General features: G+C 43.7%; 6 protein-coding genes and 1 long non-coding RNA gene across 32 annotated transcripts in view; 2 read left to right on the top strand and 5 right to left on the bottom strand.

Annotated features, from left to right (window-relative positions):
• Positions 1-30,947: 30,947 nt before the first annotated feature.
• LOC130358018 (protein spinster homolog 1-like) lies at positions 30,948-33,482 on the bottom strand. Its single transcript, XM_056560815.1, has 2 exons — positions 33,211-33,482; positions 30,948-31,836 (listed from the first exon to the last, which is right to left on the bottom strand). Exon 2 carries the CDS (start codon positions 31,809-31,811, stop codon positions 31,206-31,208), a length of 606 nt encoding a protein of 201 aa, XP_056416790.1. The 5' UTR covers positions 31,812-31,836; positions 33,211-33,482; the 3' UTR covers positions 30,948-31,205.
• Positions 33,483-47,707: 14,225 nt separating this feature from the next.
• Positions 47,708-68,559, bottom strand: LOC130356876 (interferon regulatory factor 6-like). Of its 4 annotated transcripts, XM_056558967.1 has the most exons (9): positions 65,885-66,003; positions 65,688-65,762; positions 65,374-65,550; positions 61,226-61,430; positions 59,419-59,529; positions 53,587-53,730; positions 52,997-53,386; positions 52,761-52,879; positions 47,708-48,949 (listed from the first exon to the last, which is right to left on the bottom strand). In XM_056558967.1, exons 3-9 carry the CDS (start codon positions 65,545-65,547, stop codon positions 48,659-48,661), a joined length of 1,434 nt encoding a protein of 477 aa, XP_056414942.1. In that variant the 5' UTR covers positions 65,548-65,550; positions 65,688-65,762; positions 65,885-66,003; the 3' UTR covers positions 47,708-48,658. The 4 variants fall into 4 exon arrangements, with proteins under 4 accessions (XP_056414942.1, XP_056414941.1, XP_056414939.1 ...); XM_056558966.1 differs by lacking the exons at positions 65,688-65,762; positions 65,885-66,003 and adding an exon at positions 68,513-68,559; XM_056558964.1 differs by lacking the exons at positions 65,688-65,762; positions 65,885-66,003 and adding an exon at positions 68,047-68,200.
• On the top strand, positions 68,110-155,410 carry C2H1orf74 (chromosome 2 C1orf74 homolog). 7 transcript variants are annotated; one of them, XM_056558969.1, is made up of 4 exons: positions 68,110-68,217; positions 70,720-70,761; positions 138,947-139,030; positions 154,477-155,410. In XM_056558969.1, exon 4 carries the CDS (start codon positions 154,513-154,515, stop codon positions 155,287-155,289), a length of 777 nt encoding a protein of 258 aa, XP_056414944.1. In that variant the 5' UTR covers positions 68,110-68,217; positions 70,720-70,761; positions 138,947-139,030; positions 154,477-154,512; the 3' UTR covers positions 155,290-155,410. The 7 variants fall into 7 exon arrangements, with proteins under 7 accessions (XP_056414944.1, XP_056414947.1, XP_056414948.1 ...); XM_056558968.1 differs by lacking the exons at positions 68,110-68,217; positions 70,720-70,761 and adding exons at positions 107,637-107,680; positions 109,179-109,220; XM_056558971.1 differs by lacking the exons at positions 68,110-68,217; positions 70,720-70,761; positions 138,947-139,030 and adding exons at positions 107,663-107,680; positions 109,179-109,220; positions 122,195-122,220.
• Positions 88,861-139,024, bottom strand: LOC130356872 (interferon regulatory factor 6-like). 4 transcript variants are annotated; one of them, XM_056558946.1, is made up of 8 exons: positions 138,723-139,024; positions 104,884-105,060; positions 100,635-100,839; positions 96,374-96,484; positions 91,634-91,777; positions 91,092-91,481; positions 90,852-90,970; positions 88,861-89,756 (listed from the first exon to the last, which is right to left on the bottom strand). In XM_056558946.1, exons 1-8 carry the CDS (start codon positions 138,801-138,803, stop codon positions 89,466-89,468), a joined length of 1,518 nt encoding a protein of 505 aa, XP_056414921.1. In that variant the 5' UTR covers positions 138,804-139,024; the 3' UTR covers positions 88,861-89,465. The 4 variants fall into 4 exon arrangements, with proteins under 4 accessions (XP_056414921.1, XP_056414920.1, XP_056414922.1 ...); XM_056558945.1 differs by lacking the exon at positions 138,723-139,024 and adding an exon at positions 109,485-109,901; XM_056558947.1 differs by lacking the exon at positions 138,723-139,024 and adding an exon at positions 107,515-107,563.
• Positions 155,411-159,455: 4,045 nt separating the features above from the next.
• Positions 159,456-261,324, bottom strand: TRAF3IP3 (TRAF3 interacting protein 3). 14 transcript variants are annotated; one of them, XM_056558952.1, is made up of 16 exons: positions 225,843-225,861; positions 225,655-225,747; positions 212,546-212,920; positions 208,673-208,796; positions 204,888-204,951; positions 203,926-203,950; positions 201,028-201,057; positions 200,614-200,709; positions 197,693-197,764; positions 193,997-194,137; positions 186,614-186,751; positions 185,702-185,846; positions 174,430-174,492; positions 168,806-168,927; positions 164,287-164,400; positions 159,461-160,452 (listed from the first exon to the last, which is right to left on the bottom strand). In XM_056558952.1, the coding sequence occupies exons 3-16, from the start codon at positions 212,879-212,881 to the stop codon at positions 160,360-160,362; spliced, it is 1,563 nt and encodes a 520-aa protein (XP_056414927.1). In that variant the 5' UTR covers positions 212,882-212,920; positions 225,655-225,747; positions 225,843-225,861; the 3' UTR covers positions 159,461-160,359. The 14 variants fall into 14 exon arrangements, with proteins under 14 accessions (XP_056414937.1, XP_056414936.1, XP_056414927.1 ...); XM_056558950.1 differs by having other exon boundaries at positions 159,462-160,452; positions 212,546-212,940; positions 225,843-225,876; XM_056558962.1 differs by having other exon boundaries at positions 159,456-160,452; positions 164,274-164,400; positions 212,546-212,940; positions 225,655-225,888.
• On the top strand, positions 222,678-258,805 carry LOC130356879 (uncharacterized). Its single transcript, XR_008889022.1, has 3 exons — positions 222,678-222,746; positions 225,747-225,797; positions 258,573-258,805. It is a non-coding gene; the product is annotated as an uncharacterized LOC130356879 (long non-coding RNA).
• Positions 261,325-277,208: 15,884 nt separating the features above from the next.
• Positions 277,209-285,465, bottom strand: part of RPL8 (ribosomal protein L8) — an 8,268-nt gene continuing 11 nt past the window's right edge. The window contains exons 1-6 of the mRNA XM_056558976.1: positions 285,359-285,465; positions 283,728-283,871; positions 279,472-279,613; positions 278,048-278,266; positions 277,845-277,960; positions 277,209-277,404 (exon numbers count right to left, since the gene is read on the bottom strand). The exon at positions 285,359-285,465 is cut by the window's right edge and continues 11 nt beyond it. Coding sequence (XP_056414951.1) covers positions 277,246-277,404; positions 277,845-277,960; positions 278,048-278,266; positions 279,472-279,613; positions 283,728-283,865 — 774 coding nt within the window. The 5' untranslated portion in view covers positions 283,866-283,871; positions 285,359-285,465 and the 3' untranslated portion in view covers positions 277,209-277,245. The remainder of the gene's footprint in view (positions 277,405-277,844; positions 277,961-278,047; positions 278,267-279,471; positions 279,614-283,727; positions 283,872-285,358) is intronic.

Genomic DNA, 285,465 nt, shown 5'->3' with positions numbered 1-285,465 from the left:
CTTTTTGATTACGTGCATTATTTTTAGCTCGCAAGAGCACCTACTGGTCGGGCTGGGCATCTTGCACACGTAAGAGAAAGAAGTGAACAGTTAGTGTACATAACAGTGGCAGGAATTGGAAAATGACAGGCTACAATTCCTAAAGCATTTACTTGAGTGTGAGATATTTTTGTTGTTTGGTGTACTAACTTTAAATGAGGTAAGTACACTTGAGTGATGAGTTTGAGGTATTATGTGTACAGTGATATGTGAAAGTTCAGTCTTGACACCTTAAGGGTAGTTTCCCTTGTGTAGACCTTTGAGACTGACGCAACACCACTTCTTGACTCTCAGGAACCTCATCAAAAGACAATTCCCTAGAAACTTCAGTCCCTGAAGGACCAACTTGAGGACTGGAAACAGGAGCCATATCTTCTGCAGGACTGGTGTAATCCATGAGGCTTGGTGAGGAGAGTCCTGGAGTACTTGGAGCTATCACTGGGGTAGGAGATCAAGGACGGTTGGGAGAAAGCTGGGACAGGGTACGCCATAGAACATTGCAGGCTGATGAGGGGAGAACAGTGGAACGTCCATTGTAGGATGGATTCCTTCTCCTGGAACATACTCCCTCATTGGCCTCGCTTCTGGGGAAGCAGGAGGAGGCGGCCCTTCCAAGTCATCCTTCAGACACAATTTTATCCTATTTCGGTGGACCACTTGTGGTCGAAACCCCTCCTTCTGCACTTCGTAAACATCCGTGTCGGGATATGGCATTGCCATAACAGTGTAATGCTCCGTTTCCCACAGAGAATCCAGCTTATGTGACCGAGGGAATTTTCTGAGCCACACTCTGTCTCCAAGTTTCAGTGGCTGGGCGGAGGAATGCCGATTGTATTCCTTTTGCTGCCTGTACTGAGCCTCGCCCATTTTCTTTTCTACAATATCCTTAGCTTCTTCAATCCTCCTTCGATGCTCAGAAACCCAATCTTGAGAGGTTTGAGGGGAATTGTGGAAAGGTGCTTGTAACCCAAAGGCTCTATCCTTGGGCAGTTGGCCATGTCGGCCCATCATAAGGAAGAAAGGAGTGTACCCTGTGGAGCAGTGGATAGTATTGTTGTAGATCTCCAACAGTTCAGGTAGAAGTCGGGGCCACTCTTCGTGTTTTGACACAGATGCTGCCCTTAGCATGGATGAACACCTGATTAATTCTTTCGCACAAACCATTCCCCTGAGGGTGGTAGGCAGTGGTCCGAAGCTTCTTCAAACATGGAACTGGCAGAGTTCTTGAAATAACTGAGCCTTGAACGCAGTCCCTCGATCAGTGAGGACTGATTCAGGACACCCTAAAGGTTGGACCCAATGGCTGTAGAAGACCTGGGCAGCCGTTCTGGCAGTAAAATCCTTGACGGGCACAACGACCACCCACTTGGAATAATGGTCCACCATGGTCAGGTCGTAGGCATATCCCAATCGGGTAGGGGATAACTTCATGTGATCCAGAGCAACCAGTTGGTTAGGCCTCTCAGTATGGATGGGGTGTAGAGGTGCACTTGCGTCCTTACGAGGATTCTTGGTGACATTGCAGATGGTGCATTCGGCACACCACTTCTCAATATCTTCACGCATTCCCACCCAGTAGAACCTTCTTCTGATGGTCGCCTCGGTCTTGTGGACTCCAAAGTGTCCCGACTGGTCGTGATTGGCATTAAGAACCATGGCAGTGTCCCTTCAAGGGACTAAGATCTGATGCAGGCGTTCCCATGAGACCGGATCCAAGGAATTTCTGCATAGCAGTCCCTTGTGGAGAAATAGGTGATTCCTCTGTCGCCACAACCGCTTCAACTCTAAGTCCCCTTGCGCCTTGCGGAGCCTAGTCGGAACTCTCTTCTGCAATAGATAGTCCAAGAGGTCCCCCCATGACCCGACTCTCATCTTGCAAGGTCTTCCAGGTATGCAGATCTTCAGGAACCTTAGGAGGCCCAGGGTCATCACCTTCTTGAGCCGTCAGGGCACTCTGACTCACAAATCTTTGGTAAAAGGGTGGCATCTCTACATCTTCCACCCATCTTCCATGGGTGGTTCCTCACTGGAAGCCATACGGCAGGGCACATCCGCATTGACATTGGTCTTCCCACTTCGATACTTGATGTTGAAGTCGTAGTTGGCCAATCTAGAGGCCCAGCATTGTTCAATGGCTCCCAGCTTGGCAGTGTTCAGATGGGCCAAGGGATTGTTATCGGTGTAGACCGTAAAGGAAGTAGCCGTCAAATAGTTCTTAAATTTTTCAGTGACCGCCCAGACCAAAGCAAGAAGTTCTAGCTTGAAGTAGCTATAGTTAGCATCATTCCTTTCTGCGCCCCATAGGTGCCTACTGGCATAGGCTATAACTCTCACTTTACCATCCTGTATCTGCGACAGAATGGCCCCCAAACCTTCAAATCTGGCATCAGTGTACAGTCAGAATGGCTGGCTGTAGTCACGGTATGCACGAATAGGGGCTTCATTAAGGAGGCGCTTCAGGGCCCGGAAGGCAATTTCTTGATCTTCATCCCACTGTATCGAGAGTCTTCCATTGTAGTTTTCCTTAGCTACTCCCCGCAACAAAGCAGTCAGAGGCCCAGCAATTTGAGCGAAGTGAGGGATGAACCATATGTAATAGCCCGCAAATCCCAAGAAACTCCATATGTCACGTACAGTTCTAGGCGTGGGCCACTCTTTCACAGCACTCACTTTATCAGGATCAGGTTGTACTCCTTCGGAACTGACGACATGTCCCAGGTAGTGGACTTTGGGCTTCAATAAATGGCACTTGGAAGGCTTGCCTTTCAGTCCATGTTGTATCAGGACTTGGAGGACTTCTCTGAGATGGTCCAGGTGTTCCTGGTATGTCCGAGAGTAGACAATGACATCATCCAGGTAAAGAAGATCATTTTGGAAGTTCAGGTGCCCAAGGCATCTTTCCATTAAAGGTTGAAAGGTAGCCGGTATGTTGCAAAATCCAAAGGGCATGCTTTTAAATTCACAGAGCCACATCGTGGTCACAAACGCTGTCTTCTCCCGATCTTCCTCGGTCATGGGTACCTGCCAGTATCCACTGGTCAGGTCTAGTGTAGAAAAATAGGCTGCAGATCCCAAAGCAGTGAGGGACTCTTCTATCCTAGGAAGAGGATAGGCATCTTTATGGGTTTCATCATTCAACTTCCTGTAGTCCACACAAAATGGTTCCATCCTTCTTTTTAACAAGCACCAAAGGAGCAGCCCAGGGGCTCTGGCTCTCCTGAATGACATCAGCCTCTCTCATCTCCTGCAGCATCTTCTTCACCGTCTGGTACATCCCAGGCGCGACTGGCCGGTGCCTCTCTTTGATGGGTGGACTATCTCCGGTTAGGATCCGATGCTGGATCATCGTGGTCCGGCCAAGGTCGATGAGGTGCTTACTGAAAGCTTCCTTGTCCTGTGGAGTATCTTCGTCCCCTATCTGCAACTGGGTCCACCATGCTTCCACTGGACCCTTGTCGGCCCCTTGGGCAGCCTGAGCAGTCCACTGTCTAGCAACTTGTGGCTTTGACATCACGTCTCGGGAATCCAGGTGATGTAGCTGAGCTATGGGAGTATACTTGGTTAATCTAGTAGTGGCTTGGGAGAGGTTAACCACTCGAACCGGGACTCTTCCATTTTTCACAGTCACAAGGCTTCTAGCTGCGCGTACCAAAGGGTAGTCCTCTAGTTGCATGGGTTCCAAGAGTGCCTGGTAATCTTGGTTCTTCACCCCTGGTTGGGTACCAAATAATAGTCTCCGTCTGCGGCTGCAGGGTAACAGCCCGTATGTCTTGGATTCTCACCCGGCAGATCTCCCCTCGAGGGTTGACGAACTTTTGTTCAGCTTGGAGTGTCCTGAGGTGGTGTTGCGCAGCTCGCCAGCCAGAGGGCGACATGTAGGAAAGATAGGCATGCAATGAGTTACCTATGTCATCAAAATAGTGTCTCATGATGTTCATTCCTAAAATAAACTCAGCTGCATGTTCATCACCAACACTAGCCACAATAACACCTTGTCCTCTAAGGACATGATTCCCTACTTGCACTGTGGGCTCCCAGTAACCATGCCTGGGTACTGGTTTCCCATTCCCCGCAATCACCCGAAAGTCTACATCATTAGGTTCACATAACATTTCAGGACCCCAATATTTTTAAAACACTCCTTGAGGAATAGTGGACACTTGGGACCCAGTGTTGATCAGGGCCTGCAATTTAATCCCTTCTACCACAATTTGCACATAGGGGCAGGGGGGCAACATACATCAATAGTCCTATTTTAGTGTTGGTTGATCCGGGACCTTCACTGGTTACTCCTGGGGTGCGGTCCTCAACCCCAGGGGATGCCCGTTTAAAGCCTAACATTGGCTCTTCCAGTGTCCAGTCCTATTGCAATGACTACAGACAGGTCGTTGAGTCCTAGGTGGCCTCACAGGAGGAGTACTAGGTGGCCTGGCAGGGCGAGGGGCAGGCTCTTTAGGTGAAGGTGAGCTAGTCCTGCCTACCATCTCTTTAAAAGCTTTAGTCAACTGATCAATGTCCTGCCATACATGTTGTAAGTCATTAGCCCAGGGACTAGAGGGAGTCGAGACAGCTGCAGGCTGAGGCGTGGTTACGGTCGGAGCCAGGGCTCCCAATGAGTCTGCAGAGGGGGGTCTAACTTTTTCCGCCTCGGGCCCTGACTCAATGACTTTGATGGCTAACCTCTTGAAGGCGGGAAAGCCATGTCGGGGTTCTGTGCTGCCAACATCCTAAGTTGGGCCTTATCCCACTTATTCCTAGACCCATCTATGAAACGGTCCATCAACACCCTGTTACCCTGATCGGGTGTAATACCATCTAGCTTTTGTACTGCTTCTAAAGCGTTCTGTAGGGCTACAGCATAAGCCCGAAGAGTCCCACCTGGCTTCTGACATCGCTCATACAGTCTTAGACGTACCTCGGAGGGGGAGTGAGACTTGAACACTTGATAGAGCCCCTCAAAAATTCTCTCTACTGTAGCCTTGTCGACCGGTGGCCAGGTGCGTACCTTTTCCAATGCAGGCCCTTGCAACTGCCCTGTAAGTAACTGTACCTGTTGATGAGGGGGAAAAGCATAAAATCCGAAGAGGCTGTATATCTTCTCCTTGAAATGCCTCAATGTAAAAGGGTCACCGTTGTAGTTTGAAGGATGGGATTTCCCAGGAAGACAGGTGCGGCGGCAGATGTTCTTGAGATGAGTGCAGCAGCTGAAGATGAATCAGGTTGCACTTGGCCTGCTGACTGTGCTGGTTCTGCAGAGGAAACTACCGGAGCACCAACATCTTGCTGAATAGGGGGTGCAGGTGACGCAGGTGCTGGAACAGGCATTTGAGCAGGTTCTGGAGGTGGAGCAGGTCCTGGAAGCGGTATCGGTGCTGCCGGATCTGACATTTTAATAAACGGAGCTGGCCCTTTAAATGAAGCTCAGGAACGTTGGTCCCTTTAAGAGACGTAGCTGTTCTCTAATCTGGAACTTGAGTGCGTAGATCTCGAACTTGAGAGTGCTGATCTGGAAATTGAGTGCGTTGAGCTGGAACATGAATGCGACGATCGGGAGTTGGAGTGAGTCCAGCCAAGATCTTAATTTAGCGATCTGGTACTTCAGGGTTTTATACTGTGCTAGCTCTGTAAAGCTTTCAGTCCTCTGCAACACTCTGTGTTTCTTTACTGTTCTGACTGTGCTTTTCTGTAGGTCTTCTGTTTGGGGCTCCGCCAAGATGGCCACTGCGGCTCCGGAGACCTCGGTGGGCGGAGTTTCAGGATCGCGCGCGCAGGAAGGACCCGTGCTGCCTTTAACCCCTTTCACTGCGAATTGCGACTATGCTGTACTTTTCGCCTCCCCCTTACTTTTCGTGCGCACTTTTTGCACACAGCGCCAGAAACACAGTCCCGTAGCCTTGAATGAGATTCACAATACATTAATAAAGTCCTTTACATAGGGGGAGTACACTTTAATTGGTGGCAACAGCTGTAGGCACACACCCGTATCCTGTTCGTAGGATGCCAAAAAGCTATGTGATAGTCTGGGGGAGTTAGGTGTAGGGAGTGTAGCTGTGCGGTGACTAAAGGGTGTGTGGTTAACCCTCTCTATTCATGACGCCAGGGTGGGGGCTCCTCTGTAATGCTTGTCCTACCGCTACCCTTCCCAAGAGCGATAGGGAGGTATAGAAAAATTGAATGTCCACACAACCGGAGAGTTGGCTGAAAACAGTTGGAACTTTACTGAAGATTTTATGCAAGCTTCATAACCGAAACAGTCTCTATACATGCAAAGTCTCTCAGAGATTGTCAAAGGTTGGGACCTTGAGCATTTTAGAGTCCTTAGACTGATATGCGCTGTTCCACTGGATTTAGGGGATTTAGTTGCGGTCCAGTAGTCACGCTAGTTTTAGCGGGGATTAGTTTAGAACTCACGGTTTAGTTTAGGCTGAGGCCGGTAGTTTTTCTGGCCTAGCGTGTCTTTGAAAGTTGCGCAGATCCGTCCTGTTAGTCCGGCATCCACGAGAGCAGCAACCCAAGAGAGCGATAATTGGCTACAGCTCCTTTATATGGGCAGGAGCTGGACTAGAGCTAATTGGTCCAATACTTCTGTCAATCACCTTCACACAGAATTATGGGTAGCATGTGACCCAAGGACCTCCAAAGGTCCTCTAACATACCATAGAGGAATTAACATAGTCACATGACCGAAGGTCCTGCGACGCTAATAAGGTAAGTATACTATACATTATATTAGATATACACATTATTAAATATGTACATATAGAAACACTATAGCAGTAGAATAGAAGTGAGGCGACTAGGGGCTGTCCCACCTGGGGGACACTACCTGAGCGTAGTAACTCTGACTTTGGGGACCACCATACAAGGTACAGTATGCAATACGGTACCGGGACACCACAATAGTTTTATGGAATGTTTAATAAGGGCAATTTTTTGAAACTCATAACAGGCTGGACATCCTTTCTGTTTTTCATGTTGTGTTTGGGCTGGAATTTGAGCCCTGTATGTGTCGAGGAAGGAGACAGAAGCCGAGAGGTTAGCTGTATTCCTGGTGTCACTGTGAACCCCTGTGCACAGCTAATACAGTATGGAAAGTGAACAAACAGTACCTAAATTTCAGCTTCCTGGTGCATAGTCATGTTAATGTGTATTTGGATAGTTGCTTCTGTTAACAGCTGTACAATAGAGAAGGAATATTAATACAGCCATGAATATATGGAGACTTGGCATGAAGAGGACACAGGGTTGCCAGACTTCAAACATACTTTTCACCACGTTAGCATAATGGGAGTTTACGGGTATACCACATCATATGTTTAGGTACTTCTTATCTCCTGATATATTGCTTGGTATACATGTGAGTCCACAGTGGATTCTTTCCACATATGTTTCATGCTTAATTTTGCTGCCAATTTTGTCCTATGCATTGGTCTCAGTGGTCTGAGGAAGTGCGCCTTGCGCACGAAATAGTTATCACTGCTACATGGACGGCTACCAAGTCCTCCCTTGCCTTGCCTGTTACTATGCTGCACTTTATGGAATAAATAAGTTTGTTATACCACGATACTGGTCAGTGCCATTTACCTTCTTTCATTGCTGCATTCATATGGACTGTTTTCCAATAAATTGAGCACCCCAGTTCGGATTCACTGCAGTTGCCATTTCCAACACAGGTGCATATGAACTTGCTAAAAGCCACAATAAGCAGTGCTGTGCCGAACGCTATCCCTGCATTTACCGCATTGCATGGAGTAAGCTTCAAGCATTCATACTGTGAAATTATAACTCTGCCGCACGCCCTCAATCCTACAGATTTTGTACAATGTTATGTGTATTGCACTGTAAATCTGTGCCAGTGATGCATAAAGGGAAGTGACTCTCAGGGTAGTATCACGCATAGCGCATCCGCAGCGCTTTTCGCACTGCAGGAAATAAACTGCAGATTCTGCTAAGAGCAGACACACAGGGCTACAACGTTACATCCCTGTGCGGCAAGGTTCTGAGGCGAGCCTACAAGTCACAGTCATGTTGGTTCACAGGGACAGCCTCCAAACCTTGCTGCACACGCAGGACTGCGGCCTGGTATCCCTGTGTGCCTGCTCGTAGCAGAATTTGCAGTGTTTTTCCATCATTGTGATATACGCTGCAGATGTGCTATCTGTGACGCTACCCTCAAAGAGCACATTTCTCAGACTGGATACAACTGTATTCACTTCTCAGCTGTGAAGGAAAAGTAGAGAAAGAAGCTGATCTCCTCCCACTGAAATACAACCAACGTGGTGTATGTAAGCCAGTAAAAAAGTATTTGTCATGTCATGCCCCTATACCAAAATAATGAAGTAGTCTAACATCATACTTGGCTGTTGTAAAGTAGAGGTAGAAGTTTTTAGAAGGTGTCTGTGAGGGATTTTAGCATTTTGATACTTGTGTGGCACTGACTGTCCAACCTGATTAATAAATACCTACTATTAAGAGAGCTTCCAGCGCAAATTGTACTCATTTTATTACTTAGTTGGCCAAGAGCCCAGTGTGCACTCTGGTTTATGTTATTGACTAATGGATTCAATTCTGCAACACAAATGAACTAGTGAATGTGTTTCATAGACCTTGTACTATGCTGTACTGGTCTACTCTAGATCTATGTGATCAATGTTAAAGACTCCATCTTGACAGTCAAAAAGGGCATTCTAACAAGAAAAAGTATATTCTACTTATGTCAACTAGAATGTGTTTTTACAAGAGCATAAGGAAACTTAAAGAGGACCTGTCACCAAACTAAACTTTTAATATATTGTTCCTTATGTTATTATAAGACACGTTGCTATTTACTTGCTGTTAAAATTCTCAACCTTTGCATGTTTTTAATGTGATTGAAAAAACGGCCACTAGGTGGCTCTGTTCTGTTGCCAAACAGTTAATTTGGTCTCCAACCGGACTTGCAGAAGTCCAAACTCAGCAAGTGCGTGCCAGGCATGGGGAGGCACAGCTCTCACAGGCTTCAGTGACGTTGCGCCTGCTGGGGAACACCCACTTTCTCCTGCCGGGAGCTCACACAATGTGATCAAGGGGAAAGCTATGATACAGAGTTTTTTAATGCCCGGAATTTTTTTTTTTTAGGACAGGAGGGGTATTAGGAGTAGTTAGTGAATATAATCTGAGTTAGTTTAGAAAATATGGTTAGACATCTTACCCTAACAATTGGTTAGGTAAAAATTTAAGCAAATTACATGGTTTATAGATTATAGAGTGTAATAAAGACCACATGAACTGTACACAGACCTATATGTATTGCTCTACAAGTTCATAAACTGACCCATAAACATGCTTTATACTGCTGTTTTGTGATTTGAAATACTGTATTTATTGCAGCCTTGATGGTATTTTTTCATGCAGTCTCTGAAGGAAAAAAAATTGTTTGGCTCAGTATAAAAATGGTGGCCATGTACATTAATCAGCCTAAGTGCAGATGTGCAGCAGTATCCATTAGTACTTAAACAAGAACTCCAGCAAAAATTAACTTATCCCCTAGCTGATCACGGGGGGTTCGATAGCTGGCCCCCCTCCCCCCTGCAATCTCTGGGACGGGACCCTGGCTTTCTCAGTGAGAAGTGTATGTCGTCTACTGGTAGACATCTGCAGCACTCTCTCCTCACTGAGTGCCAGGTCCCGTCTCAGGTATCGTGAAGGGTCCCAGTGTTCAGACATCCTGCAATCAGCTAATTTTTGCCAAATTTCTCAGTTAAAAGCTGTTTCTGTTTTTTTTTTTTTTTGAGCTGTCGTAGGTAGATTCCTTTTTCTTTTACCTTCAGTAACTGTAGTCTGTCTTAGTCCCTGAAGGTAGTGCTCACCCCTGCCCTACTTAGTGGTGACTGACATCCAGCTGTATACTGTAGTTGCATACACAACAATATGTTAGTCACTTCCTTGGGAGACAGGGCAGCACTTGTCACATGAATATAACATGGCACAAAAGGTCTTACCCAACTTAACACTAAAATAATTCACACAACAACTGAGCTGGTGATAAAATTGTCCTTATTATTTTATTAAAGGTTAAATAAATTATGATCAATCAAGAATAAAATTTACATAGAGTAATGAAACAAAAAAAATACCAAATGCTCACACGGTACTGAAGTAATAAATACCAGAACAATAATAATGAATAATAAACATTTTTACCTAGGACTTCCTGTGTGACTAACCCCTTTTAACACTATTTACAATTGGTCACTAGCATGACCACTAGAATCCTAATTTTGCCATCCACTAATTGGTTAAAACGTAACTTTTAATACCTCAAAAATCGATTAAAATCTTTCTACCATATTGTTCTCATTGTTCTTTTTATCTGTGTAGATTAGCAGCTTTGCTGCAAAATTTAGTAAACTTATTGAGCAGTATGGCTGCAGTCCATACTTAAACTCACTGTTTGAGAACTGTGGCAGATTATTAAAATCTTAGACGTGCACCAGTCCGACGTTTCGCCACAGCAGTGGCTTTGTCAAGGACTTCATGGCAAATGGTGTCCAAACAAGCCCAACCATAGTTTATATAACCCCCTATCAATGATGTCACTCAATCTAGGGACTAATCACTACTAAGTACTCATGGATTGGTCCAAAGTTTAGTGATAGTGTCATTAGCCAAACCAATTCTCTTTGATGCCGAATCAGTTTATCCCATAATGCTCTATTGCGTCACATCATGCTTGATTGACGACCTCTCACTCCTACCAACACAGTGTGCGTGCAATGCAACCTCTGATTGGTACAATTTTACCTGATGTAGATGCGTGATTGAGTCCTGTGCAAGCTGTTAGACTCCCGCTGCTGTGCGGATCGTTCTTGCGCATGTCTGCGCATACCGGCGTGCGCGGAATGATAGAGTATCTCTGCATTACTTAACCAGCATCTTTATGTGTGATAGTTTGTCTTTTACTGGCATATAGAAAATTGAACTGACAATTAAATGACTAATTGGTTTACATGATATGCACTTAGGTACGTATTTAGCTATATTCTATTCTCATATTAGAGGGACTGGTATTTCATATTGGAAGTTACATTAATTGTTATTCTATATTGGAAGATTGTAATTGCTCAATGAAAACCAACTACGTGACTACGCATTTTTTTTTTAAACTTTATTAAAGAAGGGGGGAGAGTGTGACTGTTATAGGGCTTGAGGCAGTTATTTTCATTATTAATAGTAGAAATGGCGAGAGATATCATAGGAATGCTATAGGTGAAGGTGAAACCTTCATTGAGGTTTCACCTACTTCACGTAATAGTTTAACATTAAGATTTCCACATCAGGGTCCAAGTTTAACTTGGGTGATACCCCAAAATTTGATATCTAAGGGAATATTTGCTCATGGGCTTAATAAAGACATAGTTGGTTATACCTCTAGTGTGCTGCTGGACCGCTTTTGTGGATTTCTAAGGGATCCCTTAGCTATCAAATTTTGGGGTATCACCCAAGTTAAGCTTGGACCCCAATGGGGAAATCTTAATGTTAAACTATTATGTTAAGAATCACACTGGATCCATAGGCCATTGGGACTCAATGAAGGTTTCACCTACTCAGCATTCCTATGATATTTCGCCAGGTCTACTATAAATAATAAAAAATACTTCCTCAAGCCCTATATCTGTTTTTTTTTTTTTTAACACAAACAGCTCAAAAGACATCACTTTCACTTACGGGTATTATAATTACGAACATAAAATCAAGCTGCATGTGAATGGACAGACATTTTTTCCACTCACATTTAGTTCCAGAGAATTCAGGGATACTGAGGCCCATCCAAAGTAAAAATAACTGTTTTACTGTGCCATTCTTCACCACATTCACTGGTTCCTTGTGTCTTTTATACAACTTGTCCTTTTCTTGACTGGCCTTTCAGATGTCTTGGGACCTACTAGACAATTCATCCATCATTAATTACTAGGCCTTAGGTATGCTGATAAGGTCATACTGAGATGAGAAGAAACATCCCTCTGTGGCTTTATGACTAACCCGGATAAACTAGTTTAAAGCCTAGTTCGCACTTTGCATATTGATGCTTTCTTTTGTAGCTTAAAACTAAAATAAATCCAAAACAAGGAGAATTGTAAAGCATGCAGTTATACTTCTCCTTCCCAAAAAGCTTTAGTCCTGCTTTTGACTATAATAAAATCAATGAAAAAAACTACAGTGTGAACTAGACAGATTGTCTCTGACAAAAACATTGCCTGGATTCACACACAGCAGAAGTGTGCTGCAGGGGCAATCACCACCATTCTGCAACACAGTGGAATGTACTGCAGCTTTGACCCATTCACTGGAACAGAACAATGCAGAATGAAAAATGACAGCACTTATCCTTTAAAATTATCGGTGAAATTGCATTCCTTTACCCTACAGTAGAATTAAAGGGGTACTCCACCAAAAATATCTTATCCCCTATCCAAAGGATAGGGGATAAGATGTTAGATCCCCCGCTGCTGGGGACCCCCGAAATCTCCAGGCCGGCAGTAGTGGTGTCCGGAACACGGAAGCATGACGTCATGCCATGCCCCATCCATTCAGTGGAAGGGGCACAACGGTTAGTACTGCGGAGAGGCAGTGGAGATGGCGGGGGACCCCCGCAATCTAACATCTTTGTTTTCAGCAGAACACTCCTTCAAAGAGATTTTCCCCAGAGAATGATTTATGACCTATCCACTGGATAGATGATAAGTATCTGATTTGTGGGTGTCCAACTACTGGCACTTCCCAGAAATTTGCTACCGTATTTGATTGGCATGACGTTTGCGCTTAAATGTCCCTTGACAAATCTTTAAAGTGTTACTGTCATTCGAATAAACTTTTGACATGATGTCCATTAAAAGTTTAGATTGCACTTTGGTCTCACTCCTGAGACTTGCTGCAATCACAAATTACAACCCTGTCAAGTGCGCGGCAGCGCTTTTCACTTCCCTGCCTGCCTCTCTGTCCGACCTTTTCACTCCATAGACTCCCAATAAACATTTAGACAGTACATCAAATATAATATTCAGGACTTTTTTTTATTGATGGCCTCTTAATCACCTGAGGGTATTTTTATGACAGTTCCTGTTGTGATTTTTAGATGTTGGTATCATGGAGACCTTAGGGTGTGGCCATATGTTTCAGAAATGCTGGCAATTTTACACATTGGAAACTCCACTGTATGGTCATGTTCACGTGGCGATTTTGCAGAAGAATTCCACACAGACATTCCGCTGCAGCAAAGTCCCATGGATTTCAATGTGATTCTGCTCCACTGTTCACATGGCAGAATTTACATGCCAGATATTTCTGCAATGGAAATTCCAATTCTGTCTATTCTTTCTACAAATTCCGCAAGGAAATGCATTGCCGTCTATGAGACAGCGCATTACCAAGAGGTCCTAGCGCTGGAAACTTCTGCTGGTCCTCTGCTTTCTGTGAAATATCTGCAGGGAAATTTCCCATGCGGACATTTCCCCTAGTGAACATAGCCAATTTCTGGACCAACCATTCAGAGGTTTATTGCAGAAATTTCTAAGACTGAAAATGAGTTCTGGTTCACTGGAAATAGGTTTGTAACATCTGTTGACAACTATATTTGTTACACGGAATCTGCTAAATGTTTTGATGGACATTTAGCTTCTATACAGACTCGGGGAGATTTATCAAAACCTGTCCAGAGGAGACGTTGCTGAGTTGCCAATAGCAATCAATCAGATCCCTTCTTTTATTTGATAGATGACAGATTCAATCTGATTGGTTGCTATGGGCAACTCAGCAACTTTTCCTGTGGACAGGTTTTGATTAGTGTTGAGCTGCATAGGCCATATTCGAATTTGCGATATTTCGCGAATATATGGAGAAATATTCGTCATATATTCGCTAAATCCGCATATTCATAATATTCGTGTTTTATTTCCGCATCTGCGAAAATTCGCATATGCACAAATAATCATATGCACAAATTAGCATAAACGAAAATGTGCATATGTGAAAATTCGTACGCCATTACGAATATTCGTAATTGCGAAAATATAGTGCTATATTCGCGAATATTCGCAAATTCGGGAATATGCGATATTCGCGAATAAAATTGGCATTGCGAATATTCGAGAGCAACACTAATTTTGATACATCTCCCCCCACTCCCTTCAGGACTATAGGATTTATTTTTTCTTTCAGCATTTCACTACATACTGAAGATCAGTTTGTAAAATCTGCTGACATCATTTATGCTACAATACTTTGCAAACATATTACTTTATATATTTCTATACATTGTGTGACTTGCATTGTAAAAATTTTGATAATATGTAATTGAAACAAATTGACCATGAGAATCTGAATGGGGTTGTTTTGGTGGCAACCACATAGATCTCTGCATGCCCACCCTTTTCAATATACCCTAACGAAGAAGTATATTGGTAAGTTGTGGCTCAGTTGGGAGGCTCTATCATAGGTTCTGTCAAAAATACTGGACAATACAGTGCAGCACAGCTTTGATCCCATCATGTATGGCGTACTGATCTGCTCCAATAACAAAGCAGAACAACAGTAAACTTGATGCAGATGTGAACCAAGCCTTGTATAGATAATGGTTTATTAATATTCCATAAAATTATATATGTTCGCTGTATTGTGATTTAATACATTTTCTTTACATTTCAGTATTGCATAATCTTTACCTCTTAGAATTTGCTCTTCTCTGTCTTGTAGGTCCCATAATTTGTTACCTACAAATGCCATATTAGAGAGACTATGATGGCTCATGGAGGCACCATTCAGGAGCATATAGGGGTATCTTAAAGTCAGTATTGCAGACAACTGTTTGAGGACCACTCCACAAGTCCGTGCACCACTGCCAGGTGCATTAGACGTTACTCAATAGAATGAAGCCATTTTCAATAACTGTCTTATAACTATTTCTCATTGTATAGTTCTTCACCTTTGTGATCACGCATCCATCTGCAATAGCAAGGCATTTTTTTTTATAGTGACTACTGGTATAATCTCATCATATTAAGGATCCCTTAAAAATGATACATAAATAATTTTTTTTTTGATGGTATGAAAAGAGCATTATAATATGGCATCATACTGGTGATCTGTGAGGTTAGTGTTCTTCTTAACACTCCTATCAAGCTAATTGAATTTATCTGTAAATTGTCCAGGCCAGACTGATATTTCCTACATCAGTATGGTGTAAACGTTGGGATATAAGGATCTTCAGTTACTTTTAGTAGGTTTACCTCGTTCTCCTGTGACAGTATTTTTCCCTTACAGCCTGAAGTTAGTTATTTTACAGCTCCTCCTTCGGTGACTCACCGAGGTTTAATGTTTCTTATGTGTTTCTCGGTTACAAGGTCACCTGGCAAGGAGGAGCTTTTTCCTTGTTGCTTAAGTGAAACCTAAATATTGTAGAGGGAAATTCCACTATAGACCAGGATACTTACACACAATACAGAAATGCTCCCAATAAACTGCAGTCATTATTTTAATAAATACACACCTGTTTATACAGATTTTGTTGCAGATTTGTTGCATATTTGCTTCTGCAGATTTTAGTGCAGCATATGTATGTAGAAGGGGGAAAAAGGCCATCGTCGGATTCATTATTTTCCTTGCATGCAAGCTGCAATTTGCGCCAACATTTTATTGATATTTCACTCCTTTATGTTATCACCTGCAACAAGTAGGCCAAGATAAGTGGGTGACTCTGGGAGTTACATAAACAGCATGGCTCAGGGGGCTACATCTATTCTGTAACACCCATTTAAGTCAATAAGAGTTATGCAGGTTGCCTAATGTCTCCGCTTCTGCTGCTTTCGGCTTTTCTGATCAGCTCTGGCTGCTGCAAACAGGCCAGAGGAGCCAGAAAACCTGCAACTAGCGAGGTGGGACAATCCCTTTAATATACTATGCAAAGTACAAAACTGAAAAGAAATAATATGTAATAAGAAGGTAATGAACCTGGTAAATAGGCATGAAATGTTTGGTGATAACACAGGTTGGGCGGGTTTGTCAAATCACAGGAAACATTGTTGTGCCTGATTACATTATGGGAAAGGACCCCCCCATCGGTAAATCTCTTCTTACTTCAGAAGTACATAAAATTCCAATTCGGTGTTCAGGACAGCTGGCGCCAATGAGTCAAATATGAAAATCAGCAGTGTTTCCACTGATATTTGGTCTATAAAGTCACCACCTTTGCAATTCTGTTTAACGGTATGGACAAATCTGCTGCTGTTTTTCATTACCCTTCCTTACATTAAAAAGGTGCTCCAATATCCTAGTTTTTAAGTTCCTTAATGTCCTACCTATATATTGTTTTTTTTTAACATGTGCATTCTAAAATATAAATGACCCCTTTGATATTGCACATAAAATCATCCTGTTTGATATTAATCGAAACTGAAGAAAGGATGGGCCGCACTCACCAGCTTGAAGGTGCAAACAGTGCTATTTCTTTATTTCAAAAGGTGCATCTATTCACATTGAACGGCAGGACAGTTCACAAGATCCTCTGCATGAGAATGGGTGACAGCTGTTGCGCGTGCGCATGCGCATGCACGCTTCATCAGACCCTGCCCTCCTTGGTGCATATCACCTTAAATACTTTCACCTGCTGACGAAGTAGGGGCACCAAGGTTTACACAGTGATAATAAAATAAGATACAATACAAAGATAAAAGCGTGTAACTCTTCATATGCAATGTATTAAAATAGAATAACAAAATTACAAGAAGACACTAAAGTCTAGTCTTTCATTTAACCCGAGGCTCCCCTGTGCATTGGTTTTAATTATCCATCGCGCCATTTCTGAAGTCACAACCTTCTTTATTGATGACTTGTTCAATACCTTGAAACGTTAGACCTCTGCAGTCTCTGCTGTGCGCTGCGTTCATGTGTTCAATGAATCTGGGCGATCCCTTCCCTGAGCGCAGACATGCTCACGAAATCTAATGTGAACGGTCTCTTAGTACTGCCAACATAGAAGCATCCACAACTGCAGATAATGTGTCATTGGGCTGTAAGGTAGTAATTCAACTGCAGATAATAACAAACACCACCCATGGGGTTTTACAAGTGATCAGAGACTTGACTGTTATATCTATTCCTTAAATATTTACCTGGTTTAAAATGGGGACACCAAGTACAGAAGCCACAACGGTGGTTCCCGATTGAGGCCGATTTCCTAAGCCAGTCTACGTTAGATTTCTGTTCAGATTGGAATCTGCTTCTGGTAACTTGATCTTTAAGGTTTTTACACCTACGAAAGGTGATCATTGGTCTATGGGGGATGGTTTTGCTTAATTCTACATCATTTTTAACTAGAAACCAGTTTTTCTGGAATATCTTCCTAATCCGATTTGCCATGGGGCTAAATTTAAATGAAAAATGTTCATTCCTGTCAGGAATGATATTCTGTCCAACTTTTTTTCCCCTCCTATTTCCGTCAAGTAAATGTCTTCTGTCCTGTAACAGGGCTCTATCTAGCCAGGGGCGGACATATCGCCTGTGCAGCCGGTTCAGCTGCACAGGGGCCCAGCGTGAGAGGGGGCCCGCTGCCCTCTCCAGGTCCGGCCCCAGAGGTGAGCATTAGGCCACATACCACTGCATACTCCCCGACCACAGCAAGTTTGACAGCACCCGGATGGACGCTGCGCTCAACCACCCCTGCAGCCAGTGGCGTCTCTGGGGGGGGGGGGGTTGCGGGGTTAGGGGGGCCACGGCCCCCCCTACATCATGATTGCCCCCCCCCCCCTTGTGCCCCCCCTAGCAGCAGTAGGTCACTAGCAGCTCTCATGGCCACCAATAAGGGGCCCGAGCCCCCGCTGCACCCCCCACCCCCCGGAGCCTTCTACTCCGCCATCCTTTCTTTTAATAAACCTTCAGCCAGCAGCCCTGTCACCACGCAGGGGCCGCGCTATGCAGACTGGGAAGAGCAGACAGGAAGCTCCTCCCCCTCTCTCACTCCCCTGTATACTGGACCTTGTGGAGCAGGCCCGCTGTGTGTATACAGGCACGGACACCACCAGTATGGAAGACTTACCTTCCCAGTGCCCACTGCTGATGCTGCCCTTTTAAAGTAAGTAACTTGCTTGGGGGAGAGGGGGAAAGTTGTAGGAGACAGTGGGAGGTAGTTCAGTGTTTCCCAACCAGGGGGCCTTCAGCTTTTGCAAAACTACAACTCCCAGCATTCCTTTGGCTTTATGAGCATACTGGGAGTTGTAGTTTTGCAACAGCTGGAGGCCCCCAGGTTGGGAAACATTGATCTATCTATCTATCTATCTATCTATCTATTATATATCTATCTCCTATCTATCTATCTATCTCATATCTATCCATCCATCCATCCATCTATCTATATCCATCTATTTATTCATCTATCTATCTATCTATCTTTCTCATATCTATCTATCTATCCTCATATCTATCTCATATCTATCTATCTATCTATCTATCTATCTCATATCTATATCATATCTATCTATCTATCTCTCTCATATCTATCTATCTATCTCATATCTATCTAGCTCATATCTATCTATCTATCTATCTATCTCATATCTATCTATCTATCTATCTATCTAACTCAGATAGATGAGAGATAGATAGATAAATAGATATGAGAGATAGATAGGTAGATAGATGATATATAGATAGATACATAAATATATCTATATCTATCTATCTATCTATCTATATATATATATAGATATGAGATAGATAGAAAGATAGATAAATAGATGATATATAGATAGAGAGATGATATATAGAAAGATACATAAATAGATGGATAGATAGATGATAGACAGATCGATTGATAGATGATAGATACATAGATATGATATAGATAGATAGATGATAGATAGATATGATATAGACAGATAGATAGATTAGATAGGAGATAGATGGATATGATATAGATAGATGGATATGATATAGATACATTTATATGATATAGATAGATAGATCAGTTTCCCAACCAGGGGGCCTCCAGCTGTTGCAAACCAACAACTCCCAGCATTCCTTTGGCTTTATGAGCATACTGGGAGTTGTAGTTTTGCAACAGCTGGAGGCCCCCCTAGTTGGGAAACACTGATCTATATCAATCATCTATCTATTATCTATCTATCTATCTATCCAAAAAAAAAAAAAAAAAGCAAGAGACCAGCAGCACACAGAAAAATTAGTGCAAAAAAGGTGGAGATTTATTGCATTATCCCAGTGTACAAAAGAAGCGACGTTTCAGCGACCTCTCGTTGCCGTTCTCAAGGAGCTTGTACACTTGGATAATGCAATAAATCTCCACCTTTTTTGCACTTATTTTTCTGTGTGCTGCTGGTCTATTGCTTTTTTCTAGTACAAGTGAATCTCTCACCAAGGTCCACACCCAGCGTGCACCATTACATTGGTTTTCTTAATTTTGTTGTGCTGCTCTTCTGGAGTTTTTTTTTATTTTATCTATCTATCCATCTATCTCCTATCTATCTATCTATCTATCTATCTATCTCATATCTATCTATCTCATATCTATCTATCTCATATCTATCTCATATCTATCTATCTCATATCTATCTATCTATATCATATCTATCTATATCATATCTATCTATCTATCTATCTATCTATCTATCTATCTATCCATCTATCTATATCCATCTATTTATGTATCTATCTATCTTTCTATGTATCTATCTATCTCATATCTATCTCAGATAGATGAGAGATAGATGAAAGAAAGATAGATATGAGAGATAGATAGATGATATATAGATAGATATGAGATAGATAGATAGAAAGATAGATTAATAGATGATAGATAGACATGATATAGATAGATAGATTATAGATAGATATGATATAGATAGATAGATAGATAGGAGATAGATGGATAGATAGATGATTGATAGATCAGTGTTTCCCAACTAGGGGGCCTCCAGCTGTTGCAAAACTACAACTCTCAGTATGCTCATAAAGCCAAAGACATGCTGGGAGTTGTCGTTTTGGAATGGCTAGAGGCCCCCTGGTTGGGATACACTGATCTATCTATCTATCTCATATCTATCTATCTATCTCATATCTATCTATCTATCTCATATCTATTATCTATCTATCTATATATAATCTATCTATCTATCAACAAAACTAAAGATCCAGTGGCACTCCCAGATAAGGTGCAAAAACAAAGTGTTTTATTCCCCCATGTATGTGTGACGTTTCGATAGCATCCCGCCATCTTCATCATACGTACAGTTGTACATTCTGTAGTCTCTGTGACATCACTGTGCTTCATAATAAACTGTGACATCACTGTGCTTCATAGTAAACTGTGACATCACTGTGCTTCATAATAAACTGTGACATCACTGTGCTTCATAATAAACTGTGACATCACTGTGCTTCATAATAAACTGTGACGTCACTGTGCTTCATAATAAACTGTGACGTCACTGTGCTTCATAATAAACTGTGACGTCACTGTGCTTCATAATAAACTGTGACGTCACTGTGCTTCATAATAAACTGTGACGTCACTGTGCTTCATAATAAACTGTGACGTCACTGTGCTTCATAATAAACTGTGACGTCACTGTGCTTCATAATAAACTGTGACGTCACTGTGCTTCATAATAAACTGTGACGTCACTGTGCTTCATAATAAACTGTGATGTCACTGTGCTTCATAATAAACTGTGACGTCACTGTGCTTCATAATAAACTGTGACGTCACCGTGCTTCATAATAAACTGTGACATCACCGTGCTTCATAATAAACTGACATCACTGTGCTTCATAATAAACTGTGACATCACTGTGCTTCATAATAAACTGTGACATCACTGTGCTTCATAATAAACTGATGTCACTGTGCTTCATAATAAACTGTGACATCACTGTGCTTTATAATAAACTGACATCACTGTGCTTCATAATAAACTGTGACATCACTGTGCTTCATAATAAACTGTGACATCACTGTGCTTCATAATAAACTGTGACATCACTGTGCTTCATAATAAACTGTGACATCACTGTGCTTCATAATAAACTGACATCACTGTGCTTCATAATAAACTGACATCACTGTGCTTCATAATAAACTGTGACATCACTGTGCTTCATAATAAACTGTGACATCACTGTGCTTCATAATAAACTGTGACATCACTGTGCTTCATAATACACTGTGACATCACTGTGCTTCATAATAAACTGTGACATCACTGTGCTTCATAATAAACTGTGACATCACTGTGCTTCATAATAAACTGTGACATCACTGTGCTTCATAATAAACTGTGATGTCACTGTGCTTCATAATAAACTGTGACATCACTGTGCTTCATAATAAACTGTGACATCACTGTGCTTCATAATAAACTGTGACGTCACTGTGCTTCATAATAAACTGTGATGTCACTGTGCTTTATCATAAACTGACATCACTGTGCTTCATAATAAACTGTGACATCACTGTGCTTCATAATAAACTGTGACATCACTGTGCTTCATAATAAACTGTGACATCACTGTGCTTCATAATAAACTGTGACATCACTGTGCTTCATAATAAACGGTGACATCACTGTGCTTCATAATAAACTGTGACATCACTGTGCTTCATAATAAACTGTGACATCACTGCTTCATAATAAACTGTGACATCACTGTGCTTCATCATAAACTGACATCACTGTGCTTCATAATAAACTGTGACATCACTGTGCTTCATAATAAACTGTGACATCACTGTGCTTCATAATAAACTGTGACATCACTGTGCTTCATAATAAACTGACATCACTGTGCTTTATAATAAAGTGTGACATCACTGTGCTTCATAATAAACTGTGACATCACTGTGCTTCATAATAAACTGTGACATCACTGTGCTTCATAATAAACTGTGACATCACTGTGCTTCATAATAAACTGTGACATCACTGTGCTTCACAATAAACTGTGACATCACTGTGCTTCACAATAAACTGTGACATCACTGTGCTTCATAATAAACTGTGACATCACTATGCTTCATAATAAACTGTGACATCACTGTGCTTCATAATAAACTGTGACATCACTGTGCTTCATAATAAACTGTGACATCACTGTGCTTCATAATAAACTGTGACATCACTGTGCTTCATAATAAACTGACATCACTGTGCTTCATAATAAACTGTGACATCACTGTGCTTCATCCTGTAATTTGATGTCACTGTGTATAACAACCCTGTAGTGACATCACAGTTTATTATTCTTGAATGCTGACTTCACTGTGTATATTTTCCCGGTACAATGACATCACTGTATAGTTACCCTCTACTGTGACAACACTGCGTTTATTAACCCTGTAGTGGCAAAACTGTTTATTGTCCCTGTACAGAGACATTACTGTTTATATTAACTCTGAACTGTGATGTCACTGTGCATATTTACCCTGTATTGTCACTCGCAGTGCAAGGTAAATATGTACAGTGGCATTAGGGTATACAGGCTTAATATATACAGTGATGTCACAGTGCAGTGTAAGTATCAACAGTGATGTTGCAGTAGAGAGATAACACACAGTGATGTTATAATTCAGAGATAATATACACAGTGATGTCACAGTACAGGGATAATACACACAGTGATGTTACAGTACAGAGATAATACACACAGTGATGTCACAGTACTGGGATAATATACACAGTGATGTCACAGTACAGGGACAATATACACAGTGATGTCACAGTACAGGGATAATACACAGTGATGTCACAGTACAGGGATAATACACAGTGATGTCACAGTACAGGGATAATACACACAGTGATGTCACAGTACAGAGATAATACACACAGTGATGTCACAGTACAGGGATAATACACAGTGATGTCACAGTACAGAGATAATACACACAGTGATGTCACAGTACAGGGAGGGATAATATACACAGTGGTCATAGTACAGGGATAATACACAGTGATGTCACAGTACAGGGATAATACACAGTGATGTGACAGTACAGAGATAATACACACAGTGATGTCACAGTACAGGAATAATACACAGTGATGTCACAGTAGAGGAATAATACACAGTGATGTCACAGTACAGGAATAATACACAGTGATGTCACAGTACAGGAATAATACACAGTGATGTCACAGTACAGGGATAATATACAGAGTGATGTCACAGTACAGGGATAATATACAGAGTGATGTCACAGTACAGGGATAATACACAGTGATGTCACAGTACAGGGATAATACACACAGTGATGTCACAGTACAGAGATAATACACACAGTGATGTCACAGTACAGGGATAATACACACAGTGAGGTCACAGTACATGGATAATACACACAGTGATGTCACAGTACAGGGATAATATACACAGTGATGTCACAGTACAGGGATAATACACACAGTGATGTCACAGTACAGGGATAATATACACAGTGATGTCACAGTACAGGGATAATACACACAGTGATGTCACAGTACAGGGATAATATACACAGTGATGTCATAGTACAGGGATAATACACAGTGATGTCACAGTACAGGCATAATACACAGTGATGTCACCATACAGGGATAATACACAGTGATGTCACAGTACAGGGATAATATACACAGTGATGTCACAGTACAGGGATAATACACAGTGATGTCACAGTACAGGGATAATACACAGTGATGTCACAGTACAGGGATAATACACACAGTGATGTCACAGTACCGGGATAATACACAGCGATGTCACAGTACAGAGATAATACACACAGCAATGTCACAGTACAGGGATAATACACAGTGATGTCACAGTACAGAGATAATACACACAGTGATGTCACAGTACAGGGAGGGATAATATACACAGTGATGTCATAGTACAGGGATAATACACAGTGACGTCACAGTACAGGGATAATACACAGTGACGTCACAGTACAGGGATAATACACAGTGATGTCACAGTACAGAGATAATACACACAGTGATGTCACAGTACAGGAATAATACACAGTGATGTCACAGTACAGGAATAATACACAGTGATGTCACAGTACAGGAATAATACACAGTGATGTCACAGTACAGGAATAATACACACAATGATGTCACAGTACAGGGATAATATACAGAGTGATGTCACAGTACAGGGATAATACACAGTGATGTCACAGTACAGAGATAATACACAGTGATGTCACAGTACAGGGATAATACACAGTGATGTCACAGTACAGGGATAATACACACAATGATGTCACAGTACAGGGATAATATACAGAGTGATGTCACAGTACAGGGATAATATACAGAGTGATGTCGCAGTGCAGGGATAATACACAGTGATGTCACATTACAGGGATAATACACACAGTGATGTCACAGTACAGGGACAATACACAGTGATGTCACAGTACAGAGATAATACACACAGTGATGTCACAGTACAGGGATAATATACACAGTGATGTCACAGTACAGGGATAATACACACAGTGATGTCACAGTACAGGGATAATATACACAGTGATGTCACAGTACAGGGATAATACACACAGTGATGTCACAGTACAGGGATAATATACACAGTGATGGCACAGTACAGAGTTAATACACAGTGATGTCACAGTACAGGCATAATACACAGTGATGTCACCATACAGGGATAATACACAGTGATGTCACAGTACAGGGATAATATACACAGTGATGTCACAGTACAGGGATAATACACAGTGATGTCACAGTACAGGGATAATACACAGTGATGTCACAGTACAGGGATAATACACACAGTGATGTCACAGTACCGGGATAATACACAGCGATGTCACAGTACAGAGATAATACACACAGCAATGTCACAGTACAGGGATAATACACAGTGATGTCACAGTACAGAGATAATACACACAGTGATGTCACAGTACAGGGAGGGATAATATACACAGTGATGTCATAGTACAGGGATAATACACAGTGACGTCACAGTACAGGGATAATACACAGTGACGTCACAGTACAGGGATAATACACAGTGATGTCACAGTACAGAGATAATACACACAGTGATGTCACAGTACAGGAATAATACACAGTGATGTCACAGTACAGGAATAATACACAGTGATGTCACAGTACAGGAATAATACACAGTGATGTCACAGTACAGGAATAATACACACAATGATGTCACAGTACAGGGATAATATACAGAGTGATGTCACAGTACAGGGATAATACACAGTGATGTCACAGTACAGAGATAATACACAGTGATGTCACAGTACAGGGATAATACACAGTGATGTCACAGTACAGGGATAATACACACAATGATGTCACAGTACAGGGATAATATACAGAGTGATGTCACAGTACAGGGATAATATACAGAGTGATGTCGCAGTGCAGGGATAATACACAGTGATGTCACATTACAGGGATAATACACACAGTGATGTCACAGTACAGGGACAATACACAGTGATGTCACAGTACAGAGATAATACACAGTGATGTCACAGTACAGGGATAATACACAGTGATGTCACAGTACAGAGATAATACACACAGTGATGTCACAGTACAGGGATAATACACAGAGTGATGGCACAGTACTGAGATAATACACAGTGACGTCACAGTACAGGGATAATACACAGTGATGGCACAGTACAGAGTTAATACACAGTGATGTCACATTACAGGGATAATACACAGAGTGATGGCACAGTACAGAGATAATACACAGTGATGTCACAGTACAGGGATAATACACACAGTGATGTCACAGTACAGGGATAATACACAGTGATGTCACAGTACAGGGATAATACACACAGTGATGTCACAGTACAGGGATAATACACAGAGTGATGGCACAGTACAGAGATAATACACAGTGACGTCACAGTACAGGGATAGTACACAGAGTGATGGCACAGTACAGAGATAATACACAGTGATGTCACAGTACAGGGATAATACACACTGATGTCACAGTATAACCATCTCACAGCCGGACCACCATGTAATTTCAGCAGAAAATAAAGCAGGGCATCATGTTCAAGTTTCGCCTAAGGCCTCACAAAGTCTAGAGCCGCCTCTGGTCAGCCCTACCATGGGACCCAGTGGGACCATAAGTCCCAGGTGGCACTTTTCAGGGGCGGCATTTTGCTGCCTCTTTTTTTTTTTTGTGCCTAGTAGGTTCATGGTAGGGTTGGCGCGGCCGCTGCTCACTGTTCTAAAGCAGCTGCGGGGTATAATAGCGCAGCAGGCACTTTAGACAGTGAGTCTGCCTCCAGCCGACCGGGGTCTGACGTACTTCTGCAGACCCGCTCAGGAGGACGTCAGTGACGTCACTCGTCAGGCCGCTGCCGGAGAGGAGAAGCGCTGTGCAGGGCAGGTAAGTGTGTCTCTGTGTGTGTCTGTGTCTGTCTGTGTGTTTGGGGGGGCTATGGCTACCTAATGTGAGGAATCTATGCTACCTAATGTGGGGAAACTATGTTACCTAATGTGGGGAATCTGTGCTACCTAATGTGGGGAAACTATGCTACCTAATGTGGGGAAAGTATGCTACCTAATGTGGGGAAGCTATGCTACCTAATGTGGGGAAACTATGTTACCTAATGTGGGGAATCTGTGCTACCTAATGTGGGGAAACTATGCTACCTAATGTGGGGAAACTATGTTACCTAATGTGGGGAATCTGTGCTACCTAATGTGGGCAAACTATGCTACCTAATGTGGGCAAACTATGTTACCTAATGTGGGGAAACTATGTTACCTGATGTGGGGAATCTGTGCTACCTAATGTGGGGAAACTATGCTACCTAATGTGGGGAAACTATGTTACCTAATGTGGGGGAATCTGTGCTACCTAATGTGGGTAAACTATGCTACCTAATGTGGGGAAACTGCTACCTAATGTAGGGAATCTATGCTACCTAATGTGGGGAAACTATGCTACCTAATGTGAGGAAACTATGCTACCTAATGTGGGGAATCTATGCTACCTAATGTTGGGAATCTATGCTTCCTAATGTGGCTTGAATGAGCTGCGGCATATGGGAGGCCTTAATAAATAATTAGAAACTTATACAGCAAGTGACATATGGGGGTCCACCTGAGTAAGTGACACATGGAGGGGGGGTGCTGAACAATTGATGTTTTGGGGGGGGGGGGCACAGGCACATTCTTTGCACAAGGGCCCACTGCTGTCTGTGTCCGCCCCTGGGTAGAGAATAAGGGGTAAAGTGGAACATAGAACAAATGCAGTTATTTTTTTCTTAATTTTTTTTAATGAAGTAAACGAGATAAAGGTAAGCAATGACTTTTCCTCAGTCTGAAGCGCGGTCCTCATCGGCAGGAAGCAGTGAGGAGGAGGAGGATGACGGAGGTTCTGATTCCATCTCTGCTTCTTTTTCGTCCCTCTCTATATATAGGGCCGTGGCCATGAAGAAGGCCCCTCCGATGACTGCCATTATGGTGCAGGTCATGAGGGCATACTCCAGGCTGCGGTATTTCAGAAGAGGGGATTTGGCATATCCTCGTTCGTAGGTGTCAGATATCAGGCCGATGAGGTACGGGCTGCCGGCGTCACCTAGGAGGTGATAGATTGTCATCTGCACGGCCAGGGCTGAAGATCTCCTCCACGGAGTTACTACTTTTAGTATAATGTCAGATATGAGGGTGAAATTTACTGACAGAAGCGTCTCTCCGATGAAGATGAAGATGTTGGTGGCAACGAGGCTGATGTTGCCAAAAGTCAATGCCAACAGAAGAAAAGGGGCGGAGAGCATCATCGCGCATCCACACACAAGCGGGTCCGCCCGTGGGTTGGATTTGCGATATCTTTTACTTATCTCCGCCCCTGCCAAAACTCCCAGAATGCCGGAAACGACTGTAACCACACCAAATATTAGGATGTCGTGATAGTCACACGGTTCAGCACGGCAAGGGTCCTTCTCTTGTAGGAGTGTTCGTGCGTGGGTCAGGTATGACGGACCCCATACACCTATGGCTCCCACTATGAAGGATACAGCCGTCGATCCCATGGTGGTTAACATGAAGCTTCGATTTTTAAATAGTTTTTTCAGATCTGTCGCCCATTTGGCAAACTTCTGGGATTTGTTGTTCTTCCCGTTTGTAGTCGTTCTTGGAAGCTCTTTTGTGACCAAAATCATCAAAGCCACAGCTATGAGGCCCAGGCCAGGGGTGACCCGAAACGCCCAGTGCCAATCGCCCCTTGCTGCATCAGTCACTTTAGGCCCGATGATGTATCCTAGTCCGCAGCCTACAGGTGTTACGCTGAGCGCTCCGGGTCCCCGTTCCTCCCCGGAGCGCTCGCCTCATCCCCGTTGCTGCAGCGCCCCGGTCAGATCCACTGACCGGGTGCGCTGCGGTCCCGCCTCCTGCCGGGGTGCGATTCGCGATGCGGGTGGCGCCCGCTCGCGATGCGCACCCCGGTCCCCGTACCTGACTCGCTCTCCGTCGGTCCTGTCCCGGCGCGCGCGGCCCCGCTCCCTAGGGCGCGCGCGCGCCGGGTCTCTGCAATTTAAAGGGCCAGTGCACCAATGTTGGTGCCTGGCCCAATCTTCCAATTACCTATTAGTGTGATCACCTGTGCACTTCCCTATATTACCTCACTTCCCCTGCACTCCCTTGCCGGATCTTGTTGCCTTAGTGCCTAGTGAAAGCGTTCCCTTGTCTGTTCCTAGCCCGTGTTCCTGACCTCCTGCCGTTGCCCCTGACTACGATCCTTGCTGCCTGCCTCGACCTTCTGCTACGTCCGACCTTGCTTCTGCCTACTCCCTTGTACCTCGCCTATCTTCAGCATCTTCAGCAGCCAGAGAGGTGAGCCGTTGCTAGTGGATACGACCTGGTCACTACCGCCGCAGCAAGACCATCCCGCTTTGCGGCGGGCTCTGGTGAAAACCTGTAGTGGCTTAGAACCGGTCCACTAGCGCGGTCCTCGCTATCCCTCTCTGGCACAGAGGATCCACCTCCTGCCAGCCGGCATCGTGACAGTAGATCCGGCCATGGATCCCGCTGAAGATCCTACACTGGTCGCCCAGCTAGCCCTAAAGATCGCCCAACGAGATCAACAGCTGGCATACTTGACCTCCGAGGCACTGCGTATTCAGTCACAGATACAGCAGCTGCAGATACAGCAACAGCTACAGCTGCAACTACCATCTCCTCCGCCGGCTCCTGCAACTCCTCCGCAGCAACCGGCCGTTCCTAACCCCTGCTTGTCCCTGCCGGACAAATTTGGCGTAAAGATCGCCCAACGAGATCAACAGCTGGCATACTTGATCTCCGAGACACAGCGTCTTCAGTCACAGTTACAGCAGCTGCTGCCGCAGATACAGCAACTTCAGTCACAGCAGCTGCTGCCGCAGATACAGCAACTTCAGTCACAGCTACAGCTGCAACAACCATCTCCTCCGCCGGCTCCTGCAACTCCTCCGCAGCAACCGGCCGTTCTTAACCCCTGCTTGTCCCTGCCGGACAAATTTGATGGGGACCGCAATGATTCTGCCACAGCCACAGTCCAGTCCTTCTTCGCTGAGGTCCGTGGTGTCTTCGAGGAGCCTGCCCGAGCTTCTTCTGCCGAGATTGCCCTGCTGAACCTGGCCCAGGGTGTTTCTTCCGTTGGCGAGTACGCCATTCAGTTCCGTGCTCTTGCTTACGAGTTGTCCTGGAATAGTGAGGTTCTCTGCGCGACCTTTAAAAAAGGCCTATCCAGCAACATTAAAGATGTTCTGGCCGCACGAGAGACTCCTGCTGACCTACATGAACTCATTCATCTTGCCACTCGCATTGACATGCGTTCTTCCGGATGGCGTCTGGAGCTCCGCCTGGATATGGACTTTGTTCGCACGAAGCGTTTTTTCTCCCCGGCTCCTCTCTCCTCTGGTCCTCTGCAATCCGTTCCTGTGCTTCCCGCCGCGGAGGCTATGCAAGTTGACCGGTCTCGCTTGACACCTCAAGAGAGGACACGACGCCGCATGGAGAATCTTTGCCTGTACTATGCCAGTACCGAACACTTCCTGAAGGATTGTCCTATCCGTCCTCCCCGCCTGGAAAGACGTACGCTGACTCCGCACAAAGGTGACACAGTTCTTGATGTCAACTCTGCTTCTCCACGCCTCACTGTGTCTGTGCGGATATCTGCCTATACCTTCTCCTTCTCTACTATGGTCCCCTTGGATTCCGGATCTGCAGGAAAATTTTTTTTGGCCTCTCTTATCAACAGGTTCTACGTCCCTGTGACCAGTCTCGCCAGACCCCTCTACATCTATTGTATTAACAATAAAAGATTGGACTGTCTCATGTGTTTCCGCACAGAACCCCTCCTAATGTGCATCGGACCTCTTCACGGAAAAATTGACTTTTTTTTCCTCAGGTTCTTTGGCCCCAAGAAGAGGGGGAGACCCAAGGGGGGGGGTACTGTTACGCTGAGCGCTCCGGGTCCCCGTTCCTCCCCGGAGCGCTCGCCTCATCCCCGTTGCTGCAGCGCCCCGGTCAGATCCACTGACCGGGTGCGCTGCGGTCCCGCCTCCTGCCGGGGTGCGATTCGCGATGCGGGTGGCGCCCGCTCGCGATGCGCACCCCGGTCCCCGTACCTGACTCGCTCTCCGTCGGTCCTGTCCCGGCGCGCGCGGCCCCGCTCCCTAGGGCGCGCGCGCGCCGGGTCTCTGCAATTTAAAGGGCCAGTGCACCAATGTTGGTGCCTGGCCCAATCTTCCAATTACCTATTAGTGTGATCACCTGTGCACTTCCCTATATTACCTCACTTCCCCTGCACTCCCTTGCCGGATCTTGTTGCCTTAGTGCCTAGTGAAAGCGTTCCCTTGTCTGTTCCTAGCCCGTGTTCCTGACCTCCTGCCGTTGCCCCTGACTACGATCCTTGCTGCCTGCCTCGACCTTCTGCTACGTCCGACCTTGCTTCTGCCTACTCCCTTGTACCTCGCCTATCTTCAGCATCTTCAGCAGCCAGAGAGGTGAGCCGTTGCTAGTGGATACGACCTGGTCACTACCGCCGCAGCAAGACCATCCCGCTTTGCGGCGGGCTCTGGTGAAAACCTGTAGTGGCTTAGAACCGGTCCACTAGCGCGGTCCTCGCTATCCCTCTCTGGCACAGAGGATCCACCTCCTGCCAGCCGGCATCGTGACAACAGGTATGACGGAGTAAAACACGTTCAGCATGCGGGTCCGCTGGTCACTTGTAAAAAGGTCTGCAATGATGGAGGGAGCGATGGTGCAGAAAGTCGCCTCACCGGCTCCAACCAGTCCACTCGTCAGCAGGAAGAGCAGGAAGTACCCGTCAGGGATGAATGACAGGGTAAGTGTCATGCTCAGCCAAACAATGATTCCTGCACAAACAGTATATTTCTTATTACAGTGGTCGCCCAAATATCCGGCAATTGGTGCGACCAGCACGTAGCTTCCAATGAACAATGTATTCAATAAGCCGGACAGACTAGCATTGGTGTCATATGCTTTCTGTATATAAGGCAGCACCCCCGCCACGCTGGAGCGATTTGCATAGATGAGCAAATTAACAAAGGCGAGGATCACTACGGTGATGATGGAACGTGCGGTGGACATCACGCTTAGAGATGGCAGGTTCTGCCTCTCAGGGATATCGCCCTTTTCCACATCCATATCACTATGGTCCTCCATTGCTTCTTCCTCCTCCTTCAGCAATGGGTCTTGTGGAGAGGCCATGGTCACAGGTCAGAGCCTGAAAACACTAAAGAGAGAGAGATAAGTGAACACATTAGACAACATGTCATCATTCCTGTCATTATACAATAGATCCTTCATACAGAGCAGAAATGTCCAGCACAGAACCACAAGATAACACTAAGACCATCGCAGCCTCAGAAGAAGACGCTTCTCTATAAATGTTTTATATGGAGACATCTTCCCTGAGGTTACCAATGTCTGATAACCCTGAACCTGTCCGGTCCTAGTAATATCTGATAACCCTGAACCTGTCCGGTCCTAGTAATATCTGATAACCCTGAACCTGTCCGGTCCTAGTAATATCTGATAACCCTGAACCTGTCCGGTCCTAGTAATATCTGAAAACCCTGAACCTGTCCGGTCCTAGTAATATCTAATAACCCTGAACCTGTCCAGTCCTAGTAATATCTGATAACCCTGAACCTGTCCCTTCCTAGTAATATCTGATAACCCTGAACCTGTCCGGTCCTAGTAATATCTGATAACCCTGAACCTGTCCGGTCCTAGTAATATCTGATAACCCTGAACCTGTCCGGTCCTAGTAATATCTGACAACCCTGATTCTGTCCGGTCCTAGTAATATCTGATAACCCTGAACCTGTCCGGTCCTAGTAATATCTGATAACCCTGAACCTGTCCGGTCCTAGTAATATCTAATAACCCTGAACCTGTCCGGTCCTAGTAATATCTGATAACCCTGAACCTGTCCGGTCCTAGTAATATCTGATAAACCTGAACCTCTCCGGTCATAGTAATATCTGATAACCCTGAATCTGTCCCAGTAATGGTGGATTATAAGGGCTTGGCTGTATGGTCACTGGGCCATGTGAACTTCATACTGTAGATACAATTGGGCTATCCTGCTATATACATTTACTAATAATGAACCTACCCCACCTCATTGGGATCTATCCGTCCCCTATATGACTTTCTGCCACTAGTTGATTTGAAAATTTTCCCTTTCGGAGTACCCGGAGTATTTCTATTGTTAGTACACACAGAATTCTATTATATAATATTATATTTCTGCCGTAATCTTTCTGTTATTCTTTTACTACACCACCAAATCTTTCTCATAGACTTATGTCTTTTAGAACTTCATGAATTAGGACTCTTTTTCTTGGGGGCTTTTTTGGGCATAATTGCATTTTAGCAGTTTTGCATGAAAAAGCTCTGGTCATGATACTATCTGTGCGTTTTATTATGTTTAATGCCTAAGCCAAGTATTGTCACAATGCTATGAGGAATATAACTTTTGTTATTTCTTTTGGAAATTAATTTCTTGTTTTATTTTGCTAAAAAAAAAGCAACAGCAATAAAAAAAACCTGTCAAACAAAAAGCCCTGTGTATGTATGAATAGAAGAGGCTGAGACTTACCTTGTGGTTCTCTCTTCAGACAAGGAACGGTCAAAATCTTGAATTCTCTATCGCAAATAGAAACTCTCTAACAAACACTTTGCACCACAGGTTGTGAATGCAAAACACACTGAAGAGACTGCAGCCGGCGCGCACCTCCTTGTACAGCTTACGGTGACATCATCACAAGCATGTGTGACATCACAGGGTTCTAAACCATCTTCAGGTATGTGTATATCTGTATAGTAAATGTGAGTAGCCGTATTAGTCCAGTGATGCAGATTGTAATACCTTTTTTATTGGACTAACAGAATTTTGTAGAGACAAACTTTTGGGATTCCTCCCTGATAATTTATAAAGTCCTTTGATCATTAGTCCTTGACTATTGGACTTGATAAAGGGAGGAATCCTGAAAGCTTGTCTCTACAAAATTCTGTTAGTCCAATAAAAAAGGTATTACAAGAGACTGCAACATATTTTTTTATTTGTGTGTATATAATGATGGTGTGAGACCATTGAAACGTTGCTCTTTGCACATTTGGGATGAATAAATAGTTTACATTTTTTCACCATACCTTGAGTGCCACAGCATTTTCCTTGGAACTACGTATGCAGAATCCTGGACACGGACCCTAGCTGGAGGCACCTACTCATGCTTTAGGAGTGCTGCTTTCTTCTTTGACATATATATATATATATATATATATATATTAATATACACCTAGAAATACATCAAGTACATAAAAACATCTTTTAAAAAAATATTTCTCCAGGCCTGCCGAGTATATCCCCGTACTTCACAGTGTCTTCTTAGTTTATATATTTTAATCTTTTGACCTTTTAACCCCACTAGGACCAAGGGCATCCTGGGACTTAAAGAGGTATTTCAGGCCAAAACTTTTTTTTATATATCAACTGGCTCCAGAAAGTAAAACAGATTTGTAAATTACTTCTATTAAAAAATCTTAATCCTTTCAGTACTTGTGACCTTCTGAAGTTAAGGTTGTTTTTTTCTGTCTAAGTCCTCTCTGATGACACCTGTCTCGGGCAACGCCCAGTTTAGAAGCAAATCCCGATAGCAAACCTCTTCTAAACTGGGCGTTTCACCAGAGAGCACTTAGACAGAAAATAACAACCTTAACTTCAGAAGCTCATAAGTACTGAAAGGGTTAAGATTTTTTAATAGAAGTAATTTACAAATCTGTTTAACTTTCTGGAGTCAGTTGATATATATAAAAAAGTTTTTGCCTGGAATACCCCTTTAAGATTGAACCGATTATTATTGATATATGTCATGAATGCATCAACGTTCAGATAGTCGGACGACCAAATGATGACCACATCGTCTACATACCTCCCATACCATGCGAGGCATGTGGAAAATGGATTGGTGTCAGAAAAAATAAACTGCTCCTCCCACCAAAAAACAAAAAGCTTAGCCCGAGCTGGTGATGACTTTGCTCCCATTGAAGCACCCGTGCGCTGCAAATTAAAATTGTTACCAAACATAAAATAATTGTGTTTTAACACAAAATCTACCACCTCAATAATGTAATGTCTCAAATCCACAGAATATTTAGAAAATCTCATCAGTATATCCAAGATAGCTGATAATGCCAGGTTTTTCGGAATACTGGAATAGAGCGATTCAATGTCGCAAGTAAGCCACGACAGAGAATCGCTCCATGTGAATTTAGTTCTTCTGACCAGGAGTTTACTGAAAATTCTGATTGTTCAGATACCACGGACACTAGCGGGGACTCAGAACCGCAATATGTGAACACTCACAAGAATCGCAATGCGAGAAGACAGTCAAAAAACGAGGAATGCGCGGTGGCAGAAAACATAGAAAGAAGAGTTTCGGAGCGTAACAAGGACAAACGGAAAAAGTAATAAAAGAGGATTTTCAAGTCATTAACATTTCTGCACAAATCATTACAGATGAAGAAACCTCGGTCCTGTGGAAAGGACTGGGTTTCTCTCCTACACATCATTTTGATGTTTATCGGACAATTTTGGATATAAATAAATTTGTGAGAACTTTAACAGTTATGAAACATTTTTTTGTGGAAAATGCTGATGAACCATCGGACCCACCTCAACTTTCTATAAACCCTGATTTACCACTAATGCATACGTTAGCAGAACAAATTGCTTTTAGAGATCTCTGTCTCCTTGAAAATAGTGGGATATCAATTTGTGATGAAGTGAATACTGCACATACCTTCTCCACTAAAAACCTAAATTTTTACCCCATACAGACCAGACCAGCAATTTTTGATTGGTTCCAGGACCTTATCATGAAAGATTTGGTTAATCTACAATCAAAAGTAATGTCCAATACAACTCGTCTTAATTTGAATAAAAAGGAGGCTGCTGCCATAAAGAAATTAAAGAAAAACAAAACTTTGACGATCCGATCCGCTGATAAAGGCGGCTCGGTAGTATGTATGGACACGGGACTGCATATCAATTTAAATGAAAATCTACTATCTGATGATAAAACTTACCTTAAACTTTGTGGGGATCCCACTGAACCTTTAAAAAAAGAACTGTTGAAGAGGGGAAAGCCAGATCTATTTTGACCCAAAAAGAAGTGTATTATATTTTCGTGCCTGCTCCAATTATTCCTATCTTCCACTCGCTACCCAAGCTGCATAAGGACCGATTCCCGCCGCCGATGCGTCCGATCGTGGCGGGGATCGGATCCCATAACGAGCACCTATGCGAGTGATTGGACTCAGTACTGCAACCTCTGGTTATGCAACGCCCAAGTTATATCAAGGACACTAAGCGCTTGCTAAAAATCATGGATGAATTCACATGGAGCGATTCTCTGTCGTGACTTACTTGCGACATTGAATCGCTCTATTCCAGTATTCCGAAAAACCTGGCATTATCAGCTATCTCGGATATACTGATGAGGTTTTCTAAATATTCTGTGGATTTGAGACATTACAATATTGAGGTGGTAGATTTTGTGTTAAAACACAATTATTTTATGTTTGGTAACAATTTTTATTTGCAGCGCACGGGCGCTTCAATGGGAGCAAAGTCATAACCAGCTCGGGCTAAGCTTTTTGTTTTTTGGTTGGAGGAGCAGTTTTTCTGACACCAATCCATTTTCCACATGCCTCACATGGTATGGGAGGTATGTAGACGATGTGGTCATCATTTGGTCATCCGACCATCTGACCGTTGATGCATTCATGACATATATCAATAATAATCGGTTCAATCTTACGTTTACCCACACATGGTGTAAAAGTGAAACCGCCTTTTTGGATGTCATATTACGTGGCAACCCTGATACAAATAAAATAGAGGTTGATCCTTACAGAAAAAAGATATCAGGCAATACCATCCGAAGGGCGAATTCATGCCATTCCAAACAAACAGTAAGAGCCATACCAGTAGGTGAACTTATACGAATTAAGCGGAACAGTTCTTCCGCCGAGGTGTACCGCAGGGAAGCTGATGCAGCATGCACACGCCTGGCGGCTCAAGGTTACCCTGGATGGCTCTTGAAAAAAGCTCGGTCGAGAGTGGATCCTATGGATTGAAAATCCCTTTTTACAAGTAAGCAACCAACTGAATCACAAGATTGTCCTACATTTGTCACCACGTACAGTCCAGAATTTAATGACCTCAAACGCATTGTAATTAAACACTTACCTTTGCTATCAACAGATCCCACGGTAGGGGAGATTATAAAGTCAGGTGTGAGATTTGCAGCGAGGCGGGCACCTACTTTATCCAATCTCCTTGTTCCCAGTATGGTGGACACGGCTAGTGTTACCACCCAGTGGATTAGCACCAAGGGCTTCCACAAGTGCGGTAAATCGCGGTGTGTGGTATGTCCCTTTGCCGAAAAATGCCAGAAAATAGAAGGTACGGTGGATGGCAAATGCCTTGTCATTCACAACTTTATAAACTGTGATAGCACTTTTGTTGTATATAAAATCATGTGCACACAATGTCACTTAACATATGTGGGTTCCACCAAAAGGTCCCTTAAAAACGCATGCAAGAGCACATTAGACATGCTGCTGGCCCTTTAAGCTCGAACATTTCTAACATATCTAAACATTTTCTAATATATCATAATTCAGACACCACTTCCCTCAGGTTCTCAGGCATTGAGAAGGTGAAGCTAAATAAAAGGGGAGGCTACCATATTCGATCCCTCCACTATAGGGAAATCATGTGGATTTATCTTTTGAATTGCATTCAACCCCATGGTCTAAATAGCAAAACAGATTTAATATGACATTACTGATATGTCTCCGAATAATTTATCTGTGTTTGGTCCCATGTTTTTGTTTTAATCACGCGCACATGTGATGTGGACCTGTCCCTCCCCTTCCTGTGGGAATGGGGAAAATGCCCTGGAGTATATAAGGGTGCCTCATTTGAGGATCTACAGGCTATGAGTAAGGATCGATAGATCAGAAACGCGTCAGCCATGCTTGGGACCCCCCTCTGTTTGTGCAATATTTCATATTTTTGATATGTTCACGGTTTGTCTGCCACCGTGAAGGCTTTTAAGGAAGAACCCTGAATAAAGACGGACGTTTTACTTCTACTTGCTGGATTTTTTAGTATTTTATTTTAGTTTTATCCACTGTGCCAGGGATGAAAATTATTCCAAAAGAAACTAACTCAACTGTCTATGCTCCCCCGTTGCTCCAATATTGGTGTCCCGTTCTCTGTCCGCCGCCTTCTGCTTTTCCTGCAGGTCAGTGAATCACGGTGCGCTCAGTGTCATCATTGTTTCAGCACCAGTTTTACAAATCAGTGTGCCTCCAGTGTTACACCAGTGTTTACAAATAAGTGTGCCTCCAGCTGTTGCAAAACTATAACTTCCAGCATGCCTTGACAGCTAGAGACTGTCCCGGAATGCTGGGAGTTATAGTTTTGGACCACCTGGAGAGACACTGTTTTGAAAACACTGCCTTAGTCAGTATTTTCCAACCTGGGGACTTCCAGCTGTTGCAAAACTACAACTCCCAGGATTCCCCTGACAGTCTTTAGCTGTCCAGGCATGCTGGGAGTTATAGTTCTGCAACAGCTGGAGACGCTCAGGTTTGGTAGGTAGGTCCTTAGTCCATTGTTTTCCAACCTGGGTGCCTCCAGCTGTTGAAAAACTCTAACTCCCAGCTTAAGACTGTCCGGGCATGCTGGGAGTTGTAGTTTTGCAACAGCTGGAGGCCCCCAGGTTGGGAAACACTAACTACGGCAGTGTTTTCGAAACATTGTCTCTCCATCTGTTGCAAAACTACAACTCCCAGCATGCTCGGACAGTCTTAAGCTGGAAGTTAGAGTTTTGCAGCAGAAGGTGGCATTTTGGTGGGTAGTTGGGCCCTTAGTCCAGTGTTTCCCAACCTGAGTGCCTCCAGCTGTTGCAAAACTACAACTCCCAGCATGCCCAAACAGCCAAAGCCTGTTTGGAAAACACTGGACTAAGGGCCTACCTACCAAATGTAACGTGGCCACCCACCTACCAACCAAACATATTACCTACCTAGCAAATGCTTTTCCTGCCTACCTAACAAATGTATACCCTATATACTCGAGTATAAGCCGAGTTTTTAGCACGATTTTTCGTGCTGAAAACACCCCCCTCGGCTTATACTCGAGTGAACTCTCCGCCCTCAGTGGTCTTCAACCTGCGGACCTCCAGAGGTTTCAAAACTACAACTCCCAGCAAGCCCGGGCAGCCATCGGCTGTCCGGGCTTGCTGGGAGTTGTAGTTTTGAAACCTCTGGAGGTCCGCAGGTTGAAGACCACTGCGGCCTTCGACATCATCCAGCCCCTCTCACCCCCTTTAGTTCTGTACTCATCTCCGCTCGGCGCTGGTCCGGTGCTGCAGGACTGTCCGGTGGGAAGGTCGTCCGGTGGGATAGTGGTTCCGGGCTGCCATCTTCATCGGGGGGGCCTCTTCTCCGCGCTTTGGGCCCGGAATAGTCACGTTGCCTTGACGACGAGGCAGAGGTATGTTCATTACCAACGTCCCTCTGCGTCATCGTCAAGGCAACGCCTCTATTCCGGCGGACTGGGCACATTAATATAAAAAAATTTAAAAAATTGGAAATCCCTCGAAGATTGTCTCATGCTCTGGCAGACCCAGCAGTCTGCCCATGCATTATATGGATGACAGTTTATTTGATGTTGAAGCTTAGATACAGCTTCCTTTACCAATAGCAGCTGAGCAATGGATTCTTTTTATATAGGGGCTGTCTTCATGAGGTAACTTAGTTAAGAACTTTCAGGCTTCTTCTGTTTAGAGATCCGGCTACCTGCCTTTCCCATGGTTTCCAACCATTCCTCGAGCACAAAGATTCTTTAAGAAACCTAATCAGTTCTACGCCCCAACCACTGTAACAATACTATACCACTATATATCACTGTAAGAAAGATAACAGCATTTCACATCATGTATTTTAACTAATAGCAACACTAGAGGGAGACACATATATACGTATTCCATACTGAAGAATAAAAATCATTGTTCTGTGCATTAATCATTTCTGTGATCAAACTAAAATCTGTACAGATTAGGTACAAGGACTGTGTACAGAGTACAAAGAGACTTATCATTCATTTCCATTTAAGGGTTTTCTGGGCTAATTTTAGAAAAATATTTACTTGTCACCAATCCAAAGTGTGCTATGACATCACCATACACATGCATTGTTTTGCGTAGCCTTTTACTTTGTCCTCTAGTCCAGATTTCCCACTATTTCCCTTTCTTCTGGTGTCTTTTTCTGCAGACACTGACTTATTGAATATGTATTTTGTGATATCCCTTTATGGTTAACTAACTAGTTTAAAATATTTATCTTTTTTGGACTAATGTGTTATATTGTTTCAAAGGTATGAAATGTTCTAATGTAGTCTTTTTCAATGGCGCATGTATTGTGTGATACACATAGGTCAGAGAAAAAATTGTACATCATATAAAATTAAAAGTTAGCAAAAAACAAAGGTAATAGTATGAAACCTAAGGTCTCTTCGTACACTGCTCAAAAAAAAGGGGAACACTAAGATAACACATCCTAGATCTGAATTAATAAACTAATCGTATAAATTCTTTCGTCTTTACATAGTTGAATGTGCTGACACCAAAATCGCACAAAAATTATCAATGGAAATCAAATGTATCAATCCATGGAGTTCTGGATATGGAGTCACACTCAAAATCAAAGTGGAAAACAACACTACAGGCTGATCCAACTTTGCTGTAATGTCCTTAAAACAAGTCAAAATGAGGCTCAGTAGTGTGTGTGGCCTCCACGTGCCCGTATGACCTCCCTACAATGCCTGGGCATGCTCCTGATGAGGTGGCAGATGGTCTCCTGAGGGATGACCTCCCAGACCCAGACTAAAGCATCCGCCAACTCCTGGACAGTCTGTAGTGCAACGTGACGTTGGTGGATGGAGCGAGGCGTGATGTCCCAGATGTGCTCAATCGGATTCAGGTCTGGGGAACGGGCGGGCCAGTCCAGAGCATCAAAGCCTTCCTCTTGCAAGAACTGCTGACACACTCCAGCCACATGAGGTCTAGCATTGTTTTGCATTAGGAGGAACCCAGGGCCAACCGCACCAGCATATGGTCTCACAAGGGGTCTGAGGATCTTATCTCAGTACATAATGGCAGTCAGGCTACCTCTGGCAAGCACACGGAAGGCTGTACGGCCCCCCAAAGAAATGCCACCCCACACCATTACTGACCCACCGCCAAACCAGTTATGCTGGAGGATGTTGCAGGCAGCAGAACATTCTCCACGGCGTCTCCAGACTCTGTCACATGTGCTCAGAGTGAACCTGCTTTCATCTGTGAAGAGCACAGGGTGCCAGTGGCCAATTTGCTAATCTTGGTGTTCTCTGGCAAATGCCAAACAACCTGCACGGTGTTGGGCTGTAAGCACAACCCCCACATGTGAACGTTGGGCCCTCATACCACCCTCATGGAGATTGTTTCTGACCATTTCAGTGGACAAGTGCACATTTGTGGCCTGCCGGAGGTCATTTTGCAGGGCTCTGGCAGTGATCCTCCTGCTCCTTGCACAAAGGCCGAGGGTTGTTGCCCTCCTACGGTCTCCTTCATGTCTCCTGATGTACCAGCCTGTCTCCTGTGACTCCATGCTCTGGACACAGCAAACCTTCTTGCCACAGTTCGCGTTGATGTGCCATCCTGGATGAGCTGCACTACCTGAGCCACTCGTGTGGGTTGTAGACTGTCTCATGCTACCACTATAGTTAGTGAAAGCACCACCAGCATTCAAAAACATCAGCCAGGAAGCATAGGAACTGAGAAGTGGTCTGTGTTCACCACTTGCAGAATCACTCCTTTATTGGGGGTGTCTTGCTTATTGCCTATAATTTCCACCTGTTATCAATCAGTGTTGCTTCCTGAGTGGACAGTGTCATTTCACAGAAGTGTGATTGACTTGGGGTTACATTGTGTTGTTTAAGTGTTCCCTTTATTTTTATTGAGCAGTGTATGTGTCTTAGACCAACTTAACCTGTTGGGGACGAAGGGCGTATGCATACGCCCTTGCGTCCTGGTACTTAAGGACGAAGGGCGTATCCATACGCCCGTGGGAATTTCGGCCCCCGCCGCGCGTCGGGCGGGGACCGGGCCGGGGTGACTGCTGATATCTATCAGCAGGCACCCCGTGCAAATGCCCAGGGGGGTCATTAGACTAGTGAATTCACACTTGCGATTTGCGCCGATTCCGGGTCATTACGGGTCTATGGGGACCCGGTGACCCGGAATAGAAGGGGGATCGCGGGTGTCTAAGACACCCACGATCCCCCTGTAGCCATAGGAGTGAGGTGGCAGAGTTGCCACCCCTCCTATCTCTGCTATTGGTGGTCTAGACGCGACCACCAATAGCAGATCTGGGGCGGAGGGGTTTACTTTCGTTTTCCCCGTCCTGCCCTCCCACAATAGGCGGGGCAGAACGGGGAAAATGAAGAGGAGCGGCGCCGGAGTCCACTTACCCCTCCGGAGGCAGCGGAGCGACGGGGATCGGCGGCGTGCAGCAAAAGAGGACGGCTCCCGGATGCGACGGAAGCCGGTGAGTAGTTGCATAGCAAAATCTAGAGGGCTACAGTCTGAGACCACTATAGTGGTCTCTAGACTGTAGCCCTCCAGATGTTGCAAAACTACAACTCCCAGCATGCCCAGACAGCTGTTTGCTGTGTGGACATGCTGGAATTTGTAGTTTTGCAACAGCTGGAGGTCTGCAGTTTAGAGACCACTGCACAGTGATCTCTATACTGCCCTCTAGATCTTGCAAAACTACAACTCCCAGCATGCCCACACAGCTGTTTGCTGTCTGGGCATGCTGGGAGTTGTAGTTTTGCAACATCTGGAGGTCCACAGTTTGGAGATCACTGTTCAGTGGTCTCTAAACTGTAGCACTCCAGATGTTGCAAAACTACAAATTCCAGCATGCCCACACAGCAAACAGCTGTCTCGGCATGCTGGGAGTTGTAGTTGCGTACCTCCAGCTGTTGCATAACTACATCTCCCAGCATGCCCTTCAGTGATCAGACATGCTGGGAATTGTAGTTTTGCAACAGCTGGAGGCACACTGGTTGGAAAATACTGAGTTGGGTTCTGTTACCTAACTCAGTATTTTCCAACCAGTGTGCCTCCAGCTGTTTCAAAACTACAACTCCCAGCATGTACTGACAGACCGTGCATGCTGGGAGTTGTAGTTTTGCAACAGCTGGAGGCTCACTGGTTGGAAAATACTGAGTTAGGTAACAGAACCTAACTGAAGGTTTTCCAACCAGTGTGCCTCCAGCTGTTTCAAAACTACAACTCCCAGCATGTACTGACAGACCGTGCATGCTGGGAGTTGTAGTTTTGAAACAGCTGGAGGTTTGCCCCCCCATGTGAACGTACAGGGTACATTCACACGGGCGGGTTTACAGCAAGTTTCCTGCTTCAAATATGAGTTTCGCCGCAGCGCAAATTCCTAGCGGGAAACTCACCGTAACCCGCCAGTGTGAATGTACCCTAAAAACACTACACTACACTAACACAAAATAAAGGGTAAAACACTACATATACACCCCTTACACTGTCCCCCCCCAATAAAAATAAAAAACATATTGTACAGCAGTGTTTCCAAAACGGAGCCTCCAGCTGTTGCAAAACAACAACTCCCAGCATTTCCGGACAGCCACTGATTGTCCAGGCATGCTGGGAGTTTAGCAACAGCTGGAGGCACCCTGTTTGGGAATCACTGGCGTAGAATACCCCTATGTCCACCCCTGTGCAATCCCTAATTTAGTCCTCAAATGCGCATGGAGCTCTCTCACTTTGGAGCCCTGTCGTATTTCAAGGAAACAGTTTAGGGCCACATATGGGGTATCTCCGTACTCGGGAGAAATTGCACTACAAATTTTGGGGGGCTTTTTCTCCTTTTACCCCTTATGAAAAGGAAAAGTTGGGGTCTACACCAGCCTATTAGTGTAAAAAAAAAAAAAAATTTACACTAACATGCTGGTGTTGTCCTTTACTTTTTATTTTCACAAGAGGTAAAAGGAAAAAAAGACCCCCAAAATTTGTAACGCAATTTCTGCTGAGTACGGAAATACCCCATATATGGGCGTAAAATGCTCTGCGGGCGCACAACAAGGCTCAGGAGTGAGAGCGCACCATGTACATTTGAGGCCGAAATTGGTGATTTGCACAGGGGTGGCTGATTTTACAGCGGTTCTGACATAAATGCAAAATAATAAATACCCACATGTGACCCCATTTTGGAAACTACACCCCTCACGGAATGTAATAAGGGGTACAGTGAGCATTTACGCCCCACAGGGGTCTGACAGATTTTTGGGACAGTGGTCTGTGAAAATGAAAAATTTTATTTTTTTGTTTGCACAGCCCACTGTTCCAAAGATCTGTCAAACACCAGTGGGGTGTAAATGCTCACTGCACCCCTTATTACATTCCGTGAGGGGTGTAGTTTCCAAAATGGGGTCACATGTGGGGGGGGGGGTCCACTGTTCTGGCACCACGGGGGGCTTTGTAAATGCACATGGCCCCCGACTTCCATTCCAAACAAATTATCTCTCTAAAAGCTTAATGGTGCTCCTTCTCTTCTGAGCATTGTAGTTCGCTCGCAGTGCACTTGACGTCCACATATGGGGTATTTCCATACTCAGAAGAAATGGGGTTACAAATTTTGGGGGGCATTTTCTCCTATTACCCTTTGTAAAAAAGTAAAATTTGGGGAAAAACCAGCATTTTAGTGGAAAAATATTTTTTTTTCATTTACACATCCGACTTTAACAAAAAGTTGTCAAACACCTGTGGGGTGTTAAGGCTCACTGTACCCCTTGTTACGTTCCTTGAGGGGTGTCGTTTCCATAATAGTGTGCGATGTGGTTTTTTTTGCTGTCCTGGCACCATAGGGGCTTCCTAAATGGGACATGCCCCCCAAAAACCATTTCAGAAAAACTCACTCTCCTGAATCCCATTGTTGCTCCTTCGCTTCTGAGCCCTCTACTGCGCTCGCCGAACACTTGACATACACATATGAGGTATTTTCTTACTCGAGAGAAATTGGGTTACAAATTTTGAGAGGATTTTTTTTCCTTTTACCCCTTGTAAAAATTCAAAAACTGGGTCTACAAGAACATGCCAGTGTAAAAAATGAAGATTTTGAATTTTCTCCTTCACTTTGCTGCTATTCCTGTGAAACACCTAAAGGGTTAACACACTTACTGAATGTCATTTTGAATACATTGAGGGGTGCAGTTTTTATAATGGGGTCATTTATCGGGTATTTCTAACCAGAAGACCCTTCAAATCCACTTCAAACCTGAACTGGTCCCTGAAAAATTCCGATTTTGAAAATTTTGCGAAAAATTGGAAAATTGCTGCTGAACTTTGAAGCCCTCTGGTGTCTTCCAAAAGTAAAAACTCGTCAATTTTATGATGCAAACATAAAGTAGATATATTGTATATGTGAATCGATACATAATTTATTTGGAATATCCATATTCCTTATAAGTAGAGAGCTTCAAAGTTAGAAAAATGCAAAATTTTCAAATTTTTCATGAAATTTTTGCATTTTTCACCTAGAAAGGATGCAAGTATCGCCGAAAATTTACCACTAACATAAAGTAGAATATGTCACGAAAAAACAATCTCGGAATCAAATTTATAAGTAAAAGCATTCCAGAGTTATTAATGCTTAAAGTGACAGTGGTCAGATTTGCAAAAAATGCTCCCGTCCTTAGGGTCATAATGGGCTCCGTCCCCAAGGGGTTAAAATACCTACCCCATTGCTAATTGAATTGTAGGCTCACACAGGTAGCATCCACAGCACATTTCACACTGGGCATGCGCAGATGGCAGTCCCACTGTAGAAATCCGCCACTACTAGTGGACACACAGAGTAACCTGGCCACAGCCAGGAGCTCACTCTGCAGTGCCTCTGTGACGCTGCGAATGTGCCTCGTGTGACCCTGTCCTTAATCAGAAATGTCTTGTCAACAATCCACTCGGTGGTATGTTTCTTGTACTCTAAACCAAGTCTGTGTTCATAGGTTCAGGCTTTAACCCCTTAAGGACCAAATGTTTTTCTGTTTTTTGTACTTTCGTCTTTTCCTCTTTACCTTTAACCCCTTGAGGACGGAGGGTTTTCCAGTTTTTGCACTTTCGTTTTTTCCTCCTTACCTTTTAAAAATCATAACTCTTTCAATTTTGAACCTAAAAATTAATATGATGGCTTATTTTTTGCGCCACCAATTCTACTTTGTAATAACTTCAATCATTTTACCCAAAAATCTACGGCGAAACGGAAAAAAAATCATTGTGCGACAAAATTGAAGAAAAATGCAATTTTGTAACTTTTGGGGGCTTCCGTTTCTACACAGTAAATTTTTGGGTAACAATGACACCTTATCTTGATTCTATAGGTCCATACGATTAAAATGATACCCTATTTATATAAGCTTGATTTTGTTGTACTTTTGGAAAAAATCATAACTACATACACGAAAATTAATACATTTAAAATTGTCCTCTTCTTACCCCTATAACTTTTTTATTTTCCGCATACGGGGTGATATGAGGGCTAATTTTTTGCGCCATGATCTGAAGTTTTAATCAGTACCATTTTTGTTTTGATCGGACTTTTTGATCGCTTTTTATTCCTTTTTTTATAGTATAAAAAGTGGCCAAAAATACGCTATTTTGGAATTTGGAATTTTTTTGCGCATGCGCCATTGACTCTGCGGTTTATTTAATGATATATTTTTATAGCTCGGACATTTATGCACACGGCAATACCATATATGTTTATTTGTATTATGTTTATATATTTTTTACATGGAATTTGGGGAAAGGGGGGTGATTAAACTTTTAATAAGGAAGGGGTTAATGTGTGTGTTTTTAAACTTTTTTTTTATTATTTTTTTTTTACACTTTTAGTCCCCTTAGGGGACTTTTAGGAGGAATCTCTAGGAATCTTTAGGAATTTGATTCCTCATACAGATCAATGTGGTTCATTAGAACCACATTGATCTGTGTGCTCTGCGCTCGATGGATAACGCCTGGTCCTGCCAGGCTTTATCATGTTGAGTGCCAGAGCTGGCACAGAAGGAGAGGTAAGCCCTCAGGCTACCTCAGCAGTGGATGCCCCCCCACCACCACCCCACTGGACCACCAGGGACCAGGCCTTTAGATGCCGCTGTCTATTAACGCCAGCCCCCAGCTACAGGAATCAGCTGAGTGCCGGCCGGTATGACGCAGGCTCGAGTTGGGAGCCCGCATCATAACCGTTAACGGCACATGGACGAGTATAGACGTCCATGGTCGTTAACGGGTTAAATTGAATTGTTTAAGTAGGAATACTTGTATTTTAACTTTTTAGTTGTCTTAATTATCTAATAACAAAAATTCTGGTCCATTGGTTAGGACAAATACTTCTCAGGTCTTCTACTCACCTTGGGCAGCTTCTAAATTTCAATGTGATTGTGTATGAAAACACATCCCCTATCTAAAGGATAGGGGATAAGTTTTAGATTGCGGGGTCCCAACCGCTGGGACCCCTCCGCTGATCTCCTGCACGGGATCTGGCTTTGCCCTGGAACAGACCATGTCGACCCCCCACACTAGGCAACACGCCCCCTTCATGTATCTCAATGGGAGTGCCAAAGGGGGCATGCTGGCTGCCCCTTCGTGCGAGGGTCTTCACACCCCATTCCCATGCAGCAGATCGCGGGGTGCCCAGTGATCGGACCTCCCATGATCTAAAACTTATTCCCTATCCTTTGGGTAGGCAATACATTTTTAAGCTGAGAGTATTCTAAGCATTACAAACTAAGAAGATTTGCAATTAGAGAGTCTGGGACATCTGGGTAAAATTTATATTGTAATGGTAATATTGTTGTCACACAATATAACTTTGTATTCATTTTTAGTATGTACCATGTGAAGCAGCTTGCGAAAAAATATGAAATCACACATCTGAGTTTTCAATACGAAATTTTACTTTCTACAGAATAAAACTATAAAGGAGAGTTGAAATTCAGTGTGTAGTGATAACAGTGAATGTGATGACAAAACATCTATTTTTTAACATATTTCACAAATGAGTCAAAGGCTATAATGTCTTAAGACACCTTAAGGGTCTATTCACACATACAGTATTCTGTGCAGATTTGATGCGCAGGATTTCAAGCTGTGTTCAGCCATTCAGTTTACATTGAAATCTGCAGCAGAAAATCCTGCACATCAAATCTTTGCAGAATACTGTACGTGTGGATAGACCATAAAGTAAGTTTACGTTCAAAAATATTACCTTTATACATGAAATGTAAAAAAAAATGTAAGCCAGTGTACTCATCCCCCTCCCAAGCTGTCTTATCTGGCAGTCCCTGTGGTCTTCTTCTTTCTCCTTCTGATGTTTTGTTCCCGCTCAGCTCGGCAGAGCAAAGATCAAGAGCAGGAGAAGGGGAACAAAATGACTGCAGTGGGGTCCAGAAGACGTGACAGTGGCAGCAGGAGAGGAGAGTATGCAGTCTTTCTCTTTTTGTAATGCACATACAGGATGTACAAAAGTGATTATTGGTGCATGTGCCATAGAAATTCCAGCTTTCTTAAGGCATTTGGAAAACATATATACATTATATACACATAACCTGATGCTTATTATCGGAAGAAGGAAAATATTTACCCAATTTTTTTTATTTTTTTTTCCCGAAATGTAGATATTTTAAATATATAATATTATAAGCAGTGGTACTCTGGACTCTGGAACAAGAAATCAAAAGGCACAATGTGGCTGAATTCAAATGCAGCCTCCTATATCTTCTCCAGGGCTAAAATAACTGCTGTTGTACATTTTTAGGCCACAAAGTAAAGTCACAGTACTCTATGCCACAACAGAGTACACCCATTCTCCTCAAACAGTCCTCAAGGCCTTACATGTTATAACTGAGTGTGTAGTTCATGGCCAATATGATGGTTTGGTGGAAGAAGATTTGGTGCCTGCAATGATGTTTGTTGCAGATTTAGCTGTTGCATGTTTGGGTGCATACCTGGCCAGCCATCGGGAGCCTGGGGGTTCTGTAAGAGGTGGTGAAGCTGTTTGAGTTGGGCAACAATGTTGTCTTTGATATCAGGTATAGAAATCTGCAAGCAAATACTTCCACTTTCAAAGGAGCGAGTGACATCTCCAGAAAACATCTCAAGAATCATCCGGGCCACCACTGGAATAATCTACAGCAGAAAAAAAAAAAAAGTAAAAAAAATGATTATATATACACATACATTATACATACAAAAACCAGTGCAATGCCATTTTATGTGATCTGCTTGGTCAGTCATGCTGCTGTCAATTGTAATCCAAAGCAATGTCACTGGCTGGCCCATCCATGTTATCAGGGGCCCAGTAGCATAGCTATACAGGTCGCAACGGTCGCCATGGTGACCAGGCCCGTTAGCCAGGGGGGCCCGCGGGGCTCCCCTTGCCACAATCACATTATGGCCGGCACCGCCATTAATTAATCAGTATGACTGCAGCCGCTGCTACCAGACCTGTCCGTCTGGCAGCAGCGCAGTCTACATGAGGAGGACCTGGAGTGGGACCTGAGTGACTATCCCACCCCTGCCTTTCCGCTGCATTAAGTGAGTGGAGGAGGAGGGGCATGGCACGTACGGTGCCAACAGGATGCCCTGCCTCTCTCCTTTCGCAGTGACTGCCCATAATCTCACCTAGTCACACCGCCTGCAGGACCGTCAGTCACAGCCCGGTAATCCGCCAGCAGGACCGTCTGTCTGACTGCTTCCCTTTCCTCCGCCCGGTATGAGTAAACCCTGCGCATTATAAATGAATGGCGCTGCAGAGCGCAGCGTCTTTCATTTATGGCAGTGCTCTTCAACTTTGTACTTACTGGAAGTTCTTTTCTTTTTTAATTTCTTTTCTGTCTGACCACAGTGCTCTCTGTTGACACCTCTGTCTATGTAAGGAACGGTCCAGAGCAGGAGAGGTTTGCTATGGGGATTTATTTGCTCCTGCTCTGGACAGTTCCTGGTATGGACAGAGGTGTCAGCAGAGAGCACTGTGGTCAGACTGAAAGGAAATTAAAAAAGAAACATACAGCAGCTGATAAGTACTGGAAGGATTAAGATTTTTAATAGAAGTAACTTACAATTCTGTTTAACTTTTTGGAACCAGTTGATTTAAAAAAAAAAAAAAAAAAAAAAAAACTGTATTCCAGCCTAGTACCCATGTAAGACTGGAGAGAGCCTGTTTCAGCAGTTTAACTCTGTAGATAAGTGGTCTCAAACTGTGGCCCTCCAGATGTTGTAAAACTTCAACTCCCAGCATGCCCAGACAGCTGTTGGCTGCAGCCAATGGCTCTCTTGGCATGCTGGGAGTTAAAGTTTTGCAACATCTGGTGGGGCCACAGTTTTAGACCATTGCTGTAGATGGTCACTATCAACCACCCCATCCACAGGGTTGACAGGAGAAGGGGGCTCCCACTGTCGCCCATCGGCCCAGGAAGAAAGTCAGATGTTGATCAGTATTCCACACTACACCACAGATAAGACAATGGCGGGCAAAAAATATATATATATAAAAAAAAATGCTAAAAAAAAAGTTACGGTAGATGTGTCAGAATATAGCAACTATGTAAAATTAGTATAGCCTCAAATGTAATCATCCGTACAATAAAGATACATGTGATTTATAATGCATGGTGAACTTTGAAAAATTGACAGAATTACTTTATTTTTATTTTTACCTCCTGGAAAATGCAATAAAAACTGATAAAAAAATGTCATATTTACCCCAAAATGGTAATGATAAAAACTACAGTTTGTTCTGCAAAAAAACAAGCCCTTACAAAGCTGAAAAAAATATATATATATAATAATGTGTTATACTAAGATTACAAATGCTAATTATACCCCTAGATGAATTATTTGTGGGGTGTTGGGGGGGAAAGACACTGCAAATGTGCAAGGTGCCCAAAAAACATCCAGCAAAATGATGCTCCATTCTTATTCCTGCCAAATTCCCCAACAACAGTTTATGACCTCATGAGGGGAACACTTGTATTCAGGAGAAATTGCACAACAAATCTTGGTATACTTATTCTCCTATTTATTTGAGATAAATACCATTCTAATAAACTCTATAAAACATTTCTAGGAGTCAAACGTTCCCTAATCCCGTAGGAGGGAAAACCAAGTAGATTCCAAAATGGAGTCTGTCTTTAGGGGCGTTTCTTATGTTTTGGTAACTCAACTCCTTTGTAAACAGAATCCATGGGGGAGATTTATCAAAACCTGCCCATAGCAACCAATCAGATCGCTTCTTTCATTTTGCAGAGGCCTTGTTAAAAATGAAAGAAGCGATCTGATTGGTTGCTATGGGCAACTGGGCAACTTTTCCACTGGACAGGTTTTGATAAATCTCCCCCATGGTGCCTAAAAGCCTGAAGCCTATGAGCGTTACCTGCAGTGCAGTAGGGCCATACTTGGGGACACATGTAAGACATCTCAGAACAGTTGAACATATTTAGTTTTGTGTGAACACAACCAACTGGAGCAATACTATGAAACTCTGTGCATTCACACCATGTTTTTGCAATACAGTTCCCTTATCAGGTTTTTGATGAAAAACGGATTCCTCAAAACCTGACTATATTGTATCAAAACGTGTGTACAAATTTTTAACCCGTATACGGTTTGAAAAATTATGTCTAGTTCTATCCATTTTTTAAGAACAAACTGTATAAGTTTTTAACTTTTCACTCCATTATGACTAAAGTTTCACTTGTTTGATAAAAATTCCAAGAAAAAAACTGTGCAAAGTCAAAAACTGGATGGTGCAAACTGGAGGGAACCGTACGCACATACGGTTCTGTATGGTTCCCATTGACTCCCATGTTTTAAAAAAAAGTATTTTGTTTCAATACGGTTTTTCACCCGGACCAAAAAACGCTACGATTTTGGGTGCAGAGAAAACGGAAAAAAACCTACAAGAAGCAAATGGCTGCAACCGGATGCATCGTTTGGAGAGTCAATGCACACAGTTTTAAATACGGTTTCATGCAGTTTTCAAATTGAAAACGTACACGGGAACTGTATTGAAAAAAACGTGGTGTGAATGCAGCCTAAGTCTGTATGAGCACATTTTGCCCTAATTGTCAAAAGATCACATATATTACAACAACCTTTATACATACAGAAACGTTACCAGCTCCTAATGCTCTTTCTTTTAAACTATTAAGGACTGAGCATTTTTCCATTTTTTGCACTTTTGTTTTTTCCTCCTTACCTTTAAAAAATCATAACCCTTTCAATTTTTCCCCTAAAAATCCATATGATGGCTTATTTTTTGCACCGCCAATTCTACTCTGTAATGACATCAGTCATTTTACCCAAAAGTCGACAGCGAAACAGAAAATAAAATCATTGTGCGACAAAATTGAAAAACTGTAACTTTTGGGGGCTTCTGTTTCTACGCAGTAAATTTTTCAGTAAAATGACACCATATCTTTACTCGGTAGGTCCATACAATTAAAATGATACCCTACTTATATAGGTTTGATTTTGTCGTACTTCTGGAAAAAATCATAACTACATGCAGGAAATTTGTTTAAAATTGTCATCTTCTGACCCCTATAACTTTTTTATTTTTCCACATAAAGGGTGAGGGCTAATTTTTTGCGCTGTGATCTGAAGTTTTTAGCGCTAGCATTTTTGTATTGATCAGACTTTTTGATTGCTTTTTATTCATTTTTTTATGATATAAAAAGTGACCAAAAATACGCTATTTTGGACTTTGGCGCGCACACCTTTGACCATGTGGTTTAATGAACGATATATTTTTATAATTCGCTGTGGCCCCGTGTTATAGAATGTGAGCGGACTCAGGACGTACAGGTACTCCCTGAGTCCTTAAGAGGTTAAAACATGTGTTTACCTAGTTTTAAACTCTACAGGACCAGTCTAGGTGGCGGAGTACTAAGAGTAATCTGGCATTCTGTAAACCTCTGTTTAGCAGAATGTAACTCACCTTAACAATGATAAGTTTGCGCTCCTTTGGTTTACCATTAGGCCATTCCTCTCCAAAACACAAGTAGATTTCATATGGCGGCTGCTTAGTTCCACTTCCTTTCTGATGTGTAATGAGTTCTGTTGAGGGTAAATTAAATAATAGATAAGTGGGTGTCCCCAAATGAACAGAATTCACACAGGAATGCTAATATTCATTGGCAAAAGTAAAAATAAATAAATATTAGATAAACTTACCACTTAGAAATGTCTCCAAACAGAAAAGTTTCACTCTCTTCTGTCTCTCAATCAAATTCGGAGCATTTGGAGAAGGAGAACAAGGTCCTGTCCAGTATACTTTGCACTGGCATAGTCTTATGGCATAGATGGCATGTCCGCTCACTTCTAATATAAGGCCTCTGTCCATGACATCTAGAAGGCGGCTGGTGTACAATTTTTGCCGCTCATTGACTATTTGATCTGGACCAGGGAACCGAACCTGCTCAAGACTTATGGGGCCAAAGAGCTCTTCCTGATTGGGCATTGGACCCAGATCTCCATAGAATAGTCGGCACCCTTGGGGGTTACTGACAATTGTTTGGCCAATCTCTTTCCCTCTGTACAGAAACTGGATTTCTAAATCTGTCACTGTAAAAAACAAAAATAGATTGAAACTACACGAGAATATTACAATGATGGCTTATTGCACCAACAAAAATATAGTTCCTATAAAACATCTAGTCAATTTATGCATACAGTATATATAGTTGAAAAAAAATACACATTTCCATCAAGTTCAACCAAGGAAGGGATATAGCACAAGGAATACTATAAGAGAATTTACTTACTTGGCAGAGAATTAATCCACAAATCAGAAGTGAAAAATTCCATCACTCCTGGGGTCTGTGGGACCTCCATATCTTGTGGCTCTGATTTCAGCCAATTTGGCTCTGGAGGGCAACGATCAATGTTGGCAGGGACCATAGGAGTATCTGTAAAATTTAGTTTATCCTTCACCATTTACATACATATTAATAGTCATTCATTTAATCTGCTCACAGGTAATGATGATAATATACTCTTAGCTTAAAGGGGTACTTCGGTGAATTTGTATTTTTTATCAACTGGTGCCAGAAAATTAAACTGATTTGTAAATTAGAATAATACAGAAAAAAAGGGTTGTGGGAGCTCAACATGGATCAAGAAAATATCCCAACCGAAGATACTGTGTTATACACTACCCTATGTGTCAAATAATTATACCTAAAACAACAATACTAAACAGTCCTACTAGGTTGAGAATAGAAAAGGAATAAAGGAAAGGATATACGGTAGCATGAGTCAGATGTGGTCTAAAATTATTTATTGGTTAATAATTATACTACGGTGTCCTCTGCAGGGCCCTTGTATTGGACATAACATAGACAATTTAAATAAACGCAATAAAAATGGTATTAATAAAAAATCCTGAACTTGATTAAATAGCAAACAACTATTTCAAGTTCCCCAAAAGGTAAGCAATAACTTATAGCATTAGCAATGTCTCTGATGGGTCACGCTGTAGATACACACTTTCGTATCTCGCTGTAGTACGATTACGTTAAAGTCAATATGCAGCGCTGCAAGTACACTCTTTTTGTCCCACACTATAGTGTGATTGCGCTATAAGTTAATAGGTGGATATTAAGTAGCAGAGTTTACTATGGATGTCGTGACCGTGTGTCTGATGGTCCGTCTCTGATGTTGATGGCTCAAGCGGCGCGAAGCTGTAAGTCTATTGCTGAGAACAACTGGTATATAGCAGGGTATATAGCCCCCTGTTTGCAGCCCTCTCTACCCTGGCGGCACAGGGCTAGTTTGAATATAAGTCACTAGAGGGGTGGGGATTGGTACCAAGTACCTCTTACTCATGGTGCCAGTGAAAGGTGCTCCTTCTTTCAAACTGGAGGATCGATGTCCCGCATGAGTTTCACGTTGGGGTTCCGGGGAGTGTGCGTTCCGCTGGTGGGATGATGTTCTCCAAAGTTTGCAGGGTTGCATTAGGGGGTATAGTGATTCAAGCTTGCCTGTATTGGAGTGTTTGCGATTATAGGGTGGCCGGCTAGATGCATTTGGGGAGCCAGGTCCCCTTTTTCAATAGCTGATGGCAACAGTAGTATGAAACATACAACTACTGTATACTGCTATATACCAGTTGTTCTCAGCAATAGACTTACAGCTTCGCGCCGCTTGAGCCATCAACATCAGAGACGGACCATCAGACACATGGTCACGACATTCATAGTAAACTCTGCTACTTAATATCCACCTATTAACTTATAGCGCAATCACATTATAGTGTGATACAAAAAGAGTGTACTTGCAGCGCTGCATATTGACTTTAACGTAATCGTACTACAGCGAGATATGAAAGTGTATATCTACAGCGTGACCCATCAGAGACATTGCTAATGCTATAAGTTATTGCTTACCTTTTGGGGAACATGAACTAGTTGTTTGCTATTTAATCAAGTTCATGATTTTTTATTAATACCATTTTTATTGCTTTTATTTAAATTGTCTATGTTATGTCCAATACAAGGGCCCTGCAGAGGACACCGTAGTATAATTATTAACCAATAAATAATTTTAGACCACATCTGACTCATGCTACCGTATATCCTTTCCGGTGGAAAACTTTTTTTTTTTAATCAACTGGTGCCAGAAAGTTAAACAGATTTGTTTAATTACTTCTATTAAAAAATCTTAATCCTTCCAGTACTTATTAGCTACTGAATACTACAGAGGAAATTCTTTTCTTTTTGGAACACAGTGCTCTCTGCTGACATCACGAGCACAGTGCTCTCTGCTGACATCTCTGTCCATTTTAGGAACTGTCCAGATCAGCATATGTTTGCTATGGGGATTTTCTCCTACTCTGGACAGTTCTTAAAATGGACAGAGATGTCAGCAGAGAGCTATGTGCTTGTGATGTCAGCAGAGAGCTCTGTGTTCCAAAAAGAAAAGAATTTCCTCTGTAGTATTCAGCAGCTAATAAGTACTGGAAGGATTAAGATTTTTTAATACAAGAAATTTACAAATCTGTTTATCTTTCTGGCACCAGTTGATAAAAGAAAAAAAAAGTTTTCCACCAGAGTACCCCATTAATTCTTTTCTATTCTCAACCTAGTAGGACTGTATAGTATTGTTGTTTTAGATTTGTAAATTCTTCAAAATTTATTTTCTGTCTGACCACAGTACTCTCTTCTGAAACCTTTGTCTACCTCAGGAACTGTTAAGAGCAGGAGCAAATCCCCATAGCAAACCTATCCTGCTCCTGACCGTTCCTGAGACAGACAGAGGTGTCAGCAGAGAGCACTCTGGTCAGACAAAAAAAAAAACTTCCTGTAACGCATACAGCAGCTGATAAGTACTGGAAGGGTTAAGATTTTTAAATAGTAATAATTTACAAATCTGTTTAACTTTCGAGCACCAGTTGATTTAAAAAAAAAATGTTTTCCACCAGAGTACCCCTTTAGGTTTAGCCTAAACCTAAAAGAGATCTGTAGTGCTCTATGGGATTCATGGAGGGGCGTGCTGGCTGCCGCGTCATGCGGGGATGGAACACCCCCTTTCCTGTACATTGCCATGGCCCCATACAGGAGATCGCGGGGGCCCCAGCGCTCGGACCCCCCACGATCTAAAACTTATCCCCTATCCTTCTGATAGGGGATAAAGTTCAGAGCACTACAGATCTCCTTTAATTGGTCAAACATTCATCACCGAAAAATACCCAAGATCCATAAAATCTAATACAAAAATAAAAACCCTGGGCAAAAACTATGGTTAACAGTTTATTTACATACATTTAGGGTATGTTCACACTACGCAATTCCCGTGGAATTCCGTGAGCGGAATTCCGCAAACGGAATTCTTCGCGCGGAAGACCGCAAACACTGCATAGTCGTCAATGGTGACGGCGCAGTGCCGCGCGGTCCTACCGCTGAAGTATTGCGGCGGCCGCCACCAGAATGGAATCTCCACTCGCAGAATTCTGCGAGCGGAGATTCCGTCCATAATCCGTAGTGTGAACATACCCTTAAACTTTAAACATCACAAGTATATCTATTCTGAGACATTTCTTGGTTTATAAGAGTAAATAGTGACAACCACTTTTTTCAGCCAGAAATATGTTGATTGTCACAATGTTGTTGTCACAAGTGCCTGCTGGACACATATTCCTATAACATTTGATTTAGTAAAAATTGAAAATTCCTAATTAGTGTTGAATCTGATAGCCAGGTGCCTGGAACAGTCGTAGGATATCTAAAAACTGGAGCATTTTGAAAGTGGCACTCATTCATATCAATGGCTGAGCCATCAGATTCGGGTTCAACAGCATTCAACAGCTCAACACTATCCCTAAATCAAGTGAGCAGAGGCAGATTTTCTTATGTGTTACATGAACTTTAACCCCTTTGCAGTCTCATTCATTAAGAATGCAATATTGGTAAAAAAAAAAAAGATTTTTTTGCATTATGGTATCCAGAACAATTTAAAGGGTACTCTGCCCCTAAACATTTTATCCCTTATCCAAAGGATAGGGGATAAGACGTCTGATCACGGGGGACCTGCCGCTGTGACCCCCGCGATCTCCCTGGAGCACCTGGTGTTTGTTTAGAGCGTCGGGTGCAGCACCAGAGGTTCGTGACGTCAAGGCTGTGTCCCAATCGTGATGTCACGGCCACGCCCCCTCAATGCAAGTCTATGGGAGGGGGCGTGACGGCCGTCACGCCCCCTCCCATAGACTTGCATTGAGGTGGCATGGCCATGACGTCACGAGCAGGAAGTGGCCATAACGTCACAAGCCTCCGCCCTGCATTGCCAGTCATCTAGCACAGATCGAAGTTTGCTCTGTGCATCGGATTTCTGGGGTGCCGCAGCCGAGATCAGACATCTTATCTGCTATCCTTTGGATAGGGGATAAGATGTCTAGGGTCGGCCTAGACAATGTCAGTACAGTTGTATAAGTTCTTGGTTTTTTACAGGGCAAGTTTTTTTTTTTTTTTTTGGTACCAATTAAGAGAATCCCTATGATCTTCGGAATTTTGTGTCAGATTCTTCCCACATTCAAAATATAATAAACTGATTAGTGGGTGTCTGAGACAATCTCCATATAGTACTACAGAAATTGTTGGCACATACAGGCCACTATTATTTTTCTTAATTTTTCTTTACTGTTCAAACTGCTGGAACCCCCTCTGATACCAAGAACAGAGGAACATTTTCATTTGGGATAAATGGAGCACTGGCCTTCAAATGGTTTTCAGCTGAAGAGCCACATACTGTACACAACTACAACCATGACTGTGACATAGATTTCTGCCTTACATTTCTAAAGTGGGGGAAAAAAATCTTACAACACAATTTGTTTTAACACTTTCTGAGTGTGAAACCCTTTTGATGTTTATTGTTCTGTTTGTCTGTATAGAAAATATACCTGTGATATCTTAAAGGGGTACTCCGCCCCTAGCATCTTATCCCCTATCCCTTACCCCTATCCCGTCGCTGGGGACCCCTTGGATCTCCACTGCAGCACCCTCGTGATGTCACGGGCCGCCCCCGCAATACAAGTCTATGGGAGGGGGCGTGGTGGCCATTACGCCCCTTCCCATAGACTTGTGTTGAGGGGGCGGTCTGTGATGTCACGAGGGGGGCGGAGCCGTGATGTCATGATGCTCTGGCCCCTGTAACGCCGGTCATTACGCATAGGGCGGGGTGCTGCAGCGGAGATCCCAGGGGTCCCCAGCATCGGGACCCCCGTGATCTGACATCTTATCCCCTATCCTCTGGATAGTGGATAAGATGCTAGGGGCAGAGTACCCCTTTGAAGGTGGCCATACTCATAAGACAGTTACCCTTCTCACAGAGGCATAGCTTGTTGCTTCTGGGCCCTGATGCAAAACCTGCAACAGGGGCCCATATGCATGCCAAATATATTACTGGTCTCTTCTGGGGAAGATGTGCTTTGGGGCACCCTTAGGCACCAGGGCCCCAGTACAACTGCTACCTCTAAAGCTACACCCCAGCCTTCTCATTTAACACCCCCCTTTCAATCCATGTGCATTCTCAGATGAACGCTCTTGTGCTTTGAATGTGAAGAAAGCAGCTACCACACAATTCTGGCAGCAGCTTATCTCACTGAGGACACAAGAATCAGGCAGCCATCTCTCCTCAGATATCTGCCATCAAAGAAGAGTCAGGTGGCTGCATATTACACCAGACACTTAGTATGTATATAAGTTGGTCAGCACTTCCGTTGGGTGGTGGTGTACGTGGTAGATCAGGTCCAGAAACAGTGTAAATAAAGTCCCAGCACTCACAAAGTATATTCAGAAATAAGGAGCTTTATTGCATATCTTTCAAATCAAACTGGACTCGTTTTGGCGGTAGCCTTCCTCTGCTGCAGCAGAGGAAGGCTACCACCAAAACGCATCCTGTTTGATTTGAAGAATACGGAATATAGCTTTTTATTCCTGAATGTACTTGGTGAGTGCTGAGACTTTATATATACCAGACAGGCAGCAGATACTGTTATAATTACTGGGTTTAGGCGACACATATCTAATGTGCATGGCCAGCTTAAATATGAACAAACTCTAAATTATAAAAAAAAAGGTGAACATTTTTTGGATGCTTACCATTTATAGTTAATCCATTGAATGGTTCTTGGATTGGGACATGAAGTTGAGACTGGTTTATATCTTCCTCTTCATAGTCATCATCATCCCATGGTGAGGATCCGGTTGAACCTGTTATAGAACAAACCAAACATCAGAGACGACAGAAGACAATTTTTACTCAGATCAGGACTAAGTTTGTACTATTCATCCTCTGACACCATTAAGCCACAGTACATCTAGTAGTTTTATATTGTTGACCCTAACATTTTTCTAACTTTTTTTGCAGGCCATACATGAGTGATTTCTGGTGACCGACTTCTATCTAGATTGTTCTGTGATGGTTGTTTTTCCAAATGAGGAAACCATAGGTTAAAATGATAAAACACCCATCGAGCTATGTCTTGACCTGGGTTTCTATTGATGAGATGAAGATATGTTGCTTAGCATTAACAACTTTCCAATTGTTGCTGTCAACAATGGGCAAAAAAAGTCAACATGGCAGACCTCCGGTCAGCATCTGTCTTGTTTGTCACAGAAAGGTAGCATCAGAGGGATGAAAATCTGTAGCGTATCTCATAGGCAAATGGCTACTATGTTCAATTACAGTATAATTCCTGTAATAGTGATCATAGAGGGAGTTTACCGTTCAGAACATCTTTTAAAGCACCAGGCAAAAAGTGATATTGAGTCTGCCTAGTATGAATGCCGTATTACACATAGTAAACAGCTCTAACCTCATTTGTTTCTGTTCCAATCTTCTAAAGGCATTAGTATTCAGGCACCTGCTTTTACGTTGTCATGATTACTTGCCACAATACCACAATTTTGTACTTGAACAACAATAATATATATTTCCAGTCATGGCCGTAAATGTTGGCACCCCTGAAAATTTTCAAGAAAATGAAGTATTTCTCACAGAAAAGGATTGCAGTAACACGTTTTGCTATATGCATGTTTATTCCCATTGTGTGTATTGGAACTAAACCAAAAAAGGGAGGAAAATAAACAAATTGGACACAATATCACACAAAACTCCAAAAATGGGCTGGACAAAATTATTGGCACCCTTTCAAAATTGTGTAAAAATATGATTGTTTCAAGCATTTGATGCTCCTTTAAACTCACCTAAGGCAAGTAACAGGTGTGGGCAATATAAAAATTACACCTGATAGCAGATAAAAAGGAGAGAAGTTCACTTAGTCTTTGCATTGTGTGTCTGTGTTACACTAAGCATGGACAACACAAAGAGGAGAAGAGAGCTGTCTGAGGACTTGAGCACCAAAATTGTGGAAAAATATCAACAATCTCAGGGTTACAAGTACATCTCCAGAGTTCTAGATTTGCCTTTGTCCACAGTGCGCAACATTATTAAGAAGTTTGCAACTCATGGCACTGTTGCTAATCTCCCTGGGTGTGGACGGAAGAGAAAAATTTATGAAAGGTGTCAACGTAGGATAGTCCGGATGGTGGATAAGCAGCCCCAAACAAGTTCCAAAGGTATTCAAGCTGTCCTGCAGGCTCAGGGAGCATCAGTGTCCTATTTTTAAACAATCATATTTGTACACAATTTTGAAAGGGTGCCAATAATTTTGGAGTTTTGTGTGATATTGTGTCCAATTTGTTTATTTTCCTCCCTTTTTTGGTTTAGTTCCAATACACACAATGGGAATAAACATGTGTATAGCAAAACATGTGTTACTGCAATCCTTTTCTGTGAGAAATACTTAATTTTCTTGAAAAATTTTAGGGATGCCAACATTTACAGCCATGACTGTATATATAGATAGCACATTTTAAATTTTCCTTTTTTTCCTTTTATTCTCACCTGGGTTAATGATTGATCCATGAGACTGAGGTATGTCACACACCTCATAGATTTTGATAGGATTCATAGGAACTTCTTTTGTGCCATCATAGATGAGCTTGAACTCCCGGCTTTTATTTAGGGCACAGCGCATTTGGGCCTTCCATTTGGCTGGATCAGGATCATCCACTCCTTCATGATACTTGCCTGTCTCCACAGCCCATGCCTGTGAAAAGAAATATGTGACTGTAATATAATATAGCAATAAAGTATAAAACATTAGGAATTTTCTAGTAATAATTCTTAATGGGTACCCGATATGCTATAGCTATCAGGTATTAAAGGGAAACTCATCAGGTCCTCAGGGTTGCCTCCCAGTCATACTGGCCATGTCCTCTTCCCACCTGCCATGCTTGATTCACAACCTAAACTAAGTGCAGCACATTGTTCTCCTCACCTGCCAGGCCTTGGGGCCTAACAAATATCCTTTAAAGGGATATGATATAGAAGACATATCTTTAGGATAGACTGCAATACCAGATCAGTGGAGGTTCAATCCTAGGCACTCACACTGAGCAGCTAATAAAGGGGTGAGTGTTGCAGCCTCTTCATGTTTTACCAGGCACAGCACCATACATTCTGCAGTGCCTATGTCTGGTATTGCAGCCATCTGCTGCTATAGTACCAGTGACAAACAATACTGAAAGTGCAATACTGTGCCTGGTACTCAATAATTCAAAGTAGCACCTCAGCCCCTTTAATCTGCTAATCTTTGGAAGTGTTGGGAATCAGGAGACCACTATAAACCTAAAACCAAGAGAATCTTCAATCCCCGTACAAGAAGATGTGACCTTTCTGTAAATAACAAAATTAAATGGGTACTCCGCTGGAAAACATATATATATATATATATATATATATATATATATATATATATATTTTTTTTTTTTTTTTTTTTTTGTCAACTGGTGCCAGAAAGTTAAACATATTTGTAAATGACTTCTATTAAAAAATCTTAATCCTTCCAGTACTTATTAGCTGCTGTATACTACAGAGGAAGTTATTTTCTTTTTGAATTTCCTTTCTGTCTGACCACAGTGCTCTCTGCTGACACATCTGTCAATGTCAGGATTTGTCCAGAGCAGGAGAGGTTTGCTATGGGGATTTGCTCCTACTCTGGACAGTTCCTGACATGGACAGAGGTGTCAGCAGAGAGCACTGTGGTCAGACAGAAAAAAAAAATTAAATAAAGAACTTCTTGTGGCGCATACACCAGCTGATAAGTTCTGGAAGGATTAAGATTTTTAAATAAAAGTAATTTACAAATCTGTTTAACTTTTTGGCACCAGTTGATTTTAAAAAAAATGTTTTCCAGCGGAATATCCCTTTAACCTTTACAAAATCAACCATTTTACTTATAACTAAATACTTACACTGGCAAACAAGATGCCTTGTGCATTTAACCAATATTGGAATTGGAGGACACAAAAAAATGATAATATTATCCAAATAGGTTATCACTTTCTGACGCTCACTCATATATATAACACACAATTTGAGGTGACTGAGGATAAAAGCTTGTGGGCTTTTTTTTAAGATTTTATAAAAATAGGCCCCTATTTACATCAAAGTAAAAATACTAGATAGATAAACAGATATATTTTTCCCACATTGCACTTTACCAGAGTCTAACCCTTCCCCAAATAAGCCCTAGGATAGTAGGACTGTCACTGCTAGATCTAGTTAGACCCTGCTGCTGTCTTATACCATTGGAGATCCTGTGATCACACATGTGCTGCCCAGGGGTCAAGTCCAGGGAAATAAAGTGTTGGAACTCACCCAAGGTTTCCACTCAAGGGCTGGTCCTGCAAGACTCCTGCTAATGGGAATGGTGTTCCTCCTGCGGAAAAAGTGCAGGAACTCAGTTCCCATGCGTTTCTGCAGGACTTGAGCCATGGTGTTGCTGAACTGATAGCAGTGGTGTCAGTGCTTTCCCCTCTATTCTGCGCACAGTGCTCACTGACTTGAATATCAAATCCCTGTTATCCCGTCTGGGAGAAGTTGGCAGACTCTTTGGATTATTGGTGGATCCTGGTAGGATTCTCTGACAATATCTATTGTGTATGGGCAGGTTTAGACAGTAATGAGGCCTGTATGGTGGGCTTAAAAGGCCCATAGATAAGGTAATAAACTTTCTAAACTTTCCAAATTCAGATGAAAACTATTTACATTGTTTAAAGTCAAATAATGATACAGATTAAATTACTGTACAACACACAATTGCTCACTGCTTTGATTTATTTCTGTAACTAATTTACTAATTACATTTGTACAATTGAGTGTCTAGGAGTGGGTTTGTAAGAAAAGCACTTTCTATGTCCCACCATGTCCTTTTATAGGGTAAACAAAGATTAGTGATGGATAAGGTTTGGGTAAACCTTCAGTCCAGAAGGACAGAGCAGGACCTCGCCTACCTTCATGTTAAATGAGGTTTATCCCTCTGTAAACAGGCTGTAAATAAAGGTCTGACTACGAGTCGATTACCAATTAATGCAATGTTATTCAGTTGGTTCAGATACTTTAGTACGCAAAGCAAACTTAACTCCCCATCCCATATATCCTTCAGTCATCTAAACCTTATTAGCTTGGTGATGGTTAATACAACCAATGTAACCACTGTAACCACAACCACATGAAACATTTCAGTGCCAAACAATATATAGTCACATAAGTAATTCCAATCATAGGAAAAGAGTTTACTCTCCCTGACAGTGTCAAGGTTGCCTAGACATGGCTTATGAATACTGTAAATAAAAATACTGCTCTGATCTTTAATTCCTGTACATGTGTACTCTGCAGTTATAGTTATGATGACCATATATGAATGAACGAGTTGTAAAGATAACTGTGAAGTGTAACACGATTGAGCGTAGGGTTACAGTGCATTTACACATCATAGGTAACCCCTTATTGATGCTGCCTATTTTGGCCTTAAGGCCCATTTTTCATATTTACCCTGTCACTTTAAATGGTCACTCTCATTAAAACCAATTTTTGCTATTGCGCTCCTTATGGTAAATAAAAAATATTTTTAATATACTTTGTTAATAAAAAAAATAAGAAGTTTTCTATGTTTTATTTGTGCTTAAAAAAGCTCAAAAGCACATTTCCCCCATCTCATACACAGACTTTGGACCGAAGCCCAAACACAGGAAGTGCAGCCTGGAGTGCTGAGGGGGGGGGGGGTGTCCAACCAACAGCATATAGCAGTTAAGTGTGAAAGGAGCTATGATTGGATGAGACTGGACACCCCCCCCCCCCCTCAGCACTGCCCTGTGTTTGGGCTTCGGTCCAAAGTCTGTGGATGAGATGGGGGGAAATGTGCTTTTGAGCTTTTCTAAGCACAAATAAAACATAGAAAACTTCATTTTCTTTAACAAAGTATATAAAAAATATTTTTTATTTACCATAAGGAGTGCAATAGCAAAAATTTGTTTTAATGAGAGTGCCCATTTAAGTGCTAATAATGGGATGCTTAAAAGGGGTACTCTGCCCCTAAGCATCTTATCTCCTACCCAAAGGATAGGGGATAACATGTATGATCGCATGGGCCCGGTCCCTGGGACCCCCCCTGATCTCTGGAGCATGGAGCAAACTCCGTTCCGTGGTGGATGACAGGTGACCACAGCCATCACGCCCCCTCCATTCATGCCTATGGGAGGAAGCGTGACTGCTATGTACTAGCCGTCACTCTCCCTACCATAGACATAAATGGAGGAGGCGTGATGGCGTGAAACTCACTTCTGTGTTCAGGACTCTGTGATGTTGGTCTGAAGATCGTAGGGGGTCCCAGCAGCAGGACCATCCGTTATCAGACATCTTATCCTTTGGATAGGAAATAAGATATTTAGGTGGTGGGGTACCCCTCACTTATCCAAGTGATTCTGAGATTTTCTTGACACCTTGTACTACTATAAGTCAGTATCTTCTCCCAGCTAGTTCTAGTGATCGATAAAAACTTCTGACATGTCTCTACAACAGTGCTCATTTAGGTGTGTTTACATTGCATGTGAAGTGAAAGCAGAAGGGTTTATATGATGGTTGTCATTCATATTAGCTCCACCATGTTCAGCAGGTAAAATTAGATTTCCATTAGGAATGTTATTCACCTTGAAGATTGTGTTCTCTTCTTCATGCTGAGGACTGTGACGTGTAGCATGCTTCCATGGGATCTGAAACCTCTTGGCCTCCCTGTTTAACCATGTAAGACCAGGATACAGTCCACTGTCCACTTGAGCCACCAGCCACGGCTTTAGACGAACACGACGAGGTTGCAGAACCATTTTCTGTAATAAAGAAACCGATAATGAGATGTTTGGTGAAAAGCAAGTCTTCTGTTTACTGTCTGAGGAGTCAGAATTCCTCTAGTGGAACAATCAAGGTCAATTAAGAATAGATTATAGTAGACAATGTTTGTCTCTACCTGATGAATTCGTCTTTAGTTATTGTAGCTCAATTTACTGCTGCCTGTCATCTCTGTCACTGAACAAATATTTAGCTGGGTCAAGAATTCCAGAAAATCTATTAGATGACTTTACCCTCTCACCCTTTAAATACAGACACATTTTTCTGTGTCACTTCAGAGTCACAAACTGGCTTCTTCTGAACACAAATTTTTACCTGTCCAGTTGTGTCAACCAGATGTGGTCAAGTTTAAGTTAAAGAGAAGTTTATGTGAGTAAGAGCTGAGCAAATATTATGAATTCAGTGGAGTGGCTGCCATCTTCCAATTGTCTTGCATGGGAAGGCCTAACTGGAGTAAGGCTGGGTTCACACTACATTTTGTCCCATACGGGAGCGCATACGGCAGGGGGGAGCTAAAGCTCCCGTATGTGACCGTATGCGCTCCCGTATGCCATTCATTTCAATGAGCCGACCGGAGTGAAACGTTCGGTCCGGTCGGCTCATTTTTGCGCCGTATGCGCTTTTACAACCGGACCTAAAACCGTGGTTGACCACAGTTTTAGGTCCGGTTGTAAAAGCGCATACGGCGCAAAAATGAGCCGACCGGACCGAACGTTTCACTCCGGTCGGCTCATTGAAATGAATGGCATACGGGAGCGCATACGGTCACATACGGGAGCGCCAGCTTTTAGCTCCCCCCTGCCGTATGCGCTCCCGTATGGGACAAAACGTAGTGTGAACCCACCCTAAAACTGGAGTCACAGTACCCCCAATGTAGCCATAGTTGAGGATCACAGAGGGGATCACCACACATATCCGATATGGGCATAGGCATGGTATTTCCAGTGGAGGTGTTATAAATGTTTGAGGGGAATACTCATATACAGGAGTTGCACAAGATTAGAAAATGGGGGTGGCGCCTGGTATTGCAGCCCAGCCCACTTCAATCAAAGACTTTTTTTTTGCTTACTTTTTACAATTTCATTAAATTTAGTTTACATTTCATTTCCCCACATGATTTTATGTGGGCCAACCACAGAGTCAATAAGCAAGTGCTTGCGATTGTTTAGATATTAAAACAAAGTGATATAGAATGTAATCCCCTTATATATTAGACCCCACTCACATCTGCCTTTTGGGATACATTGTCAATATAAGTTAAGACATAAGCAAAAAGGTATTCTACTGCATACCCGGGGTGGCCCACTGACTTTAATGGACTAAATGTAGTCCACTAGTGATTATGTTAATCTATTTCCTGAAAGTATAATTTTATTTATTTATTTTTGCAGGACTTAAAAAGATAGTCTACCACACTTTTGTGCCCTGCACAAAAATGTATACATTCAGAAACCAAGTGTAGTCAGTGTTACATTACATTTGGTCCTACCATGGGTCTGCTGTGGTATGTGTTGGCATATGCTTTTGCTAATCTCCCAACATATACTGGCAACGTGAAACAAGAATGAGATGTGAATATAGCACTAAGACTTTGGATATTTTAGCTCAAACTTGAAAGGTGCTCAACCCACACATAGAAATATGTGATTAAGCAGTCAAGCTAGTAACAGTAGCATGTGACTATGAATAATTCTGAATAATTTACACAATCTAAAGTTCTGTAGAAAACAGATGAAAAGTTGAGAAGTATATTCCCAAGGTCTTTCGATGTTATTACCTAGCAGATGAAAGGCAACCAGCAATTACCAACAAGATAATATACAGATCTTAACCAAAAGACTAAATTTGATATAATTATGGGGTTTTCTAATGTTGATCATAGAAAGCTCATTACAAAAGTCTGAGGCTAAGTTCACATTGCATATCATTTCCTAATGGATTTCTATTTATGTCTGTAGATAATGTATTTTAAATTAAACAGGTATTGACAAAAAAATAAATTAAAAAAAACAAAGTTGGCAATACAAATGCAGATTCATTTATTCTTGGGTCTAAGGGAGCAAGATCCAACCTATCGGCTTCTTTAACCAGGCAATTACAGGTTCCATTTTGGCCTAATTCTTTAGTCAGGAGAGTTCCTTATAAAGTTAAATAAACCTGTCCCCCTTGGCGACTTCATCTGACTGTCAGGGGTGTTAGACAGTCTCCTGACCTTCCGACAGATGATGTCGGTGGTAAAAATGGTCGGGTATGTTATCTCTACCATTCAACCCTATTGTTCTAAAAGGGGTAAGCCGATGCCAGAGCTGTATATCTGTGGCTTACTCTCCCTTCCCTATAGAAGAAACTAGAATGGTTGGTTGTTCATGTGTATAGGGTGGTCAGGAGAGATAACTGTCAGCCGACAAACATTCAGACATCAGTTATTGAAACCATCTTTAGTGTCTATGACCATCTTTAAATCCCATTTAACATACATCAGGCATGAAATTCCTAGCTCAAAACACCCTGGACCCTGTCTCCAGACAAATGAAATGCCCGCTCAACCAATCAGGACGCAGGTCATCATGGCAGCCAGTAACTGGCTGAATGAGATCCATGGTACCAGGAAGTGGTGAGAGGCAAAACAGCTGCGGGGCATCAGGCAGGTGATGACTTTATTTATTCAAGCCTGGCCTCAAAAACAAAAAGCAAACACAATGTAGTCCTGCTAAAATATCAACATTTAATCAAGTGGCTTAAAATAATATGTTACATCAAGTGACATTTGATAAAGTGACTTAATATAATATCAAGTCCAGAACATTAATGTAGGTGTTTCAGTTATAGAAACTCCTTGATTTCAGCCAAACAAGCATCTACAGTCGATAGTGGTCCCTGCTGCCTTGTTATCTTACACATAGGATTAAATTTAATGACATTATGGGGGAGATTTATACAAACCAGTGCAGAGGAAAACTTGCCCAGTTGCCCATAGCAACCAATCAGCTTGCTTCTTTCATTTTTAGAATGGCCTGTAAAAAATGAAAGAAGCGATCTGATTGGTTGCTATGGGCAACTGGACAACTTTTTCTCTGCACAGGGTTTGACAAATCTCCCCATATATTTCAAATAAAAGTATTGTTCATCAATTGAATTTTACAACATTCACTTTAGGTGGATGGTGACAGACCACCCTCATCTGACATGGAGTTAGTCAAGTTTGAAATTTTCGTCCAATTGTCTAATGAATGATAGGGTGAATGAATGATGAATGATAGTTCAGAAAAAACATTTGTCCTTTGTTCAGCGTCACTGATCATGTATGGCCAGTCCAACATGGACTAAAATATGCATTGCTGCACCACAAAAACAGTCTTCTATCTAATGTGTTTGGTCACCTATAGTCTCAGATCTGACTTTGGGTACCCAACACCATCAAAATGTTTGTTAGGCTGGGTTCACACCACGATTTTGCTATACGGTTCCTGTATCAGGTTTTTGATTAAAAAAAAAACGGATTCCTCAGAACCTGACTTAACTGTATCAAACAGTGTGTACAAATGTTTATCTGTATACAGTTGAAAACTGTATACGGTTTGAAAAATGATGTCCGGTTGCATCCATTTCCCTCCATTATGTATAAAGTTTCACTTGTTTGATTGAAATTCCAAGAAAAAAAAATTTGGAAAGTCAAAAACCGTATGGTGAAAACTGGATGGAACCGTACGCACATACGGTTCTGTACAGTTCCCATTGACTCCAATGTTGAAAAAAAACATATACGGTTTAATACGGTTTTTCACCCGGACCAAAAACTGTGGTAGGCCACGGTTTTCTGTCCAGAAAAAAAAAAGTAAAAAACCTTGTGGTTTGAAAAACGGAGACAACCGTATACAGTGACCCCTCGACCTACGATGGCCCCAACATACGATAATTTCAACATGTGATGGCCTCTCAGAGGCCATCGCATGTTGAAGGCAGCATCAACATATGATGCTTTTGTATGTCGGGGCCATCACATAATCGGCTATCCGGCAGTGCTGACTGCTTCAGCTGCCACCGGATAGCCGTTTACGGTGCCCCCGTGAGCTCCGGTGATGATCACTTACCTGTCCTCAGGGCTCCGGCGCGTCCTCTTCGGGATCCTCTGCATCGTCGGCGCTCTCCATCATCGTCATCACGTCGCTGCGCACGCCATCCCATCATCCAATAGGAGCGGCATGCGTAACAACGTGATGGCGGCGACGGAGCGCGCGGATGCCGGGGAAGAAGAGGCCTTAACGGAGTGTCGGGGACACCTCGTGGACGCGGCGACAGTGATGGACGGCGACATCCCGGGCAGCGGTGACGGTCCGGAGCGGCGGGGACAGGTGAGTACAACTTCCTCTAACAGTGGTCTTCAACCTGCGGACCTCCAGATGTTGCAAAACTACAACACCCAGCATGCCCGGACAGCCAACGGCTGTCCGGGCATGCTGGGTGTTGTAGTTTTGCAACATCTGGAGGTCCGCAGGTTGTAGACCACTGTCCTATACTTTACATTGCACGGATCCCTCAACATGCGATGATTTCAACAAACGATGGTCCGTTTGGAACGGATTACCATCGTATGTTGAGGGACCACTGTACATTATGGTGCATACGGTTTTGAATGGGAAGTCTATGGGCACGGTTTTCTGTGCGGGTGCATACGTTTTTTTTTTTTTTAATGAAACCGTATGCCGAAACCGTATAGCAAAATCGTGGTGTGAACCCACCCTTACACAAGGTTTCAAATCTTTAGTGCTGAGAAAATTAAACCTTGTTTATAAATGTAGCCAAACACATGAAATATCCAAACAGCTGACCAAGGGAGGGTCTTGGCTGCTCTAACACAGGGGGTCCTCAAACACTGAAACCTCTGGAAACAAATCAGCAAATTTGTAAGCACTAACAGACAAAAGCATGCCCAGGATCTAACACCAACATGGTGCAGGTATATTCTAAATGTAATGGTCACAGCATTACTGGTTGTGTCTCTACTCAAACAATTCCATGCAAACTTAAATGGAAAGAGTCAATGCTTATCCACTGTAAAAGGGGTTGGAAGTAATTTGTTTGACATGGTACACACAACTCTGGTTTATTTATATAATACTTAGTTTATGCTTGTACTTTCCATTTCACAGAACTGTATGAACCACATAAACCCCAAGCTTCAAGTGATACTTGTAAGTAAATCCAAACATTTACCCCAACACTAGAAAACAAAATGGCACTATATCAAGTTTTTCACTAGGCAAAAAAGTTATTATTGAAGAAAAAGTCTCATCATCCTGTTGCAAGTGAAGAAGGGGATCTGAGTCAATATCATCTATACATGATCATTGTGTTCAGAGGTTCCACCAAAACTGGAATATTTCAACGGGTCAGATAGCAAAGGAAGGATCCCAGCAAACTACCAACACAGTAAATGTAGTAAAGTTGTGTCTTACCTCCACCTGGCTCCACACAGCAGATCCCTGACTATTAGTGTCCAGGCAATGGATGAATGAATGACAATAGTAGTGGAGTCCCTGGGTCTGACCCCCTTTAGCCTTTGACCCTCCTCCTCCCTGTAATTCCTGTGCTAATGACTTCTCTCCCCTTCCTGCTTGGCTCATGTATGGCTGACATCATTTGGCTCAGGGCTTCTGGGCACACCTAGCAAATGAGGAGGCCTATGCTGCTAGCCACTCATCCTCACAGCATGACTCAAGGCACCATGGGAGCACAGCAGGCAGCATTTCTCAACCTCCTCTGTGTGTAAATGTGTATGCAGGGGCTGTTTATGTCTGCTACTGGAGACACCACTGTAATGTATATATCTACTGTTCTCCTTGTCTCCATATATTGCACCACAAATGACTTTGGCTAGGATATGAATTGTGGCCACATATAGTCTAATCATGCTAAAAGGCATCTGGCAGAACATCCACTAACACTATGGTAAAAGCCGGAACATCTTTTCATATACTATGACTATAGCATGACTGACTTGGCTTCTCATCCTGACCCGGCCTTCTTAGGGATTAAACATCCCAACTGGGTGATGTATTATGAGCAAGAGTCTGAGATAATATCAGCATAAACAGTGCAGTGATGGAAGGTGTGATTTCCAACATACAAGAAACTATTTTAATCTAGACATTAGGGCAACCCCAATGAAGGCCTAGAGATGTAAAAAGATGGCATATTATTCTAAATGACTGGTCCCATGAAAAAAACAATACATCATTTCATCATTTCCATACTAACAATGGGATATAATGTGGCATTGCCATTTCGGTTCTGTTTGCTGTCAGAATACTTTGTTGCTTTCCTGTAATAAAGGCTGGAGATAAGAGAAGACATGTTAAGATCTCTCTGTAACCGTATGCGCACTTCTAATTTACCTCCAATGACTGGAAGCAAGGCATTGGTATTGAAATGTACATAACAGTTTAGACACATGTCTACAGCTAATCCATTGTGGTTTGGCATGTCCTTACTTTGCACTCCATACCCTGAAGGCCTACTTTACGAGAAATATGCTGTGCTATTTTTTAGTGTCCACCCAAAAATAGTATAGTAAACATTGGCGAAGTGAAACCCTACAATGTCATATAGTAAAGTATAATATAGTGGTATATAATATAAAACAGTGGAAAAGTGGAACCTTAAAATGTCTTATTCTGGTTTAAAATTAGAAAAAAAAAAATTTAATTTTTTTTGGCATCCCTGATTATGTTATTTGACCGTATCAATGTCACATAGTTCACAATGTTATTGTTTATGAATTATGAAGCCTTTATGCAGTGGGTAGGGGGGAGGGCAAAATCCTAATTAAGCATATACAGGTGTATAACAGTTAAAGAAAATAAAAAATCTTAAAGGGGTACTCCGCCCCTAGACATCTTATCCTCTAGCCTAAGGATAGGGGATGAGATGTCTAGAGCGGAGTACCCCTTTAAAGAAAAATCACTTTTTAATGGGTAAATAATTCTCCCCACATAGTTCACTTTTCTGTATAGTTTCAACCAAGAGTTACATAAAGTGAATGTCATCACCATTACTCTATTCATATATGTAGGCCTGAAGTTGCTGCAGCCCTAGCCTATTCATTAATCAGTGTATATAATCCATTCATTGCCTAAATATTGGCCGTGATTGTCTTGACCTAAAGGCATGAATGTGATATAGAATAGAGTGAAGATCCAGAGATGGCATATGAGGTTACTCCACAGATGGCAAATTAAGTTGCTTCTTGTTGGTACATGCATTATTGGACAGCATAATAGCAGCAACTTTGTAGAAAGTTTAAATAGTTAGTTTTAGATAGTTTTCTAGTCTAGAGACTTCGGTAAAAGAATGTACTCAACATAGAATGAAATCACTTCTACATAGAATTAATATGGGGAATGTATTCCTACACCAGTGTACCTTGGCAAAATTGTGCAAAAACTTTGTGGAAGCCCTGTCTTTGTGCAAAAAAAATGTTGCGCAAACTCCCACTTTGGGAAAAATAAGAGTTTTCTTAAATTTTTTTATCACTTTGATGGGGTGGGAACTCTGTAGTGGAGGTAGTTAAAACTAATCCCCCCCCCCCCCTAAGTCCACATCTATTGGTCAGTTTTCTAATGCAACAAAGTCACAAATTGTGCAATTGCACTACAGAACTTTAATACTCTAGTGACTTAAAGATGTTCAAAAACAGTGAGCAAAGTTTGCTGTGAGTAGTCACGGCTAGTAAGAGTCTGACAAATGTATTACACTTTATGCAAAAAAAAAAAAAATGACGCAAAAGGCAGCACAAATCTGTGCCTGCTGATAGCAGGTGTATTTTTACTTTAAAACAGGGACTCTTAATAAATTTGACGCATTTCACTCCAGTGTATTTCAGTTCAACAATGACATATGAAACACTGTAGTAGTAAAGCTCCCCCCATAATACTGTACCCAAATGATATGACTACAAACTTTTGCTCGGTTGGAGAAAACTTTAACTATATTCATTTAAATACATGGGAGGGTTTAAAGCATCACTCAAGTGACACGGTGCCAAGTGCTCTCCACAGTTTAGGGAATGGAAAGACGCAGCTCATGTCAGGTCGAGGTGGTGGAGAGCACGTGACACTGCATGGCTGGAGTAATGCTTGAACACTATTGTAGGTCCAGCATAGACTGTGTTCTTTGTGTGGACTTATATTATACTGAAGGAGAAGAATGTAAGCAGTCAGCAGCCTCCGTATACAGTACACAGTCGCTCTGTTTGGTGCTTCATGTTTGAGAGCAGAGGTTGTACTTAGAAGACTGATCTGTAGGTGTCTCACAAGGTTATTGTTCAGTGTGGGTCTGAATAATACACTCCTCTTGTGAGAAGTCACTGAATCACTTACTAGTACCCAGGCTCTTGGCATCTTCCTAAAATGCTTGGCATATCTCATAGTTTGCCCATTTCTCATATCACATCCTGACACTGTGCGCACAAATTAATAAGAACACACCCATGGGTATCATCAACCTGATTTGAACAATTTAACACAATTTTAGGGGAAATTGATGTTTTTGTGGTGATACTGATTAAGTGTTAAGTCTTTCCAGGGATGAGCAATATGTTAATCTATAGGTCTCCAGGGGGTGTAAAAAGCCTTTGTTCCTATGTAGCCTAGAGCCCACAAGGCCTCTTTACATATGTAAAGAGGCCGACAATATCATTAAGTTTTGTTACTACTGGGGCATGCGAACTGCAGAGCTGAATGTTTAACCTTTTGTTTTTTTCAGACTATTCCAAATACTGTTTGAATGTTTGATATGTAAAATATATACAGTAACAATATATACAGTACTGTACTTCAATACACTTTAGTACCTTATTATAGATATGCTTTTGACTGATTTCTTTAAATATATTGTTTCTTAATAACATTTTCATTCATTACATTTTCATTACATATTGAATAATGTTATTGTATGTATTTTATACGTTTTTCATTGCCGTAAGGTTTTTATTTCTGCAATTCGTCACTTACATTCTCTGTGCTGTGTTGAGTGATGGAAACTTTTGGTAAATTGACTTATTGTCACTAGTGAAATACTGAATAAGATTTTATAACTGGATCACTCTGACTTTCAAAGATTCTACCTTAATAAAATCAATGAACAGTATGTATTATTTAATGCTGACTTTATTTGACAATGACATAGATGATTGTGTTATTCCATTGTTCATTTATAATAAGCTTATGTTCTCAATCAGATATTTCTAAAGGAATAAGAAAAAAGGTGGGTTAAACAATAACATCAATTTAATTACAAGGAGAAAGAGGTGGGCAATACGGACAAGATAAGTAAATTTCACTGTCTAGAGCAGAGTATAAATGGTGTACTGTATGCTATGCCTATAATGACCAACTAAAGTAATGAGGGATTGTTACATTGTAAGACTAAAACACAAAAAAGCAAAGATTTGATAATGTTCTGTTTTGTCATTGTCTAAGTAAATTATCTGCACTTTAACCCCTTCCCGCAGAATGACTTATATAAACGTCATGTTATGCTGGTAGTTCGCGCATCATGAGGTTTATATAAGTCATTCAGTTAACCAGGCAGAAGTCCCGCTGTTACCAGTGGGAGACAACTTCGGCAAGACCCCTTAGGACCATCTGTGAATGATCCTGGTCAGCGATCACTGTGTTTGGCCCCTGTGGGCCAATCACAGTGTCTCAGCTGACTGGGGGAGGGGGGGTTAAAGTTCATTTCCCTGGCTCGGCCTGCCCCTTGAAGTCCGGGCAGAGCAGGGGAAGATGAGAGCTGCGGTGGGGACATACCGCAGGACCGGTGCAGGCAGTGGGGACTGAAGATCGGCGGCAGGCAAGTGGAAAAGGCAGCGGTGGCAGGCAAGTGGAAAAGGCAGCGGTGGCAGGCAGCGGCATCAGAGGCAGCAGTGAAGATCGCTGTAAAGTGATCTTCACAGCTGCTTCTAGGAGTTTCAAAACTACAACTCCCAGCATGCCCAGACAGCCTTTGGCTGTCCGGGCATGCTGGCAGTTGTAGTTTTGCAACACCTGGAGGGCCACAGTTTGGAGACCACTGTGCAGTAATCTCCAATCTATGCTCTACCAGATGTTGCAAAACTACAACTCTCAGCATGCCTTTCGGCTGTCTGGACATGCTGGGAGTTGTAGTTTTGCAACAACTGGAGGCACACTGGATGGGAAACATTGTCTGTTTCCTAACTCAGTGTTTCCCAACCTGTGTGCTTCCAGCTGTTACAAAACTATAACTCCCAGCATGCACTGACGGACCATGCATGCTGGGAGTTGTAGTTTTGCAACAGCTGGAGGCACACGGGTTGGGAAACACCGAGTTAAGTAACAAACTCTAAGTGTTTTGCACCCAGTGTCCAGCTGTTGCATAACTACAACCCCCAGCATGCACGGACAGCCAAAGGGCATGCTGTAAGTTGTAGTAGTATGCCTCCAGCTGTTGCATAACTACAAGTCCTAGCATGCCCTTCTGCCGTCACTGCATGCTGGGAGTTGTAGTTTTGCAACAGCTTGAGGTTTGCCACCCCCCTTGTGGTACATTCACACGGACGGGGGTTTAAGGGTCTACAGTAGTTTCTCTCTGCAAGTTTGAGATGGAGCAAATTTTCCGCAAACTCCCATGTGGATGTACCCTGAAAACACTACACTACACTAACACATAATAAAGAGTAAAACACTACATATACACATACCCCTACACAGTTACCTAACCCCCCCCCATAAAAATGAAAAACATCTGGCATGGCACTGATCCCAAAACGGAGCCTCCAGCTGTTGCAAAACAACAACTCCCAGTATTGAGCATGCTTGGAGTTTTGCAACAGCTGAAGGCACCCTGTTTGGGAATCACTGGCGTAGAATACCTCTATGTCCGTCCCTATGCAAATCCCTAATTTAGGTCTCAAATGCGCATGGCGCTCTCTCACTTCGGAGCCCTGTCATATTTCAAGACAACAGTTTAGGGCCACCTATGAGGTATTTTCGTACTTGGGAGAAATTGCCTAACAAATTTTGGGGGGCATTTTCTCCTTTTACCCCTTATGAAAAGTAAAAGTTGGGGTCTACTCCAGCATGTTATTGTAAAAATAGTTAAAAAAATTACGTTAACTTGCTGGTGTTGCCCCATACATTATTTTCCTAAGAGGTAAAAGGAACAAAAGACCCCCAAAATTTGTAATGCAATTTCTCCTGAGTACGGAAATACCCCATATGTGGACATAAAATGCCAGAACAATGGACCCCCCCCCCCACACACACACACACACGCACACACGCACACACATGTGACTCCATTTTGGAACTACGCCCCTCACGGAATGTAATAAGGGGTACAATGAGCATTTACACCCCACAGGTGTCTGACAGATTTTTGGAACAGTGGTCCGTGAACATGAAAAATAAAATTTTTCATTTGCACAGCCCACTGTTCCAAAAGTCTGTCAAACACCAGTGGGGTGTAAATGCTTACTGCACCCCTTTTTACATTCCATGAGGGGTGTAGTTTGCAAAATGGGGTCATGTGGGGGGGTGGGGTCCACTGTCCTGGTAGCATGGGGGCTTTGTAAATGCACATGGCCCCCATTACAAACAAATTCTCTCTCCAAAAGCTCCCTCTCTTCTGAGCATTGTAGTTCGCCTGCAGACCACTTTACATCCACATATGGGGTATTTCCATACTCAGAAGAAATGGGGTTACAAATTTTGGGGGGGGGGCATTTTCTCCTATTACCTCTTGTAAAAATGGTAAATTTGGGGGGGAAAAACTGCCTTTTAGTGAAAAAAAATTTCATTTACACATCCGAATTTAACGAAAAGTCGTCAAACACCTGTGAGGTGTTATGGCTAACTGTACCCCTTGTTACGTGCCTTGAGGTGTGTAGTTTCCAAAATAGTATGCAATGTGTTTTTTTCTGTTATGGAACCATAGGGACTTCCTAAATGTGACATGCCCCCTAAAAACCATTTTCCGCAAAATTCACTCTCCAAAATCCCATTGTCGCTCCTTCGCTTCTGAGCCCTCTAGTGCACCCACAGAGCACTTTAAGTTCAAATATGAGGTATTTCCATACGCAAGAGAAATTGGGTTACACATTTTGGGGGGCATTTTCTCCTTTTACCCCAAAAACTGGGCCTACAAGAACATGTTAGTGTAAAAAATGGAGATTTAGAATTTCTCCTTCACTTTGCTGCTATTCCTGTGAAACACCTAAAGGGTTAACAAAAATTCTGAATATCATGTTGTATACTTTGAAGGGTGCAGTTTCTATAATGGGGTCATTTATGGGGTATTTCTAATATGAAGACCCATCAAATCCACTTCAACTCTGAACTGGTCCCTGAAAAATTTAGATTTTGAAAATGTTGTGCTGCTGCTGAACTTTGAAGCCCTCTGATGTCTTCCAAAAGTAAAAGCATGCTAAATTTATGATGTAAACATAAAGTAGACATATTGTATATGTGAATCAATATATAATTTATTTGGTATGTCTATTTTCCTCACAAGCAGAGAGCTTCAAAGTTAGAAAAATGTTAAATTTTCCGATTTTTCATGAAATTTTAGCATTTTTCACCAAGAAATAATGCATCAACAAAAATTTACCTCTATGATAAAGTAGAATATGTCACAAAAAACAATCTCAGAATCAAATTCATAAGTAAAAGCATCCCAGAGTTATTAATGCCTAACCCCTTAAGGACTGAGGGCGTACCCATACACCCCCGTTTCAGAGTTCTTAAGGACTGAGGGTGTATGGGTACGCCTGTGAGAATTTCGTTCCCCGCCGCTAGCCGGTCAGGGACCGGACCAGCATGCCTGCTGAAATCATTCAGCAGGCATCCCGGCACATCGCCGAGGGGGGTCCTGAGACCCCCCCATATCAGCAACCGCCGTAAATCGCCAGTCAATTCAGACCGGCGATTCCGATTCCCACCGCTTACCAGGTATCATCAGAAATCATTCAGCAGGCATCTTGGCAAAGTGCCGAGGGAGATCCTGAGGAGGTAAATTCTAAACGGTGATCTGCAGCGATTCCAGGTCATCTAGGTCACGTGTGACCCGATGACCCAGATAAGGATGATGATCAGTGGTGTAATATACACCAACAATCATTATCTGTACAGTACTGGGAGGTGGCAGTGTTGCCAACCCCCAGTACAGCTGTCATTGGGCGGCCGTAGTGACCGCACCAATCACGGCAGTATGGGGAGGGGGGAGGTGGGTGAAGGAGCATGTTTCTCCATTCTGTTCACCATTATTGTGAGATCTGGTGTGCATGACGGAGCCCCGTCCTGCCATCTTCCCACTCATAGGAGTTTTTTTTTTCTAAACGTGTGGCCGGGCCCTCTTAGCTATAAAAGAGCGGTCTGCCACCGTTAGCTAAAGCCCACCTGCTGCTGATCAGTCCCATAGTACTGATCAGCCTTTTTTTGTGACAAAGCCGCTTTTTCAGAGATTAACCTGTTCAGGACGCCGGGCGTATGCATACGCCCTGCATCCCGAGTCCTTAAGGACATGGGGCGTATGCATGCACCCATGGGAATTCCGGTCCCCGCCGCAAGTCGGTTGGGGACCGGACTGGAATCATCGCACATCGCTCAGGGGGGACCACTAGGAAGGCAAAACTGCAACTCCCAGCATGCCCAGACAGCCAAATTCCAGGAGAATCAAAGAGGCCTTCCGCCCCATCCTCTACATGCTCCTTTCCCCCAGGGTGAGTCCCGTGCCTTTTCCCATGAAAAGCTGTTGCTGGTCAGGTATAAGGAAAAGAGGGATGTCCTTATGCTTACCACAATTCATTGGAACGGCAGCACCCCTGTCCTTGTGCGAGGTACTGCGGGACTGGTCCTCAAGCCCAATTGTATTCTGGAGTCCTCAAGCCATATGATGCCATGCGCAAAACGCGGACATGGTACAAAAAATGTACCGTCTACTTGGTACAGGTTGCCATGTATAACTCTTTTGTACTGTTCCAGCACACTGGCAACACAGGGACATTCCTGCAGTTCCAAGAGGAAGTTCTAAAGGCCCTCATCTTTGGTGGCTGCCAAGGAGCGGGTCAGAGCCCCTCTAGAACTGTGGGCCCCCGGATCATTCCCAGCCAACACTTTCCAGGTGAGGTCCCCCACCCTGAAAAGAAGGGACGATCCCAGAAAAAATTCAGAGTGTGTCGTAGGAGGGGGATTCGGAAGGACACCACTACTTAGTGTGACACTTGCCCCGATCATTCGGGCCTCTGCATTAAAAACTGCTTCAGGGAGTATCACACTTCCATGGAGCACTACATTTTTAATCCTCTTCCCTAATTTTTATTCCCTCGGAATTATACTCCAATGTACCAATCCAGAGTACATTGTCTTTCAAATTTTTAAATCAACCCCCCCCCCCCAAAATACCCATATCCCAATACCCCTGATAATATATTTTTTTTCCCCAAAATGGGTCATGGGACACAGAGTCAACAGCATTAAGGGTTTGCAGTTGCCTCAAATGCGCAGCGCTCTCTCCCCACCTGAGTGCATTTGAGGTAACAGGTTAGGGACGGCCACACACATCCCTTTCTCAGAATGATGATTCAGAGCATAGGGTTTGGGGTGGGCATCATTTTTACTTTCGGCTATACTCGGGGTCATCATTCTGGGAATTGGCATATCAGTATTAAAGGAAATCTGTCATCAGAATCACCCGCACTAAGCCTGTTACACAGGCTTGTAGTGCGGGTGATCCTGATTAAAACGCTCCTTACCTGGTTAAAAATGGTTCAGCGGTTCTTCAGATATCTATATTTTTAGTTTTCTGTTATTCCCTGGCTTGGGACTCAGTGGGAGTTATCATCTCGGACTCGGCTACACGTCATTCTAGCTGGGCTGAGCTGCCGCCCGGCTCATGAATATTCATGAACTTATCCTCCTGGTCTAATTCTTCTTTCTCGGTCTGTTTGTGAATAAATACACCCTCCGTCCCTCCCTTCCTCCCACCCCTGGCTTTTCACTTATGCAGCCCGTCTTCTTACTTGTATGGCGCCGCAGCTTGAGTGAAGCCGGGGGGGGGGAGAACGCCGCTTCCGGGTGTACGGAACGCAGCGCATGGGCGGCCCTCCACACCAGACCGAGAAAGAAGAATTAGACCAGGAGGATAAGTTCATGAATATTCATGATCCGGGCGGCAGCTCCGCCCAGCTAGAATGACGTGTGGCCGAGTCCCAGATGATAACACCTCCCACTGAGTCCCAAGCCAGGGAATAACAGAAAACTAAAAATATAGATATCTTAAGAAGCGCTGAACCATTTTTAACCAGGTAAGGAGCGTTTTAATCAGGATCACCCGCACTACAAGCCTGTGTAACTGGTTTAGTGCGGGTGATTCTGATGACAGATTTCCTTAAAAATTGCAATTTTCACACCCCCCCCCTCCGCATAGTACACTTCATCCATTCCTGGAAAATAAATATAGGGAACACCCGTGCGTTCAAAATGTCCTCTTTACCCCTATACCCATTCCTCAGGGGAGGTACTTTCTGTAATGGTGTCACATGTGGGTGTTTCATTTTTGTATTTTCCTCTGAATGTATGTAAACATCAGCTACTGATAGGCCATAGGCCTCAAATGCAAACAGACCTCTATGACTTCTGAGCCTTGTTGTGCGCCCGCCCAGCACGTTACCCCATTTGTGGATGTATTTTCATAGTCAGGGGAAAAAGCTCTCCAAAATTTGAAACCCAATTTCTCCACTAAAAATTTGAGTAACCCCAGCATTTTAGTGCAAAAAATCGAATTTTTCAATTTATGGTCCACTGTTAAAAAAAACCTCTGAGGTGTAAGTACTCACTGTATCCCTTATTACCTTCCTTGAGGGGTGTAGTTTCAAAATTGTGGTCACTTGCTGGAGTTTTTTTTTTTTTAGATTTTATGTCACAACCATTGCAGTGCAAAGCACTACTTTAGGCCTCAAATCTCATCGGTGCTGCCTCACTCCTAAGCCCTGTTTTGCACCCGCATAGTGCTTTACCGCCATATATGGGGTATATCCTTATTCTGGAGAAATATGGCTACAAATTTTGTGGAGCTTTTTTTCTCTTACTATTTGTGAAACTAAAAAATGTTTGGTTAAACTTTTACGGCCCACTGTTCAAGAAACCTGTGAGGTGTAAGTATTCACTGTAACCCTTGTTACGTTCCTGGAGGGGTGTAGTTTCAAAAATGGTGTTACATGTGTTTTTTTTATGCTGTTCTGGCATCATGGGAGGTTTGAAAATGCAAATGGCCCCTGACTTCAATTTCAGCTAAATTCTCTCTCCATAAGTCCAATGGCGCTCCTTCTGTTCTGAGACCTGTAGTGCACCAGCAGAGCACTTACCATCCACATATATGGCATTTTCTTAACCTGTTAAGGACCCAGGGCGTACCCGGATCGGGGCACTGATTGTTGTGCCGCGCGCTATTAACCCTTTAGACACGGCGTTCAAAGTTGAACGCTGTGTCTAAAGTGAAAGTAAACCTATGCCGGTTAGCTCAGGGGGCTGTTTGGGATCGCAGCGGCAAAATCCCTTTCAGGACAGCCGGAAGGTCCCTACCTGCCTCCTCACTGTCCAATCGCCGAATGACTGCTCAGTGCCTGAGATCCAGGCATGAGCAGTCAAGCGGCAGAATCATTGATCAATGGTTTCCTATGAGAAACCATTGAACAATGTAAAAGACCAGTGTGTGCAGTGTTATAGGTCCCTATGGGAGCTATAACACTGCAAAAAAAAGTGGAAAAAAAAGTGAATAAAGATCATTTAACCTCCCCTTTTCCCATTTAAAAAAAACCTGGTATAAATAAAAATAAACATATGTGGTATCGCCGCGTGTGGAAATGTCCGAATTATAAAAATGTATCATTAATTAAACTGCACGGTCAATGGCACAAAAAAATTCCAAAGTCGAAAATAGTGTGTTTTTGGTAACTTTTTATATCATGATAAAATGAATAAAAAGCGATCAATAAGTCCGATCAATAAAAAAAATGGTACCACTATAAACTTCAGATCACGGAGCAAAAACATTTGCCATCATGCCGCCCCATATGCAGAAAAATAAAAAAGTTATAGGGGTCAGAAGATGACAATTTTTGGGTAAAATGACTGATGTTATTACAAAGTAGAACTGGTGGCGCAAAAAATAAGCCATCATATGGATTTTTAGGTGCAAAATTGAAAGAGTTATTATTTTTTTTAAGATAAGGAGGGAAAAATGAAAATGAATGAAAAATGGTAAAAACCCCGGGTCCTTAAATGGGCACTGTAATGAACTTTTTTTTTATATATGTTGTAGTACTGATGTACTACAACATATTTCAAATATACTTTAATTATTTTTATATTTTTTAATTAAAACACTTAATTTTTATTTTGAAATCCAGCCACTAGGTGTCTCTCTCCTAGTGGCTGGCTGCAGGCTGGCTTGACGTCACGCTTGAATTTGGACTGATGCCGGTCAGGCAATAGGTCCTAATTCATTCAGCCTGCGCTCGCTCCCTGCCTGTCAATCAGACAGACGGGAGCAAGCCCTGAGAGCGCATTGGCTCCCTGGCCTTACACGCCGGCCGGCTGCGCCTCCCAGCATATACGTCGCTGCTGCTGCTGTCCTGCACTAAGGTATGAGAGCGGGGTTCGGGGGACTAAGAGCAGGGAGCGGGGTTCGGGGGACTGAGAGTGGGGTTCTGGGGACTGAGAGCGGGGTTCGGGGGGACTGAGAGCGGGGTTCGGGGGGACTGAGAGCGGGGTTCGGGGGGACTGAGAGCGGGGTTCAGGGGGGACTGAGAGCGGTGTTCGGAGGGGACTGAGAGCGAGGTTCGGGGGGACTGAGAGCAGGGTTTGGGGAGGACTGAGAGCGGGGTTCGGGGTAGCGCCATCGACATAAAGTTTTTGTTTTCAACACAGGCTGCCTCCAGTTGTTTCACCACTACAACTCCCAGCATGCCCTGACAGCCAATAGATATCAGGGCAAGCTGGGAGTTGTAGTGGTGAAACAGCTGGAGGCACCCTGTATAGGTGAACTAAGGGCGGAAGTGTCAGCCCCAGCAGGCATCAGTGATGTCGTGCCTGCTGGGGAAGTCTGCCTGGTAGTGAGCACACCAGGCAGACAAAAAGGCATTTCTACCATAGAAAAAAAAAAATTAAAGGCAGGGAGGGGGTTAGGGATAAATGGGCAATAGGCAGGGACAAAAAAAAAAAAAGGATGGTGGGAGCTAATCATTAAGGGGTTAATCATGAGAAATTGGGCTTCAAATTTTGGGGTCTATTTTCTCCTATGAAACCATGTGAAAATGAAAAATTTGGAGTAAAAATCACATTTTTCCTTTTTACGGCCCACTGTTCAAAAAAACCTGTGAGGTGTAAGTACTCACTGTAACTCTTGTTACGTTCCTGAAGGGGTGTAGTTTCCAAAAGTGTGTTACATGTGGGGGGTTTCTGCTGTTCTGGCACCACGGGAGGCTTGTAAATGCACATGGCCCCGATTTCAATTTCAGCAAAATTTTCTCTCCAAAAGTCCAATGGAGCTCCTTCTGTTCTGAGACCTGTAGTGCACCAGCAGGGCACTAAACGTCCACATATGGGGCATTTTCTTAATCAGGAGAAATTGGGCTTCAAATTTTGCGGTCCATTTTCTCCTATTACCCCTTGTGAAAAAGAAAAATTTGGGGTAACACCATCATTTTAATGTTAAAAATGACATTTTCATTTTTCTCGTCCTACTTCAACACAAAGTCGTCAAACACCTGTCAGGTGTTAAGGCTCACTTATACCCCTTGTTACGTTCCTTAAGGGATGTAGTTTCTCAAATAGTGTGCCACATGGGGATTTTTTTTGCTGTTCTGGCACCCTGGAGACTTTCTAAATGCAACATGCCCCCCAAAAACCATTTCAGCTAAATTCTCTTTCAAAAAGCCAAATTTTGCTCCTTCTCTTCTGAGCATTGTAGTGCACCAGCAGAGCACTTAACGTCCACATATGGGGCATTTTCTTTATCGGGAGAAATTGGGTTTCAAATTTTGGGGTTAATTTTCTCCTATTACCCCTTGTAAAAAATAAAAATTTGGGGTAACACCATCATTTTAGTGTAAAAAATCTAATTTTCCATTTTCACGTCCAACTTCAATGCAAAGTCGTCAAATATCTGTGAGGTGTTAAGGCTCACTATACCCCTTGTTACGTTCCTTAAGGGGTTTAGTTTCCAAAATAGTATGCCATGTGGGGGTTATTTTGCTGTTCTGGCACCATGGGGGCTCCCTAAATGCAACATGGCCCCCAAAAACCATGACAGCAAAATTTGTTTTAAAAAATCCCTCTTTCCCTCTTGAGCCATGTTGTGAGCCCACAGAGCACTTTATGTCAACATATGAGGTATTTCCGTACTCGGGAGAAATTGGGCTACAAATTTTGGGGACTTTTTCTCCTTATACCACTTTTAGAAATGAAAATAATGGGGCTACAAGAACATGTTAGTGTAAAAAATGCAGATTTAGATTTTTCTCCTCCCCTTTGCTGCTATTCTTGTGAAACAGCTAAAGGGTTAACAAACTTTCTGAATGTAATTTTCAATACTTTGAGGGGTGTAGTTTCTATAATGGGGTCATTTATGAGGAAGTGAAGTCCCCACAGAGAGGGGGAAAGTGGGATTGTCTACTACTTCAACGAGAAGCAGAATGGACGTTCAGACTACAAACAGTAAAACCGCTAGGTCTGAACGATTTCATATCGTATACGAGTTTCATTTAGGACCAAACAAGATTGTACTTCTGGGAATGTCTGGGTTATGGCATATTTCCTCAATCACCCAGATATCTCCCTCAAATACAATACATGTTTTCTATGCAAATCTTGTGGTATCTAGCAATAAATATAAGAACATAAAGAAATAGGTGTATATCTCTTTAAAAGTCTTTATGAAATCATTAATTTCCTGAACAGGTTATATACTATAACATACTTTGCAAGCCCACCACCTAGAATTAACTATATATGGTCAACAGGAAAGGCAGAAACTCTATCTGCGGTATTGTACCGCTAGGTGTATTTTGAGGCTTAGCGACAGCAGTAGATACTAGAGATTTTATACGACTGAGCAGATTCACTCCCTACAGATAGGAACTGTACCTTCCCTGTTCACACAAATTCAGGTGTAGGTAATTACAGACTGACGTTTCTGTAGAGGAGGCACCGGAGGTGTGCTTAAAATCTTAGACCACGCGATCAGTCAGCATACGGCTGCCATCAGAGCTGTATGCAGGCTATTCATCTAAGCCAAAATGCCAAGATAAGTTATTAATATGCTGTACCACCAAAGATTCCTGATGACTTCTACAGCAAGAAACGTGTTGAATCCGCAAACCAAGACGAAAATGCAGTCTACATAATTGCAACAAAATATTTGTCTGTGCTATCTACAACAAGCCAAGCACCTCTATCCAATCTGAGCACATACGAGACTATTTCACTACCGATGGACACTGCATGCAAAGATATCCTGATATAAAATACTTCACCTACCGAGAGGATTGCCATCCATCCGGGGGAAACGAGTGAAGCAAGTTCAGGACAACAGGTTCAATTCCTTTATTTTACTCAGTAATGAACAATGCACTGAAATGAACTTTGACTCTTGTTCACACCTGTGGTCACACTAACGTATTTACAGCTAGGGGGAACTGTATACTGCAATATGGGACTGTGTATTTTTTACTTCAGTAGTGAGATGCAATTAGTACCCCGCTGTATGAACTGTGTTCAATGTTCTAAGACTGAATAGAGATGCTGGGTCTGAACATATATCAGTGAAAATACGAATTGAGCCGCTGTTGAATTGAACTGGTATGAATATAAGTTTACCATCTACCATTTTGTACACCATCACGTTGGTGTACAAAAAGTGAAGCTTAACACTACCTCACTCATTCTTCAGTGCATTATAATTCAATAAGTGAGGAAACCTTAAATACTGTGTTATACACAGATTAGTGCAAGAGCTACAGACTAGTATAACCATCAGACCATTTGTTGTGGAACAAAGAGGGCAGAAAAATGCACTACAGTATGCTTAAAAAACGTATTGGCGTAAAACACCAGCCGGTGATTACTTTTGCCTGGACTTTCACAGTATGTAGGCCCTTGACAGATTATCAGGTAAAAAATAGTACACTACTTAGCTGTAGGTATGCGGTATTCACTTATGAGGGCAGAAAAATGCGCTACAGTACACTTAAAAAAGGATCTGAGTACAAAACCAGCCGGTGAGTACTTTTGCCTGGACTTTCACAGTATCTAGGCTCTTGACAGATTAACAGGTACAAAATATTACACTACTTAGATGTAGGTATGTGGTATGCACTTATGAGGGCAGAAAAATGCATTACAGTACGCTTAAAAAAAACTTATTTTAGTAAAACACCAGCCGGTGATTACTTTTGGCTGGACTTTCACAGTATCTAAGCCCTTGATAGATTAACAGGTACAAAATAGTACACTACTTAGATGTACGTATGTGGTATGCACATATGAGGGCAGACAAATGCACTACCGTACACTAAAAAAAGGATCTGAGTACAAAACCAGCCGGTGAGTACTTTTGCCTGGACTTTCACTGTATCTAGGCCCTTGACAGATTAACAGGTACAAAATAGTACACTAGTTAGATGTAGGTATGTGGTATTCCCTTATGAGGGCAGAAAAATGCGCTACTGTACACTTCAAAAGTTATTTGAGTAAAACACCAGCCGGTGATTACTTTTGGCTGTCTTTTCACAGTATGTAGGCCCTTGACAGATTAACAGGCACAAAATAGTACACCACTTAGATGTAGGTATGTGGTATGCATTTATGAGAGCAGAAAAATGCGCTACTGTACACATAAAAAAACGTATTTTAGTAAAACACCAGCCGGTGATTATGTTTGCCTGGACTTTCACAGTATCTAGGCCCTTGACAGATTAACAGGTACAAAATAGTACACTACTTAGATGTATGTATGTGGTATGCACTTATGATGGCAGAAAAATGCGGTACAGTACGCTTAAAAAAAACATATTTTTGCACAACACCAGCAGTACGCAACAGTGCTGCATCACAAAAAAAAGCTGTGTACTGAACAAAAAATTGCACTCTGTCAAAAACTATTAGGAATGGACCTCTGGGTATTATACCGTCTACAGACTAGTATAAGCAGCAGATAATTTGTTGTGGAACAAAGACACAGAATTGTGCTGAAAAAAAAAATTCCTGCCTCCTCTGCTAAGGTTTATGAAGTTGAGGCAGCTTGTTGAAATGTATGAGGCAACACACAGCTATTTGCCCCTCTCTGTAATACAATGGTGAAGAAAGTGATTGGGAGGTTAATGGCTTCAGTAAAAATCCTTTTCAGTGAAAAAAAAAACACTGCTCTCTGTCCGCCAGAACGCTAATGTGACTAGGATGTGAAATGCTGCTGGAATGAGCTTTTCTGTGTAACACACACACAGTGATGTCTGTCCTATCTCTATGCAGTATAATGAATGATATGACGAACCACAAAATGGCTGCCAAATATATATGGCTGTGACATCACAGGGGTGACTGGCTACTGATAGGCTGCATTCTGTATGTGATTCAGGGTCATCTCGTTTACTCCCCTTCCCGCCTTGCCTTCCTGCCTTCCAAGCGTTCCTTGCCCCATGTACTGACATGTGGATCCACCATTTTAGATGTCTTGGAGCCTGGACCGCAGTAAATGGAGTTTAATGAAGCGATTTGCGCGTTCGCATTCGTTGCGATTTAAATATTTTATGACATTCTTAATTCGGTTCGTCAGCTTCGATTTGCTCATCTCTAATTATAAGCATTACAAACTTGCCATTAGAGAGTCTGGAACATCTGGTAAAATTCATATTGGTATGTAATGTTCATATTATTGTCCCTTAATATACCTTTGTATTATTTATTTTTGGTATGTACCATGTAAAGCAGTTTGCAAAAAAATACAAAATCCCTTTCTACAAAATAAAACTATAAAGGAAAGTTGAAGTTCAGTACTTCAGGGAGTAAATTTTGTGCAAAAGCCTATTTATCCAAGCATGTACTGAAAAGAGTGATGCAATGACAAAGTGTCTATTTTATTACAGATTTCATAAATTAGTCATATGATGTCTTAAGACACCTTAAAGTTGTGCAAAAAATATTTCCTTTGTATATTCTTTAAAAAAATTAAGACATTATACTCACCTCACTCCCCAGCTGTCATTTCTCACAGTCCCTGTGGTCCTCTTCTTCCTACTTCTGATGTTTTGTTCCTGCTCAGCTTGGCAGAGAAAACATCAAGAGAAGGAGGAGAAAGGGGGGGGGGGGAAAGACTGCAGTGGAGTCCAGAAGACGTGACAGCATCAGGAGAGAATGCAGTCTTTAATGCACAAAAAGGCATGTAAAAAAATATTTGTTATCCAAAATAACTCCTTTGAAATAATAAATAAAGCACTGACTACTTCATGGTTGCTAAAATTTGCGAACTGATTATTGGTGCATATGCCATAGAAATGCCAGCTTTCTTGAGGCATTTAAAAAGCATATATATACATTAGATACATATAACCTGATGCTTATTATCGGGAGAAGGAAAATATTTACAAAAAAAATGTTTGAAATGTAGATAATTTAAATATGTAATAATATAAGCAGTGGTACTCTGGACTCTGGAGCAAGAAAACAGAAGGTACAATGTGGCTACATTCAAATTCTGCCTCCTATATCTTTTCCAGGGTTAAATAACTCCGGTTGTACACTTTTAGGTAACAAAGTAAAGTCACAGTACTCTATGCCACAACAGAGTACACCTATTCTCCTCAAACAGTCCTCACGGCACGATCTTACAAGTTAGTGTGTAGTTCATGGCCAATATGAAGGTTTGGTGGCAGAAGATTTGGTGCCTGCAAAGATAAATGCTGCAGATTTAGCTGTTGCATGTTTGGGTGCATAACTGGCCAGCCATTGGGAGCCTGGGGGTTCTGTAAGAGGTGGTGAAGCTGTTTGAGTTGGGCAACAATGTTGTCTTTGATATCAGGAACAGAAATCTGCAAGCAAACACTTCCACTTTCAAAGGAGCGAGTGACATCTCCAGAAAACATTTCAAGAATCAACTGGGCCACCACTGGAATAATCTAAAAAAAAAAAAAAAAAAGGTGAAAATTAAAAATATATATTATATAAACACATACATTATTCATACAAAATCTCCTAATGCTGGTCATGTGATGTTATGTGATCTGCCTGGTCAGTCATGCTGCTGTCACTTGTAAACTAAAGCCATATCACTGGTTGGTCCATCCATGTTAAATGTCTTCATGCAGGATTGTAGACAAAAATGCATCAGGGGCCCAAACAGTTTAACCCCTCATTTTTTATCTTGCCTCCAGAAATAATGCAATAAAAACTAAAAATGTCAAATTGCTCCAAATTGGTAATGATAAAAACTACAGTTTGTTCCACAAAAAACAAGCTATTACAAAGGTAATAACATTTTTTTCAAAAATTGAAGAAAAATAGAACTCTCCTAAGATTACAAGTGCTAACTATACCCATAGATTAATTATTTGTGGAATGTAAGGGGGGGGGGGGGATCACAGCAGATGTACACGGTCTCCAAAACTTTCTAAACCCTGCCAAATGCCCCAACAACAGTTTATGACTTCATAAGGGGTACACTTGTATTCAGGAGACACCGCACAAAAAATCTTGATATGCTTATTCTTTTGTGTCTTCTGTGAAAATGACAAAATGTAAGCTGATGTTATATATTATTGTAAACATGTCATTCTAATAAACTCTATGAACCATTTGTAGGGGTCAAACATTTTCAAAATGAAGTCTGTCTTTTTATATGTTTGTTATGTTTTGGTAACTCAACTCCTTTGTAAACAGAATATGTGCCCAAAAACCTATGAGCGTTACCTGCAGTGCAGTAGGGCCATACTTGGGACACATGTAAGACATCTCAGAACAGTTGTACATATTTAGTTTTATGCAAACACAACCAACTGGAGCAGTGCTGTATGAGCACATTTTGCCCTAATTGTCAAAAGATCACATATCTCACCACGACCTTTATACATACAGAAACTTTACCAGCCCCTAATGCTCTTTCTTTTAAAACATGTGTTTACCTAATTTTAAACACTACATGACCAGTCTAGGTGGCGGAGTACTAAGAGTAATCTGGCATTCTGTAAACCTCTGTTTAGCAGAATGTAACTCACCTTAACAATGATAAGTTTGCGCTCCTTTGGTTTACCATTAGGCCATTCCTCTCCAAAACACAAGTAGATTTCATATGGCGGCTGCTTAGTTCCACTTCCTTTCTGATGTGTAATGAGTTCTGTTGAGGGCAAATTAATATATAAATAGATAGGTGGGTGTCACCAAGTGAACAGAATTCACACAGGATTGCTAATATTCATTGGCAAAAGTACAAATAAATAAATATTAGATAAACTTACCACTTAGAAATGTCTCTAAACAGAAAAGTTTCACTCTCTTCTGTCTCTCAATCAAATTCGGAGCATTTGGAGAAGGAGAACAAGGTCCTGTCCAGTATACTTTACACTGGCATAGTCTTATGGCATAGATGGCATGTCCGCTCACTTCTAATATAAGGCCTCTGTCCATGACATCTAGAAGGCGGCTTGTGTATAATTTCTGCCGCTCATTGACTATTTGATCTGGACCAGGGAACCGAACCTGCTCAAGACTTATGGGGCCAAAGAGCTCTTCCTCATTGGGCATTGGACCCAGATGTCCATAGAATAATCGGCACCCTTGGGGGTTACTGACAGTTGTCTGGCCAATCTCTTTCCCTCTGTACAGAAACTGAATTTCTAAATCTGTTACTGTAAAAGAAAACAAAAATAGATTGAAACTACAAAAATCACAATGATGGCATCAACAAAAGTGTTATTACAGTTGAAAAAAGATGCATGCCCATCAAGTTCAACCAAGGAAGGGATATAGAACAAGAAATACTATAACAGAGTTAACTTACTTGGCAGAGAATTAATCCACAAATCAGAAGTAAAAAATTCCATCGCTCCTAGGGTCTGTGGGACCTCCATATCTTGTGGCTCTGATTTTAGCCAATTTGGCTCTGGTGGGCAACGTTCAATGTTGGCAGGGGCCATAGGAGTATCTGTAAAATTTAGTTTATCTTTCACCATTTACATACATATTAATAGTTATATACTGTACATATATTCATTTAATCTGCTCACAGGTAATGATGATAATGTATTTATACTAAGAAGAAAAAGAGCTTAACCATGTATTTAGAGCAAATAAAAAACAAGACTTTATTTATATTCCATTAAAACATGTATAACGCATGCTTTTAGGTCTTTGTATTGCAACAATCCAAATACTATAAAGTGCATGAAGGGAGAGGGGTACATGTCACTGCATCATATATTCAGTACAAGACGTCAGTGCACATCATATATAAGATGGAATAACCATAATACTCCATACAATAGTGTACACTTGGGATGGGGAACTGATCACTCACTGTGGAGACCCTGATCCCTAACCTGTATATTCATCTATCACAGATATGTATGACCATATGCAAAGTTCTGCTTACCCATTTCTATTGCAGTAAACTCTGGCACCTTTCCTGACCTCAACGCACGTTTTGCAGTCCTTTTCAAGAGGTCACCGAAATAAGACGTCTTGAAAAAGACTGCGAAACGTGCGTTGAGGTCGGGGGTGGTGCCGGAGTTTACTGCAATAGAAATGGGTAAGCAGAACTTTGCATATGGTCGTACATATCTGTGATAGATGGATATACAGGTTAGGGATCAGGGTCTCCACAGTGAGTGATCAGTTCCCCATCCCAAGTGTACACTATTGTATGGAGTATTATGGTTATTCCATCTTATATATGATGTGCACTGACGTCTTGTACTGAATGTATGATGCAGTGACTTGTACCCCTCTCCCTTTATGTACTATATAGTACAGAGTGGGCCATTTATATGGATGCACCTTAATAAAATGGGAATGGTTGGTGATCTTAACTTCCTGTTTGTGGCACATTAGTATATGTGAGGGGGGAAACTTTTCAACATGGGTGGTGACCATGGTGGCCATTTTGAAGTCGGCCATTTTGAATCCAACTTTTGTTTTTTCAATAGGAAGAGGGTCATGTGACACATCAAACTTATTGGGAATTTCACAAGAAAAACAATGACTTGGGGTCATCTGAAGGCAATTGTCTATGCTGTGGAGATACGAGATGTGCAGCACCTGAAACTACGGATACTGGAAGCCTGTGCTAGCATTTCTCCTGTGGTGTTGCTATCAGTGTGTGAAGAGTGGGAGAAGAGGGTTGTATTGACAATTCAACACAATGGGCAGCACATTAAACACATTTTACAAGTGGTCAGAAACTTGTAAATAACTCATGAAAGAATAAAGTTACGTTAAAACCAAGCATATCATTGTTTTTCTTGTGAAATTCCCAATAAGTTTGATGTGTCACATGACCCTCTTCCTATTGTAAAAACAAAAGTTGGATTCAAAATGGCCAACTTCAAAATGGCCGCCATGGTCACCACCCATCTTGAAAAGTTTCCCCCCTCACATATACTAATGTGCCACAAACAGGAAGTAAATATCAACAACCATTCCCATTTTATTAAGGTGTATCCATATAAATGGCCCACCATGTATTTGGATTGTTGCAATACATGTCCATTAAAACATGCGTTATACATGTTTTAATGGAATATAAATAAAGTATTGTTTTTTATTTGCTCTAAATACATGGCTAAGCTCTTTTTTTTCTTAGTATACATGCTATTATGGAGCTGTATGCACATTGCAATAGGGTTTCCTGGGAAGAGACTCACATGATATAAGCATAGCTATGATAAAAGTAGGTCCACACCCAGTCAGAACTATTGTGTATATAATGATGATAATGTAGTCTTAGCCTAAATTAAGTCTAAACTTAATTGATGAAATGTTTATCACCCAAAAAATACCCAAGATCCATAAAATCAAATACAGTGACCCCCCCGACGTACGATGGCCACGACATCTGATGAAATCGACATACGATGGCCTATCAGAGGCCATCGCATATCGATGTCAGCATCGACATACGATGCTTTTTTATGTCGGGGCCATCGCATTAAGTGCTATCCGGCAGCGCCAAATGCTTAAGCTGCTGCCGGATAGCAGCTTAATGTTCCCCGTGTGGTGCGGTAAGTATTACTTACCCCTCCACGATTCTCCGGGGTGCCCTCCGGGTCCAGCGCTGGTCTTCCGGTGTCTTCTCGGCCCTCTCCAATGACGTCAATATGCTGCTGTGCACGTCATCCAATAGGAATGGCGTACGCAGCGGCGTAATGATGTCGCTACGCAGGCCCAGTAAGGCCTTGCGGAAGAAAGCAGAGGACCGGAGAAGACAGCAGAGGACCGGAGAAGACAGCAGAGGATCGTAGAAGACAGCGGAGGACCGGAGAAGACAGCGGAGAGCCCAGCGGAGGCCCGGGGACACCATCTCGAGCGGCGGGGACACCATCTCGAGCGGCGGGGACAGGTGAGTACAGCTTCCTATACTTTACATTGCACGAATCCCTCAACATACGATGGATTTGACAAACGATGGCTCGTTTGGAACGAATTACCATCGTATGTTGAGGGACCACTGTACGTGGATTCTACAAGCACTACTTATATGAATATTGTTATCCTGTAGATCATATCATATGATGTCTGCAGACGTCTTCTGTGCATGACTGATCACATATCACTCCTCTAGATCTATATACCTTTTATAGCAGGGACAACAACACACACATAAAAGATTCCTACTTCCAGTACATAGAGGTTTTTGTAGCATATTTTTCTAGTGTTCACCGAAGGTAAGTACAAGTCACATGTTTATAACATAGTTCCTGTACCTTGACAGACAGGCTGGACAACATTGCTAAACCTTATGATCACCAATAACAATGGGTTTAGTGTGTTACAAAACCATACATCTTATCCTATTGAAAGTAAAAACCCTTGGAGGGCCAGCTAAAAATAGGACAGTTTATTTACATGTTTTCACATGTGATAAGGCAGACCCATTCATAAGTGTACCTATTCTGAGACATTTCTTAGTTTAGAAGAGCAGGGAGAGACAACCACTTTCCCAGCCAGAAATATGTTGATAGTTGTTGTCATAATGTAACACGTGCCTGCTGGACACATATTCCTATAAAATTTCATTTAGTAAAAATGTAACAGTCCTATGTAATGTTAAGTGAACTTACAGTAAACTCAGCCAAACCCGAATCTGATGGCTCGGCCTTTGACTGCTTTAGTCTGTATAAATTCGAGAAGCTTTAAAATGCTCCAGGTGCCTGCAAAAAAAATTAAAAAATGGAAACAATCCTAGGAGATCGAAAACTGTCCTACTGGACTTTTCCAGGCAACTTGAGCATTTTGAAAGTGGTACTCATTTATACAGACTCAAGCAATCAATGGCTGGGCCATCCAGTTCAGATTTATCAGTGTTTGCTAAATGTTCGCTCAACACTATTCCTAAGTCAAGTGAGCGGAGGCAGATTTGCTTATGCATTAGATGAACTTTAACCCCTTTGCAGTCTCATTATGTATGCAAGATGAATTGGTAGAAAAATATGTGTGTTTCAAAGAAAAAAAATTGAAAAAAAATTGTGCAAACTCAAAAACCGTTTGGTGAAAACCGGATGGAACCGTACGCACATACGGTTCTGTACAGATCCCATTGACTCCCATGTTAAAAAACAAAACAAAAAAAACCATACGGTTTAATATGGTTTTTCCCCTGGACCAAAAACCGTGGTAGGCCACGGTTTTCTGAAAAAATGTATGGTTTGAAAATGGAGACAACCGTATACATTATGGTGCATACGGTTTTGAATGGGAAGTCTATGGGCACGGTTTTCTGTACGGTTGCATATGTTGTTTTTTTTTAATAAAAATGTATGTTGAAATTGTATAGCATAATTGTGGTGTAAACCCACCCTAACAGGTAATAACTGAAAGGCCCTGCGGTAGGCTCATGACACTTTAAGGGTAGGGTTACACTGGGCAGTTACGCAGTGTATTTGATGCTATGAGAAATCTGCTTAGCAGATATGCTGCGTATTCGCTAGGAGCAGACACCAGGCTTTACCCGCTTCAGACCGGTGTCTGCAATAAGGTTGGCCGCACTCACTAACTGTTTAGTGTTGTTGGCTCCCGAACCTTGTTGCAGACACAGGGCTGTAGCGGGGAAAGCCCTGTGTCTGCTAAATGGTTTTCAGCTGAAGAACCACATACACATCTACAACCATGACTGTGACATAGATTTCTGCCTTTCATTTCTAAAGTGGAGATAAAATCTTACAACACACTTTATACATTTTTTAAACACTTTATCAGGAAAACTCTGTTGATATTTATTGTCCCGTTTGTTCGTATAGAAGATATACCTGTGATGTCCTAAAGATGGTCATACTTATAAGACAGCTATCCTTCTCATTTGATACAATATCCCCTCCACCCCCCCAGTCTATGTGCATTCACGGCTTAATACACCTGCACTTTGAATGTGGAAAAAGCCACTGCCACACAATTCTGGCAGCAGCTTATCTCCATGAGGACACAAGAATCAGGCAGCCATCTCTCCTCAGATATCTGCCATCAAAGAAGAGTCAGGTGGCTGCTATTACACCAGACACTTAGTATATAGGTTTGTTATAATGTTTACCATTAATAGTTAATCCATTGAATGGTTCTTGGATTGGGACATGAAGTTGAGACTGGTTTATATCTTCCTCTTCATAGTCATCATCATCCCATGGTGAGGATCCGGTTGAACCTGTTATAGAACAAACCAAACATCAGAGAATACAGAAGACAATTTTTACTCTGATCAGGAATTAGTTTGTACTATTCATCTTCTGACACCATTAAGCCACAGTAAATCTAGCTCATAACATTTTCTTTTTTTTTTGTGTGTGATTTCTGGTGACTGGCTTCCAGTTGATTGTTATGTGATAGTTGTCTTTTTGAACAGCCCGACTGAGCAGCCGGTATACTTTCACTTTCAGATTAAATCTGACGGCCGCGTCTGAAGGGTTAATGCAGGGCATCACCGCAATCGATGATGTCCTGTATTAGCTGCGGGTCCCAGCCGTTGATAGCCGCCGGGACCGACCCGATACTGCGTGACCCCGCGGCATATCACGGGAGCCGGCGGAGGATGTAAATATACGTCCTTCGTCGTTAAGGGGTTAAGGAATGTAACAAGAGGTACAGTGAGCCTTAACATCTCACAGGTGTTTGATGACTTTTCACTAAAGTTGGACATGAAAATGAAAAATGAGATTTTTTTCAAATAGGCGAATAGGAGAAAAAGCCTCCCATATGTGGATATAAAGTGCTCTGTGGGGGCACTACAGGGCTCAGAAGAGAAGGAGCGCCATTGGGCTTTTGGAGAGAGAATTTGGTCGGAAAAGAAGTCGGGGGCCATGTGCGTTTAAAAAGCCCCCATGGTGCTAGAACAGTGGATCAACACACATGACCCCATTTTGTAAACTACACCCCTCATGGAATGTAATAAGGGGTACAGTGAGCATTTATACCCCACTGGCATCTGACAGATCTTTGGAACAGCGGGCTGTGCAAATAAAAAATGTAATTTTTAATTTTCATGGACGATTGTTAAAAAAAATCTGTCAGACACTTGTGGGGTATAAATGCAGGGGGGGGGTCCACTGTTCTGGCACTATGGGGGCTTTGTAAACACACATAGCCTTCAATTCCAGCCAAATTCTCTCTCCAAAAGCCCAATGGCGCTCCTTCACTTCTGAGCATTGTAGTGAACTCGCAGAGCACTTTACATCCACACAAGGGGTATTTCCTTACTCGGGAGTAATAGCGTTACAAATTTTGGCGGGCTTTTTTCCTATTGCCCTTGTGAAAAGGAAAACTTTGAGGTAACTCCAGCATTTTAGTGAAAAAAATCTAATTTTTCATTTTCATGTCCAACTTTAACAAAAAATTGTCAAACACCTGTGGGGTGTAAATGCTCACTATACCTCTTGTTATGTTATGTGAGGGGTGTAGTTTCCAAAATGGGGTCGCATGTGTTTTTTTTTTTTGCGTATGACAGAACGGCTGTAACCAGCAGCCCCCCCCCCCCCCCCCTGTGCAAATCACCAGTTTAGGCCTCAAATGTACTTGGTCCACTCTCACTCCTGATCCCTGTTGTGTGCCCGCAGAGCACTTTACGTCCACATATGGGGTATTTCCGTACTCAGGAGAAATTGCGTAACAAATTTTGGGTGTCTTTTTTCCTTTTACCTCTTGTGAAAATGAAAAGTATGGGGGAACATCAGCATGTTTTTGTAAAAAATTTTACTTTTTTTACACTAATACGCTGGTGTAGACCTCAACTTTACCTTTTCATAAGAGGTAAAAGGAGAAAAAGACCCCCAAAATGTATTACACAATTTCTCCCGAGTACGGAAATACCCACTATGTGGCCCTAAACTGTTGCCTTGAAATACAACAGGGCTCTGAAATGAGAGAGCGACATGTGCATTTGAGGCCTAAATTAGGGATCTGCATAGGGACGGACCCGGATGCAAGCATGATGCTTGCCTACTCTGCCAAAATACCCTACAGCAGTGTTCTCCAAACAGGGTGTCTAAAGCTGTTGCAAAACTCCCAGCATGCTTAGACAGTCAATTGCTGTCAGGCAATACTGGGAGTTGTTGTTTTGCAAAAGCTGGAGGCTCTGTTTGGAAACAGTGCCATACGAGACTTTACTTTTTTTTTGGAGGGGGTGGGGAATTGTGTAAGGGTGTGTACATATGTAGTGTTTTACTTATTTATTTTGTGTTAGTGTAGTGTTTTAGGGTACATTTACACGGGCGGGGGTTCACAGCAAGCATCCTGTTGGGAGTTTGAGCTGCAGCGGAAAATTTGCCATAGATCAAACTTGCAGCAGTGAACTCACTGTAAACCCCCGCCTGTGTGAATGTACCCTGTACATTCACATAGGGGAGGGGGGACTCCAGCTGTTGCAAAACTACAATTCCCAGCATGCACTGTCAAACTGTGCATGCTGGGAGTTGTAGTTATGCAACAGCTGGAGGCACACTGGTTGGGAAACACTGAGTAAGGTAACAAACCCTAACCCAATGTTTTGCAACCAATATGCCTTTAGCGGTTGCAAAACTAAAATTCTCAGCATGCACTGAAGGGAAAGCTGGGAGTTGTAGTTATGCAACAGCTGGAGACACAACTACAACTCCCAGCATAACATTTGTCTGTCTGTGCATGCTGGGAGTTGTAGTTATGCAACAGCTGGAGGCACATTTTTCATACAAAAAATGTGCCTCCAGCATAAGCCAATGGTGGTTGCATAAATACAACTCCCAGCATGCCCTTTGGCTGTGCATGCTGAGAGTTGTATTATACAACAGCTGGAGGCACAGTGGTGTGCTTCCAGCTCTTGCATAACTACAACTCCCAGCATGCACAGACAGCCAAAGGGCATGCTGGGAGTTATAGTTGAGCCTCTGGCGGTTGCATAACTACATCTCACAGCATGCCCTTTGGCTATGCATGCTGGGAGATGTTGCTAAGAAACAGCAGGAGGCAAGGCCTTACCTCCTGCTGCTGCCTCTTCAGTTAGTCGCCCCCGCCACTGAGGATAACCGCCCGCCGCAAATCGACGCCGATTGCCGCCCATCGACAGGTGAGGGACCTTCACTGCCTCGAGCCAACGGTTCCCCCGCTCTGAACAAACTACTGTGGAAGGGCAGAGCGGGGGAACCGAAAGTTAACCCCCCCACCCCCGCCCCGATCTGCTATTGGTCGGTTGCTTCTGACCTATCAATAGCAGGGATAGGAGGGGTGGCAACCCTGCCACCCCGCTCCTGTCTCGGCAGGGTGATTGGCATTGTCTCTGACAGCGACGATCACCCTTATTTTCCAGGTCATTGGGTCACCAGAGACCTGTGTGACCCAGAATTGCCACTAATTGCCCCCAGGCATTGTCTCGGGATGCCTGCTGAATGATTTCAGCAGACATCCTGTTCCGATCACCGACCGTTGAGGATCGGAATTCCCACGGACATACAGGTACGCCCTTGGTCCTTAAGTACCAGGGAGCAAGGGCGTACCTGTACCCCCTTAGTCTCCAACAGGTAAAAGCACCAGGCAAAGAGTGATATAGAGTCTACCTAGTATGAATGCCCGCATGACACATAGTAAACAGCTCTAAGCTAATTTGTTCTGTTCCAGTCTAAAGGGATTAGTATTCAGGCAGAATTATATGCACCTGCTTTTCAGTTGCCATGATCTCATTGCACAGTACCATCATTTTCCAAGCAACTAATATCTATGGAAGAGATTTATCAAAACCTGTCCAGAGGAAAAGTTGCTGAGTTGCTCATAGCAAGATCGCTTCTTTCATTTTTCAGAGACCTTTTCAAAAATTTAAGAAGACATGTGATTGGTTGCTATGGGCAACTCAGTAACTTTTCCTCTTGATATGGAGTTGCTACAGGTTACACATCTGAGGGCTAATTAGCCTCTGCCTCTAGACAGTGCAGGATGTTTAAGAGGTATGCTCTGATGTGTACCTGTAGGAACCAGTAGAAGTGGCAGGTGGCCGCGAAATGGACGTTGTTCCATTCAGTCTGCTCCTTCCCCAACAATTGTACCCGCCTGACTCATGTAAGTGCATAAAAATTGTCTTATTTGTGCATCCAACTTGCGAGTGCCATACACATTCTGTCTCATTGGGATTATTACCAGTTGCTCTTTGCTATCAGGATAGAGCACCGTGGTGTATGGAGTAAGCCAGGAATCGCACCTGTACCTCCGGGACGATCCTGCTCAAGTAGAAGCCTGTAGTGCCGTCCCCCACTTCTTTTTCTGTTTCCTCTTGATATGTTTTGATAAATCTCCCCCTATATCTTTAGCAAATTGTAAATTGAACTTTTAATTCTCACCTGGGTTAATGATTGATCCTTGAGACTGAGGTATGTCATACACCTCATAGATTTTGATAGGATTCATAGGAATTTCTTTGGTGCCATCATACATGAGCTTGAACTCCCGGCTCTTATTTAGGGCACAGCGCATTTGGGCCTTCCATTTGGCTGGATCAGGATCATCCACTCCTTCATGATACTTGCCTGTCTCCACAGCCCATGCCTGTGAAAAGAAATATGGGACTGTAATATAATATAGTAATAAAGTATTAGGAATTTTCTAGTAATAATTCTTAAAGAGTACCCTATATGCTAGAGCTACCAGGTATTAAAAGGAATTTGATCAGGTCCTCAGGGTTGCGTCCCAGTCACATTGGCCAAGTCCCGCGCCTTTCATGCTTGATTCACAACCCAAGTGCACTGTTTGTTGTTCACCTCACCTGCCAGGTCCTGGGGGGCCTAACAAGTTCTCTTTAAAGAGGTATACTATAGAAGACATATCTTTAGGATAGACTGCAATACCAGATCAGTGGAGGTTCAACCCCAGGCACTCACACTGAGCAGCTGATGGAAGGGGTGAATGTGGCAGCCTCTTCATGTTTCACCAGGCACAGCACCATACATTCTGCAGTGCCTATGTCTCGTATTGCAGCCATCTGCTGTTACAGTAACAGAAACAAATAATACTGAAAGTACAATTTGATATTTTGTAGTTTTTTTTCCCTTACAACAGATTACAAGAACAATAAAATACTGGGAGACCACTATAAAACCTGACTATTCAGTCCTCTATAAAGGGTTAACAGGCGTCTTGTATCACAACTACAAAACCGCCACATTAGGTACAAGAAAATGTGACCTTGCTGTGAAAAACTAAATTAGCTCGTTACAAAATTAACCATTTCGCTTAATATTAAAATACTAACCCTGGCAAAATAGATTTTAGGGTCCATTACGACAACATTTTAAATGTAAATTATGTTGCAATAAAGTTTTATTGAAATTATTTATCCAAAATAAAGAACATTTAAAGAAGATGTTCAGCGGTATGAAATTCTTCCTCTATCCACAGGATAGGGGATAAAATGTCTAATCGCGGGGGTCCGACCAATGGGACCCCCCACAATCTCCTGCAAGGGACCCTGGCTTTACCCTGCTAGAGCGGGTTTCGTACCCAGCATGTCCACTGGTCGGAGCATGCCCCCTCCGCTAATCTCTATTGGAGAGGCGGAGACACACGAACACTGTGTCTCCACCTCTCCCATAGAGATGAATGGAGGGGGCGTGTTTCCACCAGCTGATCTGCTGTGTGCAAAACGTCACTTCCTTGAGCAGAACCAGGACCGAGCCGAGATTGCGGGGTTCCCTTTTTACCACTGGACATCTTTTTTAACCAATATTTGAACTGAAGGACACAGTAAAATGTTAATACTAACAATATCCACATGGGTTCCACTTTCTGACAATCACCCCTCTGGGAGAAGTTGGTAGGTTATTGGTGGATCCTGGAAGAATTTCTTGACAATATCTATTGTGTATGGGCAGGTTTAGACGGGTGGTGTGTGTGGTGGGCTCAAAAGGCCCATAGATAAGGCAATAAACTTTCTAACCTTTCCAAAATCAGATAAAAACTGTTTACATTGTTTAAAGTCAAATAATGATACAGATTAAATCACTGTACAACACACAATTGCTCACTGCTTTGATTTATTTCTGTAACTAATTTACTAATTACATTTGTACAATTGAGTGTCTAGGAGAGGGTTTGTAAGAAAAGCACTTTCTATGCCCCACCATGTCCTTTTATAGGGTAAACAAAGATTAGTGATGGATAAGGTTTGGGTAAACCTTCAGTCCAGAAGGACAGAGCAGGACCTCGCCTACCTTCATGTTAAATGAGGTTTATCCCTCTGTAAACAGGCTGTAAATAAAGGTCTGACTACGAGTCGATTACCAATTAATGCAATGTTATTCAGTTGGTTCAGATACTTTAGTACGCAAAGCAAACTTAACTCCCCATCCCATCTATCCTTCAGTCATCTAAACCTTATTAGCTTGGTGATGGTTAATACAACCAATGTAACCACCGTAACCACAACCACTGTTCTTAGTAATGAACCATTAACATGAAACATTTCAGTGCCAAACAATATATAGTCACATAAGTAATTCCAATCATAGGAAAAGAGTTTACTCTCCCTGACAGTGTCAAGGTTGCCTAGACATGGCTTATGAATACTGTAAATAAAAATACTGCTCTGATCTTTAATTCCTGTACATGTGTACTCTGCAGTTATAGTTATGATGACCATATATGAATGAACTAGTTGTAAAGATAACTGTGAAGTGTAACACGATTGAGCATAGGGTTACAGTGCATTTACACATCATAGTTAACCCCTTATTGATGCTGCCTATTTTGGCCTTAAGGACTTAGTCCAATTTTTCATATATACCCTGTCTCACTTTAAGTGCTAATAACTTTGGGATGCTTAAAAGGGGTGCTCAACCCCTAAACAGTACCACTCACTTATCCCAGTGATTTCCCCCACTCCTTCTGACAGGACAACAGTGCTCATTTAGGTGTGTTTACATAGCAGGTGACGTAAAAGTAGAATGTTTTATTTACTGTAATGGTTGTCAGTCATATTAGCTCCACCATGTTCAGCAGGTAAAATTATATTTCCATTAGGCTAAGTTTCTACTTGGTTTTTTTGTGACCCAAAAAAAACACCAGAAAAAAACGCCACAGCATTGTGGCATTCTTTTCTTGCGTTTTTTTGCATTTGAGTGGAAATTGCATTTTTGGCCCCTTTGGAGTTTTTTTGGTACCCAAAATTGGTTGGGTACCAAAAAAAAAAAAATGTATTTAATGAAATTTTTATTTTTTATAACAAACTTTTAATACATTTTTAATAAAGTGTGTGTTCCACTTTTTTTTCTCTATATTTTTTTAGTTAGTACTACTACTCCCAGCATGGAACAGACTGTTCCATGATGGGAGTAGTAGTACCTGTACTAATAGACATATCGCCCCGATATGACATATCGTCACGACTGACACCCGATGCGATCATCCATATAGTAGAAACAGCGCTCGCATTTCTGATCTGTACTCCGGCCAGTGATGTGAATAGAACATCACTCATTCATATTTTCCACCCAGAGTGGGGATTAGCTGGATGGTTGCACCTCAGTGGGAAATATGAATTCACATCACTGACTGGAGTATAGTGCAGAGATGTGAGCGCTGTATAGACCCGCTCCACATCTCTGCAATAGATAGGACAATCGCATCAGGTGTCAGGAGTGATACCCGCTTTAATCTGTCCTTAATTGCAGGTACTACTACTCCCCACATGGAGCACACTCTGCTCCATTTTGGGAGCAGTAGTACCTGCAGTACTCCTGACACCCACTATGATCCTCCTGTATAATGTATAGATGCGGGCGGCCGCTCTTCTATGGTCCCCTGCACTGACGTATATATACACCTATTCATATTTCCCACAGAGAGTTGTAATTGGCTGGAACCATCTGGCCAATCACAGCTCTCTGCGGGAAATATGAATAGGTGTATATATACGTCAGTGCAAGGGACCATAGAAGTGTGGTTGGCCGCATCTATACATTATATAGGAGGATCGCAACAGACCCGGGTGATCTGTCAATTAGTACAGGTACTACTATTCCCATCATGGAACAGTGTGTTCCATGCTGGGAGTAGTAGTACTACCTTAAAAAATTCAAAAAAGGAAAAAGAAGTGAAAAACACACACACTACATTTTTATTATTGTCGGCTATATTTTTACTGCCCTGCCCGCACACATAAATTGATCCCTGCTTTAAAAACTAATAAAAATGTTGTCATAAAAAAGATACATTTCATTAGTGTATCTTTTTATTTTTTTTTAATGGTACCCTACGAAATTTAATTAAAAAAGGTATCTCCATCACTTTTTTGAATTTGCTAAAAACCGCCTGCAAAAACCCCAAAGTTAAAACCTATATGTCGTTTTTCTTGTCTTTTTTTCACTCCCAAAGGATTCTATGGGAGAAAAACGCCACAATTTCAGGGAAAAAAACGCCATTGGCTCAACACCCTGCGACTTTGCAAAACCACCAAGGAGCTAAAAAAGAATTTAAAAAAAATGCCAAAGGGCAACAAAAAAAAAAACGCCAAGTGGAAAAACAATTTTGCGATTTCTCATTGATTTACAGCTAACATCTGGCCACAGCGTTTTTAGCCTCAGGAATGTTATTCACCTTGAAGATTGTGTTCTCTTCTTCATGCTGAGGACTGTGACGTGTAGCATGCTTCCATGGGATTTGAAATATCTTGGCCTCCCTGTTTAACCATGTAAGACCAGGATACAGTCCACTGTCCACTTGAGCCACCAGCCACGGCTTTAGACGAACACGACGAGGTTGCAGAACCATTTTCTGTAATAAAGAAACCGATAATGAGATGTTTGGTGAAAAGCAAGTCTTCTGTTTACTGTCTGAGGAGTCAGAATTCCTCTAGTGGAACAATCAAGGTCAATTAAGAATAGATTATAGTAGATAATGTTTGTCTCTACCTGATGAATTCGTCTTTAGCTATTGTAGCTCAATTTACTGCTGCCTGTCATCTCTGTCACTGAACAAATATTTAGCTGGGTCAAGAATTCCAGAACATCTATTAGATGACTTTACCCTCTCACCCTTTAAATACAGACACATTTTTCTGTGTCACTTCAGAGTCACAAACTGGCTTCTTCTGAACACAAATTTTTACCTGTCCAGTTGTGTCAACCAGATGTGGTCAAGTTTAAGTTAAAGAGAAGTTTATGTGAGTAAGAGCTGAGCAAATATTATTGAATTCAGTGGAGTGGCTGCCATCTTCCAATTGTGTTGCATGGGAAGAGCAGCTGGCCTAACTAAAGTCACAGGACCCCCAGTGTAGCCAAAGTTGAGGGTCACAGAGGCGACAGACCTGGTCTACTTCTATTAAATACTTTTTTTTCCTTACCTTTTACAATTTTTTTAAATTTAATTTATCTTTCACTTCCCTGCAGGACTTAATGTGGACCAACCACATGGGTCAATAAGCAAGTGCTTTTGATTGTTTTAGATATTAAAACAAAGCGATAGAGAGTAATCCCCTTATATAGGCCCCACTCACATCTGCTTTTTGGGATACATTGTCAATATAAGTTAGCACAGCAAAAAGGTATTCCACTGCATACCCAGGGTGGCCCATTGACTTTAATGGAATAAATGTAGTCCACTAGTGATTATGTTTCATTTATTTTCTGAAAGTATATTTTATTTATTTATTTTTGCAGGACCTAAATACATAGTCTACCACACTTTTCTTCAGAAACAGAGTATAGTCAGTCTTACACTACATTTGGTCCTTTAAAGACCATGGGGTCTGCTGTGGTTTGTGTCAACATGTCTTTTTGTTGATGTGTACTGGCAACTTAAAACAAGAATGAGATGTAAATATAGCGCTAAGACTTTGGATATTTTAGCTCAAACTTGAAAGGTGCTCAAACAACACATAGAAATATGTGATTAAAGGGGTACTCCGGTGGAAAACTTTTTTTTTTTTTTCAACTGGTGCCAGAAAGTTAAACAGATTTGTAAATTACTTCTATTAAAAAATCTTAATCCTTACAGTACATTACCACAGTGCTCTCTGCTGCCACCTCTGTCCATTTTAAGAACTGTCTAGAATAGGAGTAAATCCCCATAGAAAACATATGCTGCTCTGGACAGTTCCTAAAATGGAGAGCACTGTGGTCATGATGTCAGCTCTGTGTTCCAAAAAGAAACAAATTTCCTCTGTAGTATTCAGCAGCTAATAAGTACTGTAAGGATTAAGATTTTTTAATAGAAGTAATTTACAAATCTGTTTAACTTTCTGGCACTAGTTGATTAGAAAGAAAAAAGTTTTCCACTGAAGTACCCCTTTAAGCACTCAAGCTAGTAACATTAGTATGTGACTATGAATAGTTTTGAATAATTTACAGTGTACAGAATCTAAAGTTCTGTAGAAAACAGATGAAAGGTTGAGAAGTATATTCCCAAGGCCTTTCGATCTTTTCAACTAGTAGGTGGAAGGCAACCAGCAAGTACCTATATATAATTGTGGAGTTTTCGAATACTGATCATAGAAAGCTCCTTACATAAGTCTAAGATTACGGTAAGTTCACATTGTGTATAATTTCCCAATGGATTTCTATTCTATGCATGCATTATGATCCATAATCAGCCAAAAAAATCACGGATCAAAATACTCACAAACATTTTATGCCGTATGAACCTTGCCAAGTGTAGGAAATTACTTATGCCCAAAATCTTTATTTCACATATTGTTTCAAACAGGTATTAACAAAACATGATAAAACAAAATTGGCAATACAAATGCAGATTCATTTATGCTTGGCTCTAGGGGAGCAAGATACAACCTATCAGCTTCTTTATTCAGGCAATTACAGGTTCCATTTTGGCCTAATTCTTTAGTTAGGAGAGTTCCTTATAAAGTTAGATGAACCTGTCACTCTTGGTGAGTTCATCTGACTGTCTGGGGTGTTTGACCTTCCGACAGATGATGTTTGTGGTAAAAATGGTCGGGCATGTTGTTCTCTACCACTCAACCCTATTGTTCTAAGAGGGGTAAGCTGACGCCGGAGCTGTATAACTATAACTATATATATATATATATATATATATATATATATAGACACACACACACCCCTTCCCTCCTTATAGAAAAAAAAACTAGAATGGTTGGTTGTTCATGTGTATTAGGGTGGTCAGGAGAGATAACTGTCAGTGGACAGTTCAGAGATCGGAACCATACAGCCACCTTTAGTGTCTATGACCATCTTTAAATCCCATTTAACATACATCAGGCATGAAATTCCTAGCTCAAAACACCCTGGACCCTGTCTCCAGAAAAATGCCCGCTCAACCAATCAGGACGCAGGTCATCGTGGCAGCCAGTAACTGGCTGAATGAGAACCATGGTACCAGGAAGTGGTGAAAGGCAAAACAGCTGCGGGGCATCAGGCAGGTGATGACTTTTTCTATTTTATTTTTTCTATTCAAGCCTGGCCTCCAAAACAAGAAGCAAACACAATGTAGCCCAGCTAAAATATCAACGTTTGATCAAGTGACTTAAAATAATATGTTACATCAAGTAATATTTAGCATATAGCAATAATGTAGGTGTAGGTGTTTCAGTTAAAGAAACTCCATGATTTCAGCCAACCAACCATGATCACATGACCAATAAAGGCATCTATAGTCTATAGTGGTTCCTGTTGCCTTGATAGATTCCAACACAATACTTTTGACCTTCAAAGTACACTGAGGTCTAAGCACATGCCCTGAGACCTTTGTACAGAGTGTCTGTGTAAACAAGCACACCATATTAATCCAGCCTAAAGTTATCATACACATAGGATTAAATTTAATGACATTATGGGCCTCATTTACTAAGAGTGTCGGGTTTTTACTAGTGGGAAATGTTGTTTCAGACTTGCAGGATTCCACTTTATTTACTATTGGGAAAAGTCGGGACAATTTTCTGACCAGCTTTTTCTAAGTGGAAATTTCCAGTCATTTATCCACAGGATTTTCTGTGAATTCAATAGTAAATCAGTCGGGTTGTGAAACCACGCCAACTTTTGGACCGGCAACACTCCCTTTGCGACAGACCATGCCCCTTTTTCGGCTTTTCACAGTGCAATGTCGGGTTTGTCAGATTTTCCAGGTGCACACTGGCGCAGACATGTCACAGACACTCTGCGCCAAAATAACCAGACAAAAACTGGTCGGTTTCAGCTTAGTAAATGAGGCCCCATGTTTGAAATAAGTATTGTTCATCAACTGAATTTTACAACATTCACTTTAGGTGGATGGTGACAGACCACCCTCATCTGACATGGAGTCAGCCAAGTTTGACATTTGAATCCAATAGTTGTTTGTTCATGAATGATAGTTCAGAAAAAACATTTGTCCTTTGTTCAGCGTCACTGATCATGTATGGCCAGTCCAAAATATGCATTGCTGCACCACAAAAACAGTCTTCTATCTTATGTGTTTGGTCTCCTATAGTCTCAGATCTGACTTTGGGTACCCAACACCAACAAAATGTTTGTTACAGAAAGTTTCAAAACTTTACAGATGAGAAAATTAAACATTGTGTATAAATGTAGCCAAACACATGAAATATCCAAACAGCTGACCAAGAGAGGGTCTTGGCTGCTCTAACACAGGGGGTCTTCAAATGCTGAAACTTCTGGAAACAAATCAGCAAATTTGTAAGCACTAACAGACAAAAGCATGCCCAGGATCTAACACCAACATGGTGCAGGTATATTCTAAATGTAATGGTCACAGCATTACTGGTTGTGTCTCTACTTAAACAACTCCATGCAAACTTAAATGGAAAGAGTCAATGCTTATCCACTGTAAAAGGGATTGGAAGTAATTTGTTTGACATGGTACACACAACTCTGGTTTATTTATATAATATTTAGTTTATGCTTGTACTTTCCAGTTCACAGAACTGTATGAACCACATAAACCCCAAGCTTCAAGTGATACTTGTAAGTAAATCCAAACATGTACCCCAACACTAGAAAACAAACTGGCACTGTATCAAGTTTTTCATTAGGCAAAAAAGTTATTATTGAAAAAAAAGTCTCATCATCCTGTTGCAAGTGAAGAAGGGGATCTGAGTCAATATCATCTATACATGATCATTGTGTTCAGAGGTTCCACCAAAACTGGAATATTTCAATGAGTCAGTTAGCAAAGGAAGGATCCCAGCAAACTACAAACACGGAAAATGTAGTAAAGTTTTGTCTTACCTCCACCTGGCTCCACACAGCAGATCCCTGACTATTAGTGTCCAGGCAATGGATGAATGAATGACAATAGTAGTGGAGTCCCTGGGTCTGACCCCCTTTAGCCTTTGACCCTCCTCCTCCCTGTAATTCCTGTGCTAATGACTTCTCTCCCCTTCCTGCCTGGCTCATGTATGGCTGACATCATTTGGCTAAGGGCTTCTGGGCACACCTAGCAAATGAGGAGGCCTATGCTGCTAGCCACTCATCCTCACAGCATGACTCAAGGCACCATGGGAGCACAGCAGGCAGCATTTCTCAACCTCCTCTGTGTGTAAATGTGTATGCAGGGGCTGTTTATGTCTGCTACTGGAGACACCACTGTAATGTATATATCTACTGTTCTCCTTGTCTCCATATATTGCACCACAAATGACTTTGGCTAGGATATGAATTGTGGCCACATTTAGTCTAATCATGCTGAAGGCATCTGGCAGAACATCCACTAACACTATGGTAAAAGCCGGAACATCTTTTCATATACTATGACTATAGCATGACTGACTTGGCTTCTCATCCTGACGCGGCCTTCTTAGGGATTAAACATCCCAACTGGGTGATGTATTATGAGCAAGAGTCTGAGATAATATCAGCATAAACAGTGCAGTGATGGAAGGTGTGATTTCCAACATACAAGAAACTATTTTAATCTAGACATTAAAGGAAAACTGTCAGCTTGCTCCCCCCGCACTAACCAGCGGTACTGGCTGGTAGTGCGGGGGACTCTGATCAATTTGATGCTTACCATGCGCGGATCCGCCCCACCGTTCAGACGTAATCTTTTATTTTCGGTATATGCTAATTAGGTGCTAACTTGCACTGGCCGGGATAACTGGCACTCTGACGTCAGCGTTTCTAGCCGCAGCGCCACCCAGCTCATCAATATTCCTCCCCTTCCTCCGCTTCTCCCTCTTCTCCCCACTCTGTAATGAAGAGGGAGAGGCGGAGGGGAGGAATATTGTGTAATGAATGAACCTGAATTCGTTACAAATTTCAGCCAATATTTGATTCACAACTAATGCAAATATCACAACGATTCTATCGCACGAATCTCTTAATTAAACTCCCTTTTACAGCGTTCCAGGCTCCAAGGGATCTAAAAGGGCAGATCCACATGTCAGTACATGGGTTAAGGGATGCTGGGAAGGCGGGAAGGCAAGGCGGGAAGGGAGGTAGGAGGGATGACCCTGAATCACATGCAGGATGCAGCCTCTCAGCAGTCAGTCCCCCCTGTGATGTCACAGCCCTATATAATCGGCAGCCATATTATGGACAGCCACTTCATTCATTACACTGCAGAGATATAGAACGGACATTGCTGTGTGTGTGTTACAGCAGAGAAAAGCGCATTCCAGCAGCATTTAACATCCTCCTAGGCACATCGTGGACGGAGAGAATTGTTTTTTTCACTGAAAAGGATTTTTACTGCAGCTGCAGGCATTAACCTCCCAGTTACTTTCTTTAGCCTAGTATTACAGAGAGGGGCAGATAGCTGTGTGTTGTCTCATAAATTTCAACAAGCTGCATCAACTTCATAAACCTTAGCAGAGGAGGCAGTAATAATTTTTCTACGCAATTCAGTGTCTTTGTTCCACAAAAAATCATCTGCTGGTTATACTAGTCTGTCAAAGACTATTAGGAATGGACTGCTGGTTATTATACATTTTACAGAGTGCAATTTTGTGTTTAGCACACAGCTTTATATGGCTGCAGCACTGTTGTGTACTGCTGGTGTTTTACAAAAATACATTTTTTTAAAGGTACTGTAGCGCATTTTTCTGCCCTCATCGGTGCATACCGCATACGTACATCTAAGTAGTGTATTATTTTTTACCTGTCAATCTGTCAAGGGCCTACATCCTGTAAAAGTCCAGGCAACAGTACTAACCGGCTGGTGTTGTACTCAGATACTTTTTTAAGTGTACTGTAGAGCATACTATATACCTACAGTGGGAATCAAAAGTTTGGGCACCCCAGGTAAAAATTTGTATTAATGTGCATAAAGAAGCCAAGGAAAGATGGAAAAATCTCCAAAAGGCATCAAATTACAGATTAGACATTCTTATAATATGTCAACAAAAGTTTTTAAGATTTTATTTCCATCATTTACACTTTCAAAATAACAGAAAACAAAAAAATTGGCGTCTGCAAAAGTTTGGCCACCCTTCAGAGTTAATATCTTGTACTGCCCCCTTTGGCAAGTATCACAGCTTGTAAACACTTTTTGTAGCCAGCCAAGAGTCTTTCACTTCTTGTTTGAGGTATCTTTGCCCATTCTTCCTTTTAAAAGTCTTCCAGTTCTTTGAGATTTCTGGGCTGTCTGTCATGCACTGCTCTTTTAAGGTCTATCCATAGATTTTCAATTATGTTGAGGTCAGGAGATTGTGAAGGCCATGGCAGAACCTTCAGTTTACGTCTCTTGATGTAATCCCCCGTGGATTTCAAGGTGTGTTTAGGATCATTATCCATTTGTAGAAGCCATCCTCTCTTTAACTTCAGCTTTTTCACAGATGGCATCAAGTTAGCATCCAAAATTTGCTGACATTTTATTGAATCCATTTTTCCTTCTACTCATGAGAGGTTCCCTGTACCACTGGCTGCAATACAACCCCAAAGCATGATTGATCCACCCCCCATGCTTAACAGTTGGACAGAGGTTCATTTCATTAAATTCTGTTCCCCTTCTTCTCCAAACGTACCTTTGCTCATTTGGCCAAAAAGTTCAATTTTAACCTCATCGGTCCACAGAACTTGTTTCCAAAATGCATCAGGCTTGTCTATATGTTCATTTGCAAAGTTCAAACGCTGATTTTTGTGGTGAGGACGTAGAAGAGGTTTTCTTCTGATGACTCTTCCATGAAGAACATATTTGTACAAGTATCTCTTTATAGTGGAATAGTGTACCACAACTCCAGTGTCTGCCAGATCTTCCTGGAGGGATTGTGCAGTCAAACGTGGGTTTTGAATTGTTTTTCTCACAATCCTGCGAGCTGTTCTGTCTGGTATTTTTCTTGGTCTTCCAGATCTTGCTTTAACTGTTCCTGATGACTGCTATTTCTTAATTACATTCCGAACAGAGGATATTGACATCTGAAAAAGTTTTGCTATGTTCTTATAGCCTTCTCCAGCTTTGTGAGCGTCAACTATTTTCAGTTTCAGATTTCTAGATAAATGCTTAGAAGAACCCATGGTGCTGATTGTTGGGGCAAGGTCAAATGAGTCTGGGCATTTAAAACCTTTGAGATTGACATGACCTGGTCTTCCCAGATGATGATTGAGAACAATCCATGACACTGGCAGTTCTCAGCTTTTCAAAGGGGGCAGTGCATGCTATAAATTCTGCAGGGTGCCCAAACTTTTGCAGATGCCATTTTTTTGTTTTCTGTTATTTTGAAAGGGTAAATGATGGAAATAAAATCTAACTTTTTAATCCAGTAGAAAAAGGATTCCACGGCACTCTGTGTTTTTTAGAACAGAACGCCGACCAGCGCTTAGTTTCGCGACAGGTGACGCTTTGTCAAGGCATCCTTGACAAAGCATCGCCTGACGCGAAACTAAGCACTGGTCGGCGTTCTGTTCTAATCCTGTTGTGTCCTGCTATGCCGCAATAAAGCTACTTTTATTGCATCAAAAAACACAGAGTGCCGTGGAATCCTTTTTCTACTGGATTACAGCATCTTCTCTGTCCTCTCCACTGAGCACGGGTGTCTGGATTACAGCCTCTGAGCCTGAACTGTTTTCTCTGTAACAGGTGTGAGTAGTGCGGGATTATCTATTTCTGTCTTCCCTTAATTGCAAAATCTAACTTTTGTTGACATATTATAAGAATGTCTAATCTGTAATTTGATGCCTTTTCGAGATTTTTCCATCTTTCCTTGGCTTCTTTATGCACATTAATACAAATTTTTATCTGGGGTGCCCAAACTTTTGATCCCCACTGTACATCTAAGTAGTGTACTATTGTGTACCTATCAATCTGTCAAGGGCCTACATACTGTGAAAGGACAGACAAAAGTAATCACCGGCTGGTGTTTTACTAAAATACTGAGTTTTTAGGCGCATTGTAGAGCATTTTTCTGCCCTCATCAGTGCATACTACATACCTACATCTAAGTACTGTACAATTTTTTTTTACCTGTTAATCTGTCAAGGGCCTACATACTGTGAAAGTCCAGGCAAAAGTACTCATCGGCTGGTGTTGTACTCAGATACTTTTTTAAAGGGGTACTCCGCCCCTGGCATCTTATCCCCTATCCAAAGGATAGGGGATAAGATGTTAGATCGCCGCGGTCCCGCTGCTGGGGACCCCGGGGATCGCCACTGCGGCACCCCGCCATCATTACTGCACAGAGCGAGTTCGCTCTGTGCGTAATGACGGGCGATACAGGGGCCGGAGCAGCGTGACGTCATGGCTCCGGCCCTCATGACATCACGGCCCGTCCCCTTAATGCAAGTCTATGGCCGGGGGCGTGACGATGCCACACCCCCCCCCCCATAGACTTGTATTGACGGGGGTGGGCCGTGACGTCACGAGGGGCGGAGCCGTGATGTAACGATGCTCCGGCCCCTGTATTGCCCGTCATTACGTGCAGAGCGATCTAGCTCTGCGCAGTAATGATAGCGGGGTGCTGCAGCAGCGATACCCGGGGTCCCCAGCAGCGGGACCCCGGCGATCTGACATCTTATCCCTAGAGATGAGCGAACTTACAGTAAATTCGATTCGTCACGAACTTCTCAGCTCGGCAGTTGATGACTTATCCTGCATAAATAAGTTCAGCTTTCAGGTGCTCCCGTGGGCTGGAAAAGGTGGATACAGAGAATCTTTCCTAGGACTGTATCCCCCTTTTCCAGCCCACCGGAGCACCTGAAAGCTGAACTAATTTATGCAGGATAAGTCATGAACTGCCGAGCCGAGAATATCGAATCGAATTTACTGTAAGTTCGCTCATCTCTACTTATCCCCTATCCTTTGGATAGGGGATAAGATGTCTAGGGGCGGAGTACCCCATTAAGTGTACTGTAGAGCATTTTTCTGCCCTCATCAGTGCATACCACATACCTACATCTAAGTAGTGTACTATTTTGTTCCTGTTAATCTGTCAAGGGCCTAGATACTGTGAAAGGCCAGCCAAAAGTAATCACATGCGGCTGTTCTAGACAAATACTGTTTTAAGTGTAGTGAAGCGTATTGTACTCCCCTCATATACACACTAAGTATGTCAGGCAGAGAAGTGCCAGGACGTGCACAGAGGAGTGGCAAAGGCCTAAATCCTTCAGCAGAGGTCGCAGCAGACTAGGGGCGAGTGGCAGCAGGAGTCACAGCAAGAGGCCTGAGCTCCCGTTATCAGCTAGCGGTCGTGTCTACACCAGCAACCCATCTGCCGACGTTGATTGGTTAACACGGTCATCCACTTCAACACAAGTGACATCTGACACCCCCAGTCAACAGTCGGTGGGTTCCTCAGACACAACCCTCAGTTGGCATGGCCCGGGAGCAGTCCCTGTCCTCTGTCCTATGCTGTTCCCTCTCCTACAGAAGTATCTTATGCTGTGGGTTCAGCTCCACTATTTACTGAGGACGATCTAATAGAGGACAGTCAGCAGCTACTGCCCAGCCAAGAAGTGGAGGAGACATTCGCCACTTCCTCCGCTAGGCGGGCAAGTAGTGACGTGGGAGGCAGTGTTGCCAGGGTTCAGGGTCCTGAAGCAGACACTGTTGAGGAACCTGAGGAGGACATCACTGACGTGCAGACACTTGTTGATGATCGCAATTGGGAGCCGGGTGCAGAAGGGGCTTCATCCTGGAGACAGCAGCAGTAGCAGTCAATTAGTGCAGACTGTTGGTGGGAAAATCAGCTACTCCGCGGTGTGGCAGTTTTTCATCAAGAATCCGAAGAAGGTTAACATAGCCACATGCAAGATATGTCGGCAGAAGGTGAAGCGTGGCCAGGGTCCCAATGTTGGCACCACGGCCCAGCGTCAACATATGCTTCGCCACAATAAAGCGGCCTTTGAGAACCGTGGCTCCGATGTAGTGGTCCAGCCTGCTGCATCACCCAGCGTCACATCGCTCCCTCTTTCAGCCAGCCAAGGCTCCACCACCTCAGCCGAAGGGAGCTGTGTGTCATACCCTTCTTCTGTCGCTCCAGATGCTCCTGCTCCTCCCACTTTTAGTCAGCCATTCCGCCAACAATCCATCCGCGAAGCCATGTCCAAGAGATAACAGTATGCACCCAATCATCCAACGGCGCAGAAGCGGAATGTGCTCCTGTGTAAGTTGCTGGTGCTGCAGTCCCTCCCTTTTCAAGTGGTAGACTCTGCACCTTTCAGAGAACTGATGGCTTGTGCCGAGCCATGGAGGAGAGTGCCAAGCCATAATTTCTTTGCGAAGAAGGCAGTACCAGCCCTGCACAATTTTGTGGATGAGAAGGTGGTCCAGTCCTTGAGCCTGTCGGTGTGTACCAAATTGCACGGCAGCGCCGACGTCTGGAACTGTAACTATGGTCAGGGACAATACATGTCCTTTACAGCTCACTGGGTGAATGTGGTTCCTGCACAGCCACAACCCCAACTTGGACAGGTCACGCTGCTTCCTCCTCCATGCTCTCAGCCCGTTAGTCCTGTGACAGTGTGCGACTCCGCCTCCTCATCCTCCACCATGTCCTCAGCCTCCACTGCCCAGACACGTCTCAGTGGCCCTTCAACATACCATGTGTGCAGGGCACAGCGGTGTCACGCTGTTTTTCACATGGTTTGCTTTGGCGAAAAGAGTCACACAGGGGAGGAACTGCTAAAAGTAATTCATAAAGAAATCGGAGCATGGCCTACTCCACGAAAACTGGAAATGGAAACCATGGTGACTGACAAGGGGAAGAACATCTTGCATGCACTGTGACTGGGAAAGCTGAGCCATGCGCCCTGCATGGCGTAAGTGTTCAATCTGGTTGTGAAGCAGTTCCTGAAGTGTTCCCCCCATTTGTAAAACATCCTAACAATCGGAAGGAAATTTTGCATGCACTTCAGCCACTCGTACACCGCAAAGCACAGCCTCCTTGAGCTGCTGGGTCAGAACAGTTTCCCACAACATAGTCTGATTTGTGAGTTTGCGACACGTTGGAATTCCACCCTCCATATGTTGGACCGACTGTACGAACAAAGAAAAGCCATCACCGATTCACCAATGTAACTAAAATGTGAACCAGTGGCAGCTCATACATGACACCTGCCATTTGCTCAGGCCCTTTTAGGAAGCCACATTATTAGTAAGTCGCCAGGATTACGGGATGAACGACGTCATTCCACTGCTTCATTTCCTACAACAAGTGTTGGAAGCGATGGCTGGTGAGAGCAATGGAGACGTTGCGCCTACATCTCACAGCCACATGAGCCCTGTGGGGGATGAACTGGAGGAGGAGGAGGATGAGGGGCACAGTGGAGCACAGTTTAGGTTTCATGAGATGGGCGGTGCTTCTAGTCATCTGACAGGAGAGGAGGAGCATGATCAGCTAAAGGAGCTAGAGGGTTATGAGGAAGGCGAGACAGAGGACCCAGACACACCGTGGCAATATGCAGTGGAGATGGAGGCAGGGAGTCCCTCCAAGTCACTTGCACAAATGGCACGATGCATGCTCAGTTGCTTGCGTAGTGACCACCGAATTGTCAACATTCGGCAGCGGGATGACTTCTGGCTCTCCACCTTATTGGACCCTTGCTACCGGCACAAAATGGAGGCCTTTTTTACACCCACTGAGAGGGAGGACAAACTGACCTACTACAGAGAGATCCTACGTAGTCAGTTGGCCGATGCCTATCAGAGCCATTGTCCACTAACTTGCAGGTCTTACTCGGGGGAACTCTGCGCTCACCTTCCACTGCCATGGCTGCTGGGGAGGGGTGGGGTGGCAGGAGCAGTACCAGCTCCATCAGCAGCAGCCTAAGTCTACAGTCGCTGATGAGTAGTGAAGCAACTCATCAGCAGCAGGTAGACCTGGAGCAGGACCTGAAGCAGCAGGTGGTGGCATACCTTGACATGGCCATACCAAGAAACCTTGAAGATCTGCTGGACTTCTGGGCAGCCAAACTTGATTTATGGCCGCAACTAGCAGAGTTTGCCCTGGAAAAGCTGTCCTGCCCGGCCAGTAGTGTGCCATCAGAGCGGGTGTTTATTGCGGCGGGGGCCATAGTCACCCCAAGGAGAACTCATCTGTCCACCAAAAATGTGGAGAGACTGACCTTTGTGAAGATGAATCAGATATAGATCAGCCAGGATTTCCACCCACCATTGCCCGATGCATCAGAGTAGATTGACAATGGTGCCACACCAACACTTCACAAATATGGATAGTGCCAAACATATTTAAGGCTCTGCTCCCCATTTACAAACATTCCAGCCACATTCATTACCGGGTACTGGTATTGCCACCCACCGCACCACTCTGTCACCAAGTCACTTTCAGGACTCCTGATGCTGTTGTTGCCACCTCCAGGCTGTTTCATTCAGCCACTATTTTGTCTCCTTATGCTTCTTCCAACTCCAGGCTGTGCCATTCAGCCACTATGTGGTCTCCTCATGCTTCGGCCACCTCCAGGCTGTACCATTCAGACACTATATGGGCTCCTTATGCTTTCCCCACCTCCAGGCTGTGTCATTCAGCCAATATATTGTTTTCTGATGCTGCTGGGACTGTCTTGGATATTACCTACAATTTTTTTATGGTAGCACTAGCAAACATACATGCTCAATAGAGATTTCAACATTGACCTTTTAATGTTAGGGGTTGTGAAGCCCTCTTATGTACGCATCCTGCTGCCTGATCCAGGCTGTGTGTTTAAGGAACTACTTGGCTTACTGATGCTGCTGGGCCTGTGCCTAATTTTTTTGATGTTAGCACTCGCTAACATACATCTTCTCTACAGATTTCAATATTCACATTTTAATGTTAGGGGTTAATAAGCTCCTTGAGTACTTCTGCTGCTGCTTGATCCAGGCTGTGTGTTTCAGCAACTATATGGTTTAGTGATGCTGCTGGGCCTGTGCTTAACATTTTTTGATGTTAGCACTAGCTAACATACATCTTCTATACAGATTTCAACATTAACATTTTAATGTTAGGGGTTGTGAAGCCCTCTTGTAAACTCATGCGGATGCCTGCTCCAGGCTGTGTGTTTCAGGAACTACTGTACTTAGTGATGCTGCTGAGCTTGGGCCTTAAATTCTTTGATGATAGCACTAGGTAACATACCTCTTCAAAAGAGATTTCAACATTGATCTTTCAATCTTAGGGTTATGAAACCCTCTTGAGTACTGCTGCTGCCTGCTCCTGACTGTGTCTTTCAGGAACTACTTGGCTTACGTATGGTGCTGGGCTTGGTCCTTAAATTTTTGGATGTTAGCACTAGCTAACATACAGGCTTACTTGAGATTTCAACATTGATCTTTCAATGTAAGGGGTTATGAAACCCTCTTGTGTACTGCTGATGCCTGCTCCTGACTATGTGTTTCAGGAACTTCTTTGCTTACTGATGCTGCTGGGCTTGGGCCTTACATTTTTAGATGTTAGCACTAGCTTACATACATGCTTCATTGAGATTTCAACACTGATCTTTCAATGTAAGGGGTTATGAAACCCTCTTGTGTACTGGTGATGCCTGCACCTGACTGTGTGTTTCAGGAACTACTTGGCTTACTGATGCTGCTGGGCTTGGGCCTTACATTTTTGGATGTTAGCACTATCTTACATACATCCTTAATAGAGATTTCAACATCACATTTTTGTGATTTTTGTGGTAAGAATAACACCTTCTCTTTATTCTGTAGGTCCATACGATTAAAATGATACCCTACTTATATAGGTTTGATTTTGTCGTACTTCTGGATAAAATCATAACTAAATGCAGGAAAATGAATACGTTTAAAATTGTTATCTTCTGACCCCTATAACTTTTTTATTTTTCCGCGTACGCGCCGTATGAGGGCTAATTTTTTGCACCATGATCTGAAGTTTTTATTCAAGTTTTAGTTTTTATTATAAGTTTTATTGATCGGACTTTTTGATCGCTTTTTATTCATTTTTTTTTTTTCATGATATAAAAAGGGACCAAAAATACGCTACTTTGGACTTTGGAATTATTTTGCGCGTACGTCATTGACCGTGCAGTTTAATTAACAATATATTTAGGAGGTGAGGGAAGCCCTCCGGCTACCTCAGCAGTGGATCGCCCCCCACGATAGCGCTGCAAGGGGCGATCCTCCCACTGGACCACCAGGGATAGTTTAAATGTCCCTTTAGCGCCAATCTAAAGGGTTAATAGCCGCCCGCAGGAATCGCCGTACAGGTATCAGCTGAGGGCCGGCTGGTATGGCGCGGGCTCGAGACGGGAGCATGCGCCATACAACGGTTGCCATCTCAGGACAAGCCCTTAGACAGCAACCGGTTAAATCAACTGGTGCCAGAAAGTTAAACAGATTTGTAAATGACTTCCATTAAAAATCCCAATCCTTCCAGTACTTATCAGCTGCTGCATAATCCACAAGAAGTTATTTTCTTTTTGGATTTCTTTTCTGCGTGACCACAAGTGCTCTCTGCTGACACCTCTGTCCACCTTCCAGAGCAGGAGAAGTTTGCCATGGGGATTTGCTCCTACTCTGGACAGTTCCTAAAATGGTCAGAGGTGTCAGCAGAGAGCACTTGTGGTCAGGCAGAAAGTAAATTGAAGTATATAGCAGCTGATAAGTACTAGAAGGATTGGGATTTTTTTAATAGAAGTAATTTACAAATCTGTTTAACTTTCTGGCACCAGTTGATTTTAAAGAAAATGTTTTCCAGTGGAGTACCCCTTTAAAGCATCCCCTAGTGACACAGTGCCAAGTGCTCTCCACAGTTTAGAGCAGTGTTTCCCAACTGGGGTGCCTCCAGCTGTTGCAAAACTACAACTCCCAGCATGCCCGGACAGCCATTGGCAACACTGGTTTAGGGAATGGAAAGACGCAGCTTATGTCAGGTGGTAGGGTTGCCAGTGCAATCGTACAACACCCGGCGATTTTCACGCACTTGTCCTACTAGTTAGAATAGGGCTTCTCACGCCGAATGGTGGAGAGCACGTGACACTGCATGGCTGGAGTAATGCTTGAACACTATTGTAGGTCCAGCATAGACTGTGTTCTTTGTGTGGACTTACATTATACTGAAGGAGAAGAATGTAAGCAGTCAGCAGCCTCCGTATATAGTACACAGTCGCTCTGTTTGGTGCTTCATGTTTGAGAGCAGAGGTTGTACTTAGAAGACTGATCTGTAGGTGTCTCACAAGGTTATTGTTCTGTGTGGGTCTGAATAATACACTCCTCTTGTGAGAAGTCACTGAATCACTTACTAGTACCCAGGCTCTTGGCATCTTCCTAAAATGCTTGGCATATCTCATAGTTTGCCCATTTCTCATATCACATCCTGACACTGTGCGCACAAATTAATAAGAACACACCCATGGGTATCATCAACCTGATTTGAACAATTTAACACAATTTTAGGGGAAATTGATGTTTTTGTGGTGATACTGATTAAGTGTTAAGTCTTTCCAGGGATGAGCAATATGTTAATCTATAGGTCTCCAGGGGGGTGTAAAAAGCCTTTGTTCCTATGTAGCCTAGAGCCCACAAGGCCTCTTTACATATGTAAAGAGGCCGACAATATCATTAAGTTTTGTTACTACTGGAGCATGCGCACTGCAGAGCTGAATGTTTAACCTTTTGTTTTTTTCAGACTATTCCAAATACTGTTTGAATGTTTGATATGTAAAATATATACAGTAACAATATATACAGTACTGTACTTCAATACACTTTAGTGTCTTATTATAGAAATGCTCTTCTAACATGATTTCTTTAAATATATTTTTTCTTAACATTTTCATTCATTACATTTTCAATACATATTGAATACTTCTATTATATGTAATTTATAAGTTTTACATTGCCATAAGGTTTTTATTTCTGTAATCCGTCACTTTTATTCAATATGCTGTGTTGAGAGATAAAAACTTTTGGTAAATTGACTTTTCTACTTATTGGGGGACATGTATCATTATTTGTGTATGGTAGAAGCAACTTACCCCTTTTCCCGAATTCTAAATTATGCGCAGAAGCGCAAAATTTATCAATCAAGTGCAATGAGCTTCATAAATTGCGGGTAAATATAGTACTCTCCTAAATCCACTCTTTGGAAAATAGAATCGATGATTTAGAGCATCTTGCTACGTTAAGTCCAAGATGGCTTATATTTGCGCAAAAAAAACAGCTCTTGCGGCAAAATTTTTGGTGTAAAGGAAAAGTACGCAGTTAATAAATCCATGCGTACTATAGATGTCACTCCAAGGTACCCCGATTCGGCCACATCTGGAGGAAATGCTCTACCAAAACGTGCGCAAAAAAATGCGCAAAAAAAGGGCTTTCGCAAAATTTTGCGCAAAAAAATACACACAAAACAAGGGTAAAATCTTTCATGAATGTCCCCCATTGTCACTAGTAAAAAAGTAAATAAGATTTTATAAATGGATCGCTCTGATTTTCAATAAAAAGCAATGAACAGTATGTATTATTTAATGCTGACTTTATTTGACAATGACATAGATGATTGTGTTATTCCATTGTTCATTTATAATAAGCTTATGTTCTCAATCAGATATTTCTAAAGGAATAAGAAAAAAGGTGGGTTAAACAATAACATCAATTTAACTACAAGGGAGCCGAGTATAAATGGTGTACTGTATGCTATGCCTATAATGACCAACTAAAGTAATGAGGGATTGGTACATTGTAAGACTAAAACACAAAAAAACTAAGATTTGATAATGTTCTGTTTTGTCATTGTCTAAGTGAATTATCTGCACTTCAAGCTAATGCACATATTTATCCATCTGGTATAATACTGGGTGACATTAAAGGGGTATTTCCATCTCACTTAAACATGGCTTACCAGCCCCCTCCAGCCTGTTTTAAGATGAAAAATGTGGCAGAAAAGCTAAACACATTTAGGCTGTCTGTTTTACACAATTTTCATAATTCACATAGATTTTTATGGGAAATGCATAGATTGCACTAGGAGCTGTGCTATTTATGTAACTCCCAAAAAATCAATGCTTACAAGATTTGACAGGATCATAGTAGTGTTGGTGGGGCGTCACACATAGATGTAAGAAGAAGCTGTTCAAGAATTTGTGGTCATAACCACGATAACCAAGTCCTCAATTCAGATGAGGAGAGGATAGCTGTTTTCATGGCAGATTAGTTTCTGGGGATGCATGTGCCATAGCCGCTTAGGCCTCCTTGACATATCATTTGTCCGGCAGTGTTTCCCTCCAGGGAAAGTTCACAATCATCCAGCGTCTCAGTTTGGACGCTGGACTGTTACCGGCAGGGAAGTGCATCTTGTTATGTTCCCCCTTCCAGCATTTAGCAATAGTGGATGCCGGATGCTTAACAACTGATAACAACTGATGCACATTGTCATCAGTTGTAGCATCAGTTGCATTGAGTTTTAGGCTGGGTTCAAGCCAAGACATATGTGAACCCAGCCTTAAAGGGGTACTCTGTTGGAAAACATTTTCTTTTAAATCAACTGGTGCAAGAAAGTTAAACAGATTTGTAAATAACTTCTATTAAAAAATCCCAATCCTTCCAGTACTTATTAGCTGATGTATACTACAGAGGAAGTTTTTTTCTTTTGAATTTCCTTTCTGCCTGACCACAGTGCTCTCTGCTGACACCTCTGTCCATTTTAGGAACTGTCCAGAGTTTGAGAAAATTCCCATAGCAAAGTTCTTTTGATCTGGACAGTTCCTGACATGGACAGAGGTGTCAGCAGAGAGCACTGTGGTCAGGATGAAAGGAAATTCAAAAAGAAAAGAACTTCCTTTGTAGTTTACATCAGCTAATAAGTACTGGAAGGATTTGGATTTTTTAACCCTTTAAGGACTTTTTTTCTCAGTTTTTGCACTTTTGTTTTTTTCCTCCTTACCTTTAAAAACCATAACTCTTAAAATGTTGCACCGAAAAATCCATATTATGGCTTATTTTTTGCGCCACCAAGTCTAATTTGCAATGACATTAGTCATTTTACCCAAAAATCCACGGCGAAATGGGATAAAAAATCATTGTGTGACAAAATTGAAGAAAAAATGCCATTTTGTAAATTTTGGGGGCTTCTGTTTCTTCGTAGTGCATTTTTCGGTAAAAATGACACCTCTTTATTCTGTAGGTCCATACGGTTAAAAAGATACCCTACATAAATAGATTTGATTTTGTCTTACTTCTGATGTAATCATAACTTCATGCACGTAAATTAATATGTTTAAAATTGTAATCTTCTGAACCCTATAACTTTTTTTTTTATTTTTTACTTCTTCTTTGGGCCAATATGAGGACTCATTTTCTGCACTGTTATCTGAAGTTTTTATTGGTTCCATTTTTGTTTGATTGGACTTTTTGATCGCTTTTTATTCATTTTTTGTGGTATAAAAAGTGACCAAAAATACGCAATTTTGGACTTTGGAATTTTTTTTTGCGTCTACGCCATTGACCATGCGGTTTAATTAATTATATATTTTTATAGTTCTGACATTTCCCCACGCATCTCCATATCACATATGTTTATTTTTATTTACACAGGTTTGTTTTTTTTAAATGGGAAGAGGGGGTGATTCTAACTTTTATTAGGGAATGGGTTAGATCATCATTATCAACTTTTTTTTTGCTATGTTATAGCCCCCTCTAGGGGCTATAACATGCATTACATTGATTCCTCACACTGATCACCATTATAGCATAGCGATGATCAGTGTATTTGGCGCTTGACTGCAACTGCCTGGATCTCAGGCATGGAGCAGTCAATCGTCGTTCAGATGCTCGAAGGGAGGGGACCTTCCTCAAGGGTCCCAGCTGATTGGGACACCGTGGTTTTACTGCTCAACCCAACTCCCGGGAATCTTTTTTTTAAACTTTTGATCGACTTCATTGCCACATCTAAAGGGTTAATAGCATGCGTCACTGCGATTGGTGACATCCGCTATTAGCCCTGGGTCCCGTCTTTGATTAGACGCTGGGACCAACCCACTATAACGTGAGGTCACCACGTTATAGAATGGGAGCAGGCGCAGGGCGTTCCGGTATGTCCTGCATCCTTAAGAGGTTAATAGAAGTAATTTACAAATCTGTTTAACTTTCTGGCACCAGTTGATTTAAAAGAAAATGTTTTCCAGTGGAGTACCCCTTTAAGCACCCATTTGAAGTTAATCATTTGTACGCCTTAACACTATTCCAGCTGTTTGCTGCATTTGTCCGAGTTATTATGCAATGGCCGTCAAAATCAATTACAGAGGGATACTGAAGACCCATGGCTATTAACTTTAACAAATCATATGAGAATTTTGTCACCTGAAGAATTTCTAACAATTGTAAATAGCCTGCTGCTCACAGACATGACATCCTGTAGTAATCTTCACTATTGCTGATGACCATACAAATATTTTGTAATAGTGCTCAGTTCACATTTCACAAGACCCTATCAAGCCTATGAGATCAGAAGAGGTGATCAGCATAAAGAAGACCTCAGGGCCAGGACAAAGTATGTCGGTACCCTAGGCTTATAACGCAAATGGCACCCCTCTGATCCACATGCAATCAATTAAAAAACTACCTTGATAAGAAAGGTTTTACTAAGATTTTTAGTACTTATTAAAATATTTAGTTAGTTTGGCCCCAAGCACCCAAATAAATTTCATCAAACAACCACTTTAATGTTGCATACCTTGTTGTAGGCTCCACCAGTTTTCTTGTAAGAAGCAGCCTAGAATGGACAGACTTCCATGTCATCAAATGGCTTCCAACTTGCTTAGGCTGGGTTCACACTACGGTTTGTAATTTCGGTTCCCGTATACGGCTGGGAGGAGGGGTGGGCGGGGCTTAATCGCGGATTCCCGACCGCAGGCAAAAATGTGGTTCGACCACGTTTTTGCCTGCGGTCGGGAAACCGCATACGGCCGAAAAAGCAGCCGACCGGAGGCTGCGGTTCACTACGGTCGGCTCATAGACATGCATTAAATACGGTTCCCGAATACGGCTGAGTGCGGGCGCCGTGATTAAGTTCCGCCCACCCCTCCTCCCAGCCGTATACGGGAACCGTAATTACAAACCGTAGTGTGAACCCAGTCTTATTCTTGTTAGGGTTAAGAAGGGGATTGTAAGTTCATTTACAGGAGATATATCATGCAGATAAAATTTTTCCCCTATTCTATGGATATGGGCTAAGTTTTTTCTGCATACTTCTTCTTTAAATTTTTGGGACAGTTCAGCAAAAATTTGAGACAGATCCATTATTTTACACTCTGGAAGAGGATCTTGGCAAGTATCAAATCTAGAAAATAAATAGTAAGTAAATACTGCCTGGCATACCGTACATTTATATGGGTATTTTCATCTCATCATGTCATGGCATATCGGTAGGGTGTGCTGTCACTCTTTGGTGAGGGTCTGACCTCAGGCAAGGCCTTATAGGTGAAGAATAGCAGGATTTGATGCTGTGTTCAGTTATTCAATTTACATTAAAATCTGCAGCATAAAATCCTGAATATCAAATATGCGCAGGATACTGTGAATATATCTTTAGGGTCTCATGTGCCATATTTTGTTGCATATTTTATTGTGTATTTGCTGCTACTACCCACAGAAGTCAATGGGTAGCAAAATCAGCTGCAAAAAATATGCAGCATAATATGGCACGAGACCCTACTCCACCCTTAGACATCTTTTGGATAGGGGATAAGATGTCTGATCAGAAGGGTCCCGCCGCTGCGGACCCCCGTGAATTCAGCTGCGGCACCCCAGACATCCGGTGCACTGAGCGAACTTTGATCTGTGCTGCATGACTAGCGATGTGGGACGGAAGCTCGAGACATCACGGTCACAGCCCCCTCGGGCTGACATGTCCCCTCCCATAGACTTGCACTGAGGGGGCGTGGCTAATACGCTACGAGCAGACTGTGACACCACGAGCCTCCAGCGCTGCACCCGATGCTCTAAATGAACACAGCAGTGAGATCACGGGGGTCCAGCTGCGGGGGTCCTGCCTTTGGATAGGGGATAAGATGTCTAGGGGCGGAGTACCTCTTTAAGGAGAAAGTGTAAGTAGTGGTGCTGCACTTTTTCCACAACTTCCTGTAACTTCTATGGAGCTACACAAATTGCAGAAACAGCCTATTATGTTCAAACTGAGGATTTCCGCATGGACCATGCACTGTCACTATATTATTTATATTATATATATTATTTATATTATATTATTTGTTCTTTTCAGCATAAATTCTGCAGCATAAATTCGTCAGCACAATTTTTGCAGTAAAAATTCAGCGCAGAATACTTATGACAGCAAGGTTCACACTTGTGAAGCTTGGGACAGAAAACTTCCGGAGCTTCCGCGTGCGGCCAGCTCTGCTGTCCCCATAGACGATAATGTCTGTGGAGCAGATTCCACCAGAACTTTGAGCAGGTTCAGTGAGGGGAATTTATCAAACCATTTAGACTGCTTTTTTCACCTACATTTGTTGCATGAAAAGTCACAGGCTGCCACCTGCAAAATTTTCTGCAACATTTCTTTTAGAACATTTAAATTTCATGATCATGAAATATTCTTATTTAGAGCACTTTGTGCAGTGGTCACTGATTTATCATGTGCGAATTTTTATGAAATGTCTCACAAATGTTGCATGGACCAGATTTAGAAGTTATCACAGGGCAGGTCACGCCCTGAGTCCTTAAGGACTCGGGAACGGGGGCGTACCCATACGGCCTGCGTCCTCAACTGGTTAAAATGAAAATTACCTTGATTATAGCTGATTTCTATAGAATGCAAATGTTAATGACAAAATGGAATGCCAATAGACTATAACAGGAAACAAAATTTAAAGGGGTTCTCCACCATAAGGTGATTTTAGTATGTACCTGGCAGACATGTAATGGACATGTTTAGGAAGGATCTGCGCTTATCTTTGGGCTAATTGGCTATGTTGTGAGATTACCATAACACTATGGCTAGCTTTTTGTGAAATTGTATTTCCTGTTTGACTTATGTTTTTTTTTTTTACCACAAATCCCACAATGCCATTTTCCTCCCTCTCACACATGAGCCACCCACCCATTAAAACAAAAGACCTATGGTTTTCCATCAGGGAGCCTACAGCTGTTGCATCAGTTGCAGATTGATATCTCTCCCACCAAGCGATCGCTCCACCCAATGAAGCACAGGCTCCCTGTCATCAGCTGACGAGTCAGGTCTCGGCCGCATTGCAAGCTGGGAAAAAGCCGAGACAACAGTAATTTTGTATGCTGTTAAAAATAAATAGTGGGGTGAAAATCACAGAAGAATTGTGAGAAAACCGTCACACACAGGGACAGACACTATATTATGAACTACCGTATTTTTCGTCCTATAGGACGCACCGGCGTATAAGACGCACCCAATTTTTAGGGGCAAAATCTAAAAAGATTAAGATTTTGAACCCAATAGTGGTCTTCAACCTGCGGACCTCCAGATGTTGCAAAACTACAACTCCCAGCATGCCCGGACAGCCGTTGGCTGTCCGGGCATGCTGGGAGTTGTAGTTTTGCAACATCTAGAGGTCCGCAGGTTGAAGACCACTGCAGGAGGAGGTAATACTCACGTGTCCCCGCCGCTCCAGACCCGTCACCGCTGCCCTGGATGTCGCTCCATCGCTGTCGCCGTGTCCCCGTCGCTCTGGAACGTCTCTGCTGCCGGCCTGGTATCCTTGCTCTCCGTCGCCGTCATCACGTCGTTATGCACGCCGACGCACGTACGCGACGACGTGATGACGAGGAAGGAGAGCGCCGGCCATACAGGGGATCCCTGAACGGAGAAGACACCGAGGAGGCAGGTAAGGTCCCCCCCGGTGTCCTGTAAGCACTAACCCGGCTATTCAGTCGGACTGTTCGGGACCGCCGCGGTGAAATCGCGGCAGTCCCGAACAGCCCGAATGAACAGCCAGGTTAGTGTCACTTTCCCTTCAGACGCGGCGGTCAGCTTTGATCGCCGCGTCTGAAGGGTTAATACAGGGCATCACCGCGATCGGTGATGTCCTGTATTAGCCGCGGGTCCCTGTATTAGCCGCAGGGACCGCCTCGATAGGGGTGTATTCGCCGTATAAGACGCACCGACTTTTTCCCCCCAGTTTTGGGGAAGAAAAAGTGCGTCTTATATGGCGAAAAATACGGTACACTATCTTTACAGCCCCTGTAGCATAGTCAAATAAAAAAAATTCCTGGAATACCTCTTTAATTCGTAGTGCGAACCATTTAAAATATTAAATATATCTTTAGCAGGTTTACTCTTCAAATTCAGTGGGATTACTTAAAATTGAGATTTAGTGGGTTTATCATTGATTTCTATGAAATGACAAGGGGAATGACACAATGAAATGCCCTTAAAGTATAATGGGAAGTAAAATATGAGCTCATTTGCGCGTACATAAGTGTTCCCTGGATAATGTAGAGTATTTAAAATTACCTGACATTAAAGTTGCTGAGTGTTAATGACAGAATGGAAGGCCCATAGTATATAATAGGAAACAAGATGGGACTTAGAGTCTGAACTGTCACAGAAGGCTTCATTCCCTGGGCTCCTGGAGAGACTACCTGGCCGACAGCCCCACCCCCACCCAACAGCTATTGGCCCAGGACTAGGAATGGGTTCTGATTTTGGGGTGGAGGATACATGGGGGCCGCTACAGGTCCATTCACACTACTGAATTTCCAAACTGAGAAATTCTGCTTAAAAATTCCCACAGTGGCCCGCACCGACTGAATTAGCCAGCAATGCATTCTGCTCATTATTCCGCTGAAAGAATTAACATGTTAATTTTTTCGACAGAAAGGAAAGCTCTGCTATGGAAATTCCGCAGTGTGCACTGTGCAGTGGAATCATATTGATTGCATTAGGACTCTGCTGCATCAGAATTTCCAAGTGGAATTGCTCCCTGGGACTCCCTAGCTCCTACCCGTCATCTTGGCCCTCCTCATGCATGGAGCGACTTCCGCCAAAGAGGTCTTCCCCTATTTTTTATGTACTTTAGACCTTCAGAGAATGGCAAGTAACTGGTTCACTCTCCGGCATGTAACCTTTCTAATTTATAAAATATGGCAGGATCATTGGATCAATAAAGCCCTTTATGCCTTCTGTCTTAACCCCATTCCTTGTATTCTGTAAACTCTTGTGAGCAGGGCCCTCACTCCTTCGGTTTGAATAGTTAGTGTGTAATGTTGTTATGTCTCATACTTGTCTTTATTTGTATCCCAAAATTGTTAAGTGCTGCGGAATCTGATGGCGCTTTATAAATAAAATTATTATTATTTATTTGATATGTTAAATGGTTCAGACTCCACATCCAAATTTGCTTTCCATTATAGTCTATGGGCATTACATTTTGTCATTCACCTTTGTATTCTATATAAAACAGCTGTAATCCCAGGTAATTTTCATTTTACAATATTCTATTATACCCAGGGAACTTTGTGGTAAAGGTTAAAGGACAAGCATCATGTCAAAAATAACGTATCTCCTATAGAAAATATAGGGGATAAGTTTTAGATTGCGGAAGGTCTAAGCACTGGGGCCCCTTGCGATTTTCTGCGTAGAGCCCCGGCTCTCCATTACAGCGGTACATCACAACCCCTGCCTGAAGTGGGGGCCGAATATGGAGGAAAAAAGCGGAGGTAGCGCCGGGTGCTGTGTAGGCCTTTAGCCGGCATAGGTGGGTACCCAGGTGGGGGTAGCGTATCCCTTGCTGGTGATGGTAGCTTGGTATGTAGGCCAGCAGCGTGTGGACGGAGCCCAGAGGAGAGTCCGTAGAGTAATGCAGAGGTATAAGAAAAAAGCTGCAGAGGCGCTCCCAAGGAAGTAACCCAAAGTCGTGGGTATTGATGAAGAATAAATAATTTATTTACAGCATAAGAAAATAATAAATAAAGCAAGACGCGTTTCGGGAGTCACAGCTCCCTTTCTCAATTGCAGGTAGTTGCTGTATGGCAAGGTAACAGGTATACGTGTTTAAATACGAAAAATGGCGCCAAAACCAGGTGAGCTGGTGACGTCATGGAGGGCGGGTACCGTGGCCAGATAAGGGCCGGGCACTAAGAACATACCCACTCCTTCAACTTCATAACTACCTACAATGATGACCACAAAAGCATCAAAAAGATCATTACAGACCACTGGAAGATCCTCCTGCTGGATCCCTTCCTCAAAGACATTCTACCACCCAGACCTAACATCACTTTCAGAAAAAACAGGTCTCTCAAAAATATGCTGGCACCCAGTAAACTGAGAGCACCAAAGAAACAGACCACTTTGCTGGACACCCCACCTATCACCGGCTCATAAAAGTGCAGTAAACCCCTTTGCAAATGCTGCAACAACATTGCAAACAAATGCACCAAATTCACCTGTAGGATCACCAACATCACCTACCCCATCAAGAGCTTCATCAACTGCAGCACCTCCTACGTGATCTACCTCCTCGAGTGCCCCTGTGGTCTTCAGTACGTCGGACGTACCATCCAACCACTGAATCAGCGCATCAACAAGCACAGATCCAATGTCACCAAGGGGTACCAACTCCACAGTGTCTCCAGGCATGGAGCGGAAAAGCACAGCAGCGACTTCAGGTGTCACACCATCACACCTATTGAACACATCTCTGCTGACACCGCCCACCGCTTCGCAGTACTGAGAAAACGTGAACATTTCTGGATCTTCACTCTCAAAACTTTGACACCCTCGGGTCTGAATGAATACATCGAAAACGTCACCTAATTCGCACCCACAGTCCACGCACTGATGCCCACTAGAGACAGCACAAGGCCCCGACGACATCGTGACAGCCGCACCAGATGCCTCCTCACTGCGGGACAAGCTTTAACCTGTCCAGCAAAACTCTCACTAAACACCATGAGAGTGGCCTCCAGAAAGGTCTGTCTCTTTGCCCATCAGCCAGACCCAATGACTTTACCCTGTTCCTGGACCTCAATGCCTACATCAGGAAATTAACTCTCAAAAGACATTTCAACCTACCGAGCCACTACGCCAAAGAGACACCTGCAACTGCACAGACATCGGCACCTGCCACAACTATTGATCCTCCACCGCATCACAGTGGACTCAAACCTAAATCTCAGTTCTTTCCAGCTCACCATAAAGGCAACTTCATCGACACCTTCGTCACTGGAGTATCTACCGATTTTGAGAGACTCTGTAAACCCTCCAACAAACCAAAAGGCTCCAGCAACCTCACATCTCAACAGAGGAAAGCCATTAAAGAACTGGCAGATGACCCCGACATTGTCATCAAAACAGCTGACAAAGGCGGTGGCATTGTCCTACTCAACAGAACAGACTACCTGAAGGAATCACACGACCGCACCTTCTACAGAAAGTTGGCAAGAAACCCCATCACTGACCAACAGAAAGAACTCAGCAAACTACTCAGCCATGGTCTAACAGATGGTATCATCACCAAGCAGGAGTACAACTACATTAACATCACAGAACCGGACACCCCGTTGTTCTACTACCTTCCTAAAGTCCACAAAGATCAAAAGAACTCGCCCTGCAGACCTATCATCGCCGGCATCAACTCCCTGACATTGAATCTGTCACAGTACGTGGACGTCATCCTACAGCCATACGTCCAAGCGCTACCCTCTTACACCAGGGACACCACAGACTTTATCAACTCAATCCTCGATGTTAAGTGGGAAAGTCATTACAGCCTCTTGACTATGGACATTATCTCACCGTATACTATCATTGACCACCACCTGGGCATTGCCTCAGTATCCCATTTTCTCCAAAGTGATCCAACTATGCCACCACTCCAGCGCCAATTCATCTTGGACAGCATCCTCTTCATCCTGCAGAACAACACGTTCCAGTTCAACAGCAGCATCTACCACCAGTGCTGTGGCACAGCGATGGGGAGCCGATTCGCACCTAGTCTCGCTAACCTCTTCATGGGACACTTTGAGGACACTGTACTGTACAGACATGAACTTTTCAAACACTGCATACTAGACAAAAGATACAAAGATGACATCTTCATCATCTGGGACAGCTCTAAGGACAATCTTAACAACTTCCTCACGTCCCTCAATGACAACTCCTGGAACATCCAGTTCACCTCTAACCACTCAGAGGACTCCATCGAATACTTGGATGTAAGTAATGTAAGACCAAGACCTACTTCAAGTCAGTGGATGGGAACAGCTACCTCAACTATGACAGCTGCCACTTTAAGACAAGTGCAGTAAACCCCTTTGCAAATGCTGCAACAACATTGCAAACAAATGCACCAAATTCACCTGTAGGATCACCAACATCACCTACCCCATCAAGAGCTTCATCAACTGCAGCATCTCCTACGTGATCTACCTCCTCGAGTGCCCCTGTGGTCTTCAGTACGTCGGACGTACCATCCAACCACTGAATCAGCGCATCAACAAGCACAAATCCCATAATAAAGTCTGACACCGGCATCCTGACAGCGCTACAACACTTCCCTCTTCATGATTGGTCGCCGCCGGGACCTGCCCAGCAGCTATTGGTCGCATTCTTCAAAATGGATTTGCCGCCGACACCTCTAGGAATCTCCCGTAGAGGATATACACGTCTTCATTCTGATTGGCCGCCACCAGGACCCCTCCAGCAGCGATTAGCTGACACCTTTGAACTTTCCTTTACCGCCACCAGCGGCAGAGACTTACTACCTGGACTTTTACGCCCCACCTTTGATTGGCTCTTCTCACATCATGAGCAGCCAATCAGCATCCAGCCCAACATTCCCCTTCACCATCGGACCTTATCCCCATATGGCCTAATTCCCCTATGACAGCGTAACTATACAAAGCCATGTACGGCTCGCTCCTGATTGGCCACCTCTTCACCATCTCACAGCAAGCGACCAATCAGCTTTGAGAGGCTCGTCTCCATTCATTCTCCACAGCGGCAACCCTGCACTACGATGACAGCCTCCTCCCCCTGCCTCCTGATTGGTCCCACAGACGCCGGCAGTTTCCTGATTGGTCGCCACTACGAACTATTCTCGCGGTTCTGTTTGAACCTCTCAATACTCCCGTAAAAGACTATACCTATGCATTTTGACATGTTTTTTTGTGGTTTTCATGCTCCTTTATTGATTATGTTTATTATGTAGGTCCTCAGTGCCCGGCCCTTACCTGGCCCCAGCACCCGCCCTCCATGACGTCGCCAGCTCACCTGGTTTTGGCGCCATTTTTCGTATTTAAACACGTACACCTGTTACCTTGCCATACAGCAACTACCTGCAATTGAGAAAGGGAGCTGTGACTCCCGAAACACGTCTTGCTTTATTTATTATTTTCTTATGCTGTAAATAAATTATTTATTCTTCATCATTACCCACGACTTCGGGTTACTTCCTTGGGAGCGCCTCCGCAACTTTTTTCTTATACCTCTGAAGTGGGGGCCGCCACACCCCTGCCAGAAGAGGGGGCCGCCACACCCCCTCCATATAGCTCTATAGGAGAGCGGTTTGGCAATCTTTGGCTTTCCCATATTGCTAATATACCGGGGGCGTGGCGGCCCCCGCTTTGGGCAGGGGTCGTGACACACCGCTGTAAAGGAGAGCAGGGATAGGGGATTCTTCTTTTTATGATACTTGTCCTTGTCCTTTCCTACATAACACAAATTTATGTGCAAATGTCTACGGCCATTCCATTCTGTCATCCCCCTTGTCATTGCATAGAAACCAATGATAATAACATTTAATCTCAATTTTAGATAACCCCACTGAATTTGAAGTGTATTTCTTCTAAAGATTTACTTGATATGTCAAATGGTTTAGACTCCAAATCAAATTTTACTTCCCATTCCATTCTACCATTCTCCTGTCATTCCATAGAAAACAGCTATAATCCGAGGTAATTTTAATTTTACAATGTGCTACTATACTTGAGGAATACATGTGGTAAATTTTAATTTGATATGTTAAATGGTTTAGACTAGGGATCGACCGATATCGATTTTTTTGGGTCGATACCGATAATCTGTCGCCTTTCAGGCCGATAGCCGATAACTTATACAGATATTCTGGTATAAGTTATCGGCTATTTCAAACCCCCCCCCCCCCCTGGCGGGGCAGAGGCCGTTGCAGATCAATGATTTAAAGCAGGCGCTTTAAATCAATGAACTGCAGCGGCTTTTACGGTGCCAGAGACCGCCGCCACCCGCTTCTTTCCCCCTGCCTGTCCTGGGGTCCTGAGTCTAACCACCACAGTTGCCCCATCGCCTTCCCCCCCATCCTCTGCCCACATACCGCCGCTGCCCCATTGCTTCCCCCTATCCTCTGCCCACATACCTCCGATGCCCCATTGCCTCCCCCATCCTGGGGTCCGCGATCCTTCTGACTCCGTCCGCGTCCTGCGCTGTCACTGTGCGCACTGACGGTGACGTCCCTCGTCATTACGTAGCGCAGCGCACAGCAATAGCGCAGGAGCCAGAAGGATCGCGGACCCCCGGGAACAGGTAATTATAACACCGGGGATGGGGCGGCGGCGACGGTGTGTGGGCAGAGGATGGGGGGGGGGTGATGGGGCGGCGGTATGTGGGCAGAGGATGGGGGAGGCAATGGGGCAGCGGCGGTGGTATGTGGGCAGAGGATGGGGGGAGGCAATGGGGCAGCGGCGGTGATGGTCGTCTCTCGCCCGGGGGGCGGGGCGGGGGGGCATTATCGGCATATCGGCAAGGTAATTGCTGATACCGATAATGTCCAAAATCGCGATTATCAGCCGACAATATTGGCCAAACTGATAATCGGTCGATCCCTAGTTTAGACTCCACATCGCATTTTGCTTTCCATTATAGTCTATGGGCATTCGATTCTGTCATCCCCTTGTCATTTCATAGAAACCAATTATAATTCCACTTCATCTCAATTTAAAAAAATCCCACTGAATTTGAAGAGTAAACCTGCTTAAGATTTATTCGATATGTTAAATGGTTCAGACTAGGGCTGCAGCTAACAATTATTTTAATAATCGATTAGTTGTCGATAATTTAAATGATAATTCAATTAATCGGAAAAAAAACACCTAAATGACAAAAAAAAAAGCCATATTTAAACTGTTTCTAGGATGTGATGTGACCAAAAAGCAGCAATTTTGGACTTACGTTTATGTTGGTTGCTGTACAGATCATTAACAATATATTTTAATAGTTCAGACAGTTACCCACGCAGCAATATCAAATATGTAATTATTTTTTTTTTGATTAGTCTGTACACTCCTATATGGGGTGTTGGGTGAGGATAATGTGCAGTTAACCTTTTCGTGATGCCAGGGCACAGTTAGCACCATCCGAGTTTGAGCCAGCTTCTCCTGTGCCAGGCACGGGGCAATAAATACTCTGACACAAGGTTACTGAAAAATGGCTTTACTGAGGCAGAATAGATGGTCAAATCTGTTACAGCTTTGATTGGTGCAAAGGTAGGTTCACAGTAAACCTTGTTAGATTGAGGCCTCCTCAGATCTCCTCACACTCTCTTCAGACTTTCTCCAAGACTGTACCTCAGGAGTTCAGCTCACAACAGGACTGGAGCAAGACTGATCACAAAACAAAGTGAAACTAAAAACTGGCAGACTCCTCCCCCCCTACTCTATATATGTATATATGGGGGCAATTCTGAGGACTCCCACTGAGCAGATCACCTGATTCACCTGATTCAACTCCTTCACACTCCCTAACAACAGTATTAAAGCAACAGTTACATGGAAAATTCCAGAACATTAACCATATCATAACATTACTGTATACTGTGTGGGCCCATGATGGACACTGAAGGCAACATCTGCCATACAGGATGGCAGGATATGATATTCTGTACTGGGTCACCACATATACACATTAGGTTTAGGCACATTAGGCAGCCCCCACAATAGGTTAGGCGGCAGATGTATTAATAGGTCTGTAGTAAATATAGACCCTACAGAAGGTTCAGATGATAAATCTTCACAGCTAGATAGTTGCCACAGCAATACCTATTTACGAAATAAAAAAAAATAATAAAAAAAATGTATATTTATGAATCTAACAGTATCGTTGTTGCCACGGCAATACATGTATATCAATAGCTGCATTTAACTAAGGCTTAAATTGCACTCAGATGGTGCGAATCCTAACCATATGAGTCAATGTACCTATAATAGTTGTCCCATGAGGAAACTGCTAGATACAGTGGAAATGCGTTGGGCTTTGAACTATATATTGGTGCATTATTACATTTAATTCTATTTTATGGGTCACTACTGGTGGATTTTACAAGTATACCATTAAAAGTTATATTTTAGAGCACTTCCTATGGGTTGTTTTTCCCCCCTTATGATGTCATAGGAGGCAGATGTCCCTGTTAAGGACCACGGGCGTATCTATACATCCTGGGTCCTTTCCCTTTCTATAATGCGGGGCCATGACGGGGCCATAGCGGATCGGGCCCGGCCTTTAACAACAGCTGGGACCCGCGGCTAATAGCGCGTGGCACTGATCGCTGTGCCGCGCGCTATTAACCCTTTAGATGCGGTGTTCAAAGTTGATCGCCATGTCTAAAATGAAACTAAACTACCCTCGACTAGCTCAGGGGGCTGTTCGGGACCGCCGCAGTGAAATCGAGGCATCCCAAACAGCTGTAGGACACGAGGAGGGTCCCCTTACCTGCCTCCTGGTGTCCGATTGCCGAATGACTGCTCAGCGCCTGAGATCCAGGCATGAGCAGTCAAGCAGCAGAATCATCGATCAATGGTTTCCTATGAGAAACCATTGATCAATGTAAAAGATCAGTGTGTGCAGTGTTATAGCCCCCTATGGGAGCTATAACATTGCAAAAAAAAAAATGGAAAAAAAAAGTTAATACAGATCATTTAACCCCTTCCCTAATAAAAGTTTGAATCACCCCCCTTTTCCCATAAAAAAAACAACTGTGTAAATAAAAATAAACATATGTGGTATCGCCACGTGCGGAAATGTCCGAATTATAAAAATATATCGTTAATTAAACTACACAGTCAATGCTGTATGCGCAAAAAAAAATCCCAAATAGCGTATTTTTGGTCACTTTTAGAGATGAGCGAATTTACAGTAAATTTGATTCGTCACGAACTTCTTGGCTCGGCAGTTGATGACTTATCCTGCATAAATTAGTTCAGCTTTCAGGTGCTCCCGTGGGCTGGAAAAGGTGGATACAGTCCTAGGAGACTCTTTCCTAAGACTGTATCCACCTTTTCCAGCCCACCGGAGCACCTGAAAGCTGAACTCATTTATGCAGGATAAAGTCAGCAACTGCCGAGCCGAGAAGTTCGTGACAAATCGAATTTACTGTAAGTTCGCTCATCTCTAGTCACTTTTGATATCATGAAAAAAATTATAAAAAGTGATCAAAAAGTCTGATCAATATACAAAAATGGTACAGCTAAAATATTCAGATCATGGTGCAAAAAAAAAGCCCTCATACCGCCCCGTACACGAAAAAATAAAAAAAACCTTATAGGGGTCAGAATAAAGAGAATATGTAATTTTTACCGAAAAATTTACTGCGTAGAAACGGAAGCCCCCAAAAGTAAAAAAATTGTGTTTTTTCTTCAAATTTTGTCGCGCAATGATTTTTTTCCGTCTCGTAGATTCTTGGGTAAAATGACTGATGTCATTACAAAGTAGAATTGGTGGCGCAAAAAATAAGCCATCATATGGATTTGTAGGTGCAAAATTGAAAGAGTTATGATTTTTTAAAGGCAAGGAGCAAAAAACGAAAATGCAAAAACGGAAAAACCCCGGTCCTTAAAGAATTAATGATAAGGTAGCAAGAATTCTTGGCTACTGTTCTGTTCACTATGGGGTAGATTTATCAAAACCTATGCAAAGGAAAAGTTGCCCAGTTGCACATAGCAACCAATCAGATCGCTTCTTTCATTTTGCAGAGGCCTTGCTAAAAATGAAAGAAGCGATCTGCTTTGTTGCTATGGGCAACTGGGCAACTTTTCCTCTGGACAGGTTTTGATAAATCTCCCCCTATGAGTTTTCGGAACATAGCCACAAGTGGTGGCCATGAAGACCTTTCCAACAATACCTCATTTGTCCAAATTGGTCCAGCCGTTCTCCAGTAATTGCCGCCCAAAGGAGTAAGCAGCATAGAGACTACATTTCCCATGATTCCCTGCTCCTACTTCCTGTAAACTGCTGCCCTCCCCCTGCTCTCCCCCAAAAGGAAATTATAATGAAGTGCCGCCCTCAGCTCCCTCTCATGTCATCATCCCCTCCCATCCTCACCACATGTTCTCCCCTGTCCAATAGGAGAGCACGCTGCAATGTAATCACACTGCTTACTACAGTGTAGGGGCCGGAGCGTGGAGGAAGAAGTAACATCATCTGAAAATGGTAAAACACTAAGCTTTCCCTATAAAACAACATTGTCTCACAGGGTGTCTCCAGCTGTTGCAACACTACATCCCTGACAGTAGGGTTGCCACCTGGCCAGTATTTTATATTAAAAATACCGGCAATGCAATGTCCGGTATTTATCCAACCAATCCTTCAACTCCCGGAATGTTGTACCATAATCTATGCCAGTGTTTCCCAACCAGAGTGTCTCCAGCTGTTGCAAAATTACAACTCCCAGCATGCTCTGACAGCCAGCGGCTGTCCGGGCATACTGGGGGTTGTAGTTTTGCAACAGCTGGAGGCACCCAGAGTTGGGAAACACTGATCTATACTATATACTACTATATAGTCCAACATGTTGTAAGTTGTAGTTGTGCAACAGCTGGAGGTGCCCCTGGTTGGGAAACACTGACCTATACTATATAGTCCAACATGCTGGGAGTTGTAGTTTTGCAACAGCTGGAGGTGCCCCTGGTTGGAAAACACTGACCTATACTGTATACTACTATACAGTCCAACATGCTGGGAGTTGTAGTTTTGCAGCAGCTGGAGGCACCCCTGGTTGGCAAACACTGACCTATACTATATACTACTATATAGTCCAACATGCTGGGAGTTGTAGTTTTGCAACAGCTGGAGGTGCCCCTGGTTGGAAAACACTGACCTATACTGTATACTACTATACAGTCCAACATGCTGGGAGTTGTAGTTTTGCAGCAGCTGGAGGCACCCCTGGTTGGGAAACACTGACCTATACTATATACTACTATATAGTTCAACATGCTGGGAGTTGTAGTTTTTGTTTGGGGCAGCTGCTGAGTCACAGGCTGTATCAGGGCATGCTGGGAGTTGTAGTTAGTATCTAACTGCAACTCTTGAATTTAATTTAAAAAAAAGTCAAAAAGTCACATCAAAACAAAAATAGTACTGTGAAAACTACAGACCGGGGCACAAAAAAATGAGCCCTCATTCAGGCCCGTATAAGGAGAAATAAAAAAGTTATAGGGGATAAATTCCCCCGCATATGTGTATCCTGTGATGTCACGCATATATAATTAATTATGCTAATTTTTTTGCAACAAAGGTGGCAACCCTACCTGACAGCCTTATGCTGTCCGGTCATGCTGGGAGTTGCAGGGGTGCCTTCAGCTGTTGCAAGACTACAACTTCCAACATGCCTTTTCAGTGGTCCCTCCAGCAGTACCAAGACTACAACTCCCAGCATGCCTTGTAAGCTATTTGCTGTCCGGTCATGCTGGGAGTTGCAAGGGTGCCTCTACAACTCCCAGCACACCTTGACAGCATAAGGCTGACACCTCATCCATGTCAGGAACTGTCCAGAGTAGGAGGAAATCCTCAAAGTGAACCTCTCTTGCTCTGGACAGCTCCTGACATGGACAGAGGTGTCAGCATAGAGCACTATGGTGAAACAGAAAGGAAATTCAAAAAGAAAAGAACCTCTGTAGTATACAGCAGCTAATAAGTACTGAAAGGATTGTGATTTTTTTAATAGAAGTAATTTACAAATCTGTTCAATATTCTGGCACCAGTTGTGATTTAAAAAAAAAATGTTTTCCAATCCCCTTAAAATCCTGTGCATCAAATCTGTGCAGGATACTGTACGTGTGAATAGACCCTTAACCTTTTAAGGATCCAGAGCGTACCTGTACGCCCTGAGTCCACTCCCTTTCTATAACGCGAGGCTGTGCACTATTAACCCTTTAGATGCGGCATTCAAAGTTGATCGCCACGTCTAAAGTGAAAGTAAACCTCAGCTCAGATGGCTGTTCGGGACCATCACGGCGAAATCACGGTTTCCCGAACAGCTGGAGAACACAAGGAGGGTCCCTACCTTCCTCCTCACTGTCCGATCGCCGAATGACTGCTCAGTGCCTGAGATCCAGGCACAAGCAGTCAAGCGGCAGAATCATCGATCAGTGGTTTCCTATGAGAAATCATTGATCAATGTAATAGATCAGTGTGTGCAGTGTTATAGTCCCCTATGGGAGCTATAACATTGCAAAAAAAAAAAGTGAAAAAAAAGTAAATAAAGATCATTTAACCCCTCCCCTAATAAATGTTTGAATCACCCCCCTTTTCCCATCTAAAAAAAAAAAACTGTGTAAATAAAAATAAACATATGTGGTATTGCCGCTTGTGGAAATGTCAGAATTATAAAAATATATAATTAATTAAACCTCATGGTCAATGGCGTACATGCAAAAAAAAATCCAAAGTCCAAAATAGTGCATTTTTGGTCACTTTTATATCATGAAAAAATGAATAAAAAGCAATCAAAAATTCAGAACAATACAAAAATGGTACCGCTAAAAACTTCAGATCACAGTGCAAAAAATTAGCTCTCATACCGCCACATACGCAGAAAAATAAAAAAAAGTTATAGAGGTCAGAAGATGACAATTTTAAATGTATACATTTTCCTGCATGTAGTTATGATTTTTTCCAGAAGTACGACAAAATCAAACCGGCGATTCCGGGTCAAGCACGTCTCCGGTGAACCGGAAAAAAAAATAGGGTGAAGACAGCCCCATTCTCCCTTACCCAGCAGGAGTAAGGTGGCACAGGTGCCACCTCACGATCACGTGATTGATAAGTCGGAATGACCGACCAATCACTACCCTGTTGGACGGTGATCGGGGGGGGGGGGGGGGGGCAGGTGAGGGTCTCCTACCTTTCCCTGGCCCAGCGGGGGTCCCCTCAGGAGCGTTGGCATTGGACAGGAGCGGTGGCGGTCCCAACAGGACAGATGGCAGTATACAGCAGGAGGTGAGGCCTGTTCACCTCCTGCTGTTGCTTAGCAAAAACTCTCAGCGTGCACAACCAAAGGGCATTCTGGGAGTTGTAGTTTTGCAACAGCTGGAGGCACATTTTTTCTATGAAAAAGTGTGCATCCAGCTGTTGCAAAATTACAACTCTCAGCATGCCCTTTGACTGTTAATGCATGCTGAGTGTTGCAGTTTTGCAACAGCTGGAGACACATTGGTTGTGAAACAGAGTTTGTGTCCTAACTCAGTGTTTCGCTACCAGTGTGCCTCCAGCTGTTGCAAAAATACAACTCCCAGCATGCAATGAGAGACTGTACATGCTGGGAGTTCTAGTTTTGCAACAGCTGGAGGCACACTGGTTACAAAACACTGAGTTAAGTAACAAACTCTGTGGTACACAACCAATGTGCCTCCAGCTATTGCATAACTACAACTCCCAGCATGAATGGTCTGTGTGTATGCTGGGATTTGTAGTCCCTGTTATGTGTGTGTGTGTATTCTGGGAGTTGTAGTCCCTGTTAGGTGTGTGTGTGTGTGTATGCTGGGAGTTGTAGTCCCTGTTAGGTGTGTGTGTAGGATGGGAGTTGTAGTCCCTGTTAGGTGTGTGTATGTATGCTGGGAGTTGTAGTCCCTGTTAGGTGTGTGTGTGCTGGGAGTTGTAGTCCCTGTTATGTGTGTATGTTGGGAGTTGTAGTCCCTGTTAGGTGTGTGCGTATGCTGGGAGTTGTAGTCCCTTTTAGGTGTGTGTGTGTGTGTGTGTGTGTCTGTATGCTGGGAGTATTAGTCCCTGTTAGGTGTGTGTGTGTGTGTGTGCTGGGAGTTGTAGTCCCTGTTAGGTGTGTGTGTATGCTGGGAGTTGTAGTCCCTGTTAGGTGTGTGTGTGTATATGCTGGGAGTTGTAGTCCCTGTAAGGTGTGTGTATGCTGGGAGTTGTAGTTCCTGTTAGGTGTGTGTGTGTGTGCTGGGAGTTGTAGTCCCTGTTAGGTGTGTGTGTATGCTGGGAGTTGTAGTCCCTGTTAAGTGTGTGTGTATGCTGGGAGTTGTAGTCCCTGTTAGGTGTGTGTTTATGCTGGGAGTTGTAGTCCCTGTTAGGTGTGTGTGTGTGTGTGTGTGTGTGTGTATATGCTGGGAGTTGTAGTCCCTGTAAGGTGTGTGTATGCTGGGAGTTGTAGTTCCTGTTAGGTGTGTGTGTGTGTGTGTGTGTGTGTGTGCTGGGAGTCGTAGTCCCTGTTAGGTGTGTGTGTATGCTGGGAGTTGTAGTGCCTGTTAGGTGTGTGTATGCTGGAAGTTGTAGTCCCTGTTAGGTGTGTGTATGCCTTTGTTTCGCAACACTGGTGTATGCCCTGTATCGGTGTGGGGAACAACTCCCAGGAGACTACAGAGGCAGCTGCTGGTGATATACCACAGACTGAAGACTCCTAAATGACACATGCTGGGAGTTGTAGTCCCTTTTGTGTGTGTATGCCAGTGTATCCCAACCAGTGCTGAGTTATATTAGTGTTCTGTGTATAATGCTGTGTGTGTATATATATATATATATATATATACCTATGTGTATATATATATATTAGTGTGCTGTGTATAACGCAGGTTTCCTCAGGCTGCAAGGGGAGGGCGAACTGCACGGGCTGGTTTCCGCTTTTTCATGGGGTGTTCATTAGCCCCATAAAAAGGACATAGAAATGAATGGGGTTTGTACAGGACATGAATATCACTGTATGAACCCTGTACATTTCTAGGTCAGCGTTCATACCGGGACGTAGAAATGCACGGGGATCATACAGGGAAGCAGAGATGCACGGGGTTCATACAGGGAAGCAGAGATGCACGGGGTTCATACAGGGAAGCAGAGATGCACGGGGTTCGTACAGGGAAGCAGAGATGCACGGGGTCCGTACAGGGAAGCAGAGATGCACGGGGTCCGTACAGGGAAGCAGAGATGCACGGGGTCCGTACAGGGAAGCAGAGATGCACGGGGTTCATACAGGGAAGCGGAGATGCACGGGGTTCATACAGGGAAGCGGAGATGCACGGGGTTCATACAGGGAAGCAGAGATGCACAGGGTTCATACAGGGAAGCAGAGATGCACGGGGTTCATACAGGGAAGCAGAGATGCACGGGGTTCATACAGGGAAGCAGAGATGCACGGGGTTCATACAGGGAAGCAGAGATGCACGGGGTTCATACAGGGAAGCAGAGATGCACGGGGTTTGTACAGAGGTCTTCATGTCAGCGTTCATTGTACTGCAGCTTTGAGAGAAAATCATGTCAGGAGGGACGTACAGGAGAAATAACTCTGTAGCATGTACAGCTTCATCCAGGGGAAATTGAGAAGGAGGAGAAAACGGATGAAGCTGTACATGCTACAGAGTTATTTTTCCTGTACGTCCCTCCTGACATGATTTTCTCTCAAAGCTGCAGTACAATGAACGCTGACACGAAGACCACTGTACAAACCCTGTGCATCTCTGCTTCCCTGTACGAACCCCATGCATCTCTGCTTCCCTGTACGAACCCCGTGCATCTCTGCTTCCCTGTACGAACTCCGTGCATCTCTGCTTCCCTGTACGAACCCCGTGCATCTCTGCTTCCCTGTACGAACCCCATGCATCTCTCCTTCCCTGTATGAACCCTGTGCATCTCTGCTTCCCTGTATGGACCCCGTGCATCTCTGCTTCCCTGTATTAACCCGGGGCATCTCTGCTTCCCTGTATGAACCCCGTGCATCTCTGCTTCCCTGTATGAACCCTGTGCATCTCTGCTTCCCTGTATAAACCCCGTGCATCTCTGCTTCCCTGTATGAACCCCGTGCATCTCTGCTTCCCTGTATGAACCCCGTGCATCTCTGCTTCCCTGTATGAACCCCGTGCATCTCTGCTTCCCTGTATGGACCCCGTGCATCTCTGCTTCCCTGTATTAACCCGGGGCATCTCTGCTTCCCTGTATGAACCCCGTGCATCTCTGCTTCCCTGTATGAACCCCGTGCATCTCTGCTTCCCTGTATGAACCCCGTGCATCTCTGCTTCCCTGTATGAACCCCGTGCATCTCTGCTTCCCTGTATGAACCCCGTGCATCTCTGCTTCCCTGTATGAACCCCGTGCATCTCTGCTTCCCTGTATGAACCCCGTGCATCTCTGCTTCCCTGTATGAACCCCGTGCATCTCTGCTTCCCTGTATGAACCCTGTGCATCTCCGCTTCCTTGTATGAACCCTGTGCATCTCCGCTTCCTTGTATGAACCCTGTGCATCTCTGCTTCCTTGTATGAACCCCGTGCATCTCTGCTTCCCTGTATGAACCCCGTGCATCTCTGCTTCCTTGTATGAACCCTGTGCATCTCTGCTTCCTCTATGAACCCCTGTATATCTCTGCTTCCTTGTATGAACCCCGTGCATCTCTGCTTCCTCTATGAACCCCCGTACATCTCTGCTTCCCTGTATGAACCCCGTGCATTTCTGCTTCCCTGTATCAACCCCGTGCATCTCTATGTCCCCTTTATGGGGCTAATGAACACTCCATGAAAAAGCGGAAACCAGCCCGAGCAGTTCGCACCCCCCCCCCCCCCCCCTTGCAGCCTGAGGAAACCTGCGTTATAGACAGCACACTAATATAACTCAGCCCTGCTTGGGAAACACTAGCATACACACACAAGGGACTACAACTCCCGGCATGTGTCATTCATGAGTCTTCAGTCTGTGGTATATCACCAGCAGCTGCCTCGGTAGTCTCCTGGGAGTTGTAGTTCACCACACCGATACAGGGCATACACCAATGTTTCCCAACCAGGGTGTCTCCAGTTGTTGCAAATCTACAACTCCCAGCATGCCCTGGTTGGGAAACACTTGCATACACACACCTAACAAGGACTACAACTCCCAGCATACAGACGCACACACCTAACAGGGACTACAACTCCCAGCATACACACACACACTTAACAGGGACTACAACTCCCAGTATACACACACCTAACAGGGACTACAACTGCCAGCATACAAACACATACACACACCTAACAGGGACTACAACTCCAAGCATGCACACACCTAACAGGGACTACAACTCCCAGCATACACACACACCTAACAGGGACTAAAACTCCCAGCATACACACACACCTAACAGGGACTACAACTCCCAGCATACACACACACCTAACAGGGACTACAACTCCCAGCATACACACACACCTAACAGGGACTACAACTCCCAGCATACACACACACCTAACAGGGACTACAACTCCCAGCATACACACACACCTAACAGGGACTACAGCTCCCAACATACACACACCTAACAGGTACTACAACTCCCGGGATACACACATATAACAGGGACTACAACTCCCAGCATACACACACCTACCTAACAGGGACTACAACTCACAGCATACACACACCTTACAGGGACTACAACTACAAGCATACATACACCTAACAGAGACTACAACTCCCAGCATACATACACCTAACAGAGACTACAACTCCCAGCGTACACACACACCTAACAGGGACTACAACTCACAGCATACACACACATACACACCTAACAGGGACTACAACTCACAGCATACATATACACACACACACCTAACAGGGACTACAACTCCCAGCATACACATACACCTAACAGGGACTACAACTCCCAGCATACACACACACACACCTAACAGGGACTACAACTCCCAGAATACACACACCTAACAGGGACTACAACTCCCAGCATATATGCACACACACCTAACAGGGACTACAACTGCCAGCATATATACAGACACACACACACCTAACAGGGACTACAACTCCCAACACGCACACACACACACACACACACACACACACGTAAAAGGGACTAAAACTCCCAGCATACACACACACCTAACAGGGACTACAACTCCCAGCATACACACCTAACAGGGACTACAACTCCCAGCATACACACACACACACCTAACAGGGACTACAACTCCCAACATACACACACACACCTAACCGGTACTACAACTCCCGGCATACACACATATAACAGGGACTACAACTCCCAGCATACACACACACACACCTAACAGGGACTACAACTCCCAACATGCACACATACCTAACAGGTACTACAACTCCCGGCATACACACATATAACATGGACTACAACTCCCAGCATACACACACACCTAACAGGGACTACAACTCCCAACATACACACACACCTAACAGGTACTACAACTCCCGGCATACACACATATAACAGGGACTACAACTCCCAGCATACACACACACACACACCTAACAGGGACTACAACTCCCAACATGCACACATACCTAACAGGTACTACAACTCCCAGCATACACACATATAACATGGACTACAACTCCCAGCATACACACACACACCTAACATGGACTACAACTCCCAACATACACACACACCTAACAGGTACTACAACTCCCAGCATACATACACCTAACAGGGACTACAACTCTCAGCATACACACACACCTAACACGGACTACAACTCACAGCATACACACACATAACAGGGACTACAACTCACAGCATACACACACATAACAGGGACTACAACTCCCAGCATACACACACAAACCTAACAGGGACTACAACTCCCAGCATACACACACATCTAACATGGACTACAACTCCCAGCATACACACACACACACACATCTAACAGGGACTACAACTCCCAGCATACACACACACCTAACAGGGACTACAACTGCCAGCATATATACACACACACACCTAACAGGGACTAAAACTCCCAGCATACACACACACATAACAGGGACTACAACTCCCAGCATACACACACACATCTAACAGGGACTAAAACTCCCAGCATACACACACATAACAGGGACCCCCTCCTCCTCACATAGAAATCATCCCCAGGCAGAGATTTATTCCCAGTCCCTGCAGTGTATGAATCTCTAGCATGTGTACAGTAACCACAGTCAGAGCTCAGGCGGGGGAGATGAGGAACAGTGTTCTGGCTGCTAGACCTGCTCTAGCCGAGCTCCTCTCTCCCCCTGCTCTGGCTTTCCATGGAGATCTGGAGAGGAGGGAGGGGGCGTGTACTTCTCCCCGTGAAGATCTGCATCCTCAGCTCGGGGAGAGGAGGGAGGGGGCGTGTACCTCCTCTCTCCCCTTGCTCTGCCCTCCCCCCTCTAGTTTCGGAAATTTTAGGAGAGCTGGGGGAGGAGCGAACACAAGAATTGACGGGGGCGCAAAAATCCACCTCACACCGGCCCTCCCCTGTACTCCACCTGTATGCGCGCTCCAGAAACGGAGCGCAGCATACAGGAAGAAGGGCGGATGCTGGCCCGACCAGGCTTCGGATGACGTCGCGCCTGCCGGGCCACGCCCACTTCCTGCCCTCGTATACTGCTCAACACTGAGCTACCGAAGATGCTATGAAAAAGGTATATACATGGGGTTTTAAACAAAAATAAATACAGGGATAGAGATAGTTCGAGTCGGACAGATGGGAGGGGGATTAGGGAAACTTTAGTTGATGAAAGGTGCTCTTTAAATTTTTCTGCATACAGGGCTCATTTTTTGCACTGTGATCTTAAGTTTTTATTGGTACCATTTTTGTTTTAATGGAACTTTTTGATTGCTTTTTATAAATGTTTTAGGGTATATAAAGTGACTGAAAATACGCTGCTTTGGACTTTGCTCTCCTATGTATACACCATTGACCATGTGGTTTAATTAATGCTATACTTTTATATGGAATTTGGGAAAAGGGGGGTGATTTAAACTTTTAATATGGAAGGGGATAATGTTTTTTTTTTTATTTATATATATTTTTTACACTTTATTAGCCCCTTAGGGGACTTTTAGAAGGATAATTATACTCCTAATACAGATCAATGTAGTTCCATAGAACTCCATTGATCTTTGTGCTATGCCCTGGTCCAGCCAGGGTCTATCAATCACAGAGCCGCAGAAGCAAGAGAAGTAAACCCTCCGCTACCTCAGAATGGATCACTCCACCGCAATCGTGCAGCGGGGGGGGGGGGGATAGAGGATAAGTTATAGATCGCGGGGGGTCCGAGCACTGGGGCCCCCTGCGATATCCTGTACGGGGCCACGGCAGTATGCTGGAAGGGGGCGTTCCATCCCCGCATGACATGGAGGCTAACATTCCCCCTCTATGTGTCCCATAGAGATACATGGAGGGGGGCGTGTCTGCCCCTGTTTCCTGCTGTGGACAACACGGCCCCACCAGAATGAACTACCTTTGGATAGGGGATAATTTATATTGCACTACAGTTCTCCTTTAACCCCTTGGGGACGAAGACCATTTTGACCCTAAGGACAAGAGAATTTTTTGCAAATCTGACCACTATCATTTTATGCATTAATAACTGTGGGATGCTTTTACTTATAAATTTTATCCCAACATTGTTTTTTTTCGTGACATATTCTACTTTATGTTAGTGGTAAATTTTCGCCAATACTTACTTAATTTCTTGGTGAAAAATTCAAAAATTTCAGGAGAAATTAGAAAATTTTGCATTTTTTTTTTTTTACTTTGAAGCACTCTACTTGTAAGGAAAATGGATATGTCAAATAAATTATATATTGATTCACAAACAGAATATGTCTACTTTATGTTGGCATCATAAAGTTGACATGTTTTTACTTTTTGAAGACATTAGAGGGCTTCAAAGTATAACAACAATTTTTCTCAAAATCTGAATTTTTTTCCATTTTTACAAGGGGTAAAAGGGCCCCCTAAAACTTGTAATTAAATTTCTCTTCAGTAAGGAAATACCTCATATGTGTATGTAAAGTGCTCTGTGGGTGCACTAAAGGGCTCAGAAGAGAAGGAGCGACATTGGGCTTTTGGAGAGCGAATTTTGCTGAAATGGTTTTTGGGGGCATGTCGCATTTAGGAAGCTCCCATGATGCCAGAACAGTAAAAAAAAAAAAACACATGGCACACATTTTGGAAACAACACCCCTCAAGGAACGTAACAAGGGGTAAAGTGAGCTCTTATACTCCACAGGTGATTGACGAACTGTTGTTAAAATGGGACGTGAAAATTTAGATTTTTAACACTAAAATGCTGGTGTTACCCCAAACCTTTCATTTTCACAAAGAGTAATAGGAGAAAATGCCCCCCCAAATTTTTAACCCCCCTTTCTCTCCAGTAAGGAAATACCTCATATGTGGATGTAAAGTGCTCTGTGGGTTCACTAGAGGGCTCAGAAGGGAAGGAGCAAGATTGGGCTTTAGGAGAGAATTTTTCTGAAATGGTTTGGGGGGGGGGGGGGGCATGTCGCATTTAAGAAGCCCCCATGATGCCTGAAAAGTAAAAACAAAACACATGGCATACTATTTTGTAAACTACACCCCTCAAGGAACGTAACAAGGGGTAAAGTGAGCCTTAACACCCCACAGGTGATTGACAAACTTTCGTTAAAGTGGGACGTAAAATTAAAATTTCAACTGTTCAAAAAATCTGTCAGACACCTGTGGGGTGTAAATGCTCACAGCACCCCTCGTTACATTCCGTAAGGGGTGCAGTTTCCAAAATTGGGTCACATGTGGGGGGGGGGGGGGTTACTGTTCTGGCAGCAGGGGGGCTTTGTAAATACACATGGCCTTCAATTCCAGCCAAATTCTCTCTCCAAAAGCCCAATGGCGCTCCTTCTCTTCTGAGCCCTGTAGTGCGCCGGCAGAGCACTTTAGGTCCACATATGGGGTATTTCCTTACTCAGAAGAGATGGGGGTTACAAATTTTGGGGGGCTTTTTTCCTATTACCTCTTGTGAAAATGAAAATTTGGGGTAACACCAGCAGTTCAGGGAAACATTTTTTTTTATTTTCACGTCCAGCTTTAACCAAAATTCGTCAAAGACCCGTGGGGTGTAGTTTCCAAAATGCAGTCACATGTGGGTGTTTTCTTTTTTGCGTTCATGTCAGAACCGCTGTAACTTATCAGCCACCCCTGTGCAAATCACCAATTTAGGCCTCAAATGTACATGGTGGGCTCTTATTCCTGAGCCTTGTTGTGTACCCCACAGCATTTTACATCCACATATGGGGTATTTTCGTACTCAGGAGCAATTGCATTACAAATTTTGGGGTCTATTTCTCCTTTTACCTCTTGTGAAAATGTTTTATTTTTTTACACTAATATGCTGGTGTAGCCCCTAACTTTACCTTTTCATAAGGGGTAAAAGGAGAAAAAGCCCCTCAAAACTTGTAACACAATTTCTTCCGAGTACGGAAATATCCCATATGTGGCCCTAAACTATTGCCTTGAAATACGACAGGGCTCTGAAGTGAGAGAGCGCCATGCGCATTTGAGGCCTACATTAGGGATTTGCATAGGGGCAGACCCGCAAACAAGCATGGTGCTTGCCTCCACCAAAAATACCCTACAGCAGTGTTTCTCAAACAGGGTACCTCCAGCTGTTGCAAAACTCGCAGCATGCCAGGACAGTCGATGGCTGTCCAGCAATGCTGGGAGTTGTTGTTTTGCAACAGCTGGAGGCTCCGTGTAGGAAACCATGCCATACGAGATGTTATTCATTTTTATTGGGGAAGGGAGGGGACTGTGTCAGGGGGTGCATGTAGTGTTTTTAGGGTACAATCACACAGTGGGGGTTCACAGTGAGATTCCTCGCTGGGAGTTTGAGCTGCGACAGAAAATTTGCCGCTGCTCAAACTTGCTCAAGGAAACTCACTGTAAACCCGCCTGTGTGAATGTACCCTGTTTGGGGGGCAAACATCCAGCTGTTGCAAAACTACAACTCCCAGAGACTGTACATGCTGGGTGTTGTAGTTTTGCCACAACTTTAGGCACACTGGTGAGGAACCACTGAGTAAGGAAACAGACTCTAGCTCAGTGTTTCCCAACCAGTGTGCCTACAGCTGTTGCAAAACTACAACTCCCAGCATGCACTGACAGCCGAAAGGCATGCTAGGAGTTGTAGTTATGCCACAACTGGAGAAGAACAGTTTGGAGACCATTGTGTTGTGGTCTCCAATCTGTGGCCCTCCAGATGTTGCAAAACTACAACTCCAAGCATTTCCAGAGTCCAGGCATGCTGGGAGTTGTAATTCGGCAACATCTGAAGGGCCAGATGTTGCAGAACTACCCTGCCCAGCATCCCTGACTGTCTGGGCATGCTGGGAATTGTAGTTTTGCAACATCTGGAGGGCCACAGTTTGAAGATGTTGTAAAACTACAACACTCAGCATGCTCAGACAGTCCAGACATGCTGGGAGTTGTAGTTCTGTAACATCTGGGCATTCAGATGTTGCAGAACTACAACTCCCAGCATGCCTGGACAGTCTGGGCATGCTGGGAGTTGTAGTTTTGCAACAACTCCCAGCATGCCCAGACTGTCCAGGCATGCTGGGAGTTTTAGTTCTGCAACATCTGAATGCCCAGATGTTACAGAACTACAACTCCCAGCATGTCTGGACTGTCTGAGCATGCTGAGTGTTGTAGTTTTGCAACATCTTCAAACTGTGGCCCTCCAGATGTTGCAAAACTACAACTCCCAGCATGTCCAGAGGGCCTTAAGCTGTCTGGTCATGCTGGGAGTTCTAGTTTTGCAACTTCTAGAAGGCCACAGTGAAGATTACTTACCAGTGATCTTCACTGCAGCCTCCTCCGCTGCCGCAGTTTCCAGCCTGCAGCCTCTCCCGCCGTTCAACATCTGTGCCGCTGCTCCGGTAAGCCGGCCATGCTCCCCCATCGCCGCACTTGTTCCCCCCGCTCTGCCAGGTTTTCCATCAGTGGGCAGAGCAGGGGAAATGAACTTGAATCCCCCGCCCCTAACTGCCTGCCATTGGTCGGTCAGTCCTCTGTGGGCAAACTACAATGCTCAGAAGAGAAGGCGCGCCATTGGGATTTTGAAGACAAAATTTGTCCGAAATTGAAGGCTACGTGTGTTTACAAAGCTCCCATAGTTCCAGAACAATGGACCCCCCCCACATGTGACCCCATTTTGGAAACTACACCCCTCACATAATGTTATAAGGGGTACAGTGAGCATTTACGCCCCACAGGTGTCTGACTTTTGGAACAGTGATCCGTGAAAATGAAAAATTTTATTTTTCATTTGCACAGCCCACTGTTCCAAAGATCTGTCAAATGCCAGTGGGGTATAAATACTCACTGCACCCCTTATTAAATTCTGTAAGGGGTATAGTATCCAAAATGGGGTCACGTGGGGGGGGGGGTCCACGGTTCTGGCACCACGGGAGGCTTTGTTAATGCACATGGCCCCTGATTTCCATTCCAAACAAATTCTCTTTCAAAAAGCTCAATGGTGCTCCTTCTCTTCTAAGCATTGTAGTTCGCCAGCAGAGCACTTGACGTATACATATGGGGTACTTCCATACTCAGAAGAGATGGGGTTACATTTTTCACTAGCATTTTAGTGGGAAAAAAAATCATTTACACATCCAACTTTAACGAAAAGTCATCAAACACCTGTGGGGTGTTAAGGCTCACTGGACCCCTTGTTACGTGCCTTGAGGGGTGTAGTTTCCAAAATAGTATGCCATGTGGGTTTATTTTTTTTTTGTTTTTGTTTTTTTTGCTGTTCTGGCACCATAGGGGCTTCCTAAATGTGACATGCCCCCCAAAAACCATTTCAGAAAAACTCACTCTCCAAAATCCCATTGTCGCTCCTTCCCTTCTGAACCCTCTACTGCGCCCGCCGAACACTTGACATACACATATGAGGTATTTCCTTACTCGAGAGAAATTGGGTTACACATTTTAGGAAGATTTCTCTCCTTTTACCCCTTGTAAAAATTCATTAACTGGGTCTACAAGAACATGTCATTGAAAAAATGAAGATTTTGAATTTTCTCCTTCAATTTGCTGCTGTTCCTGTGAAACACCTAAAGGGTAAACAAACCTTTTGAATGTCATTTTGAATTCTTTGAGGGGTGCAGTTTTTATAATGGGGTCATTTGTGGGGTATTTCTAATATGAAGGCCCTTCAAATCCACTTCAAAACAGAACTGGTCCCTGAAAAATTTTGGTTTTGAGAAAAATTTGAAAATTGCTGCTATAATTTGAATGTCTTCCAAAAGTAAAAACATGTCAACTTTATGATGAAATCGTAAAGTAGACATGTTGTATATGTGAATCAATATATAATTTATTTGGAATATTAATTTTCCTTATAAGCAGAGAACTTCAAAGTAAAAAAAAAAAATGCTAAATTTTCAATTCTTTCATCACATTTTGGAATTTTTCACCAAGAAATGATGCAAGTATCGACAAAATTTTACCACTACCATAAAGTAGAATATGTCATGAAAAAACAATCTCGGAATCAGAATGAAAGGTAAAAGCATCCCAGAGTTATTAATGCTTAAAGTGAAAGTGGTCAGATGTGCAAAAAAATGGCTGGGTCCTACGTGAAAATTGGCTGGGTCCTTAAGGGGTTAAGTAAATCTCCAGAAGCCTCAATAATGGTCTGCTATGTTTGGGCTGTTGCTAGTAAGCAGATGACTAGAGTGGAGCGGCATAGCTGTCATTGTCACACAACATCCAGTTGGTTTCCTGATTCATAAGTATTTCTTCACATGATACATGTTACACTGATGGTATAAGCCATTGCTTCATCCATGGTTATTGTGTTATCATTCCAGACTGAATGACTCTTCAAAAGAACATACAGCGTTGCGATGTCTCTGATCCCTGACCTGTTCTCTGCTGCTAAACAACATCTGAAAGGATGCAAAAAGTCTTTTGCACTAAGGCTTGCTGCTCAAATCCTGGCTGTAGAGTGTGGCTTAAAGCCATGCTTCCTTTATGACTTAAGTGCAGCGGACATCCTGCAAGTCCAAAGATATCTCAAGGAGCTTCATCAGATTGGTTTCATTCAGGGGCCTTTACATATTATTAACGTGGAAGGAACTATACTTATCATCAATGTGCCAAGGGCAGCCTCTTACTTAGCGATGCTTCTAAATAGTAGGGAGTTACATGTAATAGATGTCTCTGCTACACTCAGCCACCCTGAAGTGTTGGCCCAAGATCGTCTTGGGAGTATACAGTCCCAACTTTCTGACCTACTGACACTGCTAACACCTTACCAGAGTGAGCTACCAGGAACCATTTCTGTGGCGGACATCCCTTCTACAGAGTGGAATCTGTGCACCATATTTGGTTTCCTCCTGCATTACCCTACTGTCTACTGGTTTGACACCACCAGGAACTTTGAGAACTGTTTGTCATTTGCGCCACTGAAACATGTCTCTGTAGAGACTACATGTTCCACAATAGGACTCCATAAACTGCAGGTATATTCTTTCAGTATTCCAGAGTCGGTCTACCATACTGTGCAGTTGTTTTTACAGGCCTGGACTGAGAGTTTAAAGGACACATTTGGTGGACAATGTCACTTTACAGACCTGAACATTATTATGGAAACAGTAACATTACCAGCTGTGGCTCTCTGATAGAATATCATTGGAGAAACATTTCTCTCAGGATATACTGCTTTTACCCACATTTTTGATGAATGTGCTGGAAGAAATACAATTTGTAAGATTCACCTTTACTAAAAGACACCATCTCGTAGTCATTGATCACATGTTCATTGGTTGCTTAGCCACTTTGGACCTGTACCCTTTTTTTACTGAAGCGGCACATTACCTGTTCTGATATACTGATGATAGGCCATTGTATCATAAAGACTTTAAAGGGGTACTCTTCCCGTAGACATCTTATCCCCTATCCTGGAGACCACCGCGATCTTGGCTGCGGCACCCCAGACATCCGGTGCACGGAGTGAACTTTGCTCCGTGCGGATGACTGGCAATGCGGGGCGGAGGCTTGTGACATCATGGCCATGCCCTCTCAATGCAAGCCTATGGGAGGGGGCGTGACGTCCATCACGCCCCCTCCCATAGACTTGCATTGAGGGGGCATGGCCATGACATCACAAGTGGGGTGTGGCCATGATGTCACGAGCCTCCGGTGCTGCCATCATCGCTCTAAATGAATGGCGAGTGCAGCAGGGATATCGCGGGACCCCCGCGATCAGACCTCTTATCCCCTATCCTTTGGAAAGGGGATAAGATGTCTAGGGGCAGAGTACCCCTTTAAGGTATGGCCATATGTATCAGAAATGCTGCAGATATTCCTCTAAACATTTACTTACTAAAACCTACAGCAAAAAAGGCACCAAATTGTGCAGATTTTGGTGTGGATTGTGCAAATGAAATTAAAAGAATCAATGGGGAAATTTAAAAATAGTGTAAAAATAGTTAACATTTTTCTTTTTGTCTCATTTCCTGCAGCCCAGTGTCCTTCTAATGGTCTGTTTCTTTCTTTGGTAAATTGCGCACTTGAGGCGGCCTGCTGGATGATTTTGAATATTCATGGGCGCTGGTCACGTGAGCACTCAGTAGGCACAAGCGCTACGTGACCAGCGTCCATGAATATTCAAATTCACAGAAGAAAGAAGCATACCTTCAGAGGGACACCGCTCCGGGCTGCGAGGTCGTAGGTTAGTTCACCCGCACTATAACCTAGTGTATTGGGTTTAGTGTGGGTGAACGGGATGACTGTTTTCCGTTAATGATTTCCAGACACATTTTTCACTGGAAGATTTACCAGCAGTGGATATAAAAAGTCTATATACCCTTTTGAAATGCCACGTTCCTATGATGGTAAAGAATGAGACAAAGATAAATATAAAAACCTTTTTCCCCTTAACAATTTCATTGCAAAACAGAATACCCTGGTCGCATGTGTTCATACCCTGAAACTAATAACTTTGTTGAAGCACCTTTTTATTTGATTACAGCAATCAGTCTTATTGGGTAGAAGTCTATTAGAATGGCACATCTTGACGTGAAATATTTGCCCACTCTTCCTCGCAAAAGTTCTTCAAATCTGTGAGATTGCGAGGACATCTCCTGTGCACAGACCTCTTCAGATGACACCACAGATGTTCAATTGGATTAAGGTCTAGGCTCTGGCTGGGCTATTCCAAAATGTTCTTCTTCTTCTGGTGAATCCATGCCTGTGTGGATTTGCATGCATGTCTTGGGTCGTTGTCATGCTAAAAGGTGAACTTCATCTTCAGCTTTTTAATGGGCGCCTGAAGGTTTTGTGCCAAAAGTGTCTGGTATTTGTAACTGTTCATAATTCCTTCCACCCTAAGGCCCGGTTCCAGCTGAAGGAAAACATCCCTTAAGCATGATGCTGCCACCACCATGCTTTACTGTGGATATGGTGTAATTTAGGTGATATGTAGTGATGTTATAGGAGGGGCGTGGCGACCCTCATGCCCAATCCCATAGAATTGTATTGAGGGGGCGGGGCCGTGACATCACGATACTCCGGCCCCTGTATCACCCGTCATCAGGCACGGAGCGAACTTCGCTCCATACAGTAGATGACGGGGTGCTGCAGGAGAGATTGCGGGGAGTTCCCAGTGACAGGCCACCCCCACGAACAGTCATCTTGTCCCCTATCTTTTGGATAGGTGATAGGATGTCTAGGGACGGAGTACCTCTTTTATTTTTGTAACTTATGGCGGTTCCACGGTATATAACGGTATTTCTTTCACCCCCCCCAAATCATGTGACCCGCGAGCGCTGTTCTGCTCCCCACCCCACCAAATCATGTTACCCGCCAGAGCTGTTCTGCACCCCCCCCCCACCCGTCACCAAATTATGTGACCCGCCAGCGCTGTTCTGCACCCTCCCCCCCCCCCCCAAATCATGTTACCCGCCAGCGCTGTTCTGCTCCCCCCAATTAATTATCAGCCCAGCGGGGTACTACTCACATATGTCACCCGCAAGCACTGCCATCCTCCTCTTTGTTGCAGGCCGACACCGGCGCTGTTACTCTATACTGTATGTCTGTGGTCTCCAACCTGCAGACCTCCAGATGTTGCCAATGCTGTCCGGGCATGCTGGGAGTTGTAGTTTTGCAACAGCTGGAGGTCCGCAGGTTTGAGACCACTGCTGTACGCTGTATCCCTATGCCCGGGATAACTTACCTACATCGGCCACACGCTGGGGACTGGAACGTCTGAGAGCCATCAGCCTATCACCGGCCGCAGCGATGTCCTGCCCCGTGATAGGCTGAGCCCACTGTCATGTAAGAAGCCGGCTAGAGTTCCAGCGCCGGTGTCGGCCCGCAACAAAGAGGAGGGAGGGCAGTGCTTGCGGGTTAAATATGTGAATAGTACCCCGCTGGGCTGATAATTAGTTGGGGGGGAGCAGAACAGCGCTGGCGGGCAACATGATTTGAGGGGGGGAGCAGAACGGCACTGGCGGGTCATGTATGATTAGTTCCCCGATGTGGGGACAGCGCTGCGCTGATCATTCATTCCCAAGGGGGAGGGGCCCAACCGGTATTACGGTATGGGAAAAATTAATATCGTGCATCCCAAAAATGTCGGTATTCGGTATGAACCGGTATACCGTCCCGTGCCTTTATTTTTTAGCTTTCTACCTTGATATTGCTCTGGATTTTCTGCTCAGTCTCAGTCAAATTTACATACTGGGAAGGGGTGTTACCCAGAATGCGTGACATCATCTGCAGCCATACAGGGGAAAACCTCCTACACACAGCCCAGAGCATTTCAGTGTGTGAGATGAGCTATGATCGGATAAGGCTGTACACATCCCCCCCCTTCGCCAGCACTCCAGACTGCATTTCCTGATTTTGGACTTCTGCCAGGCCAGCAGGTGTCCAAAGTATGTGCAAAAGATGGGGGGGGGAAATGTACTCTGGACAAGTAGGGAGACATCTAGTGGCAGTTTTTTTTAAGACACAAATGAAATATAGAAAACTTCCTTTTTTTTTTTTTAACAAAGTACATTTGAAAGATTTTTATTTACCAAGGAATGCAATAGCAAAAAAATTTTTTATGGGAATGCCCATTTAACGTTGAAGTAGGCATTATGGAAGCTTTCCTGACCAGTTTTCTTCTCATCCATTTTGGCGGGCCATCCATTTCTTGGTAATGTCTCTTCTTTTTGTTTTCTCCATTTGATGACTGTCTTCATTATGTTCCACGGTATATCTTCTCCTTTGGACTAGGGCTGCACGATATATCTCATTCACAATCGAATTGCGATTTCACCCTATGAAAAACATGCGATTATGTGGCGCCGCAGACAAGCAGATTAAACACCGGCGCAGAGCCGGTCACCGGGCTCCGGCAGCGGCAGGCTCAGCCTACGAGCCGCGTGGCCCGATCCCTCCAGGCCGCTTCTTACTTTCTCTCCCAAAAAGTCCCATCAAAGCAGAAATGGTGCCAATAAAAAATACATTTGACGGTGCAAAAAATAAGCCCCATTACTGCCCCGTATATGGAAAAATAAAGCTTTAGGGGGTTAGAAGGGGACAGTTTTAGATTGTGGGGAGTCTGACCGCTGCGACCCCTGTGATCCCCTGCATGGCATCCTAGCAGTCCCTAGGAAGGGAGGTGTGCTGACCCCCACACAAAGTGGTGGCAGACACACCCCCTCCATGTTGCTCCTAGAGCTACATGGAGGGAGTGTGTCGGCCACCACTTCATCTGGGGGTCTACACACCCCCTTCCTACGAGACGACCGTGCAGGAGATCGCAGGGGTCCCAGCAGTCAGACCCCCTTTTGATCCTTTGGATTGGGAAAAAGTTTTACTGCAAAGCTGAACTAATTTATGCAGGCTTAAGTCAGCAACTGCCGAGACGAGAAGTTTGTGACGAATCGAATCACTGTAAGTTTGCTCATCTCTAATTTGTTCATGTAGTAGGTAATATAAGCTTTAAAGCACCTTTGGCCAGTCATCACCTGTTCTGAGCCCCACCGCTGGCTGAGACCTCTTGCTGACACTGATAGTCCTCTGCCCCATTAATATAGAGGTAAGTTCCCTGTGAACTACACTTACCACTAAGCATGCACAATTAAAATGTGCAGCACCAGCCAAAGAGATAGTCGGGAGCCGTCTTTATCTCTTGTGCACGTCTGTCATAAAGCATCTGTGTAGTCCAGTGACACTACTCAAGTGCTATTAGACATGGTAGCCCCCCCGGCTTTTATTATAAATAATGGAACAGCTTATAAATAAACATAACATTATTTTAATATGCATACTTTTCTTAAGACAAACAAAAGAAAATAAACATTTCCTTTAAAACTTATCACCTTTGCTACTACTGTAAATGCTGCAGATTTTCTAAACGGAAATACAGTGCGTGTAGCCTAAAACATTTTTTATGTTCAATTTTAGCCCTTTCGAATTGTCTTTGATAGATTTCTATTATTGTGAAGGTGAGGTTCCTTTAGCAATAATACTGCAATGACCTATCTTCCATAAGGTACTTTTATTACTTATGTTGCAGCTACACCTCTGTTCACATTACAAAAGGTACAGATAAATACTGCAAATTACGGTAACACCAGACATTTCTTTCTAAAATAAAATATTTATATAATTAAAAAAATAGAAAGAAAATTAAAAAAAAACTTCATGAAAATGAACTAATGCAGTCACTCAAACTTGAGGTAGAGAAGAAATGTTTAGTACGTATAATCTATGTGGTTGGAGAAGAATAACGCCATCACTACAGCCAATATCACCATCAGCACTGGCATCAAGAAGCAGCAGCGTCTCTGTGGGAAGATAAGAGGTTGATTTGTATAAAATGTCTTCAAACAATCCTATTCAATTTATCATCATTGATTGGTTAGGAAAATCTGCAAAGAGTCCCTCATTGCCCAGATGACCCCCTTTCCTTACTAGTTTTCACTATACCAGAACTGTGGGGATTCTAGGTGTCACAACCAGTATGGGGGAGATTTATCATTGTTGTCTTTGGAAAGTGAGTTTTGAAGTGTTTTTTTTTTCCCTCTTTGGTTTTGCATATTGGCAACACATTTACCGTATATATTCGAGTATAAGCCGACCCAAATATAAGCAGAGGCCCCTAATTTCACCCCAAGAACCCAGGGAGAGAAAAAAAAAAAAAAAAAAAAAAAAAAAAAAAGTTATTGACTCGACTATAAGCCTAGGGTGGGAAAGACATAATCCCCCCATGTCATCATCCCCCCTGTCATCATCCCCCCCCACCATCACCACCTGTCAATCCCTTCATCAGTGGTCTTCAACCTGTGGACCTCCAGATGTTGCAAAACTACAACTCCCAGCATGCCCGGAGTTGTAATTTTGAAACCTCTGGAGGTCCGCAGGTTGAAGACCACTGCGGCCTTCGTCATCATCCAGACCCCCTCCCCCCCTTTTAGTTTTCTACTCACCTCCCCTCGGTGGGAAGGAAGGGTGAGCTGGTCCAGGCCATCTATGCTGCAGGGACCATCTGGTGGGGAGGGTTAGTCGTTCCGGGCTGTCCATTTTCACCGGGGGCCCTCTTCTCCGTGCCTACGAATGTGCAGGCTGCGAATGAACGTCCCTGTGCGTCGTCGTCAAGGCAACGTCACTAGTCCGGGGCAGGCGCGGAGAAGAGGGCCCCCCCCCGGTGAAAATGGACAACCTGGAACGACTAACCCTCCCCACCGGACGGTCCCTGCAGCATAGATGGCCCGGACCAGCTCACCCTTCCTTCCCACCGAGGGGAGGTCAGTAGAAAACTAAAGGGAGGGGTCTGGATGATGATGAAGGCTGCAGTGGTCTTCAACCTGCGGACCTCCAGAGGTTTCAAAACTACAACTCCCAGCATGCCTGGACAGCCGATGGCTGTCCGGGCATGCTGGGAGTTTTAGTTTTGCAACATCTGGAGGTCCACAGGTTGAAGAGCACTGAGAAGGGATTGACAGACGGAGAGTTAACTCGAGTATAAGCCGAGGGGGGTGTTTTCAGCACGAAAAATTGTGCTGAAAAACTCGGCTTATACTCTAGTATATACGATATTTGGCACTTTTAAGCCAAAAACAATAAATCACTTCAGAACACTACTTTGTATGCTTTGACATGCGACTTTCTGGAGGGGTTTGCCAATTTTTTATGCTTACAGGTTTAGGCTGTATGCTACTTTACTCCTACCCACAAAAGTCGCAAAAAAAGTGCTTAGGCGGACGTGTGACATGTCCACCTGGAGTAAGCAAAAAAAAATCTCTAAATGCTATGATAAATCTCCCCCATAACATGCAGCTGAATTACAGTCATGTGAAATTGGTTTAAAGGTGTACTTCTATCTGCAACATTTGTGGCATATTCATACCTACCTCACTGCGAACAACACAAGGATATTTTTTTCATGGGTTTAATCTGCCACAGTGGATTTGCATGTGGAAAATCAACTAGCTCTGTGATTGCGATTTTCAGAAATCTTTTTCACAGGCTGCGAATATAATACGTCTGATATCATGGAAATCTGTGATACAGATTTTAAATCCACAGTGACCATGATTTGCTAAGCATGTTAGGTTTTTATTAGTGTGGAATGTTAAGACGACGTGAGAACACTCCCCCTCTTCCAGTCGGCCATGCACCTTTTCTCACCTTATGGTGCACAACCCGACAAAAGCAAGCCGGGCCGACCAGAGCATATCAAGGCAAGCATGCTAATTTCTGCTGTGGACCTGTTCCAAATTTAATGTAGATTTTCCACAGTGACTTGAACTGGCAAGTAAAATCTGCAATAAATCTGTAGTGCTGGAGATTTTGCTATGGAACCATGATGGAGCCACATGAAAATTTGCAAATACTGATTTAAAAAAACTTTTTTTTGATATCTTACATTTTATCTACTACAGCAAATCCACATTAAATTCCACATTTGGTGAGGATTTGCTGCTGCAGACTTAACATGAGGTTATGCCGCAGAATATCCACAATGTACTTGTCCTTTGTATCCCAAATAAGAACAGGGTGAAACTGTCCAATTGTTATATATTAATTATTATCTCCCAAGGGAGAAGACTGTAAAAAGCGAGTGCTCATCCCTGCCTGTAATGAACCAGAACCCAGCCCTATATGAAGTGCTATCATGTTCACAATGGCTATGATCTGTAAGGCTCTGTGTAAAAGGGCTCATCCAACCTTATAAAATTGATGGCCTAGCTTCAGGATAGGTCATTAATAATAGATCAGCAGGGCCTGACTGCTGGCGCCCCCCAATGATCAGCTGTTTAAAGGGACCGCTGCATTTGTGCGACCACTGCAGCCTCATGCATTGCCATAGTTTTAGTAGGAGGATGGAAGGCACTGCAGAGTTGCCCAGTTCACTTGAATAGGACAACTAGGGCTGGGGGGTATACCGGTTCATACCGAATACCTACATTTTTGTGCTGCACGATATGAATTTTAACCCATACCGCAATACCGGTTTGGCCCCTCCCCCTCGGGAATGAATGAATTCTCAGGCCAGCGCTGCACTGTCCCCATTGGGGAACTAATCACATTTGACCCGCGCGTGCTGTTCTCCCCCCCCCCCCCCCCCCAAAATGAATTATCAGCCCAGCGCTACTACTCAGATATGTCACCCACAAGCGCTGCCCTCCTGCTCATCCTGTTTGTTGCGGCCGCTGCAAAACTACAACTCCCAGCATGCTGTCCGGGCATGCTGGGAGTTGTAGTTTTGCAACATCTGGGGGTCCGCAGATTGAAAACCACTGCTCTATACTGTATGCCTATGCCCGGGCTGCAAAAGGTTAACAAAATAAACTTTAACTCACCTTCCCTGTCGATCCTGACTTGCTTCCCAGAGAATGGAACGTCGGACAGCCGTCAGCCTATCACCGGCCGCAGCGATGTTCCGCCTCGGCCGGTGATAGGTTGAGCCCACTGTCATGTAAGAAGCCGGCTTCTTACATGACAGTGGGCTCAGCCTATCACCGGCCGAGGCGGAACATCGCTGCAGCCGGTGATAGGCTGATGGCTGCCGACGTTCACGTCCCCAGCATAAGGCGACATCGGAAGATGCGTTAGTTTATTTTGTTTACCTTTTGCAGCCCGGGCATAGGGATACGGCATAGAGATACCGCACAGTATAGAGAGTGTCAGCGCCGGCGGCCGCAACAAACAGGAGGATGAGGATAGCAGCGATTGCTGGTGACGTGAGTAGTACCCCGATGGGGACAGCGCAGCGCTGGGCTAATAATTAATTTTGGGGGAAGGGGGAGGGGAATACCGTTATATACCTTGGAACCGCCATAAGTTACAAAAATACTGTGATACACATATTTGGCCATACCGCCCAGCCCTAAGGACAACACTGCATTACCTATACCGCCATTGCTAAAAACACTGCAATGCCGGTATAAGGGTTGGTTAAAATTGAAGAGGCTCCATTCAGTGCTAGCACCAGCACAATGGACCCTTCAAACAGTGCATATACAGGGGTGTAATCAAAAATGGATAACCCCTTTTAATGCCAATACCAGAATATGATTCCTTAAAAAAAATGCTTTCCTGACCTCACAGGATGGGATCTGAAATCTTCGCAGAGGTTTCTGCGGAAGTAGTTCTTTTTACTCACGTGATCATTTTACCTTTGGTCTTTTCCTGGACATTCCCTTTAGCTCTTCTCGACACTGCTTCAGTTTTCTTTGACAAGACTGATATTCATCAGTGATGAGATCAAGTTCAGCCTTAAGACCTGTACACTGGCAAACACAACAGAAAAATACTTTTTATGGCTTTTTTGTGTTTTTTAGCCAGATTTTGGCTCAAAGTCAATATGAAATATAAAACACACTACACAGTACTGCTTGTATGTCATTTTTCTCATTTTGGGTGTGTTTTTGGCTCCCGGGCTCTGTTTCTATGACACTTCAAGACTGCAATAAAGTTGTTTTTTTTTTCCCCCACAAATTAAAGCACTGATATACAGAACTGAAGGAGGTATGACCAATATTATTGTCGGCCATTTTGTAAGCGTTTTGTAGAGTTACTTAAAGATTGACTTTATATTCCCATGCTGAAGATTTGCTGAATGGGATTGCCTTAAACAAAATATCCCAGTGAGCTGCACTTTTTTGCCTGGAAAAAATACCAGAAACCCAATGAACTCATTTGAAGTCAATGTGGTCTGTAAGGAACAGTCTGTGTAACTGATCCACTGGCATCATAGTTTTGCTCCAATGACAGATCATAACAATAAAAAACTTGACGCAGGCGTGAACCCAGCTTTTTGCAGATAATGGTTTACTAACATTCCATAATGGCCGCATTGTGATTTTATGCATTTTCAAATTATTTCAGTAGGGCATCATCTTTACGTCTTAAGGGTACCTTCACACGTACGCAGATTTGATGCACAGGATTTTCTGCTGCAGATTTCAATGTAAACTAAATGACTGAGCCCCGCTTCTAATCTGCAGTTACAAATCCTGCTTATCAAATCTGTACAGGATCCTGTATGTGTGAACGTACCCGTACTGGCTCCAGAAAGTTAAACAGATTTGTAAATTACTTCTATAAAAAATTCTTAATCCTACCACTATTAAAAAAATATTAATCCAACCAGTACTTATCAGGTGCTAAAGTTGAGTTGTTCTTTTCTGTCTGACAACAGTGCTCTCTGCTGATACCTCTGTTTGTCTCAGGAACTGTCCAGAGCAGGAGAGGTTTGCTGTACGGATTTGATCCTACTCTGGACAGTTCCTGAGACAGACAGAGGTGTCAGCAGAGAGCACTGTGGTCAGACAGAAAAGAACAACTCCACTTCAGCAGATGATAAGTACTGGTAGGATTAAGATTTTTTTAATATAAGTAATTTACAAATCTGTTTAACTTTCTGGAGCCAGTTGAGATGAAAAAACATAAAAATAAATAGTTTTTCACCGGAATACCCCTTTAAGATAGGTTTTCTCTGTCCTGTAGGTCCCATAATATGTCTTAATGGGACAGAGTTCTTAAATATGGCACCCATAGAGACAAATTGGTGGCATGCTACAGCAAAAGTTATATTAGAGTATGATACCTCATGGAGGCACCATTCAGAAGTTTATGGAGTTTCTACAGGTCCGTATTGTACATGCTTGAAGGGGTATTCCAGGCAAAAACTTTTTTTTATATATCAACTGGCTCCGGAAAGTTACCGTATATACTCGAGTATAAGCCGAGTTTTTCAGCACGATTTTTCGTGCTGAAAACACCCCCCTCGGCTTATACTCGAGTGAACTCCCCCACCCGCAGTGGTCTTCAACCTGCGGACCTCCAGAGGTTTCAAAACTACAACTCCCAGCAAGCCCGGGCAGCCATCGGCTGTCCGGGCTTGCTGGGAGTTGTAGTTTTGAAACCTCCGGAGGTCCGCAGGTTGAAGACCACTGCGGCCTTCAACATCATCCAGCCCCCTCTCACCCCCTTTAGTTCTGAGTACTCACCTCCGCTCGGCGCTGGTCCGGTCCTGCAGGACTGTCCGGTGAGGAGGTGGTCCGGTGGGATAGTGTTCCGGGCTGCTATCTTCACCGGGGAGGCCTCTTCTAAGCGCTTCGGGCCCGGCCTCAGAATAGTCACGTTGCCGTGACAACGACGCAGAGGTGCGTCATTTGCGTCATTGTCAAGGCAACGCATCTATTCCGGGCCGGAAGCGCGGAGAAGAGGCGCCCCCGGTGAAGATAGCAGCCCGGACCACCTCCTCACCGGACCACCTCCTCACCGGACAGCCCTGCAGGACCGGACCAGCGCCGAGCGGAGGTGAGTACTCAGAACTAAAGGGGGTGAGAGGGGGGCTGGATGATGTTGAAGGCCGCAGTGGTCTTCAACCTGCGGACCTCCGGAGGTTTCAAAACTACAACTCCCAGCAAGCCCGGACAGCCGATGGCTGCCCGGGCTTGCTGGGAGTTGTAGTTTTGAAACCTCTGGAGGTCCGCAGGTTGAAGACCACTGAGGGCGAATGATGAGAAGAGGATGATGAAGGGGGGGTGTGGGGATGATGAAGGGGGGTGGGGATGATTACAAGGGGATGATGAAGGGGGGATGTGTGGGATGATAAGGGGATGATGAAAGGGGGATGTGTGGGATGATAAGGGGATGATGAAGGGGGGATGTGCGGGATGATAAGGGGATGATGAAGGGGGATGTGTGGGATGACAAGGGGATGATGAAGGGGGATGTGTGGGATGATAAGGGGATGATGAAGGGGGGATGTGTGGGATGATGACAAGGGGATGATGATGAGGATGTTAATGACGGGTCTGGATGATGACAGGGGGGGATGAGGTATTTCCCACCCTAGGCTTATACTCGAGTCAATAACTTTTCCTGGGATTTTGGGTTGAAATTAGGGGTCTCGGCTTATACTCGGGTCGGCTTATACTCGAGTATATACGGTAAACAGATTTGTAAATTACTTCTATTAAAAAATCTTAATCCTTCCAATAGTTATTAGCTTCTGAAGTTTTTTGTCTAACTGCTCATTGATGATGTCACGTCCCGGGAGCTGTGCATGATGGGAGAATATCCCCATAGGAGCTGGACAGCTCTCGGTACATGAGTCATCAGAAAGCAGTTAGACAGAAAACAGCAACTCAACTTCAGAAGCTAATAACTATTGGAAGGATTAAGATTTTTTAATAGAAGTAATTTACAAATCTGTTTAACTTTCCGGAGCCAGTTGATATATAAAAAAAAGTTTTTGCCTGGAATACCCCTTTAACTGTTTGAGGACCGCCCTACAAGTCAATGCACACACCACTGCCGTGTACATTAGATATAACTTAATAGAATAAAGAATTACATTAACGTGGTCTAAGGTGATAGGAGGTGCTCAACCCCAAGTGCAGTTGTGCACCTATGTTGGAGTGGAGAACCTGCACTTGTGGACCACATTAATAGAATTAATAGAATAAAGCCATATTCCTTTTACTGTTTTGTTATTATTTATCATTGTATAGTTCTTCACCATTGTTATCACACATCAGACTTAAAGGGCTATTCCGGGAAAAAACATTTTATCCTCTATCCAAAGGATAGGAAATAAGATGTCTGATCCTAGACCCAATACCCCCGCCCCACCCCCACCCCCGCGATCTCCCTGCAGCACCCGCATTCTATGCGGGAACTGCGTCTCCCGGGTTTCCGGGACTGGGGACCTGACGTCACACCCCCTCCATTCATGTCTAGGGGAGGGGGCGTGATGGCATAGAATGCGGGTGCTGCAGGGAGATCGCGAGGGGTCCCAGCGGCGGGCCCCCCACGATCAGACATCTTATCCTCTATCCTTTTGATAGGGGATAAAATGTTTTTGCCCGGAATACCCCTTTAAATAGCAAGGCATTTTTCATAGTGACTGACACAAGTTTGTACAGTGGTCCCTCAACATACGATGGTAATTCGTTCTAAACGACCCATTGTTTGTCAAATCCATGTTGAGGGATCCGTGCAATGTAAAGTATAGGAAGCTGTACTCACCTGTCCCCGCCGCTCCGGACCAGGTCCTCACCGCTCCCAATGCTGTCCCGCTGCTCCGGTGTCTTCTTCGCGATCCTCCGGCTTCTTCAACATCTTCTGCAGGGTCCGGGCCTCGCTTTCTGGTGACGTTATTACGCTGCGCTGGTGCGGCATGCGTAGTGACGTAATAACGACGCCGGAAAACGAGGCCCGGACCCTGGAGAAGATGCGGAAGACGCCGGAGGATCGCGAAGTGTACCCGGAGCAGCGGGAATAGGTAAGCGAACCTGCCCGGGATGCTTAAACTGCTATCCGACAGCAGCTTAAGCATTTTGCGCTGTCGGATAGCAGTTAATGCGATGGCCCCAACATATAAAAGCATCGTATGTTGATGCTGACATCGACATGCGATGGCCTCTGAGAGGCCATCGTATGTCGATTTTGTCATATGTCGGGGCCATCGCATGTCGGGGGGTTACTGTTTATGTGTTTTATTTGTAATACGGAAATCACGACAAGCCTTATAATATGATGTCAGACTGCTGAGCTGTGGTGTACTTTACACTCCTTTCAAACAGATTTCCATTATCTGTAAATGGTACAGGAAAGACTGAAATTTCCAATGCTGTAAACATGGGGATATAAGAATCTTCAAGTTACTTGTAGTAGGTTTACCTCGTTCTCCTGTGACAGTAATTTTGCCTGGAGTTGGTTATTTTGCAGCTTCTCCTCCAGTGACTTACTGAGGTCTAATGTTGTGCTTGATATGTTTCTCTGTTCCAGTATTATAAGGTCACCTGGGAAACGAAAGAAGAATTTTTTTTCTAGTTGTTTCAGTGAAATGTTTAATGTGTCATCCAACAAATAAGCCAATTTTCAACTGTCTAATAAATAAAACTGAATCTGTCATCAGTGTCATTCGTACCAACCTGTTGGTACCGGTTGGTAGTATGGGTGACACTGATGATAACAATACTTACCTATCTCCTATCTGTGGCCCCGTTTGTCTGTTACCTTCCTTATTCGGGCGACAGTCTAGGTGCACAGGCAGAGATCCAGGAGCATGCTGACTTTTTCCTGCTATTTCCCCAAACCTTCTGCTCACAGTGGGGCTGAGGATGTGAGAAAGCAACAACAGTGACATCAGCATACTCCTGGAGCTCGGCCCATGCACCAAGCCTGTTGCCAGAATAAAAAGACAACAGACGAATGGGACCACAGATCAGGGATAGGCAAATATCATTATCATCAGTGTCAGCCGCACTACCAGCCTATACCAAGTGCGGAGGACACTGCTGACAGATTACCTTTAACATATATTGGTAAATAAAGTTACTTTTCTACCTGTGGTCTTTCATGTTTTCCTTTTGCTTTTGATGCAATCAGTCTGCTTTGTTGATATCCAGAAAAATAGTAACATGAGCAAAATGAATCTGTTTGGTTCACTGGGGACATTCCCGAGCTTTTAAGTGCCCAGGTGGTCCAGTAATAACGCCCCTTTGAAAGTATGAATGACCTTTGTCACACAGCTGGCAGTCCTTTCTGGGGAATGTGCTCGAAAATACTTTGCCGTTTATGAAGACGGTGCATTTCCAAGCGGTCTGTGCCTGCTGCCCATGGAACGTATGTTGGGAATTCATGTGAATGGGGCCTAAGAGTGTCTCCTGGCAGACCCAGAACACCCATGTAAGCATAGATATGGTTTTCTTGGCCAATAGCAGCTGTTCATTGGTGATTAGCTGATCGCTGCACAACAGTTTTTCTAAAGAGCACGCTGGCTTCTTTTTCATGAGACAATCCAGTTAACAGGATCTTCTGTTTGGAGATCTGGCTGCTCTATCTTTAAGTTTTCCAAGTGTTCTGCAAGCATGCAGATTCTTATAGAAATGTAATCAGTTCTGTGCCCCAGCCAATTTAAAAATACTACTGCTTTTAACCACTTTATATATCTGCAACTCTGTAAGACCATTTTATCTCTACATAACCTCCTGTCTGTACATGATGGGAGTTGTAGTTTGCTACAGCTGGAGAGTCACAGTGGCATCCTTAATTCTGGGAGCACAGTGGCATCCTTAATTCTGGGGGCCTAGTGGCATAATTCATTCTGGGGCACAGTGGCATCCTTAATTCTGGGGGCACAGTAGCATGAATAACTGGGGCACAGTGGCATAAATAACTCTGGGGCATAGTGGCATAATTAATTCTGGGGGCACAGTAGCATCATTAATCCTGGCAGCACAGCGGCATTATTAATCCTGGCGGCACAGCGGCATCATTAATTCTGGGGGCACAGTGGCATCCTTAATTCTGGGGGCCTAGTGGCATAATTAATTCTGGGGCACAGTGGCATCCTTAATTCTGGGGGCACAGTAGCATGAATAACTGGGGCACAGTGGCATAAATAACTCTGGGGCATAGTGGCATAATTAATTCTGGGGGCACAGTGGCATCATTAATCCTGGCAGCACAGCGGCATTATTAATCCTGTCGGCACAGTAGCATGAATAACTGGGGCACAGTGGCATAAATAACTCTGGGGCATAGTGGCATAATTAATTCTGGGGGCACAGTGGCATCATTAATCCTGGCAGCACAGCGGCATTATTAATCCTGGCGGCACAGCGGCATCATTAATTCTGGGGGCACAGTGGCATCATTAATTCTGGGGGCACAGTGGCATAGTTAATTATGGGGACACAGAGGCATACATAACTCTGGTGCAGAGTGGCATAATTAATTCTGGAGGCACAGCAGCATCATTAATCCTGGCGGCACAGCTGCATAATTAATTCTGGGGGCACAGTGGCATCATTATTTCTGGGGATACAACAGCATCATTAATTCTCGGGGCACAGTGGTATTCTTAATTCTGGGGGCAAAGTGGCATAATTCTGGGGGCACAGTGGCATTATTAATTCTGGGGGCACAGTGGCATAATTAATTCTTAGGGCACAGTGGCATCATTAATTCTGGGGGCACAGTGGCATTAATTATTTGGGGCACAAAGGTACAATTAGTCGGCACAGGGCACAGTGTTTGTCGAAAATGTATTTGGGGGCATAGCGTGTGGCAGTAATATTGCAGGGGAATAGCGTGTGGCAGTAATATTGCAGGGGCCCAGTTTTTGGCAGTATAATATTCATGGATACAGTGTGTGGCAGAATTATTTTCAGGGGTACAGTGTGTGGCAGTTTTATTTTCAGGGGTACAGTGTGTGGCAGTATTATATTCAATGGGTACAGTGTGTGGCAGTATTATATTCACAGGGTACAGTGTGTGGCAGTATTATATTCAGGGGTACAGTATGTGGCAGTATTCAGGTCATACATGCTCCACACTTCAATCGCTCATTTGTTCTTTCCTTCATGGCACTGATGCCGCTAAGTGTGAACCAGGCTTTAGCGTTCAGCTCAGACCTTCACCGGATGGCAAACCTGGATAATCGGGCCCTCACTAAAAATAGTTAAATACTCCTGTCCTAAAGGGAGACATATACCTGTTGCAAAATAGGAATAGGTCTGTATAGTACATGATTAATTTACTTAACAAGACTGAAATCTGTACTAATAAGGTATGAGAATTGTGTAAATGCCAGTCATTTCTATAAAGGAAAGTTTTAGAATGAAAAAATTCGGGCAGAGAATTGTAGAAGTGAAGAAAAAAAAAAAGGACTTACACTCAGCCTTCAGCTTGTCCCTGATCCTGCACTGCTGCTACTTACCTAAAGTGCCCTAATAATATCGCCATACACTGCATAGTATGCTGTTAACAATTCATAGCCTAAGTGGTAACTTTCACTTGTGTATGACTACACATTATTTTCCATAGCCTTTAATTATTTTGAGCCTCAGAAAATGTCTATCTTGAAGATTAAAAAAATATGACTCAAAATGTATTTAAAGCCTTCTTTGTGATGTACAATTTCACTTGCAGTTCTGAATGGATCACTACATGCAATTTCCTAATCTTTTGATCCGTCAGTTTTGCTTTCAGGGACACGCACCACTGAACAGTGTTGACATCTTGGCCTACTGCCGAAGTGATAAGTCTCTTAGTTCAAGGATCTTGTCCCTCTCTGTATGTAACAAGGGATGATAACTGTCACGTCGACAAACAGGAGGCATCACACAGTTATACTGAACTGGCTTGATCCAATTTCTAAGGTGTCGCAAGGCTGAAAAATATTGCCTTCAATCTGCCTTTTATACCATTGTGGCCCCCCCCCCCCCCCCCCCCTCCATGCCAAAAATTAGAACAAGGTACTTGAAAATGTAATTATTTGCAGATGTTAGGTGTTGCAATTTCAATGTTGGAGTATATGTGCCAAAACACAGACATAACCATGGCAGCCGTAATTGCCATGAAATAAAACTGGGTGGGAACAAAGCACCATTTTCCCTTGAGTTCAATGTGAAAAGTGGCTGTGAAAAAAAACACTCCAAAAACTGGGTATGAACATAGCCTTGCTCTTTCTTCTGTTGTCTCTTTTTATGGACTAATGATCTCCCATTATGGGTAAACAAACTATTTTAATGCATACTCAATACAAGAAATTATTTGCATAGATCTTTTTGTCTGCTTACACTTTTTTTTGTCTAGTATGTGTGTGTGTGTTTGTGTTTTGCTTTTGGATTAACAATTTCTTTACTCTCACTGGAAAGAAATGTTGTAATGTAGTCTTTAAAAATGAAATTGTAATTTAATAGGAGTTTTATAAGACTGCCATCTTTTATGCTGGTCTTTTAGAGGGTTATCTAGATTTTAGTAACTTGTGATGCCAAGTTATGTCTTAAGTTCCTTACTTGCCATACATGTGTGAGATGGATTGACCACTTTGTGATTTCATGCCCCCCAGGTTCAGCATTCCTCCGGTCTGTGTATGACTGCTGTTTCAAGCCTTTCCCAGGATCTCGTTTGGCTCGAGACTACAGCTGATCACATGTGGCTTGGCTTTCTCTTGTCTTCCCTGACCAGCCAGCCCCCCTGATGTAGCATGCATGCCGCCGCTCCAGCGTGCAATGTATCCCCCACTGTCACGTGACACATTGATTGGCGGCACGTACAGCTGCACTGCACACGTCATGAGAGGGCTGGCTTGAGACCCAAGACAACAGTCATCCACAGACCGGAGGAATGCTGAACCTGGGGGGGGGGGCCATAAGATTGCAAAAAAGGGGTCAATCCACCCCACACATGTAAGGCAAGTAAAGCACTTAAGACATAACTTGGCATCACACGTACTAAAGGGAAAACTTAATAAAACCTGGATATTCCGTTTAAGTAAAAGTCCTCAGGGGTGCCAGACATAGAAATCTACTCCAGTTAGGAGCTGCAGTATATTTCTTAAAAGAATTACACCAATCTGACATGTGTTAAATCTGCCATGCCAGAGGGCCATGTCTGTCCGACTAAACTCTCTTCATTTTCCAGAAAGTGGCATAAATAAATTCCCTACTTTTGTGTAATATGCATAGGTCTGAGAAAATGTGCATCCTAAAAATGGGCTGCTAAAAGCACATAGAAGTTAGACAGCAAATAGCAATTGTAATAGAAATATAAAAACCATAGCTAGATCTGTATGTAATTGTCTCAGATTAGTATGACCCTGCTGTGATAAAGAAGATACTTATTGCAGTAAGCAGAGTCATTAAAGGGGTACTCTGGTGCTTACACATCTTATCCCCTATCCAAAGGATAGGAGATAAGATGCTTGATCACGGGAGTCCCACAGCTGGGGACGCCCGTGATCATGCACGCGGCACCCCGTTTGTAATCAGTCCCCGGTCTGATTACGGGCGACCGCAGGGCCGGCGGCGTGTGACGTCACGCCTCTGCCCCCGTGTGACATCACGCTCCGCCCCTCAATGCACGCCTACGGGAGGAGAATATGATAGCTATCACCAGCGTCCCTAGCTGCGGGACTCCCGCGATCAGGCATCTTATCCCCTATCCTTTGGATAGGGGATAAGATGTGTAAGCACCGGAGTACCCCTTTAAGGTGCCGTTCACACTGCTGAATATCTTCAGGCGGAGATTCTGTCTGCAATGAACGCTGCTGAAATAATTGACAGTAGGCAGACGTGCCTCATCTCCATAGACTGAAATGCCTCATCTCCATTGGAGGGTCCTAAACCTTGAATTTATGGTGCCGAATTTTCCACTGCAGAAATTCTAAAGTGTAAACACTGCAGCAGATTTCCATTGAATATAATAGGACTTCGGCAGAAATTTAGCAGTGTGGACAGGCCCTTAAACCAAAGTGATTATTTCTCCTTTCATAAATATTTAGAGCAACGTACTTTGTAATCTTTTAATTTGCTTTTTCATCTCAAGTTTCTGCTCCTCGGAGTTCCTCAGTCTAACTAAAAAAAAAAGAAAAAAGAAACTATGGTTAATCATCGGTCATCTGCAAAATCATTACAGGAAATGAACATCATATTTAAATACATGCAAAAAAATTCTTGGAAAATGTAACTTTATAAGCAATGTTCACAATAAGTTCTTTTGAGGATTATTCGGAGCCTTAAAAGAAAGATGTTTTACAGGCAAAAATCTTTTGAAAATTTCAGAAGTTTTTTGAATGACTTATTGCAGTTTTTGTGGGCTAAAGCAAAAACTAGCCCATAAGGGGCCTTTAAATTTTAAGATTTTTTTAAGGGCAATCTGTCACAAAGACCGGGATCGCCGAACAGTGTGTTGTCTGTCTGGCGCACAAGTTCGGCACATCGCGGATCGGGTTGACAGGTTGCTGGGTGAGGCTGGAGAGGACCCAGCAGTCATGGTACATATTGGCACCAATGACAAAGTAAGAGGTAGGTGGAGTGTCCTTAAAAATGATTTCAGGGACTTAGGCCGCAAGCTTAAGGCAAGGACCTCCAAAGTAGTATTTTCTGAAATACTACCAGTACCACGAGCCGCACCAGAGAGGCAGCGGGAGATCAGGGAGGTAAGCAAGTGGCTCAGAAGCTGGTGTAGGAAGAAGGGGTTTGGGGGTCATGGAGAACTGGGCTGACTTTGCTATCGGTTACCGGCTCTACCGTAGGGACGGGCTGCACCTCAATGGGGAGGGTGCAGCTTTGCTTGGGAAGAAGATGGCTAGAAGGGTGGAGGAGTGTTTAAACTAGGGATTTGGGGGGAGGGAACCTACAGCAAAGAGGGGAAAGTTAGTGTAGATAGAGAGGTGGGAATTATAAATGTACCTGGGGGTGGAGCGGAGGGAGGGGTTAGAATAGTTAATAGGAATAGGCTTCATAGGAAAATAAAACTTACACCCTTGAATCCCATTAACCCCAATAACATAAAGGATGGAAATGTAAAGTGTATGTTCACAAATGCCAGAAGCCTAGCAAATAAAATTGGGGAGCTTGAGGCCTTGATACTGGAGGAACATATTGATATAGTTGGGGTCACTGAGACATCGCTGGACTCCTCGCATGACTGGGCTGTTAATCTGCAGGGGTTTACATTGTTTCGCAAGGATAGAATGAACAGAAAAGGTGGTGGAGTCTGTCCGTATGTAAGAAGTGGTATGAAAGTCAGTGTGAACGATGCCATAGTGTGTGATGATTCTGAGGAGGTGGAATCACTGTGGGTAGAATTACAAAAGGAGGGAAATACTGAAAAAATAATACTTGGTGTAATCTACAGACCCCCTAATATCACTGAAGAGATAGAAGGCTTCATAAACAAATAGAGAGGGCCGCCCGGGCAGGTACAGTGGTAATAATGGGAGATTTTAACTATCCAGATATAGATTGGGGTTCGGGGTTGGCTAAAACTACAAAGGGGCGACAATTCCTAAATTTATTGCAGGATAATTTTATGGGCCAGTTTGTGGAGGACCCAACAAGAAGTGATGCCTTGTTGGATCTGATCATTTCCAACAACGCAGAGCTGGTTGGTAATGTAACTGTGCGGGAAAACCTTGGTAATAGCGACCACAATATAGTTACTTTTGACTTAAAATGTAGAAAAGAAAGACAGGCGGGGAAGGCAAAAACATATAACTTTAAAAAGGCAAACTTCCCTGGGCTGAGGGCTGCACTACAGGACATAGACTGGGGGGAGGTGTTCTCAAATACTGATACAGAAGGTAAATGGGACATCTTTAAATCAACTCTAAATAACTATACAGCTAAATATATACCAAAGGGGAACAAATATAAACGATTAAAACTGAATCCTACATGGCTGACAAATGATGTTAAAAGAGTAATAAACAACAAAAAAATAGCCTTCAAAAAATTCAAATCTGATGGGTCAGCTATAACATTTAAACAGTACAAAGAGCTTAATAAAATCTGTAAAAATGTAATAAAAACAGCAAAAATTCAAAACGAGAGACAGGTGGCCAAAGAAAGCAAAACTAATCCTAAATATTTTTTTAGATATATAAATGCAAAAAAACCAAGGACAGAGCATGTAGGACCCCTTAATAATGATAATGGGGAGGTTGTCACGGGCGATCAAGAGAAGGCGGAGCTACTGAATGGGTTCTTTAGTTCTGTATACACTATGGAAAAAGGAGCTGACATTGGCCTACTGGTAACACATCATGTAATGTACTGAACTGGCTTAATGTAGAGATGGTACAAGGTAAGTTAAGTAATATAAATGTAAGCAAATCTCCAGGGCCAGATGGATTGCACCCAAGAGTTCTTAGAGAGGTAAGTTCAGTAATATCTGTACCCCTGTTCATGATATTTAGAGATTCACTGGTGTCTGGTATTGTGCCAAGGGACTGGCGCAAGGCAAATGTGGTGCCAATCTTCAAAAAGGGCTCTAGGTCTTCCCCAGGAAACTATAGACCGGTAAGTTTAACGTGCATTGTGGGTAAATTGTTTGAAGGACTTATAAGGGATTACATACAGGAATACATAGGGGATAATAGTATTATAAGTGATAGCCAGCATGGGTTTACTAAGGATAGAAGTTGTCAAACCAATCTAATTTGCTTTTATGAAGAGGTGAGTAGAAGCCTTGACAGAGGAATGGCTGTGGATATAGTGTTTCTGGATTTTGCTAAAGCATTTGATACTGTCCCTCATAGACGTCTGACAGGTAAGTTAAGGTCTTTGGGTTTGGAAATTTTAGTTTGTAACTGGATTGAACACTGGCTCATGGATTGTACCCAGAGAGTGGTGGTCAATGATTCGTACTCTGATTGGTCCCCGGTAATTAGTGGTGTACCCCAAGGTTCAATACTGGGAACACTGTTGTTTAATTTATTTATCAATGATATAGAGGATGGTATTAACAGCTCTGTTTCTATCTTTGCAGATGACACCAAGCTTTGTAGCACGGTACAGTCTATAGAGGATGCGCATAAGTTACAAGATGACTTGGATAGACTAAGTGTCTGGGCATCCACTTGGCAAATGAGGTTCAATGTGGATAAATGTAAAGTTATGCATCTGGGTACTAATAACCTGCATGCGTCGTATGTCTTAGGGGGGATTAAACTGGCAGAGTCACTGGTAGAGAAGGATCTGGGTGTACTTGTAGATCACAGACTACAGAATAGCATGCAATGTCAGGCTGCTGCTTCCAAAGCCAGCAGGATATTGTCATGTATCAAAAGAGGCATGGACTCAAGGGACAGGGACATAATACTCCCCCTTTATAAAGCATTGGTACGGCCTCACCTGGAATATGCTGTTCAGTTTTGGTCGCCTGTCCATAAAAGGGACACAGTGGAGCTGGAAAGGGTGCAGAGACGCGCGACTAAACTAATATGGGGCATGGAACATCTTAGCTATGAGGAGCGATTAAAGGAGTTACAATTGTTTAGTCTTGAGAAGAGACGTTTAAGGGGGGATATGATAAACGTATATAAGTATATTAATGGCCCATACAAAAAATATGGAGAAAAACTGTTCCAGGTTAAACCCCCCCAAAGGACGAGGGGGCACTCCCTCCGTCTGGAGAAGAAAAAGTTTTGTCTCAAGGGGCGACATGCCTTCTTTACCATGAGAACTGTGAACTTATGGAACAGTCTACCTCAGGAATTGGTCACAGCAGGAAAAATTAACAGCTTTAAAACAGGATTAGATACATTCCTGGAACAAAATAACTTTAATGCTTATGAAGAAATATAAAATCCCATCCCTTCCCCAATATCGCACCACACCCCACCCTTCAATTCCCTGGTTGAACTTGATGGACATATGTCTTTTTTCGACCGTACTAACTATGTAACTATCTAACTATGTAAGATGTTTACATTCCAAAATGTGCCAAAAATAGGTCTGTATTTTTGACATGTAAACAGCCCAGACCCATGTATTTAATTGTATGCCCATACCAACAACAGTCATGCATACTACTTTTAAACATACTATAACTATTACACTTTATGGCTAAGCGTCCACCAAAAAAATTTCCACAACTTATGCATAGCATTTTTTTGAAGCAAAAACACAACAGCCAGATGTTTGCTGGGAATGAAAGGAAATCATGAAATTATAAAGTGCCAAACCCACTTCGCGTTTTTGGGTCTGCTGGTTGTTTTTTTTTTTGTTTTTTTTTTGCCTGCTTTTGGGCATTTTTGAGAACACTGGCAGTTTCCCCAACATCGCAGCATGCTGAGACTGACATTTTTTGCCAAGAAATCTTGGTGTTTCTGTCCCTTAGAAGTCTATAGGAGGGGAAAAAAAATTAAAGAAAAATGCCATATTAGTTTGGCATAGGCGTTTTAGGGCATTTTTGCAGCAAAAACCCTGTGTCAGCACCTACAGAGGTAAGTGGTGATGCATAGCAATAGGAAGGGGGACCCCGCACACTTTTCCTGTAAATAAATAAATTGTGTGTGGCGTTCTCCCTATTTATATTATCAGTCAAATAACAACCAAGGCGCAGCAGCTTGATGTTACCAAGGTAAGCAGTGACCATTGTTTTTGGCCCTCCCAGTCTAAATAACGTCAGCACGTTACTACCTAGGCCCAAGAGCATCATTGCCGGCACCCCAGGCCTGCTGGTACTGGATCTTCTCAGTACTCCTGTGGCAGTGAGTACCAGGGTAATAAATGGGGGTTAACACTAGCTGTTTTGGGGGCTAAAGCCAGGGCTGTGGAGTCTGTAGATAAATGGTCCGACTCCGCAGTTTTCTGTACTTCCGACTCAGACTCCCCGACTTCGATTCCTCTGTATTAATATGCAAATGTATTTTATACATTCCTTGAAGGAAAGAAAGGTAACATACATGTCATTACCACAGGACTACTGGCTGGGAAGCCAACAGTCTACTGTATTGAACAGTTTGTGTGCTGATCTGCTGCTGAAGATAGGGCAGTGGGAGGATCCAGGAAGGGGCATTTATTATAAGACATGATTTCCCTAGTAGAATCACATAGTCATGTTTAAAGTTTAAGCTAACAATCGAGTTTACAAGTTTTTATAGCCTTAGCTGAATGACAGCAGTTTTTCCAATTGTTTACAGCTTCAGTCTTGAACTATTGATCCTCCATTCCCTTCACTTATACAAGTGTCACATCAGCGTTCAAAGAGAGAGGGGAGGACAGCAGTGTGTGTTGCACATAAAAGCATTTTTACAACAGCGATTCACCTCCCAGTCACATCAACGTTCTATTGCAAAGAGGGACAGAGAGCAGTGTGTTGCAGAGAAAAGCTTTTTTACAGCAGCAATTCACCTCAAGCCCAAATCCAGCCTAGAAGCACTGATAGGGAAGGGAGTGATATTGAGAGAGAGTGCAATTTTGGGTGTAGTACACAGAGACTGTGTGCTGCAGCACTGATGTGTACAACAACTGAAAAGCTAATAGTAGCCAGCCAGTTAGGGCGAGGAGAGCACTAAAAGCGTATTGTCCTCTATTAAGTGTAACCTGTATGTACATCTAAGTGGTGTACTATTTTGTTCCTGTTAAAGTCTTTAGGGTGGTGCTGGTGGTGTAGACAAATACTGTTTTAGGCGTACTGGAGCGCATTGTCCTCCCCTTATAAGTGAATACCACATACCTACATCAAAGTGGTGTACCATTTTGTTCCTTAAGGGCCTAGATACTGTGAAAGGCCAGCCAAAAGTACACACCTGCTGGTGTTGTAGACAAATACTGTTTTAAGCGTAGTGGAGCGTATTGTACTCCCCTTCATATACGCACTAAGTATGTCAGGCAGAGAGGTGCCAGGACATGCACGGAGGAGTGGCAGAGGCCTAAATTCATCAGGCAGAGGTCGCAGCAGACTAGGGGCGAGTGGCAGCAGGAGTCGCAGCGAGAGGCCTGAGCTCCCGGGATTAGCTAGCGGTCGTGTCTCAACCAGCAACCCATCTGCCATTAACTGGTTAACATGGTCATCCACTTCATCACAAGTGACATCTGACACCCCCAGTCAACAGTCTGTGAGTTCCTCAGTCACAACCATCAATTGGCATGGCCCGGGAGCAGTCCCTGTCCTCCCATTGCCTCTGTCCTATGCTGTTCCCTCCCCACAGATGTATCTTATGCTGTGGGTTCAGCTCCACTATTTCGTGAGAACAATCTAGAGGACAGTCAGCAGCTAATGCCCATCTGCCACTTCCTCCGCTAGGCAGGCAAGTAGTGATGAGGAGAGTGGTGTGGGAGGTGGTTTTGCGAGCGTTCAGGCTCCTGAAGCAGACACTGTTGAGGAACATGAGGAGGACATAAGTGACGTGCAGGAATAACTATGATGGTGAAGCCGATCGCACTTGGGAGCCGGGTGCAGAAGGGGCTTCATCAAGAGAAGAGGGTTGCAGCAGCTGCTGAGCCAGCAAGGTGGTAGCATGGTTGGCAGTCAGCATGGTGGGAAAAGTGGAAAGTCTGGAGCCAAACATGCCCGGGGTAGACCACCTGCTTTGCGGCAGCCTACCTTCCCAGGAGTTGGAGGAACAGGGGTTCCTGGAGTTGGCGGCCCTAGAAGTCAATCAGTGCGGACTGTTGGTGGAAAAAAGCAGCTACTCGACGATGTGGCAGTTTTTCATCAAGCATCTGGAGAATGTTAACCTGGCCACATGCAAGATGTGTCGGCAGGAGGTTAAGCATGGCCAGGGTCCCAATATTGGCACCACGGCCCTACGTCAACATATGCAGCGTCACCATAAAGAGGCCTGGGAGACCCGTGGCTCCGATGAGGTGGTCCAGCCTGCTGCATCAGCCAGTGGCACACCGCTCCCTGTTTCAGCCAGCCAAGGCTCCACCACCTCAGCTGAAGGGAGCTGTGTGTCATACCCATCTTCTGTCGCTCCAGATGCTCCTGCTCCTCCTCCTTTGAGTCAGTCATTCCACCAGCAATCCATCGGCGAAGCCATGTCCAAGAGACCACAGTATGCGCCCACTCATCCAACAGTGCAGAAGCTGATGTGGTCCTGTCCAAGTTGCTGGTGCTGCAGTCTCTCCCTTTTCAAGTGTTGGACTGTGCACCTTTCAGAGAACTGATGGCTTGTGCCGAGCCAAGGTGGAGAGTCCCAAGCAGTAATTTCTTTGCGAAGAAGACAGTACCAGCCTTGCACAATTTTGTGGAACAGAAGGTGGGCCAGTCCTAGAGCCTGTCGGTGTGTACCAAAGTGCACGGCAGCGCCGACGTGTGGAGCTAATTTACCAAACCCCAAGGCCGCAGCCCGGGGTAAAAAAAACCTTATTAATCAACCCTTTAAAAAATAACTTTTATTATATATCACTAAAACTTCCCACTTAGTGCATTAAAATAGCCCCTGACAGGTAAGGTATAGTATAACAGGGAATCTCTCATTATTTATTAGTGCTGTGCTGCAGACACCCGCACTGTACAACTGTCAGAGTGCAATTTAAAATGTTGTAGATTGCCCACCCCTACATGTTTCGCCGCAACGCGGCGTTCTCAAGCCTCCATATGTTGGACCAACTGTACGGAAAGAGAACAGCCATCACCGATTTCTTGATGATCCAAGTGGATAGGGGGATTCCCCTGTGTAACTTCAATGTCAACCAGTTGCAGCTCATACATGACACCTGTCGTTTGCTCAGGCCTTTTGAGGAAGCCACCTTAGTCAGTCGCCAGGATTACGGGATGAACAACGTCATTCTACTGCTTCATCTACTACAACACGTGTTGGAAATGATGGCTGGTCAGGGCACTGTAGATGTGGCGCCTACATATCACAGCCACATGAGCCCTGTGGGGGCTAAACTGAAGGAGGAGGGGGAGGGGCACAGTGAAGCACAGTTTAGGTTTCGCGAGATGGGCGGTTTTTCTAGTCATCTGACCAGAGATGAAGAGCAGAAGCAGCTAGAGGGTTATGAGGAAGGCGAGGCAGGACCCAAACACATTGTGGCAGTATGCAGTGGAGATGTAGGCAGGGAGTCCCTCCGAGTCACTTGCATAAATGGCACGATGCAGCTCACTTGCTTGCGTAGTGACCCCCGAATTGTCACCATTCAGCAGACTTCTGGCTCTCCATCTTATTGGACCCTCGCTACCGGCACAAAATGGGGGCCTTTTGTACACCCACTGAGAGGGAGGACAAACTGACCTACTACAGAGACATCCTACGTAGTCAGTTAGCCGATGCCTATCTGCGCCATTGTCCATCCTCTCGCAGGTCTGACTCAGGGGGCCCTCTGTGCTCACCTTCCACTGCCATGGCTGTTGAGGAGGGGTGGGGTGTCAAGAGCAGTACCAGCTCCATCAGCAGCAGCCTAAGTCTATAGTCACTGATGAGTAACTTTCTTCACCCGCATAGTGAAGCAACTCATCAGCAGCGGAGCAGGACCTGAACCAGCAGGTTGTGGCATACCTTGACATGACCATGCCAACACACCTTGAAGATCCGCTGGACTTCTGGGCAGCCAAACTTGATTTGTGGCCGTAAGTAGCAGAGTTTGGAAAAGCTGTCCTGCCCGGCCAGTAGTGTGCCATCAAAGCGGATGTTTAGTGTGGCTGGGGCCATAGTAACCCCAAGAAGAACTAGTCTGTCCACGAAAAATGTGGAGAGACTGACCTTTGTAAAGATGAATCAGGCATGGATCAGCCAGGATTTCCACCCACCAATGCCTGATGCATCAAAGTAGATTGACCATGGTGCCACACCAACACTTCACAAATATGGATAGTGCAAAACATATTTAAGGTGCTGCTCCCCAGTTACAGACATTCCTCGGCATCAGACCACAAGTATTGAGGATATGCACTAGCTAAAACTTAAAGGGGTATTCCAGGCCAAAACTTTTTTTTTTATATATCAACTGGCTCTGGAAAGTTAAACAGATATGTAAATGACTTCTAATTAAAAATCTTAATCCTTCCAATAGTTATTAGCTTCTGAAGTTGAGTTGTTGTTTTCTGTCTAACTGCTCTCTGATGACTCACGTCCCGGGAGCTGTGCAGTTCCTATGGGGATATTCTCCCATCATGCACAGCTCCCGGGACGTGACATCATCATTGAGCAGTTAGACAGAAAACTTCAGAAGCTAATAACTATTGGAAGGATTAAGATTTTTTAATAGAAGTAATTTACAAATCTGTTTAACTTTCCGGAGCCAGTTGATATATATAAAAAATGGTTTTGCCTGGAATACCCCTTTAACTTTTCTTAGGATAAAATATATGTATCCCCCAAAAAATTTTTTAAATCAAACAAAAGGAAAGGTGTGCAAAAAAATACCATGTGCCACCTGCACCACAAAGAACTGATGTGATGCAAAGACCTCTAAAAGGAAGGGAAGGGAACAACGTATGGCCCATTGTAACCGGTAGGGTAAAAACTTCCCCTGTAAGGCCCTACTCTCGCATTATTAATTCCCTATTTCCACCTCTCTCTATTTCCACCTAAAAACACTGTCATTTAGGTGGAAATAGGGAGAGTTTTCTGTGTGGGGCTGCCCTTTTTAGAGCGAGTAACACTAGCCAAGAAGAGAATTAATAATGCGAGAGTAGGGCCTTAGAAGGGAAGTTTTTACCCTCACCGGTTACAATGAACCTTACATTGTTCCCTTTCACCTTTTAGAGGTCTTTGCATCACATCAATACTTGGTGGTGTAGGTGGCACATGGTGTTTTTTTTGCACACCTTTCCTTTTGTTTGATTTCAAATAATTTTTGGGTACATATATTTTATCCTAAGAATATTATTAAAAGTTACGTTTTACGTAATGCATATCCTCAATACTTACTTGTGCACATTAACACTTTTACAAAAGAGACCGTTTTCTTCTGCCTACCTGCCTCAGCTACTATTCTGATCCACCCGCCTGATGCCATACATCTGATGCCAAGTTCTCATTTTATTCACCCACCTTCGTCACCGAGTACTGGTATTGCCACCCACCACCCAACTATGTCAGTGGGTCACTCTCAGGACTCCTGATGCTGCTGATGCCACCTCCAGGCTGTCTCATACTGCCACCAAATGTTCTCTTCATGCTGATGCCAGCTCCAGGCTGTCTCATTCTGCCATTATATGTTATCCTCATGCTGCTGCCACCTCCAGGCTGTCTCTTTCTGCAACTATATGGTCTCCTCATGCTTCTGCCACCTCGAGGCTGTGTCATTCAGCCACTATATGGTCTCCTCATGCTGCCGCCAACTCCAGGCTGTGTCATTCAGCCACTATATGGTCTCCTCATGCTGCCCAAACTACAGGCTGTGTCATTCAGCCACTATATGTTCTCCTCATGCTTCCGCCACCTCCAGGCTATGTCACTGTTCCGCCATATGGTCTCCTCATGCTGCTGGCACACTAAATAAAACATTTTAGGTTTATCTATTTGAAATCTTCAATTTAAATGTTAAAAAATATCTTTAATCTTTTCAATTTTGAGGCCCTATGGTCTCGTCAGGCTGTTGCCACCACCAGGCTGGGTCATTCAGCCACTATATAGTCTCCTCATGCTGCTGCCACCTCCACGCTGTGTCATTCAGCCACTATATGGTCTCCTCATACTGATGCCACCTCCAGGCTCTGTCATGGTGCCACTCTGCGACAGTGATTCTAATAGTGACGCCTCTAATCTGCATGTCATACTGAATAACTGTATTACTTCACTAACCCAACACCCTCCCTGTGTGTGTTAGAGCAAGGCAAAGTGTTCTACACCCCTATTGAGGCTTTCTGTAGGCCAGAAATAGCTGTTTTTAATACAGATTTGCCGCAAATAAATCCGGACTGAACTTAATTTATTCGGAAAGTTAGGTGAATCAGCCGAATCGTATAATTCCAAAATTTGCTCATATCTAATTAAGATGTACCCCATGGTTTTTAAAAGGCAGTAATTATGAGGGTGGTCTTACACACAGTGCTAGCTGCTGGGGCTAGCTCTTGTGATTCTGATAATTGCAGGAGGACCTGGACTTGCAGCTTTAAAAAGTAGAAAGTCGAGGGGCAGCTCTCAATTATCGATGAATCACAAGGGCGATTCGTGGCCACTAGCACTTGAGATTTACCCAAAATCTGGACTTGCTACTGTTTAAGGTGGCAAGACTAGGTTGCACCTGCAATTATGGGAATTGTAGGAGCTCCCCTAAGCAGTAATGTCTTGTCAAGAAGCCTTTGGGTTCATGGTTTATCATGCAAGTACCTTGTTCTTCTACAATAAATACTTCAATAGAAGTAAAGTAAATAAACCTTGCAGAGAGTTCAGCTGCTCCTTCTGGAGGCCATTATCTTCCTTAAGCTGCTCATTTAAGGCTTGCAGTTCAATATGTTCTTTTTCCAGCCCTTGAATACGATTGTGAAGCTGCTGACACTGTGCTTCCTGAGATCCCACCCACTAAACCAAAAGGACAAAACAGAACAAGAACATTGGATTAAGAGAAGCGCAATCTACATGTGTACATAGAGTATCTCTGGGTAAGGTTATACTGTATGATAACTGTCTTAAGTATTTACACTTAACAGTCAATATGCTTAATGTGCTCAAGTGTTTGAAGCATACATGCAAATATTTTTTTTTAATTACCTGAAAATGTTTGGATAAAATTGCCGCGATCTCCAACTGGTCATTTTATTGGAATCACATTAGGGAACAAAACATATATGTTTTTTTTGGTGGGGGAAGTGTGAGGCACAGGGAAAAAAAATGACCTCTGCTATATTTTTTTTCATAATACATTCAGGAATGAGTGATTCTACAGTACAATGCACAGAATCCAAATATAATGAATCTGCTAGCGATTTGTCTAGTCTTGAAAAAGTCATTACACTTTCCAAGTGTTCCAATTCCCATAGGAAGTCTGATTTAACACATTCCTAGCACACTTCTGGGAATTGCCACACTTCGTTTCTAAGGTAAAAAAAAAATAAAAAAAAAAACAACGCACATTAAAAAAAAAAAAAATAGACATACAGAAAAACTAAAATTGTAATAAAAAAAAAAAAGTTAAAATGCATTAGTACCTATTTTTCCCCAAAGAAAAATGGTTTAATCCAGATTCTTTACCTAGAGAATAAGTCCTAATATAAATTTTTTTGGATTAATATCCTAGTTGTACTGTAGACTTTGTGAGAGAGATTTATTCTTGGTAAACATTTGAGTACCTGCAGTTTGCTGTGAAGGATGTTCATCTGATTCTTTAGCTCACAGTGTTGGTTGCTCAGTTCTATCCAGTCTTCTTTTAACTTTTCATATTCTTCCTTCCACAACTCACACTCATCTGAAGACACTGATAATGACATCTGCAAAGTGGGAATAATGACAAATACTTTAAGGTTACAGTTACATGGTAAGTTTTGGTGTGTGATAGTTTAGAATTTGACAGCATACAGTACATACAGCTGGTGCCCAAAGCCTATAGTACAAGTTTCGAAAAAAAGAAAATGGGGTATGATTGTGCTATGGAAGCTCATGAGTTCTACCTCTGTTGCAAGCAAGTTGCTCTAAGACGATTAGCTTAACCAATAAATAAAGGGTTCTGTCTGTAGCCATCCACTAAATTAAAGCGTACCTGTTTCACAGATTATAGTATTAAAAAAAGGAGATATTTTTTTTGTACTCATCGTAAAATCTCTTTCTTGTAGACTTCATTGGGGGACACAGAGACATGGGTATATGCTCTTGCCAAGAGACAAGTCTGAATTACCCTAAGAAAGGAATCCCAGAAAAACACCCAAGAACCGAAAAAGGCTATCCGGACAGGAATGAAGAAATGAGTGGGTGCTGTGTCCCCCCAATGAAGGCTATGAGAAAGAGATTTTATGGTGAATACAAAAACATCTCCTTTTCTTGGTCACTCTTTATTGGGGGACACAAAGACAAAGGGACATACCAAAGCAGTCCCTGGGGTGGAAAGAACAACACCAGAGGAAGGGAGTCAGTCCGGAGACTGAACCCCAACCGGCTGTAAGACACACTGACAAGACCCTGGGCTAAAAGGTAACCAAAGCCTGGAACTGAGCATCCGGCAGTTTCCACTGTCCATGGAGATGGACTATAATGCCAAGGAAGGGACCGTCCTTAGAAGAGATTCTAAACCAACAGGCCACAGAGAGAGACAAGAAGGGGCGATGTGGCGACCCGTTGGGCCGAACCAACCTGGAAGGAGGTAGGAAACCAACTACGAGAAGCACAGAAACAGACAGACAGAGGGAAAACTCAGTTGGAGATAAAAAAGGAAAAGGGGACAACAAGAGAACCCCATACACAGGACCAGCCGAAACCAGAAAACATGGGGAGAAAACGCCTGGAAGAACTGAAGGCGAGCCAGTCAAGATGAAGACCAGAAACTTCTAGAAAAGAGAGACAGGAACAGTCTCCTGAGAGACACAGTGCAGAAGATCTGAACCAAAAAGCTGTAGGTGCCAAAAACCACAGTCCCAGGGGCACAACATGAGCACCCGGGGAGAAGAGCGGACTTGGAGAGGATGACACACAGGTGGAACAGCTTTAACCCCTTAAGGACCAAAGACGTACCGGTACATCCTGAGTCCTTTCCCCTTTCTATAACGCGGGGCCACGCCGGGACCCGTTGCTAATAGTGCGCGGCAGTGATCGTGCGCTATTAACCCTTTAGACGCGGCGTTCAAAGTTGAACGCTGCATCTAAAGTGAAAGTGAAACCATGCCGGTGTCCCGAACAGCTGTTAGACACGAGGAGGGTCTCCTACCTTGCCTCCTGGTGTCCGATCGCCGAATGACTGCTCAGTGCCTGAGATTCAGGCATGAGCAGTCAAGCGGCAGAATCATCGATCACTGGTTTCCTATGAGAAACCAGTGATCAATGTAAAAGATCAGTGTGTGCAGTGTTATAGGTCCCTATGGGAGCTATAACACTGCAAAAAAAAAGTGAAAAAAGATCATTTAACACCTCCCCTATTAAAAGTTTGATTCACCCCCCTTTTCCCATAAAAAAAAACTGTGTACATAAAAATAAACATATGTGGTATCGCCGCATGCAGAAATGTCCAAATTATAAAAATATATCGTGAATTAATCCGCACGGTCAATGGCGTACGTGCAAAAAAATTCCAAAGTCCAAAATAGTGTATTTTTTGTCACTTTTTATATCATGAAAAAAATGAATAAATAGTGATCAGCAAGTCCGATCAATACAAAAAGGGTACCGCTAAAATCTTCAGATCACGGTGCAAAAAATGAGCCCTCATACTGACCCATACGCGGTAAAATAAAAAAGTTATAGGGGTCAGAAAATGGCAATTTTAAACATATACATTTTCCTGCATGTAGTTATGATTTTTTTCAGAAGTACGACAAAATCAAACTGATATAAGTAGGGTATCATTTTGATTGTATGGACCTACAGAATAAAGAGTGTGTCATTTTTACCGGAAAATTTACTGCGTAGAAACAGAAGCCCCCAAAATTTACAAAATGGCGTTTTTTATTTTGTCTCACAATGATTTTTTTTTTCAGTTTCGCCATAGAATTTTGGGTAAAATGACTGATGTCATTACAAAGTAGAATTAGTGGCGCAAAAAATAAGCCATCAAATGGATTTTTAGGTGCAAAATTAAAAGGGTTATGAATTTTTAAAGGTAAGGAGGAAAAAACGAAAGTGCAAAAAACGGAAAACCCCCTGGTCCTTAAGAGGTTAAGAAACCACATCCATACAGCAGCCGAAAATTGGCCCAACTGGAACAACCCGGTAGACCTAATCGACATGGAACTGGAGACCCTCGAGTCACCGGGAAGTACCCCACCTGTATGGGAGCAAACCCTGAAATGCCCGAGGAGACATACTGCTATGTCGGGAAAAGAAGAGCAGTACAGAAAGCCCGCTCCACAATGGGATCATGGAGAAGCCTGGGCAGGGGCATTGCACGTGCCTGAGACCGCAACCATCACGAAGGCCTGAAGAACCAAGAGGGACGACCCAGAAAATAATGTACGCCACAGCAGTCTAGAAGAAAGCCCAAAACAAGGAGATCAATTGGTCATGGAAACAGCGGTCTGAGCGGACCAGAGTACTCTGAGCAACGTCCTGTCAGAACGGGAACAGAGGGAAAGCGAAAGGGAACTCCAAAATATCCGAGTGGCAGTGTAGTGCCACTAACACTGACAAACGGAAGGATGAGCACACCCTTCTCGGGAGATTGCGCCAAGGAAGGAACAGTGAAGTGGCAGACTGGCTGTCGCTGAGCTATACACTAATGCATAAACCCCTCCCTACAGAGGAGAGTGCCCTAACTGCATGAGCAGCAGTAGACAACCAAGAAACAGGAGGAGAGACAGGCTGCAATAGTGAGCAGTAAGCACACAAGCAGAGCCAGCGAAACATGCTTCTGATCGCTCCCAGCAAAAAAAAAAAATACAAAAAAAAGAAACTGAATGACATCACCCATAAGGATGCTTATCCTCTTCCAAGAATCAAGGCTGTAGCTGTGGAAGACCGAGAAAAGACAGCCTTTGTGACCTCCATGGGACTGTTTGAGTTCAAGAGTATGCCGATCGGGTTGTGCAATGCCCCTGCTACTTTCCAGCGGCTGATGGAGCGATGCTTGGACCATTTAAATTTCCAGAGTGTCCTGCTGTACCTCAATGATGTCATTGTATACTTTAAGTCCTGCCAAGAGCACCTTGGTAATCTGTCAGACGTCTTCCAAGTGTTGATCAAACATGGATTTAAGATCAAGCCGTCCAAGTGCCATCTGCTTAAACCTCAGGTACACTACGTAGGTCATGTTGTCAGGGCTGAGGGAGTCCAGCCTAATCCCGACAAGGTTGAAATTGTTAAGAATTGGCCTACCCCGCGCACAGTGAAAGACGTCCGGAGCTTCCTGAGATTTGCCAGCTACTACCGCCGCTTCAATGCTCACTTCACCCAGATTACAGAACCCCTCATAGCCATCTTGCGGGGTACAGTGAAGGAGAACTACAGTGGGAAGCTACCTGTGGCCTGGTCGAAAGAGCACAAGACAGCCTTCCAAGCCCTGAAACACCTATTGACAGAGCCACCCATCCTGGCTACACTCAGCTGTTCCGGCTGTATACCGATGCCAGCTTCAAAGGTTTGGGGGCGGTCCTATCCCAAGTCCAGGAAGGACAAGAGCGAGTGATAGCCTATGCCAGTCGTAATCTGCGCGGAGCCGAAAAGAAAGATGCCAATTACAGCTCCTTCAAGAAGGAACTCCTTGCCCTCGTATGGGCTGTCACTGAGAAGATTTAAAGATTACCTGGCTGCCACACCCTTCACTATCTATATGGATAATAATCCGTTGGCCCACCTGAACACCGCCAAACTGGGTGCCATTGAGCAGCAGTGGGCTTCAAGGTTGGCCAATTATGCAATTGGCCAAGTGCAGAAGCGGCAAGTCTAATGTCAATGCTGATGTACTAACTCGAATGGCTCAATCGAGTCTTCATTCACATGCTGCGAACAGCGTCTGTGTCCAGACATGAAGAGTGGCCCCGGTTGTTACCCAAACCTTTGGAGATTTATAACAACACAATGCACTGTTCCACTGGATACACCACATTCTATTTGATGATGGGCTGACATGGTCAGCTACCAAAAGATTGCACGTTTGGACTCCAAGCTTCATTCAATAACTCTTCGCAAGCTTCTATGGAATGGGTCTCCGACCACCAAAGGAGGATCCAGGAAGCTAAAGAGATTGTCAACAGAAAGATGGGTGAGGCTCAACAGAGGCAGCAGCAAGACTACAACCGTCATGCCTCCGCCAAACCTCTCCAAATAGGTGACAAGGTCTGGCTGCGGAAGTTCCTGAGAACCCACAAGTTGGACTTTATCTGGGAAACAGAGCCCTATACGGTGACCGCGGTACCCTATCCCGTGTATGCAATCCAGAAGTCAGGGTATGAACCGCAAGTCGTTCATCGCAATCTAATCAAGTTGTGTCACAAAGAGGATTTGCCTGTGCTCCCGATGCCTCCCTCACCACCAGTCAAACCTGCAAAGGAGTTCCCTCACCACCAGTCAAACCTGCGAAGGAGTATGTGCTCAGAAAGGGAATACACCCGTCCATGGATGTTCCCATGTTCCCTCCTGGCCGAGCTGTAATCTTCGGTTTCATACCAACCTGTGGGCCTGTGCAACCAACTTTAGTCACCACAACGGCTCAAGTTCTGTCACCATTGGTGCAAGAATATACTCCATTCTCCAGACCACCTGCCTCATCCATGTCCGAACCCCCAAGTCCAAGTCCTGCTAGTCCAGAGTTACAACCTACTTTGGCTGCTGAAAGGGGGAACCTGTCTCAAGTCCAGCTGAGTCAAGAGCTCCTGAAGAGGTTGCTGTTCCTGAGTCCCAAGAGATGGTGCTGCGTATGTCCCAACGGTCCACGCAAGGGCAGATACCAGCCAGATATAAAGACTAACGTACACGTAAAAAGTACTCATAAAGTACACATAAGTAATGTACACCACAAGTCACATACAGTAGTACTGTAGCATTCAAAATGACACAGTCTACTTCAATCTCATATGTCAAACGTCTCTAATGTCATATATTATTATGTTCATGCGCAGGATACTATCCTGGCCAGGAAGTACTCCTGATACTAAACTTATGCATGTCGTCAATATAAGGTAACAGAAATGTCAAAATGTTATCTGTATCAAATGTCTAGCATAAAGTGTCTAGAATAAACTTAATATAGTATTCTGGGAAAATGGGTTTAAATGCCAAGGGACCCCAGTAGCCAAGGCATTGGGCAGAGAGCCTCAGGCAACCTAATCTGCAAATGTCTAGTATAAAGTATTAAGTCTAGTCATGATTATGTTACATGCATAGTCAAAATGTCATGTTGTGTTTAATCCACTGTTTTGCATAGTCAAGTCATCAAGGCCCTTAAAGTAAAAGGCCCTTAAAGTAAAGTTATATGTATTGGTCCTAGTCATTATTAATCCTGTTCTCGGTTGAACACCAAAAATCTGAGCATGTATGGACAATATTACAGGAAATTTGCCAGCCCGGAATGGACATTTGTGTGTAAAAATGCCTCATGACTGCATCCAGCCCCAGGGACACCACGACCCTCAACTATGACAGAACCTGCGTTGAGGGCGACTTGCGTTAAGTACGGGGGTTTGTAATGTCCTAGTACAGAACATGGTTCTGTACTACCCTTAGGCCGTGTCAGGTTGAGTCCCTCAGTGACCTGGGGGCTCTCCTCCAGTGTCTCCCCTGCTGGTAATGTACTGTTATCTATTTTATTTTATGGATAGTCTGTCCTAATGTATAGTCAGTATAAAGGACCTTTGGAGGACTCCAGCAGTTGTCTAAAGGACCTGTGAAATGTCACATGTTATGTCTATGTTGTCACATGTTACCCAGAGGGCACCAGCTTAACCTATGACCCGCGGGTTGACCAATGGGCTTTGGCTCAGCCCCCCAAGGGGACGGCTATTACAATTCTCTCTCTGGTACCATCAGTCTTTAGTGAGACCAGCCAACACCAGATACATCAGTGCTAGTGACCAGCACCTGGAAGGCAGCAAATCTGCAGTCATTCCAGTAAGTCCAAGTCTATGTCTGCTGTTACTACCTATATAGTCAAGTCCAGTCTAAAGTCAAGCCTCAAGATAATTATCTAAAGTCAATTACAAGTCTAATTGGTGCAAGCTGTGAGGTCTTTCTGTGTACCTGGCCACCTCTCTGAGAATCTGGCCTAGCTGTGAAGATAAAACCAACTAAACTCAGTAAAGCCTCCGTTAAACCATAACTGGTTGTGGACTCTCCTTTCACTCCCTAGCCATTGGAATAGCGGAGATACAGTTCATGTGGTTCCGGTACCCAAAAACCACTCTGGTGTCACAAACATTAGGGGTTAACAGCACCTTGCCCCGGGGGTTAGTACCATCTTGCCCCTCCACCTACACCGCTATACCCCTTGGTCCTCCCATACACCGTGGGTCACCACAATTGTAGGTGAACAATACAAAGTAGAAGTAAGTTGTTAAATCTAAGGGCTAGAATGAGAGAAAGTTATTAGTACAATGAGGCATTAGCAGTGCATGGCCAACAACTATGTTATATAGCCAGTACATCAATTACATGCACCAAGGCATCTAAGAAATATAGGGCTCGTCCACACAGCGACAATCAGCCAGAGAAATTCCGCTTGTAGCATATTCTCATTGTTTTCAATGGGCTCCTGGTGCTCTGTGCATACTGCAGAATTTCTGCAGCAGAATACAGCCAGCAAAATTCTGCCAGACTGCATTGCCGCTTACGAGACAGCACCTGTCCATGAGGTCCTACCACCGATGATTTTGGCAGTGTGAACTAGCCCTTAGGCTTTATTCACGGAACCATGTAAAATATATCACAAGAAGGCCCCGGCCCCCCCCCCAAAAAAAATAAAAAAATAAAAAGCATTTTCTATATTTTCTTGACTTCCTGGTCCAGTGTCGATTTTGTCACGAAATATACAACTGGACCACGTATTTGTACATGTGAAAAGAGCCTTTACTATTTGTGAACAACATTTTATCAGTACACACCTGAACATTCTGAAGCTTTTTCTCAGAAGCTATTTTCTCATCTGATAACTTCTGAAGTGATTCTTTGGCTTTTTCTTGATATATCATCTTGTTTTCTTCCATTTCCAAGAGAAGTTTTTTCACACTTGTTTTTGGAAAACTCTAAGAAAAAGCTATAAATTAGGTATTTTATTCTAATATTACAGATAGCTCTATATACTATAAGTACTCCTGTGCATGGCATTATTAATATTATAGCTCCAATTACATACAGAAACTACCGTATTTTTCGCCGTATAAGACGCACTTTTTCTTCCCCAAAACTGGGGGGAAAAAGTCGGTGCGTCTTATACGGCGAATACACCCCTATCGCGGCGGTCCCTGCGGCCATCAACAGCCGGGACCCACGGCTAATACAGGACATCACCGATCGTGGTGATGCCCTGTATTAACCCTTCAGACGCGGCGATCAAAGCTGTCCGCCGCGTCTGAAGGGAAAGTGACACTAACCCGGCTGTTCAGTCGGGCTGTTCGGGACCGCCGCGATTTCACCGCGGCGGTCCCGAACAGCCCGACTGAATAGCTGGGTTAGTGCTTACAGGACACCGGGAGGGACCTTACCTGCCTCCTCGGTGTCTTCTCAGTTCAGGGCTCCTCTGTATGGCCGGCGCTCTCCTTCCTCGTCGTCGCGTACGTGCGTCGGCGTGCGTAACGACATGATGACGGCGACGGAGAGCGAGGATACCCGGCCGGCAGCAGAGACGTTCCAGAGCGACGGGGACACGGCGACAGCGATGGAGCGACATCCAGGGCAGCGGTGACGGGTCCGATGCGGCGGGGACACGTGAGTATTACCTCCTATGCAGTGGTCTTCAATCTGCGGACCTCCAGATGTTGCAAAACTACAACTCCCAGCATGCCCGGACAGCCGTTGGCAGTCCGGGCATGCTGGGAGTTGTAGTTTTGCAACATCTGGAGGTCCGCAGGTTGAAGACCACTATTAGGTTCAAAATCTTTAATTTTTTTGATTTTGCACCTAAAAATAGGGTGCGTCTTATACGCCAGTGCGTCCTATAGGGCGAAAAAATACGGTAGGTATTTTTTTCTTTACAGATTTGAATGGAACGCAGACTGAATCCCACAAAGCCAGTATGGCAGTGCTCAGAGGCTGTATGGCTCCTTGCACTTTGGCAGTGACTACCATATAGAAAAGTAATCCAGCAAAATAAGATTTTTCTTCATCTCATAAGTCTTATTTACTGTATAATTTATTTATGCAACTTTCTAACATACATTGGGGGAGATTTATAAAACCTGTCCAGAGGAAAAGTTGCTGAGTTGCCCATAGCAACCAATCAGATCGCTGCTTTCATTTTTCCAGAGGCCTTTTCAAAAATGAAAGAAGCGATCTGATTGGTTGCTATGGGCAACTCAGCAATTTTTCCTCTTGACAGGTTTTGCTAAATCTCCCCCATTGTGTTCAGCTGCTTCCTATCAGACCTTATCTTGCTGTCACGCCCCATCCCATAGACATGAATGGAGGGGGCGTGGCGTGACGTCACATCCCCAGTCCCGGAAACCCGGAGGTTTCCGAAACTGGAGATTCAGCACCAGCATAGAATGCGGGTGCTGCAGGGAGATCGCGGGGGGTCTCAGCAGCGGGCCCCCCGCAATCAGACATCTTATCCCCTATCCTTTATTTTTCCCCGGAATACCCCTTAAAATTTTAGGCAGGGTTAAGACTGAGGAATTTCTAACTGTAATTCCAATTAAAAATGATGCTCGAAAATTTTGGTGCAGTAGAATCTTTATTGATGTCAATGGGATTCAGCTGTAAAGTGCACACTGAAAGCTTCCTCCGCCGAATTATCTTGTTCATTCTTTTGGTGGAATCCGCATGTACATGGGGACAGCTATGTCTGCGCGGTTCTAGCGTTGCCTTTCCTTGGGACTCCAAAGTACAGGCACTTAGGAAAGGACACTGTCCACTTAACCTTTTAAGGATGCCGGGCGTATGCATACGCCCTGCATCCCAACCCAAGGCTTTAAAGACGTGGGGCGTATGCATACGCCCGTGGGAATTCCGGTCCCCACCCCTAGCCGGTTGGGGACCGGACCGGGATGCCTGCTGAAATCATTCAGCAGGCATCCCGGCACATCGCTGAGGGGGGTCCTGGGACCCCCCCTCCCCTATGTCGGCGATCGCAGAAAATCGCATGTCAATTCAGACATGCGATTTTCTGCTATTCCGGGCTTATCGGGTCTCTGGTGACCCGATCACCCGGAAAATAGGGATGATCGGAGCTGTCAGTGACAGCCCTGATCACCCTGAGGGATAGGAGCGAGGTTGCAGTGCTGCGATCTCATCCTATCCCCTGCCATTGGTCAGAACTGATTCTAACCAATGGCAGGGCAGGACAGTGGGTTGCCATGGCAACCCCCTGTTCTGCCCACCCCTGGATGTCGAGGGGAATGTGAGGAGAAGATGGAGGCCGGTACCTGGAGGAGAAGATGCCTGGGGACCCCCGATCGTCGCTGGAGACTGCTGGATCCTGGCTCAGGTAGGGAAACTACGGTGGGGCGAGATGGTGGGGGGTAATGAAAGTGAAAGTAAACTGATCTTTACTGTGGCAACCACTAGGAAGGACAAACTGCAACTCCCAGCATGCCCAGACAGCCAATGGCTGTCTGGGCATGCTGGGAGTTGTAGTTTTGCAACATCTGGAGGGTCCTAGTTTGGAGACCGCTGTTACAGTCCTCCAGATGTTGCCAAACTACAACTCTCAGCATGCCTCGACTGCCCAGGCATGCTGGGAGTTGTAGTTCTGTAGCATCTGTCCCTTCAGATTTTGCAATTTTCATGAAATTTTTGAAAATTGCTGCTCTACTTTGAAGCCCTCTAATTTTTTCAAAAAAGCAAAAATATGTCCATTTTATGATGCCAACATACAATATGGACATATTGTATTTGTGAATAAAAATACAATTTATTGGGAATTTCCATTTTCCTTACAAGCAGAGAGCTTCAAAGTTAGGAAAAAGCAAAATTTTCCGGAAATTTGGGGATTTTTCACCAAAAAAGGATGCAAGTAACGCCGAAAATTTACCACCAAAATAAAGTAGAATATGTCACGAAAAAAAAAAAACCTATCTCAGAATCAGAATATTCGGTAAAAGCATTTTCAAGTTATTAATTCGTAAATCGACGGGGGTCAGAATTTGCGAAAAAGGGCTCAGTCCCCAAGGTGAAAAAGGGCTGCGTCCTTAAGGGGTTAAAATTATTGGGCCCAGTACAGGTATATTACAGTATACATCGGCATACCAAACTGCTGGATTGCTGACCTATACCATGAACATTGGGTAATTTTAGCTGTGAACATAGCCTGAAAGCACCAAATAATAAAGAATGCAAAACCTTTATTTCCAAACAATACCAGAATCCTGTTTTCAATAAACTACATTCTGTGGAACCTGCCTGGTATTCTTTTATTCCTTCAGAACACGTGAGCAGACTAACCACCCTGTATTGAAAACATATTATTTCATCATTACAAAAGAATACAATAACATTATTGGACACAGGCGTTTATACCACAGAAGAATTAACCAACACTAAAAATGCTTCAATGTATTTGTATCCACCCCATAATCCTTGCTGTGATGGGTTTGTAGTTTATAATATGCACAGGACAAGTTATCTACTTCTATCTAATGTACCTGAGCATAGAAGAACAGCTGGTTTTCGAGATTTGCCACCTTGCACTTTAAATGGTCTTCATTCAGCTGGGCCTGTAAGACATGCATAGACAGAGCTGTTAATACAAGTGTTACTAAGAGGCGCTAAGGCATGTGCAAAGTTGTCAGGAAAGATAACCATACACAAAATAAACATGAGCTAAATGGGCAGTGACAATGGTTTAACCACTAATGGGCCAAACGTACATGAAAACATTCAAGCTGCACCCACTTGCTTTGAAGACAGCTCACCTCGGCTACAGCTCATCTAGAACCTCTTCAGCCGTACTTCCTGCCAAGTGCGTCTACCTTATTCCTGTCACAAGACTTGCAAACCCATCACAGAGGAAACGCTGAACAACCACCACTGTATGTGTCATACCCCACAAACACATCCATCAGAACTTCTTTTACTTAATTGTAAGCTCTTCAGTATACTTTAATATCTTAAGTCTTTTAAGAACCTTTTTACCCAATTAAATTGCCAATAAGGCTGTTCACATCTAAAATGACTCCCAAGTTTGAATACCTGCACCTGGTCCATTAAGTTACATGTACCAAATGCACTCCACTAGTGACTACATTCAATCCATTTCTGAATGTATATGGTACTTTTGTTTTATGGGACTCCAAAGTGGAAAAGCCATGCAAAATAATTTATGCTGTAGAAATGGACCAAACATCGTCACTAGTAGATTACACTCAGGCCACTTAACTGAGTGGGCCCAGCACTGGTATGTTACAGTGTACATCAGCATATACATTCAGATAGACATTGGTATGGTATGCCAATGTCTATCTGAATGTATAACATTCACATAGTATTTCTAGACACATTTGTCCTATATACATTGACCCATAAAACCACATGGAAAACTAATATATATGTTACACAATGTGTTCATTCAGACAGAAGAAATACCAACATAAAAGAGAAGGTAGAAAATTGTTGTAATGCAAAATACAACAGGGTTTTAACATGTTTTCCAATTTCACCTTTGATGTGAGCAGATAGATACCAAATAGTTAATTATACCGAGTATACTTCATCTAGTTACACAAAGGCAATAGGGACAATGTATTATTTAATGCCTCTCAATAAATTTGTTGTACATTTTACTTCTGTCTGTGCACCACAATCTAGCACCTGGCATAGATTTCTGTATTATAGTAAATGTGTTGGACAAGGGAAAACCATGTCCCATCCCACTAAGTAGGTATGCTCGTTACCGATAACAGGCCGGTGCAAAAGGGCCTGTGATCAGGCAGCAAACAAGTTTTTTGTCTGATCAGGTCCTTTGTTCAGACATAAATCACCGTCATCCACACCCATCCTGCGTGAATGGGCATGTGCAGCTGACTATGATGTGGATGGGCAGCTGACGATGATGGGGATGTGCAGCTGACGATGATGGGGATGTGCAGCTGACGATGATGGGGATGTGCAGCTGACGATGATGGGGATGTGCAGCTGACGATGATGGGGATGTGCAGCTGACGATGATGGGGATGTGCAGCTGACGATGATGGGGATGTGCAGCTGACGATTATGGGGATGTGCAGCTGACGATGATGAGGATGTGCAGCTGACGATGATGGGGATGTGCAGCTGACGATTATGGGGATGTGCAGCTGACGATGATGGGGATGTGCAGCTGATGATGATGTGAATGTGCAGCTGACCATGATGGGGATGTGCAGCTGACTATGATGGGGATGTGCAGCTGCACAAATGGTCCACCGATCATTCATGTGACCCAGCCTGCACAATTGAGCTTCAACTGCAGTACATTGTTTACTTCTGGCACCACTGCCGATTAACAGGCAGGGAGGCAGAGTGTCAGCACCCCGACCATCAACTATGGATGGCTTTTTCTGTGAATAGGCCATCAATCATTTTTGACCTGAAAACACTTTTAACGGTGACCCTCAGGCTGTAGGCAATGCTGGCCACAATGTTCTTGATACATTTGTGGTGTCCCGGTATTGTATTGCATACAGTACCTTGGATAGGGGTCCCCAAAGTCAGAGTTCCTAGTAACTGTGGGATTCCGCTTCTTTAGTCTTCCCCTAGTCACCCCTCAAATGGTTAATATATTGCTAAAATAAATGTAAATACTGTATAGAAAGTGTATACTTACCTTGCATAGCGTCGCAGGGCCTGCGGGTCATGTGACTGTAGTTTAGTCTCTATGGTAGGTAAAAGGACCTTTGGAGGTTCTGGGTCATGTGATACCCACAATACCTTGTAAAGCTGATTGACAGATGTTGTGGATCAATCCTAAAACGGCCAGCCCCTGCCCATATAAGGGAGCTGCGGCCATTTATCTCTTTTTTCCTCGTGGGCTGCTGATGAGTAAAGATCTACGTAGCTGTCATCGGCAACCACTGGGCCAAAGCCTGCCGGCCTCGGCTCGAATCAAACAGTGAGTTCTTACAAACTTCCCCGCTACTTCTAGCAAGGACCCTGGACCTAAACATAACCCTAAATCCAGCGCATCTGCGCATACTAAATCCTACGAAGCTAAAGAACTTACAAAAGTCCCAACCATACGTCAATCTCAGCTAAGCTGTACATAGACTCTGTTATAAAGACTGTTCCTGTTATCCCATGTTACAGAAAATCTTCAGTAAAGTTTCCAAAAGTTTTCAGCAAAGCTCTGGTTGTGGACATTGCATTTATTGTACATCTCCCTATCGCTTTTGGGAAGGGGAGCGATAGGCTAAGCATCACAGTATTAACCCTCACCCTGGCGTCACAACTGACAAGAGTTAATTATAACCGTGATATACCTCACAGCAACACCCCAACTGCAATATTGTTACAATATATATGATTAGTATATTATATTATTAATATTATTGATTTACTATTGTATACTAAAGCAATATTTGGAAATTACCATCCATGACTTCTCTGAGGTTTGTACTAGCACACTAAGAAGCTCCTGTAAGACACAAAGTTTCTTTTTCAGTTTCCGCTCCCTATGTAGGGCTTCCTGCAAACAGATAACAAATTTCATTGAATATAAATTACTCATCTAACAACTTCCTGGTATAAACAACCTCAAAACAAGTGCTGATTCATATGTCAATGCTGAATACTCCTTAGTATGTACAAGCATAAATACAGCCAATAACTGTGCTTTAGTAGTTGGGTTGGTCTAGGCAGCCACATTAAGATAACATACACTAAACCATATAGAGGAGTACATGCATATCAGAAATCAGAGAAAACTGTCACATACTGTACAAGCCCTCTTCCATAACAAGGCCACCTCAACTGTGTATGATCATGTAATGTCAACTTTACTTACCATCAGGTATTCAGAAAGCTGAAGTAACTCCTAAAAGAATAAATATGGAAATTATAGAATTTATATAATGTGTTTTCTTTTATTAGAATTAAATAATACCTTAAAGGTTACCTTTCATAAAAATAAACTTTTGTTATATTATAGATTAATGGATACAGAATAACTTCCCTATGCTTCTTTCTATTTAATTTTCCACTTTGAAAAAATGACCACTAGGGGTCTCCCTACCAGTCCTGGCTGCAAGCTTTTTTTTTTTTTTTTTTTTTATAGATTTCAGACTCATGCTGGGGTCCTAAATCTCAGACTGCAGACTGAGCTTGTCTGTGGCCCGGCTACAGTCTGAGATTGAGGACTCCAGCATGAGTCTAAAATCTATTAAAAAAAAAAGGCTTGTGTCCAGGACTGGTAGGGGGACCCCTAGTGGTCATTTTTTCAAAGTGGAAAATTAAATAGAAAGAAGCATATTTTTTAAAAACATGCAATTGGAAAGTTATTCTGTATAGATTAATCTATAATATATCAAAAGTTTTTTTTGATGAAAGGTACCCTTTAAATGTAATGTACATTTCAGTGCTACATTGAACACATTTGGGGTGATTTACTAAAACTGTCTAATTCTTAGATCCTAAGACTTATGTGGGTCTCAGAGGTGGGACGTACACCTATCAGACATTTAAAGGGGTACTCCACCCCTGGCATCTTATCCCCTATCCAAAGGATAGGGGATAAGATGTTAATCGCCGCGGTCCCGCTGCTGGGGACCCCGGGGATCGCCGCTGCGGCACCCCACCATCATTACTGCACAGAGCGAGTTCACTCTGTGCGTAATGACGGGCGATACAGGGGCCGGAGCAGCGTGACATCATGGCTCCGCCCCTCATGACATCACGGCCCGTCCCCTTAATGCAAGTCTATGGCAGGGGGCGTGACGACCGCCATGCCCCCTCCCTTAGACTTATATTGACGGGGGCGGGCTGTGACATCACGAGGGGCAGAGCCATGACGTAACGATGCTCCGGCCCCGGTATTGCCCGTCATTACGTGCAGAGCGATCTCGCTCTGCGCAGTAATGATAGCGGGGTGCCGCAGCGGCGATCCCGGGGGTCCCCAGCAGCGGGACCCCGGCGATCGGACATCTGATCTCCTATCCTTTGGATAGGGGATAAGATGTCTAGGGGCGGAGTGCCCCTTTAAGGCATAAATGTCCTGAATGGGAATGCCATTTTTAATGAAAAAAAGCTATGCAGCAGCCAATTTAAATTTTATACATTTCAGCCATGCAGTCAATGTAGAGATCTGTAGGGATTACTAATTATTGTTTTTTAATGGCAATCTGCCAAAGCTTTTAATAGGCAAATATTGAATGCCTAGCACAGTGTCTGCCGCTCATGCTTACACCATTGTTTACAGCAGAGTTCACTGATTTGTACTTACTATTTTATAAGCTGACCGAATCTGTTACCCCTTAGCTCAGGGATTGGGTTTTAAATTCACATGCAGATAGATTTTTAAGTAAGGAGACTATAAATAAAAGTAATGTTTTATAAGGAATGTGAGTTTTGATTTGAAATGATCAGTGCTATAAGGGGTAATTTAGTATCTCTATAATTTTTATTGACTAATGAGAAAATCAGTCTCTTACAAATGTTTTTAGCAAGTAGAGATGAGCGAACTTACAGTAAATTCGATTCGTCATGAACTTCTCGGCTCGGCAGTTGATGACTTTTCCTGCGTAAATTAGTTCAGCCTTCAGGTGCTCCGGTGGGCTGGAAAAGGTGGATACATTCCTAGGAAAGAGTCTCCTAGGACTGTATCCACCTTTTCCGGCCCACCGGAGCACCGGAAAGCTGAACTAATTTATGCAGGAAAAGTCATCAACTGCCGAGCCGAGAAGTTCGTGACGAATCAAATTTACTGTAAGTTCGCTCATCTCTATTAGCAAGCATCTGTTTTATGTTTGATCAGGATATTAGTTGACACTGGGATAAAATTTAGGTGAATGGAGGGGATATAATTTATGTGAAAGTTTAAACGGGAACATCTGCATAAAACTTGTATGTTCTTCATGTCATTTGTGCATTTGTATTGTACTTTAGTTTTTTCCCACTCTACAAAAACAAAAAAATATACTGGTATGTTGATTTACATGAAACTCTCGAAACCCTCCGGTGTGCGTACGTATGGATGTATAGCAGAGTTAGAAGGATGAAACCTTTAGCCAAAGTGTGGACAGGGACTGTGTACAGTGTTCAGGAACATCTGGCACCATGTTAATAATATTAAATAATAAATTAAGCAATAACAGTTGTTGGCAATGAAAACAAATCTAACATGTTCTGCTAATTTTTCAGAAAGGACTATATTTCCAAGGCATAGGATAGTAATGTCAGCATTTTTTGAGAAATATGGTCTAAGACACCACACCTGGAACATTTACCTGAGATTGTATATGAAACTTAAAGGGGTACTCCGGCGCTTAGACATCTTATCCCCTATCCAAAGGATAGGGGATAAGATGCCTGATCTCGGGGGTCCCGCCGCTGGGGACCCCCGTGATCTTGCACGCCGCACTCAGTTAAAATCAGTCCCCGGAGCGAACACGCTCCGGGGACTGATTTTAACGGGGTGCGGCGTGCAAGATCACGGGGGTCCCCAGCGATCAGGCATCTTATCCCCTTTCCTTTGGATAGGGGATAAGATGTCTAAGCGCCGGAGTACCCCTTTAAGGCAAAGATCAATTTAACAGCTTGAATCGAATTCTTGTATTATAAATGTAATGTGAAAATTAGCCAAGACAGATGTTACAGTGTAAAACAAAACATTGGAACAACAATTATGAAATGACAGTTTATATCATTATACCCACTAAAAAACAATAAAGAGTCAGGTGCACCTTACCCCATTCAAAACAGCTATGGCACAACTGTAAGAAAAAAAACAAGGAATAGAATGCATAAATACCGAAAACATAGTTTAAATATAAACATGTAAATGCACGTTCTGGATCTGAGAAAAAAAAAATTTCTCATTCGTCGTCATCAGCTGGACATTACCTTGTGCAAATGATAATGATAATATTGAGGGCCACAGGACCTGTAAACTAGGGTCAATGACTGAGATCAGAATCCCATTCTCTGATGCATTTTGGCCTGTCTAAATGGGCCCTTAGTAAAATCGACCAGCTAGGATCATTTAACATAAGATTTATTAAATGGGTTTCCAAGGAAAGTAAGTTGAAGCTGTGCTGCTGTAACCCTCGTCACCACTACAATGTACAGAGCCATCCAAACTGTTGATCAGGGAGGGCCAGATGTCAATACTGCTTGCCCTCTCCTCCATTCTAATGGTGTCTAGAGCTCTCTATATTACCATTATAACAGTGCATTGAGAAAGCCAGAACAAGAAGTGTGAGTGGTACGGAGTCTGGGAATAGCTGCATATTGGTTGCTACTTCCCAGCAACTCATGGCACCTTTGTTATTGATAGAACATGCTAAATAATAGACAGTCATCCATTTCTGTGTAACTAATTATAGACAGTCATCCATTTCTGTGTAACTAATACAAAATGTACAAACCATATGTACTGTACAATTCCTAAATTTATATTATAAAAATTTACATTCAAGAGATGTGTGGATGCAATAAGCAGTGATACATAACACCACGTTCTCTGCACTTGTTGTCAAGATACACAAAACACTCACACGTGCATATTTTGCTGTATATTTTCTGCAGTGGATTTTGCTGCCCAGTGAAGTCAATGGATAGCAAAATTAACTGCAGCAAAATACACACAAGTACTCAAAGACTACATTAATAAGCGAATGCCTGGTCATTTTTTATGGCAAAACTGCTCACTCTGTTTGCTGGCTGGAGTCCCGCTTTAAACAGATCACGGGCATTTCCTGGATTGTTTGAGCACCTGTGAAGGAACAGATATAGAATGGTCATGGTAGGCCTGAATATTAGGTACTATGCTGCATTTGTAGTGGTAGGTTCTAAGAATGTCTCTGGAAACAGGTTCTATCATAAACACTTGCTTATTTTAAAGGCCAAACATTATTTTAGTATATAAAACAGAATTCCAGAAATGCAGCTGTTGTATTATACTTTAAATTTTTTGAGCTGCTGCTGTTTTCCACTGAGCTCCTTAGATTAGTGGTTCTCAACCTTTTTTTGCGACTGTACCCCGAAAGGGCGAAAGTATGTCTGCGGGTGTCCCTCGCGTGTAAGTTTGCGCGGAACTTACGCGCACGGGGTAACCGGGGACAAAATAAGTCATAAAAGTACTTAATTTCATAATGGCGTGTGCTTACCTTTCTAATGCAATACTAATGCGATACTTATTCCCCTTATGCCATTATTCCCCCCTCCCTCTGATCCCCTTTTGCCATAACCAGATAATGGCAAAAGGGAATCAGACGGAGGGGAGAATAATGGCACAAGGGGATAAAGATGTAAGGGGGGGGGGGCACAACGATAACCTCCCTCCATATTAATCCCCTTGTGCCATTATTCCCCTTTTGCCATTATTCCCCTCCCCCCCATCTTTATCCCCTTTTGCCATTACCCCCTCCATCTTAATCCCCTTGTGCCATTATTCACCCCTCGGATCCCCCTGGGCCAATATATGAGATACATACAATAACACCCTCCCATACTGCGGTGTTACACTTTAACGGTGGTGTTTAACATACTTACCAGGCCTCTGTCTATCCCGTTCGGTGGGAGTCGGAGGGCCGCACTGACTGGTGACGTCCTTCTGCGCTGTGCCGGCACCTCCATGCAACGTCAGAGATGTTACAGGTCAGGCACGGCAGCCACTGTAGCTCACATAAAGCGGCCACAGCTCCAGCGGTACAATATAGTGAGCTGCCGCGGCGACTGCGGTGTTCAATCCCCACTCTGCCCTGACAAATACTGGCCAATGCATGGCATAGCTATACCCCCGCATAACCTTTATCATACCCCTAGGGATACCTGTACCCCTGGTTGAGAACCCCTGCCTTAGGCTATGTTCAGACGTCTGAATGTCCGCACGGAAAATCTCTGTGTGGACATTCTGCAGGCATGATATGCCAGGGCTAGGACCGCGTAGGAATAAGCCATTTCATAGATGACAATGCATTCTATGCGCTGTCTGCAGAAGGAATGTACATGTCCATTCTTCCTGTGGTGACCGTAATCAGAATTTGTGGTGTGGAAATTCTGCCATGTGCACAGTGCAGCAGAATCCCATTGAAAGCAACTCTGCTGCTGCGGAATTTCCGTGTGGAATTCCAATGCGGAATTCCGCACATAAATTCTGATGTGAGAACACTGCCATCCTGTAAACCATTTTGTCCATTACTTCAGTTTTAATCAATTCTTTGGCCCTAAATTTGGGTGTGGACTGAAAACAGTAGCAGATCACAGATAGGGTGGGTTCACACCACGATTTTCTATACAGTTTTTGGATACGGTTTAATAAAAAAATAAAAACGTATGCAACTGTACAGAAAACCGTGCCCACAGACTTTCCATTCAAAACCGTATGCACCATATTGCATACGGTTGTCTCCGTTTTTCACACCACACGGTTTTTTACTTTTTTTTTTCTGGACAGAAAACCGTGGCCTACCACGGTTTTGGGTCCAGGTGAAAAACCGTATTGACCCGTATACAGTTTTTTTTTTTACATGGGAGTCAATGGGAACCGTACAGAACTGTATGTGTGTACGGTTCCATCCAGTTTTTACCATACGGTTTTTGACTTTGCACAGTTTTTTTTCTTGGAATTTCAATCAAACAGGTGAAACTTTATTTATAATGGAGTGAAAAGTTCAAAACGTATGCATTTTTTTTCTTAAAAAATGGATGCAACCGGACATCACTTTTCAAACCGTATACTGTTTTCAACCATATACAGATAAAACTTTGTACACACGTTTTGATACAGTTTAGTCAGGTTTTGGGGAATCCGTTTTTTTTTAATCAAAAACCTGAAAAAAAAACTGTATTGCAAAAACGTGATGTGAACCCAGCCATACAGTCGTAAAAAAATCCCTAGCTGAAGTCACTAGCTGACCCTGTTCGGGACAAGTGAAATGAATGGAGGACGACATGGGTTCGCCGGATCTGGCAGCCAGAGACTAAAAATATGGTGTAAATGCACCCTAAGGGTGCGTTCACACGCTTTTTGTTTTTGCGGGTTTTCCGCTGCATATTTGAAAGGGGGCGGGCTCTTCTCGGCTGTCCGCAGCAGATTTTCCACGGAGGAATTTACGCTGAGGGAAATCCGCCGCAAGCCCAGTTGAAGTCAGTAGGATTCTCCGCAGCGTAAATTCCGCCGCAGAAAATCTGCTGCGCACAGCCGAGAAGAGCCCACTTCCTTTCAAATACGCAGCGGAAAACCCGCAAAAACTAAAAGCGTGTGTGTATTTTTGCTGCAGATTTGCTTCAGCAGATTTTTCTGCCCATTGAAGTCAATGAGCAGCAAAATCTGCAACAGATCTGCAGCAAAAATACGCCCGTGTGAATGTACCCTAAGGGCTCATGCTGCGGATCTGTCAACAATGGACCCCTACAGTGTGTCTCAGATGTGCCTGCTTTGAGCTACGAGCAGACACACTGCGATGTGAGAGTCACCACGCGCATGCGCGGTGTACTTGCACACATCGCGGCCGCTCCCCCTGCTCCTTGAGCTAGGCTGAGAGCAGCTGCAATGTGTGCGCGAGTATACTGCACATGCGCGCGGTGACTCGCACTGTGTTTGCTCGTAGCAGTGTGTTTGCTCGTAGCGGCAGATTGCCACTCCGAGCAGGTGCATCTGAGACACACTGTAGGGGTCCACCGTGGTCGGATCTTCAGTGTAAGAGTATGTTCACATGAGCGGACCCACAGCGTATTTTACACTGCAGATCCGCCGCTCAAGGACCGCTGCATGGTGGCTTTACATGTGCCTGCTCGGAGCGGCAATACATCGCTACGAGCAGACACACTGCGATGTGAGAGTCGCAGTGTGCATGCGCAGTATACTCGCACATTACGGCGGCTTTCGGCCTAGCTCATGGAGCAGGGGGAGCGGCAGCGATGTGTGCAAGTACACCGCGCATCGCACATCGCAGTGTGTCTGCTTGTAGTGGCGTATTGCTGCTGCGAGCAGGCACATGTAAAGCCATCATGCAGCAGTCCTTCAGCTGTGGATCTGCAGCGTAAAATACGCTGTGGGTCCGCTCGTGTGAACGTACCCTAAAATACGCTGTGGATTTGCCCGTGTGAACAAGCCCTAAGGTTCCATTGACACGGGCGGATTATGTGCCGAATTTCCGCAGCGTATTTGCTGCGAAAAATCCGCAGCAGATTTTTCTACCATTGACCGAAAGAAAATCTGCAAATCTGCCTCTTCTGCAGATTTCCTGCGGACCCATTAAAGTCAATGGTAGCAAAATCTGCTGAAGCAAATCTGCAGCAGATCTGAAGCAAAAGTATGCACGTTAGAACGCCAGATCTGCAGCAAAAGTACGCACATGTGAACGCACCCTAATGAAGCTAAGCATTGTAAAGTGTCTGGCCTAATAATACCACTTTCTGTACTACAACAATTGGATGAGAGCCCAAAAACTTGCTAAACCTTGGATAATATAGAGTGGTCATTTTCTTACCTCTTTCTCTTGTGGTTACATCATTCTTTTTTGTTTTACTTTGTATAGATTGCAAACAGGGGTCTGATATTGTGATTCTACAGTCAAAAGGATATGTCTTAGATCGATTATGCTGCCAAGACATCTGTAGAGATGAAAATAAATGATATAAACTTTGACCTTTATAGGGCTCTAGGTTCCAACAAAAGTGTTCTCCAATGCCACCAAACAATTTGGATCCTAAGGGGAGATTTATCAAAACCTGTCCAGAGGAAAAGCTGCGGAGTTAACAAAAAAGAAAAAAAAAAAAAAATGTATCCACTATCCAAAGTATCCCCCGCAATTTCCTGCCCAGCACCCCTGCTCTCATCCTGCACAGAGCTGTATCGACTACCGTACGGTGCTGTGTTCAACATGCCCCCTTCATGCATCTCTATGGAAGAGCCGGAGATACTCGAGTACAGCACTTTGGCTATCCAATAGAGATGAATGGAGGGCGCACGCCGACCCCTGCTCCGTGCGGAAGGAGAGACGGGGCATCGGGCAGGAGATTGTGGTGAGTCCCAGTGGTCATATCCTCCCACGATCTGACACTTATCCTCTATCCTTTGTATAAGTGGTACATATTTCTATGCTGAATAACCCCTTTAACAGTATGTGGTAAGACCACGGCCGGACAAGGAAGAAGACATCGGTGGAGGAGTGGAGCAAGATACTGGGGAAGCAGTGGCAGGAGAGTCCTCTTTATTGTTTTAAATATGGAGTGGTAACGTGTTATATATTGTACGATCTTCATGCTCACCATCCCCAGGGGACGTTCCTGCTCCCAAGGATGGTGAGGATATGAAGTTTGTAAGTCTTCCCCACCACCCCTGTAAGTAGTCCCCTGGGCGAGGAGCTGTACTTACCAAGTCCCGTCGGCTGCGCTGTAATCACGTCCTCTCCACGTGATTGATAGCCCATATCAATGCTCTACTCCATCTGCTTAGGGAGCTGGTGACTACTTATGGGGGTGGCAGGGGTGACTTACAAACTTCATATCCTCACCATCCCTGGGGGTAGGAGTGTCTCCAGGGGATGGTGAGGATGAAGATTTTACCATATATAATGTGTTGCCACACCTTATGTATGGTAAAATCTGATGCTTGGTTCCCTTTAAAAGGGAAACTGACAAGCTGTTTACTTCACTAAACCCAATACACTGGGGTTTAATGTGGGTAAACCTGAATAAAATGATATTATACTAAAACTGTTCCAGATGTTTTCTAGATATTGCCCTGTTTGCTAAGCTTCCCTGCCTCCATTTTGTTGGTCTCACTATGCCAACCCATCTTCTGGATATTCATAATTCTGGCTATGAATATGCAGAAGATGGGCAGGAATAGTGAAGCAAACAGTACGGAGGCAGGAAAGCTCGGCAAGCCGTCTCTATTGCAAACAAAATTTAATTTGCATGCTAGCAACGGGGGCAATATCTAGAAAACAGTATTGGGTTTAGTGCAGGTGAACAGCCTGTCAGTTTTCTGTCAGTAAGGGTAGGGTTACACATGCTGTATTTTGCTGATTATTTGCTGCTGTGTATTCTCCTACCCACAGAAGTCAATGAGTAGTAAACTCAGCTGCAGAAAATACAGAGCAAAATATGGCACACGTGACCCTACCCTAAGAGCATAAAGAGTCATCCCTACTGTTCTAAGCTTTTACTACCACAGTTAATATTTTTCAGCTACAAAATTTCAGAGGAACACACACAATTTGGGGGCATTGTAGTTGGCCATATGAAGTAAATACTGCTGTTAACCTGCATTTTTTTTTATACTTGCCAGTTTTAGCTATTTAGCAATTAGGGTGTAGTTGTCAAACTTACAAGAATTGAAAAATAATACAGGTTAGCAGCAGTATTTCAGAAATACTTATTGCATATAGCCAACTGCAGTGCAACCACATAGTGTTTTCGATCTATAGCAGATCTTTAATAGGTTTCATCTGCAAAAGCTGTCCAGCCAAAAATGCATACAAAGCCTGAACAGAATTCTGGAACTAAAAACAAACTTGTTCACAGTTCAAAGGTACGCTTTACATCAGACTTTCCCAGCCTATGGTTCTTCAGCTGTTGTAAAACTACAAATCCCATCATGTTCTGACAGCCTTTGGTCACAGGTTGGGGTACAGTGCTTTAAAGGGGTACTCAGGAGGGGAAAAAATCTAATTAACTGGTGCCAGAAAGCTATACAGATCTGTATATGATGTCTATTTAAAGAGCTTTCCTGTACTTATCAGCTATTGTATGCCTCAGAGGAAGTTGTGTAGTTCTAGTCTGACTACAGTGCTCTCTGCTGCCACCTCTGTCTGTGTCAAGAACTGTCCAAAGAAGGAGCAAATCCCCATCTCAAACCTCTCCTGAGCTGGACAGTTCCTGACATGGACAGAGGAGTCAGCAAAGAGCACTGTGGTAAGACTGGAAAGAACTGCACAACTTCCTCTGTAGCATACAGCAGCTGTTAATTACTGGAAGGCTTAAGATTTTTAAATTACTAAATTATTTTCTGGCACCAGTTCTGAAAAAACATTTCCTTCAGGAGCATCCCTTTAAGGTAATATGCTATTTTTCATAGAACTTAATGCCCTATAGGTCATATTTTAGTACTGGCCAAGTTGTGTTTTTCCCTTTAACTTCAATTGGAAAGTGGAAAAAAAATTTGAAATAAATAAATAAAATTAAGTTTCTCAACTTGAAACTAAAAAGAGCCGGTCAGGTCCCCACAATACACACTGTTCCCTGGACCTAACAGGTAAGGAGAAGAGCTTTCCAATTCTGTTCTCCTCAGCTCTATGCGATACGGACAGTAAGATAATGGACAGTAAGAAAAATTTTAGTGACCAGTGCCAGGCAGCTGCTGCCAAAGAAAAAGCATCAAGAGAGACATAGAGGCACGTGACAAGGACATAGTTTTGCCTCTATACTGTATAAATCATTAGTCAGACCACATATGGAGTATAGTGTGCAATTTTTGGCACCTGTATATAATAAGGACATGTCTGAACTGGAGTGGGTGCAGAGGAGGACAACAAAGATTATCAAGATAGGTTATCAAGCTTGGGGTGATTTAGTTTGGAGAAAAGACGTCTTAGGGGCGATTTGATCACAATGTACAAATATATGAATGGAGAGTTCAGAGATCTTTCTAGAGATCTTTTTATACCTAGGCCGGTGACCATGACAAGGGGGCATCCTTTATGTCTAAAGCAAAGAAGGTTTCACCATCATCACAGATGGGGATTCTTTTAAGAGCCGTGAGACTATGAAATTCTCTGCCACATGATGTTGTGACTCAATAAACAAGATCAAGGGGGGTCTGGAAGTTTTTCTAGTAAAATATAAGATTGATAGTAGTTTAAGGGGGATAGAAGGGGTTCTGACTACTATATATGGAGTCAGGAATAATTTTTCCTTCTGGTATGGGGCAATTGGCAAGTGCCTCCATAAAGGGTTTTTGCCTTTCTCTGCATCAAGATAGTAGGGTTATAGGTTGAACTTGATAACTTTAACCTTATGAACTATATAACTATGGCTGTGGTATCCAGTCACAGGGAAGTTGATGCAATGCCAGTCAAGCTTCATTGAAAACCTGAGTAGAAGGCTTCTCCATGCTCGCAGGCATTGAATCAAGCCAGTCTGGATTGGGGTAGGGCGTAGCGAGCGGGACTGAAAACAACAGTGTTTTTCTCCCCCGTTAGCTGTTCTCCTCACCAGTCAGGTCCCCGGGCAGGGGGGGGACTTGACAGGTTCTCTTTAAGCATACATTTTGTAGAAATGAAACCTATAGGTACATTACAGTATATTTCCATACATGTTTTTGGTGTATAGTTTGTACTTCTAAGCAATGACCTTACCTGACAACTTGTGGACACTTCTTCATTTATGCTCCGACTTTTTGGTACATTTTGTTTCAGAGTAGAGAGCGTATCATACTTCTGTGACCTAGGAGGAGACCTTACTTGTTTATCCCCTGACCCATCAGTCCAAAGATGTCGTCTCCTGAAAAACTCCTGCTCCCTTGGAGAAAGTCTTTCCTGTTTGCCCCAGTTAGAAGTGTCTTGGCGACAAGATGTTGCATTGTGGCGGCTCCTCAAGGTTTCATGGAATTCAAGTCTTCTGTCATACTTGTCTTCAAAATTCTCATTATCTAGCTTCCACCGAACTGGGGACTTTCCATTTTTAGTAGCCATGATTATCTTCAGAGTAGACCATGAGTCTTCTAATTTTATCTATTCGATGAAGACTGTAACTTTAAATAAGAAAATATTAATGATCAACATACACTCATAGTCAAATATTGCTGCAGCGCTTATTTTCAAGTTTCTTATTTTTATGGCAGAAGAAAGTGCTGCAGAATGTGTTATTCTCACCATAAAAATCACACAACAGCTATGAGTAATCACAGTATTTTGGCTGAAGAAAAACTGTGTGAACATAAAAAGAGCAGAAAAATAAGGCCCAAAATGTGTTTGAACATAGCCTCACACCTCTATTTGAATGTCAACAAGCAAACATATATCAGTGAATTTGTTTCACACAGAGGCATACAGGGGAGATTTATGAAACTGTCTTGATAAAAAGCTTTCCTTGTTGCACATAGCAACCAATCACAGCTCAGCTTTTATTTCATGTTCTGCTCCTAAAAATATTTAAATCTGCACTATAATGGGTTGCTGAGGGCAACAAATACCAATTTTTTTTTAGACAGTTTTCATAAACCGTCCCAACAGTGTTTTTCTTCTCAGTCTCATATGAAGAATACAGCGGGAAAAAAATGCCATACTCCATCAGAAGCCATAACACCTTTTTCCCCATACGCCATTGACAACCTTCAACCGTCAAAAATGGTTGCCGATGCCCAAAAAAACACCAGTATCTATACACACATGCGGGAAGATTTATCAAAGCCTGTGTAAAGGGAGAGTGATGCAATTGTCCATAGCAACCAACAATGCCTCTGTATATTGAAGAATGTACCTCACTGGTTTCCATGGGCAACAACAACAAAAAACACCATACATTGATACAGTATTTGTAATGCACACCTCATCCAACTGAAAAGCAACTGTATAGAAGAGAAAACACTTGATAAAGGCTTAATATAGCCAAAACCTTACATCATTTGGAGTGAATATAAAGGTGGCTTCGCTAGATACTTTTTAATGCTTTTGCGTTGCACACGGCAGGTTTTTTAAAGGTGGAAGGGTCGTGCCCATCTGTTTCATGATGGATTTACTCCAAAAATTGTTGTAGATTATGCAGCTTATAGCTGATTTAGGCCTCGTTCACACCAAGGAGAATCTGCGCAGAATACCAACACTGTTTTCGACTCGCAGCACCCTCCCATTAATTTCAATGGGAATTCTGCCGAGTTCACAAATTGGAAATTCTGTAGCAGAAGTTCCAGCAACTAATTGGATTTTGGAGGAAGTTTGAACATGTCCAATGTTCCAGAGGGATCCACCAGAGCTGTGTCTTTTGTCAGTATGATTGCCATGGACAACGTAAAGGCTACCCCTTAAATGGGCACTGTCAGATATAAAAAAAATTTGATATGTTGTACAGCATGCAAAACCAATAGGTCTTGCAATTGCTTTCATAAAAAAAAAAATTCTGTATTTCATACTGAAAAAGTCAGACCCCTGCCCCCCCGCCCCTGGAAGTCCGGGCAGAGCAGGGGAAGATGCTGGCGACGGCTGCAGGGGCCCAGCATGGCGGGGGGACTGGCGGCAGTAACCTGAGATCATGCGGGGACCGTCAGTAGGCAGTGGCGCAGGCAATCGGTGGCGGCGGTGTCAGATGCAGCAGTGAAGATCGTCGTAAAGTGATCTTCACTGCTGCTTCTAGGTGTTTTTTAAATCTACAACTCCCAGCATGCCCAGACAGCCTTTGGCTGTCTGGGCATGCTGGGAGTTGTAGTTTTGAAACATCTGGCGTGCCACAATTTGGAGATCACTGTGCAGTGGTCTCCAATCTGTGCCCTTCTAGATGTTTCAAGACTACAACTCTCAGCATGCCCAGACAGTCCAGGCATGCTGGGAGTTGTAGTTATGTAACATGTGGCCCTTCAGATGTTGCAGAACTACAACTCCTAGCATGCCTGGGCAGTCTCGGCATGCTGAGAGATGTAGTTTTGCAACATCTGGAGTGTTACAGTTTGGAGACTACTATGCTGTGGTGTCAAAACTGTAGCCCTCCAGATGTTGCAAAACTACCATACAAAGCATGCCGAGACTGTCCAGGCATGCTGGGAGTTGTAGTTCAGCAACATCTGGCCCTTCAGATGTTGCCAAACTACAACTCTCAGCATGCCTGGGCAGTATAAAGTGGTCTCCAAACTGCAGTTGTACTTTTGCAACAACTGGAGGCACACTGGTTGGGAAACATTGTCTGTTACTTAACTCAGTGTTTCACAACCAGTGTGCCTCCAGTAGTTGCAAACTACAACTCCCAGCATGCACTGACAGACCGTACATGCTGGGAGTTGTAGCTTTGCAACAGCTGAAGGCACACTGGTTGCGAAACACAGACTTAAGTAACAAACTCTCAGTGTTTTGCAACCAGTGTTCCTCCAGCTGTTGCATAACTACAACCTCCAGCATGCACCGACAGCCAAAGGGCATGCTGGGAGTTGTAGTTTTGCAACAGCTGGAGGTTCCCCCTCCCCCAAGTGAATGTACAGGGTACATTCACACGTGCGGGGGTTTATAGTGAGTTTCTCGCTGCAAGTTTGGGCTGTGGCAAATTTTCCGCTGCAGCTCAAACTCCCAGCGGGAAACTTGCTGTAAACAGCTGCCCATGTGAATGTACCCTAAAATCACTACACTATAACACAAGATAAAAAGTAATACACTACATATACATATGCCCCTACACAGTTACCTCTCTCCCCCCCCCCCCCCCCCCCCAATAAAAATGAAAAACGTATGGTACAGCACTGTTTCCAAAACGGAGCCTCCAGCTGTTGCAAAACAACAACTCCCAGTTTTACCGGACAGCCATTACTGTCCAGGCATGCTGGGAGTTTTGCAACAGCTGGAGGTGCCCTGTTTGGGAAACACTGCTGTAGGGTAATTTTGGTATCGGAGGCTAGTCTAATTCTTGCATCCGGGTCCGTCCCTATGCAAATCCCTAATTTAGGCCTCAAATGCGCATGGTGCTCTCTCACTTTGGAGCCCTGTCATATTTCAAGGCAACGGTTTAGGGCCACATATGGGGTATTTCCATACTCGGGAGAAAGTTCCTTACAAATTTTCGGGGGCTTTTTCTCCTTTCACCATTTATGAAAAGGTAAAGTTGAGGTCTACTCCAGCATGTTAATGTAAAAAAAAAAAAATTTTTACACTAACATGCTGGTGTTGCCCCATACTTTTTTTAACTTTTTCACAAGAGGTAAAAGGAAAAAAGACCCCCAAAATTTGTAACGCAATTTCTCATGAGTACGGAAATACCCAATATGTGGAGGTAAAATGCTCTGCGGGCGCACAGCAGGCCTCGGGAGTGAGAGTGCCATGTACATTTGTGGTGATTTGCACAGGGGTGGCTGATCGTTACAGCGGTTCTGACATAAACGCAAAAAAAAAAAAACACCCACATGTGACCCCATTTTGGAAACTACACCCCTCATGGAATGTAACAAGTGGTATAGTGAGCCTTAACCCCTCATAGGTGTTTGAAGAATTTTCGTTAAATTTGGACGTGAAAATAAAAAATAAATACATTTCACTAAAATGCTGGTGTTATCCCACATTTTTCATTTTCAGAAGGGGTAATAGGAAAAAAGCCTCCCAGAAATTGTAACCCCATTTCTTCTGAGTATATAAATAAATACCCCATATATGGACATAAAGTGCTCTGCGGGTGAACTACAATGCTCAGAAGAGAAGGTGCACCATTTGGCTTTTGGAGAGAGAATGTGTTTGGAATTGAAGGCCATGTGCATTTACAAAGCCCCCAATGGAGCCTGCCAGATATGACCCCATTTTGGAAACTACACCCCTCATGGAATGTAATTAGGGGTGCAGTGAGCATTTATACCCCACAGGTGCTTGACAGATTTTTTGAACACTGGTCCGTGAAAATGAAATTTTTTTTTTTCCATTTGCACAGTCCACTGTTCCAAAGATCTGTCAAATGCCAGTGGGGTGTTCAGTTCAGTTTTTAAGTGGATTTGAAGGGCCCTCATATTAGAAATACCCCATAAATGACCCCATTATAAAAACTGCACCCCTCAAAGTATTCAAAGTGACATTCAAAAGGTTTGTTAACCCTTTAGGTGTTTCATAGGAATAGCAGCAAATTGAAGGAGAAAATTCAAAATCTTCATTTTTTACACTGGCATGTTCTTGTAGACCCAATGGGTAAAAAGAGAGAAATCTTCCTAAAATGTGTAACCCAATTTCTCTCGAGTAAGGAAATGTCTCATATGTGTATGTGAAGTGTTCAGCGGGCGCAGTAGAGGGCTCAGAAAGGAAGGAGCGACAGTGGGATTTTGGAGAGTGAGTTTTTCTGAAATGGTTTTTGGGGGGCATGTCCCATTTAAAGGACATGTCTGGTGCTCACTTGTCTTATTCTATCCGTTCCGGGCTGCAAAAAAAAAAAAAAAGAAAAAAGAAAATAAGCTTTCTCTTGCCTGCCTATGCTCCCCCGGTGCTCCAGTACAGGTGTTCGGTCCCAGGGCTGTATTCTTCTTACTTCCTGTTAGCCTGGCACATCACATGGAGCTTCAGCCTATCACTGGCCGAGGCGGGACATCGCTGCAGCCGGTGATAGGCTGAAGCTCCATGTGAGGTGCTGGGCTAACAGGAAGTAAGAAGAATACAGCCCGGGGACCGAACACCTGTACCGGAGCACCGGGGGAGCGTAGGCAGGTAAGAGAAACTTTGTTTTCTTCTATTTTGCAGCCCGGTACGGATACAATAAGAAAAGTGAGCACCGGACATGTCCTTTAAGAAGCCCCTATGGTGCTAGAACAGCAAAAAAAAACACACTTGGCATACTATTTTGGAAACTACACCCCTCAAGGAACTTAACAAAGGGTACAGTGAGCCTTAACACCCCGCAGGTGTTTGACGACTTTTCGTTAAATTTGGATGTGTAAATGATTTTTTTTTTAACTAAAATGCTAGTTTCCCCCCCCCCCCCCCCCCCCAAATTTTAAATTTAAAACAAGGGGTAATAGGAGAAAATGCCCCCCAAAATTTGTAACCCCATCTCTTCTGAGTATGGAAATACCCCATGTGTGGACGTCAACTGCTCTGCTGGCGCACTACAATGCTCAGAAGAGAAGGAGTTACATTTAGCTTTTGGATAAAAAATAAATAAATATGTTCACTAAAATGCATTTTTTCCCCAAAATTTTACATTTTTGCAAGGGGTAATAGTAGAAAATGACCCCAAAATTTGTAACCCGATTTCTTCTGAGAATAAAAATACTCCATGTGTGAACGTCAAAAGCTCTGCTGGCGCACTACAATGCTCAGAAGAGGAGGAGCGCCATTGAACTTTTGGGCAAAAAATTTTTGGAATGGAAGTCAGGGGCCATGTGCGTTTACAAAGTCCCCCGTGCTGCCAGAACAGTGGAACCCCCACATGTAACCCCATTTTGTAAACTATACCCCTTACAGAATTTAATAAGGGGTGCAGTGAGTATTTACACCCCACTAGCATTTGACAGATCTTTGGAACAGTGGGATGTGCAAATGAATAATAAAATTTTTCATTTTTACAGACCAATGTTCCAAAAATCTGTCAGACACCTGTGGGGCATAAATGCTCACTGTACCCCTTATTACATTACGTGAGGGGTGTAGTTTCCAAAGTGGGGTGACATGTGGGGGGGGGGGGTCCATTGTTCTGGCACTATGGGGGCTTTGTAAATACACGTGGCCTTGAATTCCAGACAAATTTTCTCTTCAAAATCCCAATGGCGCTCCTTCTCTTCTGAGCTTTGTAGTTCGCCCGCAGAGAACTTTACATCCACATATGGGGTATGTTCTTACTCAGAAGAAATGGGGTTATAGAATAGACGTAAAGAGTATTGGCTCTACGTAACCAAAATGATAAACCTATCGCAGCTAAACTATAAACAATTGTGAAGATAGGTCCCTAAAACTTAACTTTTAATATATATATTAATAATACAACACCATCAATATCAGTGTAAGTGTATACTATCACCATTGATAAAATGACTATAATATAAGTTCCCACGGTCGGACTCTAACAATGACTGTAGTGTTAGACAGCAAACTGATTGTAGGTATAAACCCCTACTACTTATCAAGCAACCCAACGCGTTTCAGTCTAGTTGGTAAAATATGAAAACCAGACTTCATCAGGGGTAGATATAAAGCAAAAATGATTCGGTTTGATGAAATTCAATACAACATACAGCAAACAGCAGCCTGGTGGCCACGTCAGGAATAATTGAGTCAACAAACAGAAAAGCCGTGGTTGCCCTCAGCAACCAAAACAGCGTACTATTGGTGCAAAAACTCCATGCCTATGCACCCAAACATGTGCCAGAATAACTAAAATTTAGGCCGTAACCCATAGCAACCAGCATGTCGCTCATGGCGTTAGATACAGCCCTTATGGTATTATACAATTGTACACAGACACCCCGCAGGTATGGTAACCAGCTCAAATGGACAATGCCTAATATAAAGGGGTGATAGATTGTAGACAAATGTTGACTCTTACTGATCCTCCACTGTGAATAGGGTCCAACAGTGGATAGGATAGTGCCAGGTATAGTGCTGCTGATGTGTAGTAGGTGCCTAGAAGGATCCTGCAGTGGCGGGAGAGCCTGTCCGGTGTCGGGTGCGTTTCCAGTATTTTAGTGAAATATTTTTTTTTTTTTTTTTCACATTCAACTTTGAAGAATTTTCTTTAAACACCTGTGGGATGTTAAGGCTCACTATACCCCTTGTTACGTTCCGTGAGGGGTGTAGTTTCCAAAATGGGGTCACATGTGGGTATTTCTTTTGTTTGCATTTATGTCAGAACCGCTGTAAAATTATCCACCCCTGTGCAAATCACCAATTTAGGCCTCAAATGTACATAGCACGCTCTCACTTCTGAGCCTTGTTGTGCACCCATAGAGCATTTTACGCCCACATATGGGGTATTTCCGTACTCTGGAGAAATTGCATAAGGGGTAAAAGGAGAAAAAGCCCCCCCAAAATTTGTAGTGCAATTTCTCCAGAGTACGAAAATACCCCATATGTGGCACTAAACTGTTTCCTTGAAATACGACAGGGCTCTGAAGTGAGAGAGCGCCATGCGCATTTGAGGACTAAATTAGAGATTGCATAGGGGTGGACATAGGGGTATTCTACGCCAGTGATTCCCAAACAGGGTGCCTCCAGCTGTTGCTAAACTCCCAGCATGCCTGGACAGTCAGTGGCTGTCGGGAAATGCTTCGAATTGTTGTTTTGCAACAGCTGGAGGCTCCATTTTGGAAACACTGCCATACAATACGTTTTTCATTTTTATTGGGGGGGACAGTGTAAGGGGGTGTATATGTTGTGTTTTACCCTTTATTATGTATTAGTCTAGTGTAATGTTTTTAGGGCACATTCGCACTGGTGGGTTACGGTGAGTTTCCCGTTAGGAGTTTGTGCTGCGGCCAAAAATTTGCCACAGCTCAAACATCAAGCAGAAAACTTACTGTAAACTCGCCCGTGTGAATGTACCCTGTAAATTCACATGGGGGCAAACCTCCAGCTGTTTCAAAACTACAACTCCCAGCATGTACTGAGAGACCGTGCATGCTGGGAGTTGTACTTTTGCAACAGCTGGAGGCACACTGGTTGGGAAACCTTCAGTTAGGTTCTGTTACCTAACTCAGTATTTTCCAACCAGTGTGCCTCCAGCTGTTGGAAAACTACAACTCCCAGCATGTACTGATCGCCAAAGGGCATGCTGGGAGATGTAGTTATGCAACAGCTGGAGGTACTCAACTTCAACTCCCAGCATGCCGAGACAGCCGTTTGCTGTTTGGGCATGCTTGGATTTGCAGTTTTGCAACAGTTGGAGGGCTACAGTTTAGAGACCACTGCACAGAGATCTCCAAACTGTGGCCCTCCAGATGTTGCAAAACTACAAATCCCAGCATGCCCAGACAGAAAACTGCTGTGTGGGCATGCTAGGAGTTGTAGTTTTGCAAGATCTAGAGGGCTACAGTTTGGAGATCACTGTGCAGTGGTCTCTAAACTGTAGACCTCCAGCTATTGCAAAACTACAAATCCCAGCATGCCCAAACAGCTGTCTGGGCATGCTGGTAGTTGTAGTTTTCCAACATCTGGAGGGCTACAGTTTAGAGACCACTGTATAGTGGTCTCAAACTGTAGCCCTCCAGATGTTGCTAGGCAACTCATCGGCTTCCGTAGGATCCAGGGAGCCAGCCGCCCGCCAATCACCACTACCGATCACCGCCTGCAGCCTCCACAGATGGGCAAGTGACCTTCGGTGCCGGTCCCTGTCTGTTTCCCTGTTCTGCCCTGCCTATTGTGGGTGGGCAGAACGGGGGAAACCGAAAGTTAACCCCCCCGCCCCCGATCTGCTATTGTCGCTTCTTGACTACCAATAGCAGGGATAGGAGGGGTGGCACCCCTGCCACCTCACTCCTATCCCTTCAGGGGGATCGTGGGTGTCTTGGACAACCCCAATCCCCCTTATTTTCCGGGTCACCATAGACCCGTATGACCCGGAATTGCGCAAATAGCCGGTATGAATTCACATGTGTGATCGCCGACATGGGGGGTCTGATCACCCCGCTGGGCATTTGCGCAGGGTGCCTGCTGATCAATATCCGCAATCACCCCTGTCCGGTCCTCGCCCGGCACGCAGTGGGGATCGGAATTCCCACGGGCGTACAGGTACGTCCTGGGTCCTCACGTAAAAGGGTGTCAGGACGTACCTGTACGCCCTGGGTCCTGAACAGGTTCAGGGGTTAAAAAGTAAGTGTCCCTGCAAGTATATATATATGTGTGTGGATATATATATATATATATATATATATATATGTGTGTATGTGTGTACATCTGTGTTGTCTAGGTAATGTGCATGTGTATGAATAAATGATGTCAGAGTGTGTATGTGTGTGTGTATCTAATACAGGGGGACTACAATCATATGCGTCCAGCTGTTGCAAAACTACAACTCCCAGCATGCCTGCACAGCCAAATGATGTGTGGGCATACTGGGAGTTGTAGTTTTGCAACAGTAGGAGGAACACAGCCTGCAGTAACACTGCTGTAAATCTGAGTTTTACCAATCATATGCCTCCAGCTGTTGCAAAACTACAACTCAAAGGATGTGTGGGCATGATGGGAGTTGTAGTTTTGCAAAAGCTGTAAGCACACAGTGGCCCTCATTTACTATTCTAAACCCGACCTCTTTTGTCGTTTTTTTTTTGGCGGAGCTTTGTCTGCGCCATGTCGCAGACATCGTGCGCCAGTCTACAACACGATGCGACATTTTTTCCCGACGGACCCGATGTGGATTCTCCCAAACCCCAAAAAGGGGCGTAACCCGACATTTCTGAACTTTCCCACGTATTTATTAAGGTTTCCAACTCGAATTTGTTGAATTGTTGTGGATTTTTTCCCGACAGCTCAGAGGAGTTGGAAACCAAAACCAACAAAACCCACGTGCGACAAACAGGATGCGACATAATAATAAATACCAGGGGAAAAAAGCAGTCGGGTAAGAAAGCAAGATAGACTTACAACCCGATTTTCTTAGTAAATGAGGGCCAGTGTGTGTGTATAGCATAAAACCAGAAAGGAAAGGGTTACAGATGCTCACTCCCAGAGACCAGTGACTGAGGAGAGTGAGGGAGGGGGAGTGGTTATCACCTGAGGAGAAGAAAGCGATCCCCCCCCCCCCCCCCCCCTGCTTCTGGTCGTCAACATTAAGGTAATTCAGAAATAAAGCTAATTCTGAGAGAAATATAGGTCATAGATACATACAAATGATATGTACATGATCAGGATGAGATACTGAACAACATATAACAGTTTTTCTTTTGGGGGGATGATCTGAAAGGTACGCTTTAGGCATATGCAGAAGCGGCCCAAGGATAAACATGGACCCCCTTCTTCTTATGTATTTATGTGCGTATGTGCTGATCCCATAGAGTTTAATATATAAATTATATATCCCTCCCCCTTTTTGGAGGGCATTGGGGGAGATTTATCAAAACCTGTCCAAAGGAAAAGTTGCTGAGTTGCCCATAGCAACCAACCAGATCGCTTCTTTCATTTTTGAAAAGGCCTCTGCAAAATGAAAGAAGCGATCTGATTGGTTGCTATGGGCAACTTAGCAACTTTTCCTCTGGACAGGTTGTGATAAATCTCCCCCATTGTGTACTCACCGTTCTAGAAGTTTTTTTTTCACTAGGTGCTGTAGCTGGGCAGCTCTCAGTAGGCAGTCAGCTAATTGGACAGCTGCTGCTTCATGCTGAAGCATCATTGGACCTGTTACCCAATGGTGAAGCCTAGAAGAGTGAAGACCACCCACCCTCCCTCCCAATTGTTATTACTTGTTGCAGTGTTTTTGTCTGATGGGGATATCACCTAGCTTTGCTGGGGAGTCAAATCTGGACTCATGGTTGTCTACACAGTATCAAAACCTGTGTAGGGGAAAGATTGAACAGTTGCCCATAGTAACCAATCAGATTGCTTCTTTTATTTTTCAGAGGCCTTGTTAAAAATGAAAGTAGCGAGCTGATTGCTGATAGCTGGTTGCTATGGGTAACTGGTCTACTTTACCTCTGCATGGGTTTTGATAACTCTCCCTTATTACTTTATTTTACATGAAGTATTTATGCATTATCTATTTATTGGATTCTTATTTATTGATAGATGTTTATTTATTGGTAACCATGACTAAAACACTAATGGTTTTTAATGCCAAAATTTGGCCCCAGCTGATGTGACCAAAATTGCTGATTTTTGGTCACATCACATCCCAAAAAAGAAATAACTTATAAAAGTTGTACAAAAGTTAGTTTTTCTTTATTCTTAAAAAGAAGTACAATAACAGAAAAGCATGTAATCATGGATATTATTTTAATCATATTGGGGGAGATTTATCAAAACCTGTGCAGAGGAAGAGTGGTGTAGTTGCCCATAGCAACCAATCAGATTGCTTCTTTCATTTTCCACAGGCCTCTTTAGAGGCCTGTGGAAAATGAAAGAAGCAATCTGATTGGTTGCTATGGGCAACTGCACCACTCTTCCTCTGCACACGTTTTGATAAATCTCCCCCATTGACCCTCAGAATAAAGATACCGTGTCAGTTTTACTGTAATCTGTACTGCATAAAAACAAATCCCTCCAAAATTTGCTATATTGTTGTATGTTTTTTCAAATCCCCCCTGCATTATGGCTCTATGGAGATGAGGAGGGAAAAAAAACACAAAAAAGAAAATTGGCTGTGTCGACAAGGGTATGTTTACATGGCAGAATTCCACGGGAATATTCAGCTTAGAAGTCCCATTGATTTCAATAGGATTCTGCTGCATTGTGCATTTTTCTGCGGTGGAAATCCTGATTCCAGCGCCTGCACAAACATTAAACCTGTTCAATGTTTCTGTGAATTCGGCTCGGAAATACATTGCTGTCTACGCCGCTGAATCAAGCAAATGTGCGGAATGTCCGCACATTTTCAGCCATGTGAACATGGCCTAGGCTACGTTCATACGTGCGCAGATTTGATGCACAGGATTTTCTGCTGCAGATTTCAATGTTAAGGGTATGTTCACACTGCGGAATCCCAGCGGAATTCTGCAAGTAAAAGTCCGCACAGTGAACATTACCATCCGTGTGAATGGGTTTCCGCGAGACCCGTTCACACTGCGGAATTTCAGCGGCGGACAATTCCACCGCTCAAATTGTTCCGCGCAAAGAAAGAACGTGCATAGCCGTCAATGGTGATGGCGCAGTGCCGCGCTGTCCTACCGCCACCGACGGCTGCCAGTCTGAATCTCCGCTCGCTGAATTCAGCGAGCGGAGATTCCGTTCACACCCAGTGTTGTGAACATACCCTATGGCTGCATTCACACCTCGTTTTTACATTACGGGTGCCGGATCCGGCTGGGGGAGGGGCAAACTGGGCGCTCCCATACCCCAGCCGGACCAGTGCTGAACTCCATTCACTTTAATGAGCCGACCGGAGTCAAACGGTGACTCTGGTTTGCTAATTTTTGACCCATATGCGGTTTCCTGACCGGACCTAAAACCGTAGTATACTACGGTTTTAGGTCCAGTCACAAAACCGGATACTGGTCAAAAATGAGCCGACCGGAGTCACTGTTTGACGGCACATTTATGATCGGTTTTAGCTCTGGCAGAACATAATGGGGGAGGTTTATCAAAGGTTTTCCTAAGGTTGCCCATAGCAACCAATCAGCTCGCTTTCATTTGAAGGCATCTACAAAATTAAAGAAGCGATTTGATTGGTTACTATGGGCAACTTTTCCTCTGGACAGGTTTTGATAAATCTCCCCCCCCCCCCCGAGTTTTCCCGGTGGACATTTTGCTAAATTTTCCACTGTGTGAATTAGACCTTAGATTGCAAAGTGTAGTGTGTGGACAAGGAAAGCTCCGTCAATTAAAAAAAAAATATATGGCCTTTCTCCTCAAGACCCATGTATGAAGTTACAGTTTGCAGAATACGTTCTCAGGACCAATCTGCCAGATAACAGGTGTCTGTTTTATGTAGGTTTGCCAGAAACAAAAACAAACAAATAAATACGGTATGTTTTTTCCTCCATGTAACTATATGGAAAAGTGTATTTTCCTGCGCTTACAAAATAATCGAGGAAAATGTATAACCACCAACCGGGCCGAGCATCCATTTGTACACAACACATGTAAAGGACGTTCGTTGTAGGATATTGATATTATAGCCTTCACAGTATGCGAGTAAATAGTAAGAAACCTGAACGTACCTTGTTCCTTCTGTCCTGAATGTACCTTATTCCTTCTGTCCTGAACGTACCTTATTCCTTCTGTCCTGAACGTACCTTGTTCCTTCTGTCAGGCTGAGGACATAGTGAAGGAAAACACACAAGGCTCATACTGCAGATCTCAGGTAAGCTGTAAGTCACTTGAGGTTTATGTCAGGAACATGTCTTACTACTTTTGTGTTGTTGTGTCTGCATCCCTTAGAGCCAAGTGTTTGGGGCAGGTCATGTGGCCCGTGTGTGGATTCTGATTGGCTGCTGATATGTAGGTGTAACAGATGCATGTCTCCTCTTGTCACAGGTTCAGTAGTCTTTTTTTTTTTTAAATACAGGCGTCCATGTCTACTAAGCTATGCTCTGTCACTTATTCCCTTAGGTACAACTTAAACTGATGTCTACTCTATAGATAATACTAAAGCTGGAGATGTGAAGAAAATGACTTGTTGTAATAGTCCCTATTGCAGTGTTTCCCAACCAGTGTTCCTCAAGCTGTTTCTAAACTACAACATGATCAGCATGCCCGGACAGCCAATGGCTATCCGGACAATCTGGAAGTTGTAGTTTAGCAACAGCTGGAGACACACCGGTTGAGAAACACTGCTTTACTATACAAACTATTCACACTTACTCCGGTGGAAAACGTATAATTTTTTTTAAAGGGGTACTCCGGCGCTTAGACATCTTATCCCCTATCCAAAGGATAGAGGATAAGATGCCTGATCGTGGGGGTCCCGCCGCTGGGGACCCCCGTGATCTTGCACGCAGCACCCCAGTTAAAATCAGTCCCCAGAGCATGTTCGCTCCGGGTCTGATTACCGGCGACCACGGGGCAGGCGGCGTGTGACGTCACGCCTCCACCCCCGTGTGACGTCACGCTCCGCCCCTCAATGCAAGCCTATGGGAGGGGGCGTGACAGTAAGGGGCTATAACACTGCACACACTGATCTTCTACACAGATCACTGCCAGGCAATAGCCGGGCATTGATAAGTGTTATCGCTGCTCGATTGCTCCTGCCTGGATCTCAGGCACGGAGCAGTCATTCGGCAATCGGAGAGCGAGGAGGCAGGTAGGGACCCTCCAGCTGTCCAGCAAGCTGTTCGGGACACCGCGATTTCATCGCGGCGATCCCGAACAGCTCCACTGAGTTAACCGGCAAAGTTTACTTTTACTTCAGACGCGGCGATCCACTTTGATCGCCGCGTCTGAAGGGTTAATACCGGGCATCACCGCGATAGGTCATGTCCTGTATTAGCCGTTGATGGCCGCCGGGACCGACCCCATATGATGCAGGGTCTATGCATACGTCATATAGCGGGAAGGGGTTAAACCTTCCAGTACTTATTAGCTGCTGAATACTACAGAGGAAATTATTTTCTTTATGGAACACATTGCTCTCTGCTGACATCATGAGCATAGTGCTCTCTGCTGACATCTCTGTCCATTTTAAGAACTGTCCAGAGTAGGAGAAAATCCCTATAGCAAACATATGCTGCTCTGGACAGTTCTTAAAATGGACAGAGATGTTAGCAGAGAGCACTGTGCTCGTGATGTCAGCAGAGAGCACTGTGTTCCAAAAAGAAAATAATTTCCTCTGTAGTATTCAGCAGCTAATAAGTACTGGAAGGATTAAGATTTTTTAATAGAAGTAATTTACAAATCTGTTTAACTTTCTGGCACCAGTTGATTTAAAAAAAAAAAAAAAAAAAGTTTTCCACCGGAGTACCGTTTTAATGATATATAATAATAATAGTCATTCTCTAAATGGTTTTGCCGGACATATATCATGTGAACCTGTGTTAAATTTATCAAAATGATGCACATTCTTTATAGTTGGCTTAAATCTAGATAAGTTCCAAAATGGGGTCCTGGCTGGAATGAGATTGTCGCACAAACATTTGATCATTTAGCTACCACTGCAAACAAATTCTGACTTCAACCTAAGGAGTTTCAATAAAATAACTTTGTGTGGAAGGGAAGAAAACGTGCCATTTTTGCACAAACTGCCATTTGCGCAAATGTGAGAGAAAAATGTACACAAAATAGCCGTGTAAATACAATAATAATCCCCCCAAAACCTATATTCACTCTCAGTGCATGTTTTTAAGGAGAACGTAGCTGTGTGAAAATCATTCCTAAGGACACACGAGTGTGTAACATGTATATTTTTGCACCCATTATACGGCTGCAAGTCCCAGCCTGACCGTACTTTTGATAACCTGAACTGACAGCTACCACCAGACCTGTGATCAGGCCGTGACTTGTGCCCGTAAGGCTCGGATTCCACTTTTTTCTTTATTTTATTTTTTTTCATAAACGCCCTAAAAAATGCCATATTTGTTGTATGGTATTTTTTTGGGGCAAAACAGTCTGTGGCCAGACTTTAACTGGAGTCAATAGTATGAAACACCAGGCTCACATGGCATTTTGTCTTTTGGAGTTTTTTCACCCTTTTGTAGTGTTTTTAGGCTCAGGACTAGTTTGCAAAAATCTCAGCATGTAGAGCAGTGTTTCCCAATCAGGGTGCCTCCAGGTGTTGCAAAACTACAACTCCCAGAATGCCTGGACAGCCAAAGCCTGTCGAGGCATGCTGGGAGTTATAGTTTTGCAACATTTGGAGGCACTCTGGTTGGGAAGCACTGATGTAGAGGCTACAGCTAGAGTTGAGGGAACTTACAGTAAATTGGCTCGTAGGAAACCTCGCAACTCAGCTGTTGATTACTTTAGTCTGCATAAATTAGTTCAGCTTTCCAAGGGCTTCAGTTGCCTGGGAAAGGTGGATACAGACCTAGGAGACCTAAGACTGTCATCCCAGATTTTCCAGGCAACCAGAGCCCTTGGAAAGCTGAACTAATTTACGCAGACTAAAGTAATCAACAGCCGAGCTGCGAGGTTCGCTACGAGCCAGTTTACTGTAAGTTCGCTCAACTCTAGCTATAGCATTTTTTAAAAAGAAATCTTGGTGTTTTTCCTCCCATAGACTTCTAAGGAATGAAAAAAAAAATGGTAGAAAAAGCCAATATGGATTACAAGTGTACATTTTTTTCTGGTGTCCCTCACACCAAGACCACCCACCCCCATGCAGGGCCACCAGTACTCCAGTAAGGGGACCGGGCCCCTGCTGCACCCCCCTGCAGCAGCCGCAGAACAGGAGTACTGGAGTCTGAGAGGGGACCCACTGCTGCCAGCACTACTTAGGTTCATTTTCTTGTTTTAAAACATTCAGCCTGCTGGTCCTTTAATAACAGTGCAGGGGCCGTAGCCATGCTGACTCTCTTTGGGAGAAAGCAGAGAGGCCCATAGCTGCCAGCATTACCTACCTGAGGGCAGTACCTACTGAGGGAAGTACCTACTAGGGGCATTACCTACCTGGGTGGCACTATCTACTGGGGGTGTTATCTACTATCTTCTGGGAGCATTGCATACCTGGGGGCACTATCTACTGGGGGCATAACCAACCTACTATAGTGGAAATTTGCTACTTACCTGGGGGGGGGGGGCACTACCTAATAAGGGAGGGAAGGGAAAATACCCACCCACCACCACCCTGTCCCCCTACCTTTTTCCCCCAACACACTTAACTACTCCCTCATACTTTGCAGGGCATTGGTTGGGCACTTAGGGTAGGGAACATGTGGGTAATGTGCTCAAAAGGAACAGAGCCTAATATGTTTGTTGTCTGGCAGATTCTGTGGAGATGAGTCATGGTTGGAAGAAGATTTAAAGGGGTACTCCGGTGAAAACCTTTTTTCTTTTAAATCAACTGGTGGCAGGAAGTTATTTGAAGAAACATATTTGTAAATTACTTCTATTAAAAAATCTTAATCCTTCCAGTACTTATTAGCTGCTGAATGCTACAGAGGAAATGCCTTTCTTTTTGGAACACTGATGACATCACGGGCACACTGCTCTCTGCTGACATCTCTGTCCATTTTACCAACCATGCATAGCAGATGGATGCTAAGGGCAGCATGGTGGCTCACTGGTTAGCACTGCTGCCTTGCAGTGCTGGGGACTTGGGTTGAAATCCCACTAAGGACAACAATAAATAAAGCGTTATTATTATTATAATAACGTCAGCAGAGAGAACTGTGGTCATGATGTCATTAGAGAACATTCCAAAAAGAAAAGAATTTCCTCTGTAGTATTCAGCAGCTAATAAGTACAGGAAGGATTAAGATTTTTTAATAGAAGTAATTTACAAATATGTTTAACTTTCTGCCACCAGTTGATTTAAAAGAAAAAAGGTTTTCACCGGAGTACCCCTTTAATGATGGTCTGAGCAAGACAGAGAAGAAAAGGAAAGAGAACAATTCCAAGAAGATGCATCTTGTGAGTCAGTAGATTTAACTGCACTTTTATAGTCTGCAACGCCTGTGTAGAACCGGGGTCACCACTATATTTGCTTTGTATGGGTCTATGTTCAGTGATTCGTATAGTCACTTTTTGGGGGTAATGGTAGTGGTCATGGTATAGCGGTATTATTCTCCCTTGTATAATGGTATTATTGGTAACAATGGGCCCAGTATACAGGATTTGGTCAATAACAGTATGGCGGTAATATGTATGGTAATATTTTCTCCTTCCATCCTCACTGAAATAAAGGGCTCATGATTTTCTTGTCCTGTCTTTTAAAATATTTTTTTTCATAGACAATGGAGAAAATACTGGGTGGGCCCTGGGGGGGTTAGGGGGCCCAAGCCTTGAACTGTGTAAGGGACCCCAAAATTTCTGATGGCAGCCCTGCCCCCATGCACACCCAAAAATTCTGTGAAGAATTCAGCCATGTGAATGGGGCCTCAGAGTCACATGAGTGTTTCACATGACTTGTAATGGGAAAAAAAAGCTGGGGATGAAACGCAAAAAAAAAAAAAAACGCCTCTACTAATGCATTTTTATTTATATTTTTATTAAAAAGCCACAAAAAAATGCATATTAAGAGTGCAAAATGAGGGCAGTTTTTGTGGCATTTTGGTTAAGTTAAAAAAGAAACAAAACCAAAAAAAGCCACACGAAAGTTGTGTGGAATGGACCAATGGTTGTTGGCTGTAGAAATTATGCCCTGATCCCAGGGCAGTGGAATCTCATAAAAAAAATATGTGATGTCCCGGTACAGGATATGTATCCCACAGTCCTATCAGCTTGAGTCCCTGCACATCCCCAGGGCTCACCTGCAGTGTACCCCCGTAGTGTAATTAGTTGTACATTGAATGTAAAGGACCTTTGATATGGTCACATGGTTGTTTGTCACATGATAATGGTTGTCACATGTTAAAGTTACATGTTTTGTTACCCAGAGAGCACCAGGTGACCAGATGGCCTGCAGCTAGCATATGGGCTCCTTGCTCACCCCCACCCCTTTATAAGAGGGGGAGGTACTACAATCACTCTCTTAGATCCTGAGCTCAAGTCCAGTCCAGATGTTTCAGAGCAAGTGTCCAGTACATCTGGAGGCCTCAAGCCTAAATTACAGCCACAAGTCAGTAAGTCTAGTCATCTCTGTCTGCTGTCACTATCTTCAGTCAAGTCACGTCTATTATAGTCAGTGTGGCTGCGAGGTCCCCTGTGTCACTGGTCATCTCTCTGGGATCCTGGCCTAGCTAAAAAGACTGTACCATCTGTCTACCTCAGTAAATCTATGTTAACCCTGACCTAGCCTTGGACTCTTATTTGCCCTGCCTGACTAGGACTAGCGGTGCTACCGTTTGGGTGGTTCTCGGTTAAACCCACGCCCTGGCGTCACAAACATTTAGGGGTTAACACCATCTGCCCCATCCACCTAACATCGCACCCCCGTGGCGCACCACAAATAGAAGGCTGCTGCATCAAAATTTCCGAGCAAAATTTCATCTGTGTGGATAGACTAGGTTTCCACACAGGTTATTTTTTGGCATTTTTTGGAAAACTGCCACAGCAGTTATTGAGCTAAAGCCAGAAGTGTATTCAAAAGAAACAGAAAATATAAAGGAAGGACTTATACTTCTCCTTTCTGATGGATCCACTTCTTACTTTGGCTCAAAGGCTAGGTTTTCACTTGTTTTTCCTGTGTTTTGGCAGTTTTACAGGCATTTTTTTCTGGCGTTTTTCCTGGTGTGTGGAAACAGCCAAATTTGTCCCCTGTGGCAGTTTTTCCACTGTCTTCAGGGTACCAATCTGTGGGTCAGATGATGACTGCCCAGTCCACAGAGTGTAAGGAGTGATGTATAAACATCACTACTCACCTTCCCCCAGCCGTATAGTATACAGGGGTACATAGTGTACCCATGTATACTATATAGGAGCCGGGAATCCTGTCACCAGACTGACAGGACTCCCTGCTCCTATAGCCCCTTTGGGCGGTATACAGAATTGTGTTGTCCCAGTACAGGACATGGTCCTGTACTAGCCTTAGGCCCTGTCAGTTTGAGTCACTCAGTGACCTGGGGGCTCCCCTGCAAGGTCTCCCCTCTATTTTTTTTTTTATAAAGGTGTGTGTGTCACTTTAATGCCTAGACAGGATCCCTATGTAGAGGTAGTATAGAGGACCTGTGGGAGGTCTCAAGGACCTGTGTAAGTCTGTCACATGTTATGTTATGCAGTTACATTAATTGTTATCACATGTTCTTCCAGAGAGCACCAGCTTAACCTATGACCTGCAGCTTGACCAATGGGCATTAGTCCAGACCCCCACAAATTTTTTTTATTTATTTATTTATATAGTGCCTACAGATTCCGCAGCGCTTAAATAAAGGGGCAGCCATTACAATTCACTCTCTTCTGCTGCAAGCAGCTTTTGTACCATCAGTCTTTACAGAGACAGCAACCACCGCAAGTGATCAGCATCTGGAAGACCCCAAAAGCTACAGTCATTCCAGTAAGTCTAAAGTCTATGTCTGCTGTCACCACAAGTAGTCAAGTCCTGCACATAGTCAAGTCAAGTCTAATTCCAAGTCAAGTTAACTACAATTATATTGGTCCAGCAAGCTGTGAGGTCCTCTGGGTCCTGGCCACCTCTCCGGGAATTCTGGCCTTAGCTGTGAAGATAATTACACCTGTCTTCTACTCAGTAAAGCCTCCGTTTGACCATAACTGGTTGTTGACTCTCATTTCACTTCTAGCAATTGGAATAGCAGAGAATTCGGGCATGTGGTGTTCTGGAACCCGAAAACCACACTGTCATCATGAACACTGGGGGTTAATACCTTCCTGCCCCCGGGGTTAATACCATCTGATCCCACCACTCACAACGCTATACCCGTGGTCCTGCCATTTCACCCAGTGGTCCACCACAGAACATACATCTATCTATTGATAGCTGTATATAGTGTATACAGAAGACGAGATCCGCTTACCTCCCTCGCTCCCTGTCCCTCCCGGGTCCGCGTAGCTCCACCCCTAGTGATGATGTAATTAGGGGCGGAGCTACAGACGGGAGCCAAGCTGGTAAGGGTGTGAGGCTCTGTTCACATTGTCTGTTTTGTATAATGTGAACAGACCCTTCTGGCAGTGTCCTCCCAGACAGGGAGACTGCAGCAGTTGCTAAACTACAAATCCCAGCATTCCCAGACATCCAAAGGCCCATTGCATTATGGGCACTCTCCCCAGCGGAGAGCGAGAAAAATGTCATAACTAATTTTTTGTGTTTCTTTTTTCTTGTTTCAGATCCGTGTATGCAGAGGATTACAGTGGATTCGGAGGACTACTGCGGATGACCTGGATTTTTTTTCCTTTTAATAAAATGGTTAACGAGGGCTGTGGGGGAGTGTTTTTTTTTTTTTTTACAAAATAAGTTTTCTAATGTGTCGTGTTTTTTATTTTTTATTTTTATTGAATTTTCAGGCTTAGTAGTTGAAGCTGTCTAATAGACGCATTACTAAGCCAGGGCTTAGCGTCAGCCCCAAACACAGCTGGTGCTAACCCCCATTTATTACCTCGGTACCCACCGCAACAGGGGTGCCAGGAAGAGCCGGTACCAACAGGCCCAAAGCGTCAAAAATCATGCTCCTGGGCCTAGGAGGTAACAGGCTGGCATTATTTAGGCTGGGGAGGGCCAGTAACAATCGTCCTTGCCCACCCTGGTAATGTCAGGCTGTTGCTGCTTGGTTGGTATCTGGCTGAGAATAAAAATACAGGGAACCCTATGCGTTTTTTATTTTATTCATAAAAATTTTTTACAAAATGTATAGGGTTCCCCGTCTTTTTATCCTCAGCCAGATACCAACCAAGCAGCAACAGCCCGATGTTACCAGGGTGGGCGCGAACCATTGTTACTGGCCCTCCCCAACCTAAATAATGCCAGCCTGTTACCGCCTAGGATAACGGAGTGATAATTGGGGGTTAGCGCTAGCTGTTTTTGGGGCTAACGCTAAGCCCTGGCTTAGTAATGGATTCAGTCAATAAGATGGCTTCCACTACTAAGCCTGAAAATTCAATAAAAAAAATATATATTTATTTTATTTTAACACTCCCCAACAGTCCTCGTTAGCCATTTTATTAAAAGAAAAAAAAATCCAGTTCATCCGCAGTAGTCCTCTGAATCTGCCGTAATCCTCTGCATACACGCTCTCCGCTGGGAAGAGTGCCTATAATGCAATGTCTTCCCAAACAGGGAGTCTCCAATTGTTGCAAAACTACAACCCCAACAGGCGCGACGTCACTGACGCTTTGCTGGGCGCTTGCTTCTGCCCTCTCATCGTCTATGCATGAGTGTTATTTATCTAATACGGTGCCTCCAGCTGTTTCCTAACTACAATTTCCAGCATGCCATGATTGCAATTAGCTGTCAGGCCATGCTGAGAATTGTAGTTGTGAAACAGCTGGAGGCACCTTATTAGATAAATAACACTCATGCCTAGTGCTGGGCTCTCCCAGCGGTGTCACAAGAATGCCTCCCGCAAGCACGCTACCATCACCGCTAGCGGGGTCCCTGTGCCCACTAGCGGTGTCACAAGAATGCCGAGCGCGGCTCTGTTCCCCGTCCCTGTCAGCTCTCAGGGTATGGGAACAGATTTAAAAGCCTTGCGCGCGGCTAACATAGTACTGTGCAGGCACAGCACTACGCAAATAGCGTAGGGCTAACGTAAGCAGCGCTAGGAGCCTGGTGTTAGCCCTACGCTATTTGCGTAGTAATGCGCATGCGCAGTACTACGTTAGCTGCGCGCAAGGCTTTTAAATCTGTTCCTGTACCCTGAGAGCTGACAGGGACGGGGAACAGAGCCGCGCTCGGCATTCTTGTTGTCACGATGCCGGCTGGCAGGAGGTGGATCCTCTGTGCCAGAGAGGGATTGGCGTGGACCGTGCTAGTGGACCGGTTCTAAGTCACTACTGGTATTCACCAGAGCCCGCCGCAAAGCGGGATGGTCTTGCTGCGGCGGTAGTGACCAGGTCGTATCCACTAGCAACGGCTCAACCTCTCTGACTGCTGAAGATAGGCGCGGTACAAGGGAGTAGACAGAAGCAAGGTCGGACGTAGCAGAAGGTCGGGGCAGGCAGCAAGGATCGTAGTCAGGGGCAACGGCAGGAGGTCTGGAACACAGGCTAGGAACACACAAGGGAACGCTTTCACTGGCACAATGGCAACAAGATCCGGCGAGGGAGTGCAGGGGAAGTGAGGTATACATAGGGAGTGCACAGGTGAACACACTGATTAGAACCACTGCGCCAATCAGCGGCGCAGTGGCCCTTTAAATCACAGAGACCCGGCGCGCGCGCGCGCCCTAGGGAGCGGGGCCGCGCGTGCCGGGACAGGACCGACGGAGAGCGAGTCAGGTACAGGAGCCGGGGTGCGCATCGCGAGCGGGCGCCACCCGCATCGCGAATCGCATCCCGGCTGGAGGCGGTATCGCAGCGCACCCGGTCAGTGGATCTGACCGGGGCGCTGCGGGAGCGAGAGTGTAGCGAGCGCTCCGGGGAGGAGCGGGAACCCGGAGCGCTCGGCGTAACAGTACCCCCCCACCCTTGGGTCTCCCCCTCTTCTTGGAGCCTGAGAACCTGAGGACCAGATTTTTATCTAGGATATTGTCCTCAGGTTCCCAGGATCTCTCTTCAGGACCACAGCCCTCCCAGTCAACCAAAAAGAAGGTTTTTCCTCTGACCTTTTTGGAGGCCAGTATCTCCTTTACGGGAAAGATGTCTGAAGAACCGGAGACAGGAGTGGGAGAGATAAGTTTAGGAGAGAAACGGTTGATGATGAGTGGTTTAAGAAGAGAAACGTGAAAGGCATTAGGAATACGAAGAGAAGGAGGGAGAAGAAGTTTATAAGAGACAGGATTAATCTGGCACAAAATTTTGAAAGGACCAAGATAGCGTGGTCCCAATTTGTAGCTGGGAACACGGAAGCGGACATATTTAGCGGAGAGCCATACCTTGTCTCCGGGAGAAAAAATGGGGGGAGCTCTTCTTTTCTTATCAGCAAACTTCTTCATGCGTGATGAAGCCTGTAAGAGAGAATTTTGGGTCTCTTTCCATATGGTGGAAAGATCACGAGATATTTCATCCACAGCGGGTACACCAGAGGGCAAGGGAGTAGGGAGGGGGGGAAGAGGGTGACGGCCGTACACCACGAAAAATGGGGATTTGGAAGAAGATTCAGAAACTCTGAAGTTATACGAGAATTCAGCCCATAGTAGAAGATCTGCCCAGTCATCCTGGCGGGAGGAAACAAAATGCCGTAAATAATCACCCAGGACCTGGTTAATTCTTTCTACTTGCCCATTGGATTGAGGATGATAAGCAGAAGAAAAGTTTAATTTAATCTTGAGTTGTTTACAGAGAGCCCTCCAGAATTTAGACACGAATTGGATGCCTCTATCCGAGACGATCTGCGTGGGCAACCCGTGAAGACGAAAAATGTGTACAAAAAATAGTTTTGCCAACTGAGGCGCAGAAGGAAGACCAGGAAGAGGGATGAAATGTGCCATCTTGGAAAATCGATCAACGACCACCCAAACAACAGTGTTGCCACGGGATGAGGGTAAGTCTGTAATAAAGTCCATACCAATCAGAGACCAAGGTTGTTCGGGAACAGGCAGAGGATGAAGAAGACCAGCGGGCTTCTGGCGAGGAGTCTTATCCCGGGCACAGACAGTGCAGGCTCGCACAAAATCCACAACATCCGTCTCCAGAGTCGGCCACCAATAGAAACGAGAGATGAGTTGCACGGATTTCTTGATGCCCGCATGACCTGCGAGATGGGAGGAGTGACCCCATTTGAGGATCCCGAGGCGTTGGCGTGGGGAGACGAAGGTCTTCCCTGGAGGAGTTTGCCTGATGGAGGCAAGAGAAGTGGAGATCAGGCAGTCAGGAGGAATGATGTGTTGCGGAGAGAGCTCTACTTCCGAGGCATCCGAGGAACGAGAGAGAGCATCGGCCCTAATGTTCTTATCGGCAGGCCGAAAGTGAATTTCAAAATTAAATCGGGCAAAGAACAGAGACCACCTGGCCTGGCGAGGATTCAGCCGTTGGGCAGACTGGAGATAGGAGAGGTTCTTGTGATCGGTGTAAATAATAACTGGAAATCTTGATCCCTCCAGCAGATGCCTCCATTCCTCAAGTGCTAATTTAATGGCTAGTAGCTCTCGATCCCCGATGGAGTAGTTCCTCTCCGCCGGAGAGAAGGTCTTAGAAAAAAAACCACAAGTAACAGCATGCCCGGAAGAATTTTTTTGTAGAAGGACAGCTCCAGCTCCTACTGAGGAGGCATCAACCTCCAATAGGAAGGGTTTAGATGGGTCAGGTCTGGAGAGCACGGGAGCTGAAGAAAAGGCAGACTTGAGCCGTTTAAAGGCGTCTTCCGCTTGAGGAGGCCATGACTTAGGATTGGCATTCTTTTTGGTTAAAGCCACGATAGGAGCCACAATGGTGGAAAAATGTGGAATAAATTGTCTGTAATAATTGGCGAACCCCAAAAAACTTTGGATAGCACGGAGTCCGGAGGGGCGTGGCCAATCTAAGACGGCAGAGAGTTTGTCTGGATCCATTTGTAGTCCCTGGCCAGAGACCAAGTATCCTAGGAAAGGAAGAGATTGACATTCAAACAGACATTTCTCCATTTTGGCATAAAGTTGATTGTCACGAAGTCTCTGAAGAACCATGCGGACATGCTGGCGGTGTTCTTCTAGGTTGGCAGAAAAAATCAGGATATCGTCCAGATACACAACAACACAGGAATATAAGAGATCACGAAAAATTTCATTAACAAAGTCTTGGAAGACGGCAGGGGCGTTGCACAGGCCAAAGGGCATGACCAGATACTCAAAGTGTCCATCTCTAGTGTTAAATGACGTTTTCCATTCATCCCCCTCTCTGATGCGGATGAGATTATAAGCACCTCTTAAGTCCAGTTTGGTAAAGATGTGGGCACCTTGGAGGCGATCAAAGAGTTCAGAGATGAGAGGTAGAGGGTAGCGGTTCTTTACCGTGATTTTATTAAGACCGCGGTAGTCAATGCAAGGACGTAGGGAGCCATCTTTTTTGGACACAAAGAAAAATCCGGCTCCGGCAGGAGAGGAGGATTTGCGGATAAAGCCCTTTTTTAAATTTTCCTGGATGTACTCAGACATAGCAAGAGTCTCTGGGGCAGAGAGAGGATAAATTCTGCCCCGGGGTGGAGTAGTGCCCGGGAGGAGGTCAATAGGACAGTCATAAGGCCTGTGAAGAGGTAGAGTCTCAGCTTGTTTTTTGCAAAAAACATCCGCAAAGTCCATATAGGCCTTAGGGAGACCGGTTACAGGGGGAACCACAGGGTCACGGCAAGGAGTACTGGTAACCGGTTTAAGGCAGTCCTTGAAACAAGAGGGACCCCAACTCTTGATCTCCCCTGTGGACCAATCCAGGGTTGGGGAATGGTGTTGAAGCCAGGGTAGTCCAAGGAGAATTTCGGAAGTGCAATTGGAGAGGACCAAAAACTCAATTTTTTCGTGGTGAGGTCCGATGCACATTAGGAGGGGTTCCGTGCGGTAACGCACGGCACAGTCCAATCTTTCATTGTTAACGCAATTGATGTAGAGAGGTCTGGCGAGACTGGTCACTGGGATGTTGAACCTGTTGATGAGAGAGGCCAAAATAAAGTTTCCTGCAGATCCGGAGTCCAAGAAGGCCTTAGTGGAGAAGGAGAAGGTAGAGGCAGATATCCGCACAGGCACAGTAAGACGTGGAGAAGCAGAGTTGACATCAAGGACTGTTTCACCTTTGTGCGGAGTCAGCGTACGTCTTTCCAGGCGGGGAGGACGGATAGGACAATCCTTCAGGAAGTGTTCGGTACCGGCACAGTACAGGCAGAGATTCTCCATGCGGCGTCGTGTCCTCTCTTGAGGTGTCAGGCGAGACCGGTCAACTTGCATAGCCTCCACGGCGGAAGGCACAGGAACGGATTGCAGAGGACCAGAGGAGAGAGGAGCCGGGGAGAAAAAACGCCTCGTGCGAACAAAGTCCATATCCTGGCGGAGCTCCTGACGCCTTTCGGAAAAACGCATGTCAATGCGAGTGGCTAGATGAATGAGTTCATGTAGGTTAGCAGGAATTTCTCGTGCAGCCAGAACATCTTTAATGTTGCTGGATAGGCCTTTTTTAAAGGTCGCGCAGAGGGCCTCATTATTCCAGGAAAGTTCTGAAGCAAGAGTACGGAATTGCACGGCGTACTCGCCAACGGAAGAATTACCCTGGACCAGGTTCAGCAGGGCAGTCTCAGCAGAAGAGGCTCGGGCAGGTTCCTCAAAGACACTTCGAATTTCCGAGAAGAAGGAGTGTACAGAGGCAGTGACGGGGTCATTGCGGTCCCAGAGCGGTGTGGCCCATGACAGAGCTTTTCCAGACAGAAGGCTGACTACGAAAGCCACCTTAGACCTTTCAGTAGGAAACTGGTCCGACATCATCTCCAAGTGCAGGGAACATTGTGAAAGAAAGCCACGGCAAAACTTAGAGTCCCCATCAAATTTATCCGGCAAGGATAGTCGTAGGCCTGAGGCGGCCACTCGCTGCGGAGGAGGTGCAGGAGCTGGCGGAGGAGATGATTGCTGAAGCTGTGGTAGTAGCTGCTGTAGCATCACGGTCAGTTGAGACAGCTGGTGGCCTTGTTGCGCTATCTGTTGTGACTGCTGGGCGACCACCGTGGTGAGGTCGACGACAACTGGCAGAGGAACTTCAGCGGGATCCATGGCCGGATCTACTGTCACGATGCCGGCTGGCAGGAGGTGGATCCTCTGTGCCAGAGAGGGATTGGCGTGGACCGTGCTAGTGGACCGGTTCTAAGTCACTACTGGTATTCACCAGAGCCCGCCGCAAAGCGGGATGGTCTTGCTGCGGTGGTAGTGACCAGGTCGTATCCACTAGCAACGGCTCAACCTCTCTGACTGCTGAAGATAGGCGCGGTACAAGGGAGTAGACAGAAGCAAGGTCGGACGTAGCAGAAGGTCGGGGCAGGCAGCAAGGATCGTAGTCAGGGGCAACGGCAGGAGGTCTGGAACACAGGCTAGGAACACACAAGGGAACGCTTTCACTGGCACAATGGCAACAAGATCCGGCGAGGGAGTGCAGGGGAAGTGAGGTATACATAGGGAGTGCACAGGTGAACACACTGATTAGAACCACTGCGCCAATCAGCGGCGCAGTGGCCCTTTAAATCGCAGAGACCCGGCGCGCGCGCGCCCTAGGGAGCGGGGCCGCGCGCGCCGGGACAGGACCGAAGGAGAGCGAGTCAGGTACGGGAGCCGGGGTGCGCATCGCGAGCGGGCGCCACCCGCATCGCGAATCGCATCCCGGCTGGAGGCGGTATCGCAGCGCACCCGGTCAGTGGATCTGACCGGGGCGCTGCGGGAGCGAGAGTGTAGCGAGCGCTCCGGGGAGGAGCGGGAACCCGGAGCGCTCGGCGTAACACTTGTGACACCGCTAGAGGGCACAGGGACCCCGCTAGCGGTGATGGTAGCGCTCACACTCGCGGGGGGCACATTTGACACTAGTGGGCACAGGGACAGGGTAACGGGGGCGGGCGGGGCCGTGCGCAAGGCCAGTGGCCATTTAAAATCACTTTTTTTAATTAAAGTATATTAGAGATATGTTGTAGTACTTAAGTACTACAACATATCAATTTTTTGATATCATGACAGTGCCCATTTAACAGTTGGACAGAGGTTCTTTTAATTAAATTCTGTTCCTCTTCTTCTCCAAATGTACCTTTGCTCATTCCGGCCAAAAAGTAAAATTTTAACCTCATCAGTCCACAGAACTTGTTTCCAAAATGCATCAGGCTTGTCTATATGTTTATTTGCAAAGTTCAAACGCTGATTTTTGTGGTGAGGATGTAGAAGAGGTTTTCTCCTGATGACTCTTCCATGAAGACAATATTTGTACAAGTATCTCTTTATAGTGGAATAGTGTACCACAACTCCAGTGTCTGCCAGATCTTTCTGGAGGGATTGTGCAGTCAAATGTGGGTTTTTAATTGTTTTTCTCACAATCCTGCGAGCTGTTCTGTCTGATATTTTTCTTGGTCTTCCAGATCTTGCTTTAACTTCCACTGTTCCTGATGACATTTCTTAATTACATTCCGAACAGAGGATATTGACATATGAAAAAGTTTTGCTATCTTCTTATAGCCTTCTCCAGCTTTGTGAGCGTCAACTATTTTCAGTTTCAGATTTCTAGACAACTGCTTAGAAGAACCCATGGTGCTGATTGTTGGGGCAAGGTCAGATGAGTCATTTAAAACCTTTGAGATTGACATCACCTGGTGTTCCTAGATGATGATTGAGAACAATCCATGACACTGGCAGATCTCAGCTTTGCAAAGGGGGCAGTGCATGCTAGAAATTCTGCAGAGTGCCCAAACTTTTGAAGACGCCATTTTTTTGTTTTTTGTTGTTTTGAAAGTGTAAATGATGGAAATAAAATCTAACTTTTGTTGACATATTATAAGAATGTCTAATCTGTAATTTGATGCCTTTTGGAGATTTTTCCATCTTTCCTTGGCTTCTTTATGCACATTAATACAAATCTTTACCTGGGGTGCCCAAACTTTTGATCCCCACTGTATATACAGCTATCTATAGATAGCTGTATATAGTGTATACCGCCCAAAGGGTTAACCTACACTGCCCAGCAGTGTAAGTTAACTCTTTCCTTGCTTGGCTGGTGCATAGTGCACAGCTCAGCAAGGGGTTAAGTGAGCCAGCAATGTGTATACTGTATACACATTGCAAGCTCACTGTAAGTACAGTAGATATATGACCAGATCTCAGCCAGTGTCACTCCTGACAACCGCTGTGATCCTCCTGTATAATGTATAGATGCGGCTGGGTGCTCTTCTATGGTCCCCTGCACTGACGTATATATATCTATTCATATTTCCCGCAGAGAGCTGTGATTGGCCAGATGGTTCCAGCCAATCCCAACTCTCTGTGGGAAATATGAATAGGTGTATATATACGGCAGTGCAGGGTACCATAGAAGAGCGGCCGGCCGTATCTACACATTATACAGGAGGATCGCAACGGACCCGGGGCAATCTGTCAATTAGTACAGGTACTATTACTCCCATCATGGAACAGTGTGTTGCATGCTGGGAGTAGTAGTACTACCTAAAAAGTGTAAAAAAAAATATTTAAAAAGGAAAGGAAAAAACACACACACACTACATTTTTATTATTGTCGAATACATTTTTAGTACCCTACCCTCCCACATACATTGATCCCTGTTTAAAAATGTATTAAAACTTTGTTATAAAAATAGAAAAATTTTGTTAAATACAATTTTTTCCATCACTACTGTATGTTTTTTATTATTCTTATTTAATGGCACCCTACGAAATTGTAATAAAAAAGGTATCGCCATCACTTAAGCCGTTTTTCGCCCCTGTTTAAGATTAACCAGTTGAGACTCAGCAAAGGTCATCATAAAGAAGACCCATACCAGAAAAATAGCAGAAAATTAAGCAACCACAGACCTTAATTCAGGAGCAGAGGGAGGTAAAGAGAATACCCATTCCTGGGGATCCCCTTGCAGCAATGACATGACAATTCCTACTCTCTGAACTTCTGTGCTAGCTGACTGGGGTCTTAGGTGAAAATACAGCTTACAACTCTTCCTGAACACAACAAATTTCTTTCGGTCACCATAAAAGCGGTCAGGAAGATTTATTTTTGGTCCGCTTAAAACATCTGGAGGACTGACCACTGCCTGAACATTAGCTGATTCCTGAGCTTGAACCCTTTTGGCAAGAGGCTGAATAAAATGTGTTAAACCCTGCATTTGCTCTACTAATGCCGTCATTGCTTCCATCTTAGCAAATGCAGGTATTTGGGCCTGCGAAAATTTCACGTATGGGCAAGGAAGGAATGCAACACTATTCTCACCCACTCCCCCTTTCCCTGCCTACTTGCCTATGCGCCCTAGACAGCGGATCGACAACCACGTTGATGGACCCTTCCTAAAATAAGTGAGGGGAGTAAGGGTCAACAAAACAAGCTATAATACAGTCAAAGTCAGGATACTGTAATGGAGCACACAGATTAACAGAAATAGTATCTACACACACACAATAAGTCACAGTCCACATGCCGAGTCAGTACCAAAACATCACAGAAGTGCCAAGATGCAGAAACAGGAGAAGGGTCAGTGAGCGGAGCCAATGGGTCAGATATGCTAGAAATACAAGATACCATATACAGCTAGCTAGGAGATGAAGCAATTGCGCAGGCAGGGTGTAAGAGCAGAGTGCCAGCTAATATAGGAGCCAGAACAGGTGCTCTAATCAAGGTCAGCTGACCAGTCCAGACAGCCGGGCTAACTCAGCAACAAAAGGTAAACAAAAGGGACCGTCAGAACCGTTTAACCCTATGGGGTCTAACAAACTCGGTCCTGAAAGGGTTAACATTATATTTTTATAGTTCGGACATTTAAGCACGAGCGATACCACTAATTTTAATGTTTATTTTTGTTTACATAACTTTTTTTTTTGTTATGGGAAAAGAGGGGTGATTCAAACTTTTATTAGGGAAAGGGGTAAATTGGCATTTAATAACTTTTATAAAAAAAAAGTTTACACTATTTTTTAGTCCCCCTAGGGGACTATAGCATGCAATCCTTGGATTGCAAACACTGTTCAATGCTATGCCATAGGATAACATTGATCAGTGTTATCGGTGTTCCATCGCTCCAGCCTGCCATGGCTGACTGGAGCCTTTGAGCACCGTTTGGACAGCAAGGAGGCAGGTGAGGACCCTCCCTCCATCCTCTCAGCTGATCGGGACACCATGGTTTCTCTGCACTGCTAAGCAGCCGGGATATTTATTTTTTTATTTTAGATGCCGTAATCAACTTTGATTGTGACGTCTAAGGGATTAATGCTGGGTATCACATCACTGTCAGCCACTGGGACCATCCCGCTATGACACCCGCTCAGCTCCTGAACATGCGTCAGAGAAGGGGAGCGGGCATACGTCTACACCACAAAAAAACAGTCCTTAACTATGCCACCTCAGAGGTGGTGTAGACTGAGCACACAGTGTAAACTGTGGTCTTCAGAAAGCGCTGAGAACTGTGGTCTTGAGAAAGCGCTGTTTGATAGCGAGAAACCAGCCCATCGGCCAACCTGTAACCTGACCTGACTGCAATAAATTCTACACATTGCTGCAAGATCGTGAGTGCCATCTCTTCTTTCTGACTACATATTGGACAGTGTAAACTGCCCCAGATTTTAAAACAGCCTAAGACACTTTTTAAAACACAATGGAAGCGGTCGAGTGCCTTTTGGTGCCAGTGGTCCTGTTGATGATCATGTAATTTGTATGATGCCAGTGCTGGGTAGATGCTGCTGGTTGCACAGATACAGTATGCAGTGCTGTTTTTCCAGTTCAATATCTGTGATGGAGCTTCCAATGCAGATGTGATAATCCAGCACAGAAATTGAATATGAGGTAGAATTTCCCTGAAAGCAGAAGCACCACAGTAGCTTATTTTGTACTAGCTGTCTATCTAATGATATATATATATTGTAAGGATTCCTCCTTGGGGATTAGCTCCGGGATCGTCCTGGACACTGGCACGGGACACGTTTCCACTCAATAAACCCGCCGACAACGGTTATTCATGCAAGCCTGGCACCTTGCCAGCTTTATTTAGACAGGTTGCAGGGGAAAACAAACATAATGCAGGAACAAAATAAATCCCTAGACCGTCTGGTCACTGACTACACATATCAGCATGCCCTGACTACTAGCTGGTGAGCTACCCTCAGCCAGTTAAACATGTGACTCCTGCAACCTGTTACTCACAGTTCACACCACTTCTTGGACCACTCACAGATTCCAGCTGTGTGCTTCCTCAACAGGATCCGTGTGTCTCCCCCTACAGCGACATGCTGTTTCCCAGAGAGAGCCCCAACTATTCTGTTTATTTTCCTTTTAAACACACTTTCCCTTCCTGATACCTCATTAATAAGGCCACAGGTGGAGCATTTTCTAGAGTTAGCAAGGGAAATACACCCTTTCCTTGCCACACTGCCACAATATATATATATATATATATATATATATATATATATATATAAGATTTCTTATATAATAGATTTGATAATCTGACACCTTCCAGGTCTCACTGATGTCAGATTAAAGTTCTATGAACATAGTATTTCCATGTAGATTGCTATATAGATATGCTATATGTGTTAACAAATAAACCCTCTTTTAGAAAGCTCAATAGCAGAAAATCTGATCATCTGGAACCTACCAGGTCTTATTGATGTCACTTTGGGGTTAGTTAACCATCATCATACTGGCAGAAAGAGCAGAGTGCCACAAAATAAAATTTTATGTTTGGAAATGGAAGGAATATAGTCACTAGTAGACTACAATCAGTCCTTTGAACTCAATTGGCTCAGAGCGGGCACACATACATCAGCATATCATTTCTGCTGGTATGCCAACGAACAGAGTGTACTTAAGTAGTATGAACTCAGCCTAGGGTAGGGACACGTGCGGTATTTTGCTGCTGCATATTTTCCTACTTATTTTCAATGGGTAGCAAATCAGCTACAGAAAATATGCAGCAAAATACGGCATGCGTGACCCTAAGTAATTTAACAGCCACAATGTATCAGGCTGTAATACAGAACAAAAAAGCTGTGACCCATTTTATGTTGAGTCTAAGAAGATACGCACATCACTTTCCTGTCCTTATTTATACTGCAGCATATCTCAACACAACTACTCAGATTACTATTGTTGTTACCATTAGAGAAAGCTAAAACTGAAGTAACTAAACATTTCAAATGTACAATAAAAAAATAATTATAGGAAGTATAAAGATAAAACTATGTATTATTAATACATTATATAAAAATACATACCGCAATAGTGAGAGATCCTGTATGTGACAACTAGTAGTAACAGGGACACCCAGGAGATTGTGAGACTGTTATCTCTGCACAACAGACAGCAATGGGAATGTGTTTAGCTAATATTATCTGGGACTTTCTTAGCACTGTTATTGCTGATACATTTTGATATACTAGTTGTGGGATGTACTGGTCAACAAAATGTAAATATGATCTAAACCATACCTAACAATGGTATCATGATTTCCTTACTTTTGGTATATTTGTCAGGAAATGCCCCTAGATTCTGAGTGCATACAAATATTCTGGGAAATATTTGTGAACTTTATTCCCAAAAATGGGTGTGAATGCTATGAATTATTTAATTCATGGCTCGGAATCTGAATATAGGGCTGAGAGGGAGTCATGCAGTCTCAGAGTAATCAGGCTCACATGCCCCCTAAACCTAGAATTCACACCACTAATTAACAACCCCCCCCCCCCCAACCTAGCTTTCATGTGCTCGTATGAAATAAAGTTCCCACCCATATGGCACTTCAAGGAAAGCTCAAACAACCAAATGGTAAAATCCCTATATATCAGGAGCTGACAATGTTTTATACTGATCACTTTGCTTGATCTGAGTGGTTAATGATGGATCTGACTTCACACAGACTTTAGGGCTTTCTTGCCTTCACATTGTTCCTTAGGAGATTACCCCATTAAATACCATGACAATATGAATAATGAATCAATAATCTACAGTATCTAATATACAATCAATATGCAGTCCAATAGAAAACAGCACATCCAGACCAAATGAAAATTGGGTGCAAGCACAGCAGAGCCTCCGTGCCCGGTTCTTCTTTAGATAAGGCAGATATAGGCAGCACACCAAATTAGTGTGAAAAAAACTTGTGGCTTTATTCCATGATGCAACAGATCTCTCATCACCATTTTCAAGTGAATACAAGTAATGCACAGGGGGTTCAAATACACACTGCCCCAATTAGTGACATCATACAGATTTGCATAATTGGTGACATCATAAATAGACATACAATTGTAAACAAAGTGCAAAAATCATATTACATTTACAATAATAGTATACCCATATACTGGGAGACAACTGTGATTCATACAATCAATGTGAATATAAACATATATAGCCCTATCCAGTTTCTTGTTTGGTTTCCACAACCCTACTGGCACATAAAAATTGACTATACGGCGGAGATTCCACCACAGACCTAGGGTGACAAGAATTGAATCTTAACAATGTGTTACAGTCAGCCGGTTTGCAAAACAAATCAGTGGACAGTTTACAATCAACAATATCAACCTCTGTGTCAAGAAACTTAATCTTTTGTATGTTAGAGTGAACTGGAGTTCACTATCAATGCCATTGAGGTAGGACTGGAAGCTAACCAATTCACTTCCAGTGCCATCCCAAATTAGAAAGATGTTGTCTATGTAACGCCACCACCCCAGGATCTTCCTGGAGTGGTGGGTCACATAGACTTGACTTTCTTCAAAGTCCTCCATTACTATATTAGCGTATGTGGGCAGCATGTTACTGCCCATGGTGGTCCCACGCAGCTGAATATAGTATTTCTCATCAAATAAGAAACAGTTGTTCTGTAAGACAAACATAAGCAATTCCAATACAAGGGAAATCTGTTCAGGGTCAAATTTAGCATTTACAAGGGTTTTCCTAATAGCTTGTAATTCCCTCACGTTGTATTGGCATATACAAGCTTACGATATCAAAGCTGGCAATCAATGCATTTGGTGGCAGTATCACTTGAGAGATTTTAGACAGGAAATCACTTGTGTCTCGCAAATATGACTTGGAATTAGTAGTGTACTGTCTAAGAACTTTATCTAGAAAAACTGACACATTATTTGATAATGACCCCCTGCCAGAGACGATAGGCCTACCTGAAGGGTCCTGTAGGCATTTGTGAATCTTTGGCAGGAGGTACAGAAGTGGTGTATTAGGATGTTGGATAAGAAGGAATTCTTGTCTATGAGTCCCTGCTCTACTGCACTGCTCACTATGTTCCGAAGGACCCGTTCCATTTCCCCTCTATTATCTTTAGATAGTACGCTGTATACATTTGTGTCTCCAAGTTGTCTGTATGCCTCTTTCAGATAAGTGCTTCTATCCATGACCACAACCCCATTTGTTGCTGTTTGATATAGGAGAATTCCCTCCTAACACACTCAACACAGGTTGCAACTGCATGAGATTGCACAATTGGTTGAAAGTCACTTGGTACATGTAGATCTAATTTGTTAAATTCAAATCCAACCTTGTTGGATATATCTACAGTTAACACATCCGTAGATTTACCGTATGTTGAGAAAACCAAATCTTCAACTTCACCCTACGTACAAATTGGATAAGGTCAAGTTCCAATTGGAACCAATCCTTAAACATGTTGGGGCAAAAGTTAGGTCCCTTTGATAATAGTAACAACTGATCATCTGACAAGGAGCAAGAATAAATATTTACCACAGTTTGTCTCTCCATGGTCACTACATTTTCTTCTGAACGGGAGCATTCTGTCCCTGGTTTCTTGTGTTCCTCCGTGTCTTGCTTTTTACGGCTGCGACAGTGCCTGTTGGAGAGGCTTGGACTTCTAAAAAAAAAGGGACTTGACTTGATGTTCCTTATTATTCGGACCAGGTTTCCTTGTAGAATCCAAGATTATATTCCCATCAGTCACAATGTTACCTTTTTAAAAAGATGTTTTGTTGTGATGGCCATGTTATCCCAGGGGTACACTCTGCCGTTGTTATAATCTTGGCTATCTCTGAACCACTTGCGGTGTTCGGTTTCTTCAATTAGAGTGCGTTGTTTAGTCAAGAAATGTTGTTGTTTTTCAAGGAATTTATCACAATCCTCACAATGTAGTAAGTCTCCGAGTTCTTCCATGAACTTTTAAGCTCTGTGACTTTAGTTTGAGATAGTAGTAGATTCCGCTGCAAAAATTCAACATTCAATAATATAAGATCAAGTGCATATTTGTTAGATATGGCTTCAAATGGGGTTCAATAGTCCAAATAATTGAAAAAAGAATTGGCACGGGGCTGAATGTGCATGCCCCTAGGTATCTTACGAGTACGGTGGTTTTATTCCATGATACAAGAGACAAAGTTTTGGCGATCTCTCATTGCCATTTTCAAGTGAATACAAGTAATACACAGGGGGTTTAAATACACACACCCCAATTAGTGACATCTTACAGATTTGCATAATTTGTGACATCATAAATAGACATACAATTGTAAACAAAGTGCAAAAAAATCATATTACAGTGCCAATAATAGTATACCCATATAGTAGGAGAGGAGAAAGAATTTCCAGTGCAGGATACAATGCAACAGGTTCTTTATTACGGATCACATGGAATACACAATTAACACCAACGCGTTTTGGGTCAAGCTGGACCCTTAGTCATGGCATGGGAGACAAGTGTGATTCAAACAATCAATGTGAATATAAACATATGCGCCGATCTATCAATACAGTCAGCAGATCGGCGGTTTCTTGTGACCATTTGTGACAGTGTACACTGACAATGTCTGACAAAATCACAGAGCTTGAAAGTTCATTGAAGAACTCCCTTATTACAGAGGATAGTGATAAATTCCTTGAAAAACAACAACATTTCTTAAATGGGTACTCCGGTGGAAAACTTTTTTTTTAAATCAACTGGTGCCAGAAAGTTAAGCAGATTTGTAAATTACTTCTATTAAAAAATCTTAATCCTTCCAGTACTTATTAGCTGCTGAATACTAGCGAGGAATTTATTTTCTTTTTCGAACACAGAGCTCTCTGCTGAATCACGAGCACAGTGCTCTCTGCTGACATCTCTGTCCATTTTAAGAACTGTCCAGAGTAGGAGAAAATCCCCATAGCAAACATATGCTGCTCTGGACAGTTCCTAAAATGGACAGAGATGTCAGCAGAGAGCACTGTGCTCGTGATGTCAGCAGAGAGCTCTGTGTTCGAAAAAGAAAAGAATTCCCTCTGTAGTATTCAGCAGCTAATAAGTACTGGAAGGATTAAGATTTTTTTTAATAGAAGTAATTTACAAATCTGCTTAACTTTCTGGCACCAGTTGATTTAAAAAAAAAAAAAAAAAAAGTTTTCTACCGGAGTACCCATTTAAGAAATGTTGTTGTTTTTCAAGGACTTTATCACTATCCTCTGTAGTAAGGGAGTTCTTCAATGAAGTTTTCCACCGGGGTACCCATTTAACTAAACAACACACTCTAATTGAAGAAACCAAACGCCGTAAGTGGTTCAGAGATAGCCAAGATTATAACAACATCAGAGTGTATGCCTGGGATAACGTGGCCACTACAACAAAACATCTTTTAAAAAAAGGTAACATTGTGACTGATGGGGATGAAATCTTGGATTCTACAAGGAAACCTGGTCCAAATAATAAGGAACAGCAAGTCAAGTCTCTGCCTTTTTTTAGAAGTCAAAGCCTCTCCAACAGACGGAGGAGGGCAGGCAGCCGGCACAAAAGCAAGACACAGAGGAACACAAGAAACCAGGGACAGAATGCTCCTGTACAGAAAAAAAAGTAGAGACCATGGACAGACAAACTGTGGTAAACGTTTATTCTTGCTCCTTGTCAGATCATCAGTTGTTACTATTATCTAAGGGAGTTAACTTTTGCCCCAACAGGTTTAATGATTGGTTCTAATTGGAACTTGACCTTATTCAATTTGTACATAGGGTGAAGTTGAAGATTTGGTTTTCTCAACATAAATCTATGGATGTGTTACCTGTAGATATATCCAACAAGGTTGGATTTGAATTTAACAAATTAGATCTACATGTACAAAGTGACTTTCAACCAATTGTGGAATGTCATGCAGTTGCAACCTTTGATGACTGTGTTTGGAGGGAATTCTCCTATCACAAACAGCAACAAATGCATTTAAAACATCCCAACCTTACACATGGGGAATTGCTTGCCATGCAAGAGTTAATCCATGACCACAATCTCATTGCCAGCTGACAAAGGGGGTGGGGTTGTGTCATGGTCATGGATAGAAGCACTTATCTGAAAGAGGCATACAGGCAACTTGGAGACACAAATGTATAAATCCTAAAGGGGAAATGGAACGGGTCCCTTCAGAACATTGTGAGCAGTGCACTAGAGTAGGGACTCATGGACAAGAAATTAAGTGAATTCCTTCTTATCCAACATCCTATTACACCACTTCTGTAACTTCTGCCAAAGATTCACAAACGCCTACAGGACCCGCCAGGTAGGCCTATCGTCTCTGGCAGGGGGTCATTATCAAATAATGTGTCAATTTTTCTAGATAAAATTCTTAGACCGTATGCTACTAATTCAAAGTCATATTTGCGGTACACAAGTGATTTCTTGTCTAAAATCTCTCGAGTGACATTGCCACCAAATGCGTTGATTGCCATCTTTGATATCGTAAGCTTGTATACGTCAATACAACACGTGAGGGGATTACAAGCTATTAGGAAAACCCTTGTAAATGCTAAATTTGACCCTGAACTGATTTCCCTTGTACTGGAATTGCTTATGTTTGTCTTACAGAACAACTCTTTCTTATTTGATGAGAAATATTATATTCAGCTGCATGGGACCGCCATAGGCAGTAACATGGCGCCCATGTACGCTAAAATAGTAATGGCAGACTTTGAAGAAAGTCATGTCTATGTGACCCACCACTCCAGGAAGATCCTGGAGTGGTGGCGTTATATAGACGACATCTTTCTAATTTGGGATGGCACTGAAAGTGAATTGGTTAGCTTCCAGTCCTACCTCAACGGCATTAATAGTGAACTCCAGTTCACTCTAACATACTCAGAACAAAAGATTAAGTTTCTTGACACAGAGGTTGCTATTGTTGAAAGTAAATTGTCCACTGATGTTTTGCAAACCGACTGACTGTAACACATTGTTAAGATTCAATTCTTGTCACCCTAGGTCTATGGTGGAATCTCTGCCGTATAGTAAATTTTTACATGCCAGCAAGATTGTGGACACAAACGAAAAACTGGATAGGGCTATACAGAAAATTACCTCACAATTTATCTCTAGGGGTTACCCTGCTCCTTTGATTGAGAAACAGAAGTGTAGATTGCATAAAGAGCACCAGGGCATGAGGAGCACTAGAGTTAGGAAAGATCAATCAAAACGCATCCCATTTATCACAACATATAATGAGGTGTCAGGGGTTGTAGCTAAGAAAGTCAGAATACACTGGCACCTCATTATTGACTGTTATCCTAACATTCCTGAATTTAAGGAGACACCACTAATGTCATATCGTAGAACAAGGAATCTTAAAGATTGTGTCACGATGCCGGCTGGCAGGTAGTGGATCCTCTGTGCCAGAGAGGGATTGGCGTGGACCGTGCTAGTGGATCGGTTCTAAGTCACTACTGGTTTTCACCAGAGCCCGCCGCAAAGCGGGATGGTCTTGCTGCGGCGGTAGTGACCAGGTCGTATCCACTAGCAACGGCTCAACCTCTCTGACTGCTGAAGATAGGCGCGGTACAAGGGAGTAGACAGAAGCAAGGTCGGACGTAGCAGAAGGTCGGGGCAGGCAGCAAGGATCGTAGTCGGGGGCAACGGCAGGAGGTCTGGAACACAGGCCAGGAACACACAAGGAAACGCTTTCACTGGCACAATGGCAACAAGATCCGGCGAGGGAGTGAAGGGGAAGTGAAGTATAAATAGGGAGTGCACAGGTGAACACACTAATTGGAACCACTGCGCCAATCAGCGGCGCAGTGGCCCTTTAAATCGCAGAGACCCGGCGCGCGCGCGCCCTAGGGAGCGGGGCCGCGCGCGCCGGGACAGGACAGACGGAGAGCGAGTCAGGTACGGGAGCCGGGGTGCGCATCGCGAGCGGGCGCTACCCGCATCGCGAATCGCATCCCGGCTGGAGACGGTATCGCAGCGCACCGGGTCAGTGGAGCTGCCCGGAGCGCTGCGGTAGCGAGAGAGAAGCGAGCGCTCCGGGGAGGAGCGGGGACCCGGAGCGCTCGGCGTAACAGTACCCCCCCCTTGGGTCTCCCCCTCTTCTTAGAGCCTGAGAACCTGAGGAGCAGACTTTTGTCTAGGATGTTGTCCTCAGGTTCCCAGGATCTCTCTTCAGGTCCACAGCCCTCCCAATCCACCAAAAAGAACTTTTTTCCTCTGATCGTCTTGGAGGCCAGTATCTCTTTCACCGAGAAGACGTCAGAAGAACCGGAGACAGGAGTGGGAGAAACTAACTTGGGAGAGAAACGGTTGATGATGAGTGGTTTAAGAAGAGAGACATGAAAGGCATTAGGAATACGGAGAGAAGGAGGAAGAAGAAGTTTGTAAGAGACAGGATTAATTTGGCACAAGACTTTGAAAGGACCAAGATAGCGTGGACCCAGTTTGTAACTGGGGACACGAAAGCGGACATATTTAGCGGAGAGCCATACCTTGTCTCCGGGAGCAAAAATGGGGGGAGCTCTTCTTTTCTTATCGGCAAACTTTTTCATGCGAGATGAAGCCTGTAAAAGAGAATCTTGGGTCTCTTTCCATATGATGGAAAGATCACGAGTCACTTCATCTACAGCGGGCAAACCAGAGGGCAAGGGAGTAGGGAGGGGGGGAAGAGGGTGACGGCCGTACACCACGAAAAATGGGGATTTGGAGGAAGATTCAGAGACTCTAAAGTTATACGAGAATTCGGCCCATGGTAGAAGATCTGCCCAATCATCCTGGCGGGAGGAAACAAAATGTCGTAAATAATCACCCAAGACCTGGTTAATTCTTTCCACTTGTCCATTGGATTGAGGATGATATGCAGAAGAAAAGTTTAATTTAATCTTGAGTTGTTTACAGAGAGCCCTCCAGAATTTTGACACGAATTGGACGCCTCTATCCGAGACTATCTGTGTGGGCAACCCGTGAAGACGAAAAATGTGTACAAAAAATTGTTTAGCCAACTGAGGCGCTGAAGGAAGACCAGGAAGAGGGATGAAATGTGCCATCTTGGAGAATCGATCAACGACCACCCAAACAACAGTGTTGCCACGGGATGGGGGTAGGTCTGTAATAAAATCCATACCAATCAGAGACCAAGGCTGTTCGGGGACAGGCAGAGGCTGAAGAAAACCAGCGGGCTTCTGGCGAGGAGTCTTATCCCGGGCACAGACAGTGCAGGCTCGCACAAAGTCCACGACATCCGTCTCCAGAGTCGGCCACCAATAGAAGCGAGAGATGAGTTGCACAGATTTCTTGATGCCTACATGACCTGCGAGATGGGAGGAGTGACCCCATTTGAGGATTCCGAGGCGTTTACGTGGAGAGACGAAGGTCTTTCCTGGAGGAGTTTGCCTGATGGAGGCTGGAGAAGTGGAAATCAGGCAGTCAGGAGGAATGATGTGTTGCGGAGAGAGTTCAACTTCCGAGGCATCCGAGGAACGAGAGAGAGCATCGGCCCTAATGTTCTTATCGGCAGGCCGAAAGTGAATTTCAAAATTAAATCGGGCAAAGAACAGAGACCACCTGGCCTGGCGAGGATTCAGCCGTTGGGCAGACTGGAGATAGGAGAGGTTCTTGTGATCGGTGTAAATAATAACTGGAAATCTTGATCCCTCCAGCAGATGCCTCCATTCCTCAAGTGCTAATTTAATGGCTAGAAGCTCTCGATCCCCGATGGAGTAGTTTCTCTCCGCCGGAGAGAAGGTCCTAGAAAAAAAACCACAAGTAACAGCATGCCCGGAAGAATTTTTTTGTAGAAGGACCGCTCCAGCTCCTACAGAGGAGGCATCAACCTCCAATAGGAAGGGTTTAGAAGGGTCAGGTCTGGAGAGCACGGGAGCCGAAGAAAAGGCAGACTTGAGCCGTTTAAAGGCGTCTTCCGCTTGAGGAGACCAAGACTTGGGATTGGCATTTTTTTTGGTTAAAGCCACGATAGGGGCCACAACGGTAGAAAAATGTGGAATAAATTGCCTGTAATAATTGGCGAACCCCAAAAAACGTTGGATAGCACGGAGTCCGGAGGGGCGTGGCCAATCTAAGACGGCAGAGAGTTTGTCTGGATCCATTTGTAGTCCCTGGCCAGAGACCAAGTATCCTAGGAAAGGAAGAGATTGGCATTCAAACAGACATTTCTCTATCTTGGCATAAAGTTGATTGTCACGAAGTCTCTGAAGAACCATACGGACATGCTGGCGGTGTTCTTCTAGATTGGCAGAAAAAATCAGGATATCGTCCAGATATACAACAACACAGGAGTATAAGAGATCACGAAAAATTTCATTAACAAAGTCTTGGAAGACGGCAGGGGCGTTGCACATGCCAAAGGGCATGACCAGATACTCAAAGTGTCCATCTCTAGTGTTAAATGCCGTTTTCCATTCATCCCCCTCTCTGATGCGGATGAGATTATAAGCACCTCTTAAGTCCAGTTTAGTAAAGATGTGGGCACCTTGGAGGCGATCAAAGAGTTCAGAGATGAGGGGTAGGGGGTAGCGGTTCTTTACCGTGATTTTATTAAGACCGCGGTAGTCAATGCAAGGACGTAGAGAGCCATCTTTTTTGGACACAAAGAAAAATCCGGCTCCGGCAGGAGAGGAGGATTTACGGATAAAGCCTTTTTTTAAATTTTCCTGGATGTACTCCGACATAGCAAGAGTCTCTGGGGCGGACAGAGGATAGATTCTGCCCCGGGGTGGAGTAGTGCCCGGGAGGAGGTCAATAGGACAATCATAAGGCCTGTGAGGAGGTAGAGTCTCAGCTTGTTTTTTGCAAAAAACATCCGCAAAGTCCATATAGGCCTTAGGGAGACCGGTTACAGGGGGAACCACAGAGTCACGGCAAGGGGTACTGGGAACCGGCTTTAGGCAGTCCTTGAAACAAGAGGGCCCCCAACTCTTGATCTCCCCAGTGGACCAATCCAGGGTTGGGGAATGGAGTTGAAGCCAGGGTAGTCCAAGGAGGATTTCGGAAGTGCAATTGGGGAGGACCAAAAATTCTATCTTCTCGTGATGAGGTCCGATGCACATTAGAAGGGGCTCCGTGTGGAAACGTATGGTACAGTCCAATCTTTCATTGTTTACACAATTGATGTAGAGGGGTCTGGCGAGACTGGTCACTGGGATGTTGAACCTGTTGACGAGAGAGGCCAAAATAAAATTTCCTGCAGATCCGGAATCCAAGAAGGCCATAGTAGAGAAGGATAAGGCAGAGGCAGATATCCGCACAGGCACAGTAAGACGTGGAGAAGCAGAGTAGACATCAAGGACTGTCTCACCTTTGTGCGGAGTCAGCGTACGTCTTTCCAGGCGGGGAGGACGGATAGGACAATCCTTCAGGAAGTGTTCGGTACTGGCACAGTACAGGCAGAGATTCTCCATGCGGCGTCGTGTCCTCTCTTGAGGTGTCAGGCGAGACCGGTCGACCTGCATAGCCTCCACGGCGGGAGGCACAGGAACGGATTGCAGGGGACCAGAGGAGAGAGGAGCCGGGGAGAAAAAACGCCTTGTGCGAACAAAGTCCATATCCTGGCGGAGCTCCTGACGCCTTTCGGAAAAACGCATGTCAATGCGAGTGGCAAGATGGATGAGTTCATGTAGGTTAGCAGGGATTTCTCGTGCGGCCAGAACATCTTTAATGTTGCTGGATAGGCCTTTTTTAAAGGTCGCGCAGAGGGCCTCATTATTCCAGGATAATTCTGAAGCAAGAGTACGGAATTGTACGGCGTACTCGCCAACGGAAGAATTACCCTGGACCAGGTTCAACAGGGCAGTCTCAGCAGAAGAGGCTCGGGCAGGTTCCTCAAAGACACTTCGAATTTCCGAGAAGAAGGAGTGTATAGAGGCAGTGACGGGGTCATTGCGGTCCCAGAGCGGTGTGGCCCATGACAGAGCTTTTCCAGACAGAAGGCTGACTACGAAAGCCACCTTAGACCTTTCAGTAGGAAACTGGTCCGACATCATCTCCAAGTGCAGGGAACATTGGGAAAGAAAGCCACGGCAGAATTTAGAGTCCCCATCAAATTTATCCGGCAAGAATAGTCGTAGACCAGAAGCGGCCACTCGCTGCGGAGGAGATGCAGGAGCTGGCGGAGGAGATGATTGCTGAAGCTGTGTTAGTAGCTGCTGTAGCATCACGGTCAGTTGAGACAGCTGTTGGCCTTGTTGCGCTATCTGTTGTGACTGCTGGGCGACCACCGTGGTGAGGTCGGCGACAACTGGCAGAGGAACTTCAGCGGGATCCATGGCCGGATCTACTGTCACGATGCCGGCTGGCAGGTAGTGGATCCTCTGTGCCAGAGAGGGATTGGCGTGGACCGTGCTAGTGGATCGGTTCTAAGTCACTACTGGTTTTCACCAGAGCCCGCCGCAAAGCGGGATGGTCTTGCTGCGGCGGTAGTGACCAGGTCGTATCCACTAGCAACGGCTCAACCTCTCTGACTGCTGAAGATAGGCGCGGTACAAGGGAGTAGACAGAAGCAAGGTCGGACGTAGCAGAAGGTCGGGGCAGGCAGCAAGGATCGTAGTCGGGGGCAACGGCAGGAGGTCTGGAACACAGGCTAGGAACACACAAGGAAACGCTTTCACTGGCACAATGGCAACAAGATCCGGCGAGGGAGTGAAGGGGAAGTGAAGTATAAATAGGGAGTGCACAGGTGAACACACTAATTGGAACCACTGCGCCAATCAGCGGCGCAGTGGCCCTTTAAATCGCAGAGACCCGGCGCGCGCGCGCCCTAGGGAGCGGGGCCGCGCGCGCCGGGACAGGACAGACGGAGAGCGAGTCAGGTACGGGAGCCGGGGTGCGCATCGCGAGCGGGCGCTACCCGCATCGCGAATCGCATCCCGGCTGGAGACGGTATCGCAGCGCACCGGGTCAGTGGAGCTGCCCGGAGCGCTGCGGTAGCGAGAGAGAAGCGAGCGCTCCGGGGAGGAGCGGGGACCCGGAGCGCTCGGCGTAACAGATTGCCTTGTCAGAGATGATGTGTCTAGACAGAAAGTAAGTACACAAAGATACAACAAAAGGTTGTTTCCCCTGTAGAAGATGTATAAATTGCAAGTACCTTCAAAAGGGGAACACATTTGTACATCCCAAAACAGGTAAAACATTCCCAATAAAATTGTATTTAACATGTGAAAGTGACCACCTAGTGTACATCTTATGGTGCCCCTGCAACCTTATTTATGTGGGTGAGACAAAGTGTGACTTTAAAACAAGATTAAACCATAATCACTATACCATACGGAAAAACAGGGCTGACTTGCCGGTTTCTAAACATTTTATGGAGGCGGGACACTCGGAACATGACCTGAAATGCATGGTGGTTGATTATATCCCCCCCACTTAAGAGAGAAGGTGATAGAATTTCCATCTTACAAAAACGAGAACTAAGGTGGATCTATGACCTTGATTCTCTGAAACCGAACGGACTTAATGCAGAATTTATTGTTTCCCAAAAAATGTTGATGTAATCATTTTGCATAGCTCTATGAAATGACAGTTTCCAGGGAGTTATGTTTAGTCAAGTGATATTCAATTTTTATAATTTAATTTATCTAATATGATTTTCTTTTCGTTTATTCTCAGATAATTATGATCCGGTCACGATGCTACAAGAAGCAGAAAACTACCACAGTCCTCCTTTGGATCCTCAATTTTTTGTATTTTATGTCATATTATTCCGTTGTTTACTGATCTATGAGCCATTACATTACTAGTGCCACAAAAATACCTTTTATAACCCAATATAGTTTATTACATGTCATCTTATACTTATTCAATAAATGGTAATGATTCAGATGCCCTGTTATACTTCTTGTGCCTATATGCCCCATTTTGACTGTATTTTGCATGTTAGGGAGTGCCTAGAGATGTATTCCTTAGCCTAGGTGGTGATCTTATCATCAGACCTGGACTTGGGATATGTACACAGATGGGGTCTTGTGCTAAATCATGTCTGTCACACCTTAGTGCACTTTTCAACAGGGAGATTGCAGTGTCTTGGTCCCATGTATGTATATATAACTGAGTGATTGTGGGGTGGCACTCTAGGGGTTAACTACATGTAATCCTACTTAGTTCCATACTCTAGAAGCTCCCCTACATGGCATCTATATGCTTCTGTATAAGTAATGGATGGCCCTTCTTTAAGATGGCATCTAGTGGCTCAATACATTGATGTGACATGCTCAGTGAGTCACGGCTACAAGCCTTACAGCGCAGTGCTGTGCTTGAGTTATCTCCTCCCTTTCCACCATGGTAACGGTGATGCTTTTTATAATTGTATGTCTATTTATGATGTCACTTATCATGCAAATCTGTATGATGTCACTAATTGGAGGAGTGTGTATTTAAACCCCCTGTGTATCACTTGTATTCACTTGAAAATGGCGATGAGAGATCGCCGAAAACGTCTGTCGCATCATGGAATAAAACCGCAAGTTTTTTTTCACACTAATTTGGTGTGCTGCCTATATCTGCTTCATTTAATATATACAATCAATCTCTCTTTGAGGGTATTAATCAGATGGGGGGGGGTCTCTATTACTCCTGGCCCTATTATTCAGGGCCCCACCCTAAGTATTCTTAGCTTATGTTCACATGGTCTGCTGGCGCTAAGACTGCTTGAAAAGGCGTCGTCTCAATAGACAGTAAGCATTTCCAAGTGGAATCCGCAGAAATAATGAACCTGTTATTTGTTTTTGAGGATGCCAAAATCTGGATTTCCGTGGCAGATGTTTCTGTTGCAGAAAATACGCTGTGTGCTCAGTGCAGCAGAATCACATTGAAATCAATAGGACTGCGGAATTACTGAGCGGAATTGTTCTGGAATTCCGCTGTGTGAACATAGCCTTAGGGTGCGTTCACACGTGCATATTTTTTGCTGCAGATTTGCTTGAGCAGATTTAACTACCCATTGAAGTCAATGGGCAGAAAAATCTGCAGCAGCAAATCTGCAGCATAAATCTGCACGTGTGAACAAACCCTGAAGCAGCAGTGATTCAGGCCCCCAGGCCTTGCTTGGTAATATTACAATGGCACTTCTCTCCTATGGGCCTTCCAAATCACTCTATTTAACCCTCTATGCTCCTGATCACTCAGTTCAGCCCACACTTGTGTTGAACAAACCATGGCCTCCAGCCCACTGATGTTTCCAGCCAATCTAGGATCCAGCTCACAGACACAATAATAAACAATCTCACATGCCAATTGTAGGTCTTCCAGGCAGATCACCCTCACCCAATCCTTTTCCTCCAAATCTAGTCCTTTTTATTAGCTCCATGCTGCTACTTCTATCAGAGTTAGAGTGCTTGTGGGACAGGGTCACAACACACACCTACATGTCATGGTCAGACTGGCCTACACAAAATATGTTTACCCCCTCATCCTAGTAAGTAATTTCTGATTGACCTATCAGGGTGGATTGATGTGCGGGAAAGCTGGGGATCCAAGACAAATCAGAGTCACATCGAAGAAACTCACAAGCTGCATGTGGTTCTCCAGTAACACTGTGGCCCCCATGGATGTATGGGGGTGCTGTACAGTCAAGAGAACAGAAACCATAAAGTTGTGTCCCAAGAACTGATCTGAGGTATATTTACTGTTTACCAGGACATGGAATATTTGGTTATCCTGATTGCAAATACCTTTGTATGGAATGTAAATTTTGTTTATGGCCATTTTCCCGTACAGCATAGTGTTGTTCCACTACTGCACCAGTCATACACTAGTGTTGTGCCAAAGGGTAGCAATATAAATGCGTATAGAAAAGGCCACCACTGCACTTCTCATATAATATCATTCTTAACCAGCATAATAAGCGAAGATGTTGCACAAAAAGATACAATTTTGGCAGAATGAAGTAAAATAATAAGTACACTCCTTAAGCCTTAATATCATACACCTTTGTGGGTTGATGCAGTTGCAATAACATCTTTGAATTGTGCCTGTTATGTGCTCCAAAAATGGCATACACTTACAACAGGATATCATTGTAGGGACTTGGCCTGCCCCCCTAGTTGGTAGCAAACCCTTTTTGCGATCTCATGTAACATTTGAACATTTCAGCTGCCGCCAGTCTTGGTGAAATTGTTATAAAAACTGTGGGGCACAAATGACACGATAATTGTAGAGTTCTCTTTACTATATTGTTTTTTCTATGGCAGTTGAGAATTCCTCACTCTTTTCTGTCACAACGGAAAATGGAAATACAGAAGTAACAAAGCAAGTCCCATTCAAAAAAACAGCATCAGCCAGCCCGCCTTCATGTTCCGTCATATAAATTTCTTATAAATGATATATAATGGATGCTATTACCTGTGCAGCTCAGTGACGGATCGTACTGAATGTCCAGCCTATTAATACAGATGCATTTCTCTCACTGCTTCTAGAGATGTCTAAATAAAAGACACTTTTACATTTCGCACCTCGCTCTCTTGTCACATTGTAGTGTGCATTTGTTTAAACAGGAAATTAAGAAAACCACAAGATTCAGACTTTCCGCCTCTTCTCCTCTACTCTTTCCTCCTTGGCTGAGGTGACGCCACCATCTTTTAACTAGATTAACTCCGTATTTGCCAGTCATACCAGTAAACACGTTTGGATATTTGTTGTTTGTCCCTGACTAAAGAAATTTGTTGCTGAATGGAGGGGGGGAGGGATGAAAACACCCAAACATCCTTGTGGTGGTTTAGAGAGAACAGATACTGTAAATTCATTATTTATTAGAGGAAATTTGTACAACAAAAAAAAGAAAGAAAAAAGAGAGAAAGAAAGAAAGATAATGTTATTAAAATTCTCTGGGGCCTATAAACCTGAGTGCTCCAAGGTCACAGTACTTTCTACTGAGCCACCATACTGCTGACATGAACTCATAGTAATACAGTCCCATATTGTACAGTGACCCCTCGACTTATGATGGCCCCGACATATGATCATTTCAACATATGATGGCCTCTCAGAGCCCATCATATGTTGAAGGCAGCATCGACATATGATGCTGCTGTGTGTCGGGGCCATCGTACAAACAGCTATCTGACAGCGCTGACAACTTCAGCAACTGACAGATAGTTGTCTAATGTGCCCCGTGTGCCCCGTTCTGCCTCCTGTTACTCACATGCTGTCCTGCTAACTCACGCAGGCTTCCACTGTGAGCTCCATGTAAGCCCCGCCCCCCCCCCCCCCCCGTGCAGCCATAGCCAATAGCCTGGAGCATCTTGCTGCAGGCATCCAATGAGCTGCTGGCTGCCCTCTCCTTCCTTTCCTATAGAGCTGTAGTCGGTAGGATCATAATGGAGGACATTCTGTCCCCCCTGAAGGTATTTAAAGAACTGTACAGTACTGTATGCAATGTCATCACATACAATACATATACACACTATACACCCCATACATCAATGTTTCCCTATCAGTGTGCCTCCAGCTGTTGCAAAACTCCCAGCATGCCCAGACAGTCAATGGCTGTACATGCATGCTGGGAGTTGTAGTTGTGCAACAGCTGGAGTCACCCTGGTTTGTTAAACACTCCCCATACACTCCACATACAATGGTCATCCCAGAACCAATTAGCAGTTTCCCATAGAGATATGTATTCAACATACAATGGTTCCAAGGCCCCAGAACCAATTACCATTTTTACATAGACATATGTACTCGACATATGATGGTTTCAACATATGATGGTTCTCCTGGAACCAATTAATATCATATGTTGAGGGACCACTGTATTAGAAATAAAATAATAATTATTTACATTTGAACCAAGAACGCCAACACTGCATGTGAACAGTGCATCACTGAGCCACCATGCTACCTTACAGACATACAGTACCTCACATAAGGGAGTCCACCCCTCACATTTTTGTAAATATTTTATCATATCTGTTCATGTTCCAACACTGAAGAAATTACACTCTGCTACAATATAAAGTAGTAAGTGAACAGCCTGTGTTTAATGTTGTGTCACCACAAAGTAACTCAACTCACAGTCATTAATGTGTTAACCTTGGCAACAAGAGTGAGCACACCCCTAAGTATGGATATCCACATTGGTCCCAAAGTGTCAATATTTTGTGTGGCCCCCATTGTTTTCCAGCACTACCTTAAGCCTCTTAGACAAAGTTCACCGGAGCTTCACAGGTTGGCACTGGAGTCCTCTTTCACTCCTCCATGATGGAGCTGGTGGATGTTAGAGATTTTTAGAGATGTTAGAGATTTTTTTTCCAGAGTTCTTTGCAATGAGGTGCTATGTTGTATTTCCAGTGACCAGTATTAGAGAGTGTAAGAGTGATAATACCAAATGTAAGATACCTGCTCCCCATTCACACCTGAGGCCTTGTAAGGGTGCGTTCACACTGAGTAATTCAAGAGGAATTTACTCGAGTAATTCCTCTTGAATTCTCCTCCCCAAATTAATGCACATCTCCTCTGCCCATTGACTTTAATGTTTTTTCTGCTGTCACACTGCGGAAATTCTGCTAGCAGAATTCTGACAAGGAATTCCTTTCCGCTTGAAGAACGAACATGTTCATTCGTCAAGCGGAATCCGCAAGCAGAATCCAATAGTCAATGGTAAAAAAAAATTCTGCCGGACATAGTTTTCAAGCGGAATTTAAGCGGAATTCGAGCGGAATTCAGAAAAGTAGATTAAATAGCCTCCTCCTTCATTCCTCTTCATTTCCGCATGGAAATTCCGCTTGATGGATAAAATGACAGAAGGCAACAATTTCCTGACCGAAATTATTCCTTGTGAATTCCTCTTGAATTCCTCAGTGTGAACACACCCTTACACATACGAGTCACATGACATTGTGGAAAGAAAATGGCTAATTGGGCCCAATTTGGACATTTCCACTTAAGGTTTAGACATTAATGGATGTGAGTTGAGTTATTTTGAGGGGACACAACATTAAACACTGTTATACCACTGTGCACTCACTACTTTACATCGTAGAAGTAAATAAAGAAAAATTGGAAGACGGCACTCCAAGACAAGGATAGTGAAGACAAAAAAGTTTATTCACCCATCCAGTACAAAAGTGATGCAACGTTTCAACTTCACAATGAAATCTTTTTCAAGCACCTCCTGCCTGAAAAAGACTTCATTGTGAAGTTGAAACATGAAATCACTTTTGTACTGGATGGGTGAATAAACTTTTTTGTCTTCACTATCCTAGCCTTGGAGTGCCGTCTTCCAATTATTTATTTATTTATTTTTTCCATTTTTTTGACCTTGGTCTGGTCTTGAGGACTGAGCACCTCTGGACTTTTCAAAGTCTATCACTGTGCACCATTCATCATTGTATTTGCGATTTACATCATAGCAGTGTGTCATTTCTTCAGTGTTCACATGAAAGATATAATAAAACATTTACACAAATATCTTGGGTGGACTCACCTATGTGAGATGCTGTACATTCATTGATGTCAGCACTACTAGGAAGAGATGCATTAGTCATGTCTGGTGGGGAGCATCCGCTGGGACCAGCCCGAGAATTAGTTAACTGGGTCCCGGCAACACTTGAAAATTATGATTATCCTGATACGCCAAAGTGTCTCAATAATTTAAGTGTGCCAGGATCACACTACCTGCACCAGTTTTATATGCTGCATGTGGTTTGGGCAGCAGAAAACTGATAACAGGGTCCCTTTAATATGTACAAGCCTAGCCTAGTAAATCTTGGATACATAGCAACATAGTATGTTGTGTCCTATCCTGTTTTATCGTTACTAGTATCATTATTGGATTAAGTGGCATCCAACAGAAGAATCAATATCATCTAGGTGTCCCGTGTCTGTCATTCCTTATCTTTTACCCAAGGGCTTGTGTTGGACATCATTGACCACTGGCATACCCTCCAGTAGTACCAATTTTGGGCAGTGAGCAAACTATTTAAACTATTAGGGAGCTGCTTGCATTTTCTTTATCTCAGTCAGTATGTGATGGAGGAGACAACAACAGAACATCTGAATGATGTGTTGTGTGTATATGCCTATATTACTTACTCCAAATTTGTAAGCATATGTTTGTGCCATTTGTGTTATCATGGTACATGTCATATAAAATCTGCATCATTTTTGTCTACAGACAAGTGGCAGAAAATTGACTCATTTGACACATTGGCCCTCATTTACTAAGCCAAAACTTACTAGTTTTTGTCGGGTTTTTCCAAGTTATTTTGGTGCATAGTGTCTGAGACATGTCTGAGACTGTCTCAGACATGTCTCAGACACAGTGCGACAGTGTGCACCAGGAAAATCCAACTAACCCAACATTGCATTGTGAAAAGACAAAAAAAGGGGTGTGGTCTGCCACAAAGGGGGCGTCGTTTTCCAACCCGACCTATTTGCTATTGAATTCACAGAATAAATGGCTGGAAATTTCCACCTAGAAAAAGCTGGTCAGAAAATGTTCCCGATTTGTAAATCTGTGAATCCCCATAATAAATTGAGAGGAATCCTACAAGTTTGAAACAACATTTCACAAAAGTAAAAACCCTACACTCTTAGTAAATGAGGCCCATTCTGTATAGTTACAGCAATACAATGATGGAATCACACTAAAAAGCATATGGTTCTGTCCTGCCTGATAAATATTCTTAGTTTATAATTAAACAGCCTTGTATTCAAATCCATGTCTGGAAGCCAGATAGGCCTGCAGCCTCTGTGAAAAGTCTTTCATAGAGTTACTGTAAAAACTAAAGCCTGTACAGTTGTCATTAGGCGACTTGGCCCCAATTACTATTTCCTCAAAATAAATATGTCATCAAGATTTACTGTTTAGTACCAGATACTGTATACATGTTATTTTTTCTAATCCATTTCTATTTTTTGATTTAAGGTAATATTAATACATTATTATGAGGAAGCCATCTTGCTCCTAGATATAGTACTGCAGCATAGTGGGAATATGTGTCTAAGGCTTCTTTGACACTACCGTTGAGCCCCGTCAAGAACGGCCGTCAAGCTGTCAAGCTTTTTTTTTTTTCACTGCCGTCATTTTGATGGGGCGCAACGGGTAACAGCGGCTCCCAATGGACCCCATTATAGTCAATGGGGTCCGTTGGGCGCCGCTGTTTTTCAGTGGGTGTAGCGGAGGAAAAAGACGGCGTAAGCAGCATTTTTTCTCCTGCTATTCTCCCTGGTGGCCCTGACGGCTGTCACACTACTGTGTGACAAAGGTAGTGTGAAAGAAGCCTAACCTGCCCTTGTGCCAGAAACCAGTAAATGTGGCCTCTTTTCTGATTTCTTGAGTGATTTTTGTCCCATTTTGTTTGATTTTCTTTTTTCTGTTAGTGTAGGGACTCACAAGAGACTAAGGACCCTTGACGTGGGTTGCGAACTTGCGTTTTCCCCAAAAAATATCAACTAATATCTCCTGTTTATCAAGTATGGAGTATATATATATATATATATATATATATTGTGATGTGATCTGGCCTTGTGATACTGGGGGAGCCCGGGGTGTTGTGGGGTGCACATAGAAGATACTGGGCAACTCGACTGATCGAATAGTATGGGCGTAACTAATAGGTTGTAAGCAAGATGGTGCACTGCACGCAATCATGTTACTGGCACTCTATGTTCCTTAGGCTTCTTTCACACTGCTGCTGTGGCCGGCGAAAACGGCCATTCGGATTTCTTTTTTTCCCCCTTCAACGCCCGTTATCAGGACAGAGCACAACGGGGAAACAACGGGTCCTGATTGATCCCATTGACTATAATGTAGTCCGTCGGGCTTCATTGTTTATAGCGGGGAAAAAGTAATTTTTCTCCTGCTATTCTCCCCTCATTTTTTAATGGCCACTGTACTGCCGGGACATAACAGCAGTGTGAAAGAAGCCTTATCTGTGTGCAACTGTAATACTAAGCAACTACCCCCTAAATACTAGGCGTGTGTGTGGTTGTTCATCAGTATTTTGTGTGACCTCCCCTATATAGCATTGTGGCTGATCTGCATCATAGTGGGAATATGTGTCTAACCTATGCGGGTCTATTCCCATGGCAGAATTTCCGCTCTTCCGCCCCAATTCTGCTTCTGTGGATTTTGTGCGGAATAGGTGCGGAAATTCCACAGAAGTGTGAATGGGAGTATGGAATCCCATAGAAGTCTATTGGGCTTTCATTTGAGGCAGAATTCCTCAAGCAGCATTCTGCTTGCAGAAATACTTTTTTGTGAATAGCCCCTAAGTGTGGCCTCTTTTTGTGATTTTTTTAGATGTTTTTAACAGCATTTAAAGATATGCTTTACAGTAAGCCCCAAGGACATAAGCACAATGGTCAAATACCTTATTCTTAAAATTTAGTTTTCCAGGCATGCTCCGTGACCTATGCAGAAGTAATTTTACAGGAAGTGGGAAGGTGAGCTCTGAGCTTTAGCTATTGTGAACATTCTGGGGGAGATTTATCAAAACCTGTCCAGAGGAAAAGTTTCTGAGTTGCCCATAGCAACCAATCAGATCGCATCTTTCATTTTTGAAAAGGCCTCTGCAAAATGAAGGAAGCGATCTGATTGGTTACAATGGGCAACTCAGAAACTTTTCCTCTGGACAGGTTTTGATAAATCTCCCTCTCTATATAGTGGTGTCATCTATGATGATAAGGAGGACTATTCTGAAAAGTTATCTGGACAGAAGAGAAGTGTCACCTTAGTGGTCAAACTGAAAACTGCTAGATTTCAGGATTATTTTATAAAATAAAATAACAAGTTTGAAAACATCACCAAAAATTATCAAAAAATATATTTAACATAAAATCTTTATTCAAACACTAGGTCATTTTCTGAGTATACATTTCCTTTCATTTACTCTCCATACTGCTCCTTTTTTGCTCTGGGTTCTGCATTGGGTCGAGACATTGTTAGGCATCAGGATGTTGTGTGCACAATGGCCTAAGGATCGAGGGTGGTCATTTCCTAAGCTGCAGAGAACCCGACCAAAAAACAAGTAGATATAAGTGAATACAGGTGTCTTGTCTGAGGTCGAAATAAATTTTGAGGGCCAGATCTGAAATAATCTGAGATCTGAAATAATTTGAGGGTCTGGTCTTGGGTCTGAATTAATTTTAGTGTCTGGTCTAGGGTGTGAATTATTTTTGGGTTCTGAATATATTTTGGTGTCTTGGGTCTAGATTCATAATAAAACCAGTCACCGGCCTTGATGGACTGTGCAGCACATATCAGGATAACAATGATGGGGGTATTCTCTAGGACCATGTCTGTGATGCTAAAGATAATTTTCATTTTGGAATAGACAACATGAGTCAAGGGCTACTGTTTTATCAGGTCTCAAGCTTATTATATATCTTATTTTCTCTGTTCTTATCAGTAACTTATCTGTTGCAATATTACTGAAATTAAATTATTGTAAAAATACACCTAACATATTAAAGGGATGATGGCTCAGGAGTTGCCCAAAGAGCAAAACATTTTATAATATTATTAAAAATAAGCCATAAATACCCCACTAAATTCCCAGGCTGGCATTGTACATGCATCACCTTATCTGTTTGCATTGCAGGGTTTATTTGTATCCAAGTTCCAGTCTGATTCAATACAACTCTTATGAGCACCATTATATTTAAAGCTCAAAGAATTCCCACAAAGCTATAGGTGCAAGTAAAAAGAAAGTCGGGCTTCCTACAAAGCATTAAAAGGAACTGGATTACATTTTGTAAGGATTAGAGTGCCACCAGGTAGATCAATATGGATATATCAGATCACTATGGCATTTTGAAAGGATTAGAGTGCCACCCAGTGGTTCAATATGGTAATCAGATCACTATGGCAAAAAACTTTATATCAGTCCTGTCTTCAAAATCTAGTAGCTGTAACACCTGTACCTATAACTTATTGATTTAAATACTTTTTTTCACTTTTTATTTTAGTCTCACTTGGTGACGACTTCTTTCAGATTGATCACTCATATAATGCACCACAGTACAATAATTTACTGTATTGCAGTATATTATGCCTTTACCCGAATCGAAGGAGTTAAATGACTAATCAGAGATCCCTCCAGTCCCGGCCACTGCAGCAAGGTGTTAGTTGTACCATTATACACAACAGTTCAAGATCAAAAGCTGTAAATGTTCAGCAGTGTGCGCAAAAGCTCACCTGCCCATGAAATACATGTAAATGAAGGGATTAATCACTATATAAAACATAAGTTCTAGAACTCCCAAAAGAAAGTCCTACATGGCACTCACCCTTGCAGCAGTTTAACATTTATTTTCAGTCCTGGTCATAGGATACATACAATGGCTGACAGGTCATAAGGAAGAGGGGCAGTGCTTTTCTCTACTAGAAGAATAAGTTCTAGAACATATGTGCTCCAGTGCCTAGTGTAAAAAATAGCCATATTTGATGATTTAAAAAATAAAACAAAATACAATATAAGATATGGACAGTCAAAAACACAATCAACAAAAATTGCATCACCACTAGCGTTGGGCGTGAATATCGCATATTCGTGAATTCGCGACTTTTGCGAATATAACACAAGTTATTCGCAATTACGAATATTCACTTTTTTTTCCACAGTACACATCACAGTAATCATCCCTCCCTGCTTCCAGCTTGTGGTGTAAACAAGGCTCCAATACAAGTTAGGCTAGGTTCAGACTACGGAATCTCCAGGCAGAAAATTTGCGCACGGAGATTCCGAGTGCGGCCAGCGCCGGCTGAATCAGTCGGCGCTAGGACCGCGCGGACATTGCAGTCTCCAATAGACTGCAATGTGTTCCGCGTGGATTTCCGGCTGAAGAAAGAGCACCGCCTTTCTTTAGGCAGAAATCTCTAAGCGGATTTTCCGCTTCACAAATTCCGAAGTGTGAATTTGTCAACGGAAAATCATTCACTACACTATGCATTATAGTAAGCGGAATTCCCGCCTGCAATTTTAAAGCAAAATTGCAGTCGGAAATTCCGTAGTCTGGACCTAGCCTTACTGTGTCAGACTGGCGAGCGGCCGAAATTTGCATATACGAATATTCGTATATGCGAATTTTGGCGCATGCTGATCCCTCCCTTCTTTTAGCTCTTTTACCACGTGATATTGCGCATGTGCATGAGAATTTTATGGTGAATGCGCATGCAAATTTTACGGTGCATAGTAAAAAAAAGGCCGCGAATATGCGAATATAAGACGAATTTTCATCCATATATTCGCGAAATATCGCAAATTCGAATATGGCCCCTGCTGCTCAACACTAATCACCTCCAATAGACTGAAAAGAATACAGCCATGGCCATGTACCAACACTTCTTTATTCAGTCTCCACATGGATGGGGCCAGCTAGCTCACTTAGGGTGCATTCACATCCCTTTTTTTTTTACATACAATTGCTGTATACGGTTTTCCATGTGAAAACCAAATGCAATTGACATCCCATACAAAACCGTACACAACTAGATGTATCCGGTTGTGTAAATTTTTTCTTGTACATTTTTTTCCCGTGCGCAGAGAAACCCTGTGTAGAGAAACTATTTGCATGCATTGCACTGGTGGGATTTTGGATAATTCTTCCCCACTGTCTTCAAATTTTGAAGGTTCCATGGACCTCTTCTATGAATCATGACCTTTAACCCTTCAGGGACCTTGCCATCTGGGCCTTAACGCACCAGGGCATACCTGTATGTCCTGCAGCGTTAAGTAACTTTGAAGCAAGAGCAGGAGCTGTGCTTGCTTCATAGCAGTGACTGTTAGCTAATGATGGGTAGAAGTGATCACGATATGTAAAATTACATCCCGGCTAAGGCTGCATTCACACTTCGTTTTTTACACACGGGTGGCGGATCCGGCTGGGGGAGGGGCAAACCGGGCGCTCCCGTACCCCAGCTGGATCTGCCCGTGACTCCATTTACTTTAATGAGCTGACTGGAGTCAAACGGTGACTCCGGTCGGCTCAGTTTTGCCCCGTATCCTGTTTTGGACCAGACCTAAAACAGCGGTATACTACGGTTTTAGGTCCGGTCAAGAAACCCCATACGGGTCAAAACTGAGCCGACCGGAGTCACCGTTTGACTCCAGTCAGCTCATTAAAGTAAATGGAGTCACGGGCAGATCCAGTTGGGGTACGGGAGCGCCCGGTTTGCCCCTCCCCCAGCCGGATCTGGCACCCGTATGTAAAAAACGAGGTGTGAATGCAGCCTCACTCAGGGGTCTTACCTGATATTTTATGCGGCTCACTATATACACACGGCAGTTTGCAGCAACATGTCAACCTAGCAAGACCTTACTAGGTCCTGCTGAGACTTTTTCACCTTAAGGACCAGAGCATTTTTTGAACATTTCACCACTGTCATTTTAAACATTAATAACTCTGGGATGCTTTTACTTTTCATTCTGACTCCGAGATTGTTCTTTCGTGACATATTCTACTTTGTCAATGGTAAATTTTCCTCGATACTTGTATTACTTGTAAAATTTTATGAAAAATAAAAATGATTTTTTTTTTTTACTTTGAAGCTCTCTGCTTATAAGGAAAATAGACATACCAAATAAATAATATTTTGATTCCCAAATACAATATGTCTATTTTATATTTGCATCATAAAGTTGACATGTTTTTACTTTTGCAAGACATCAGAGGGCTTCAAAGTTCAGCAGCAATTTTCCAATTTTTCAAAATCGGAATTTTTCAGGGACCAGTTCAGTTTTGAAGTGGATTTGAAGGGCCTTTATATTAGAAATACCCCATATATGACCCCATTACAAAAACTGCACCCCTAAAAGTATTCAAAATGACATTCAGTAAGTGTGTTAACCCTTTAGGTGTTTCACAGGAATAGCAGCAAAGTAAAGGAGAAAATTCTAAATCTTCCTTTTTTACACTCGCATGTTCTTATAAATCCAGTCTTTGATTTTTTACAAGGGGTAAAAGGAGAGAAATCCCCCTAAAATTTGTAACCCAATTTCTCTCGAGTAAGGAAATACCTCATAAGTGGATGTCAAGTGCTCTGCGTGTGCACTACAAGGCTCAGAAGGGAAGGAGAGACAATGGGATTTTGGAGAGAGTTTTTCTGAATTAGTTTTTGGGGGGCATGTCACATGTAGGAAGCCCCTATGGTGCCAGAACAGCAAAAAATAAACAAACCCACATGGCATACTATGGTATTTTGGAAACTACACCCCTCAAGGAACCCAATTTTTTTATTTTTACAAGGGGTAATAGGAGAAACATTTGTAACCCCATCTCTTCTGAGTAAGAAATACCCCATGTGTGGACATCAAGTGCACTGCAGGCGCACTACAATGCCCAGAAGAGAAGGAGTCACATTTTGCTTTTGAAAAGCAAATTTAGCTGAAATGGTTTTTGGGGGGCATGTCGCATTTAGGAAGCCCCTATGGTGCCAGAACAGCAAAAGCACCCCACATGGCACACTATTTGGGAAACAACACCCCTCAAGGCATGTAACAAGGGGTACAGTGAGCCTTAACACACCACAGGTGTTTGACAAATTTCCGCTAAAGTGAAAATGAAAAAGTAAGATTTTTTTCACTAAAATGCTGGTGTGACCCCAAATTTTTCATTTTCACAAGGGGTAATAGGAGAAAAAGCCTCCCAAAATGTTTAACCCCATTTCTTCCGAGTATGGAAATACCCCATATGTGGATATAAAATGCTCTGCAGGCAAACTACAATGCTCAGAAGAGAAGGAGCACCATTGGGCTTTTGGAGAGAGAATTTGGTTGGAAAAGAAGTCGGGGGCCATGTGTGTTTACAAAGCCCCCCTGTGGTGCCAGAACAGTGGACTCCCCCCACGTGACCCCATTTTGGAAACTATGCCCCTCAAAGAATTTAATAAGGGGTGCAGTGAGCATTTACACCCCACTGGCATTTGACAGATCTTTGGAACAGTGGGCAGTGCAAATGAAAAATTTTATTTTTCATTTTTATGGACCACTCTTCAAAAAATCTGTCAAGACGCCAGTGGGGTATAAATGCTCATTGTACCCCTTAACTTCTGTGAGGGGTATAGTTTCCAAAACAGGGTCACATGTGGGGGGAGTCCACTATTCTGGCACCATGGGGGCTTTGTGAACGCACATGGCCTTCAATTCCAGACACATTCTCTCTCCAAAAGCCCAATGGCGCTCCTTCTCTTCTGAGCCCTGTAGTGCACCAGCAGAGCACTTTACGTCCACACTTTTTTCCTATTGCCCCTTATGAAAATAAAAAAAATTGGGATAACACCAGCATTTTAGTGAAAAAATAAAACTTTTTTTTAGTTTTTATGTCCAACTTTAATGGGGTGTTAAGGCTCACTGTACCCCTTGTTTTTTTTTTTTGCCTTTATGTCAGAACCGCTGTAACAATCAGCCACCCCTGTGCAAATCACCTCAAATGTACATAGTGCGCTCTCACTCCTGAGCCTTGTTGTGCGCCCGCAGAGCATTTTACGTCCACATATGGGGTATTTCCATACTCAGGAGAAATTGCATTACAAATTTTAGGGGTCTTTTTTTCCTCTTACCTCTTGTGAAAATGAAAAGTATGTGGCAACACCAGCATGTTAGTGTAAAAAAATAAATAAAAAAAATTCAATGAAATACTGGAGTAGACCTCAACTTTACCTTTTCATAAGGCATGAAAGGAGAAAAAGCTCCCCAAAACTTGTTAGGCAATTTCTCCAGAGTACGGAAATACCCCATATGTGGCCCTAAACTGTTGCCTTAAAATAAGACAGGGCTCCAAAGTGAGAGCGCCATGCGCATTTGAGGCCTCAATTAGGGATTTGCATAGGGATGGACCCGGATACAAGCATGGTGCTTGCCTCAAACTTGCAAGAAACTCACTGTAAAGCCCCTGCCCGTGTGTATGTACCCTGTACATTCAAATTTGAGGGAGGGGGGGGCAGGCAAACCTCCAGCTGTTGCAAGAACACAACTCCCAGCATGCTCTTTGGCTGTTCACAGCTGGAGGCACACCGGATGCAAAACACTGAGTTAGGTAAACTGTTTTGCAACCAGTGTGCCTTCAGCTATTGCAAAAGCTACAACCCCCCAGACAGCCAAAGGGCATGCTGGGACTTTCAGTTATGCAACAGCTAGAGGCATAGTACTAAAACTCCCAGCATGCCCTTTGGCTGCCCATGCATGCTGGGAGTTGTAGTTATGCAACAGCTGGAGGCACAATGGTTGCAAAACAGAGTGAGTTTGTTACTTAACACGCAACCAGTGTTTCGCAACCAGTGTGCCTCCAGCTGTTGCAAAACTACAACTCCAAGCATGTACGGTCCTATCAGTTGTAGTTTGCAACAGCAGGAGGCACACCGGTTGTCAAACACAGAGTTAAACTGTTTCGCAACAAGTGTGCCTTCAGATGTTACAAAACTACAACTCTCAGCATGCACTTACAGCCGAAGGGCATTCTGGGACTTGTTATGCAACAGCTGGAGGCACATTACTGCAACTCCCAGCATGCCCTTTGGTAATTTGTGCATGCTGGGGGATGTAGTTATGCAATTGCTGGAGGCATACTTTCATTGAAAAAAATAAATGTGCCTTCAGCTGTTGCATAACTACAAACCCCAGCATGCACAAACTACCAAAGGGCATGCTGGGAGTTGTGCCTTGTGCTGTTGCATAACAACTCCAAGCATGCCCTTTTGTGCAACAGCAGGAGGCAGGGCCGAGAGTATGTACCTGAAGTGGGGTCCCTAACATCAGCGGTGGGATTGGGGCTCCTGCACATGCCGGATCTTGCCTGCCGCCGCTGTCTACGCTCTGGGTTCCCTGATCCAGCCGTCGATGTCGGGGACCCCCACTTCAGGTACATACTCCCAGCACCTGCTCTCGTCCTCCGGAGTAGGTGCCATCAGGGACATCCCCACAGCAGGAGTCTTGATTGGTTGGCCGGCAAGGAGTGCCCCCTCACTCCTGCTGCTAAAGGGACGACACCCATCGCCCTTTTTTCGGGTCACCAATCTGAATTGCTCGGCGATTGCAGACATTGCTGTGGCCATGTAAGGTATTTCGGTGGGGGGGGTGAAATGTATTGCTTTGAGCGGGGGGGGGGGGGGGGGGGGGAGGAGAAGCGCTGCGGCCAATAACACAGTTCTTGTTTTCACCTGTACAGTATACCTCCAGTTTCCCCACTACAACTCCCAGCATGCCCTGACAGCCAATAGATGTCAGGGCAAGCTGGGAGTTGTAGTGGTGAAACAGCTGGAGGCACCCTGTATAGTGAACTAAGGGCAGAAGTGTCGGCCCCAGCAGGCATCAGTGACGTAATGCCTGCTGGGGAAGTCTGCCTGGTAGTGAGCACACTACCAGGCAGACAAAAAGGCATTTCTACCATAGTTAGAAAAAAATAAAAATAATTTAAAGGCAGGGAGGGGGTAAGGGACTGACTGGCAATGAGCAGGGAAAGAAGAAAAAAATAAAAGATGGTGGGAGCTACTCTTTAAGAACCAGTACCTCAGGGCATAACTGTATGCCCTGTGTCCTTAACAGGTTAAAAAAGGGCCACATTACTAAAATTAGAGGAATACTTTACATTGCCTAGATATTAAATTTTTATATTTAAATCTATTAAATCATGATTTCCCAGGAGGCAATAGATGCTCTTTAAACCATCCTCAAGCAGCCTCTTGCCTGCCCCAAGTCATGTAAGGGTGCTCTTAAAGTTCAGATGCCACTACTACCCCCTTTTGTTTGGTCATCTCAACAGCCAGAGGGGATTCAGAGTTCCTGTTTTGTAAAGATTCAGGTAAAGAGAGTTTAGTCAGTAATTGTACCATTGTATTGAATCTGCCATTAGCTGTACTTTAGATGCATGTGGTTTTGATGCTGTAGTGCACTGTGTAAGGGTAAGAACACGCATTACAGATGTGCTTGGTAGTGGACCCAACTTTAAAGGAGAAATGTAAAGAACCATGTTATGCATGTCCCCTTTCGAGCTGAATCCACTTCTGCCTTTGGCACATTTTCTGTATATACAGTGTGTTTCTACCTTAAAAGGGGTATTCCAGGCAAAACCTTTTTTATATACATCAACTGGCTCCGGAAAGTTAAACAGATTTGTAAATTACTTCTATTAAAAAAATCTTAATCCTTCCAATAGTTATTAGCTTCTGAAGTTTTCTGTCTAACTGCTCAATGATGATGTCATGTCCCGAGAGCTGTGCATGATGGGAGAATATCCCCATAGGAGCTGCACAGCTCCCGGGACGAAAGTCATCAGAGAGCAGTTAGACAAAACAACTCAACTTCAGAAGCTAATAACTATCGGAAGGATTAAGATTTTTTTAATAGAAGTAATTTACAAATCTGTTTAACTTTCCGGAGCCAGTTGATATATAAAAAAAAGTTTTGGCCTAGAATACCCCTTTAAGAGCACACCAACAGGCTTGATAAACACTGATCATCAGCACTCTTGTGCAGGGGTAAAGCTAAGAGCATGGTTGGATCTGTTTTACACATCATATTTGGTGCGATTGCAATAATTCCAAAACCCTCTACATTCTATTTAACAGTTTAAATTTTAAAGAGATCCTGCAAGGTCTCTGGTGCTCCACAAAAACCAGCACCAGAAACAGATGAAAACAGCAATCAGATACGGTTTGAGAGTTCCCCAAGGACCACGATTTGGAAACTCTGTTCTATACGATGCTACAAACAGAATAGCACTTTCACTGTACATGAATATATCATCCTTGCCGCATCCTCCTCCCTTCCTCCGACTGGCTTAATTGTCAGTCTGAGTGCAGGGAGAAGCCATGGGGAGCGGAGGAGTGGTAAGTATGACTAGAGGTTGTTGTATCTAGTCCCCTGGTTTGATCAGATACTAGTCATTTGCATATGGCGCAACCACAGTTCAATATAGTTTTTAAAGATATAAGTAGAGATGAGCGAACTTACAGTAAATTCGATTCGTCACAAACTTCTCGGCTCGGCAGTTGATAACTTTTCCTGCGTAAATTAGTTCAGCCTTCAGGTGCTCCGGTGGGCTGGAAAAGGTGGATACATTCCTAGGAAAGAGTCTCCTAGGACTGTATCCACCTTTTCCAGCCCACGGGAGCACCTGAAAGCTGAACTAATTTATGCAGGATAAGTCATCAACTGCCGAGCCGAGAAGTTTGTGACTAATCGAATTTACAGTAAGTTCGCTCATCTCTAGATATAAGGCAACAGCATCTAAAAGCTGTTCTCATCTGTCAGCACATATGGTCAGTGGGGTCTAAGAGAATTCATGATCACAACATTTAACACCACAAAAGATTTTTTTTAAACAGTTTATTATGTAAATAACGCATGAATTAGTTCTCCTTTTCTTGCACTGTCTTTGTGCCGCGCAGACGACCAGTACGACGAGCAGCAATAAGACCAACTTTGCGACCAGCTGGAGCATCTCTCCTGATAGTTGAAGGTTTACCAATGTGCTGATGGTTACCACCACCGAAGGGATGTTCAACAGGCTGCAAAAAGAAAAGAATAATGTTACAAATCTGTATAATAACCAGGTATGACAGTCTCTCCAGTTCACATTGTCTGCATCCCTTAAGACCTTTCAATAACTGGTCAGTGTGCAACAAGTAATCTTTACGGGTAGGGTCACATGCGGCGTATTAGCTGCTGCATATTTCCTACACAATGAGGTCAATGGGTAGCACAGCGTTTCCCCAACCAGGGTGCCTCCAGATGTTGCAGAACTACAACTCCCAACATGCCTGGAGAGCCTTTTGCTGTCCAGGCATGCTGGGCGTTGTAGTTAAGAAACACCTGAAGACACCCTGGTTGGTAAACACTGCAGTAGCAAGATATGCAGCCAATTTTGCTGCCCACCGACTTCAATGGGTTGCAAAATACAGCACGTGTGACCCTACCCTAAAAGCAAATTTTAAAAGCAAAAACTTACGTTCATAGCCACACCACGGACACGTGGCCAGCAGTTTCTCTTGGCCTTGTACTTGTGGTAGGCACGTCCTGCCTTCAGAATGGGTTTGTCAATACGTCCACCTCCAGCAACAACTCCTGCATTGCAAAAAGTGGTCAAATTTTAAGTTCTATTCTAAGGTGTAAAATGGCAGGCAACTTTCTCTGAAAGAACAAGAAACCCACCAACAATTGCTCTGTTTGCAGAAGAGATGACCTTCTTAGAACCAGAAGGCAGCTTCACTCTGGTCTTCTTTGTTTCTGGGTTATGAGAGATAACGGTGGCATAGTTGCCAGATGCACGGGCCAGCTTGCCTCGATCACCTGGTTTCTCCTCTACACAACACACAATGGTTCCTTCAGGCATGGTACCAACTGGGAGGACATTTCCGATGTTAAGCTGAGCTGAAATAAACAGAATGAATTAGCCCAATCACCAATTTTAAAATAGAAGCCCCTCCCTAATATCCTCTACATACCAGACCAGGGAACTATGAAAGGAATTAAGCATATCGGGAAAAAAAAAATAATCTACTGCACAGAGCAAACTGGGAGGCATCTATTACTGTAACATTAAGGGCATGTGGAAGTTTACCTCCTAGCTCATTGGGCTAATGTATGGTATTGTGCATTTGGTATTGTTAATTTACAACCATGGTCGCTGTACATGTAGTGTGTGTAACCCTGGACCCCAAACCAGTGCTATTGAGAATGTATAGTGTGGGTTCAAATCTCCAAACTGCCAGGTGAACATCAGAGACTGCAAGAGGACTGAGGAGAGGACAGAAGTAGTTTGAGACACTTCTGTAGTCTACACAGGGCTCAATGAACACTATAGCGAAAAGAGGCAGTGGCAATGCCACCCAGACATCATGCGATTATCAAGCGATCAACAGCATGGCAGAGCTGATGGTACATCGCAATCTTAGAGCTGCTCTGCTAGGAGCCATTTTCTCCGTTTGGCTAAGTTCACATGGTCTCAAATGTGCAGAATGTCCATACGGAAAACATGTGCGGACATTCCGCACATTTAAATAATCCACAGGCGCTCAGACTGCAATGCATTTCTGAGCTAAATATTCAAAAACTAATTAGACATGTCTATACTTATAACCCTATAGGCTATGTTCACACAGCAGAATTTCTGCATGGAATTCTGCATGAATTTAAAGCCAAACACACTTCAATGGGATTCCGCTGTCCTATTCACACAGCAGAATTTCTGCTGCAGGAATTGCATTGAAGTGAACTGGCTATAAATTCCTGCGGAAATTCTGCTATGTGAACATAGCCTTACTTGGTATGTTAGGCATGCCCAGTTACAGTGCAAAAAGGTAAAATCTATAATGCAAAATGGTCACCATAGCTGCTCTGTTTACACGCATTATGTATCCGGGCTGAAACTTGGGAGCCCATTTTATCCAAAGATTAAGGAATAGTTTATCGTGGGAATCTGAACACTGGAATCCCCATTGCTCATGAAAACGGAGAACCCTTACCCCCTGAGTAAATGGAAGGGAGGGGCAGAACACACACACACACACACGGATAAAAGCAAATCCCCATCTGTCGGTTTGGTAATGGCGCTCACATGTCTATGGTCACTATACCTTTCTTTCCGCAGTAGACAAATTGACCAGTGTGGATTCCCTCAGCTGCAATGAACAGTTCGGTCCTCTTTTTAAACCTGTAAGGGTCACGGAAGGCGACCTTGGCAAGAGGAGCACCACGGCCAGGATCATGGATGATGTCCTAGAGAACCGGAATAGATATATAGTAAACTATAGCAGCAAAGATTTAGGGTGCTTATGTCTCTAATAAAATTCTACATTAAGTATCTTTGGTTAGCAAGTTTTATAGTGTTACTGCTCACTGGGGCCATAATCTATCACAGAACAAATGTGCACACTCTCCAAGATATCTACTCTGAGAAGAGCAGAATTTCCAAATCCCTTATATTCTATGTATATTGGCCAATGGTCTAGAAAAGTGAGTGTCCAGCAGTTGCAAAACTACAACTCCCAGCATGCCTGGACAGCCAAAGGCTGTCCGGGCATGCAGGGAGTTGTAGTTTTGCAACAGCTGAAGGTACACTGTTTGGGAAAACACTGGTCTAGAAGACCAACTTCTGTGCAAAAATTGATAATCCTTTTAAACAGGCGTTAAGGTAGTGTGCTAGTAAGGCCTTGTACACGGTTTAAAACCGCATAAATATCATTACACGTGAGATCTGCAATACAGAAATGAGGACAAATCTTTGGCACTGATGGGAACCCAGCAGACACAGGTGATCTATAATACCCAAGCTCTCAACACTACTAGCAGGCACTTTGTATTGGAAACATGGCTATTATCCCATAGGCAGCAAACACCATGATGTAAATCCTGCAAGGGAAATAAAGCACAGAAACATCCAATACTTCCAAAGGCCGCATAAACAACAACCGGCAGGTCACCTGTACAATACTGACGTACTGGGATTTTACACGGTAGTTGCAAACGTACCAAGTCCACAGCACTGACTGCACATCGAGATGTCATTTTATGAGCACAAATATCACCATATCCAACAACTACTAAATTTGACGTTAAAGGGGCACTCCGGTGGAAAAAAATTCTCTTTTTAAATCAACTGGTGCGAGAAAGTTAAACATTTGTAAATTACTTCTATTAAATTGTAAACCTTCCAGTACCCATTAGCTGCTGAATACTACAGAGGAAATTATTTTCTTTTCGGAACACAGAGCTCTCTGCTGACATCATGAGCACAGTGCTCTCTGCTGACATCTCTGTCCATTTTAAGAACTGTCCAGAGTAGGAGAAAATCCCCATAGAAAACATATGCTGCTCTGGACAGTTCCTAAAACAGACAGATGTCAGCAGAGAGCACTGTGCTCGTTATTCAGCAGAGAGCTCTGCGTTCCAAAAAGAAAAGAATTTCCTCTGTAGTATTCAGCAGCTAATAAGTACTGGAAGGATTAAGATTTCTTAATAGAAGTAATTTACAAATCTGTAACTTCCTGGCACTAGTTGATTTAAAAAAAAATAAAAAAGTTCTCCACCGGAGTATCCCTTTAATAAATGTGTACTCAAGTAGAAAACAGACATGGTGCACATCTACAGTCTTGCACAATGATCCAATTGCTTCTCAGCATAATTTCAAAAACTAACAGGTTGTTAGTATATACGTTTTGATCAAAAAGTACAAAGCCCACTCGCCACGTCAAGGCCACCTATTTAGAGTGGGTCCCCAACATCCCTAGCATAAAATGGCGTGGCACTGGGCGGCGACCACCACCGCCGCGACACCAGTGCACACAGGGGGAACGACCCACTGGCAGAGCGGCCCCCCTGTGGGCACTGGTGTCGTGGCGGTCACCGCCCAGTGCCACGCCATTTTATGCTAGGGACGCTGGGGACCCACTTTACATAGGTGGCCTTGACGTGGCGAGTGGGCTTTGTACTTTTTGATCAAAACGTATTTACAAACAACCTGTTAGTTTTTGAAATTATGCTGAGAAGCAATTGGATCATTGTGCAAGACTGTAGATGTGCGACCATGTCTGTTTTCTACTCGAGTACTCCTTTAATAAATGCCTTTGACTAGAGCACATTAAAAAGGGGTTTTCTATGATTTGTTAAAAAAAGAAAAATCTTAGCATGGACTGGAAGCAGCTCAAGAGTATGGTCACACAGCGCACCCACAGTGTATTTGATGCTGCAGATGCGCTACGGGCTGTCACAGAGCAACTTCAGAGGGAGCTCCCTGCTGCGGCCGGTTAGCTCTGTGTATCAGCTAGTGACTACCGGCAGGAAACCCATCACTATGAGTGGACACACAAAGCTACAGGGGGAGCAGCACGCTCTGCCGTCGCTCCACCACTGTCTGCAGCACAGCCGCGTTGTCAAATACACTGCAGAGGCGCTTAGTGAGACCCTACCAAAAGAAAAACTAAGCTTATTGCCGCTCCAGTATCCACCAGGCCTGCGATGATCTCACGTACACTGATCACATGATACTCCAGCCAATCAGCACTCTTCACGTGACCTTTCAAGGACAGTGATTGGCTGCAGCGTCGTGGGATCAGTGAACCCTATGTCACGGCCTGGATGGGGGATTACTAAGGCTTAAACCCCTTCAAGTACTTTCTAACCCAAAGAGCAGTCATTTAACCAGTATATTCGGAAACTTCCCATTGTGTACCTGCTAACACAACGAATGAGGCCAAAGACTAAGCAGCAGATTGTCCCCCTTCTGATATTGCAGCACTAAGTTCCCAGTATAATACATTCATGCAGCTAAATAAATGTAGCGGAGACTGCAGGCTGTCTCCTAGCCTTCAGTATACAGTACAGTAGCCCTGCATCTCCTATTATAATCTACAGGAGGTGCTCCTAAGATCAGGATTAGAGATGAGCGAACTTACAGTAAATTCGATTCGTCACGAACTGCTCGGCAGTTGATAATTTATCCTGCATAAATTAGTTCAGCTTTCAGGTGCTCCGATGGGCTGGAAAAGGTGTACACAGTCCTAGGAAAGAGTCTCCTAGGAATGTATCCACCTTTTCCAGCCCACGGGAGCACCTGAAAGCTGAACTAATTTATGCAGGATAAGTCAGCAACTGCCGAGCCGAGAAGTTTGTGACGAATCGAATTTACTGTAAGTTCGCTCATCTCTAATCAGGATATTTCTTCTATTGTAGTGTTTCCCAACCAGCGTGCATCCTGGTGTTGCAAAACTACAACCCCCAGCATGCCCGGACAGCCAAAGGCTGTCCGGGCATACTGGGAGTTGTAGTTTTGCAACACCTGGAGGCCCCCTGGTCTATTGCTTAGCATGGACATGAGCAGGGTTGTGCTGCAGCGTCAGAACGAAGGAAAATCAGCTCCAGGAATATAACGCGATGCATCTGCCCTTCATTCTGCTCCATTACGGAAGGTGCACTATAAACAGCTATAGAGGTGCACTATAAACAGCACCCTAGCTTCCTGCACCATGCATGCCACTTCACAACTAGGGATGTAAGAAAAAAATCGATTCTCGCGATAATCGCGATTTTTCATTTGCCGATACAGAATCGATTCAAAATATTTTTGAATCGATTCTTTTAGGGATGTGGAATTTTTAATAAAACGCACTTTATCTTACCTGCCAACGAGCCCGCGGAGCTCCGGTACAGTCCGGTACAGGTGTTCGGTCCCCGGGCTGTATTCTTCTTACTTCCTGTTAGTCCGGCACGTCACATGGAGCTTCAGCCTATCACCAGCGGAGGCGGGACATCGCTGCGGCTGGTGATAGGCTGAAGCTCCATGTGACGTGCCGGACTAACAGGAAGTAAGAAGAATACAGCCCGGGGACCGAACACCTGTACCGGACTGTACCGGAGCTCCGCGGGCTCGTTGGCAGGTAAGATAAAGTGCGTTTTATTTTATTTTGCAGCCCGGACGGGATAACATGAGAAAAGTGCGCACCGGAGTACTAGATCGCCGCTGTCAAAGCTGACAGCGGCGTCTATTGGGATCTATGAATGCTCCCAGGTGGGCGATATATCGCGATGTATCGTCACCTAGACGGTATCGCGATATATCGCGATATATCGAATCGCCACACTGGTATCGCGATTCGAATCGAATCGCCAAATTCTTGGCGATTCACACCCCTATTCACAACGCTGCAGAAGGGACCGCACTGACTAGAACCTTCAATGAACTTTACCGGCATAAAATGAATTACTAAACTCCACTATCAAGAAACACAAGTATTCAATTCTTGATTCTATCCTGTAAAGTAACTAAATCGATGTATGGTACTTCTGCCAGCGCTCCAAGGTATTACCATTGTGCCGAAAAACAGAAGATACTCACTTTTACAATACCCTTGATGTAGCCGTGCCTTTCAGCAAAGTCGACAGCCCTGAGCTTAGCGGGGCCTTTCCTGTGCTTGACATGAGCTCTGAATACAGAGCCGGCACCCTTTCTCTGTCCCCTGATCACACGTCCCATTGTGTCCTGTACAGGAAAAATTAATGAAATAAAAATCAGACGACATTATAAAGAGGAGGCCAATCACACTATGAGCTTTAAAGAGACATCAAAACTATATTCCCTCCCATTTGCTGTGCAGGGTAGGACATGCTATCCTTCCATTTTATGGAGCGTTTCCTCCCGTAGACAGGCCGATGGATCTAGAGGTTTGGAGTCACATGTAATCAAGAGATCCAGACACTTTATTGTCCTCTATTAATGAAGCTTCATTATGGCAAGAATAAAAGGTCTCACCAGACCACAGTCTAGGGGGTCAGTATCTGCCTAGCACAAGTCTTTCTAACCTGGGACACTCCAGCTGTTGCAAATCTACAACTCCCTGCATGCCTGGACAGCCACTGGCTGTCTGAGCATGCTGAGATTTGTAGTTCTGCAACAGCTGGAGGGCCCCAAGTTGGACCCCCTTTCTCTAGAGCAGTGTTTGCCAACCAGGGTACCTCCAGGTGTTGCAAAACTACAACTCCCAGCATGCCTGGACAGCCAAAGGCTGTCCAGGCATGCTGGGAGTTGTAGTTTTGCAACATCTGGAGGCACCCTGGTTGGCAAACACTGCTCTAGAGGGTCTGACCACTGATCACAAGATAGCTCATGAAGCAATGGTCAAGAATGTGCGCTTCTGTTCCATTCATAAGACCGCTGAAGACACCCCAATAAAGTGTTCAGCCTCATAGCAAGGGAATAAAGTGACAGCACATACCTAACTGTTGTGCCATTCCTACAGGGCCCCTAATCCCAAAAACAGTGCATGTCTTTCCAATGTGACCCCCAGAGATCATAATAATGGGGTGTCACAGGACTCAAAATAGATGGTGAAGCATGTGCGTTTGATCAGTGGGGGTCCTGGCAATCAAACCCTCACTTATCTGATTCTTCTTACCTATTCTGTGGAGTGGGATAAGCAATTAACATTGCACAATATAATTAAATTTATATATATATATATATATATATATATATATATATATATATATATATATATATATATATAGTCAGGAAGGTGGTACATCAGATATTCCATAACCCTACATATGGATTATTGTATATACAAACACCTGATACTTTACACTTGAGGTTGTAATATCCAAAAGACTACACGTATCAGGAAGGTAGCAGATCAGCTACTCCATACTTTACGGCTAGGGCCTGGTATTACAGACATAGCGGCACGTGCAGGCCAGCCTACAGGGTCGGTGCAGAGAATACTGCCCGTATTCTTCAGTATATATGCGAACTTTACCCTGTACACCCCATCTACACCCGGCGTCAGCGCTCATCCTCCAGAGCACGGTGACAGAATGTCCCATAATCCGCACCAAGACACACAAATATCCCGCCCCGCAGTGCAGCCAGGTCCCTAGTCACCGTTCCCCCGGGCAGAGAGACCCGACAGGACGGGATGGCTGAGATCTAGGACGGATTGAGAACGGGGAGACATACAACCGTGCTCCTACCTAGGCCAGGGCTGTCCGCGAAGAGGAAGTCCCCAGCAGAAGGCGGTCGATTTCTTCCGGAGAACGTGATGACGTAGTGAGGTCGGCGACGTCGTCAGATACGTCAG

Source organism: Hyla sarda, chromosome 2, assembly GCF_029499605.1.
Source record: "Hyla sarda isolate aHylSar1 chromosome 2, aHylSar1.hap1, whole genome shotgun sequence".
Lineage (NCBI taxonomy): Eukaryota > Metazoa > Chordata > Amphibia > Anura > Hylidae > Hyla > Hyla sarda.
The sequence above is the reverse complement of the archived record's forward strand: the minus strand, read 5'-3'. Positions and strand labels throughout refer to the sequence as shown.

Coding starts and splice junctions, on each gene's coding strand:
- LOC130358018 (XM_056560815.1), bottom strand. CDS start 31,811: ATGGCCTCTCCACAAGACCCATTGCTGAAGGAGGAGGAAGAAGCAATG.
- LOC130356876 (XM_056558964.1), bottom strand. Junction 61,431..65,373: donor AAGAGAACACAATCTTCAAG/GTGAATAACATT, acceptor TTCTTTTCACAG/GCATGGGCTGTGGAGACAGG. Junction 48,950..52,760: donor GCAAACTTATCATTGTTAAG/GTGAGTTACATT, acceptor TTTCTGCTGTAG/ATTATTCCAGTGGTGGCCCG.
- LOC130356872 (XM_056558945.1), bottom strand. CDS start 109,652: ATGAGCCAGGCAGGAAGGGGAGAGAAGTCATTAGCACAGGAATTACAG. Junction 100,840..104,883: donor AAGAGAACACAATCTTCAAG/GTGAATAACATT, acceptor TTCTTTTCACAG/GCATGGGCTGTGGAGACAGG. Junction 90,971..91,091: donor TTTAGAGACATTTCTAAGTG/GTAAGTTTATCT, acceptor TGCCCTCAACAG/AACTCATTACACATCAGAAA.
- C2H1orf74 (XM_056558972.1), top strand. CDS start 154,513: ATGTCTCTGATCCCTGACCTGTTCTCTGCTGCTAAACAACATCTGAAA.
- TRAF3IP3 (XM_056558958.1), bottom strand. CDS start 212,881: ATGGCTACTAAAAATGGAAAGTCCCCAGTTCGGTGGAAGCTAGATAAT. Junction 201,058..203,925: donor CCATAGCTGTTTTGAATGGG/GTAAGGTGCACC, acceptor TTATTCTTTTAG/GAGTTACTTCAGCTTTCTGA. Junction 160,453..164,286: donor TGTCCAGGAAAAGACCAAAG/GTAAAATGATCA, acceptor ATCTTCCCACAG/AGACGCTGCTGCTTCTTGAT.